This window comes from Aotus nancymaae, unplaced genomic scaffold (assembly GCF_030222135.1).
Source record: "Aotus nancymaae isolate 86718 unplaced genomic scaffold, 86718_ANA_hifiasm-v0.15.2.pri h1tg000057l, whole genome shotgun sequence".
NCBI lineage: Eukaryota > Metazoa > Chordata > Mammalia > Primates > Aotidae > Aotus > Aotus nancymaae.
In genome coordinates, this window is record NW_026988471.1 from 24,494,554 (window position 1) to 24,772,913 (window position 278,360).

Genomic DNA, 278,360 nt, shown 5'->3' on the forward strand with positions numbered 1-278,360 from the left:
CTAGTTAATTCCTGTATATTGTGTAAGCGTCCAATTTCATTCGTTTGCATGTGAATATCACATTTTCCCAACACCATTTGTTTAAGACTGTCCCTTCCCCATTGACTGATCTTGGCACCTATGTTGAAAATCAGTTGACCATGTATGTGAGCAGTTATTTCTGGGCTATTCTATTCCATTGGTTTATATGTCTGTCTTTATGCCAGGACCACACCTTTGTCATTACTGCAGCTTTGTAGTATGGGTTTCCTTTTCATTCCTGAAAGATACACACTTTGTCTGGCTCATGTTGACTTCTTAAACCCCCCTTGTTTTCTGACAAGATTAGCACTCCCTGTAGTACTCAACTTTAGTTAGGTACAGCTGTGCATGGGGAACTGGCCAACAAGCAGGTAAGCCATTCCACATGGTGTCTGGTTCCCTTGTAACAGAAAAGGCACAATTGCTAGAGTAAAACTGTATGCCTTTATTTATCATAGAATGAGTCAGTAAAATATGGTTTGTCCATGTGCAGAAGAAACATTATACATTCAACTTTGAAGAAGGTAGTTTTTAAACGATCAATGAAAGAAAAGTCTAAAACTGAGAGGAAAAAAGACGATAATGAGGAGCTAAAAGGCAGAGTTCATTTGTCAAAGTGCTAAGGCCTACGTGCACAAAGATTTTAAGTGAACAAGAATTACATAGGGTCACTTCCTCCATTCCGACTTCTCTTGGTGCTGGTGAAGGGTGCGATGCATTCATAGAATTAAGACAGGTTTTTTAAAAAAGGTGAAAGCACTTACAGCTAAGTTTTTTTTTTTTTTATTTCTAGAGTTTCATTTGTCATGTTCTCTAGATCTTTCATGGATTCCAGAAATTTTGTGTATTCTCCAAGAACTTGCTCTCTAATCAGTACTTTATTATTAGAGAATAAATTAAGATGTTTGTCCTAACCTAGAATCTGTCTCCTTATCTAACAAAAGGGTAACCAAATCCAAGACTTTGGAAAAATCTGATTAACTTAAAATGTGTACAAAATGATTATATGTAGGTTAAGCTGGGGTCACTACTGAATAAGTCTCCAAACTACTGAAACTTGCCTAAAAACCTAAAATGAAAAGAACTGCTGACTTAGGGTCAAAGCCCAACTCTAGCATTTCCAAGCTCTAGGTATCTGAAGACATTAGATTCTGTTTTTTAAAAGAATGTAAAATTTTATGTACAATACTTTCCATAGGAAAGACATAAGCTGTGTGTTAAAATAGTTCTAAAGTATCTTCAGATATTTTGGTAACATTTAATGCAATGCTTTCTAATTGGGCGAATTTGAATCTTAAATATTTAAATATTTCAAGAATACCTAACTTAATAAGCGTTGACTCAAGTTGGTCTGATATAGTGTTTAGAAAGCGAAGTTCCATTTCACTTGGTAAGAGTACACAATCCTAAATCCTGATTAGTGGCAAAGCCATCACAGTTCAATAGAAAACTAGTCTTTACCCCAGAGAATGTCTCAAATCAAGCTCCAGGTTACACTTATGGCAATTCAACATTACATTAAGTAAGCCTAAAACCTTAAAAAGAAATCTCTCAAAAATGGAATAAGCTACTTAATTCAAAGTTTACTTAAATCCATTTAAAACCAAATTCCAGGTTATCTTTCTTCTCCCTAAAGCATCCTCTAGGTTTTACAATTAAGAAGAAAATCAGGATTTAAAAAAATTCCCTTTAGGTTCTTTAGGGTTTGAAGCAGTACAAAGACTGAGGTCGAAGTTACTCTTCAGGAAAACCCACTATCTAGCCACACCCCATCTCCAAGTTGATCATTTCTGGCTCTTTTCCTGGTTTCACTTGTTCTTCCTGTCACAAGGTCTCCTTCCAGGGAATCTCTTTTCAGGTTAAGGCAGAAAGTTACATGAAAGTACAGTATACAATCTCCATGAAAAAAAAAAAAACAAAACAAAAAAACAAAAAAAACCCCCTCAAAACCCAATCTATTGTTAGAGGTTACCAAGTATTAGGAAAACCGAGGACATCCATCCTCCTGGTTCCTGGACAGAGTTGAGACTACATTACATAATGGAATATATCAAATTCTTCTTTGAAAAGCGCTAGAGTTCTGCTGAAGCCCTTTTTAATTCAAGTTGTGACTTAAGAGAAAAAAAAAAAAGAAGAAAAAGCCAGTTCTACAACATTAGAAAAGGACACGAAAGTAATTTTGTCCATTATGGAAAAAAACTGGGATGCAACAATTCCAAATGAAGACATACAGTTACTTATCATCTGTAAGATGAAAATCATCTTTTAAGAAAAATTCCCTTTAGCTCCTTTTGGGTTTTAACAGTGACAGGAAAGCTGCATTATTTACCCAGCTGCATTTGAAAGGGTGAGTTTAACAAAACACTAACTTACTGACCTAAATTAGAAGACAGGGATTGCTGTTGGCCTGCTTCTAATTTAGATGTTATAGATTTCTCGAAATTTCTATAAACAACTTTAGCTATTCCAACACTAGTTCTCAAAAAAGGTGCATTTTATTAATAATGGCTACTCATTTCCACACTTTCTTCATCTAGGGACCTTCTTTCCTTTCTTCATGTTTACCACTACTGTGTCCAGTGTCTCAATTAATTTTTCAATATATCTTGGGAAAAAGGTTAGCATTTATTACTCCTTGAGCCCAGAACTTGAAATATGCTGTATGGTCACTACTTTAGGAAAACCTTTCTGCAATTTACATGACTATTTTCGCTTACCTTTGTATAACCAGCACTTTAATAGTGCTTAGCGCACAGTAGGTGCTCTATAAATATTTGAATTAGTAAATAACATGATTTGTACATAAAAAATTAGACTTCTAAAGACCAGTTGAGGTCAGGTAGTCTCAGAAGCAATGAACACAGGCTTCTATGACTCTGTGAAGTAAATAAAGGGTAGCTGGGGGTCCAAGTTGAAGCTGTCTTGTCTTCTGGTATGTTGCTCTTTCTCCCTCAGCTGCAGACCAACTCTACTTGCAGGCACCCAGGTCATCACCTGAATATAAATTTATCTTCCCATGAGGTAGGAGGCCCATCTAAATAATGATAAATATGTACTAGAAATGGGGAGTCAATCTTTGTAAATGGTCATTATGGATTAGTTTGTACACATTTAAATATTTTACCTTCATTCTTACATATGGAAATTATGAAGATGCTGATGTTCCCTGAGACTTAAGTTTCCTTTAGAAATAGCACATTTTCAGCTAAGATCTAGATTGTTGTTCTCTTGGAAGGCTGAATTATCTTCAATGTCTCAGGACAACCCAGATATTTGACATTTCAATATTTAAAAAATAAAAATTGTCTTTTAAAAATCCAATGTAAAGAAAAAAAAAAGCCAATGTATCCTTAACTTCCAAAATACACTTTTTTTCTTTTTTTTTCCCAGTGAAAATAACCACAACTGGGCAATTATGGGAACTAGTGAACTACAATAAAAAGTCAGTCTCATGGGTCATCAAGATACATTCTTAAAAATCTGACCTTAATAATTTTTTTTTCAGGTCATCAATGATTCAATATATTATTCATTTGTTAAAAATTGGGCTATATACCTTTCTTTACAAAGACCATGTAAGCACCATTTTGCTCCTATCATATCCCAAAATCAGGTATTTACTTTGCAGCCACAAATTAGTTCTCGTGGATTAGACAGCAATCTTGGCACGGCATACAATTAACCTCTCCTAACAACTGGCTCAGTTCTTATTTCCATAGCTACCCTTCCTGACACAAGAGAGTTCAAAATTCAAGTGTCACGTGCTGAAATAGAACCCAATCAAGGCACAGGTGGTTCTCTTCACACAATTCTCCTAGCTTTTTAAACTCTCCAGATTGGACAGGCAGGAGGGACGTGACTGGCCATGAAACTCACTTCTGAGAGAACTGGGAAATGGAAAAAAAATTTTTTTTCTATCATCTTCAAGAGATTATTTCTTCCATACTCCCCCTAAGGCCTGGAAGGTGGTGGCAGTAAATGTCTGCTAAGAATTATTAACCACTGTGGAGAAAGGAAAACCTATTTTTTTCCCCTGAGATATTTCCTTACCATTCTTTGATTTAGAAGCAAACAATGGGCACATTAAGAAAGAGGCTGCACCACATTTCTTCACTTCTCCAGTAAGTTAGGTAGTTAGGAGACAAAACAGATTAAGGGAGAAAACATGGAGACAGACAGATAAGGAAAATTTAATCAGTTTTACTTAAATTCTGAAAGAAATACACTACCCTGATTTATCACCAAGTTCCTCATTTTACTCTCGTCCATACAATCTGTGGGAACCATCCCATAGTAGTGTAAGGCAACAACTGAGGCCCTTCCCCACGCCACTCTCAGATGTACGTCAAACCTTAAAATTCACCAAAAATGCCAAGGTTTTTATTTTCACTTTTAATGATCTTTTACTTAATAATAAAATGAAAAATAAGAATATAGGAATACATACAATCTATATACATATATTTATTGCAAATACTTAAAATTCTTATGTAAAATGATTTTCTATATTTGTGAAAAAATATGACTTTTTAAATGGTGTTGACACCAACTTCTCTGTACATACCCTCAATTCCAATGTTAACAATTCCTTTAAAAAGGCAAAAGACACAAAAGTTTAGCATTTACCAAACCAGTCTGTACAAACCTTATAGCCAGAAGGGAAAAAAATAGCTTGTGGTAAATAAGTCAATTTTCTTTTAAAATAAAAAATAAACCCCAAAAGTATTCCCCTTATTGCATTTTTCTGAAATAATCTGAGTGTCTTTAGAGTAACTTCCTTTGAAATAATTTGTGCCTTAACAGTGAGGTCCTACATCAAACATACCATATATGAGAAATTCAAAGTCTTCCACTGTCACTTTTTACATAGATATTAAAATATATATTACTTAAAATATATTACTGGAAAGCTATTTTTAAAATTGATCTTTAATAGTTGTATCAAATGTAAAGCATTAAAAAAAATAAAGTAACCAATAATCTACGAAGCTATTGCTTCAACTTTAGGAAATGTTTTACCTACTGTTCTTTCAATAGGTTTGTAGGTATTGAAACATGGTAGAAAAGGTCCCTGCCTATCATCATGTTTCTCAGAGTCTCTTTGGACTACTCTATAAATTGAGCTGAAACTACCCTTGGCCAAGTTACTTACTTAGCACACTGTTGGAATGAGATGGGGAGACTTTTCACTCCTTGCTATGATGTGAAACCTCTAGGTCAAAGAGAAAACACTCTGGCACTGCTCATTGATTGACAGTGAGTTCTACAAATAGCAGTGTAATGACGAGAAAAGCCTCCGACCTCCCACCCTCTTACAGCAAATCACTTCACCAGAGAGTTAGTTATGGCTCTCTAAGATGGAGAAAGGCAATAATAATCAACAGAATGTTAACTGTCAGGTCATTAATATGTATGACTTTGCACCTTCACCTGGAAGGCAATGAGGTCTTCCTTTGGCTATTTAAATCTGAGATAAGATCTAAAACACGTACATCTGTATGCCTTCACAGCCCAATAGGTATGCTCTCTCCACCCCAAGAAAAGTTTCCCATTTGCCAGCTCTTAGAAATGTTACATGAAATACCACAGATAGCTTCAGTATCTTGAGCACAGGGGTTAAGGAACAGAAGCAGGACAAACAACTCCAGGTTATTTGGCTTTACTTTCTGTTTAATAGGATGGAAAATTCTAATCAATCAAAATTATTTAAGATTCAGGGAGACTTCTTTACTAGACAACTTAGAATCTTTATAAACAAGACTGAGGCTACATTAATAATGCTATCTCCTGAGGTGACCTGCAGTGGAGGGTATCTGAAGGCTGGAGAAGGGTACACGGAAGGCGTATGCATCAGGCATAATGCCTGACTAGTCACTGGAAATAATGCCAGGTCATACCCTAAGAATAAGCTCAGCATTTATTAAAACTTTTCAGATTGAGCTGAAAGGTAAAACAATTCAAAAACTAAGGTAAAGATTACTTTAAAGGTGCTGTTAGAGTACCATACTAATAATTTAAAGGTTTTCTTGTTTCTACTGCTTCATTTTCTAAAAGGTCAGATTTTAAGGTTTTTTTCTGTTCAGCTTGTAAGATGAATGGCTTTCCACTTGAAACCTCTGTGTTGAAACAAACTGATAAATTGGTATTCAATTTTACTACTCATCTAAGAGAAGAATTTAACTGTTCTCTCATCTGGTCAAGATTGAGGCAGTGTATGTAGTTGGCAATTTCTGTTTTAGGAGTATTCCTAAATGCAAATATTTAGCTGAGTATTATTTGTTAAGATAATCCGAACAGCAACGTTTAGGACCTAATAGCCTGGGTCAAGAAGAAGAGGCACAATATGGTTTGCTCTCTAAATGAACTTAAAAATCCCTGATATCTTTCCTCCTTTCCTGGTTATAGTCTGCTCATCCTCAAGTTAAGGGAACCACAGAGAAAAACCTTTCCGATAGGAAAGGAGTAAAGCAGAAAAATCACTTTCATCAATCCAAATTGGTAACTGACATTTAGCATGCAGTCAATTCTGAAACTCTCAACCTCTTCCAGCATGCAGACCAGCCCTCAGCCCTGGGACTATGGTGGAGTGAAGGGGTGGGTGGGGCAGGGAGAGTTCTACTCAGCAACAGCTCTCTTTAAACTCTTCTTGGATTGCCTAAGGTATTGAACGTTTGGGAGCACCATGATTTCTGTTTCCTACTGGTTCTTGGCTTGAAAATATACTCCTTATCCCCGATCCTTGCAGTCTTCTTATCTCTTAGCTGTGTGTGTGGTGGAAGAAAGGGGGAAAGATGGAAGAACATACTGTCCTGACTGAAGCTGGAAGACAGATACTAATCCTATACTGGCTTTGGGCCACAAAGAAGCCAGAAGTGAAAAGTGAAAAACAGTGAATTTCTTATGGGGCAGAGTAAGGACTGTGGGAAAGCATTAAAGAGTGTGTGATGTTGGGGTGGGGTGAGCAGGGGTGGGTAGTAGAAACAGAGATTATTGCCTATTTTCTCCTAATCTGGAATGTGACTTAACAAGTTTAAACTGTTTTGCATTTTGTAAATATCACATCCTGAATATGAATGACAAATACAACTGTACTATGTTGCACTAACATTTGTACTTTACACATTCCAAATTAGGAGACTTCAAATCAACATGCAAATGATGCAAATTGACACTCGCCCATTTAATACAAAATTCTGGTAAACTGCAGGTTTATTTTACTGTTCCTTAACCATGATCTAAATATTATGTACTCAGAAATTCTTCAGTCACTAGAGAAGGATTGAAAAAAAAAAAAAAAAGGAAACAAGAAGGAAAAAGAAACAAAAACAAATAAAAAAAAAAACTCTGGGGCAAAAAAATTTTTGTTCCTTTCCAGATGTTCCCTTAGCCATTCACTAAGGCCCCTTTCCATTAGAAATTTCCAGTGCTCAGACAGCAGTAATCCAAACAGGGGACATATTTTCTAAAACAGGATAAGTGTCTTGTACTGTGTATGCATGTGCACATACACGTATGTGTAAAATAAGATATAAGATTATGTCATCATGTTCAGATGCCTGGGAGGTCTAACAGGTTGAACAGAATGAACAAATGTGGCATTGGTGAGCTTTTCTACTTGTAACAGCTAACTATAGAGCACTAGGTTCATAGGTTGGGAGAGAAGAGGAAAAGAGAGGCTACCTCGTTCTAGTGTCAAAATTGTTTTCCAAAGTTCTTTACATTCAATTTAACAGTTTCTGCGGTTTCACTCCCCTTGCTCAACAAGATGTAGGTCAAATCACCTAATCACTAACACTTCCCTGTTCACTTTATATTAGTATTTAAAAACAGTTATACTACAAATGAGTAAGTGCAGGGACAGGATGTTTTTGCTGGAATTGTTGCACTGCACAGCCTATAACAATACAAGGGGTCCCAGAGAGGTACTCCCTTCACAGACTACATTCACTGTCTCAGGGCAGGGGGTGCAATTAGGGAGCAGCAGGGATCCACAAATTCCAAGCAGAGTGCTTGGCAACAGTACTAGTCCATGGACGTCAAGAACCAAGTCAGGGCTTTGAGAGTCTGAAACACTACCTGTGAAATGAATACCTTGCCAAAAATTTCAACTTAAGAAGACTCCACCTAAGGTAAAGGGACTGAGTAAGCCCTGAATCCAAGTCCTGCAAAGGCTGAATAATCTAAGAATAACCTGTGGCCAGACTGTCCAGACACAATCAGTGTGAATGGTCATTCCTTCACTTTCCTTTTCCTAGCTTCCTAGGAAATGTCAGAAGGGAGACAGCTTCCTTTCACCATGCTGGCATTAAACTTTTCTCAGAGTCACAAGTAGTAGAACATAAATCTGAATTCAAAGTAATACATTATTACCTAAACACTTGGAAAATAATGTTAAACAAAATGTGACATATTTACATGATTTTGTAAGTGCAAACTTGTCACAAATTCACAAAGTCTTGCTTGACTCAGACTTACTATACAAGGTGCTCTTCCTCTATAATGTACTTTGTATTCCTGATTAAGTAACATTTGTCTCTAAAGACAACTGAAACCTACTTGTTTATTTCTGTGATTCCAAAAGGACGCAAAAAAAACCAAACCAAAAAAAAAACAAAAACCCAACTGGTCAACCCTTCCCTTCCCCCTCCTTTACAGTGTGTCTCTTTCTAGTCTCCTTACCGAACGACAAGGCAGGAGACGCACAGTTTGGAGGGGCCAATGCAATCATCATGGCAGAAAGCTCCACACCCTTTGCACATGATCATGGCTTTCAAGCGGCAGTAACATTTCGAAGGCGTGCCCTCTATGCTGTTCTCTTCAGGGAAGGCCTGAACAGGAATGGTCTGGCCATGGCTGCTGGGATTCATAGCTTGGCTAGCAGGGATGGTAGTGACAGTCACTGAAAATGACATGACATCACCTACATTGCTAGATACCTGGCTACCTGGTACAGCAGAGTTATGGTCCATGTCAGATGAGGTGGAGACATTGATCATGCCTCTGTAGCTTGGCCCTATCTGGGTGGGGCTTCCATACAACTTTGGGGTTTGCAGGGGTGGGAGGAGTAGAGGCTGGTGGGTGGGGCTGTCTGCAGGCAGAGGAAGAACAGTAGAATTGAAAAGCTCCGGGCTGCTACACATTGTCTTACTTCTTACTGCACGAGCCATCTGCTTCTGTGCTGCCTGAATTAAATCTCTGGCTAGGGTCTTTTCATCAAATATTTGACCTCTAGTGAACAGGTAATTCTCCTTACTTAAAGTGGTTTGCTCATTCACTGGCATCTCAGCCTTCACATTCTTGCTAGCTAAGCAATCACTGGTAGATAGCGTTTCCCTGCTGTGGGGTGCTGAACTTGGGTCACCTTTGCCAGTACTCTGGGAAACCTGGGGCTCCTCTTTCCCCATGACAGATTCCTGCTCGTCACCAGTACTTTCCTCCTCAGTGTCATCTTCTTTGCTGCTGCTACTCTCTCCTGTTGCATTTTTACAGTCTGTATATCCCATTTTCAAGGCTTCAGTGGGGCTGCTTAGACAAAAACGGTCTTCAGGGTTTACAGAATGGGTCCTCCTAAAGCTCTCTGAGCCCCGGCCATAGGTAGAAATATTCAGTAAGTAGTGCCCTGCCATTGCAGGTTTGGATGTCCTTCTGCCAGCAAAACCCAGCATGAACCTCTGGCTTGTGGAGATGTCTTCCAGCTGGAAACCTGAGTGAGCAAAGTTGAACTGCGAGGGTGGCACAACTGAGAGAAGATTCTGCCTCCGAACCCTCTGAATGAGAGTCTGAAGGATCTGATCTTGGGTTGCTTTACTTAGTCCTTCTTGGTACTGGTGTGTGTCAATGCTAGAGTCCCTCAGCTCCTTAGCTGAAAAGAGCTGAAGGGGTCTTGGAACCTGGGGGAGCTGCTTACTTTGCAAAGTTTTGCCCAGCTGCTGCTGCTGCTGCTGTGTAGCTGGATGGGACTGTCTCTCATTAACTTCCTCTCTGGTGCTATTTTCTGTTGTGTTGGTACCTATGAGTGCTCCAATCCCCCTTTCCTCTTTCATAGTCAGTGGAACCGTTTTCATTTCAACTTTGGTGAGAGGTTTAGGCAGAATTTGCTCCATGGGAACATCTTTGCCTTGAAGCAGCTGAGTCACTAAAGGATTATTAGCAGGGATACTAGAGGTTGGTCTTAAAGTGGGTCCATTCATGTTTAAAGAAGTTCCTGGGGTTTTAAGGCTAGAGGCTGCTGGCAAAGTGCTCGAGGGTGGAGTTGATCCAGCAGGTCCTGTGGTTGCACTGACCTGGGGTACAGGAAGCTTTTCTAAAGTGGCTGTGGTCAACAAAGATGTTAAAGGGGAGGGAGTTACAGCCACTGGCACACTAGCATCTGCCTTTGATGAAGCTGAAAGGTTAGGTATATTCTTACTGGGACCTGCTTTGAGCTCAACTATGCCATCAGCTGCAAAATGAACAGGTGAAGCACCTGAGATTAGAGCAAGACCTGCTGGAGGAGAAGGTGCTTTCTCCTGTCTGCAACTACTGGGCCCCTGTGGATGGCTGAGAGAGGCCACTGTGGCTGTTGCCCTGGTGGGGTTCAGTTTTTCATTATCCAATTTCTCTATGTGGGCTGGTGATGGGACACTTGTGCATGCTCCACTGACGGCAGGTGTTGGAGGCCCTGGGGGGGTTTGCTGTAGTTGTGCTCCAGAGACACTATGAGGCTGTGCCTGGCCTGGGGTGGTCTTGGTCTCAGACTGGGGCTGAGTCTCTGGACCACAGGGTAAAAGCTCTCTCGTACCTCCCCTGCTTCCAGTTCCTGCCAGTTCCAGTGTGGGGCCCTTTCCAGTTTCACTGACTCTGTCTGAGGCTGGACTGCCTCCTCTAGCAGTCTGCCCTTCACCACCCTCTCCTGGACCTTGTCCACCCCCTGGGCCAGGTCCTGGAATGGTCCCTCTAACTGAGGCGGCTGCAGCAGCTGCGGCGGCGGCTGCAGCTGCTGCCCTCTGTGCTTTGACCAGTTGGGCTTTTGCTTTGATGTCTGCAAGAGTTCTGGCTCCTGTTCTGTTAGGACTAGTGATGGAGACTGGAAAACGAGCCCTGGGAGAGACCTGCGATGGATGAAACGGCATTGGGGAGATTCTGGAGACCGGGATCTGAAAAAAGTAGAGGGGAAAAAACAACAGAGCTTAGTTTTCATTTATAAGAATAACAAAACTGCATTAGCCCTCATATTTTAAAAACAGATGAACACTACAGTACCTGTGACAAACATAGGAGGTCTATGGCTGAGAGGTCAAACCTTGGAGACAGCAACACCAGTTTGTCTCTAGGGTCCTTACATCCACTTTTTCTATTGGTGCCAAAGATGACTGCTTCTGCTCTCACCCCAAATCCCCATGCCTGTTTCCCACCTCAACTTTCTCATAATGTTACTATTACAAGTGCTCATTATGATAGAAAGCTTCCTATGGTCTTTGCATTTTTAAAAAGTGTGTCTATGTTTGAGAAAGAAGAGAAAAGCAAGCCAGCCACCCATAACACTTCTTAGCTTTTTTCTTTTACTTCTTAGCTTTACTACCAAGGTCCAGGGGAAAATACTTGCTCTTCTCTGTTCTACACATACACACACATGCACACAGAGGTGGGCTGGATTATCTCAATTTACACAGGCTTCTAGATAGCACTGGAAGGAAGACAATGTGTGATCTACAGGAGCCCTCACAATGCCCACACACACAAGGGAGTATGTACATAATGTTTACCAGCCATTCTCATCTCTGGCTGGTATTATATTTACTAGAGCAACCTTTTAAAAATATATATGCTCTGGGTCCTATCCCAAAATGTACAAATTAGAACCCCCAGGACCTTAGGAATTTTTTTTTCCTTTTTTAGCCAGGGTCTTGCTCTGTCACCCAGGCAGGAGTGCAGTGGTGTGATCTTGGCTCACTGCAACCTCTGCCTCCTGGGTTCAAGTGATTCTTGTGCCTCTGCAACCCGAGTAGCTGGGAATACAGGTGTGTGACAGAACCTCTTGCTAATTTTTGTATTTTTAGTAGAGATGGGGTTTCGCCATGTTGGCCAGGCTAGTCTGGAACTCCTGACCTTATGTGATCCACCTGCCTTGGCCTCCCAAAGTGCTGGAATTACAGGCATGAGCCATTGCACCCAGCCTGAAAAAGCCTGGCTAACATGGCGAAACCCCGTCTCTACTGAAAATACAAAAATTAGCTGGGCGTGGTGACAGGCGCCTCTGATCCCAGCTACTTGAGAGACAGGCAGGAGAATCGCCTGAACCCAGAAGGTGGAGGTTGCAGTGGGCCGAGACTGTGCCATTACACTCCAGCCTGGGCAACAGATGGAGACTGCAGCTCAAAAAAAAAATGTGTTTCTAAAAAGCCACTGTGAGATTCTGATGTCTGTCATGTTTGAAACCACTGATTTTCTTTTTCTTCTTCTTCTTTTTTTTTTTTTTTAAAGACAGAGTCTTACTCTTGTCGCCCAGGCTGGATTACAGTGGCACAATCTCAGCTCACTGCAATCTCCACCCTCCCGGGTTCAAGCAAATTCTCCTGCCTCAGTCTCTCGAGTGGCTGGAATTACAGGCATCTGTCACCACTCTCAGCTTTTTAAAAAAATTTTTAATTTTTAGTAGAGAGGCAGGGTTTCACCATGTTAGCCAGGATGGTCTCAAACTCCTGACTTCAAGTGATCGACCCATCTCAGCCTCCCAAAGTGTTGGGATTACAGGCATGACCCACCACACCTAGCCGAAACCATGATTTTCATACCATAAAATCATCAGTCTGAAACAAATCTGCCTCCTGTCCTGAATAATACTTTGATTATGCATCAAAATGTGGACCCTTCTAGTAACTGGTTGAATTTAAAAGAGCAAATAACTTGTTAAGATGTTCTAAAGCATTTAATTTAAAAAAATTAACCCACTAAACTCTAAGAAAATGCATGCCATTTTTCTTAATGTTCTTAAGAATAATACAGTCACTAAACATGTTTAATGATTTGCAATACTCATTTCTCTAAAGATCGGTAAGTCCTGAAAATTGATTCTCTAATTCAGAAGTGAGAGCCATGGGACTTCATTAACAGGCATCACAAAGTATCTATTTTCCATCAGGAAATGGACTTCATCTCTCTAAGAGATACATCTATTTTACATCCAATTCTAATAAGCCTAGATGGTATATTTACTCAGCACATAGTATTTTAGAGGCTGTCCACAGTAAGAAAGAATCAGTTACTGTCCTTTATTTATATCATATGAAAGAAACTACAGGGGAAAAAATGGGAAAAAAATAGATAAAACTAAAGAAGTAAATACAAGAAAGGTGTTTAGGAGAATTTATTTAGGGACAAACAACTTTATAAAAGAATACTCTTGAGAGTAACACTATACCTAGCATAATACACGATATCTATCATCATGACACAATCATTAATAACATGTTGAAATCGAGTAAGAACAACCATTAAAAGTGGTTAAAATTAAAGGTTTCAATAACTAAAAATAAGTTTCAGTTACTTATGTAAATAGCCCTATTACCCGATTATGCAGAATAAATCATACTTCTTTTTAAGTGCAAAACCACTCAAAGTTGTCCAGGCACAATTTAATTTACCGAGAAGCTTTACCCTGGGAGAGCAGAGAGATTCAATCCTTTTCAAGTGTATAGTCATCCCTTGGTATCCATGGGGGATTGGTTCCAGGACCCCGGAGGATATCCAAATCTGAAGATGCTTAAGTTCTTTATACAAAATGACATAGTATTTGCAGATAACCTACACATATCCTCCCATATACTTTAAGTCATCTCTAGATTACTTATAATACCTAACACAATGTAAATGCTATATAAATTGTTATACTGTATTTTTACATTTGTATTTAATTTTCTTTTCTAAATATTTTCGACAGGCGGTTGGTTGAAAATACTGTACTAACCTTGAGGATGCGGAACTTGATGATACAGAGGGCTTACTGTATATGGAATGTAAAACATATAATGTGCATGTATGTGTATACAATCTTTTTTTTCTGAGACAGAGTCTTGCTCTGTCGCCCAGGCTGGAGTGCAGTGGCGTGATCTCAGCTCACCGCAACCTCTGCCTCCCGGGTTCAAGCATTTCTCCTGCTTCGGCCTCCGGAGTAGCTGGCAAACAGGCACGCACCACTATGCCCAGCTAATTTTTGTATTTTTAGTAGAGATGGGATTTCACCATGTTGGTCAGGCTGGACTCGAACTCCTGACCTCGTGATCTACCCGCCTCCGCCTCCCAAAGTGCTCGGATTACAGGCGTGAGCCACTGTGCCCGGCCATATAATTTTTATATACATGTGTGTAACTAAGTTATAACATTTATACCACATTGTAAATTTTGTTTTCTACTTAAATTTTGTTTAAAAGGTTTTGTTCCATTATAAATTACATTAAGCTCTGTCTAAGAAAGCAGTATTTGAGATAAGGACTAAGCAAAGAGGTTCTGGAGAAGTCTTTTTGGAGGGAAATGAGAAAGGAGAAAAAAGAATGGAAAAAATAAAATTATATTAATTTGGTCACAGTGAATTAAAGTTTCTGTGTAGTCTCTCTGGACTAGCAGAAAGCAGACAAAATATAATGTAACCCAGCCTGTTTACAGGTAAAGAAATAGAAATGATGGGTCTTGGCAACATTTATAGCAAAACCTAAACAGTTACTCAGCTCTCAGGTCTGGAGATAAGCTGTGAATGACATTTATTAAAGAAAAGTTTCTAATATCTTTATAAGAAAGAACAGTAAAAGTGACTGTACAAAAATCAGAATCTCTGGCAATAAATGACAGTGTATGTTAATGATTAAAAAAAAAAACAACCCATAGATTCTTTTTTTTTTTTTTTTTGAGATGGAGCTTGCTCTGTCACCAGTAATCCCAGCACTAAGAATCTAGGAAGTCCTGTAGAGACAGTTAAGAATCTAAGAGGTCCTGTGGAGAAGTTCTATAAAGGCTGAGAATTATAACTGAGTTTTTGGAAGTCCGTTTAAATTCTACTTGGTCTAAATCTACAATTCTGAGACCAGGTGCCTCTGAGCTTGAGGGGGTGGTTTACATTAGATGCCCGGGTACCTTCCTTATTCAAACATCAGGAAAGACCTATTATGTAGGACTGAGGTTCTGAATGTCTGTTTATCATTTTATTTGTGTAAGACCATAGTTACATGCTTATCAAATACATCCAACTGCTTCTGCATTAAGAACTACCACACATTACTTGAAATTTAGTAGGTATGACCAAAAACAGAGGGTTCAGATCATCTCTCCTTTTCAATTCTTCCCACTCTCTTACCTTGAGAGGTGGTACTTTTCGCACCTGGACCCTGTCCCCTCTGTTGAGAAAGGGCTGTGGTGAGACCTGAAATGGCTGCTGGTGCTGGCGATTTTCAGTGACACGTGGCCTCTTCTCCCAGCTCACACGGACCTCTTCTTGGGTGAGGGAAGACTTCCTCTTGAGGCTTTCTGGGCTCTGATCAACAAGAGTTGCTAGAGGTTCTTTCATAGTAGTCTCCTGTGGACCTGCTTCTGCTATGGGCTTCATTACTGGTTTTTCTACCCCAGGACTCTTGGGTTTGCTTGGTGATGTAACTAAAGATTCTTGGCTTTCACTTCTGTTATAATTAGAAGCTGTGGTGAGATGATTCTTCTCAGATTCCTGTTCAGCAGAGGCGACTGGCTTCTGCTCCAAGAGATCCTCATCCTTTGGGCACTTGATAGAAAGAACGCTGCTAAGCTCATGTGTATTGAGAGCTGAGGAACGTAGGGGCTCTGTGGATGTGGAGAAGTTTGGCTGCACTTCATCTTGGCTTTCACACTCTTCTTTTTTGCCTGGTGATGACATATGCAATGCTTCTTCTTTACACTCTGACTGGGGGACTACTGGAACTATCCTGACAAGAGAGGCCTCTGATACAGGCATGGATGTTGGTTGTTCAACTGGGGTTTTCTTTACTTTGGGATCGCTGGAAGAAGCTGTCAATTTCTTAGAATCTTCAAGGCTCAGGCCAGAACTAAAAAGGGGAAAAAAAAGATATTCTAGTTGAAATGTAGAAAAATCAGCTTATAGAACTTTTTTGAGATAGGGTCTTGCTTCATTGTCCAGGATGGAGTGCAATGGCATAATCTTGGCTCACTGCAACCTCTGCCTCCTGGGTTTAAGTGATTCTCCCACATGAGCCTGGGTCTACAGGTACACACCACTACACCCAGCTCAGTTTTTGGTATTTTTTTTGTAGAGATGGGGTTTTGCCAGGTTGCCCAAGTTGGTCTCAAATTGCTGGGCTCAAGTGATCCATCCACCTTGGCCTCCCAAAGCATTGGGATTACAGGTGTGAGTCACTGCGTCTGGCCACAACTTATGGAACTCTTTTTTTTTTTTTTTTGAGCCGGAGTCTCGCTCTGTCACCAAGGTGAAGTGCAGTGGCGGGATCTCTGCTCACTGCAACCTTTGCCTCCCAGGTTCAAGCGATTCTTCTGCCTCAGCCTCCAGAGTAGCTGGGACTACAGGTGCAAGCCACCACACCCAGCTAATTTTTGTATTTTTAGTAGAGATGGGATTTCACCATGTTGGCCAGGATGGTCTTGATCTCTTGACCTCGTGATCCACCCACCTTGGCCTCCCAAAGTGCTAAGATTACAGGCATGAGCCAAGGCGCCAGGCTGCTTATGGAATTCTTAACCTCAATAGGAATCTTTCCTAAATGACTGTGAAGCAGATGGATAAACACTAGTTGGAGACAAGGAAAAGGAGCGCTTAGTTCTCAAGCTGTGGTTATGGGTCTCCTTAAGGGCTACCACTGGTGTCCAGAAGGAAGGAAGGGAGACTAACAAGTAGGAGTCTAGGTGTTCAATCCTATTTCAAACAAAACATTTCCATTACTATCTATTTAAATGTCCCATTACAATTTCATTGTTGGACCTTTTGCTGGGGAAAAAAACTGATTTAGGCTACAGCCCCTTTTAAACAGAATTATCTCTTGATTCAGCTATGTACATCTCCCAGTGTGCCTTTTAAAGAGGAGAGGCTGTTTAATTACAGGTTAGTTCTAATAGTCCACATTACAGAATTCCTAAGATTCCTTAGTGATTCTGGATAGCTACATTTTGGGATAATTAGCTACTATAAAGAGTGGACAGAACCTCAGTATTCTGGCCGGGTGCAGTGGCCTGTGTCTGTAATCCCAGTACTTTGGGGGCCAAGGAGGGCAGATAACCTAAGGTCAGGAGTTCTAGACCAGCCTGGCTAACATGGTGAAACCCATCTCTACTAAAAATACAAAATCTGCCAGGCATGGTGGTGCACGCCTATAATCCCAGCTACTTGGGAGGCTGAGGCAGGAGAATTGCTTGAATCTGGGAGGCGGAGGTTACAGTGAGCCTAAGATTGTGCTATTGCACTCCAGCCTGGGCAACAAGAGGGAAACTCTGTCTCAAAAAAACAGGAACTTCAGTATTCTTCTGTCTTATAAAGTAACCAGAAGAAAAGCCAATCTTTTCAAAGAACGGAACTCTTAATTCAAGATTTTTTTTTAAATTTATTTTTATAGAAACCATCTCACCTACAATGACAGTTACAAGGTTAAAGGATTATGAGTAATCTAATTCTGTGAACCTGTGATTTATAATAAGAAAAAAACTTCCTAAAGAAGAATCGGTGAGACAAAAAAACCAGAAGGAAACTAGGGCCTAGATTTTCTGTTAAGGTAATGAGATAAAGCACTACATGACATATATGCAAGAATTAACATTTGGTTTATAGAACCTGTCCTAATATTACCTCTGCCCATAGTAGCTTTCAAAGAATTGTTCTTTCCATGGCTCCACTTTTTTCTCCTTCTCAATCTCTTGCCGAATTCTCACCTGCATCTCAGGTGTAAACTCACCTGTAATGTACCCAAAAAAGGATATTCAATAGAAAATGCTATTTGCAACACACATGTAACTCTTTATAAATCATGGAAGACTCATGCAGGAATCAGAATACTATCATGTGAAAGTAACCAAAACTTCCCAAACCTCCTCACTGTAAAGGAGGACCTAAATGCCACTAGGTGAAATTAAAATGTTTGCACACCATTCCATGTAGCTTTCAGTACTCAGCTGAGGCTGACAGAGCCTTTTCCCTGGGCTTCCCTGTGGTAACTTCCTCACGCTCCAAACATCACATTCCACACAGATTTATTTTATTTCTTACTTTGAACTTCCAATTTATTTTCCACTAAAAAAAAATAAAAAAGTGATGTGCTTTCAATAAACTATGCCACTGGACATTTTTACTATTTTAAAGTTCAGTTTCTCCAAGGCAACTTAATTTTAGGCCTTCTACCTCTCTAACTGCATAAAGAAAAGCTGTGGCCCGACTTAAAAGCATTTGAGATTCCCATAAAAAGGTAGGGAGTTATTCTGGAGTTGTCAGTTTTCTAATTGTTCCAGAAACTGTACCAGGCTAATGCTCTAGCAAGAAGGTACTCAACATGCGAAAGACCCAGCTGCTCTGAATATGCCATTTATTTGCATATACTACCAACCACCTCAATCCTTCCCACTCCATCAGCAGAGAACAGTGAATGTGCTTGGTAGGCCATCTTCAAACTTGTGGCTCAGAGAGGCTGCTCCCTTCTATACTCTAATACCCAGGACATCAAGGAATAAGAGGTAGAAATGGCAGAATTTGAAGTTTAAGACCTCCTGGGGGTGAGAAGAAGGAAAGGAAAAGTATTATTAGAGGACTGTGAACATCACAGTCGTGGGCAAAGGACTGGGAAAAGAGGGATTTAGCTGTCAGAATCCAACCCAGAACTTCTGATGTGAGTCTACTGTGTACCCGAAAATGAGGGATAAAATGTATTGAACTCTGTTCACATACATACAGTGTTCCAAGTTTTTGTTGCTCATAAAATATGATCACATGACTATAGGCACAGCAGTCACTGCTTGCATGTTAAAAAAAAAAAGGAACTGATAATAATTGTAGTATCACTGCTGACAGTACCTACTTACAAAAAAGTGGGGGCTGAGGAGGTAAATCCTTTACCAATTTATTCTTAAAGAAAGGTATTGGTAACTGGTATGTTTTAATCTTTCTGGAAAAAAAAAGGGGGGTCTCTGCCTCAAAAAACCTATAGGAAAAATAAAGGACCAAAGTAATCAGAGCAAGAGATCCCTTCTACACAGAACTTCCTCTAAAAGAAGAGGATGGGAAAAAGTCAACAATTTCAAGAAACAACCTAGATTAATTTATTAGCTATTCATTTAACCTGAATTGTTAGGGATCTGACAGAAAATAAGCAATGCATAGCATTCCTAATGTGCTCTTTACAAATGCATGTATTTTAGAGTCTCTCACACTTCTTTTAGGCTATTCTTTGGTATATGACTTTTCAAGTGCTATTTTTTATTCCATGTATACTGAAAAACAGATGTAATAAAAATAATTCAGCCAGTAGTTTTACTTATGGCTGCATATTAGAATCACTGGGGAAAACTTTGAAAAAAGAAAACCAGTAAAGCTCAGACACTAATCCAGAGCAATAAAAACAAAATAATTGACAGTGGTGTCTGTACATCGGTATTTTTAAAAACACCTCAGGTGTTTTTCAACAGTAGAGGTGAAGAACTACTAGTACTGACAGATACTACATGCACTGCCCACACACAGTCAGTCATTAGAAGCATGGCACACATGGCAGACCAGTGATCAAAGTCAGTAATTCTACGTCATGATCCATACTTACTAAAATGTTCTGACTGCCAATTAACTGTACATTTCAAATGGCTGAATTTTATGTTATATAAAATATACCTTAATGAAGTGATCTTTTTAAAAGTTCTCACTGATTCCTTTTACTATTAGTTTGATTAAGGCTAGGCAGTGATAATGAAGGTTATTTCATTGCTTACTGAACTGGGATGCAAAGCACCATAAAATGACTAATTCTATACTCTTATTAGGGAGCCTATTAAAATTTCAATTCCTAGGCATTAAGGTAGAATTGCTGAATCAGAGTCTTTAGGAACAGGGCCCCAAAATCTGTATTTTTATTTTCTTAGAAGACTTTATATCATTAAAGAAACATTTTGCTGGACTCCATCTGGTGTTAACCTGGTTACACAGGCTCCAGATAGAAGTCTAATAATGTGTTTCACAAAGGATAGCTAATTCTATCCTATAGAAACATCCTGTCCTTTACCTTCCAAAACTGCTTAGTTACCTGATGAAGAAGAGAGGTGCTCCGAGTGCACACACCACCTGGGAGACACATTAGGTAGAATACTTACCTTCTGAAAGTCTTTCCTTCCAGCCTTGGGCTGCTGAAGTGAAGAACTCATTGTTAAGGGCTGAGCCATTTAACTTCATTAAACCATCTGGACCAACCTGGGTCAAAGAATAAGCCAAGGAAAGCTTACAAAGAAAGTGAAAGGTATCATGTAGTATTTGACTTCCCTTTCATTTTAGAAAAGAATGTATGTATATTACATTCCTTTCCTATTTACCTTTCTTCACTCCTTTCTCTCCATTCACGTCCATTCCCCAACAATTAAAAATCTACTCACAGAACGACACATATAATGCTGGAACAACTGGCTATTCACCCAGTAGAAAATAAAACTGAATCCCAGATTCAGATTAGAAAAAAAAAAAGATGAATTAAAAATCTAAATGTAAATTTTAAGTCAAAAATAGTTTCTTCTGAAGAAAATTAAGAAAATGATTTGGACATCATTGAGACTGAGGAACTCTTCTTAACCCACTTAACTTTCTAAGCCTATGTGGGTTGACATCATTTCCTCATGGTTCTACAGAAGAAATTGGTACACTTTCTATAAAGGGATAGACCACAAATACTTTAACTTTGCAGGCAATATGGCTTGAGCTACTCAACTCTGCCACTGCAGCACAGAAGTAGCTACGGACAATATGAAAACTAACAGGAGTGGCTTTAAGTCAATAAAACTTTATTAATTAGGCAGCCAGCTAGAAATTGCCTAGTGGGCTGTAGTTTGCTGATTGCGGATTCATACTCTAGAGAATTGGTATGAGGGTAATGGAGTTCCCTATAAGAGCAGTTAATCCAGCCTCCACTTGAGTATTCCACTGATAAGCAAGTTACCCCACTATAAGCCAATCTATTCTGCAGTTTACTTCTCCAATTGTAAAAAAGTCATTTTAACCCCAAATCTGCTTTCTGTATAACAAAGTTTACCTCTTCTATATCATGGGCCTTCAAATATACTGAAAGAGAGGTGTTTTCATCCAAACCTATGTTTTTCTCTGGTCTAAATATTCTTCTACTGCTCATTGCCAGATACTCCACACACCGACGTATGACTTCCAACTTTTCATTCTAGTGACAATCAGAATTCTTTAAACACTCTAAATTTCATCTGACAACAGTTTGTATTTCACTTAATCGAAATTCCATATTCTCTACACATAAGGACAATATTACTCAGATTAATGTGGGCTCCAACCATATTAACAACTGAAAAAGACTAGCCAAGTAACCTCCTATTAAGAATACCCCTCCAGGATTGCACTCTATGGGAAAACGAACTAGAAAACCTCCAAGATTCCTTTTAATTCTAAAATTGTATGTGGCAATCCTCCAGACTGAGAGGTTGATAAAGGGTATCAGTCAAAAGATAGTTCTGAGGAACCAGCATTAGAATTCCATAAACAGGCCCTCAAGTTGGGTCCTGTACTAGTATTCCCAGCCTAACAAGGCTGAGTCTGAAAGAAAAAAAAAAACAACAAGATGAGAGCAATTTTCAAGAGGTTCTCTTAAAACTGCTGAAACTTCAGTCTCCTAACTTGTTCTAACCAAGAACTGGCATTCTCAAAGCTGTAATTTCTCCAAGAAGAGTTAAGGTAGGGAAAGTAGTCACCGAGAAGGACTACTTCTTTGTCCCTACTGCTGTAAGAATACCTCATTTATTTGCACTGTCTGGACAACGGACTCTGAACTTCTGTGACATGTTCTGATTCATAGCACTACAAAATTGATATCACGGTAGTTTCTAGTAGAAAGAGGATTTTTCAGAATTACAAAGATTTAGTTTTAACTTTATAAGTCAATTAGCTAATAATGAATTCTGTAGCTTACTTATTCTGTTATCCTCTTACTATGAACGAGAGTATAATAGTCCTTTTACTGTAAACTAAGGAAAATATCTCTCTCATCATTTTAATAAAAATTCTTAAAAGTTGGGGGTCGGGGGAACCTATCACATTACTTAGAACATAGTTGGTATTCGGAAATAATAAATTTTTAAAAAATGTCAGAAGTGAAGAAAGCTTAAAAAATCCTAATTGTTCTATCTTCCTTTTACAGAGGAGGAAACAGAAGATCAGAAGGGGGAGTGACTTGGTATACCATTTTCATTGATGAAAGCCAAAGTCTCAGACTTTTACTTTATTCCTGACCAAGCTAAATCACTAAATCTCTCTGGTCCCTGCCTTGATGCTTGCCAAACCTTTGGCATTTCTTTTTGCTACTTTTGTTTTTTTTAAAGCATAACTTATACTGGGTTTTCTTTATTATGAAAGTTATAAATGTTTTTCTTAGAAAAATGTAATAAAAATGCAAACAGCAAACATTCCTAAGTACACCACTGTTATACCATGTTGTACTGTCTTTCTAGCTGTATTTATTTATCTGGACCCATGTTTTTGGCTTATTCTTGACATTTTACCATGTTGGCCAGGCTGATATCGACTCCTGATCCTCAGGTGATTCGCCCTCCTTGGCCATCCAAAGTGCTGGGATTATAGGCATGAGCCACCACGCCTGGCCTACCTCCTGAATTTCGTTCTATGGATGTCTTACATCCTAATTCAGTCAAATTAATTCTGTAATATTGAAATTCTGGTAGGAGAATTTCTTCCTTTTCTTCAGAAGTCTTATGAAGCCCACCTATTAAGAAACTTATGTAAAAATATTCTTACTTCTCACTTAGTACCATTAATACCACTTTACAAGTATACATAAACAGCTGTTTTAAAAATCTTAAGGAGTTCAATGACACACCTGTCGATCTACCTCTGGGAGCAGTAAAAGCAGCCGCTGTTGGCAGTCTCCAGGAAGGACTGAAAATGTGTGCTTGTTGATCAGCGCTCGCAGATTTGTATTAACCAGAATGGAGTCCGGTGTCTCAACGTCAATGTCGGCACATTTAGTTCTTTTCATTTGTCCTACAAAAACATGGAAAGGATCATTTGGGCCTCCCTCACAAGTCCTGTGTCTATATAAACTGTAGCTTTCTGTGCAGTATAAAAAACCCACAGGTTGTATTTAAATATCACACTGTGAAGAAAAGAAGGTAACACTTAAAATCTTAGGATATTCTTCCAAGACTAACAAAACAAGTTTTGTTCATTTATAGAGGATAAAAGAATACAATGTAGTATCTTCTCTGCAAAAATAGAACAAGGTTGGTAAAAGTGGGTCTTCTACCATACTAAAATTTCATTTTATGTTTGAGACTAGACTATTTCCCCCAAAAGAACTGAGAAAGTTTATGATATAAAGAATGTCTAAAAAAGAAAACTCAAATCTATAAATCATACTGACATCCTTTGCCATGAATTTTTTTTTCCACTGATTTTAATTTACATTGACTAAAAATGTTATGATTTAATAGCTTAGCAGTTTCAGGAAATCTGTCCATAACCAGAAGGTTACAATCTTTCAAAAAACTGAGTACACAAAGGATTAAAATGTAAAAAAAAAATTACATACACATACATACACACACACACACACACACACACACACACACACACGAGACCAACTTCAAAAAAATATTTGCGAGCCATGACAAAAGGTTGCTATTCTTCATATAAAAATAGCAAGCTGGGCATGGTGGCTCAAGCCTGTAATACCAGCACTTTGGAAGGCTGAGGTGGGTAGATCACCTGAGGTCAGGAGTTCAAGACCAGCCTGGCCAACATGGTGAAACTTCGTCTCTACCAAAAAAATAAAAATTAGCTGAGTGTGGTGGTGGACACCTGTAATCCCAAACACTCAGGAGGCTGAGGCAGGAGAATTGCTTGTACCTGGGAGGTGGAGACTACAGTGAGACAATATTGTGCTATTGTACTCCAGCCCAGGCGAGAGAGTGAAACTCCATCTCAAAAAAAAAAAAAAAAAAAAAAGAAAGAAAAGAAAAGAAAAAAGAAAACAGCAATTACAAATCAATAAGAAAGACATGGAGAAACACCATCTCTACTAAAAATACAAAATTAGCCAGGTAATGGTGATGCACACCTGTAATCCCAGCTACTCAGGAGGCTGAGGCAGGAGAATCGCTTGAACCCGGGAGGCAGAGGATGCAGTGAGTCATGATTGTGCTACTGCACTCCAGCCTGGGTGACACAGCGAGACTCTGTGTCAAAAAAAAAAGCAAGCTGATTTCAGATTAACAAGCTTGATCCAACAAGTACAAAATTCTGTGTTGAACAAGTAGAATATATTTATAAAATTCAATATTAGGTCAAAAAAAGTAGGTCTCATTAAATTTTGAATAATAATAGTGCAGTAACAGCAATAACAGGAGCGGCAAACATATATAGGGCTTCCTAAGTGCCAGACACTATTCTAAGCATTTACATATATTCGCTCATTTTTTTCACACAAGCCTATGAAGTAGGTAACTATTACTATCCCATTTCACAGATAAAGAAAATAAGGCCCAGATATGATAATGCCCAAATTGCACTCTTAAGTTAGTGTAGGAATTTAAACTCAGACGTTTTGATTTTAAAGTCTGTTGTTTATCAATATACTACATAGGCATAAGCATCACACAGTCCATGATATCTGACCAGAGGCTTCAAAACAAAAAGGTAAAACAAAAATCTCTATATATGTGGAAATTAACAACAACAAACCAAAAAAACTTCAAAATAACTCCTGGGACAAATAATAAATTACAATAAAATTTCAAATCTTTTCAAAGTGAATGGTAATAAAACCTCTGTGTTGTCCATAAATTCAAACGGTATCTAAAGATGCAAAATGAGAAATGACATTTTAAATTTGATGACATGAAATCACAATGTACACATTAATCATATTTAGTTTTTAATTTCACTAAATATCTTGAACATTTTTCAAATTATCACCTACAAATTCATCTTCTTTCTTTTAAAAAAGTTGCATCATATTCCAACGTATACACTACGGGTGTCCAATCTTTTGGCTTCCCTGGGCCACAATGGAAGAAGAATTGTCATGAGCCACACATAAAATATACTAATTGATGAACTATAAAAAAATAGGTAAATAAATAAAAACCTCATAATGTTTTAAGAAAGTTTATGAATTTGAGTTAAGCACATTCAGAGCCGTCCTGGGCCACATGCAGCCCGTGGCAGGTTGGGCAAACTTACTATATATCGTGATTAATTTAAATGGAATACCATTGATGACAAAGGTAAATGGCTACCAGTCTTTTGTTTGTATTGATACAAACAATGTTGCAATGTCTCTATCAACTTTTGAAAAGCAACAGGTTTTCAAAAGAATTAATGGAATTGGGCTGTCAATCTTCCTTGACTAATTTTCACTATTTACGCATTCATTGTACCTGCATATTGCAGTCAAACTTCAGTTAAAATGTTAACTTTTTAAAAGTAAGACTGGGAAGTTGTGAATTATTTTCTAGTATTGATCAAATTCTACTGTGAAGATACTTTTGTGCCTCAAAGTGGTCAGTTTAAGTCCTCTAATTTTAGTAAAGATGACTTAACCCAAGTGTTTTCAATTTAGCTTGCCTTAATCTATTATATTACACTTGAAACCTGAGTTATGTTTATTCTTCTGACCAAATCTGGGATGTAAAAATATATATTATCAATTTTACAGAAGTTAAATGAAAATGAAAACGTGTCAGGTAGAAAGTATTTTATATAAATTAGCTAATTTAGTTTTATCATTTATGTTTTACACAACTTCCTCCATGTGTTTTGAAAATAGTCATTGTGGCTATGTTACACAAATTCCCACACTATTTCCCTTAATGCTCATTTGCTTGAAAGAAGACGGACTTTTGCTTACTTCTCAGCCATTAGGTCAAACTTAAATAAACAGAAACAGTGCTTGCTTTTTTTATGGTTAATTTTTCCTAGTTTTCCATGAAAGTTAGAAATTCCTGGTCCGTAATTTCTCAATTTTATACCTCTACATTTCTTTTGGAATTTACTAAAACTGCAATTTTAACTGATTTTAAGTAGAATATGGGCTCCATGAGGAAAAAATATTGTTCTTTTCATCACCATAGCCCTAGGACTCTCAATCTGTGTTTGGCATATTAGCATACCTTCTACAGATATTTGTTTAATAAATAAATATTTTTATCCTTAGCAGTGAAACTGATGATCATAGGGCACATTCAGTTTAAATATGTGACATACTACCATTAAGAAAAATGTACAATCCCCTCTGAAATCAAACTAATTTTTTTTTTTTTTAAACAAAGCATTTGTCTGAAATACTGTTAATTCTGTTCTCACACTTAATAGTTTAGATCAGTCTGGAATATGTAAATGAATACAGAATAAATTTCCCTCAGAATGTGTCAGCACTGCTGCACTTTTAGCTTTCATGTTGCTGCTAAGGATGTCTGTATTCCCAAATCTTGAATCTTTCTATATGCAGTATTTTTCCTCATTCTGGAGGCATTTTGCTACCTTCTCATGACAGTGGATGTTTTGAGATTTTAAAAAGAGTGTGCCTTGGCATAGGTTTCTTTCCACTCATTTTTTTTTTTTTTTTTTTGAGACAGAGTTTCGCTCTTGTTACCCAGGCTGGAGTGCAATGGCGCAATCTTGGCTCACTGCAACCTCCGCCTCCTGGGTTCAGGCAATTCTCCTGCCTCAGCCTCCTGAGTAGCTGGGATTACAGGCACGCACCACCATGCCCAGCTAATTTTTTGTATTTTTAGTAGAGACGGGGTTTCACCATGTTGACCAGGATGGTCTCGATCTCTTGACCTCGTGATCCACCCGTCTCGGCCTCCCAAAGTGCTGGGATTACAGGCGTGAGCCACCACGCCCGGCCCCCACTCATGTTTCTTAATGCCTATTACACACTTTTAATCTGGAATTCTGTGGCTTTTGATTCTAAATAATGTTCTTATAGTGTTTCTTTCCATCACATTCTGTTCTTCCTTTCTGATACTCCTACTATGTGAGACATTGTACAACCTAGATTGGTGTTCTAAGTTTCTTTCTTTTTCTCTCCTATGAACCTCTTTTTCACTTTGACAGATTTTTCTAAGAAATTTCTTCAGCTTTACTGAAACATTATCAAGATAATCTCTACTTAGCTGGGAACCTATACATTTGCCTGCAGAGTTTTTTCTAAGACTATTCAATATCTTTAGGTACCAATCCACCAATCTCAAGCTGGAGCATGATGGGAGGAAGAAGAAGGTAGTGGTGTTAGAAATATACCTTGTTAGTAGCATTTTGGAAGCCCAGGAGGAGAATCCCTATTCAGTATTTACATTTTACTTGATTTTCCAGATTTCCGTACAGTGCCTCCTCATCTGCCCCCAGCTATGTTTGATATCCCTAAATTTGGAGTTTCTCTGGTTCAAATTTCACCTCAAAATAAACCTCCTGTCTCCTGCTTGGGTAAGGCATCAAACTGCCTCTTACTAACTTTCAAACAAGATTCCCCGCTTCTCTTCTGTAACACATATCTCCAATTCTGGAGCCTTCCTGGTGTTCTACAGCCTTATGTGGCTTGCTTATCCCTAGCAACTGCTCTTCAGTTCAGTGAAAAATTCTACCCAGTTTTCAACTCTCAAAATGTGCTGACATTACTTGCCCAGCTGTGGTCTCCTTGTTTTATTAGCCTGTATGGATTTTACCTGCTGTATTTCCATATTCTCATTTCAGTGGGATTTCAGAAGAAACAGAAAAAGGTCCACAAAAAAGCTGTCATATATATTTAATTATAACCCTTCTTTCTTTCTTTAAACAGAAATAAAACATGAAAAATATCGGACAAAGCAACTATTGGCAGAAAGGCAAATAAACCACAAAATGGCTGATAAAAGATCTTTCTCTGAAATAAAGTTTGTTAAGAGGAAGACAGGAAGAACATGAATACAGTAAAGAGCTCAAAGGTAAACAGGGGATAACAGGAGAAAGACATATTAAACCAATTCTGTTCCTGTTATTTTTCATTTCTTAAAAGTAATTATGTTACCAACAACAAAACTTATGGCTAACCTTTGCTATGTAACTCAAATCCAAGTTATAAGTACCTAAGCCAGGTAGCTGATGAATTTCAAACATGTAGCTGATAAACCATGGCAATGAAAACTGAAGTCTTTGTAAGCAAACTTACTTGTATGGAGTCTCTCAGATCTCTGGAATGACTTCTTCCCCAAGCCTAACAAAGGATTTTCCACTTTAACTGATGAAGAAAAGCTGGAGTTTGAGTTTTGAGGGCTGCTTGACGGTCCATCAGATTGCTTTCCTTCCCATATTGCTAGGAGAAAAAAATACGTAAAGACTGGTAGCACTGAGATTATAGACAGAATCAATCAATCAGTCATTCAACATTCACTAAATGAAGTTATGTATGAGGCAATGTGACCCTCCCTAATGTGTTTTGAGTTTGAGAATTAAAGTCAAAGAGTAAAATAAAACCCTGTTTTTCCTCCCAGCATACTATTTGCTTCTGGTGGTAAATTTCCTTTCTCATAAAAATGCAGTTCTATAAGATTCAGAATGAGTGTGGCAAGCCCAAACAATCAGCTTATGGTATCAAACTGAATTATGTAAAAGTCTGTATCTAGAAAGTCTAGAGTAGAAACAAAACAAGCAACCACAACAAAAGATCCAAAGGCCTTATAGCCATGTTCAAAGGAAACTCAGAGATAGTATGTATTCTTAGGAAGATGTGTTTTTATAGAAAACTGGCTAAGAATTTAGTTTGAGCCTCTTGGAAACATCAGATTTTAAGGTTGCTGATTAGAGGTTTCCAAATATTATTAGATTAGACCATCTTGAAAGCCAGTCATTGATTTCCTTCTTAGATGCAGTCCCAGTGATAACATTTTTTTGTAAACAAGGTCTCGCTCTGTCATCCAGGCTGTAGTGCAGTGGTGAGATCAGGGCTAATGGCAGTCTTGACCCTTCAGGCTCAAGCAATCCTCCCACCTCAGCTTTCCGAGTAGCTGGGGCTACAGGCGTGCACCACCACACCTGGCTAATTTTTTTTTTTTTTTTTTTTTTGAGACAGGGTCTCACTATTTTGCCCAGGCTGGTCTCAAACTCCTAGGCTCTGAGGCTTTTTTTTTTTGGAGAGGGGGTCTCACTCTGATACCAGGCTGGAGTGCAGTGGTGCAATCTCAGCTCACTGCAACCTCTGAGGCATTTTTTAATAACTCCATGATTATTTTGCATACAACTTTTCCTATTTATCCTAGAAGGATTTATACTGATGTTTTGGCAGTACAAGGATTGTGTAAATAAATATAATTTAAAAATAAATGATGTCATTAGCCGGGCATGGTGGCATGTGCCTGTAATCTCAGCTACTCAGGAGGCTGAGGCAGGGAATTGCTTGAACCTGGGAGGCAGAGGTTTCAGTGAGCAGAGATCGAGCTACTGCACTCCAGCCTGGGCAACAGAGAGAGACTCTGTCTCAAAAAAAAAAAAAAAAAAAGTCATAAATAAATTAGGAAAACCAACACAAAAATACTAGGAAAAATAAACTTCCATTGAAAAAATGCTCAAACTGCCTACCAGGTTTGGCAGGTACAGAGTCACTGGCTGCTTTGACAGTCTTTAGAGAGAGATGCTGGTTGGAGGAGATGGATATGCTCGGCCTGCATTGCTGCTGCTGCTGCTGCTTCTTCTGCTGCTGCTGCTTTAGTGCCTATAAAGATAAAACAGACTATAAGAAACAAAACAAATCAGTTTTTTAAGTAATAATGTAAAGTAAATGACTTAATTTTTAAATGGCAAGAAATATGCTGATCATTCAATTATCTTTGAAATCTATCAAAGCAAACAAGAACCTAAATTAAGCCACCTATTGCTTTTTGGCCTTTTGACTAAGATCAAGTGTAGTATCTATTCTTATCAGTTTAAATTAAGCCAACTAAACACAAACCGCGAATGATTTGGATAGTTTTTGTCAGTATCATTCCTTTATATAAATGTGAAAAATAGTCATTAGCATTTTTTAGGACTTAAAATATCACTAGGTAAGCCAAAAACTTCCCAGTCTTGTAAGCAGAGACTGTACGCTTTCAATCATTTCTAGAAACGAAATTCTAAGCCTTATAACAAAAAGAGCCCTATCTGCGTCAAATCTACGTAGAAACGTAAATACTCGTTTACACAGGGTTCAGAGGTACTATATTTTTACAAAAGTTTGTAAATAACTATACCAGTTATCTTGGGTGACAGCAATGAGATGTGTCCCAATTATCAAATCTCAGCAATTTACAGCAATGCAGTAAACACAGGAGGAAGATTAGACAACACTGGTTCTAACAACGGTGTGGTTCCTTTTGTCTACTTCAGAATATTCTACTTTCTATGAGGTTCTGAATTTATAGAATATACTCAATAATATTATTTAAATGAACAGAAAAAAAAAAGAAATATCCAAATTTTAATCACAAAAATATTATGAAAGCAATTTTTTTTTTTGAGACAGAGTTTTGCTCTTGTTACCCAGGCTGGAGTGCAATGGTGCGATCTTGGCTCACCGCAACCTCTGCCTCCTGGGTTCAAGCAATTCTGCCTCAGCCTCCCGAGTAGCTGGGACTACAAGCGTGTGCCACCATGCCTAGCTAATTTTTGTATTTTTAGTAGAGACAGGGTTTCACCATGTTGACCAGGATGGTCTTGATCTCTTGACCTCGTGATCCACCCGCCTCGGCCTCCCAAAGTGCTGGGAATTATAGGCATAAGCCACCGCACCCAGCCAAAAGCAACTTTTAACTAAAGGTTTTTTAACAAAGAGATAAAGAAACAAAGTAATTTCAGAAAAAAAACTGAAGTTTGACCTTGCTAAGTTGCCAGTTTTAAGCTTTTAAGACCATCACGTAGAAAAGTGTGGAATAACTGGCTACTTTTGGTTTCCTATTCTCTCTTCCCAATATAGTTTCCTCCTGCTTAACATTTCACATGTATCTCTGGCTATGCTACAGGCACAGTGGCAACAACTGATCTCCTCACTCTAAGTGGCCAATGCAGACAAGCGACTGAGAGAGCTCTGTGTCTGGCTTAGCCTCATCTACATTTATAATAGGTGAGGCAGAGGCACAAAGTACATAAAATGGCAGTATTGACTGACCATTGATTATGGCTTATTCTCTCATTCCTTGCAATTAGATCAGAAGATGTTCATAGACTTCCTGGGGATGCAGCCACCAGTATTCATTCCTTGCTCCTCACAGGACCCGTGGAATTTCAGGTCAATGTAAAATTTAGTAGAACCACGACTACATCTACTTCTGCTGTGATTGTGTAAATTCATTTATTTTTTATTATTTATTTATTTTTTTTGAGACCAAGTCTTGCTCTGTCGCCCAGGCTGGAGTGCACTGGCATGATCTCAGTCCACTGCAACCTCCACGTCCTGGGTTCAAGTGATTCTCTCATCTCATTCTCCCAAGTGGCTGGGACAACAACAAGCACGTGCCACCACACCCGGCTAATTTTTGTATTTTTAGTAGAGATAGGGTTTTACCATGTTGGCCAGGCTGGTCTCCGAAATCCTGACCTCAGATGTGTAATCTGCCTGCCTCGGCCTCCCAAAATGCTAGGATTACAGGCTGAGTCACTGCACCCAGCCAAGTTAAGGGTAGTGTAATATTAGAAAATCTAGGCCAAGTGCAGGGGCTCACTCCTGTAATTCCAGCACTTTGGGAGGCCGAAGCGAGTGGACTACTTGAGGTCAGGAGTTCAAGACCAGCCTGACCAATGTGGTGAAACCCCATCTCCACTAAAAATACAAAAATTAGCCAGACATGGTGACAGGTGCCTGTAATCCTAGCTACTCGGGAGGCTGAGGCAGGAGAATCTCTTAAACCCTGGAGGTGGAGTTTGCAGTGAGCTGAGATCACACCATTGCACTCCAGCCTGAGCAACAAGAGTGAAACTCTGTCTCAAAAAAAAAAAAAAAGAAAAAAGAAAATCTAACTGTGTAATTCAGTATATTAATAGATTAAAAGAGAAAAATCTACATGATAATCTCAATAAATCCCAAAGAAAACAAACAAACCTGAAAAATTCAACACCTATTCATGATTTAAAAACATACATACAGGCCAGGCACGGTGGCTCATGCCTATAATCTCAGCACTTTGGGAGGCCGAGGCAGGCGGATCATCTGAGGTCAGGAGTTCAAGACTAGCCTGGCCAACATGGTGAAACCCTGTCTTAAAACAAACAAACAAAAATACATACAAACAAAAGATTCTGAGCAAACTATGAACAAATTAAGACACTTAAAAAATGTGACAAAAAGAATATCTACCAAAAACCTGTAACATGTATTACAAAGAGGTACATAAATTACTAAAACCACATTGGGCTACTGCATGCAGTTTCCACTGCCAAAGGCCCAATGTAAAAAACTTCCCAGAACTATCTGATGACTGCTAGAGGTGTGTATTTTTAATGTGAAAGATTATACTTGATAAATACAGACTAGCAATGCTTACCTGCTTTAGGGCCTTCTTGCTGTGCTTCTGTGATGGAGAAATGACTTTACCTGCTGGAATGGTGGGTGATGGGCAGCCCGACTGTGGGGAGGACGACGATACTAGGAAAAAAAAGTGACAATAAAAGATTTTTGTTAACAGAGATGATATCAAGCACCATTCCTTCCCCAGTCATATGCTGCTACCTGGAGTAAGAACTGTGACCAAATATTTTTGGGAACCATCTGTTTTTTGGAGTTTTACTGCAAACAGCCTGCCTTTTCAGTTTATTTCCTCTGAAAGCTCTGGTGAAGAATGATAGGATGGGGAAAGGATTTTTCAATAGAATTGATGAAAGAAGAATGACTCATCGAATCAGATAAAACTCAGAAAAGATTTTAGGGCCTTTTAGACAGTATCTATAGTCTCACAGTAAATCTAATGACAACATGACACAGTGGAAGGGCCTTGGATTGGCAGTTTAAAATGAAGACATTAAGGCCATTCAACCTCAAAACTCTACCATAGTTTTAATCTTTACATTCCTTCATCCCTTAAATCAACAGTTACAGGTTTACCAGTGTGAGAAGGCATTTTAAGATTTCTCTAATGGAAGCAATTTGAATTTGAATAGGATGTAACCACTCTCTACTTTATCACTAGCTGTTTTATATAGCCTGGCAGAGCTTAGCCAGACCTGACTGGGTCTTATGTGAATGAGGGTTCTTTCTTTAAGAATCTATACTTTTTATAATAAACAGCAAGTAGATATTAATGTTCTATAAAATTCAACAGTATGTGAGTAGTGTTTACGATAAAGAAATACAGAAATTGCTGATTCAGTCCCTTTATAAAAAAAAAACCTGGAAAAAAATTATAATCACTACTGCTAGAGATGACTCTTGAAGAATGCGTCTTTACTAAAGTCTTCCTCTTTTCATAGTAGTTGGACTGAAAAGGCCCAAAGAGCAAAATGATATGCCATGGTAAGGCCAAAAAGCTTTAAGATGTCATAAAAACATACACGAGGCCATGTGTTGTGGCTCATGACCGTAATCCCAGCACTTTGGGAGGGTGAGGCAGGCAGATCACCTGAGGTTGGGAGTTCAAGAACAGACTGACCAACATGGAGAAACCCTGTATCTACTAAAAATACAAAATTAGCTGGGCATGGTGGCACCTGCCTGTAATCCCAGCTACTGGGGAGACTGAGGCAGGAGAATCGCTTGAACCCAGGAGGCGGAAGTTGTAGTGAGCCAAGATCTCACCATTAATCCAGCCTGGGTAACAGGAACGAAACTCCATCTCAGGAAAAACAAAACAAAAAAAAGTACATATGTACTAGTAGGTAGCTAGTTACCTGACATAAAAATGTAGAAGCAGCTGGGCGCAGTAGCTCACGCCTGTAATCCCAGCACTTTGGGAGGCTGAGGCGGGCAGATCATGAGGTCAGGGGTTCGAGACCAGCCTGACCAACATGATGAAAGCCCGTCTCTACTTAAAAATACAAAAATTAGCTGGGCATGGTGGTGCACACCTGTAGTCCCAGCTTCTTGGGAGGCTGAGGCAGGAGAATTGCTTGAACCTGGGAGGCTGAGGTTGCAGTGAGCCAAGATCGTGCCATTGCACTCCAGCCTGGGTAACAAGAGCAAAACTCCGTCTCAAAAAAAAAAAAAAAAAAAAAAGAGTAGAAGCCTAATAGTTCATTGGAGTATGCAAGTTTTGGACTGTAGCATTTCAATTTACTTAGATGTCCTAAGAAGGGAAGCCACAGTAGATGCATTTAAAGAAGACAGCAGCAAACAATTAAGATGATGACTTGGCCAGGCGTGGTAGCTCATGCCTGTAATCCCAGCACTTTGGAGGCTGAGGTCGTTGGATCAGCTGAGGTCAGGAGTTCAAGACCAGCTTGATCAATATGGTGAAACCCTGTCTCTACTAAAAATACAAAAATTAGCTGGGTGTGGTAGCACACGCCTGTAATCCCAGCTACTCAGGAGGCTGAGGCAAGAGAATCGCTTGAACCTGGGAGGTGGAGGCTGCAATGAGCAGAGATCACACCATTGCATTCCAGCCTGAGGCAACAGAGCGAGATTCAGTATAAAAAAATAAAAAAAAGATGCTGACTTGTCGTACTTAGTTTAGCTCTGTATCCCAACCTTTATGAAAAGGTTTATATATGGAAAAGAGCTGATGTACAATAAGCTCGATGTTTAAAAATGACTAATTCGAGAGTTTAGCTGCAAAAAGAAATCATAGCCTCAGTATACTTTGATACTGACCAATTTTTCAGTAGCTTTATTAAGATAAAATTTATATACCATACAGCGGGCACGGTGGATTACTTGAGGTTAGGAGTTCAAGACCAGTCTGGCCAACATGGTGAAACCACCCCCTCTATTAAATACAAAAATTTCCAGATGAAAAACACTCACATGCACATAAGCAGTGGAATAATTAATTGGGTGATATTTTCACAACATGAAAAACTACATATAAATTCAAAACAGCCTACGGAACGTGTAAAAAGCCATGTACAAAAGGTCCTGCTGCACAATATTTACATAAAGTGTAAAAGAGGTAGAAGTAGTGATGTGTGTGGTAGCATGTGCCTGTAGTCCTAGCTACTCCGAATGCTGAGGCAAGAGAATCGCTTGAACCTGGGAGGCAGAGGTTGCAGTGAGCTGAGATTGCACTACTGTACTCCACTCTGGGCAACAGAGTGACACTCCATCACAAAAAAAAAAAAAAAAAAAAAAAAAGATATAATTCATATATTATATATCTTGCCTAAAGTATAAAATTTGAGGCCTCTTTGAGGGTCAGGGGTGGGAGAAGGGTGAGGATCAATAAACTACCTATCACGTACTACACTTATTTCCTGGGTGACCAAGTATTCTGTACACCAAGCCCCCATGACACATAATTTACCTATATAAAAAAACCTGCACATGTACCCCAAACCTAAAACAAAAGCTAAAAAAAAAAAAAAAAAACATAATGTACACAGGTCATAAGTGGGTAGCACAAAGAAGCTTTTATATTTAAAATTTTAAAAAACAGGATACTTTAAGCCCGCAGCTATTTTTCTGTGATCCAAGCCGGTCACTATCCTCAAGGATGAGCACTACACTGCCATCTCTGCACTACGTTGCAGAGGTTACTTTTACCTCTTTTATATTTTATATAAATATTGTAGAGCGGGAACTTTTTTATATATGGCTTTTTACATTCTATAGGCGGTTTTATAATTATATGTAGTTTTCTACATCCTTGCCAACACTTGGTATTTTACGTCATTTTCATTTCAATCTCCTGGTTGCTATGTTTATATTAGGCTTTTCTCTGATTGCTAAGAAAGTTGAACACTTGTTAACACTTTTTTTGGTCACAGAATAACCTCTATTTTGAAGACGGTTATTTTATTTTGCCTATCTTCCTGTTGTTTTATTAATAACTGTCTTTTTCTTGTTGATTTGTGTAGTTCTTTACGTATGCTAGATAGGAGTCCTTTTTTAGTTAGTCTTCTGATACAGTTTGGCTCTGTGCTCCCACCCAAATCTCATCTTTTTGTGTTTGTTTTTTAAGATGCAGTTTTGCTCTTGTCACCCAGGCTGGAGTGCAATAGCACAATCTCAGCTCACTGCAACCTCTGCCTCCCAGGTTCAAGAAATCCTCCTGCCTCAGCCTCCTGAGTAGCTGGGATTACAAGTACCCACCACCACGCCCAGCTAATTTTTGTATTATTTAGTAGAGAAAAGGTTTTGCCATGTTGGCCAGGCTGGTCTCAAACTCCTGACCTCAGGTGATCCACCCACCTCAGCCTCCCAAAGCACTGGGATTACAGGCATAAGCCACCCCACCCGGCTCCAAATCTCATCTTGAATTGTAATCCCCACTTGTCAAGGGAGGGACCTGTAATCCCCACTTGTTGAAGTAGGAACATGGGGGCAGCTTCCCCCATGCTGTTCTCATGAGATCTGATGTTTTTTTTTAAGGCAATTTTCCCTGCTCTTGCTCGCTTCTCTCTCTTGCCACCACGTGAAGCTTGTTGCTTCCCCTTTGCCTTCCGCCATGATTAAGTTTCCTGAGGCCTCCTCAGCCATGTGGAATTGTGAGTCAATTAAATCTTTTTCCTTTATAAATTACCCAGTCTCAGGTATTTCTTTATAGCAGTGTGAAAACAAACTAACACATCCTCTCTCTGTCTCTTTCTCCTCTCGCTCTCTGTCTTTTGATGAGAAATACTTAAATATATTTAAATAATCTCATTTGTCATTTCCCCAGTATACTAAGTATCTTTTGTTTTATTTAAGGAATCATTCTCTATCTTAAGACCACAAAGATGTTATTCTCTGTTTTATTTTAAAAGCGTCAGGATTTAGGTTTAAACTTTGATTTTGCAATCCATTCAGAATCAATCTGTTGTGTGGTTAGTGATTTAATTTTCCCTGGTAAGCTAACAAAATTAAATTTATTCTGATAATGCTGGGGGACAAAAGTGTAAAATTTAATGGCTTTTGGTATATTCACAAAGTTGTACATTATCACCACTCAAAAAATACCATACGTGTTAACTGTTACTCACCTTTTACCCCACCTATGTCCCTGGTCCCAGGTAACCAGTAATCTACTTTCTGTCTCTTTAAGTTTGCCTATTAGGTGTATTTCATATAATGAAATCATACATTAGTGCTCGTTTGTGATGGCTTTTTCAACAAAACACTTACTTTGGAGGCTCATTCGTGCTTCAATATGTATGAATACTTCACTCATTTTTATTGTAAAATAATATTCCATTGCATGCATATATGTTGCATTTTGTCTATTCATCAGCTGATGAACATTTGGACTGTTTCTACTTCTTGGCTATTATGAACAATGTTATGAAGAACATTTGTGTGCATATTTTTGTATGTATGTGCTTTTAGTTCTCTTGGGTTCATTCCTAGGAGTGGAATTGCTGGGTCTTACAATAATTTTATGTTGAACTTGAAGAACTGCCAAGCTGTTTTCCAAAATGGATGCACTATTTTTACAATTCCACTAGGAATGTATGAGGCCATTTTCTCTATATCCTTACCAATGCTTATTATTGTCTATCTTTTTTACTTGGCCAATATTTTTAAAAAGTAAAAGTTAAAACTATTAATATTTAACTATGTTTATTCTCTCAACAATGTCTTGAAGAAATCTTAAGACTATACATTTCCTCCCCTACATCAAATACCACCTGATTATAAAACAGAAAATAAAAAGCCAACATAACGCCACTAGCAAATATAAGAATTCTACTTTGTTGCCCAGAAAAGCGACAATAAAGCTGTCTGTAATTACCAAGACAAACTGCTTGGAATGTTTACCCTTAAGCCAATACTCTTTTTAACAAATGAAACCACAAGCATTTAACTAAGCCAACCAAAATAAATCATGAAAATTACAGAACCCACCAGTATAAACATTTCCCAGAATTGACTTAATGCTAAGTACTAATCTCAACTTCTATGAAATATAAGCACTATTTTAACTTTATTATTATTTTATAATAATACACGTCCTAGCTACTTGGGAGGCTGATTTAAACTTTACTGAGAAACTTATCTCTCATAATTCATTTTAGTCACTATATTAAGTATCTTTGAAGACATACAACTTTACTTTTAATAATAACAGCGGACAAGTATCTTCTATATGCCTAACATCATACTAGGTTCATTTTAGCAGGAGTTTGCTGAATTCTCATAACTACTCTCTCTTAGCATAGTTTTCTTTCTACTCCTACCTAAACTCCTCAAATTATACTTCTAGAAATAATTAAAATTTTTGGTTGGCATCCTTATATTTTTCTATGCAAATAAAAATACGAGAATTATCTTAAGGCTATATATTTATATACAAAAATAAATTTCAAAGATACATATTCATCTGCACATTACTGTGGTATTATCTAAGTTTTACATATTAGGAAATTCAATTAATCTGCCAAATGATATATAGCCAGTAAGGAGCAGAGCCAATATTTGAACTTCATTTTCAGAGTAATGACTAGGTAACGTATAGCTGGCTGATAATGGTGGTCACCAAAAAGATGCGTTCATATTCTAAGCTCCATAACCTGTGAATGTTAACTTAATTTGGGAAAAGAGTCTTGGCAGGTATAACTGAGTTAAGGATCTTCAGACAAGATCATTCTGGATTATTCAAGTGGATCCTAAAGCCAATGACAAATCTCTTCAGAAGAGACACATAAGAGAAGACAGATATAGATGAGAAGGCAATGTGAAGACAGAAGCAGAGACTGGAGTAATGTGTTCATAAGGCAAGGAAGTCAGCAAGGAAAAGGTTAGAGAAAGCAAGGAGCAGATTCTCCCCCAAAGCCTCTATAGGGGGTGCAGACACACTAACACCTTGCTTTCAGACTTCTGGCATTCAGAACTGTGAGAATAAATGTTTGCTTAAGCCAGCCACTTTGTGATAAACTGCTTCAGAAAACTCATACAATAACTAAAACCAACAAGTTCTCATAGATGTTTATATATTTGAAATATTAAAATCAAATGCAAATATCAAAGATTTGATACTGTACACCAAACTACATATGTTTAAAAATATATATATTTAGCACTCCAATTGTCCCATTTTGACTTAACTGAACTTCCTTCAAGTTGTAAACGCTCTTGAGCACATGGTTCCACCAGTATTTGAAGTTTTTTTTACTACCTATCACAGAAAGTTGTCCCAGGCAAATTCTGCATAACTTTTGGCCCAAGCTAGACTCCTATTTCACAGAAGTCTAGCTCTCTTCCTTAACTATACTACTCTATATCTCTCTTTCTCTATAGAAAATCATTTTAATAGGTTTTTGTTTGCCCTTTGTTTTTATTCATATTTTTCCTTTATTTTGTGAAAATATAGCATATATGTTTTAATACTTTTTTTTTTCCTTTTTAAGACAGAATTTCACTCTTGTTGCCCAGGCTGGAGTGCAATGGGGCGGTCTTGGCTCACTGCAACCTCTGTCTCCTGGGTCAAGCAACTGTCCTGCCTCAGCCTCCCAAGTAGCTGGGATTACAGGTGCCTGCCACCACGCCCCGCTAATTTTTATATTTTTAGTAGAGATTGAGTTTCACCATGTTGGCCAGCTAGTCTGGAACTCCTGATCTCAAGTGATCCACCCGCCTCAGCCTCCCAAAGTGCTGGGAATATAGGCATGAACCAACATGCCCAGCCTGTTTTAATACTTTTACTTATTTCTTTAAACAAAAGATCATACACCACTAACTGTCTAGCACTTTGATTTTTTTTTTTTTCTTTAAAGAAAGGGTCTTACTCTGTAACCCAGGGTGGAGTCACTTTGATTTGAATGAAAAAACTCAATGTATCCTGGAGGATATCCTAGAATAGAACATGGAACTCTTCTGCATTCCTTTTAATAGTTGCATAGAATTCCATTGTGTATATCTACCATGATTTCTTCCACCAGATTTTATTGATGGGTATTTGGGTTCTTTCTGGTCTTTTGTTCTCATGACTACATTTTAACCAGTGGTTCTAAGATGTGGTACCCAGAACAACATCATTACTACCTAAAAATCTATTAGAAATGAAAATTACTGGGTATAAGCCCAGATCTATTGAATCAGATACTCTGAAGGTGAGGCCCAGGAATCTGCATCATATGTTCTCCGGGTGATTCTGATGCAAGCTCAAGTTTGAGAATCGCTGCTTAATCTCTGTCATTTTGTATTTTTGACAGTTATCTCTGAGATTGATTCTGAGCAGTGGGTTTGCTAGGCAAAAAGATAAACACGTACCCTTCAAGAAGCATCAGAGAAAAAAATTTCATTATTCTCAGGTTTTAAAAATTCACTCATGTTTTCCTTTAGTGCTTGGTTTCATATTTTACATTTATTATAACTCTAATTTCTTTGGAATTTATCTTGGAGTATAATGTGAGGAATGAATGCAATTTCATCTTTTGGGGTATTTAGTTGTTTCAACATCTTTTTGCATCTATCTTAAAAAAGTGATGATCGGCTGGGTGCAGTGGTTCATGCCTGTAATCCCAGCACTTTGGGAGGCCAAGGCAGGTGGATCACCTGAGGTCAGTAGTTTGAGACCAGAATGGCCAACATGGTGAAACCCTGACTCTACTAAAAATACAAAATTAGCTGGGTGTGGTGGAGCATGCCTGTAATCCCAGTTACTTGGGAGGCTGAGGTAGGAGGATCACCTGAGCCTAGGAGGTTGAGGCTGCAGTAAGCTGTGATCACACCAGTGCACTCCAGCCTGGTGACAGAGAGAGAGCCTGTCTCCTTACTAAAAAAAGAAATTAAGAAAGTAGGTGACATCAAACCCTTGTACGTATAAGCTTCCTTGCCCTTCAGCTTTGGCTGCAAGTCTCACTTAAAGAAGATGATTAAAACATTAACAGAAAGATTATGGCAGCAGAGATGATGACTATATAATACTTTAAAAGATTTCACCAGAATATAATGTACTGAATACATTGTATACTGAAGAATGAACTTTACTCCCTGTATTAATTCTCCAGGCCTGTCATTTTAAAAGTACATAATCTAGGTGGCATAAAACAACAGACAATTATTTCTCTCACAGTTCTGGAGGCTGAAAATCCAAAATCGAAGTGTCAGCAGAGACGGTTCCTTCTGTGAGATAAGCCATTCCATCCCTTTCTCTTAGTTTCTGGCAACATCCAGCAATCTTCAGCATTCCTTGGCTTATAGCAGCATCCTTCAACCTCGTCTCCATCCTCACATGGCACTCTCTTCATGTCGCCATGTCTTCATATGACCCATCTTATAAAGACACCAATCTTAGTGGACTAAGGACCCACTCTACTACAGTAAGACTTCATCTTAACTAATTAAGTCTACGACAACTCTTTTCCCAATAAGGACACATTTTGAGGTACTGGAGGTTACGACTTCAACATATCTTTTTGAAGGGAACATAATTTGAAGCATAACACTTGCTTTTATTTAGCCTATTTTCCAGAGCTACACAGATGTTGTGAACTTAACACTGTCATTCACTGAATATAAGATATAATAGTGCTGCCCAGGCTAATAGAATTTTTCCCCAAGTCAAGGAATTATAAGTATTCTCATTTATTATAACTCGTATTCTCATTCATGTATGTGAATTATAGACTTGTGATCTGTGTGTTTTATCATATTTATGTTAAACTCTAATTAAAAGTAAAATATCCCTAAAAAGAAATATTTCAGCCTAAGCTTAAACTTCTATCAGGAAATTCTCCCAAACTTTTTTTTTTTTAAAGACAGAATCTTGCTCTGTCTCCCAGGCTGGAGTGCAATGTTATGACATGATCTCCACTCACCACAACCTCTGCCTCCTGGGTTCAAGCGATTCTCCTGCCTCAGCCTCCAGAGTAGCTGGGATTACAGGCGCACGCCACCATGCCCAGCTAATTTTTTGTATTTTTAGTAGAGATGGTGTTTCACCATTAGGCCAGGCTGATCTCAAACTCCTGACCTCGTGATCCACCCATCTTGGCCTCCCAAAGTGCTGGGATTACAGGCGTTAGCCACCGCACCTAGCCACTTTTTTTTTTTTTTTGAGACAGAGTCTTGCTTTGTCCTCCAAGGCTGGAGTGCAGTGGCACAATCTCAGCTCACTGCAACCTGTGCCCCCAGCTTCAAGCAATTCTCCGGCCTTAGCCTCATAAGTATCTGGGATTACAGACATCTGCCCCTACATCAGGCTAACTTCTGTATTTTTAGTAGAGACGGGGTTTCAGCATGGTGGCCAGACTGGTCTCAAACTCCTGACCTCAAGTAATCTGCCCACCTTGGCCTCCCAAAGTGCTGGGATTAGAGGAGTAAGTTACTGTGCCCAGCCCCCAAACCTTTTAAGGAAGAAAAACAATCTTTTTGGTTTTTTTTTTTTTTTTTTTTTTTGAGACAAAGTCTCCTTTGTCCCAGGCTGGAGTGCAATAACGTGATCTTGGCTCGCTGCAACCTCCACTTCCCAGGTTCAAGCAATTCCCCTGCCTCAGTCTCCTGAGTAGTGGGGATTACAGGTGCCCACAACCAGGTCCAGCTAATTTTTGTCATTTTAATAGAGACAGGATTTCACCATATTGGTCAGCCTGGTCTCAAACTCATGACCTTAGGTGATCTGCCAGTCTCGGCCTCCCAAAGTGCTGGGATTACAAGTGTGAGCCACTATGCCCAGCCTACAAAAACAACAATCTTATAAAATTTTTTTCAGAGAACCAAAACCAATTACTAAGTTTTTTACGATACAAAATTTTGACACGGACATTATATGGGGAAAAAATGCAGGCAAATCTTAGTAAAAGAGTTAAATGCAAAATATGAGCAGATAAACTCTAATGATATATAGGATTAATAACATATCATAACCAAGTTGGTTTATCCAAGGAACACAAGGGTGATTTAACATTTAATAAGTAAACTCAATGTAATTCACTATAAGAATTATGTACATGAAGGAAAAGCAACTGATAAAATTCAACATCTGTGCATTATAAAATCCTTTAGCAAATCACAAATAAAAGGGAACTTCATCTACTAAAGAATGTCTACAACCTACTATGGTACATCATTCTTAAAACATAATTTTAAAAGGCTGGGCACAGTGGCTCATGCCTATAATCCCAGCACTTAGAGAGGTTAAGGCAGGTAGATCACTTGAGGCCAGGAGTTTGAGACCAGCCTGACTGACCAACATGGCAAAAACTCGTGTATACTAAAAATACAAAAATTAGCTGGGCATGGTGACGGACACCTGTAATCCCAGCTACTCAGGAGGCCAAGGCACAAGAATTACTTGAACCCTGGAGGTGGAGGAGGTTGCAGTGAGCCAAGATCACACCACTGCACTATACCCTAGGTGACAGAGCAAAACTCTGTCTCAAAAAAAAAAAAAATTATAATATTAAAAGTTTTATCTTAAAGATAAGGAATGAAAAGGATAATTGATAACCATGTTTGTTCCATTATTTACTGTAAGTCCTGGCTGGTACAAAATGGCAAAAAAAAAAAAGAAATAAAATTTCCATTATTCATAAATTACATGTTTGTATAAGTAGACAATCCTAAAAATAAACCTATGTATAGACTAACAGATTTTAAAAACTAATTTTATAATGTTGTTATATCCAGTGTCAATGTTCAGATATGCAATCCATCACAGGCCCTGAGTGCTATTGTGTGTACATGCAAGGAATGCCAACAATGTTTTAAGTCCCAGAACACTCTTTACCTGGGCCATCTTTCAGGGTTATGTTTGCAGTTGCAAAGCAACTGCATGAGATGAGGCAATGTCTCTTCCCAGGCAAAATATGCTTGCTTCTGCTAAAAGCAGTGAATCCCTCAAACCAATGTTTCTTGGCTGAGATGCAAACACACTGCACAAATAGCATACACCTGGGCCTCTATCTCATCACCATGAGTCTTGGGGTAAGAGAAAGGTGACACAAAAAGTATGCTGATAGTCATATTGCTTACTATATCATGGGTAATACAGTATTTTTTCTATGACCCAGCACTCTTGTTTCTTCTGATAACATCCATCAGAGGCTAACTTGTTCACATACAACAAATCAGGTAAAATCCTAGACACTTCACAGACACAGTCAATTTATAAAAACTGTGTCTCTATATATCAGCAACACATAATTATAAAGCAAAAAAAGTTAAAGCCATTCACGACAGAACAAAAAAAGTTAAGGAATAAATATAATAAGAATGTGCAAAGACCTGTAAGACAGAAAAATCCATAGCATTAATGAACAAAACTGAACTGCAAAAAATGCAGTAATACAATAAAAAAAGTCAACAGAACTAAAATTTATCTATAGATTCAATGCAACCCTAACCAAAATCATTGCAGGCTGATGGGAGACGGGACATGTGGAAACTGACGAGCTGCTTCTAAAATTTACATGATGATGAGATCAGTCGGAAAAGCCAAGAAAACATTGAAGAACAGAAAGAATTAAACTATTAGATATCAGGATTAATGATAAAGCTAAAGTAATTAAAACAGGGTGATACTGTTACAAGGAAAGACAAAACATAACAGAACAAAGCAAAGTCCAGAAACTAAACCATAACTATATGGTCAATTGCCTTATCACATAGAAGACACTGCAATAGAGGAAAGAAGTCTTCAAAAAAGGGTGCTAAGTAATTTAGATATCCCTGCAGGGTAAAAGGAATAAAATGATGATCCTCATCCCACATAATACGGAAAAATTCCACATGGTCTATAGATCTAAACGTAAAAGATAAAAGAATAAAACTTTTATTAAAATATGTACACATGCATTCATATACACACACAGAGAGAAAACTATCTTCATGTCAATGTACTAGGCAATTTTCTAAAGAAAATGACATACTCGGTATATTAAAAAGTTTTATTCATCAAAACATAACTTTAAAAAAGTGAAAGGCAAGCCACAGAGAAGTTATTTGCAATAAATATATGCAACAAAGGAATACATGAATAACTCCTACAAGTTACTAAAAGATAATTCACAGAAAAATGGGGAAAGACCAAAACAAGCATTGTACAAATATGGTATCAAAATGATTAATAATGAAAAGGAGTCCAACTCCATTAGCAACCACAGAAAGGCAACTTATAACCACATGCGATACTATTACACACTCACTGAAGTCCAAAATTTAAAAGACTGATGGTACCAACTGTTAGTGATCATGTGAAATAATGGGAATGCTCATACATTGCTGATGAGAATTTAAACTAGTACAACTACTTTGGAAAACTGCTTGGCTGTACATAGTATAGCTAATTCTACTCTGGAGTATATATCCAACAGAAATAAGTACAAAAATAAATTTTTTTCTAAAAGTAGAATTAATCATAATAGGCAAAAAATAAGAATAACCTAAATGTTCATCAATGTTAGGATAAATGAATTTGGGTACTGGTGGATGTTTATACAATGAAAATACTATATAGTTTAAAGAATCCCAAATAAAAACAGGAAGAAAAAAAAAGACAAGAATCTGATGTATTTCTACACAACAGAAGGTGAATGATTCTTACACACATGCAAATAATGTAATAGCAAAAAATTATTTAAGTATGACTTGATTATATAAGTTTAAAAACTTTCTCTGGACATTATCCTGTTCCAGACATGTCTTGTTTATGCTATAAGAAGTTGTTAGAGTGGTTATTTTGGGGCAATGGGTGTGACCAGAAGGGAGCTCAGAGGAGAGATACTAGGGCAGTATTTTGCTCCTTAATCTGGTTGCTAGTTTATAGTACTGTTTTGTTTGTGAAAATCCTACAAGCGTATACTTATCATTATCATATGTGTACTTTAATGAATACAGGTTGACTACTCCAAATCAGAAAACATGAAATGCCCAAAATCAGAAAATTTTTGAGTGCCAACATGATGCTCAAAGGAAATGTCCACTGGAACATTTCGGATTTTGAACTTTCTGAATTTTGGATGCTCAACTCAAATAATGCAAACATTTCAAAATCTAAAAAAATCCAAACTCCAAAACATTTCTGGTTCCAAGCCTTTTAGAGAAAAAGTATTTTATATATATTATAATCTAATTTAAAATTTTAAAAAATAGGCAACGTGACCCAAATTGACAGAAGTTAGGACAGTAGCTACTTTTGAGAAAGGATCAGTAGTGATTTGGAGATGTCATGATGTCTGCGCAATGCTGATGAAGCATCACAATAGTTAATTATTTACTAGGGAGGTGGGGTTATTTTTTGTTCTGAATTTTCAAAAGAGAGACAAGATCATTTCATGTATTTTCTCCTTTAAAAATGAAATTTGGCAACTTCTCACCCTTTTTAAAAGTAAAGCTGAAAAATCATCTAAACTATTGCTGTTCAAATGTCCACAGACTGGTCTATGACAAGGTAAGTATAAAAGCAGGAACACTTAGGCACTTTCATAGAAATGTGACATTGCTGGGCCATTCTGAATGCATTTTATAACACTATCAGTCCACAATGGACTGGAGGAAAAAAATTCGTCCTTACATGATGAATAATTTGAGAATAAACTAGCTAACAACTGAGGTGGTGGTGATAGGAGTACAAGGTGTGTGAGAAGGGCATGAGCAAGGTTTCCTAGGACTATATTTTACAAAAAGAAAAACTATTAAAAATAAAACCTTGTTGACCGGGCATGGTGGCTGACACCTATAATCCCAGCACTTTGGGAGGCTGAGGCGGGCAGATCACGAGGTCAAGAGATTGAGATCATCCTGGCCAACATGGTGAAAGCCCGTCTCTACTAAAAATAAAAAATAAGCTGGGAGTGGTGGCACATGCCTGTAGTCCCAGCTATTTAGGAGGCTGAGGCAGGAGAATCATTTGAACAGAGGAGGGAGAAGTTGCAGTGAGCCAAGATTGTGCCACCGCACTCCAGCCTGGCAACAGTGGGAGACTGTCTCAAAAAAAAAAAAAAGAGAGAGAGCTTGCTTAAAAAATAAGCATTAAAAAAAGGAAAAAAAAAACATTAAAGCTGCATTTAACTATATCAAGACTCTGTTTATAATCTTTTCTCATAAAGTGGCACTTATAGAAAAATAATCCCTCATATTTCTCTATTACTAGTTCAAATGAAACTAGTTAATGTCACCAATTAATGTCATCCTGCACAGAAGTATACGACCCACAACAAATGATGTTCTTTTTTATTTTGAGATGGAGTCTCGTGTTGTTGCCCAGGCTGGAGTGCAATGGCATGATCTCGGCTCACTGCAACCTCTGCCTCCCGGGTTCAAGCAATTCTCCTGCCTTAGCCTCCTGAGTAGCTGGGATTACAGGCACGTGCCACACCACACCCAGCTAATTTTGTTTTTTGTTATCTTTAGTAAAGATGGGGTTTCGTCATGTTGGCCAGGCTGGTCTCGAACTCCTGACCTTGTGATCCACCTGCCTCAGTCTCCCGAAGTGTTAGGATTACTGGTGTGAGCCACCGTGCCCGGCAACAAATGATTTTGAAAAGCAAAACAAAACTTTTAGCCTGTATACCAGTGATGAGAAATAAATTGAGCTAACTTAAACACTAGTGAGTAGAAAAACAAATAAGCTAGTTTATTCACTCAGAAACTCTGAATGAACAAAAGTGTGAAACCAACAAAAAAGGGTCAATAAACAGTTTTTTTTTTTTTTGTTTGTTTTTTTTTTTTTTTTTAGACAGGGTCTCTCTCTGTCGCCAGGCTGGAATTCAGTAGCACCATCATAGCTCACTGCAGTCTCAAACTTCTGGGCTGAAGTGATTCTCCCACCTTGGCCTCCCAAAGTGCTGGGACTACAGGTGTGTACCACCAAAACCAGCCTATAAACAATCTTGATCTTCCTGGCACCTGGCTATAAAAATCTGAAGAGTCATCAGTCAGTCTCTGATCTATACCTCAATTTTCCTAAGAAACTTTGTGCGTAACAATATCCTGTAAATAATAAGACTATTATTAAAGGTTAAACGTATGATTCAAATTTCTTTCCCTCCACAAATCCCTTCTCCCAGCCAAATTTATCTTTTTATGGCTTCCTGAAAACACTATACACATTCCCACCTTCTTGCCTTTATATGTTTTCTTTCCATAATATATCCTGTCTTCCCTAGAGATTAAACTCTCTAGAGAAGAACAGTATCTTAGAACTTTGATAGCTAATACTTAGTAACCCAGGCAAAGTTAACTTAGTATCCCTTTTCTAATGCGGTCATAACATGATAAATATAAACACATGTGATTTATGAAGTTATGTGCTAACTATCTACTTATTTTCCTATCCCTCTAAATATGCTGAGACCAACTTTAAGGGTGGGGCCAACACCGCATTCAAATTTGTTTCCGAAATACCTGGCAAATACTACAGACTGAAGAAGGCAGGAGTGTAAAAAGTAGTTTATTTGCTTGTTTATTCGTTCATTTTTTGAGACAGGGTCTCATGCTGTCATCTAGGCTGGAATGCAGTGGTGCCATTTATAGCACACTGTAGCCTCGAACTCCTGGCCTCGAGCAATCCTCCTGCCTCAGTCTACCAAGCAGCTGGGACTACAGGCACACACCACCACACCTGGCTAATTTTACTTTTTATAGAGACAGAAGTCTCACTATGTTGCCCAGACTGGTCTCAAAGTCCTGGGCTCAAGTGATCCTCCCACCTTGGCCTCCCAAAGTGCTGGGATTATAGGTGTGAGCTATCACACCAAGCCTAACAAGTAGTTTAAACAGAGATATTACTTTGATTGTTATAAATGAACCAATGGCTTAACCAATACTTTTCAGGATTATAATTATCCTCTAATGTGGACTGCTCAATAGATTAAAACAATTCTTAACACATTTTTTTGTCTAATTAGAAACAAAAACGCTTGCTTCTATATAAACACAAAACATAAAAGATTAACAAATTCTGATCAAAAGATCAACACTATTTATGTAAAAAAAAAAAAAAAATTAACAAAAACCCAAACAGTAATCTAGAAGATTTTTTTTTTTTTTTTTTTTGAGGTGGAGTCTCACTCTGTAACCCAGGCTGGAGTGCAATGGTGCAATTTGATTCACCGCAACCTCCGCCTCCTGGGTTCAAGTAATTCTCTTGCCTCAGCCTCCCAAGTAGCTGGGATTACAGGCATGCACCACCACACCTGGGTAATTTTTGTATTTTTAATAGAGACGGGGTTTCACCATGTTGGCCAGGCTGGTCTTCAACTGCTGACCTCAGGTAATCTGCCCTTCTGGGCCTCCCAAAGTGCTGGGATTACAGGCATGAGCCACCACAGCTGGCCAATACATTAGTTGTTTAAAGCTTAATTTACGTGTTTTCAGAAAAACATCTAAAATAAAATTTAGGATGGATGTAATGGCTCATACCTGTACTCTCAGCACTTTGGGAGGCCGAGGCAGGCAGATCACTTGAGGCCAGGAGCTCAAGATCAGCCTGGCCAACATGGCAAAATCACGGCTTTACTAAAAATACAACAATCAGCTGGGTATGGTGGCACACACCTGTAGTCCCAGCTGCAGGGGGGAAGCTGAGACAGGAGAATTGCTTGCACCCAGGAAGTGAGGCTGCAGTAATTCGAGATTGTGCCACTGCACTCCAGCCTGGGCGACAGAGCAAGATTCTGTCTCAAAAAATAAATAAAATAAATACAACAAAACAAATTTTAGAACTTGAGGCTTATCAGTCAGTTTTACATAGCTCACTAAAGCAGTTTCAAGTTGCTGGATATTTACATACTGCTCACTAAGTTTAACTCAAAAGGTACTCCTTTTCACATACATTACAGCATGGAGAATTTTCCATTTCAATGGATGATTATAATGTTGAATGAGGTCAAAAAGATACAGACTATTAATATTAGATGCATTTGAGTTAAAAGCTTTAGTAAATAATCTCTGACTTAAATTTTTATTTTCTCCCAAAGACATTTAATGGGCCCCTATTAAGTATTAGGGAGATATCAGAAACTGAAGCGCTGATAACAAAATTGAAACTTAAGGGCCATATATAGTTGAAGAATTGATTGTTGAAGGAATGGTAACAATTGAAGTTTCCAAAATGATTTTAGTCTTTAGAAACAGTTATGTTTCTCTTGAAGCAGTTTTTATTCTAACAGGCCTTTCTTTAGAGGTAATAGATTCTCTTTAGTTCTAAGTACCTTCCTCCGACACCATGTACAATCTACTCCAAACTAGGCAGGCGGAGTTTCCTGATTACATTCAGAGTCCCCTGGCCTAGATGAGAAAGGCCACACCTGAACACTTGCCTTGCTTCTGGGTACCCTGACTATCCAAAGCCCTAACAGTGTAGCCATCCTTAACACAAGACAGAGCTAAAACCTCCAATTCAGCCACCAATCATAACCCCAGAAGAAAACAGAACATCTCCAAAAGGTCTCTCTCCATCTAAGTTAACTTGACAAAAAAAGTTTTGCTTCCAGTATACTTTTACAAGGAGACATAATCATCCCCATTTGGTAACTTAACACACATATAAATGTTAGAAGATAGATAGGTTTATGGTATTTTAAATAACTCCAGACACAATATATATCAAATTCCTGATTTAAAGTAGTTCTGAACAAGCAGTACAATTAACATTAATCCACACTAGAGGAAACAGTGATTCCTTACAGAGAAAAGTATACTTCATGTAATTGATTTCATTCTTAAGACATTTTAAAAGCAGACCAAAATCTAACAAAAGTTTTTCTATCACAAGATACAAATAATAGTCCTACAGTTGCTTCATAATGCAATATTTTATTTTGGGGAAAAGGCAGAGACTTCACTTAGCTATGATCATAAAAAAGCAATATAAATAGTTGATTTTAGTATTTGTTTTTCTGAAGTTATTATTCCACCTTACCTTGATTTGGAATTCCATAAAACTCTTCTCTGAACATTGTGCTTCCTGTCTGAAAACTAGGAACCAAAACTAGAGTTCTTCCACTTTACATAGAAATCAATAAACTAGTTTTAGTATTGGATTAAATTTCAAACTTCTATTCTCTGTTCCTATTGGGCTGAAAGGTATACATATATCAAGAAAGTTTCTATCGATTTTCAACTAGAAGTATCAGTTTTGCTGTCAGAGCTCTTTATTTTTGTACATAAAAGGAAGTGGGTTTTGATACTATCTCAGTGTTCTTCCTGTCTTACAATGCATTTGAAATAAAGTGATGTCAGATTGAGAGTAAAAGCCCTAAATAAGAAAAAGTAATAGGCACAATTAGCTTGCTTTACCTTTATTGATAACTAAGATTTAGAACTGCTTTGTTGCATGCTCACTGCTGGTTACACATGTCACTTTAATTTGCACTGGACTACAAAAACATCCATAAAGACATAATATATGCCAAAAATTATATGGTATCTATGTCATACGTATGACTCATAAATGACAGATGCACATTCTATGAGAGACTAAATAATTCTTCATTATTGGTAGCTTGGCATTCATTCATTTCTTGAGAATATCAGAGCTACTTAAATAAACATGAATTACATATGACATGTGCACCTCTCACCCCACCTTCCAGATATCACATAGTCAATTTTCCTCTCAGCTTTAGACTACCTACAACCAGAAAAGAGCTTTACAGAACAACTCATCTTATTGTAAACCAAGGAAAAATAATCGATATTATGATAATTTCTGGAAAAGGAATAAAGGAAAGGCAGCTCATAAACAATTGGACCCAACATTCAATTTGACATTATCTTGCTGTTCATGTATTCTATTATTATGCAGAGTGTGGGGCAAGTTTAAGCTATTCATATCTACCTATCTGGCTACTGGCAATAGAGTCCTATGGTTATTTCTTGTATCTTCCTATGTCTTAATACATTCATCTCAAATTCTTAGAGCCATTAATAACCATTAGGTTTTTTTTTGGTTTGCTTTGTTTTTTTTGAGACAGAATCTTGCTCTTTCACCAGGCTGGAGTGCAGTAGCACAATCTCAGCTCATTGTAACCTCTGTCTCCTGGATTCACGTGATTCCCCTGCCTCGGCCTCCTGAGTAGCTGAGACTACAGGCATGTGCCACCATGCCCGGCTAATTTTTTGTATTTCAGTAGAGATGGGGTTTCACCATGGCCAGGATGATCTTGATCTCCTAACCTCATTATCCGCCCGCGTCGGCCTCCCAAAGTGCTGGGATTACAGGTGTGAGAAACCGCACCCAGCAATAACCATTAGCTCTAAGCAGGAGAAATACAGATACCACAGCCACTATTCAAAGAGCAGCATATGTGGCTCCTGAAAAAGCAAGGGCCCCAACTATATCCCCATTTTACTAGACTGTCTTTCTTCAATATTGATTTCCCTGTCCCAATCCCATCCAGAAAACATGAATCTTGCTAATTGCTTCCCTTATCTGAAGACCTGGCTCAGTTCCTAATCTTAGATCTGCAATTCCAAACTTCAAAGGAAAAGCTTAAAATGGGGAGAATGAACACTTGTGAAAACAAGGGAAAAAATCAGAATTAAAAAAAAATAAAATGAGGAGAAGCAGGAGATAGACAGAGAGAGCCCTTTACACTTTTGGATTCTTTCAAAAATAGGTGCTAGTTAAAAAAGAAAAAAAAGATAAAAACAGGGTGGGGGAGGGGAGTTAAAAAAAAGATAAAAACAAAACAAAACAAAAAAAATAGGTGCTTAGTGGACCCCAAGGAATTCGGGGCCCTGAATCATATCTCCTTTCATTATTGACAGGGATTACTTTAAAAACATGTATCAACAATACTAGTCAGAAGCACCCTCTTTCTCTTGCTTTCATTTCCTTTATTCCTAACAATTGAGGTCTGGGTAGCTAAGTGGTTATCATCTTAAAGCTAAGATTCTCTGATTGCAAAGTTCACTCAAATTATGTATGTAATAGTTATAGCAGTGAGCACAGATGAGGCCATCAATTATCTCAATTCTTTCCAGGAGTGTTGTGCTGGACATAAAGAGGGATGATAATGAATCAGAACTATTTTTCTAACATAGGCAAATTAACTGTTCTGAAGGGACTTAAATGAGTAAGTCTAGTATTCCAGCATAACCTGAGCTAGCTAGCTCCAAAGACAACTCACCTATCATCACTCAAATCTAAGAGGATATTCAAGCTAGGAAAAAGCTTGAATGTCTGTTTTGCTCTGGAACATAACTATTATCAGTCCTTGTGAAAGATTAATCATGAGTTGGTTTAAAATTTGCCTTGTTATGTACAGCTAAAATTATAAATATTGGGATAAAAAAGATTTGCCCACTTTGAATAGACTCTGACAAGAAGCTATAGAATAATTAGCAGGAATAAATAGTAATTCATATCCTAAACTAGAAAATCCATTCCAGGGAAGCTGCAGCAACATACATTATTCCCTAAAGAAAGCTTTTCGAGTGAGCTATGAAGTAGACACCAAAGGGAATGAGAGCAAAGACCAACAGAGTAAATTCGGTGTTTCCTGGTAGAAATGAAAAGCATTCTTATCCTAAGGAGGGTTGTTAGAGCATTAAGGGCTCAAAATTTAGAAGAGAGGACTACAGAGGCAAGTAAAATAAAAGCATCCTAAAAAGGCTATGAATGACTTAAGACCTAAGAACAAATCCAGGTAAAACCCAGAATGTTGTCTGGTGTGTTACCCACTATCCTCATGTGGCTATTTAAAGTTAAAATCAAAATTAAATTCCTAACTAGAAATCCACATGTGAATAACAAAAGAAATCCAGATACAGGTCTCATACCCTTCACATAAAATTAACTAAAAATGGATCACAGATTTAAATAAAAATGAAAATTTATAAAACCCCTAGAACATACCATACTGTACCATACCATACCATATCATACCATATAGAAGAAAATTTAGGGATTTTGTGATGGCTTTTAGATACAAGACCAAAGAAACAGTTCACAAAAGAAAAAACTTGATTAGACTTCATTAAAAATTTTTGATCTGTCAAAGAAACTGCCAAGAAAATAAAAAGACAAGATAGCCCTGGGGCGGTGGCTTGGCCGGGTGTGGTGGCTCAAGCTTGTAATCCCAGCACTTTGGGAGGCCAAGGAGGGCAAATCACAAGGTCAGGAGTTCGAGACCAGCCTGGCCAATAGGGTGAAACCCCGCCTCTACTAAAAATACAAAAATTAGCTGGGCGTGGTGGTGGGTGCCTATAATCCCAGCTACTCAGGAGGCTGAGGCAGGAGAATCACTTGAACACAGGAGGCGGAGGCTGCAGTGAGCCAAGATGGCACCACTGCACTCCAGCCTGGGCAATAGTGCGAGACTATGTCTCAAAAAAAAAAAAAAAAACCAAGACACAGAAAATATTTGTAAGACATATGATAAAGGACTGTTACTCAAAATATGCAAAGAACTCTTAAAGTTCAACAATTAAGAAAACAAACAACCTAATTTTAAAATAAGCCAAAGACCTGATGAGACTTCTCACCAAAGAAGATATGTAGACTGCAAATAAGCAAATGAAAAGGTGCTCCACAACATATGTCACTGGAGAAATGCAAATTAAAACAATAATGAGATACTATTAAACACCTATCAGAAAGGCCAAAATCTAGAACAATGACCACACCAAATGCTGATGAGGACATGAAGCAACAGGAACTCTGATCCACTGCTGGTGCAAATGCAAAATGGTACACTCACTTTGGAAGACAGTTTGGAAGTTTCTATAAAACTAAACATACTCTTAACCATATGATCCAGCAATCACACTCCTTGGTATTTACCCATAGGTGATGAAAACTTACGCACATACAAAATCTGCACACAGATGTTTAAAGCAACTTTATTCATAATTGCCAAAACTTGGAAACAACCAAGATGTTCTTCAGTAGGTGCATGGATAAACAAACTGTGGCACACCTAGACAATGGAAAGAAATGACCTATTGCAAACGAATACTGGAACAGAAAACCAAATATCACATGTTCTCACTTATAAGTGGGAGTTAAATGATGAGAATACATGATACATAGAGGGGAAAAACACACACTGGGGTCTTTCATAGGGTGGAGTGGGGGAGGAGGGAGAGAAACAGGAAAAATAACTAGTGGTTACTAGGCTTAATTCCTGTGTGATGAAATAATCTGCAGAACAAACACCCATGGCACAGGTTTACCTATGTAACAAACCTGTACTTGTACTCCTGAACTTAAAGTTAAAACAAAAGAGAAAGAAATGACTTATCAAGCCAAGAAGACACAGAGGAACCTTAAATGCATATTACTAAATGAAAGTCAATCTGAAAAGGTTCCAACTATATGACATTATGGAAAAGGTGAAACCATGGAAGCAATAAAATGTCAGTGGTTGTCAGGCTAGGCACAGTAGCTCACGCCTGTAATCCCAGCACTTTGGGAGGCCAAGGCAGGTGGATCACCTCAGGTCAGGAGTTCGAGACCAGCTTGATCAACATGGTGAAACCCTGCCTCTACTAAAACTACAAAATTAGCCAGGCATGGTGGTGGGCACCTGTAATCCCAGCAACTTAGGAGGCTGAGGCAGGATAATCGCTTGAACCCAGGAGGCGGAAGTTGCAGTGAGCTGAGACTGCTCCATGGCACTCCAGCCAGGGCCACAAGAGCAAAACTCCATCTCAAAAATTAAAAAAAAAGTCAATGGTTGTCAAGGGTTTGGAGGAAGGAAGGGATGTAAAGCTGGAGCACAGAAGATTTTAGGGCAATGAAACTATTCTGTTTGATACTATAATGGTGAATACACATCATCATACATTTGTTCAAAGCCATAGGATGTATCTCCCAAGAGTAAATTCTAATGTAAACCATGGACTCTGGTGGGTGATTTGCCAATGTAGGTTCATCAGTTGTAAAAAATATACCACTCTGGTGGAGAATGTGGGTAGTGGGAAAGCCTGTGCATGTAGCGGGAGAAAGGGTACATGGTAAATCTCTGTACCTTCCTCTCAATTTTGTTGTGAACCTGAAAAAGTTCTATAAAAGAAAGCATTTTTTATTTTTTAAATTCCTTGGTCATAATAACCATATTTCAAGTGTTCAACAGGCCCATGTATCTAGTGACTACTGTGTTGTGCTGGACATAAAGATGTAAACGTCTCCATCATTGCAGAAAACTCTCCTAGACTGGACTGTTATAGAGGGTAAGGGAAAGTGACTGACTGACCTGGGGTCTGGGAAAAGAGAAACTACTAACAATGGCATTTGTCCTACAGCATTTAGTACTTTAATGAAGGATCAGGTGGATTTACCTTTCCTTTTCCACCTGCTCTTTTTTCCCTCCTTGTTGCTGCCACCATCACTGCTGCTGCTGCTGTTCTCAGAACTCTGGGAATCTGACTGACCATCACTGCTTTCTTCTGAACCTTCTGATAGCTCTTTCACCCCATCCGGCACATCTTTCTGAAAATGTAGGCATCCAATTAGGATTAATCATTACCATTTCAGCAAGTAAAAATTAAATTTCTGATATGCGTTGCAACTTAATTGCACTGATTAATTTTTGTTACTATAGGATTCAGTAGCAGAACCAGCAATATATTCTGAATTCCTGTCATCTCTTTGAGGCAAATAAGCTCATGTTTCCAACTACATCCAAAGATAAAAACTATATATAACATTCATATGCAGGCACAACACAGGTTTAAATTAGACAAAAATTGGGTAAATGATGGTAATATTCTAGATTTTAAAAACTACATAATAATTTTATTGGCTGGGTGTGATGGCTCACGCCTGTAATGCTAACACATTGGGTGGCTGAGGCAGGAAGACTGCTTGAGCCCAGGAGTTCAAGACCAGCTTGGGCAACATGGTGAAACACTGTCTCTACAAAAAAAATACAAAAAAAAAAAAAAATTAGCTGGGCATGGTGGCACGTTCCTGTAGTCCCAGCTACTTGGGAGGTTGAGGTGGGAGGACTAAGCCAAGAGTTTGGGACCAATCTGGGCTGGGACCAATCTGGGCAACACGGTGAAACCCTATCTCTACAAAAAAAACTACAAAAATTAGCCAGGTGTAGTGGTGTGCACCTGTGATCCCAGCTACTCCGGAGGCTGAGTTGGGAGGATTGCCTGAACCCAGGGAGTTTGAGGCTGTAGTGAGCTGTGATTGCACTACTGCACTCCAGCATGGGTAACACGCTGAGATCCTGTCTCAAAATACTAAATAAAATAATTGTATTAAATATATGTATGTCCATGTGGGTATGCGTATAAGTACCATTATATACTCTGAATTCAATTAGAGAATAAGAGTCTAGACAGCAAGAGATAGTGCATTATTTGAATCTCATTGGTTCTTGAATATAGGTTAATAAGTAGCAAGAATTAAATAAAAAAGAAATCTTTTTTTTGTCTGTCTCCTTCCTGACAGACAAAAGAAAAAAAAAAGAAAAAAAGAAATCATTTAACAAATCATATGAAACTCTTTGGTTTCTGTACTTAGATAGAGAAACCAAAGAGGGAATGCTAATCAGAAAGGATAACTGTGTCAGCTTAGTATGTGAGAGAGATAACAGAATGGTTCCAAGACCAAAGACTAGAGAACAAGATTTCCTGGCTTTACCCTCTCCTAATTGTGCAGGCTTGGTTAAAATCGTAACCTCTCATGCTTCAGTTTCCCCATCTATAAGGTGGGGATAATAGTACCTACCTTAAAAGATCACTAATCTATTAGCTCAAGTTAAATAAGCTAATAAACATAAAATGCTTAGAATCATGCCCAATCTAAGAGGTCAAAAATATTAGCTATTATATATTTACATAATATATATAAAAATACACATGTATGGCTAAACACATTAGTGTTTGTGTTTTTTTGTTTTTTATTTTGGGAGACAGGGTCGCACTTTGTCACCCAGGCTGGAATGCAGTAGTGCGACCACACCTCACTGTAGCCTTGACCTCCCAGGCTCAAGGAATCTTCCCACCTCAGCCTCTGGAGTAGGTGGGACTACAGGTGTGTGCCACCATATCTGGCTAATTTTTCAAAATTTTTATAGAGACGGGGTCCTACTATGTTGCCCAGACTGGTCCTAGGCTTGAACTCCTGAGCTTAAGCAATCCTCTTGCCTTGGCCTCCCAAAGTGCTGGGATTACAGGCATGAGCCACTGAGCCTAGCCTGTGAATATTATTTCTAAGTCATAAAACTATGGATGGTTCTTTTCTCCTCCAATATTTTATTTTCCCACATTGTTTTAATAATCAGATAAAAAATTATTTTGACAGACACAAAAATGTGATTCTCCAACACAAAACTGACATCTATATGACATTACAGCCAAGACTATAAACTTTGATCTAGGTAAGTTAGCTGTTTTTCATTTACATTTATGTCCTAGTGCCATTTCTCTCTGAGTCATCTCTTACGTTATACACTTTCTTAAAATACACACCCCATATTTTTCTATTCTTTCCTTCAAAATGCAGGACAGCTTTTATAGAATTAGTTGCCAGCCAGACATCTTGACTTGTAGGTTGAACAAGTATCTGAATAAATATAATTATCTTCTTTCCTTAAAATTTGTGATCCATAGAGGATCAACTGCTCATGTTCCAAATTCTAGAATCATTTCTGTCCTTTTTACCCACTCCAAATGCCACGTATTCTATTTATTCCTCTAATGATCCTTGTCTCCATCTCTTTTACTTGTCTCTTAATTCAGGCCCTGAGTATTTCTTCCAAGCAACCATAACCACCTTTTTGACAAATTTTCCTGCTTCACCCTTCAATCTCTGAATTCTCCTCTTAAACTTGTATTTGATCATGCTTTCTTTCCAGAAAAATCTGTGACATCTGCCAACCCCCAACCCACACATACACTGCTCAGTCAGGTTTTGTTTTTATTTTCTTTTTGTTTTGTTTTCTTTGCTTAGTCAGGTTTTCAAAGGCCTCCAATGTTTGATCTCTCTACCTGACATTTACCACACCGGCATCTTTGCCACTTAAGCCCACGCAAAGATTATGGTCTTATCACTCCAGTTTACTCTACTTTCAAGGCCACTCTGAATCTTTCCAACTGTGCCCTTGCTTAAGCTATTCCCATGTCCTGGAAGGCCCTTCTTCTTATTACTTATCTAACAAAGTCCAGCTCAAATCTTACATGTTAACAACAACAAAAAACTTTATTCAAAATTAATTCTTATTTCTCTGTATTATATTATTTTTAAAAACACAGAACATTTTGAGAGTATGCAGTTATTTTAGGAACTATAATATGAGCTTCAAGAGATCGGGGTCACAGCTTAACCCTCTTTACAGCCTCTATAGTGTCCAGCACAGAGGTAATATTGTGGTATTGTTTGAAATATATATTTGGTTCCTGATACAGTTCCTGACTTAGAGCTCTTTTTAGCTCTTACAATTTCCTAAGCAATAGTGTTACTAGTAGAATCTTTTGCTCTCATATTTGGTCTTTGACCCCAGTTCCCAACACAGAGTTCCTAAGACCTCTGCAATTTCCTGAGTAAAAGGAGTATCTGACACAGCTCCTCTATCCCTTGGAATTTCCTGAGTGATAGGAGCATCTTTTGCTCCTCTTGGTGAGCTACTGCATAGTGTCAGGATGGGGGCTGGTTTCCAGGGGAACCAACTATGTGACTAGAGGGTTGGAACTTTCATCCACTCCACAATCTCAGGGAAGGAAGAGGCTGAAGGTTGAACCAATCACCAATGGCCAATAATTTAATCAATCGTGTCATGTATTTAGGCTTTCACAAAAATGCAAAGGATTGGGTTCTGAGAGCTTTCAGATTTAGTTGATCATAGCTGGGCGTGGTGGCTCAACGCCTGTAATCTCAGCACTTTGGGAGGCCAAGGCAGGCAGATCACCTGAGGTCAGAAGTTCGACACCAGCCCAGCCAACATGGCAAAACCCTGTCTCTACCAAAAATACAAAAAATTAGCTGTCTGAGGTGGCGGGCACCTGTAATCCCAGCTACTCCAGAGGCTGAGGCAGGAGAATTGCTTGAACTCAGGAGGTGGGGCTGCAGTGAGCTGAGATGGCACCACTGAACTTCAGCCTGGGTAACAGAGCAAGACTCCATCTCAATAAATAAATAGATAAATAAATAAATAAAAGATTTAGCTGATCACACGGAGGTTCCCGGAGGGTGGCAAGCCGAGGAAGCTCTGTGTACCTTCCTACAAACCTCACGCCAAGCATCTTATCCATCTGGCCATCCATCTGTATCTACTCTAATATCCTTTATAATAAACGGGTAAATGTAAGCAAAGCATTTCCCTGAGTTTAGTGAGCCATTCTAGCAAATTAATCAAACCCAAGGAGGGAACCCCAACTATAACTAGATAGCCAGAAGTACAGGTCACAACATGGTACTTGCAACAACTGGCATCTGAAGGGGATGGGAGGGTGCTGAGCCCTCAACCTGTGGAATCTGACACTGTCTTCAGATAGATAGATAGACAGATAGCATCAGAATGGACTTGAATTAGAGCAGCAGTCCCCAACCTTTTTGCACCAGGGACAGGTGTTGTGGAAAACAATTTTTTTCATGGAGGGTGGGGAGTAGGGGTGGGTGGTTTCAGATGAAACTATTCCACCTCAGATCATCAGGCATTAGATGCTCATACAGAGTGCACAACCAAGATCCTTCACACATGCAGTTCACAATAGGGTTCACACTCCTGTGAAAATCTAATGCTGCCACTGATCTTACAGGAGGCAGAACTTAGGCAGTCATGACTAATTGCTTGCCCACCAATCACCTCCAGCTGTGCAGCCAGGTTCCTAACAGGCCACAGACTGGAACTCTAATTATTAAAGGACAACAACCTAATGTCTGCTGGAGAACTGCTTGGTACGTGAGGAGAAATCTCCACTCAGCTGGTGTTAGAAATACTGCACTTAATGGTGGATGAGAATAGGAAAAACACTTTGGTTTTCCTTTCCCCCATCTCTACAATAGAATAAGCATTTAATAAATTTTGTAAACAGTATGGAAGGTCTAGAACAGCTAAAACCAAAAAGAAATACAGAAAGTTTCATGTGACAATAAAGCCCTATAACCCTAAGAAGTTCAACCAAGTATATAAAAAGGAGAAAGGGAGAGAGGGAGGGAGGTTAGATCTTTTTAATGTTAGGGCTCCACACACCACTGGGCATAGTGATGACTACAGCTCAAAGCTAAAAAAAAGTAACACATATATAAATGGACACAGTCACTGCCTGCCAAGCATTCATTCCCCTCCAGCTGATAAATTTCCTTTGGAGAAAATCCTCTCTCCTCAATTCACCCGGCTTGAGCAAGATTAATCTCAACCATATCTACAACTAGGCAATCAGAAGACTACATACATTTGACAAGCATGATAACTAAGGTATACTCATATGTGGGCAAAGCCAAACCAATGAAGACAAATCAGAATTAAGTCAGAGGCTCCTACTTTAGCTCCTATCTCTTCTCAGATTTACAGCTTGCAAAGTGCAGGTTGGGGGTGAAGTTATATAAGATAAGGAAAGACCCTGACTGAGAACGAAGCCAAAAGAAAGTGGAGACGACAAACCCTGATGATGTCAACTGAGTTCCTGGATCTAGCCTGGGTTTCCTTAGAATTTTCAGTTATATGAGCTAATAAAATGTCTTTGAAATTAGCAAGCTTGTTATGTTAGAAAGAATATGGGCTTGGAAATTCAGTAAGATCTGGGTTCCTGTACTGGTTCTGATATGATATGGGCAACACTGGGCAAGAAAATCCAATCTTCTGGACTTTTACTTTCTTCATTATAAAAAAGGAATAATAACCACAACTGAATTGTGGTAGAGAATGAAATGAGAATGTAATGTAAAGCATCTAGGCAGAATGCTCCAAAGTAACAATAATTATAAAAATGTTGTGGAGCTCCTTAAAAGGTCACTGGAAGTCATTTGAATTTCATTTTTTCAAGATAAGATTATCCTAAAGAATAAAAAATAAAGTTATTCTGATCTACCTATAGTTAGCTATAGATTAGTTTTTTAAAATGTACTGGGTGCAAGTTTGAAAATATTACCTCTTCCTGAAAATAAGCTCTTCAAGAAGAGAATTCGGTCTCTATGAGTCAAATATTTTTATGTGGTCACCTCCTGGTTTTTCTCTTTAAATGACTCCCCAACAAAATATTTACCTTCAAAGTATATACTCCCATTCTACCTGGAACCTTATAGAAGATGCCCTCTTCACCTCTGGAGTTTGTATGAAGCATTGCATTCAGGCATGCAAGAGGGGAAGTCCCACTGCAAAACAGAAAGAAGATATGATGAGGAACACAAAGATTAATTTCTGTCTCTGAATATCCTGTGTAACACTTACTTAAGATAAAATTAGTCAATACTCCATTGACTTAAACATGTCTTATGAACTATAAAAGGTCTACCAATTTCTTAGAAAGAGGCTGCCACGGAGAACATGGATGTAAAAATCATTCCCGTGTAACTACAAAATAGTAATTCCTTAATGCTGATCTAGTATCTAACATTTAAGTCAAGAAAAATACAGAAGTATCACAAACATATTTTGTAAACAGACTATTTTATTAAGCACAAGCTTTACAAATGTCCAGATGTACAATGAGAAAAAAGCACACACACAAACACACACAGATTCAAATAAACAGTACTAATTCCCGGGGCCAGGCGCAGTGGCTCATGCCTATAATCCCAGCACTTTGGGAGGCCAAGGCAGGTGCATCACAAGGTCAGGAGATCAAGACCTGCCTGACCAACATGGTGAAACGCTGTCTCTACTAAAAATACAAAAATTAGCCGAGTGTGGTGGTGCACGCCTATAATCCCAGCTACTTGGGAGGCTGAGGCAGGAGAATCACTTGAACCTGGGAGGCAGAGTTTGCAGTAAGCCGAGAACAAGTCACTGAACTCCAGCCTGTGCGAAAGAGTGAGACTCGGTCTCAAGAAAAGTTATTAAGTAGGCTTCTGAGTATTTATTTTATATGTAGCAACTTGGTTAAATGTTTATTAATTCTAATACATATTTATCATCTTTACTAGAATTTCAGGTATATAATAATCCATAGAAATTATATACATATATTATTTTCCTAACTGCAATCATATTTCATTTTTCATTTTCCTGTCTTCTTGTACTTATCTAACAAAACAAACAGCAATAAAAATTATTAAATGAGTATTCTTGATTTTGTCCCTTCGCTTTTTTTTTTCAGACAGGGTCTCACTCTGTCACCCATGCTGGAGTACAGTGGCACGAACATGGCTCACTGCAGCCTCAACCTCTTGAGCTTGATATCTTCCCACCTTGTCCTCCCAAAGCGATTGGATTACAGGCATGAGCCACCACACCTGACCTGTGCCTTCCTGAAGAGAATAGCACCAATATTTCACCACTGAGCCCAATGTTGGCTTTTTGTTTAAAATAATTACTCACATATTAAGAAAGAGGAAAGAGAACTATAACTTAGATGCATGCTTTCTGACATACAACCAAATGGAATCATGTGCATTAAAGAGTTAGTTAGTATAGGCCAGGCACAGTGGCTCATGCCTGTAACCCCAGCACTTTGGGACGCCAAGGTGGGTGGATCACCTGAGGTCAGGAGTTCGAGACCAGGGAGGTGGAAGTTGCAGTGAGCCAAAATCACACCACTGCACTCCAGCCTGGGCAACAAAGTAAAACTCCATTTCAAAAAAAAAAAAAAAAAAAGAGTTCAGTATAAAATATCAAATTATAAACTGATTAGCATAAAATTATATAAAATTTTTATCTCCGATTATTAACCTTTAGTTTTTACATAACAGGAATTACAAAAAGACCAAAAAGTTGGCCTGGACATGGTGGCTCACCCCTATAATCCCAGCACTCTGGGAGGCTAAGGCAGGTGGATCAATTGAGGTCCAGAGTTTGAGACCAGCCTGCCAACATCGTGAAACCCTGTCTCTACTAAAAATACAAAAATCAGCTGGGTGTGGTGGCATGCACCTGTAGTCCCAGCTACTCAGGAGGCTGAGGCAGGAGAATTGCTTGAACCCAAGAGGCAGAGGTTGCAGTGAGTGGAGATCATGCCACTGCATTCCAGCCTGGGCGACAGAGTGAGGCTCGATCTTAAAAACAAAACAAAATGAAACAAAAAAAAGAAGTTGGATAAAAACAAGAGCTTCTAAATAAGAACAGTATTAAAATATAGAACACAAAAGTACAGTTGTAGGAAAAATGTTAAAAATCTGGTGATTAGCATAAGATTAAGAGCTGTAGTATTATTAGGTTGGTGCGAAACCACAATTAATTTTGCACCAACCAATATTTTAAAATAGTGCTATGATACTTAAAGACAATGTTTCTATATCTAAGGAAAATAACAAAATCATTAGATAAAAGATTATATTTCACAAGAAAAAAATTAGGTAGCAAGCAAACACACAGTTCGTATGGAAACAGTGGTCTAGAGTCTCTGGAGATGTGTGGCATCCTTAGTTTTTTAAAAATTTCTCACTGTATCTGAGGTATAAGGCAGCTTAACCCCATAACTCCAGCTCTTTTCCCTCTCAGTTCCCTGTTGACAATACTCAATAACCAAAAATAAGCCTACTAGAAGAGGCTGTTGGATTCTTAGTCTATCTAAAGAGTTCTCTGTTGGGGAGAGCAGGGACATGAGTCCACTGTCTCTTGGAACTGTGAAAGTGTTTAGGGTCAAAAATTATAGAGTTTCATCCCCCCACAACACTGGTAAACAGTAACAAAGAAAAGCAAAGCCTATTGCAGAAGAAACTGTTGAGCATTTCCACATTCATTTCCAAAGTTATGCTTATCTAATTTCGATTTCCATGTTAAAATATATATATAATTCCAATCAGGATCCCAAAGTTTATATCAAATAAATACATAAAAATTGCCAAGAAATTTCCAGGAAAAAAATGATGTGAGACTTGCTTAAAAAGATATTAAAGGGGCCGGGCGTGGTGGCTCACGCCTGTAATCCCAGCACTTTGGGAGGCCGAGGCGGGTGGATCACGAGGTCACGAGATCGAGACCATCCCGGTCAACATGGTGAAACCCCATCTCTACTAAAAATACAAGAATTAGCTGGGCACGGTGGCGCATGCCTGTAATCCCAGCTACTCAGGAGGCTGAGGCAGGAGAATTGCCTGAACCCAGGAGGTGGAGGTTGCAGTGAGCCGAGATCGCACCATTGCACTCCAGCCTGGGTAACAAGAGCGAAACTCCATCTCAAAAAAAAAGAAAAAAAAAAAAGAGTATAACCTAGAAGGCAGAGAAAGCTACACACACACACACACACACACACACACACACACACACACCCCCTCCCAAAAGAGTATAACCTAGAAGGCAGAGAAAGCTACACACACACCCCAGCAGAGAAAGCTTTCCACCAAAGAGAAAAACCCAAAAACCACAAAACAAAGAAACATATTGATTATATAAAAATAAAAATTTCTACACAGGAAAAAAATACAAGCAACAAAACTACAGAAAATATATGAAGCTAGAATAATTAACTGCAAAACATATGGCAGATAAAAGACTGATAGTCCTAAGAAGAGATTCTTTTAGGAAAACAAAGAACTCATTAGAAAAAAAACGGAAAAAGGACGTGAAGAAATGATTCATAAACCACCAATGTAAATCACCAATAAGACATATAAGAAGAAGCTCAAACATAATAGTGGTTATAAAAACGCAAACTAAATCAAGATGCCATTCATTGATCAGACTGAAAGAAATAAAATGATCCAAGTCTTAGTTTAAAAGTCTTATACCAATGTCAATTTCCTGGTTTGATATTGTAATATATATTTATACTTATTTATATTTTTTTGATTCAGAGTCCCATTCTGTCGCCCAGGATGGAGTGCAGTGGTGTGATCTTGGCTCACTGCAACCTCCGTCTCCCAGGTTCAAGCGATTCTCCTGCCTCAGCTTCCCAAGTGCTGGAATTAGAGGCACAAACCACCACATTTAGCTAATTTTTGTATTTTTAGTAGATGTGTTTCACCATGTTGGCTAGGCTGGTCTTGAACTCCTGATCTCAGGTGATCCATCTGCCTTGATCTCCCAAAGTACTGGGATTACAGGTGTCAGCCACTACGCCTGGCCTGTTATTGTACTATATTTACATAAGACATTACCATTAAAGGAAGCTGGGTGAAGTGTACATGAGGTACTATTTTTGCAATTTCCTGGGAGTCTATAATTATTTTTTTAAAAAAAAAAGAGCCAGGCATGGTGGCTCACACCTGTAATCCTGGCACTTTGGGAGGTTAAGGCGGGTGGATCGCCTGAAGGTCAGGAGTTCAAGACCAGCCTGGTGAACATGGTGAAACCCCATCTCTACTAAAAATATAAAAAATTAGCCAGGTGTGGTGGCGCATGCTTGTAATCCCAGCTACTCGGGAGGGTGAGGCAGGACAATCACTTGAACCCGGAAGGCAGAGGTTGCAGGGAGCCAAGACCATGCCATTGCACTCCAGCCCAGCCTGGGCAACAAGAATGAAAATTAGTCTCGAAACAACAACACAACAAATGGATTAATAAAATCCATTGCTGACAAGGTTATGGGCAAATGAGCTCTCTTATAGACTATCGGGAGGACAGAAAACTGCTACCTTTTCCTACATTACTCAATTCTGCCTTAGGAAAGTAATATGGAAATATGCATTAAAACTAAAAATATTTAGGACCACTGATGCAACAATTCCACTTGAATCTGTCCTATAAAACCAAGGCCAAAGGACTTAGGGACAAATGTGCAACGATTTCGTCCATCATTGAAAGCATCAAAGCACTGAAAAATGATCTCAAACTCCATTAAGAAGGGGATGTTGACCATGTAATAAAGTAACCAACAAGACAGAAATCAGTAAGAGCCATGTTGGCAGCTAAAGGAATGCTAAGTTCCAAGAAGCATTTTGTTTAGTCCTTACAACAATCTATGAGGTGAGCAAAATTAATCCACCATTTTTACAAATGAAGAAACTATAGGTTTTCAATAGGCTGTTCAAGATCACCTTATCACTAAATGGTGAAGCCAAGATTCCAGTAACAAGAAAGAAAAGAGAAACAGAACTGGAAGAGATGACTTTTAAAAAAGAACATATAACCAAGAAAAAAATTTTTTCAAGAATCTACCTGGTAAATTTACCCCAATTAACAGTATTCAGTTCCAATATTAAGTACCTGCTCTGTTTAGGGCAGTATACTAGGATCTGTGGATCCAAAAAGGGAAGTTTTCTTAGCTCAGAATCAAATAGAGAAGATAGACAACGGAGCAAGAAGCCACACCACACTGTGATCAATGCTATTAATATAGACACAAGTCCACAGTGCCTGATCTAAAACACTTAGGCCAAATGTTTCAGACATAAGAATTTTTTTTATTTGAAAAAGGTAACATGATATGCCATAAATTATATAACACTGCCATGGAGATTAGGGGCAGCATCCCATAACCAAATGCAACAAAACATTAATACTCAAACTCAGTGGGATAAACAGTCTCGTGGCACTTCAAGAGAACTGTTGTTGTCAATGAGTTTGGTGCTAAATGTACAAGGAAACTGTTTTTCAAGCACTGGGGATATTGTAATTACGGATAAGAGACTGCAAAAGTGTGTACATAAAGTGCTTTAAATCAGAGGGAAAAAAACAATCTAGTCTAGACTTAAGTACTTAGAACAACAAATAATAACAAAACAGTCCTTAAAGTAAAACCTATAAAATGAAAGTAAATGGCACACACATCTGGTGAAAAGATACGGCAAAAATAACTACAAACTGTCATAATATTTTCCTTGCAAATCTGGATATAATTTTCTTTGAAGGAAACAAGAAAGTTTTGAAACACCCACAAGATATACAGGACACAGTACCATTTAAAACAAAATTTAGACATGGTCTCAGGAAAATACAGAAAGTTAAAGAATCCTGGCAGTTTATTTTAATGAATAATAAAGCAATAGCAGAGAAGCAACACAGGACACACTACCCATGATGGCTAGAATATATCTTCATGGGAAGGCAGAGCTCCAGAATTCTGTAATTAAATAAAAATGACTGAATGACTTGAAGAAATAAGACACCCTCTGCATGGGTAATAAAACCATAGTACTGAGATCAATACCAACTTAAAAGTACAAGTAAATTCAATAGGGTAAGTACTAACACCTGAAGCACCTTAAAGATTATTAGTAAGAACCACCTTAAAGATTATGTAACTATCGTGCCGGGCGCGGTGGCTCACGCCTGTAATCCCAGCACTTTGGGAGGCCGAGGCAGGTGGATCACGAGGTCAAGAGATAGAGACCATCCTGGTCAACATGGTGAAACCCTGTCTCTACTAAAAATACAAAAAAATTAGCTGGGCATGGTGGTGCGTGCCTGTAGTCCCGACTACTCAGGAGGCTGAGACAGGAGAATTGCCTGAACCCAGGAGGCGGAGGTTGCGGTGAGCCGAGATCACGCCATTGCACTCCAGCCTGGGTAACAAGAGCGAAACTCCGTCTCAAAAAAAAAAAAGATTATGTAACTATCATGAAACAAGTCAGCTGGTAATTTTTCTTGTCCATGCTCAAGAGATTGGGGTTGAAGAGGTAGGGGTTCTTTCAAGGAAATGGACAAGTGCAGTGCTATTATAATTTTATGCTGTAAGCATGTAAGCAAACATACTAATACGTTTTGTACATAAGGCCCAAAGAACTAAAGTGACTTTGATCATATTGCCAATGGCCCTTTTAGTTCTCTATGTAATAAAATCAGTAGCTAGTAGGGCTAAGAGGCCAGAAGTCAATAACTGCACTGCTTAAATGAAGCAAATATAGAAACTAATGAAAGGAGTCATCACTGCATGGTAAAAGAGCCAGATTTAACAATTCATACCAGTTTGAATACAGATGAGTGTAGCCTGGCCAAGTCATTTTAAATACCCTTAATTTAGTCATCTGCAAAATAGAGGTAATACTGCCTACTGTGTAACGCAACTGTGCAGATCACAGATAATGTACATATAAAGTGTATGTCACAGGGTCAAGATTCAGTAACTACACCAGTTACTTTACCAACTTACTCTCCTACCCTAATCTGGTAGTGTTCCAGTGTTCCCTATCTTGAGTGATAGTAATCTCACCCTCACACACAAATATTCTCCACTTTGAAGCCAGAGTAACCTTTTATATATAAATATCATACAACCCCTGTCCAGCTTAAAATTCATCCATAATATCATAATGTTCTTAGGATAAAGTACAAAATTATCAAAATAATCTGACCTTGACCACTCTGCAACACACTCTCTCTGCCATCCTACTCTACCTTTCTTTTCATTTGGTAATTTAAAATTCTTCTGACTACTTGGCCTAACACTTCTGCTTGCAATGATAACCCTCACCTCTTTTTCTCCTAGCAACCTCCAATTCAACTTTTCAGGTTTCAGCCTTAATGTCTCTTGCTAAAAGAAGCCACTTCTATGTTCTACAGAATCCTATACTTCTCTGAAACAAATATTTACAACTACATATACTGTAAGGAAAAAATCTGACTCAATTGTGAGCCAGCCAGACTCAATGATGAGTGATTTTATTTAATGTCTCTCTGAAGAGTAGAATCTCTCTTCTCTTCCATAACTGAACCCAAAATATCCAACTCTAAGGCCTGTGACCAGTCATCTTGCAATTATGATGGATGAGCCTACTGAGAATGGAACAAAATTGAAGGAGCAGAGTTGAGACACTGATGAAACTGACTGGAGCACTGGGATTAAGTTTTGCCTATTTTTTTTTCACTTGCATTAAATAATGAATTTCCTTCAGTGTTTAAGCCAGTTTATATTGTGTTTCCTGACATTTACAACTGGAAGTATCTTAACAGATACAAAGCACCTACATAAAAACATTCAAATTTAGAGATTATGAAAATGAAACAGAAGAATAAAGGAGAATATTCACAGGTAAACCACTCTCTTCTGTTAATGAGAAAAGATTATCCTTATGAATCAATAATGTATATTACATGATAATGCAAGAGGCAAGATGCTACCCAAATCTGTACATATTAACCCCAAGTACTCAGATACTCAGAAACATCTAAATGTTCCCTAAATCTTGGTGGGGCATGGTGACTCACACCTATAATCCCAGCACTTTGGAAGACTGAGGTGGGCGGATCATTTGAATCTGAGAGGCGGAGGTTGCAGTGAACCAATGCACTTCAGCCTGCGCGATATATCAAGCCTCCACCTCAAAAAAAAAAAAAAAAGTTAGTATTTTCCTAAATCTTAAAGCTTCAAGGATAAAGAAAAAAGTCAAATCAGGTTCTAGGCATTAAAAGCCGAAGTGGTAGCTTGAATTAGTGTTTTTATTTCATCATTCATACCATCTTGTGACCTTGCAGTACACTACATTAAGTGAAATATATTTCCCTGCCACAGTGATGTTGGGCTTGGCCACAAGACTTGATCTGATCGATGAAATAAGAGACATGATGGAAGTAGAGGCTAAAATGTGCTTGCTTGTTTGGCTGACTCCTGTGATTGCCATGACAGCGAAGTGACTGATTCCTGCAGAACAAGAGAACAATCCACAGCCTAGAACAAGGTCTAGCCAACAAGAACTAAGCCCCAGTTAACCTAAAGACATGAGGAAGAAAGTATTTGTTGTTATAAGTCACTGAAATTTTAAGATTATGCAGCAAAACACTGACCGATAAAGCACTGTATAATGCAGGAAACGTTTGTTTTCTTAGCAATACTCAATGCCAAAAGACAGTAAACCAAGTTCTTAAGAATATGGATGAAAAATTTTATATCTAGCACAGATGGCATTCAAACAAAAAGGCAAAGAAAACATTCTTGGCTGAGTGCGATGGCTCATGCCTATAATCCCAACACTTCGTAAGGCCGAGGTGGGTGGATCACCTGAGGTCAGGAGTTCAAGGCCAGCCTGGCCAACATGGCAAAATCCCACCTCTACTAAAAATACAAAAATTAGTTGAGCGTGGTGGTAGGCTATTCAGGAGGCTAAGACAAGAGAATCACTTGAACCCAGGAGATGGAGGTTGCAATGAGCTGAGATCGCACCACTGCACTCCAGCCTGGGCAACAGAGCAAGACTCTGTCTCAAAAAAAAAAAAAAAAAAAAACGGAAAAAAGAAAACATTCTTAAGCCCACAAGAACTCAGGGAAAAGATCATCCATAAACTTAAAAATTCTATCTGATGATGAAATCCAGCCAAAAAGAAATGCACCAAAGTAAACAATTGAGGAATGGAGAAAATGTTTTTTGAAAAAAAGGTGGAATACATTTGCAATTAGGTAATATAAGAGAAATATAAATGTTTTCTATTTTTTCCAACTTTCATTTTTAAAATAACAACACACTTCCGAAATTTGTCTATTTTCTTTTTCCTCAACTTTAGAGATCATTTAGGAATTAATATTACCTCACAGTGAAGTAACGAAAGCCTAGCAATTTTCTTGGTTTATTCAATTAAATGCAATAAACAATGGTTATTCCTACTTAAGAGTTTTTCAGGGTATGTTCTTCAGTGTACATTTTTTTCACTAATTTAATTGGGGTGGGGGTTATCAGGCATCATTTCTACAAGAAATACTGAAGCAAATACTCCAGAAATATATGAATAAACTATTAAAACAAGGAAACTTCTGAAAGACAATACAGCTCTTTTTCAAAATCACTTTGTCACAGGGCATGCTATTAAAAACAAAACAAAAACTAGAACAGCTTCCTTTGGTTGCTAGAAAAATAAAGAAAAAAAAAAACCAGAACAGCAGGTAAGAGGGGAAATTGCATACAGATGGAAATGAAAAGACTTTCACTTAAAAAGACACACCAAATAGCAAAGTATTTGTTCACTAAGTACAAGAAGACGTATTGAAAGAGAACCCCGGGAGAGATCCAAGATGGCTGATGATTAGCAGCTCGGGCACGTACCTCCCAGTGAAAGTGCAAAGAACGAGAGGACGCCACACTTTCAGACGAATATTTGTTGCTCACGGACCAGGAGATTCCCAGTGGAGGAGCTCCACGGGTCGCCAGGGCGACTCTTGTGGCCGCCGTGGCGGTTTTGCTGGTGCCTTAGCACGCCAGTTCTTGGTGCAGAGTCCGGAGATTCCCGGGCAGAAAAGCACCATCAATCTTAACACCGCTGTTTTGGCTGGCTCAGTGGATTGCTCAGATTTCGGCGCAGGGAATCAACAAGTTGGACGTCAGAGACCCAGTTAGAAAGTCGGTAATTATAAAGACGACAGACGGACAAATATATAATGAAGGGAAGAAACCAGCGTAAAAAGGTAGAGAATACTCAAAATCAGAATGCCTCTCCCTCTACAGGGGATTGCAATTCCTCATCAGTAACGGAACAAGGCTTAATAGATTACACGTGTGTTCCAATAACAGAAGCAGGTTTCAAAACGTGGGTGATAAGAAACTTCTGTGAATTAAAAGAACTTGTTCTAACCCAATGCAAAGAAACTAAGAACCTTGAAAAAAGGTTTGACGAAATGTTAACGAGAATGGACAATTTAGAGAAGAATATAAGTGAATTGATGGAGCTGAAAAACACAACACAAGAACTTCGCGAAGCATGCACAAGTTTAAACAGTCGAATTGATCAAGCAGAAGGAAGGATATCAGAAGTCGAGGACCAGCTCAGTGAAATGAAACGAGAAGACAAGAATGCAGAAAAAAGGATGAAAAGGAATGAGCAAAGTCTCCAGGAAATATGGGACTATGTGAAAAGACCTAATTTACGTTTGATAGGTGTACCTGAATGTGATGAAGAGAATGAATCCAAGTTGGAAAATACTCTTCAGGATATCATTCAGGAAAACTTTCCCAACCTGGCAAGGCAGGGTAACATTCAACTCCAGGTAATACAGAGAACACCACAAAGATATTCTTCAAGAAGACCAACCCCAAGGCACATAATCGCCAGATTTATTAGGGTTGAAATGAAGGAGAAAATACTAAGGGCAGCCAGAGAGAAAGGTCAGGTTACCCATAAAGGGAAGCCTATCAGACTTACAGCAGATCTCTCAGCAGAAACTCTACAAGCCAGAAAAGAGTGGGGACCAATATTTAACATCCTTAAAGAAAAGAACTTTCAATCCAGAATTTCCTATCCAGCCAAACTAAGCTTTATGAGCGAAGGAAAAATTAAATCTTTTGCGAACAAACAAGTACTTAGAGAGTTCACCACCACCAGGCCTGCTTTACAAGAGCTTCTGAAAGAAGCACTATACATATAAAGGAACAACCAATATCAGCCTTTCCAAAAATATATCAAAAAGCAAAGAACTTTAACACAATAAAAAATGTACATCAACTAATGGGCAAAACAGCCAGCTAGCATCAAACGCCGGTATTAAACTTATATATATTTTAATTGGATAAAAAGCCAAAACCCATCCGTATGCTGCATCCGGGCCCATCTTACATGCAACAATACACAAAGACTCAGAGAGAAGGAGGAAGATTTACCAATCAAACAGAGAGTAAAAATAAACTAATAAACAAAAAGCAGGAGATGCAATTCTCGCCTCTGATAAAGTAGACTTTAAAGCAACAAAGATCAAAAGAGGCGAGGAATGACATTACATAATGGCAAAAGGATCAATGCAACAAGAAGAGCTAACGATTCTATAGATCAACGAGATGGAAAATTAACAAGGATACTCAGAACTTGAACTCAGACCCGGAACAAGTAAACTTAATAAACATTTATAGAACTCTCCACTTCAAATACACAAAACATACATTACCACCTCACGCCTATTCCAAAGGTGACTATATAATTGGAAGTAAATCACTCCTCAGTAATCGCATAGCATTTCATAGGTTTAAATTAAATATTGGTTGGCTGTTTGTTTGTTATTTTCTTCCCTTATTCCTTCCTGACTACATCATTAAGCATAATTATCAGTATAAAAGAGGTTTTCAATACCCATTACTAAATTGCATTCTAGCCTGGGCAAGAAAGCAATACTCCCATTCTCTCTCCCTCTTTCTTTTCCTTCTCCCTCCTCCCCATTCTCTCTCTCTCTTTCTCTTCCTTTTTCCTCCTTCCTATTCTCTCTCTCTCTTTCTCTTTAAAAAAAAAAAAAAAAAAAAAAAAAAAAAGAAAGAGAACCCCAAACGCCCACAAATAAGAAGGGGATGCCTATACATAACAATCAAAGATCAAGAGACAAGCCAAAGATAAAGCTGAGAAAACTAGTGGTTTTAGAATGAGTGTATTTAGATCATATCACCAAAACTTTTAATGATTTAAATTACATGGTAATGATTTTTAGGGGAAAAATTAGTTTTTCACTTAAAAAACATTAACATAAAGCATTTTTAGCATTTTGGTGGTAACTTGAAAATCTGCTGCATCAAAGTATATTTTCAAATAGAATTTCAAAGGCTTTGCAAACATATGATACAATGGCTCACATGTTAAAATTTACTTTTCATCTATAGTATATTTGACAAATGACTTACTATACTTCAAATCCTGTTTAAAAACCCATGCTGGGCAGAGCAGCAGCTCATGCCTGTAATCCCAGCACTTTGGGAGGCCAAGAGAGGTGGATCACTTGAGGTCAGAAGTTTGAGATCAGCCTGGCCAACATAGCAAAACCCCGTCTCTACTAAAAATACAAAAAACTTAGCCAGGCATGGTGGCAGGCAACTGTAATTTCAGCTACTCGGCAGGCTGAGGTTGCAGCGAGCCGAGATCATTCCACTGCACTCCAGCCTGGGCAACAGAACAAGAGTTCATCTCAAAAAAAAAAAGAAAAAGAAAAAGAAACCCATGCTAAAGACTTCTCTAAATGCTGTTCTTGGAGGGATTAACTGCTACTTATTCTAAAGCAATAAATGATTATAGTAGAAATAACCCAAAGAATAAGAATGCATGAGTTCATTCTGATAAAAATAAATGAACAAATCAACAAGTGGGGGAGAATTCCTTGCAGTACAATTCCAATTAAAAAAAACATACCAAGAATGATGGAATTAGAAAATCACCATATGTGTTAACAGTGATAGTAAGTTTCAGGTAAGTAAGACTAGTGGATGCCGTGGTAGACAGACCTAAAATGGCTTCCAGTAATCTCTGCTTCCTGGTACCCATAGCCCATAATCCCTCTACCTGCAGTATGGGTAGGGCCTGTAACCTGCTTCTAATCATCAAAAAAGAACAAAGGTGATAGGATCTCACATAAGTGACTATTTCACATAAGACTGCAGTATCCTTGCTTGGTTACTCTTCCTTGCTGGCTTGGAGGAAGTACGTGGCCATGCTGGGAGGCCCACATGGCAAGAACTCAGGACAACCTCTAGCCAACTGCCAGCTAGGAATCCAGACCCTCAATCTGATAACCCACAAGGATCTGAATCTTTCCAACAACCACATGAGCTTGCAAGTTGATCATTCCCCAATCAAGTCTTCAGGTAAAAACTCAGCTCTGACCAACACTCTGCTGCATTGCTGAGGACGAGGTAAAGCCATGCTCAGACTCCTGATGCATAGAAACTGAGATAATAAATGTGTTGTTTTAAGCTGCTAAATCTGTGATATTGTTAAGCAGCGACAGATTAATAACGACATGCTAAAACTAGTGGACAAAGGTACAATGTGAAACAAGATGTTTATAGAGTAAGTCTCAAAGTATCTTCACCCCAAAATTCTTATTAATTACAAAGGGGAAAAATGGTATCTTTACAGTGAAGAAACTTGGTAGACATCAAATAAACCAAGAAATCACAGTTACCATCACCAATACTGTGATATACTGAAATCATGGGCTTCCAGATACCTTGCGGTAAAAATGGCATATCAATCCTGTGACAGTCCTGCCAAAAATGCACAATTTAAATCATGATTAAACACCGGAAATAAAAATTGAAAAACAATCTGCAAAATAGCTGGCATGCACTCAAAAAATGTCTAGTCATGAAAGACAAAGACTAAAGTACAATTCCAGATTAAAGAAGAGTAAATGAAAACTAAATGCAAATACAACATAACATATGATCCTGGATTAGAACATCAGTGGAAGAATTATCAAATTTGGATAAAATCTGATTAGATAATAATATTGTGCCAATGTAGATTTTCTATTAACTACTTTACCCTGTAGTTCTATAAAACAATGTATTTGCCTTTAGAAAATATATTCTGAAGTTTGCTTGGTTGCTTGCTTCTTTTTTTTCCCGTTGAGACAGGGTCTTGCTCTGCCCCACAGACTGGAGTACAGTGGTGCAATCATAGCTCATTGCAGCCTTGAACTCCTGGCTCAAATTTGATTATCTTTCCTCAGCCTCTAGAGTAGCTGGGACCAGAAGTATGCGCCACCACATCTGGCTAATTATTTTATTATTGTATAAAGACAGGGTCTCACTTTGTTGCCCTGAACCCCTACTCCTAATTATTTTATTATTGTATAAAGAGAGGGTCTCACTTTATTGCTTGAACTCCTACACTCAAGCAATGCTCCTGCCTCAGCTCCCAAAGTGCTGAGATTATAGGTGTGAACCACTGCATCCAGCCTACTCTGAAGTATTTAAAAGTGAATGGGGCATTATGTTTACAATTTATTCTCAGACATCCCACAAACACCAATTAGATAGATGTTAACATTTGGAGAATCTAGGTAGAGGTTGTATCAAAATTCTTTGTACTACTTTTGCAACTTTTCTAAAAGTCTACAATTAATATGTCATATAAATAAAATAAAAAGTTAAATACATATATATGATTTTTTAAAAGTATGTATATGAGAAAAGTCTGTACAACAATATGGACCAATGAAAAGAAAGGAAGTACTGATCAATGCTACAAACATGAACTAACCTTAAAATACCATATATTATATGACTCCATTTATATGAATGTCCAGATATGGCCAAAGTACAGAGATAGAAAGCAGATTACAGGCTGGCAGGAGGAACCAGCATTACCCATATCAAATAAGAGAGATCTCTCTGGGGTGAGGAAAATATTCTAAAACTGGATTACAGTGATGGTAGCACAACTCAGTAAATTTACTAAAAACCATTGAATTGTGCACTGAAAATGGGTAAAGTTTCTGGCCTGGTGTGGTGACTCACACCCAAAATCCTAACACTTTGGGAGGCTGACGTGGGAGGACCACTTGAGCCCAAGAATTTGAGACCAGTCTGGGAAACATAGGGAAAACTTGTTTCTATAAAAAAAAATATATAAAAATTAAAAAATTAGGCCGGGCGCGGTGGCTCAAGCCTGTAATCCCAGCACTTTGGGAGGCCGAGGCGGGTGGATCACGAGGTCAAGAGATTGAGACCATCCTGGTCAACATGGTGAAACCCCGTCTCTACTAATACAAAAAATTAGCTGGGCACGGTGGCGCGTGCCTGTAATCCCAGCTACTCAGGAGGCTGAGGCAGGAGAATTGCCTGAACCCAGGAGGCGGAGATTGCGGTGAGCCGAGATCGCGCCATTGCGCTCCAGCCTGGGTATCAAGAGCGAAACTCCGTCTCAAAAAAAAAAAAAAAAAAAAAAATTAAAAAATTAGCCAGAAGTGGTGGTGTGTGCCCCTACTCCCAGCTACTCCAGAAGCTGAGGTGAGAGGATCGCTTGAGCCCAGGAGTTCAAGGCTGTAGTGAACTATGATTGTACCACTGCACTCCGCCTGGGTAACATAGAAAGACCCTGTCAGGAAAGAATTACAAAGGAAAGGAAAAAAGGGAAAGGAAAAAAAAAAAAAAGAGATGGAGTTTGGAGTTTACAGCATGTAAACTATACCTCAATAAAGTTGGTTTTTTTTAAAAAAAAAATATGGGGGGCTGGGTGTGGTGGCTCATGCCTGTAATCCCAGCACTTAGGGTGGCTGAGGCAAGTGGATCACCTGAGGTCAGGAGTTCAAGACCACCCTGACCAACCTAGTCTCTACTAAAAACACAAAAATTGGGCAGGTGTGGTGGCACATGCCTGTAATCCCAGTTACTTGGGAGGCTGAGGCAGGAGAATCACTTGAACCCAGGAGGCGGGGGTTGCAGTGAGCGGAGATCATGCCATTGTACTCTAGCCTGGGCAACAAGAGTGAAACTCCATCTCAAAAAAAAAAAAAGAAAAAAAAAAGGTGGGGGGTGGCCCAGCTCTTTGTGTAGTTTGCAAGTACAGAAAGAAAAAATAGGGGCCCGGCTCGGTGGCTCACATCTGTAATCCCAGCATTTTGGGAGACAGAGGTGGGTGGATTATTTGAGGTCAGGAGTTTGAGACCAGCTTGGCCAACATGGTGAAACCCCATCTCTACTAAAACTACAAAAGAAAAAAAATTAGCTGCATGTGGTAGTGTGCACCTGTAGTCCCAGCTACTCAGGAGGCTGAGGTAGGAGAATTGCTTGAACTCGGGAGGTGAAGGTTGCACTGAGCTGAGATCGCACCACTGCACTACAGCCTGGGTGACAGAGCAAGATTCTGTCTCAAAAAAAAAAAAGAAAAAAAAGAGAGGGAGGGAGACCATCAGGAAAAATAACTAATGGGTGCCAGGTTTAATACCTAAGTGATGAAATAAGCTGTACAACAAACCGCCATGACACGAGTTTAGTTATGTAATAAACCTGTATGTGTACCCTGAACAAAAGGGGGAATTATCTGGATCTCCATCTTCACTTCTATTGCCTACTTCTGAGATTTAAGTTCAAGGAATTTGCTGGTTGTAGGAAAAAGACAGCAAGGATGGATGGATGGGTAGGTGGCAGGAAAGAAGGAAAAAAGGAAGGAGGGAGGCAGGGAAAGAAGAAAAGACTACCTTTTTGTGTGTATTTTAGTAGAGATGGGGTTTTATTGTTTGCCAGGCTGGTCTGGAACTCCTAACCTCAAGTGTTCCACCCACCTCGGTCTCCCAAAGTGCTGGGATTACAGATGTGAGCCATCGCGACCAGCCTATTCCCGTATTTTCTATGAACATGTATATATTCTCCCAAGGTCAAACATAACAAAATGTGTCTAGAAAACAAAGCACTTGACCACTTGACCTGCCAAAGGAAAAGAAAACCATTTCAAAACAAACACCATAAATATCCACTTCTCAAATAAAAAGCAGCAACTAAATGAAAACGCTGGAGCACCTGAAGTCTCTCTGCTTTATTCAGAGTGTTCACCTTTCTGCTGTTTCCGGACTTGCACTATGATGAAGGGTAGACACTGAGTTGCAAGTAATTCAGATTATCTGGTAAACTACAGATTTAATGGACTGAATCTCACTGGCAAGAAGCCTATCAACATTGATACTAAAAATGGAGTTGGGGAGAAGAATTCATCTTCCGCCTTCACACAGAAATTTTGAAAGCCCAAAAATGATAATAAAAGGTAAAAGAAACTTGTAGTTAACTCTTTACTCTGTAAGGTTTTCTCTATATAAAAATATAACAATAGGTCCTCACTCCCCTTTTCCTACACTTTCCTCTTCTCGAGGACCAGAGAAGCCGCTCTTTCCACGCGGTGCATTCTAGGGACAGAGGTCGAGCCAGTGGCTACCGCCGTGGCCTGACGGGAGCAAGAAGAGGTTGTGACAGGGAGAAAACGCGGAGTAATTACAGGAGAGAAGTCGACTGCCTAGCAGCAGCAGCAGCCGCCGCCGCCGCCGCCGCCGCCGCCGCCGCCAGAGGCCCGCCCACCCGTTCGCCTGTCCCCCTACCCTGTTTACAATGCAGCCTACTTCTGCAAAGTGGTATGATGGAAGGGACCATGTCTTCATTGAATTTTGTGTTGAAGACAGTAAGGACGTTAATGCAAATTTTGAAAAATCCAAACTTGCATCAGTTTGCATTGATTTTTTCGCTGTATTGATTCAAATGATTCCAAGAATAAAAGAATGGACAGATCAATTTTATGTTGTTTACGAAAAGGAGAATCTGGCCAGTCATGGCCAAGGTTAACAAAAGAAAGGGCAAAGCTTAATTGGCTTGGTGTGGACTTCAATAATTGGAAAGACAGGGAAAATTATTCAGATGAAGACATGTCTAATTTTGATCGTTTCTCTGAGATGATGAACGACGTGGGTGGTGATGAGGATGTAGATTTACCAGAATTAGATGGAGCAGATGATGATTAACAAGACAGTGATATGAAAAAAATGCCAGATCTGAAGTAAGGAATATTGTCATCACCGGGACTTTGAGAAAGAAAAATGACTTCTCTGCAAGATTTCATAATTGAGAGAATTCTTGAGTTGATAGCTCTAAAGGCAGATGCTGTATTTGCCTACTTTCACCCATTTTCTATCTGTTTTTTAAAAGGCTTCACTAAGGGTTGATATGTACCATTGTATGGGACAATTTTAAGACAGCTAAGGCAACAACCTTATGCATGAACATTTCTCAGATTTTCATGAAGCTGTTGAGGTCCCAGGCAATTGATGCAGCAGTTGTGATACATAAAAACATCTCACCTAAGTCTCCTTTTCTTCATATCATAGATACTGACATGACAGGAAGCTCTCAGCTTAGGGAAAGAGAACTAAATTTTAGACTATAGAACATGAATTCAAAAGTGGCTGGAACAAACTGGCTGACACCTTACTGGCAACCTGCTGTTCTTCTGGTGTTATCCTTTAGGATCATTCCACTGAAGTCTATTTTTCAAAAAATCTTCTTCACATCATTCTATGTGAGTGATCACTTGTCAGTGTTCCAGATGTATCTTAGTTAAAACTAGAGAATGCCCTAACTTAGATGGTTTTTGAAGCCTATATATTTGGTATTGTTTGACCCTTAAAGCTTTTTTACATTTCTTAGCATGGAGGACGAAGAAAGCTGTACATTGTTGTTTGAATCTGTACGTTTAGACCAAATTTGTACCTGCATTGTCAGTATGGCAAATGAGTGAAAAATGTTTAATACACTGTTGGATTTTTATTTATTTTTTTGATTCAGCTTATACGAGGGCTGAAAACCTCAATTTATGTTCATGACAGCGGGGATTTTTTTTAAATGTCTACATTCTTTCTAATAAACTGTTGAAAGACTTCTTGGCTGTACTTTCAAGCGTCTGCTTACTGTAATTTTTATGTATTTACCATTTGCTGGAATGGAGTTTTTATTTTTATTTAAGGAAGAATTTGGGATTATTCCTCTCTTTGAAAAAAGAGGCTTGCTGTAATGTGACAGGAAACCTTTTTAAAATGGACCATAATAGAATATTGTAGATGCACTTTGCAGCAGCTGGAAAAGAAAGTGTTGTGATTTGATTGAAATAAAACTAAATGTGTTGTCCTCCTCTAAAAAAAAGTGTGTGTGTGTGTGTATAAAATAATTAGTAGTTATGCTGAAATTATTAATTTGAAACTATGTTTATGTACTGAAAAGATAAATACATTTATAATGCTGTTTTGAACCAAGGGTTTCAATGTAAAAGAAAAAAGATACAAATACAAAATCAAATAATATTAAAACTCCATAAAGTTAACTCAGGAAAAAAAATATGAAAAAGAGGCTGTCTTGGTTCCTCATTCATTTAATATCTACAAAGGATCTATCATGTAGCAACACAGTGGTATGTGCAGGTGATATAAAAGAGGAAGTGGTCCGGGCGAGGTGGCTCACGCCTGTAATCCCAGCACTTTGGGAGGCCGAGGTGGGTGGATCACGAGGTCAAGAGATCGAGACCTTCCTGGTCAACATGGTGAAACCCCGTCTCTACTAAAAATACAAAAAAAATTAGCTGGGCATGGTGGTGCATGCCTGTAATCCCAGCTACTCAGGAGGCTGAGGCAGGAGAATTGCCTGAACGCGGGAGGCGGAGGTTGCGGTGAGCCGAGATCACACCATTGCACTCCAGCCTGGGTAACAAGAGTGAAACTCCGTCTCAAAAAAATAAAAAAAAGAGGAAGTGGAAGTTTCCATAAGAAAGAAGTACTCATTCTTACATTTGAATGTAATAATAAAAATAACTGAACTGGAGCTAGGTAGAGCCAAATGACACAGTCTACCTTATTTGATAGTGTGTGCGTGCACACACACACACACACCCAGGAAAATACAGCACATTAAGTACAAGTTTAAAATGCACACTATCTAAAAACTGTTAGCCATATTTGCAATTCTGCTATCAATTCAAGAAATGAACAAAATCAGAAACTCAGGTTTAGAGTTTATGTTTTCCAATTTGTCAGTCTCCAACCCCCTGGTTTACAAACAAGAGTATATTCAACTGTAAATGCAGTGGCACTTGCAGCAAAATGATTCTTAATGTTTTCTAATTAAATATATTTTAAAAAAGAGATTTCTTCCCAAAATTAACTGATAACTTTTCCCATAACTAATGAGGTCTAATTTCTCCACTGAAAATCATGACATTTTCACTATTGTTTCTTCCATTCTTAGTTTCTTTCTGGGGCTCAAAGACACACGTAAACGAAGTCCAGCATAAAGTTTGTTAGGTATACATGACACATCAACTTTTCAGTGAAAGTTAAAAGTCAGTTCCTCAGCTTCAGCTTGCTTTGCTTTGTCTATAATTCTCTCCATTCTAAAGGCTCTTGCCAAAACTCTAAAACTTACTTGTTTTACCAATTCTGAATCATCACATTGTGAGAAGTTAATAAAAATCACACCTTATCCTTCACTTTTGTAACCACCCATCACTGTCTAGATTTTAAATTTAACTAGGTAAAATGAACATTAACCTTCTTTAAAAAGTTAAAGACATACCTCTGCTCATTCTCTTTACCTTAGCCAAATGTTTTCTATTTCCTACTAATATAACATGATGGCTATTTCTCCTACATTAGATTAAATTGTGTCTCATTCAAATAAAAGCAAAATCCTATACCTTTCTTATTGTGATAAAATATGCATAAAATTTATCATCTTAATCTAAGTGTACAGGTTCAGTAGTGTTAAGTACACTCACCCTGTTGAGCAACCAAGCTTCAGAACTCTTTTCACTTACAAAACGGAAACTCTATACCCACTAAACAACAACCATCTTGCCCTGCCTGCCAGCTCCTGGCAACCACCATTCTACTTTGTCTCTATGAATCTGACTATTCTAGGTATCTTATATAAGCAGAATCATACAGCAATTGTTATTTTTTGTCTGGCTCATTTCATTTAGTACAATGTCTTTAAGATTCATCCATGCTGCAGCAGATGTCGATTTCCTTTCTTTTTAAAGCTGAATACTCCATTAAATGTATATGCTACATTTTGTTTATCCATCCATCCACCCAACAGTGGATACTTGGGTTGTTTTTTCCTTTTGGCTATTGTGAATTACGCTGCTATGAACACTAGTGTTAAAACTATCTGTTAAGTCTCTGCTTTCCATTCTTTTGTCTATATACGCAGAAGAGAAATTGCTGGGTAAAATAAAATCCTACAACTTTTGATCATTCTTTACTTAATGCTCAGTTTACACAACCCTCTCTCTTTTCAACACCTACTGACAAGAATCAGATAAATCTATAGGTCGACAAGGGAGCTTCATAGGTGACCTAGTCCATTTATCCATAGGTACTTGTACCCCCTCTAAAACATCTAAACAGGTAATCATCTAATGTGTTATGCAAGCATCTAAACACGTAATCATCTAAACAGGAGCTTCATAGCTGACCTAGTCCATTTACTTATGTACCTATACTCCCTCTAAAACATCTAAACAGGTAATCATCCAATGTGTTATACAAGTGGTGGAGAGTCATTATGACCTCAAGCATTTCCAGTCATTCACAAATTCCTTCTTAAGCTAAGCTAAAATAATCTTCCTATAAGTCTATTTACAAGTCTACTTTTATGATGGAAATCAGTAGCATAATGGTGGGAAAATCTGGGGAGCTCTTTGTTTTCCTCTGCAGTGTTTGAATTTTGAAACTGATTTTGTGAAAAATTATCTTTGAAAGTGGGTGGGAATAGTTTGACATTATTTCTTTATCTTTTTTTTTTTTAATTGCATTTTAGGTTTTGGGGTACATGTGAAAAACATGCAAGGTTGTTGCATAGGTGCATACGTGGCAGTATGATTTGCTGCCTCCCTCCCCTTCACCTGTATCTGGCATTTCTCCCCATGCTATCCCTCCCCAACTCCCCACCCCCCCGCTATCCCCTCCTCCCCCCCAACAGACCCCAGTGTATAGTGCTCCCCTCCCTGTGTCCATGTGTTCTCCTTGTTCAACACCCGCCTATGAGTGAGAACATGTGGTGTTTGATTTTGTGTTCTTGTGTCAGTTTGCTGAGAATGATGTTTTCCAGGTTCATCCATGTCCCTACGAAGGATGTGAACTCCTCGTTTTTAATGGCTGCATAATATTCCATGGTGTATATGTGCCACATTTTTCCTGTCCAGTCTATCATCGATGGGCATTTGGGTTGGTTCCAGGTCTTTGCTATTGTAAACTGTGCTGCAATGAACATTCGTGTGCACGTGTCCTTATAGTAGAACGATTTATAATCCTTTGGATATATGCCCAGTAATGGGATTGCTGGGTCAAATGGAATTTCTATTTCTAGGTCCTTGAGGAATCGCCACACTGTTTTCCACAGTGGTTGAACTAATTTACACTCCCACCAACAGTGTAAAAGTGTTCCTATTTCTCCACATCCTCTCCAGTATCTGTTGTCTCCAGATTTTTTAATGATCGCCATTCTAACTGGCGTGAGATGGTATCTCAATGTAGTTTTGATTTGCATTTCTCTAATGACCAGTGATGATGAGCATTTTTTCATATGTTTGTTGGCCTCATGTATGTCTTCTTTTGTAAAGTATCTGTTCATATCCTTTGCCCATTTTTGAATGGGCTTGTTTGTTTTTTTCTTGTAAATCTTTTTTAGTTCATTGTAAATTCTGGATATCAGCCCTTTGTCAGACGGGTAGGCTGCAAAAATTTTTTCCTATTCTGTTGGTTGCCGATTCACTCTATTGACTGTTTCTTTTGCCGTGCAAAAGCTGTGGAGTTTGATTAGGTCCCATTTGTCTATTTTGGCTTTTGTTGCCAATGCTTTTGGTGTTTTGGTCATAAAGTCCTTGCCTACGCCTATGTCCTGAATGGTTTTGCCTAGGTTTCCTTCTAGTGTTTTTATGGTGTTACGTCTTATGTTTAAGTCTTTAATCCATCTGGAGTCAATTTTAGTGTAAGGTGTCAGGAAGGGGTCCAGTTTCTGCTTTCTGCATATGGCTAGCCAGTTTTCCCAACACCACTTATTGAACAGGGAATCCTTTCCCCATTGCTTGTTTTTTTCGGGTTTGTCAAAGATCAGGTGGTTGTAGATATGTTGTGTCGCCTCCGATGCCTCTGTTCTGTTCCGTTGGTCTATATCTCTGTTTTGGTACCAGTACCATACTGTTTTGATTACTGTAGCCTTGTAGTAGAGTTTGATGTCCAGTAGTGTGATGTCTCCCGCTTTGTTCTTTTTGCTTAGAATTGACTTGGCTATGCGGGCTCTCTTTTGGTTCCATATGAAGTTTAAGGTGGTTTTTTCCAGTTCTGTGAGGAAGGTCATTGGTAGCTTGATGGGGATAGCGTTGAATTTGTAAATTACTTTGGGCAGTATGGCCATTTTCACGATATTAATTCTTCCTAACCATGAACATGGAATGTTTCTCCATCTGTTTGTATCCTCTCTTATTTCGTTGAGCAGTGATTTGTAGTTCTCCCTGAAGAGGTCCTTTACGTTCCTTGTTAGTTGTTTATCATTCCAATCACAGTCATTCAAGTATTTTAAGACTTCATGAAACCCTGAAGTCTACTCCTTTCCAGATTATTTTTGGTCTCCCTCACTGGCATTCCCTGCTGCACCCAATCCAAAGAATGTTAATACAATAAGCTTGTACTGTCCATCCTCAAATTCACCAGTGTCCACCAATATTTGTTATCCCAATTTCAAACCTTAACAGGTTTAAAGGACATAACATCAAACAAATAGGAATAAAACCACTAAAGACATAGAGGAAAGACTGTGTAGGAAAACTGTTAAACAAGCATTTTGGGGTAAGTAGGTCCCAAAATGCAACTTATTTGATTCTAGAGATATTCTCCCTTGCAATAACAAGTTACCCTAATTCCTACTTTAATCCCCAATCTCTTGTCCATTTTTTCTGTACTTCTTCCTACAAAATACAGTTGTCAAAACTTGGCCTTAAGGCGACGATGATTAATCATCTTCCCTATTCCTGGTTGAATTATACACAATCTATATTTATCCTTCAAAGCTCAATACCTTGAACTTCAATAGAATTAAATAATAGACTCAGACTTTCAAGGTTAAAAAAAAAAAATGAAGTCATCTAGACCAGATACTTAAATGCCCTCACGTCAAGTCTATTTAATTTAACTAATTAATTAATTTATTTTGAGATACGGTCTTGCTCTGTAACCCAGGCTGGCTCAATTATACGGCAGCCTTGAACTACTAAGCTCAAATGATCCTCCCAACTCACCCTCTTGAGTAGCTGAACCACATGCCTGCACCACCATGTCCAGCTAACTTGGTTTTTTTTCTTCTTTTTGGTAGAGACGGGTACTCCCGATGTTGCCCAAGCTAGTCTCAAACTCCTGGGCTCAAGCGATGCTCCTGCTTCCACTACCCAAAGTGATTATAAGCATAACCCACCGCACTGGCCTAAAATCAATTTTAAATGTAAAAATATAAATGTATAGTCAAAGTATCTACAATCTTTCATTTACATGATATACACTTAAACATGTATCTGTAAACACACACCCATAATCATTATTCACATATAAACTCTCAAAATGTAATACATAACTTTAAAACCAAAAATAGATTTTTACCTCATACTTAACAGGCATTTATAAATAGAACACACAGAACAAAACTGACCTCAACAGCACACTTGCACTAGAAAACAGTGAATTCAGAAATTACCAATTTAATAGTCTTGGTAGATTTTAGATTTAAATTTAAATCTGTGGACTCCTATACACTTTCAGTAAACATTCTTCCTTCCCTTGATCATATTACTTGCAACTCTACCAATGATCGATTCATTCAGATTAACAACTAACCTGCTTTTTAAAAAGAAATAATATAAATGTAGCTTTTCAATCTAAAACTTTGATTTAAAAAGTAGATCTGACTCATCCACACTTTAATGAATTTGTTTCTTCATACCGTTTTCCTCCCCAAAACATACCATCAAACGAACAGGAATAAAACCACTAAAGACATAAGGGAAAGAGTGTGTAGAAAAACTCTTAAACAAGAATTTTGGAGTAAGTAGGTCCCAAAATGAGTCTGGGTCGACAGAGTAGCAGATGTGCGTAGAACAAATAAGCAGAGTGATCTAGGAATTGCCTAGAGAGGGAGGTCATAGTAACAAAAGGTTCCTTGGAAAATTTTTGTTTGCTTTATCTTACTCTTAACACTTAACTATAAACCTTCACTCTATCACTCCATTATTGTCTTCCACTAATGTCTTCTAAAAAGCATGGCTTTGTCCACGAGCAGTAAAAAGTGGGCATAACACTTTCAAATGAAAAAAGAAAAAAAGGAGTCCAGTAATTCTATGCTCTATTTTTAAGTAAACAAATGAAGTAACAAAGTTCAATATTATCAATATTATTTAGATTAATTACAAACTCTTGGTATAGGGGGTCGTAGAGAACAATCTAACTTTTCACCTAAAGAGAAATACAAAGTTCATTAAGATCCTTGTCCAATCTCCTAAGTCCTATTCAAAAGTGAGACAGCAGAAACCACTTATATTTTAGACTCACAGATGTGGGTTCAAGTTCTACCACTAATTAGATATGTAATTTTTCACTGATTTGATATGTTTATCTATGAGATAATGACTTCACAGGGTTTATTTAAGATTAAACAGACCATGTGAATGGACTCCCATCTTAGTCAAGGCCATTTTCACTACTGGTTTATTACAGCATCAGGCTTTTCCACCTTACGAGGAATAGGTAGTAAAAAGTAGGCCAGATGTGACAGTGTACACCTGTAGTACCAGCTACTATAGAAGCTACGGTGGGTGAATCACCTGAGCCCAGAAGGTTGAGGCTGCAGTGAGCTATAACACCACTGCACTCCTGCCTGAAACAAACAGAGACAGAGACACAGAAAGAGATAGACAGACAGACAGACACACACACACACACACACACACACACACACGACTTTCTAAGAGAAACAGAATGCTTATTCATTCTACCTTTTGTAAAAGGTCATTCTACCTTTTGGTAGAATGGTGACTACTGCATATAAAGAAATACTGACTATTTTTATTTTACCTGATTAAGGTACTAACATTTCTTTTTCTTTTTGAGACAGAGTTTCGTTCTTGCCACTCAGGCTGGAGTGCAGTGGCGTGATCTCAGCTCACTGCAACCTTCACCTTCCTGGTTCAAACAATTCTCCTGCCTCAGCCTCCTGAGCAGCTGGGATTACAAGTGCCCGCCATCACATCTGGCTAATTCTTAAATTTTTAGTAGAGACAGAAACTAAAAATTCTTATATTTTTAGTTTCACCATGTTGGCCAGGCTGGTCTCGAATTCCTGACCTCAGGTGATCCACCCGCCTCGGCCTCCAGAAGTGCTGGGATTACAGGTGTGAACCACCTCACCCTGCCAAGATACTAACATTTTTTAAATGGCTGGATCAAGTTCCTAACACAGTATATTTCTCGGAACTAAAAAGGTAGAGAAGAAGGTTCCCTATGAGGGTATATTGTCTGAGGTAAAAGGAGCATTAGTGAAGAAAATAAAATACTTATGAATGAATATAAAATAGGGGCATGGTTCTGAAAGACTTCAGCTGGAGAGAGAGAAGAAAATTCAACAGATTCAATTAAGTAAACCAAAAGACAGAAATTTTGCAATTTTATACCTTTGTCCTAGTTAGATATCCAAGCTCTGTGTGCTAAATCAGTAAGAATACCAAACACCTAACACTATTTATTACAATTTTTTTCTACTTTGAACCAGAGCTACCAGTCTTGGTGTAGCCATTTATATTGAGATTCAGAGGTTTGAAGTAGTTGACTGACCCATTAATTTTACCAATTCCTGGTATTTCCCAACTAAGAGAAGTAACTTAGTTATGGTAGATCTTAGGAGATTATTAAATGACTTTTGTTGCGAGTTTTATGTTCCCTTAAGTCTCAAGTCTCAAAAAAAAGACTAGAATAGGGGAGACCAAATGGCACCAGTAAGTGGGAGAAGATCACAAACAACAGTCCAGCCCAGGAAGCCTCTTTGTCCTTGTGGGTCTGAGACTACAACACCTCCCCCCACCCGCAAGATGCTGAGCAGCCAAGTAGCTCAAGCAAAAGGGGTCAGGCCAGGAAACCTGCTGTCCCCACAGGCTGAAGACTCCCTTTTCTCCATATCTACAGGCATCAAGCAGCCCAGCCTGTGAAAACTCCAACCCCCTCAGACAGAAGCAACAGAGATCAATAAGAAGTAGCAGAGGTCAATGGGAGCCTCTGCAGCACCAGATAAAACAAGCAGACCCAAATACCACTGCAAAGGCTCTAAAAATTAAACTGTTACTGAAACCACAATCCACCAAAACAGTCCAGGACCCGCACGGTAAACCTAAGTAAGCATGGTTACTGCCCGCCTAAGTAAGACTGGACATCCCCTAACACAATAGCCAAAATATCCAGGGTTCAACAGAAAATCACGATCTGAATGAAAGAAGACAATTAAAGGACACCAACACTGAGACAGATGTTAAAATTGTAAGAAAAATTCTGGAGTAGGCCGAGTGCAGTGACTCATGCCTGTAATTCCAGCACTTTGGGAGGCCGAGGTAGGTGTATCACTTGAGGTCAGGGACTTGACACCAGTCTGACAAATATGGTGAAACCCTGTCTCTATTAAAAGTACAAAAATTAGCCGGGCGTGGTGGCCGATGCCTGTAGTCCTAGCTACTCAGGAGGCTGAGACAGGAGAATTGCTTGAACCCGGGAGGCGGAGGCTGCATTGAGCCGAGATCACGCCACTGCACTCCAGCCTGGGTAACAGAGACAGACTCATCTCAAAAAAATAATAAATAAATAAATAAATATTGGAACAGCTCTCATAAAAATGCTTCAAAAACGACTTAAAATTCTCTTGAAACATATAGAAAACATCAGCGAAGACAGAACTTATAAAAAGAAATGAAATATAAATTATAGAAATGAAAAATACATTAAGAAATTTTAAAACTCACTAGATGAAATCAATAGGAGAGTGGAGATGACAGAGGATAGAATCAGTGAGCTTAAGGACAGGTCGATACAATTATTCAATGTGAGCAGACAGAAAAAATAACACTGAAAAAAAAATTAACAGAATCTCAAGATATTGTGGGATAACAACAAAAGATTCAACATTCATAGCATTAGCATTCCAGAAGGAAAAGAGAGAGTAGGGTAGAAAGAGTATTCAAAGAATTGACAGGGTGTTGTAGCTCACACCTGTAAACCCAGCACTTTGGAAGGCCAAGGTGGGCGGATCACTTGAGGTCAGGAGTTGAAGACCAGTCCGGCCAATGTGGTGAAACTCCATCTCCACTAAATTAGCTGGTATGGTGGCACACACCTGTAATCCCAGCCACTAGGGAGGCTGAGGCAAGAGAATCACTGGAACCTGGGAGGCGGAAGTTCTAGGGAGCAGAGATCACACCACTGCACTGCAGCCTGAGTCAGAGTGAGATTCTGTCTCAAAACAACAACAAGACAACAACAACAACAACAAAAGAGTATTCAAAGAATTAACAGCTGAAAACATCTCTTATTTGGTTAAAGACATATACATAGGTTGGGCACAATGGCACACGCCTATAATCCCAGCACTTTGGGTGGACAAGGCAGGCAAACTGCTTGAGTTCAGGCGTTGCTTGAGACAAGGCTGGGCAACATGGTGAACCCCCGCCTCTATAGAAAATACAAAAATTAGTTGGGTGTGGTGGTACACACCTGTAGTCTCAGTTACTCAGGAGACTAAGGTGGGAGGATTGCTTGAGCCCAGAAGGCTGAGGCTGCAGTTAGCTGAGATCGCACTACTGCACTCCAGCCTGGGCAACAGAATGAAACCCTGTCTCAAAAAACAAAAACCTGGCCAGGAGCGATGGCTCACACCTGTAATCCCAGCACTTTGGAAGGCTGAGGCGGGAGAATCAAGAGGTTCAGGAAATAGAGACCATCCTGGCTAACATGGTGAAACCCCGTCTCTACTAAAAATACAAAAAAGTAGCCAGGCATGGTGGCATGCGCCTGTAGTCCCAGCTACTCAGGGAGGCTGAGGCAGGAGAATCGCTTGAATCCAGGAGGCGCAGGTTGCAGTGAGCCGAGATCATGCCACTGCACTCCAGCCTGGGTGGCAGAGCGAGACTTGGTCTCACAAACAAAAAACAAACAAATGAACAAACAACAACAACAAAAAACCTGAAGACGTTAACAGGATTTAAAAAGAAAAAAGAAATAAACCTGCAGATTCAAGAAACAAAGTGAATCTAAATAGGATAAATCTAAATAAGTCCACCAAGACTAAGTCCACCAAGATACATCATAATTAAACTTCTGAAAACTAAATCCAAAGAAAAGTCTTGAAAGCAGTCAGAGAGAAACAACACATTACTATAGGAAACACCAATTCAAATGGCAATAGATTTCTCAACTAAAACCACATAGGCCAGAAGGAAGTGGCATGACATTTCACAAATGCTGAATGAAAAGAACTGTCAGTTGTGAATTCTATATCTAATGAACCAGCTTCAGACTAAGTAAAACTAAAAGTAGTAGTTTACTAAAAGGAGTAGACCTATTCTCACAGAATGACTAAAGGAAGCCATTCAATAGAATGGAAATGATAAAAGAAGCAATCCTGTAGCACCAGGAAGAAAAAACAGGAAGAGCAGGAGTAAGTATATACCACAGACTATGCTTCTCATAAATCGTATAAATCACATTTGACGATTGGAACACAAATTTTAATACCATCTCATACTCAAGAATCTAAATGGAAGTACGCTTTCCACACTTCACTTGAAGTGGTAAAATGTTATCAGTAGACGGTGATAAATCACATGGATATACTGTAATACCCAGTTGAAACAGTTAAGAAAACTATGTAAAGACATACAAATAAATACAATACTATAAATAAATCAAGACAGAATCCTAAAATACGATCCATGGGGAAGTCAAGAAAAAGAAACAGAGGAATGAGAAATAGAGAAAACAAACAAAAAAATGGCAGACAAACTCACCTATCAATAATTACTTTAAAAATATATGGTGTAAATACACAAATCAAAAGGCAAGGATTGGCAGAATGGGCAAAAAAAAAAAAAACAAAACAAAACTCTAAACTATATGCAGTTTACAAGAAATTCATTTAGTTTCAAGGTGTCTTTCAAATTAAACATGCACTTACCACACAACCCAGCAAAAGCATTTTCTGCACATTTATCCCAGAGAATGGAAAATGTATGCCCATACCAAAACATTTATACAGATGTTCATAGAAGTTTTATTTTTAATAGCCAAAACCTGGAAACAATTCGGATATTGTTCAATGGATAAACAGTTAGAAATTGTGGTACATCCATGCCAAAGAATACTACTCAGCAATAAAAAAGAATGAACTATGGACACGGTAACTTGGAAGACTCTCCAGAGACATACCATGAGTGGGGGTTGCAGAGAAGCCAGTCCCAGATGGTTACATACTGTATGATTCCATTAAACACTTGAAATGACAGAATTATAGAAATGTAGGACAGACTAGTATCAGGAAGGTGGGCTTGAGGAGATACTAGGGAAGTACATGTGAATTTAAAAGGAGAACACAAGGGATACTCGTTGAAAGTATTCTGTATCTTGATTGTGGTGGTGGGTACATGCGTCTATACACATGATAAAAATCACCTAGCCCCCGTCTTAAAAATAAAATAAAATAAATGAAACCCTGTCTTAAAAAAAAAAAATCACCTAGCACCCCACACACATACATACATCTGGGTACCAGTAAAACCAGGTGGATTATATCAGAAACAATATTCTGGCTGTGATACTGCACTATGGTTTCACACAATGCTACCTTTAGGAGAATCTGCATAAAAGGTTACTTCTTACAACTGCTTATGGCTTACATTTTTTAGTTATACTCTAATTTTCTATAGTGAGCAATGGACAGCTATAGTTTCTGCCTGGCCAATATCCATTCCCTCTTCTTCTGTAAAGAATGCTCAATTTTGGTTGGGCATGGTGCCTCATGCCTGTAATCCTAGCACCTTGGAAGGCTGTGGCAGGCAGATCACTTGAGGACAGGAGTTCAAGACCAGCCTGACCAACATAGTGAAAACCTATCTCTACTAAAAATACAAAAAATTAGCTAGGTGTGGTGGTGTGCACCGTAATCCAAGTTACTTCGGTGGCTGAGGCAGGAAAATTGCTTGAATCCAGGAGGCAGAGGCTGCAGTGAGCCAAGATTGTACCACTGCACTCCAGCCTGGTCAAGAGAGCAAGCAAGACTGTCTTTAAAAAAAAAAAAACACTTACTTTTGCTTTGGGAAACTACGTCCTACTCTACTGGAAGCAGTCTTGGTAAGACTGTCCATCAAGACGTCTTACTATCCCTAGGCACTCCATCCCTAGGGCCATCCAAGTTCACTCTTCCTTAAAGTTTAAGTTTGAGTGGAGTAGACTGACTAATTTAGCCCAGCTGGAATGTCTTGATGAAACTAGGCATTAGTTCTATCTACCTGATCTCTGAAGCTGCCTTCCTCTTCCTAATTTCAGAGCCTGTTCCTTGCCTTTGAGTCTGAGTCTTGCCTTTACCTCCACATTCTCCAAATAAACCTCATTTATTCACATTTGGTTCCTATCATATGCACTTAACCCAATCAATGGCTGGGTATGGTGGCTTACGCTTATAATCTCAGCACTTTGGGAGGATGAGGCGGGACTTCCTTGACTTGAGGTCAGGAAGTCGAGACCAGCCTACCCAACATGGTAAAATCCTGTATCTACTTAAAATGCAAAAATTAGTCAAGAGTGTGGCAGATGACTGTAATCCCAGCTACTCGGGAGGCTGAGGCAGGAGAATCACTTGAAACCTGAGAGGCGGAGGTTGCAGTGAGCCGAGATCGTGCCACTGCACTCCAGAGCTTGGGTGACAGAGCGAGACTCTGTCTCCAAAAAAATAAATAAGTGAATATGCTCCCTTCAAACAAACATAACACAAAACAAAAATTTACCTAGTTTTTCATTTAATTATAATTTTAACTTGGTAAGACCTTAATTAAACTTCCATCCACAAACTCTTGCTTACAATAAATAGGTTCTTACAAATGAACTTAATGAACTACAGATTTAACTAGAGTTAAAAAGACTAATTAAACTCTAACTATAACTCAAGCATGCCATGTCCACATAACATTAAAATACATGGACATGACTGTTGGCCTCAAGTCTCACAGGCAAGTTAGACAATAATATAACACGGGAGCTGTTATGGCGGAGACAAATCTAAAAAGCCATGCCCACACACAAAAGGCCAATTCAGTAAAGGATCCAGACTACGCTTTTTAACCCATTCTGCCCTGGCTTTAAGTATCATGGCCCTAGAGGATTTACCAATTTCTTTTTTCTTTTTTTTTGTTTGAGATAAGAGTCTCGCTCTGTTGCGCAGGCTGGAGTGCAGTGGCACAATCTTGGCTCACTGCAACCTCTGCTTCCCGGGTTCAAACAATTCTGTCTCAGCTTCCTGAGTAGCTGGGACTACAGGTGCCCAACACCATGCCTAGCTAATTTTTGTATTTTTTTAGTAGGGACGGAGTTTCACCATATTGGTCAGGATGGTCTCGAACTCCTGACCTCAGGTGATCCGCCCACCTCAGCCTCCCAAAGTGCTCGGATTACAGGCGTGAGCCATCGCACCTGGCCGATTTACCAATATTTTATCTAAATTAGAGCATAAACAGACATTTTCAATCTTACAGCCATAAAGCAAATGTTAATATACACGTTTCCAGTCTATTAAATATTTTATTTATTTTTTCTTCTTATTATTATTTTTTTTAGAGACAGAGTTTCACCATGTTTGTCAGGCTTGTCTTGAATTCCTGACCGCAGGTGATCTGCCCATCTCAGCCTCCCAAAGTGCTGGGGTTACAGGCAGGAGCCACCATGCCCGGCCTAAATATTTTCATTATTAATCTGCAAAACACTTGGTATTCCAATGCTATTATAAGTCAAATGTTGATTTTAATAAATGTTAATGCAGACTGCATTTCTAAACTTATGATCAATGATTACAAACTGCAAGAACCAAAAAAAGCACACTTAATGAATTAACATTAACATAATAAATATTAGTTTCTGGACAATTATTTAGTTTCAAAGAGTAAAACTCATGCATCCAAAGGTAAGTTCAATTAAATTTACAAAAGTGTGCTTTATAATTGCATAATACTTCTTTAGAATAAAGTAATACTTCTTACCTTCTGGAGTTGGAATGCAGTGCAGGAAAATGAAAGAAGGGAAAAAAAAGCTTTTAATTTTTTTTGATTTTTCTTACTCCCAGCAATATCCACAATTCCCCCAATTAGCAACCCCCTCATTATGCTACATAAAACATTAATTTCTTCATTAAAATTTAAAAGTTAGACAAAAATATCATATCAAAATATCTAAAAATTTACAAATTTAGCTAAAAGTCTAAACTACTTCAGAAAACAGTTGCAGTAATTTGATTATGTAACAGAGTAAAACTGTTAGGGCAATTTACAGTTAAATGTGAATACAATGAATACTTCCCATTCTTTAATATTCTTCCCATGCATTTCAATGTCAAGGAGCCATCATAAAGCCATCAGCTATGGACTTAAGGTTTATGAGCTTCCCTGTGACCCATAATAGAGCTCTTGAGGATTTGAACTACAATAGATAAGAATACTCTTTTCCGTCAAGACCCAAGCATTTTGTTGTCATTTTTTCATTATTAATCCTTCTTGACATCCCAATCAGATTTGTGAACCTCAAAGCAGATTGCAACTAATAGATAGGGAAGATGGCTGGGCAAAGTGGCTCATGCCCAGGCCAAAGCAGGAGAACTGCTTGAGCCCAAGAGGTCAAGATCAGCCCGAGCAACATAGTGAGAACCCCATCTCTACAAAGAATATTTTAAAGATGTTTAAAAAGAAGAAGAGGAGGAAGATGCAGGCTTAACCATGACAGTATCAGCCAACCTTAGACATAATATCAATACAATAAATGATGTTCTTCATTCTAAAACTAAGCTCTTTCTAATGAAATCCTAGCAAATAATCGAATGATCTACTCTGCAGGAGTAAAAATTTCTGCTGGAAAGTCAAAGAGAACATTGACTTTATTTCCCTTGCTATAAACGTTTGCATGTGGAGAGATGGGGAAAAAATAGGTGCTCTGATTGGTTTTTGTATAAAGTAAGCTAAAACATATAACCTTAAATACTGTAGGAAAGAGATCATTTTCTTCATAGACAAATTAGTACTAATCAGATGTCATTAGGACTTCCCCAAAGACGTAAAATCTCAATCTCTAAAATGTTTACTGAGCATGATCTTTACTGGGTGGTTCCCAGAGTTCTTTACAATCTAGGCAGCTGGCCACACGCATTCATTAGCTTTATAACTTACATATATTCATCTTATATGTAATATATGTGTGAAAGATTCAAAGTCATCAAAATTACTAACTATATATCATGAACCTTTGGGATCACTCATGAATGGTTTAATTCAGAAAATGCCTAATTCATGGATGATAAATTCATGAACAAATAACCTTCCTAATTTATTTACCCTCTTCTGTTTATGAATGGAAAGACAAGAAAAACTATTCAGAGAATAGGCTCTCAAGAATGGAATACTTTACTATTTTTCTCTTCTTTCCAAAAAACTCTATTTCTCTATTAGCTGATATAAGAAGAGTCAAGATAATACAGCTAACAAAATGAGCAAAGCAGGTTAAGGAAACTCCAAAGGCAGGGAGGGGGAAAAGCACTAAAGGGAATAGCTACTTTAGAAAGAAGGCATTAACTCCTACACTTAATGCTATAAAAGCACATCTGTCAACACCAATGGCAGCCACAGCTGATGGAGGGGAAAAAACCTATTGTATATCTAGCCTAAGAGTAGAAGCAGTAATGAGTAACAGTAAAGAATTAACAGGCACGGTTTCAAAGAGTATTCAGGGTGTGTATTCTGTCAACAGTGTGTATGCTTAATGTGTAGATTTAATTGTTTTATATTTTATAACAAGCCAAAATATCAAAATTGCACACTAGTCTCAAGTTCTTATCTGTTAGATATATACTGACATATTCATATGATAAAATGACTGCAATTTATTTCAGAACACCCAAGTTTGTGTAAAGACTATTTATAGTTTATGATGGAGGATGTATACTTTTGTTTCAGTTTAGAATTTTCCAAAAGTAAAAATTTATATTTTAAAAAAGTGTCTTTAGGCCAAGTGTTGTGGCTTACACCTATAATCCCAGTAGTTTGGGAGGCCAAGGTGGGAGGATCCCTTAAGTCCAGGAGTCTAAGACCAGCCTGGGCAACACAGAGACCTTGTCTCCACCCAAAATTTAAAAATTAGCCAGGAATGGTGGTGTGTGCCTGTGGTACCAGCTGCTAGAGAGGCTAAGGTGGGAGAATCACTTGAGGCTGCAGCGAGCTGTGATTGGAAAAATAAAAAACAAGAGGCGGCCAGTGAGCTGTGATTGGAAAAAAAAAAAAAAACAAGAGGCGGCCAGTGAGCTGTGATTGGAAAAAAAAAAAAAAACAAGAGGCGGCCAGTGAGCTGTGATTGGAAAAAAAAATACAAGAGGCAGCCAGGTACAGTGGCTCATGACTGTAAACTTTGGGAGGCCAAAGCAAGAGGACCACTTGAGTCCAAAAGTTCAAGACCAGCCTGAGCAACATGGCAAAACTCCATCTTTACAAAAAATACAAAACATTAGTCAAGCATGACGGCGCACGCCTGTGGTCTCAGCTACTTAGGAAGTCAAGGCTGCAGTGAGCCATGATTGTGCCACTGCACTCTAGTCTGGGTTACAGTGAGACCCTGTCTCAAAGGAAAAAAAAAAAGAAAAAGAAAGAAGTTACATTAACTCATGTGTTTAGCTGAACCTGTATAGTTTTATGTATTACATAAATACGTAGTAGCTAATATTTATTCCCCAAAAGGTTGGACAGGTTCCCCAGCAAAGGGCTTTACAGCAAAGCTCTTCTAGTACCTAGCAGGCAGTTTTCCTGTGGCCACCTCAGGTTACAGCACCAATGAACTTTGTCATCCATTGAACCAGAGCCCTGCTTTCTCTTTACCTTTGCATAGTTAATCCCTGGTTAATCTGTTAATAACTTCCAGCTGATAACGCTCCTGTTCAAATTACTGTGTAGTTTCTGGTCTTCTGATCAGACCCTAAGAACTATAGAACTGTATAGCTCAGAGGCTTACAGAGAACATTTAAATAAACTATCAATGCCCAAAATCTCAGAAACAGTGCCATGAAGCTGTGTGGGAGGAGCTATGGGAACATATTTGGGAGGCTGCTGTTTGAATCACCTCTGACACTTCCTGACCAATGGCATAGTTTGTAATGACAAGAAGAAATTGGGCTCGAGTTGGGAGAAACTTAAAAACAAACTGGGGCACTAGGTGCTCTTTGTTTCTCTGCAAACTGTAAAATCAACATCATCGGACAAAAAGGAAAGTGCTCTTTTAAACGGCTATTTTATATCCTGATGGCTAATGACAGCCATTTTGCCATAAATGTTACTTTGATTCAAGGTAACATAGAATTCTGAATGGTTTCCCTTAGAGAGTAACTGAAGTATACCATCAAAATGCACACATCTCTCTGAATCCTTGGTTTTATTTCTAGTGTCTCAGAGGGAAACAAAATACCTAACCATTCCTTCAATATTTAAGATTCACACAAATGCACAGTATAATCCAGAATCAACACACGAGATACAGTAATGAGAATATGGGCCAGAATACAGGTTGTTTAACTAAACAAACCCAATAAACAAAATCTCTACCCAATATATAGATCAATTTTTTTTTTTTTTGGAGATAGTCTCGCTCTGTTGCCAGGTGCCAAGCTGGTGTGCAGTAGGGCAATCTTGGCTCACTGCAACCTCCGCCTCCCAGGTTCAAGCAATTCTGCTGCCTCAGCCTCCCAAGTAGCTGGGACTACAGGCGCGTGCCACCATGCCCAGCAAATTTTTGTACTTTAAAATACAAACCCCAAAGTGTTGGGGTTACAGGTGTGAGCCACCATGCCCAGCCTAAACTCTTTAAAATTAGTGCATTAATGCATAAAATAATAATAATGGAATACACAAAGTCATAGATAATGGTGAGGGGAAAAATTTAAGGACCTTTTTCTTCCTGTATTTTCTAAAATGCTGCTAGGTTTTATAGTTATAAACAGGCATTTAATTTAAAGATTGTAATTTTTTTTAAAAAAAAGGAATTCATGTTTCTAATTAATTCTGAGAATTCCATACTTTGGATAAATGATTGTCAATCTTACCACCTAACTTCTTAAAGGGGTTAGTAGCTGAAGCTTTCTCAGTTGGAGCTAACCACTTCTTTTTAAATATTTTATTGGTTGGTTGCAGTAAAACCCACATAACATAAAAGTTACCATTTTAACCATTTTTAATCAGTGGCATTAAGTACATTGACAATGTTGTCACCATCATCCATTTTCAGAACTTGTCTACGTCTCTAACAGAAATTCTGTACTCATTCAACAGTAACTCACTTTCTACGAACTTACCTATTCTAGGTATTTCATGTAAGTGGAGTCATATATTTGTACTTTTGGGTCTGATTACTTCACTTAGCATAAGTTTTCAAGGTTCATCCATACTGTAGCATCTATCAGAATTTTCTATCTTCTTCAGACTCAATAATATTCCATTGTATGCATGTACCTTATTTTGTTTATTCAATAATATGTTCATAAATATTTTGGTCGTTACCACTTAATTTTAAAATCAAACAAAAATGGTATTGAATAATCTAAGCAAAATTCTTTCAAATGTGGGAGCCAAAGGAAAAATAAAAAGGGAGAAGAGCTCCAAGTCATGTATTGAGGTCTGAGGAATGAAAATAAAACAGTAAGTAGTCACACACCTTTGAGAAGCATAGTATGTGTTTCATTCTGTAATCTTTCTAAAAACTTTTAAGAATATAATATTACCAGCTGGGCATGGTGGCTCAGCCTGTAATCCCAGCACTTTGGGAGGCCAAGACAAGAAGATCGCTTGAGCCTAAGAGTTTGAGACCAGTGTGGGCAACATGGTGAAACCCTTGTCTCTATAAAAAATACAAATAAAAGCTGGGAGTGGTGGTACATGCACCTCTCATCCCAGCTACTCAGGAGGCTGAGGTCATGGGGTTGTCTGATTCCAAAAAAATGAGGCTGCAGTGAGCCAAGGTCATGCCAGTGCACTCCAGCCTGGGTGACAGAGCGAGACCTTATCTCAGAAGAAAAAAAAAAAAAGACTACCATTTGACACATCACTGCAGCAAGAGAATAATCTATAACTACATATGAAAATGATCTTCCAGGCCGGGCGCGGTGGCTCATGCCTGTAATCCCAGCACTTTGGGAGGCCGAGGCGGGTGGATCACCTGAGGTCAGGAGTTCAAGACCAATCTGACCAATATGGTGAAACCTTGTCTCTATTAAAAAAAAAAAAAAGAAAAAAGAAAAATATTAAAGAAAATGATCTTCCAACCAATAATACCTCATATATTCATTAACAAGTAGGTTTGAAATACTATCCACCATATTTATGAACCATATGCTGAGGGGTTGGGGAAAGATAATGTCACTGCCTCTGGCGCTAGCTTAATGTAAGGGACAGAGAAATTGTATGTTTTTTTACAGTTACAAAAATGTATAATTTCAAACCTTAGTGCTATGAAGAACATAGAACACACTGGGCACAGTGGCTCACACCTGTAATCCCAGCACTTTGGGAGGCCGAGGAGGGAGGATCATTTGAAGTCAAGAGTTCCAGACCAGCCTGGCCAACATGGTGAAACCCTGTCTCTACTAAAAATACAGAAATTAGCCAGTAATGATGGCACACGCCTGTAGTCTCAGCTACTTAGGAGGCTATGGCAGGAGAATTGCTTGAACCCAGGAGGCGGAGGTTGCAGTGAGCCAAGATCGCACCGTCGCACTCTAGCCTGGGCTACAAGAGCAAAACTCTGAATCAAAAGAAAAATAAAAAAACACAAAACACTACAACAAACTAAAATAGGTAGATATGTTCAAGACCACTAAGTCAGACAAAATTCTCTCTGAAAAAGAGGTATCCAAATGGAGACCTGAATGACTTAACTGTCAAATAGCTGAGTGACAGCACATCCCCTGTTAAGGGTGGTCAGCATGTACAGAAGCTGAGAGGGAAAGTAGCTTCCTTATATATGTGGGAGTTAACAAAACAGAAAAGATATTTAAAGCTATGGGAATGGAAATAAAAACTGCATTTAAATTGGAGAGGTTATTAGCACAAACGCTGAGAAAGCAAGCTTAGAGAGGAAGGAAGGTAGGAAGCTTCATGGTGTCACTTAAGTTTCAAGAAGGAAGTAATATAATAGCCTCCTATGTTAAATAATTCTAAGACGCAGGAGAGGCAAGAAGTAAAAATCCTGTAGATTTGGCAAAATGAAAGTTACTGGTGACGTAGAAAGAACTGCTTTGTATTCCCATAACTGCATAACCACAATATAGTTTAACCAGGAAAAGCTACCTTAAATTGTCACCAAGTGAACCAGAAGCTATCTGATGATCCACATACTTTACTACCTTTTTTAAAAGAACCTGTTCCATTTTTTCCTGCTGTTGTTTTGTTTTGTTTACTAATCTTTATTTACTATTCCTACTTGCTCCCTGGAAATAATCATGGTAAGTTTAAAGTCCCAGAGGCTTACTATGTTAGAGCTGGATGATACTGACATTTAGACCTCCTAACCTCACATGATCTGCCTGCTTCGGCCTCCCGAAGTGCTGGAATTACAGGTGTGAGCCACTGTGTCCAGCCCACAAAAGATATTTTTAAAAGCTAATTCTTCAAATGTATTTTTTGAGATAGAATCTCGCTCTGTTGCCCAGGCTGGGGTTCAGTGGCACAATCTCAGCTCACTGCAACCCCCACCTCCTGGGTTCCAGCTATTCTCCTGCATCAGACACCCAAGTAGCTGGGATTACAGGCGCGTGCCACCATGCCTGGATGATTTTTTTTTTTAAAGAGACAGGGTTTTACCATGGTGGCCAGGCTGGTCTCAAACTCCTGACCTCAGGTGATCCACCTACCCCCAAAGTGCTGGGACTACAGGCATGAGACACTGTGCCCAGCCTTCAAAATGCATTTTCATGTTTTAATTTTATGATATGTACACTCAATTCTTCAGGGATGTGTTATATAAAGTAAGATAGACTAATTTATAATTCACTTTTTTATATCCATGAAGCAAACCTAATTTATTTCAGCCTACTTAAGTTTCACTACAAATCAAATAAAAAAAAATTTAAACTGCTTTGGAGAGAGCCAATTTAAAAACTCAATTAGAATTTCATGTCAAAGAAAAGAAAACAAGTGCTCAGTCCCAGCTTCAGAAGGCAGAGATGGGAGAAGCACTTCAGGCCAGGAGTTGAAGGCTGTAGTACACCATGATCATGGCTGTCAACAGCCACTGTACTCCAGGCTGGGTAATATAATGAGACCCCATCTCTTTTTCTTTTTTTTTTTTTTTTCTTTTTCTTTGAGACAGAGTCTTGCTCTGTCGCCAGGATGCAGTGCAGTGGCTCAATCTCAGTTCACCACAACCTCTGCCTCCCTGGTTCAAGCAATTCTTCTGCCTCAGCTCCCCGAGAAGCTGGGATTACAGGCACGCGCCATCACGACCAGCTAATTCTTGTATTTTTAGTAGTGATGGGGTTTCACCATGTTGGCCAGGATGGTCTCCAACTCGTGACCTCGTAATCTGCCCACCTTGGCCTCCTAAAGTGCTGGGATGAGCCACCGCGCCCAGCCAGAGACTCTATCTCTTAAAAAAATAAAAATAAAAATAAAAATAAAAAAGGCCGGGCATGGTGGCTCATGCCTGTAATCCCAGCATATTGGAAGGCCGAGGCGGGCAGATCACCTGAGGTCAGGAGTTCAAGACCAGCTAGACCAACATGGAGAAATTCCATCTCTACTAAAAATACAAAATTAGCCAGGCGTGGTGGCACATGCCTGTAATCCCAGCTACTTGGGAGACTGACGCAGAAGAATCGCTTCAACCTGGGAGGTGGAGGTTGCAGTGACTCGAGATCACGCCATTGCACTCAGCCTGGGCAACAAGAGTGAAACTTTATCTTAAAATGAAAAAGAAAATGAGAAATAAAATCTAGAACATGCAATGGCTATTCATCAGGAAATATATTGTCCATTTACAAATATTTGGGCATAACTTCCTGTTTCTCAATGGGAACACTACTGGTACCTGAGATGAAAAACTATTCAATGTGAAGCAATATCTGGCACAATGCCAGACATGCAGCATTCCTGTGACCTGCCCACTAAATGACACTGTGTTTCCCCCACTGCAATCACCGTATAATCAAAAACAGCCCCCCAAAATTCTGAACTCTTTCTCTAAGAGTGTTACACAATCCCACCCATAGCTGAAAACCACTAGTAGTTGAAAACCACTAGTAGTTTGAAAGCACTGCAACTTTTCCTATCTTAATGAAAACTAACACAGACTCCCAATTTTCTGTCTTAATATACAGAGCATACTTAATATAATTTTAACATTTCTTGATGACAGTCTTGATTAAGAACACTGACTATTGGTCGGGTGTGGTGGCTCATGCCTGTAATCCCAGCACTTTGGGAGGCTGAGCCAGGTGGATCACCTGAGGTCAGTTCGAGACCAGCCTGGCCAACATGGTGAATCCCCGTCTCTACTAAAAATACAAAAATTAGCTGGGCGGGATGGTACATGCCTGTAATCCCAGCTACTCAAAAGGCTGAGGCAGGAGAACTGCTTGAACCGAGGAGGGAGAGGTTGCAGTGAGCTGAGATTGTGCCACTGCACCCCAGCCTGGGTGACAGAGCAAGACTCTATCTCAAAACAAACAACACTAGTATGTATTACTGTGATTTTTTTTTTTTTTTTTTTTTTTAAAGACAGAGTCTTACTCTGTCACCCAGGCTGGGGTACAGTGGCACCTTCTTAGCACTCTGTAGCCTCAAACTCCTGGACTCAAGTGATCCTCCCACCTCAGCTCCCCAAAGAGCTAGGACTATAGGAGCACACCACCAAATCTAGTTAATTCAATTTTTTGTAGAGATGAGGTTTCACTATGTTGGCCAGGCTGGTCTCAAACTCCTGGCCTCGAGCAATCCTCCCATCTCAGCCTCCCAAAGACCTAGGATTACAAGTGGGAGCCACCATGCCTGGCTTGTTACTGTAATATAATAAGGTTCTTAAAAATTAAAGTGTGTGTTATCTTTAATCCTATATTAATGACCCAAGTCTATTATATTTGAACATAATAAGATCATTATTTGACATATATACTGCTTTACAGTTTTTTTCATTTTATCCTCTTTAGCCAGTGTTATTTCTTCCTAGACTATCTGTCGACCTCTAGGACTCTCCCTGTATGATATTAACTTTTATCACTAATGACCAAGTTTATTAAATCAAAAGCCTGAAGTAACAGATGAAGGCTTGAAGATGGCTCCAGCCCTTCCTAAAATTTAAAGTGCATGAGCTTAAAGATAGATATGTTCTTTCTAAGAATTTAATTTACTTCTGGTTTTAAAACTATGTAATGACTTAAAAAATTCCAAGGATCTGACAGCTGAATAAATCATTAACAAATGATTAAAATTTAATAAATAATCTTCAGGACTAAAGTATACTACTACATAGTACCAAATACTCTGAACAAATATTATTTATTATTATTAATAATATTTATAAATAACTCACCTGATTTCTTTTAGTCCTTCTCTCTGGATAACCTGAAGAATTTCTTTATGACTCATGGGTGTATTGGGGTATTTTTCTAAGACCTGAGAAACAAGTACATAATAATAAATTATTTCTTATTTTAAATTCTTATAATTCTATATGTAAGTATATTTCTTATAATTGTACCTTAATAATTATATCCAGACCATACATATACAGACTTTTCATTCCTTATATTTCAGAATAAAAGAAAAATTAACAATATATATCAGATCTTCTTTCTCTCAGTCATAAATAGTAAGTGAAATCCTGAAGCAGAAATTGACCAAAAAAGCTAAAATTAACCCAATTATTCACTACTAATAAATATGTAATTGTTTACCTTCTGCCTCCATTCCCCACATCCCTTCACTACCTGTGACCTACTACAGGCACGTTAGAGTATCCATTTCCTGGTAAATGTATAGCAAAACCTAGTAAATCACGGGTACACAATAAATCCTTAACCAAAACAAGTAAACAATATAATTATAATAAAATTAAAGTGATATCTATGTTCTGATTCCAGTGAAGAGTAGGCATAGTCCATTCTGTCTCTCCCACTGAATGTAACTAAAAACCTGGACAGAATGCATGGAGCAGCTATTTGAGGACTCGGGAAATAGTAGCAGGTGGCTTGGGGAGAAAACCACAACTAGGAGTACCACTAGTCCAGCAGTGATTTTCCCGATTTTGTTTCCCTCTGGTACCTCCCCTGAGCCTGGACTCAAAGGTAGCCCAAAACCCAGAACTGCAGGCTAAGTGTAGGCAGAAAGTTTTCCAAAAGAAAAATCTCTTGCTTTGGTCTGAGGCACAGTCAAGAGGACATTTCTAAATACTGGATAGAGAAAGGGAAAATTCTCTGGGTTTCTCCCCGCTTTTCTTTTTCTCTGCACTTGCTGAGGCAATCCCATGGGAGCAGCTGTGGTAACACCAGCAGCAGCTAGACAGAGACCTAAAACTCCAAGAAAACGGAACCTCGCAAGGGGTCCTACAAGCTGGGCACAGTGGCTCATGCCTGTTATCTTGGCACTTTGGGAGGCCAAAGTGGGCAGATGATTTGAGGTAAAGGAGTTCAAGACCAGCCTGGGCAACATGGTGAAACCCCATCTCTACTAACACACACACACACACACACACACACACACACACACACTAGCTGGTCCTGACCGTGTGCGCCTGTAGTCCCAGCTACTCAGGAGGCTGAGGCAGGAGAATTGCAAGAACCCGGGAGGCAGAGGTTGCAGTGGGCCGAGATTGTGCCACTGCACTCCATCCTGGGCGACAGAGCAAGACTCTGCCTCAAAAAAAGAAAAAGAAAAAAATTAGCCAGGCGTGGTGGTGTACGCCTGTAATTTTAGCTACTGGAGAGGCTGAGGCCAAGAATAGCCTGAACCTGGGAGATGGAGGTTGCAGTAAGTGGACATTGTGCCCCTGCACTCCAGCCTGGGCAACAGAGAAAGACCCTGTCTCAAAAAATTAAAAATAAAAATAATAAAAATAAAATAAAATAAAAAAGAAATATATATATATATATATAATATATGATTCAAACTTACTCAACATATGAAGAGTAAGGAAATCAGTAACTCACAAGAGAAAAGACAAGCTATACACAATAAACCCAAGGTGGCAGAGATGTTGGAATTACCAGACAAAAGCAGCTATTATAACTATGCTTCAAGATGTCTGGTGAATATTCTTGAAACAAATAGCTAACAGAGTCTCAACAGATATACATGTATATTTTGTATATTTTTTTATTTTCTTGTTTACACTTACATTCTATATGAAACAAAAATGCAATAACCAGTAATATTTCCAAACATAACATAGCAAGATAAGTGGCAGCCAAAATTCAAATCCAAGTCTTGCACCAGAATAACACACTGTCTCCTCCTGTGTTTGCAACTATTTTCTCATTTGGTCAGCCATAAAATCCAACACATATTTCTGTTGATCATCTTCTCTGATCTCTCTGCTACATCTGACATTATTAATTGTTCCCTTCACAGACATCACACTCCTAAACTTTTCTTTTTCCCAAAAATATTTTTCTCAGTCTTCTTTGCAGATGTCTTTTTCTATGCCCATCCCTCAAATATTTTATAAACATCCACTTACCCCTTTTACTTTTCACTCCACCAAAATCTCCCTGAATAACATTATCCGCATCAAGCCTTCACCACTCACACTTTGATGGATCAAGCCGCAGTCTACTAAAAACTATTAAAAACCTGTAATTGTTGGATACCCCATAAGCATTTCAAATTTCAGTCATCCAAAGTTGAACTTACTGCCTTCATCAAGTTAAGGCCCATAAAGAAAACCGAACCTTTATTTATTTATTGTCTATATGTTAAAAATGTATTAAAGTACTGAAAATGAACAAAAATACACTATGGACCTGGACAAGTAATAGTTCAAAAAAGGGTTAATATAACTGGATAATAACCATATGCAAAAGCATTTGCCCACTAAAGTTTTTATGGATGAAATCATGTGATGTCTGGGAGTTACTTTAAAAAATATACAAGAGGATAGGAGTTTAAACATAGCAAGACTGGCCATAAATTGATAATTATAGAAGCTAAATGGTGAGCACAAAGACATTCACTACATTATTGTCCACTTTTATATACATACTCAATATCCCATAATAAATATCTATGAAGCAAATGAAATACATTTGACTTTACTAGCAGTCAAACATAATACATTTCAATGTGGGTTTTTTCTTGCCAATTTTAATGGCAAAAACATCACATTAATAAACACCATGAAATGGCTACATGTATGAATACATACATCTGTCCAAGGAGCTAGAAAATGGAAATTAATATTTCTGGAGTGTAATTCTCTGGCATATCAAATCTTAATTGAAAGATGATTATTAAATCATTATCAGAATGAGTCACACTCAGAATTGAAAATATATTATCCATGCTAATAAAAATTAATATTTCCTGATATATTCTGCAGAACAAAGAATTGCTATTTTAATATTTTAATGTGGTTGAAATATCGTTAAGACATTAAACTATTACAAGTTGAGACCAAAAACTAGTCTCAAAAATCCTCATTTTAGTGAGGATTTCACTGATTTCCCAGATGTTCTGTACTTTAATGAAGCAGAGAAAACCTGCTAGTTAAAACTACTTAAGGATGCTGGGCGTGGTGACTCACACCTGTAATCACAGCACTTTGGGAGGCCAAGAAAGGCAGATCACATGAGGTCAAGAGTTTGAGACCAGCCTGGCAACGTGGTGAAACCCTGTCTCTACTAAAAATACAAAAATTAGCCAGGTGTGGTGGTGGGTGCCTGTAATCCCGGCTACTAGGGAGGCTGAGGCAGGAGAATTGCTTGGACCCAGGAGGCAGAGGTTGCAGTGAGCTGAGATCACACCATTGCACTCCAGTCTGGGCAACAAGAGCAAAACTATCTCTCAAAAAAATATATATGTATGTATGTGTGTGTGTGTGTATTTACACATATATATACACACATATATACACATAAACACACACTCTTAAGGAATGTTCATTTTCCTTATAACAAAAATGTTTAGGCCAGGCACGTTGGGAGGCCAAGGTGGGCAGATCATGAGGTCAGGAGATCAAGACCAGCCTCACCAACATGGTGAAACCCTGTCTCTACTAAAAATACAAAAATTAGCCGGGTGTGGTGGTGCACATCTGTAATCCCAGCTACTCAGGAGGCTGAAGCAGAAGGATCAGCTTGAACCTGGGACGTGGAGGTTCCAGCGAGCTGAGATCACACCACTGCACTCCAGCATGGGCGACAGAGCAAGACTCCATCTCAAAACAAACAAACAAAAAATGTTTATCATAGGTTCATTTAAATGCTAGGCATTTAAACTTAGTTTTTTTAGGCCAGGTGCAGTGGCTCACGCCTGTAATCCCAACATTTTGGGAGGACAAGGAGGACAGATCACTTGAGGCCAGAAGTTCAAGACCAGCCTAGTCAAGAAGAAGAAACCCTGTCTCTACTTAAAAAAAAAAAAAAAAAATTAGGCCGGTGCGGTGGTTCACGCCTATAATCCCAGCACTTCGGGAGGCCGAGGCGAGCGGATCACGAGGTCAAGAGATCGAGACCATCCTGGCCAACATGGTGAAATCCAGTCTCTACTAAAAATACAAAAATTAGCTGGGCGTGGTGGCGTGGGCCTGTAGTCCCAGCTACTTGGGAGGCTGAGGCAGGAGAATTGCTTGAACCCGGGAGACGGAGGTTGCAGTGAGCCGATGTCGTGCCACTGCACTCCAGTCTGGCACCAGAGTGAGACTCTATCTCAAAAACAAAGTGGTGGTGGGCACCTGTAATCTCAGTTACTCAGGAGACCGAGGAACAAGAATCACTTGAACCCAGAAGGCAGAGGCTGCAGTGAGCCGAGAGAGCGCCACTATACTCCAGCCTGGGTCAAAGAGTAAGACTCTGTGACCAAAAAAAAAAAAAGATTAGTTTTTTGTTGTTGCTTTTTTTGAGACAGGGTCTCACTGTATTGCCCAGGCTGGAGTGTAGTGCTACAATCACTTCTCACTGCAACCTCCACCTCCAAGGCTCAAGCTATCCTCCCACCTCAGCCTTCTGAGTATAGCTAGAACTACAGGCATGTGCCACTACACCTGTCTAATTTTCATATTTTTTTGTAGAGACAGGGTTTTGCCATGTTGCCCAGGCTGGTCTCGAACTCCTGGAGTTTTGTACTTTTTGTAGAGATGGGGTTTTGTCATGTTGTACAGGCAAGTCTCAAATTACTGGGCTCAACGTTCTACCTGCCTTGGCCTCCCAAAGTGTTAGGATTATAGGTGTGAGCCACCATACTTGGCCTAGAATTAGTTTTAATTTTAAGAAGTATTATACTAAATTTTCTCAGACTATTTAAAGCTATAAGTAGTTTAGGGGAGAAAGAAAAATGTTTTTCAATTAAAGACTTAAATATTATACTTTTAAAACGTTTTACTATGGAAATTTAAAAACGTTTACCAAATTAGAACATTACAATGAACCATAACATACCCCTCACCTGTTATCACAATTATCAACACATGGCCTATCTTGTTTCATTCATACATTCAGCCACTCTCCCTCCACAAACTGGGTTATTCTGGAGCAAGCCTTAGACATTTCATTCATTAATATTGTATGTAGTATATATCTCAGACAAGGACTTAAAAAAATTATACACATCAGAAAATGACTATAATTCCTTAATATCAAATTATTTAGTCAATGTCTTAAATTTACATGGAAAAAAACTTTTTTTTAATAGTTGGTTTGTTCAAACCAAATTGTATTTGGTTAACATGTGTCTTGAAGTATCTTTTAATCTATGGGTGTCTCTCACTCTTTTTTTCTTCCCGTTTACTTACAGAAGAAAACTAGTAAACTGTGCTATAGTTACCCACATTCTGTATTTTGCTAATCATATGGTCCTCTGTCCCTTGCACTTCCTGAAAATTAGAACTGAAACCTAGGCTTGCTCAGATTCAGAGTTTTAGAAAGAAAACTTCATAGGCATACAGTATACCTCCTACCACACCACATCAGAACACACAAAGTATCTATGATCTCTTTTTTGAGATGCTAAGATACATCAGTGGATAGATGCGGTCTACTTGATCCACTTATTATAAAGTCTCCCATTGGCATTTCAGTCTAATTGTTTTAGCAGCCACCAATGATCACTATCTCCATCCATTATTTTATTTAGGAGCTGGAAAGTGCTGATAGCCTATTGTTCCTTTTTCATTTATAAGCCAGAGTCCTTCTAAAAAGAAATGTTTTCCACCATCTATTTGGTTATCTGAGGTACGATTCATATTTAAAAAAAAAAAAAAAAAAAAAGGCAGGATAAGGCTGGGCACAGTAGCTCACACCTGTAATCTCAGCACTCTGGGAGGCCGAGGTGGGTGGATCACCTGAGGTGAGGAGTTCAAGGCCATCCTGGTAAAACCCCGTCTCTACCAAAAATACAAAAATTAGCCGGGCATGGTGGCACACTTGTAACTCCAGCTACTCAGGAGGCTGAGGCAGGAAAATCGCTTGAACCCAGCAGGCGGAGGTTGCAGTAAGCCAAGATTACACCATTGCACTTCAGCCTGGGCAACAAGAGCAAAACTCCATCTCAAAAAAAAAAGAAGGTTGGGCGCAGTGGCTCATGCCTGTAATCCTAGCACTTTGGGAGGCCGAGGCAGGCGGATCAAGAGGTTCAGAGTTGGAGACCAGCATGACCAACATGGTGAAACCCCCATCTCTATTAAAAATACAAAAGTTAGCCGGGTGTTGGTGGCATGAGCCTGTAATCCCAGCTACTCAGGGGGCTGAGGCAGGAGAATTGCTTGAACCCAGGAGACAGAGGTTGCAGCAGTGAGCGGAGATCGTGCCATTGCATTCCAGCCTGAGCAACAGAGTGAGACTCCGTCTCAAAAAAAAAAAAAGCAGGATAAGTAACTTGGTTGTTTTGTATTTACTGTTTTCAGGATAATTAGCTGGTTTTCTAGCATGCTCCCAAGGTGATGTTGGTTTTTGTCTGAAATATCATTATAAATCTTATGACTATCATTTTATAAAGTAGCATTATGGATTTAAATATATTTTTGTGCTTTAATTACTGTATTTCCTCACTTGTGAATTGGCTATTCAAGGCCATAGTCCACTTACTTAATATAGCATTTGTGAGAGCTCTCTAATTTATATTAAACATACTGAAACGTTTACTGTCACATTTAGTACAAACCCTTTTTCCAGTTTATTTTTCATCCTTTTCATCACTATTGAATTTCTATGGAAGTTTTTATTAATTTTATGTATTGTAACTGACTGCTCTTTTCGATTTATTTTAGCATGTTTACATTTAAATGTAGCTTCCCCCATTTGATAGCTTAATATTTTTTCTATATTCATTTACATTTAACTCTTATAATTCACATAAGAAACAGTGCATGGGCCAGGTTCCGTGGCTCATGCCTATAATCCCAGCACTTTGGGAGGCCAAGGCAGGCAGATCACTTGAGGCCAGGAGTAAGAGACCAGCCTGGCCAACATGGCCAAACCCTGGTTCTACTAAAAATACCAAGATTAGGCCGGGTGCAGTGGCTCACACCTGTAATCTCAGCACTTTGGAAGGCCGAGGCGGGTGGATCACTTGAGGTCAGGAGTTCAAGACCAGCCTGCCCAACATGGCGAAACCCTGTCTCTACTAAAAATAAAAAAATTAGCGAGGCGTGGTGGTGAGCACCTATAATCCTGGCTACTCATGAGGCAGAGGCAGGAGAATCACTTAAACCCTGGAGGCGGAGGCTGCATTGAATTGGGATGGAGCCACTGCACTCCAGCCTGGGTGACAGAGCAAGACTTCCTCTCAAAAAAAAAAAAAAAAAAGAAAGATTAGCTGGGTGTGGTGGCACATGCCTTGTTATCCCAACTACTTAGGAGTCTGAGGTTGCTATGAGCTGAGATCATGCCACTGGACTCCAGCCTGAGTGACAGAGTGAGACTGTCCCCCTCGCCAAAAAAAGAAAGAAAATGTGCATAGATAGAAATGAGAAAAATATGCAGACACACTAGAAAAAAACTAAGAGAGAGAGAATGAGGGGGAAAAAAACCCTAAATGGCCACATATATTACTGGGCAAATATGCTGTATGAAACCACTACATTATTTTTACAAGCGGAAAAGAATACAGCAGTTTTGCAAAACTGTTAGCTTACGTTAACCACAGGAGGGCAGTGTTTATCAAAGAAAACCTGATTCCACTGAAATGTTCATGGAACTTTAAAGTACAATTCTAGAAACTATTTTATGACAAGATGAATAACCACTCAGAAGAATTAAAAATCAACACTACACAGATTTAAATCTAGATTTTAAGAAGGTGCTTAATATATTTACTTCTTAGCTTGTAGATTCCCAATTCAGTTAATAAAAAGGATTTGAAAATTATATTTTTGAGCAGTCAAGAATAATTAAGTTGTCAAGATTCAAGTTTGATTCTAGCCTAAATAACAGGAATATTTCAATTATAGTTGCACTATGAGTTCATTCCAGATATACAGATGTGTGCAGTCTGAATTCTGTATAATCTACATGACTGTTACATTTAAAATGTCCAAATTAATAACACAGTGATCTTTACATAGAGCTGTATCAGTGTTATAAGGCTCATTTACTGCCCAAAAGCTTTAATTAGGGTAACTTGTGCCATAGCAGTAAATGAGATCAGCCAGCAATAGAGAGTGAGAAGAGACGAGGGCTTATGCTATAGAACAATATATTAACCTTTGAGAGCCAGAGAAGAAAAGCTAGCAAATAAACTAAGTAACCAAAGGAATAAGAAGAAAACCAGAAAACTTTGGTGTTTCAGAAAAGTCAAAAGTATTCTAAGGTTTAGGTGGTCAACAATGTCAAATGCTGCCTAGAAGCTGAGATAACAACAGAAATGTATCCCCTGTATTTAGCAACAAAGGGATCTTTAATTAGCTTTGTAAATTTAGATTCCACTTAATCCAGAGGGAAGAAATCAGACATAAGGGGATTTAGCACTGACTGGGAGTCTAGAGGTAGCAACAGGGAAAACAACTCTTTTTAGGACAATAAAGGAAACAGAATATGTGGAATTGAGGAATAATTGTCTTGTCAAATGAAGTTTCACTGAACCAGGATAAAGGGAGACCCAAATATCCCTTAGATATATCCCATCTCCCTGCTTCCCACAGTATTTCCCTGCAAGTCATTTCGGATACAGTTTTCGACAAATTCCTCATCATCTGAACTTGAGCCATCATCTGAACTTGAGCTACTAGTTCAGATTTGACACTCAAGAACAAAATGAATTCAGAGGATGGATGTGGTTTCCTTCAGCCACCAAACTCACTATACAAACACTCACCTGAGTTCAGGAGCTCAACACATGAGAATAGCAAGGAACACATGGTATTCAAACAGAAATGTTATCCAACAGAGCCTTCAGAGGAAAGAGGGAAAAGGTCCTTACCTGGCTGTTTAGCAGTATCTATTGATCACTACCTGTGTCCTGAGATGCACTTTTCTGTTCAGCTTCTGTCACACTAGACTCTTGTTGGTTCACTCTACTCTACCTCTCCACGAGCAAATTCCTCATTCTCCAGTCTTTCCATGTTTGTCTTCTTCAGGATTCTTTTCTCCTCAATTTCTACTCTCCTTAGACATTTTTGTCTTCCCACTGCTTCAAAAATAGCTATGCTCCTATAGCAGCACCCTATACATCCCCAGTACAGTTTATCACAGTGCACCAGTTTTTTTTTTTTTTTTGGGACAGGGACTCGCTTTGTTGCCCAGGCTGGAGTGAAGAGACACGATCAGAGCTCACTGCAGCCTCAAACCCCCGGGGGCTCAGACAATCCTCCCACCTCAGCCTCCCAAGTAGCTAGGACTACAAGTGTGAGCCACCATGCCCAGCCTTATACATTTAGTATTACAAGTGCCTATTACATGACGGATATAAAACACTTAATGGTTGGCTGATGAAATTAGGAACATAGGTGGCAAGATTAGCTTTAGACACTAGTAAAAATGCCTCTTCAAAAAAATAAAAGGATAAAAAGTAAGGGAAAATGCAAATAAATGTACAGATTTGGGGGCAGAAACTTGAGTGTAAAAGTAGCTGATAATACTTAAATACCAAATCTATACAGAGAGGCACCTACGGATATACAGAGAAGATTACAGAAGCTGACTTCGTAAGCTCACGGGCATAGTTTACCTAGGGGTCCCTCTATTCTGAACAGCTATATCAAGTCACTTTGGTTTAGTCTTTCCTAGCTTGGATTCTTTTAATTATCCAAAAAGTCTGGGTGTTATATGCGCTCCCTAGTTCAAGAAAAAAAGCTCTCAACCAAACTCTCTTCAAACTCTGAAGAATTAATAACAATAACAGTTAATACTTATCTAGTATTTGTCAAGCACTATTCTAAGTGATTTACATATATTAGCTTATTTAACCTTTACAATAAACCTATGAGGCAGATACTATCAGCCCATGTTTTTCAGATGTGAAAACTGAGGTCCAGAGAAATTAAATAACTTGCCTAAGGTTTTGTCAGCTAATTAATGACAAGAGCCACTGCTGCTACTAAGTTGCCCAACTTGTCATCAGCAGAATCCAACTCTCAGTACCCTATGTTACAATTCCTCAAAAAGAAGAGCCAATCATTTCAGTGGCAAGGCGGTTACACTGAACCTCTTCTGCCCTGAAGGTGACAGCAATTTGTAGCTTGACCTAGTAGGTGCTCCTCAGCGCTTCCACATCTAAGAGTAACAGTCAAGTGCAGTATATGGTAAAGACATGATAAGGAAAAGAAAAATAGGGGCTTAGACTCCTCAGGAATGATGGCCTCAGGCAAACAACCTCGATCAGCTGCAGTCTGGCCATGAGTGAAGGAAATCTAGGCAGTGGCAGAGGGAGATGATGAATATCAATATGGCCTTAGAACCAGCTGCTGCAGCAGAGACTATAGCCTAGTCCACTAATCCTCTATAGTGAGCCATTTTAAGAGACGGCTGCCAGTGTCTTTCTTGAGGAGCTGGTGTCAAGCACAGGTTTACTGTGGAGCACAAGCCATGTAAGAAACACATCCAAATAGGATCTTTCAGTGTCCTGCAACACACATGTCCCTCAAGAACCTCCTCAGCTCTGGCAGACAGTGCCTCTCACACACTGCCAGCATGCCACCTTCGTTCATGCTGCTGTTATATCTTCCTTACTCCTTTTGACAGATACCTCAAAGTTTATCACTTAACAAAACAGCAAAGATTTTTAAACTGGTAATATTCGATTCTTCAAGAGCAGAACAAGACAGGAACTTACACATTCAACAGCGGAAAAAGTAAAATGATACACCTTTTTAGAAAGTAATTTGGTAACACGCCGGGCGTAGTGGCTCACACCTGTAATCCCAGCACTTTGGGAGGCTGGGATTCTAAACTTAAACTATTCCCTGAACTATCAGCCAAGACCCATGCTATTGAAAGCCTAACCATGAAGTACCTTGCAAGAATATATAAATATACAATACACCCACCCTGCTATGTAATTAGTGCATTATTGTCTAACCCCATGAATAATACATAGTACTGTACATGCTTGATCATACATAGTACATTAAACCAAGACATACATAAAACCGTCCTCAAGCATGCTTATAAGCAAGTACTTTGATTTCTTATCAAAGGTGGGTGGATTGCTTTGAGCCCAGGAGTTAGAGAACAGCATGGGGGAACACTGTGAAACTCCATCTCTACTAAAAATATAAAAATTAGGCTCACACCTGTAATCTCAGCACTTTGGGAGGCCAAGGCAGGCAGATTGCCTGAAGTCAGGAGTTCAAGACCAGCCTGGTCAACATGGCAAAATCCCGTCCCTACTAAAAATACAAAAATTAGCCGAGCGTGGTAGTGCGTGCCTGTAATCCCAGCAACTCAGGAGGCTGAGGCAGAATCACTTGAACCCACAAGGCGGAGGTTGCAGTGAGCTGAAATCATGCCACTGCACTCCAGCCTGGGTGACAGAGTGAGACTCTCTCTCAAATAAACAAATAAAAATATAAAAATTAGCCAGGCATGGTGGCACACACCTGTGGACCCAGCTACTCAAGAAGCAGGGAGGACTGCTTGATCCCAGGAGGCAGAGGTTGTAGTGAGCTGAGATCACACCACTACATTCTAGCCTGGGTGACAGAGCGAGACTCTATCTCAAAAAAAAAAAAATTGGTATTAATTTAACTTCAAGACCCTTTCAAAGAGTAACACCCTCTTGCCCAGTAACTCTTCTTCTAGCAATCTATCAAAGCAAAGTAACAGAAATACATGAGGCCTAGGCACAAAAATGTTACTGCAGTATTATCTGTAACATAGTTATAAAAATAAATAATCTAAATACCCAACACTAAGATAATCAAGTAATGTAACTCACATTCCAAAGAGATCCTTAGTAGAGAAGCAAAGAGAGACCACAAGCCTCTTATATCTGTGCTCCTCAAATTAGAAAATACCAAAAACTTAAGAGGAACCCAATAAATTATTCCTAAATTGAAAATAAATATATTATGCTGTCATTAAAAATGCATGGTGGCTCATGCCTTTAGGCCAGGCATGGTGGCTCAAGCCTACAATCCCAGCACTTTGGGAGGCTGAGGAGGGCAGATCACAAGGTCAAGAGATTGAGACCATCCTGGTCAACATGGTGAAATCCCATCTCTACTAAAAAACACAAAAATTAGCTGGGCGTGGTGACATATGCCTGTAGTCCTAGCGACTCAAGAGGCTGAGGCAGGAGAATAGCTTGAACCCGGAAGGTAGAGGTTGCAGTGAGCTCAGATCATGCCACTGCACTCCAGCCTGGCACCTGGCACCTGGAGACAGAGCAAGACTCTGTCTCAAAAAAAAAAAAAAAAAAAACTTTTAAGTGGAGTTTCCAAAGATAAGGAAATGCTTATGATATACAAAATTGAATACACAGTAACATTTCAATTAAATTTTAAAATAGAAGGATTAGAAATAAATATACAAATATTAGTATGACCTTGGGCTGGGAGCGTGGCTCATGCCTATAATCCCAGCACTTTGGGAGGCCGAGGTGTGCGTTATCACCTGAGATCAGGAGTTCGAGACCAGCCTGGCCAACATGGTGAAACCCTGTCTCTATTAACAATAGCAAAAATCAGCTGGGCGTAGTGGCGGGCGCCTGTAATCCCAGCTACTCAGGAAGCTGAGACAGGAGAATCACTTGAACATGGGAGGCAGAGTTTGCCATGAGCCGAGAGATCACGCCATTGCACTCCAGCCTGGACAATAAGAGCAAAACTCCACCTTGAAAATAATAATAATGACTTTAGATTATTTATTTATAATTTGGGCTTCAGGAGTCCATGAACCTCCTTGAAATTAGATATAGTATTTAGTGTTTATATATTTTTCTGGGGAGATCCACAGTTTTCATCAAGTTCAAAAGGAATCATTTGCAGTGACTCATGGTGGGCAGAAAAAGGAAAACAAATTCCAAAAGGGAACCATGACCCCAAAATAAGTAAGATAATTCTGTTCCTCCTTCTTTACGTTTTGCTGTTTTTATTTTTATTTATTTATTTTGAGACAGAGTCTCACTCTGTCATCCAGGCTAGAGGGCAGTGGCATGATCTCAACTCACTGTAGCCTCTGCCTCCCAGGTTCAAGTGATTCTCATGCCTCAGCCTCCTGAGTATTTGGAATTATACTCCCATGCCCAGCTAATTCTTTGTATTTTCAGTAGAGACGAGGTTTCGCTATATTGGCCTGGATGGTCTTGAACTCCTGGCCTCAAGTGATCCTCCTGCCTCAGCCTCCCAAAGTGCTGGGATTACAGATGTGAGCCACTGTGCCCAGACACATTTTGCTGTTTTAAAACTTTCCACAAAAAAAAGAAAAAAATACAAAAATACAAAAAAAAAAGAAAAAACTTTCCACAAAACATGAAGCTGGGCTTGGCACTTTGGCAGGCCAAGGCAAGGAGGGCTACTTCAGGCCAAGTTTAAAAGCAGCCTGGGCAACAGAGTAAGAACCCATCCATCTCCCTCCGAGCGCGTGTGCGCGCACACGCGCGCACGCATGTGTGGGGAGGGTGTGTGTGTGTGTGTGTGTGTGTGTGTGTGAGAGACAGCGTCTCTACTCAGGCTGGAGAACACTGTCACGAACACAGCTCACTGCAATCCCGAGCTCAGGCAATCCTCCCACCTCAGCCTCCTGAGTAGCTGGGACCACAGACACACGTCACCAAGCCCTGTTAATTATTTGTATTTTTATTAGAGATGGAGTCTCGCCATGTTGTCCAGGCTGGTCTCAAACTCCAGATTGCAGGCTCAAAAGCAATCTATCCGCTTTGGCCTCTCAAAGGGCTGGGATTACAGGTGTGAGCCACCACATTTGGCCCCCATCTCTAATTTTTAAAATATAATAAATTTAAATGACCTAAATACTATGATGTTTCCTCAAAACATTTCTATCATCTTGAAACATAATAGGTTTAGTTTGTCTTAAATAACCCCAACTCTTGCCGGGCATGGTGGTTCATGCCTGTAATCCCAGCACTTTGGGAGGCCGAGGCAGGTGGATCACGAGGTCAAGAGATCGAGACCATCCTGGTCAACATGGTGAAACCCCGTCTCCACTAAAAATACAAAAAATTAGCTGGGCATGGTGGCGCGTGCCTGTAATCCCAGCTACTCAGGAGGCTGAGGCAGGAGAATTGCCTGAACCCAGGAGGCGGAGGTTGCGGTGAGCCGAGATAGCGCCATTGCACTCCAGCCTGGGTAACAAGAGTGAAACTCCGTCTCAAAAAAATAAAAAATAAAAATAAAAAAATAACCCCAACTCTTATCCACACTGGAGGATCAAGATTTCATACTGAGTCCAGCCAACAAAGAAGGAATAGTAGCAGGAAACAAGGTTGACAGTGCCATTCTACAAACATACTGTGTGACCATCACAGAAGAACTTCGCTAGAAGGATTCTATGTCTAAGCTAAAAAGTGGGTTTCAAATTCTAGAGTTGTTAGGCCATCCCTGATTTAAAAAAACAACAAAAAAAAAGGCTGGGCTTGGTGACTCACACCTGTAATCCCAGCACTTTGGGAGGCTGAGATTGAGACCATCATGACCAACATGGTGAAACCCTGTATCTACTAAAAAAAATACAAAAATCAGCCAAGTGTGGTGGCACGTGCTTGTAGTCCCAGCAGCTCGGGAGGCTGAGGCAGAAGAATCACTTGAACCGGAAGGTGAAGGTTGCAATGAGCCGAGATTGCACCACTGCACTCCAGTCTGGTGTCAGAGTGAGACTCTGTCTCAAAAAAAAAAAAAAAAAAAAAACTTCTAATAAAATGAAGTAGGCTAAATCATACACTAAGAAAATGGAGCTAATACAGCAATCACAGATCCTAACTAATACTAGAGTACATCTCTCATCCCAATATTCCCTCTACTATAATTCTCACCCAGGTCTATAAACAGAAGTAATAAGAATATATGAATGGTAAAATCAGTGAGACTAATTTAAAAAAAAAAAAAATTTTTTTTTTTTGAGACAGGGTCTCCCTTTGTCACCCAGGCTGGAGTACAGTGGTGGGATCACAGCTCACTGCTGTATTGACATCCCAGGCTGAAGCAATCCTCCAACCTCAGCCTCCCAAGTTGCTGGGAATACAGGAGCACATCACCACGCCCAGCTAATTTTTTTGTTTTTTTTTTTTTTTGGAAACAAGGTCTCACCATGTTGCCCAGGCTGGTATCAAACTCTTGGGTTCATATAGTCCTCCTGCCCTGACCTTCCAAAGTGCTAGGATTACAGGTGTGAGCCAGCACGCCTGGCCTCAAACTTTAAACTCTTCAGAAATATTTCACTTTTTATCCCAATCATTAATGGAATGGTTCTGAAAATTGACTGTTTACTGCAGTGGCTCATGACTGCAATCCAGCACTTTGGGAGGCCGAGGTGGGCGGATCACCTGAGGTGAGGAGTTTGAGACTAGCCTGGCCAACATGGCAAAACCCCATCTCTACTGAAAACACAAAAATTAGCTGAGAATGGCGGCGCATGCCTGTAATCCCAGCTACTCGGGAGACTGAGGCAGGAGAATCGCTTGAACCCAGGAGGCGGAGGTTGCAATGAGTCGACATCCTGCCATTGCACTCCAGCATGGGCAACAAGAGTGAAACTTTGACCAAAAAAAAAAAAAGACCTCAAAGCCATAAAGTGTTCCAATTTATTTTCTGATTAAAATGCAAGAGGTCGGGCGCAATAGCTCATGCCTGTAATCCCAGCACTTTGGGAGGCAGAGGCAGGTGGATCACAAGGTCGAGTTTGAGACCAGCCTGGCCAACATGGTAAAACCCTGACTCGACTAAAATACAAAAATTAGCCAGGTGTGGGGGCAGGTGCCTGTAATCCCAGCTACTCAGGAGGCTGAGGCAGGAAAATCACTTGAAACCAGAAGGGGGAGGTTACAGTGAGCCGAGATCACGCCACTGCACTCCAGCCTGTCCAACCTGAACAATAAAACTAAAACCCCATCTCCAAAAAAAAAAAAAAAAAGGGGGGGGGCAAGAAAACCCGCTGGGCGTGGTGACTCACCCTCGTAATCCCAGCAATTTGGGAGAGCCAGGTGGGTAGATCACCTGAGGTCAGTAGTTAGAGACCAGCCTGGCCAACATGGTGAAACCCTGTCTCTACTAAAAGTGCGAAATTTAACAAGGCATGGTGGCGTGCACTTGCAGTCCCAGCTACTCGGGAGGCTGAAGCACAAGAATCACTTGACCCCAGGAAACAGATGTTGCAAGTGAGCCGAAATTGCGCCACTATACTCCAGCCTGGGCGACAGAGGGAGACTCTGTCTCAAAAAAAAAAAAAGCAAAAAAACCCGTAAGTTGGCAATAAAAAAAAATTTCTTATAATCATTTTTCATCTCTACCCCCAAAAAGTCTTGGATCAACAAGGCAATCACAATTATATCTACCTAAGAGAAGTAAAATGAAAGGTATAATTATGGAAAAGAAAACAATTTATTTGTAATGTCTGATATTCTTAAAATAATTGATTTTTTTACTACAGTTGATTTGAACAAATGCCTAAGCATCTACTACAATTGCATTTCCTAAAAAGTCATTCAAAATATGGCTATACTGTGACTACCCAAACTTATACTCTGCTGTCCTCAATAGATTAGCCCCATGAGATTAAGTCAGTCCAATTCCAAAGTCCCTCAAAAATAATTCTCACATATGCCTTTGGTAATGAAGCTATCCTCCGTTAAAATGGCATTTTGTGCTCACTTCTGCAGCACACACACTAAGAACATGCAGAGATCAGCATGGCCCCTGCACAAGGATCACATGCAAATTCATGAAGCATTTTCTTTTTTAAATAAATAAAAATTTTTTTTAATGCTGTTTTCTCTCCCAAACCCATTATCGATATGTAATCTGTTTTTCTTTTTTTTTCTTTGAGACGGAGTCTCGCTCTGTTGCCCAGGCTGGAGTGCAGTGGCGCAATCTCAGCTCACCACAACCTCTGCTTCCCGGGTTCAAGTGATCCTTCTGCCTCAGCCTCCTGAGTAGCTGGGACTACAGGCACAGCTAACTTTTGTATTTTTAGTAGAGATAGGGTTTCACTATCTCTACTGTTGGTCAGGCTGGTCCCCAACTCGTGACCTCGTGATCCGCCCATCTGGGCCTCCCAAAGTGCTGGGATTACAGGCATGAGCCACCTCGCCTGGCAAAACAGATTTTACTAATCTTATTCTTTTTTTTTTTTGAGACAGAGTCTTGCTCTGTCTCCCAGGCTGCAGTGCAGTGGTGTGATCTTGGCTCACTGTAACCTCCGAATCCCAGGTTCAAGTGATTCTCCTGCCTCAGTCTTCAGAGTAGCTGGGATTACAGGTGCAGACAGTGCCCGGCTAATTTCTGTATTTTCAGTAGAGACCGGGTTTCACCATATTGGCCAGGCTGTTCTTGAACTCCTGACTTTGTGATTCGCCCACCTCAGCCTCCCAAAGTGCTGGGATTACAGGCATGAGCCACTATGCCCGGCAATATGTAATCTTTTTTAAGGGTGGAGAATGACAGCTATAAAGACTGTTCTCAGAGAAAGGCATAATTTTTACTGTTAGTTGCTGTGGGTCCATGGACTCCATAAAGCCTAAGGTAGATTTCTGTTTTCAGGAATTTGCCTACCATTCAAAATTCTTCTGCTAAAAAGGCCCTGATTTTCTTTGGAGATCCATCCCCTACTCCATTCTCAATTTATACAGTGTAAAGCAACACTAGCAGTAATACATATAACCCAATTAATACTTCCCATCCTCTTGACCACAGTAAACGGTTTACTAATGGGAATAAGACTCAAGCTAAGGCCAAAGAGCAGAATAAGAGAAAAATTAAAACTCTGTTCACCCCAATAATGACTGGAGTTAAATCTGCATGACTTGAGGCTAAAGCTAACACCTTTCTTGCTCCACACAGAGTCTGAGGATCAAACCAACACCCCAAACATAAAGAGACAGAAACACAATCTTGATAATGCATTTATTTATTTATTTAGAAACAGAGTCTCACTCTATTGGCCAGGCTGGAGTGCAATGGCATGATCTCAGCTCACTGCAGCCTCTGTCTCCTGGGTTGAAGCGATTCTCCCACCTCAGCCTCCCAAGTAGTTGAGATTACAGGCATGCCGCACCACACCAGCTAATTTTTATATTTTTTATTACAGACAGGGTTTCACCATGTTGGCAAGGCTGGTCTCAAACTCCTGACCTCAGGTGATCCCCCCACCTCAGCCTCCCAAAGTGCTGGGATTACAGGTGTGAGCCACTGCGCATCCAGCCTACACCTCTGTTTTTGTTTTTGTTGTTGTTGTTGTTGTTGTTGTTGACACCAGTGTTTATTTCAGGAAGCAGATCTGGAAGACCTGGGTCTGTCCAGTGGAGTTCTGGAGCCTCCAGATTCTCACTCGGCCTTTGGGTTACAGAACTTGTGTCCAGCAAAGGTAGCCTTGTCCCCAAGAGCCTCCTCGATCCTCATGAGTTGGCTGTATTTGTCCAGATGCTCCAAGCAGTAGGGGGCACCAGTCTTGATCTGTCTTGTGCAGAGCCCCACCACAAGGTCAGCAATTAATGCGTTTTCAGTCTCCCCAGAATGGTGGCTCACATCACCCGCCCAGCCATTAGACTGAGTCAGTTTGTACGCCTGGATTAATTCGGTTATCAAGCCAGTCTGGTTGACCTTCAGCAGCAGAGAGTTGCAGGCCTTCTTCTCAATGGCCTGGGCAATCCTCTTGGGGTTGGTGACTGTCAGGTCATCCCTCACAATCTGGATGCCCACCCCCAAGAGGAATGAGGTACAAGAGGCCCAGCCACCCTAGTCAAAGGGTGGAGACCACAGGATAGTTCTTGATAAAACTCTAATACAGCTCTCCGAGCTTCTCCCCAGTGATGCGCCATGCGGGATCATCGGGTGGCTTGAAGTTAAGATCATACTTCCCATTTCGATTCCCATTCTCAGATGCTGCCACATCCATGTCAATCACCACCTTGTCTGGGTAACCAGCTGCCTGGATGGCCGTCTTCAGCAGCTCCAAGGCCTCACTGTTCTCCAGGATATTGGGTGTGAAGCCACCTTCATCACCCACATTGGTGGCAACCCTCCCATACTCGGCCTCGATGACCCCTTGAGATGGTGGTAGACCTCAGCAACGATGTGGATGGCTGCCTTAAAGAAGCTGGCTCCCACAGGCAGAATCATGCACTCCTATGTGTCCAGCTTGTTTCCAGCATGGGAGCCCCCACTGATCACACTGAAGGCTGGCACTGGGAGTTATGAGGTCAGGGTTTCCAGTGAGATCTACAATGTGGCGGTAAGGGAGGACCCCCTTCTCAGCTCTTCCCATCTTACACATGGCCAAGGACATCCCCAAGATGACACTGGCCCTAAACTTGGACTTATTCTCAGTCCTATCCAGCTCAATCATAAATTTGTCAACTTTTTCTTGATCCACAACACTTAGTTTCTTCTCCAGCAGAGCAGGGCCTAGAGTCTTGATGTGTTCCACAGCTTTCAGGTCTCCTTTCCCCAGGTAGCAGGCTTTGTCTCCATCTCTTAGTTCCAGAGCTTCATAGATACCCATGGAAGCTCCACTGGACAGAGCTGCTCAGAATCAGCCCTTGGCTGTGTGCAGGTCCACTTCCACTGTGGGGTTGCCCCTAGAGTCCAGGATTTCCTGGGCAAAGATTTTCTGCATGGCCATGGCTGGGATGTCTTTGCTGGAGGTTTGGATGGAGCTCTGAGTCTAGGTGGCAGCTGGGACAGTGTCCTACACCTCATTTTTAATACTATATTGGCTACAAGTTCTAGAAAAATGCCAAATAACAGTAATAATAGCAAGTGTCTTCATCACGTTTCTAATATTTTCATGTACTTGTCTCTAGCAATTTACTATCATTGTGTTATTGGCTGTTAGTTTGATTTTTTTGGGGGGTGGAGACGGGCAGCTTTTCTCAATCAAGCAATTAAAAAAACAAAGCTCTTTCCAGTATGTGGCAAGCCATGTGGTAAGCCACAGAGTTCTCGGTATCCAACCCGAAAAGAAAACACATAGAAAAAGCACACCCTACTCTTGAATACCTTGGCTAGGAAGTGACACGTATTACTTCTGTTCACATTCTACTACAAAAAATAGTCACTTGGCACTGCCTAGACACAAGAAGAGTATAGGAAATAAAATCCTTGTCTGGGTTGCTGCGACAAGGATTGTACCCATATGTACCCATCTCTACATATAGTTTTTATTACTGACCTAGTAATTTAATGAATCTCTAGTTTCCTAATAAAAAAAGTAGCTTTGCATTCGTGGAATAAGCTTCCAATTAATCGTGGAGCTACATTGGCCAACTCATCATTGCTAGACTAAGACAGGCACTCTCCTGCTTCAGAATCTTTGCACTGTTTATTCCATCCATGTAGAATGCCCTTTTCCTGGATATATGCAAAGCTTCACTGCCTTCATATGTTTGGTCAAATGTCAACTTCTCAGTGAAGCACTCCCTGAATATCCTATTTAAACTGCGAACTACATCAAAACCAGCTCAGCATTCCCTAGTCATCCAGCTTTCCTTTACCCCACAGCATTTACCACTAACATACTATACACCGTAATTTATTTACCATGTTTGTCCATCTTTTACCCCTACCTACAAATCTGTTAAATTCCATGCAGGAAGGGATTATTTTTTTATTTTTTTTATTTTTATTTTTTTTGAGACGGAGTCTCTCTCTGTCACCCAGGCTAGAGTGCAGCGGCACAATACCAGCTCACTGCAATCTCCACCTCCTGGGTTCAAGCAATTCTGCAGGCAGGGATTTTATTTTTCCTCATTTGTTCAGTTACATCCACAGATCCTAGAGCGGTGCCCAGCATATAACAAGTGTTCGATAAATATTTACTTAACTACATTAAATGCTCTATACAATGAGTCCCCACATATATGCCACCGAGATGTAGTATTTGCAAATTGATCCTACCCTGAGCCAACCTAAGACAATCACCAATGAACCACTCCCTCTATTAGCTAATAGATGTAAACAACCGATTTTTAAAAATTTACAATATTTATAATATTTCCCCTGGTCTTTGCCTAAATCTCTTATCCTATATACCGAAACCCAGAAAGGGTTTCAGAAGAAAACGACAAAATGACCTCTCCATCACAACCCAGGGTATATTAGTTTGGTGCCTTCCTTTACTCCACAGCAGCCACGACTTCCTCATCTCCATTGTGTCTATATTCCAAAAAAAAAAAAATTTTAAGCCTAATATAAAGAGGGAAATTGACAAAGAGAAGAAATGGTGACAAATAAAGTGAACATAAGTAGAAATCTAATTTCTTTTTTTTGAGACTGAGTTTCACTCTTTGTTGCCCAGGCTGGAGCGCAGTGGCATGATCTTGGCTTACTGTCACCTCTACCTCCTAGATTCAAGCTATTCTCCTGTCTCTGCCTCCCGGGTAGCTGGGATTACAGTCATCTGCCACCATGCCTGGCTAGTTTTTGTATTTTTAGTAGAGATGGGGTTTCACCATGTTGGCCAGGCTGGTCTGGAACTCCGGACCTCAGGTGATCCACCCTCCTTGGCCTCCCAAAGTGCTGAGATTACAGGCGTGAGCCACCACAGTTGGCCTTTTCTTTTTGAGATAGGGTTTTGCTGTGTTGCCCAGACTGATCTTGAATTGCTAGCTAGGCTCAAGTGATTCTCCCACCCCAGTCTCCCAAGTAGCTAGGATTATAAGCACATACCACCATACTCTGCTAAGAAACCTGAATTTTACATGAAAAACTTCAGACTGAAATATATATTTAATAACTTATATTTTATGCTTTTCTAACCATTTAAGGCAATATTATTTGATTATAGCTGAACTTCCAAGCTGTCTCTTATACTTTTAAGCAAAAAGTGTTAACCTTAAAATATATCCCTATGTGACAAAACTAGTGATTTCATACAATGCTGGTGGCATTACAAATTGGTATATACCTTAAATAAAGCAACATATCAAAGAAGTAAATTAAAAGTAACCATATTTCTGATCTTTCCGAAGGAAATACCACAAAACGTAGGGATGAGTTCCAATTCTTAAGATGGACTAAGCATATTCTACCCTGTCACTCCCACTGAATGTAGCTATACAACCTGGACAAAACACAGAGAGGAGCTGAAGACTCTGCAAGGTAAACAGACCTTTCTTAAGCTCACATGGAATATTCACCAAGATGGACCACATTCTGAGCCATAAAACACACCATAACAAATTTAAAAAAACAAATCACACAATGCCTGTTCTCAGAGTACAGTGGAATTTAACTACAAATCATAAGGATAATTGGAAAATCCCTAAATATTTGCAAACTAAATAGCACACTTCTAATTAACACATGCGTCAAATAAGAAATCCCAAAATAAGTTTAAAATATTTTTCTAGGCACGGTGGCTCACACCTGTAATCCTAGCACTGTGGAAGGCCAAGGTGGGCAGATGGCTTGAGCTCAGCAGTTCGAGACCAACCTGGGCAACAAAACTGTCTCTTAAAAAAATAATAATTTTAAGGCAGGTAAAGAGTTTAAAAAAAAAAAATTGGCCAGGCGTGGTGGCTCATGCCTGTAATCCCAACACTTTGGGAGGCCAAGGCAGGCAGATCACCTGAGGTCAGGAGTTCGAGACCAGCCTGACCAACATGGTGAAACCCTATCTCTACCAAAAATACAAAAATTAGCTGAGCATGGTGGCACATGCCTGTAATCCCAGCTACTCCGGAGGCTGAGGCAGGTGAAGCTTGAATCCGGGAAGCAGAGGTTGCGGTGAGCCAAGATCATGCCATTGCACACCAGCCTGGGCAACAAGGGGGAAATTTCGTCTCAAAAATAAATAAATAAATAAGAAAAATATAACATCAAAGCTTGTGGGATACAGCAAAAGCAATGCTTAGAGGAAAATTTACAGACTGAATGCATGTATTAAAAAAGGAGATCTGGGCTGGACAAGGTGGCTCATGCCCGTAATCCCAGCACTTTGGGAGGCCGAGGCAGGTGCCTGTAATCCCAGCTTCACAGGGGGCTAAGGCAGGAAAATTGCTTGAACCCAGGAGGTGGAGGTTGAAGTGAGTTGAAATCGAGCCACTGCACTCCAGCCTGGGTGACAGAGCTTGACTCTTTCTCAAAAAGAAAAGGGGAGGCGGGGGGGGAGGAGATCTATGAGTTTGAGTTTGTCTCAAAAAAAAAAAAAAAAAAAAAAAAAAGGAGACCTATGCCAGGTGTGGTGGCTCATGCCTATAATCCCAGCACTTTCGGAGGCCAAGGCGGCCAGATCACTTGACAGATCACTTGAGCTCAGGAGTTCAAGACCAGCCTGGGCAACACAGTGAAACTCTGTCTCTACAAAAAAATTCAAAAATTAGCCGGGCATGGTGGTGAATGCCTGCAGCCCCAGCTACTTGGGAGGCTGAGGTGGGAGGACTGCTTGAGCCCAGGAGGCATAGGTTGCAGTGAGCTGAGATCACACGACTGCACTCCAGCCTCCAGCCCCCAGTCTCCAGCCTGGGTGACAGAGAACCTGCCTCCAACAAAAACAAAAAACATCTAATATCAAAATTTCAGCTCTTTTTTTCTTTTGAGACGGAGCTCTGTTGCTCAGGCTAGAGTACAATGGCGTGATTTCGACTCACTGTAACCTCCGCCTCCCAGTGCAAGCAATTCTCCTGCCTCAGCCTCCCAAGTAGCTAGGACTACAGGCACCTGCCACCATGCCTGGCTAATTTTTTTTGTATTTTTAGTAGAGATGGGGTTTCATCACATTGGCCAGGCTGGTCTCGAATTCCTGACTTTGTGATCCGCCTGCCTTGGTCTCCCAAACTGCTGGGATTACAGGTTTGAGTCACTACGCCTGGCCTAAAAACTAGAAAAGCAAATTAAATCCAAAGTAAGAGAAAAATAGAATAAAAATTATAACAGAAAACAATGAAATTGAAAACAAGAAATCAATACGAAAAAACTAACAAAACCAAATGCTGCTTCCTGGAAAGATCAATAAAATCAATAAGCCTCTAGCCAGGCTAAGTAAAAAAGAGAGAAGACACAGATTAGTAGTATCACAAATGAAAGAAGGAACATCATTACAGATCCCATGAACACTGAAAGGATAATAAAGAAATTTTGGGGCCGGGTGTGGTGGCTCACGCCTGTAATCTCAGCACTTTGGGAGGCTGAGGCGGGCGGATCACCTGAGGTCAGGCGTTCAAGACCAGCCTGGCCAACATGGTGAAACTCTGTCTTTAAAAAAAAAAAAGAAATTTTGAACAAATCTATGCCCACATAATTGATAACCTGGAAGAAAAAGCCAATTCCTTGAAAGACACAATCTGACAAAAGTCACACAAGAAAAAAACAGATAATCTGAATAGGCCTAGCATCTATTAAAGAAACTGAATTAATTATTAATAACCTTTCAAAACAGAAAGCCTCAGGCTCAGATAGGTTTACTAGTGAACTCTACAAAACACTTAAAGAAACTATACCAATTCTCTACAATGTCTTCCAGAAAACAGAAGCAGAAGGAATACAAAAAGTCCCCAAATCACAGTGGTTTGATTTTTCAGGTTTAAGCTGCTGCAAAAGGCATACACATTCATACTTGTGATGCTGGGCAGCAGCAGGGAACCCAAGCTCCCAGTCAGCCATGTCTTTTCAACTTAGGATATCTTCAATTTACAATAGGCTTCTTGGGACATAACCCTATTGCAAATCAGAAGCATCTGTACTTACTCATTCTAACAGGCCATCATTAAAAGAATAGAAACTACAGGCTGGGCACAGTGGCTCATGCCTGTAATCCCAGCACTTTGAGAGGCCGAGGCAGGCGGATGACGAGGTCAGGAGTTCAAGACCAGTTTGGCCAACATGGTGAAACCCCATCTCTACTAAAAATACAAAAGTAGCTGCGTATGGTGGCAGGCACCTATAATCCCAGCTACTCGGGAGGCTGAGGCAGGAGAACTACTTGAACCCAGGAGGCAGGGGTTACAGTGAGCCAAGATCACTGCACTGCACTCCAGCCAGGGTGACAGAGCGAGACTCCGTCTCAAAAAAACAAAAATAAAATAAAACAAAAATAGAAGTGAACTTAATAAGTGAAGAAAGGTGAGGGAATTTCAGAAAAAGTAAACAAGAAAACACATATACCCGGAAGAAATGGCATGTTTCATGAACCACTCATTACTGGTGCAGCACTGGACACAAAAGCAGCAACAGTAAAAGAGAACTGAACATAGAGGCAAGGGCAAGATCACAATAAAACACCTTTAATGCCACACAATAAGGCTTGAATTTACCTTACTGGCAGGTGAGGAGTTAGCAAAAAACTAAGAAAAGAAACATTACAATGAGACTCACATTTTAAGATTATTCTAACAAAAACAGGGAGGTCAGATGGATTGGAGGGGGCTTTAATAGACAGGTAATGAAATCCAGTTTCTCAAACTACAGTAACTAAGCCTCACGAATTGGAAATGGAAATGAGAGATTTCAAAAATCCATAAGACTTTTAGTGGCAGGTGACCTTAAAAACACAGATGATTCTAGGTTTTTAAATTTTGATAAAAGAAAGGAAAATGAAATACAAATTTAAATGTTTTTTTTTTTTTTTAATTTTGATAAAAGAAAGGAAAATGAAATGCAAAAGGAAGAACATGTTTTGAGAAGTTAGATTTAGTTTTGGGTACATGGTAATCTTTTACTTAGTCACAAAAAACATCAACTTAAAGACAGGGTTTCACCATGTTGGCCAGGCTGGTCTCCAACTCCTAACCTCAGGTGATCCACCCACCCCAGCCTCCCAAAGTGCTGAGATTACAGGTGTGAGCTGCTGTGCCCAGCCCAAATTTACAATTTAAATCCAAACACAGGTCGGGCACAGTGGCTCACCCTCTTAATCCCAGCACTTTGGGAAGCTGAAGTGGGTGGATCACTTGAGACCAGGAGTTCAAGACCAGCCTGGCTAACATGGCAAAACCCCGTGTCTACTAAAATGTAAAAAATAGTCCAGGTGTGGTGGTGTGCGCAAGTCTCAGCTACTTGTGAGGCAGAGGCACAAGAACTGCTTGAACCCAGGAGGCAGAGATTGCAGTGAGCCGAGATTGTGCTACTGCACTCCAGGCTGGGTGACAGAGGGAGACTGTCTCAAAAACAAAATAAAGATGAAATTAAAAAAAATTTTAAATCCAATTATAAAACAATGAGCTTCCATTTTAAGTAAAAATTAAAATAACATTAGACTGTTAACTACATTATAATGGTCTTAACTCCTACTCATGAGACCTGAGATGTGCTTTGTGGACACATATGACCACATTTTCTTATTCAAACTATGGTGAAACCTTCATTCTATTGATGCACCATGATGACAGCGGTGACCTTTGCTTGGTACAAATGCATCATTTCCCTTTCGTCTGCCTACTTCCATTAAATATGGATACCAAAATCACACAGCAAGTTAAAAATATGTAACTTTTAAGATTGCCATTAAAGCTTAAAACGTCAATTTTCATAGACAACTTTCAGAATCAACAAATTCCCTATGGAAGGTCTATAAGAAATTGAGTTTGAAAAACATTTTCATTAAAACTTTGTCATTTACTACCTCTTATCTGCTAGAAAACAGAGCTGAGAAATACATATGAAGCAATCCAATCCTAAGACTGGGAAACGGTTGCCCTTCTTGTCCCCCACATCTGTTCTCAAGGTTTGACTTTTATGTTCCAAACCAATGACAGACAGGTTTTCACCAGGCAAAAATGTCCTTAATTTTTGTCAGAAATAAATATATCAATATTTACTTTTTTTTATTTTGAAAGAGAGTCTCACTCTGTTGCCCAGGCTGGAGTGCACAGGTGTGATCTCAGCTCACTGCAACCTCCGCCTCCCTTGAAGTAACCCTCCCACCTCAGCTTCCTGAGTAGCTGCAAGTACAGGCACGGGCCACCATGCCCGGCTAGAAATAAATATATCAATATTTAATAGTGTTTTCACAAAAGACATCATGACTCCCAGAGTCTCTATGGTATACAACTCCAGGAAGCAATATTCACGTACAAAAAATTATTTCCTCCTGACGACAGCTAAAAAAGAAAAATTTTTAATTTTTAAATTAAAAACAAAAATTAAATTTAAAAAAAAAATACACCAGGTGCAGTGGCTCACGCCTGTAATCCCAGCACTTTGGGAGGCCAAGGAGGGTGGATCACGAGGTCAGGAGCTTGAAATTATCCTGGCTAACACAGTGAAACCCCATCTCCACTCAAAATACAAAAAATTAGCCGGGCATGTGGCACACACCTATAGTCCCAGCTATTCGGGAAGCTGAGGCAGGAGAATCACTTGAACCTGGGAGGCAGAGGTTATAGTGAGCCAAGATTGCACACTGCACTCCAGCCTGGGTGACAGTGAGACTCCATCTCAAAAAAAAAAAAAAAAAGGTCCCCAGTACTTGTGTAACACACAGCCCTAATTAATTTTTTTAAGATAAGAGTCTCGCCCTGTTGCCCAGGCTGGAGTGCAGTGGCACGATCTCAGCTCACTGCAACCTCCATCTCCTGGGTTCAAGCAATTTTCCTGCCTCAGCCTCCTGAGTAGCTGGTTTTACAGGCATGCGCCACCATGCCCAGCTAATTTTGCATTTTTTGTAGAGACAGGGTTTAATCATGTTGGCCAGGCTGGTCTCAAACCCTTGATCTCAGATGATCCGCCTGTCTTTGCCTCCCAGAGTGCTAGGACTATAGGAATGATTCCCCCACGAGGAGCCAACCCTGATTAAGTCTACCACCTGAACCAACCCAAAGACCAGCAGCACGGAGGAAGATGGTATGGAATGAACAGTGCAACAGAAAATCCAAGAAAAGACAGGCTCGGTGACTCACACCCATAATCCCAGCTACTCAGGAGACTGAGACAAGAGACGGCTTGAGGCCAGGAGTTTGAGACCAGTCTGAGCAACATAGTAAGACCCTACCTCTGAATAAAAAACTGTTAATTAGCCAGGCACAGTGGCATATGCCTACAGTTGCAGCTACTTGGGAGGCTCAGATAGAAGGATTGCTTTAGGCCAGGAGTTAGAGACCAGCAGGGATTAATATAGTGAGACCCCATTTCTACAAAAAATAAATAAAAAATAGCCAGGTGTGGTAGCGCACACCTGTAGTCCTGGCTACTCAGGAGGCTGAGGTGGGAGGATCACTGGAGCCCAGGAGTTCCAAGCTGCACTGAGCTGGGATTGCACTATTAGGTGACATAAGCAAGACACTGTCTCAAAAAAAAAAAAAAAAGAAGAAGAAAAGAAATTCAGAAAAAAAAAACAAAAAAAAACAAGACCTAGAATAACTGAGGGAAAGAGTGTTAGCTTTGGTTTTTTTTTTTCTTTAAGAATGAGAGTTGGCAAGAAAGACCAATCAAAAAAAAGAATGAGAGGATTTGGCTGGGTGCAGTGGCTCACGCCTGTAATCCCAGCACTGTGGGAGGATAAGGCAGGCAGGTAACCTGAGGTCACCAGTTGAAGACCAGCCTGGCCAACATGGTGAAACCCCATCTCTACTAAAAATACAAAAATTAGCCAGGCATGGTGGTACACGCCTGTAGTGTTAGCTACTCGGGAGGCTAAAGCACAAGAATCGATTGAACCCAGGAGGCAGAGGTTGCAGCAAGCTGAGATCAGGCCACTGCACTCCAGCCTGGATGACAGAGGGAGACTCTCAAAAAAAAAAAAAAAAGAATAATTACATTGTGCTGTAGAGTATTCCAAGACCTCTTGTATGTGTGGAAACTTCAGGAGGCTGGCAAAAAAGTAGAAGGCCAGGCACAGTGGCTCACATCATAATCCCAGTGTTTGGGAGGCCAAGGAACAAGGATAGATGGAGGCCTAGAGTTTGAGACCAGCCTGGGGCAACATAGTGAGACCCTGCCTCTACAAAAAAAAAAAAAAAAACTTAAGTAAAGGTGTTAAAAAGCTGTAAGCAAGATAAGTATGGGTAAAAAAAAAAAAAGGTATGAAATGAGAAAAATGTGAAAGAGGTAAAAGAAATTTATATCCCCTCCCATCAGTCTTTCCTGTCCTCTACAATATATCCCACAAATGCCCCAATCTGCTTAAAACAGATACATTATTATCTCCTGCCTAAAAATTCTCTATTTACCTGTCAGCCCAACTTCTACAACCCTCCACATTTCGGCCCCAACCTACCTTTTCTGGTTTTATCTACCATTATGCTACACAGCATTCACAGGTTAATTAGCCACACATCAAACATATCCTGCAATTTTCAGCCTTTCCTCTTTTCAGCTCTTCCCTCTGCCTCGAATACCCTTGCCTATTATTCACTTGTAAATACTTTATCTATCATCCTTGAATACCTAAGGCAAACCTTCTTTGAGGCAACCCTGCTCCATCACACTCCCAAATTTTAGTATTACTATTAGATTGCTATTGTAACAACACAGATTCATTTTATTTGTAAATTTTACTATCAAACACAGTAAAACAACACAAATTTATCTCACAGTCTCAAGTGTGTCAGGATTCTGGGCACAGGTTAGCGGGGTCCTCCATGTAGGACCTCACTAGGCTGAAACTGCAGCATCAGCTAAGGCTGTGAATTCACCTGAGTCTTGGAGTACTCTTCCAAGCTCACTAGTTGTTAGTTGTTGGCAGCTTTCAGTCCCTTTTGGGTACAGGACTGAGGCTCTGTTTACCACTAGCTCTTAGACGAGAGTCATTCAGCTCCTAGAGGCTGCCTGCCATTTCTTGCCACATGGTCTTCTCCACAGGCAATTCACAGCATGGCTTGTTTGCTTCAAGACCAGAAGGAAAATCTTTCTTGCTTCTCTCTGAGCTCTAGATTGTGTTCTAAAGGGCCTGCCTGATTACATCAGGGGTTTACCCTTTTGATTAAAAGTCAGAGTACAGTCACTCCTCGATGCCCACGGAGGAGTGGTTCCAGGACCATCTGCAGGTGTCAAAAAACTCAAGTCCCAAAGTTGGCCCTGTGTAACTCGCTAATACAACAAGTACCACAAGGCAGCCCTCCATATATAGTGGTTTTGCATCCCTGGAATACTGTGTTTTCGATGCGCATTTGGTTGCAGATGTGGAACCCACTGATACAGAGGGCTGTCCATATTTAATGTGAAAAAAACACCCATAAGTGGACCCATGCAGTTCAAACCAGTGTTGCTCAAGGGTCAACTGTAATTATCTCTGCAAAATACCTTCATCTTTGCATAAAACATAACCAAATCACGGGAGTTGTTACAGCCCACGTATTCATAGGTCCTGCTCATGTTCAAGGGATGAGTATTATACAGATGAGAATATTCTGGCCATCTTAAAATACTACCTACCAAAACTAAATTCCCATGAGATTTATATATATACATAAGTGTGTGTGTGTGTGTGTACACACCATATATACATATAGCTGTGTGTGTGTGTGTGTGTGTGTGTGTGTGTATATATATATATATATATTTTTTTTTTTTTTTGAGACAGGGTCTCCCTCTGTAGTCCAGGCTGGAGTACAGTGGCACAATCTCAGCTCACTAAAGCCTCAACCACTTGGGCTCAAGCTATCCTTCCACCTCAGCCTCCTGACTATCTGGGACCACAGGCATGTACCACCATGTCTAATTTTTTTACTATTTGTAGAGATGAGGTCTCACTATGTTGCCCAGGCTGGTCTCAAACTCCTGGACTCAAGTGATTCTGCTGCCTAAGCCTCCCAAAGTGCTGGGATTACAGGTGTGAGCCACTGTGGCCAGCCTATACATTTTTTTCTTTTTTTGAGGCAAGTCTCCCTCTGTCTTGCCCAGGCTGCAGGCTGGAGTGCAGTGAAGCAATCTCTGTTCCTCTGCCTCTCAGGTTCAAGTGATTCTGCTGCCTCAGCCTCCCAAGTAGCTGAGATTACATGAGTGCGCCACCATGCCCAGCTAATTTTTGTTTTAGTAGAGATAGGGTTTCACCATGTTGCCCAGACTGGTCTCAAACTTCTAACCTTGTGATCTGTCTGCCTCGGCCTCCTGAAGTGCTAGGATTACAGGCGTGAGCCACGGTGCCCAGCCCAGCCTATATATTTTTAAAAGACAGTCTCACTACATTGCCCAAGCTGGTCTTAAACTTCTGAGCTCAAGAGATCCTCTTCCCTTAGCCACCTGAGTAGCTGAGATTATAGGAGGGCACCACTGCAGCCAACAGTATATTTTTTAAAATACATTTTCATAAATATCAGTAATAACCCATTAAAAGTATAATGGAAAAAAGAGTATTTTTAGTAACTAAAAACATAAAACTTGTATAAATCAACACAGCTTCTATAAATCATTTTTCTGCCTTCTATTACATTGTGAACTCCAAGATGGCAAAGACAGTGTTCTTCATGTTTCTCATAAGCACTGACATAGCACAGAATCAGTGAGGTATTCAATCAACACCAATGGATGGAATAAAATGAATTGCAGTTGATGCAACAGGAAGACACTCTTTTAAGTTCAAAAGCAGAAGATAAAAACAGTATTTTATTATTTCCTCATGACCAAAACCAATTCATTTTAAACAAATTATGAAAATGCAGTTAGATTCACACTCAAACATCATTACTAAAATGGTGGCAGGAGGTAGAGAAGAAAAGAGGAGTTGAAGATACTGTGCAAATAAGGGGTAGTTCTAGGGTAGAGATGTCAGCAATTGAGACGTGAGGCAGGAGAGTGGGACTGTGTACAGAATCTCCTGAACACAGCTGGGTTAAGTCTCTGTGTGATTCCACATTGACTCTGGGAAACAAGCAGCAAATGAGGCTTTCCTGAAATAAAACAGGTTTTCATCAGAACTGTCTCAAACCTCTGCACTTACTTGCTGCTAAGAAATAACACTGCTCTCTCGCTCTCATTTTTTTTAGACAGGGTCTTGCTCTGTTGCCCAGATTGGTGTCCAGCTCCTGGCCTCAAGTGATCCTTCCATCCTGGCCTCCCAAAGTGCTGGGATTACAGGTGTGAGCTGGCCCAGAAATAACATCTTTATATATTTAGTTTTCCTACTCGGAAACACAAAATAATTCACATTTATTAATTTCTAAATAATATTAAAAAACAGTGCTTACAATATTCCAGGCATTGTACAAATAACTTTTTATACATTTTCACCTCATCACTTAATGTCCCAAATGGAAGGTTTATTATCCTCATTTTAAAGTTGGGGAAATTGAGACAGCTTAGAAAACATAAAAGTCTTACAACTCCAAATATGGTCCTTGGACCACAGCACCAGAATCACCTGGGAACCTGTTAAAAATGAAGACTCTCTGGCCACACCACAGATGTACTGAATCAAAATCTGTAGTATAACAAGATCCCCAGATGATTCTTATGCACATCAATAGCTGAGCACTGGTTTAAATAACTAGCTCAAGCTAATACAATAAACAGTAAAGCCAAGATCTAATCCAGATCTGTGTGATTCGAGGTCCATGTTCTTAACCACCAACTAATAATTAGTTTTCTTAAATAGGGTCCACATATTTATTGTTAAGACTAGTCCCAGCCAGGCACAGTGGCTCATGCCTGTAATCCCAGCACTTGCAGAGGCCAAGGTAGGAAAGTCACTTGAGCCCAGGAGTTCTAGACAGCCTAGGCAACGTAGTGATACTCTATCTCAACAACAACAACAAACTTAATTTTAAAATTAGCCAGGCTTGGTGACACAAATCTGAGGTCTTAGCTACTCTGGAGGCTGGAGACAGGAGGATCTCTTGAACCCAGGAGTTTGAGGCTGCAGTGAGCCGTGATCACACCACTGCACTCCAGCCTGAGCAACAGAGCAAGACAGTCTCATTAAAAAAAAAAAAAAAAGGCCTTCACAAGTTGTTATTAAAAATAGTCCTTTTTCCGCCGGGTGCGGTGGCTCACACCTGTAATCCTAGTACTTTGGGAGGTTGAGGCAGGCGGATCACAAAGGCAGGAGATCCAGACCATCTGGCTAACATGGTGAAATCCTGTCTCTGCAAAAAATTTAAAAAATTAGCCAGGCATGGTAGCACATGTCTGTAGTCCCGGCTACTCAGGAGGCTGAGGAAGGGGAATCGCTTGAACTCAGGAGGCAGAGGTTGCAGTGAACCGATATCGTGCCACTGTACTCCAACCTGGGTGACAGAGCGAGACTCCATCTCAAAAAAAAAAAAAGTCCTTTTTCCATTATGTCTTTCATGTCTTTTAGTATGAAAACCATTTTTCTATTATCTTGTAATCCATCCCTTTTTACATTCTTACACAAACACAAAATATACACAAAAAAAGAAAACCTTTCATAACACTAATGTATTTCATGGTTACATCTGTTTCTTAAAAAATTTGTCAGAACCTCTCAAATCAGACAGGAAACTCATCACTATAAATCAATAGCAAAACTTTTAAAATGTTGTGTACCATTTAGAAATAAGTCACTAACACCATTGAACACTTATTTGAAATTGAATATGGCTAAGCCAACTACTGAATAATTCAAACATCACTGAGTTAAAGATTAAAGATGACATGGGCCATCCCAGGCTGTGAACTTCTATGAAAGTCCATTCTAGTATCAACTCCTAATTAATGTCAGTAGCCAAGAAATTTTCAAATGAAAACTCTCTCACAACATAATTTTTGACAAAAGATGATCAACTTACTCAGATGATGTTATAAATAGTTAAGTTTTACAGTGCCCTCAGATGCCCACAATAAACTAACTAACTACATGCATTTGTACCGTTAACCAATTTCAGTTCTGTCAAGCAATGTCAGACATAGAATTATCACAGACATTTCCCAACATTCAAATGTAACTCAAGAGAGTCTTTGGAGGCAAATATCTTGGTGTGTCTCAGTATAATCTTCTTTCACAAACAGAGATACTCAACCAGTTTTCATGGCAAACAATACTTAATATATTTGACTAGTTTTATTCAAATTATCCTCTCTTAAAAGTGAGAACACGCTGAGAGCAATGGCTCACACCCGTAATCCCAGCACTTTGGGAGGCCAAGGTGAGAGGATTGCTTGAGCCCAGGAATTCAAGATTACCAAGGGCGACATGCTGAAACCCTGTCCCTACAAAAATACAAAAAATTAGCCAGGCATGGTGGCACATGCCTGTAGTCCCAGCTTCTCGAGAGGCTGGGGTGGAAGGATCACCTAAGCCTGGGAGGTCAAGGCTGCAGTGAGCTGAGATCACACCACTGTACTTACTCCAGCCTAGGCAACAGAGTGAAATGCTGTCTCAAAAAAAAGAAAAAGAAAAAAAAAAGTGAGAAAAATAATCTTCTATCTCCAATTTTAAAAAATTACAAAAAAAAAAAGATTTAGCATTCCTATGTAAGAAATTTAGTTAAGGTCTACAAGTAAAAACACTTTAAAAGAAAGCCTTTGTTTTTTTGTTTTTGAGACAGGGTTTTTGCTCTTGTCGTCCAGGCTGGAGTGCAATGGTGAGATCTCAGCTTACTGCAAACTCTGCCTCCCGGGTTCAAGGGATTTTCCTGTCTCAGTCTCCTGAGTAGCTGGGTTTACAGGTGCCCGCCACCACATTCAGCTAATTTTTGTATTTTTAGTAGAGACAGGGATTCACCATGTTGGCCAGAATGGTCTTGATCTCTTGGCCTTGTGATCCACCCACCTCAGCCTCCCAAAGTGCTGGGATTACAGGTGTGAGTCACCGCGCACAGCCTAGGCTTTAAGATGAAAGAAGTATTTGTGAACTTATAGAAGCTCTTTACTATAGAATCTCCACTAGAGCCTCAATTCACCATGACAGCTAACAGCTCAGATGCATCTTCAGAAGATGTAATACAGCCTGGGTAGGGAACATAGTGAGACCCCCATCTGTACAAAAAAAAAATTTTTTTTAATTAATAATTAACCTGGTGACCAGGTACGATGGCTCACACCTGTAATCCCAGCACTTTGAGAGACCAAGGCGGGTGGATCACGAGATCAAGAGATCGAGACCATCCTGGTCAACATGGTGAACCCTGTCTCTACTAAAAATACAAAAATTAGCCGGGCGTGGTGGCACACACCTATAATCCCAGCTACTTGGGAGGCTGAAGCAGGAGAATCACTTGAACCCAGGAGATGGAGGTTGCCGAGATCATACCACTGCACTCCAGCCTGGTGACAGAGCAAGACTCTGTCTTAAAAAAATAATAATAACAACCTGGTATGATGGCACATGCCTGTCATCCTGGCTATTCAGAAAGCTGAGGCAGTAGGATAGTTTGAGTCCAAGAGGTCAAGGCTGTAGTGAGCTGGGAATGCCACTGCACTTCAGCCTGGGCAACAAAGCAAGACCCCATCTCAAAAAAGAAAAAAAAAAAGAAAAAAAGAAGGCAGATGTTAAATACACAAATAATGACATGAAAAGATATCATGATATTCATAAAGTTATAGAATTTCATGTAAAATAAAGGTATACCTGTTTGTATAAACAGGGTAAAAAATCCAGAAAGCCATATGTAACAAGCTATCAACCACAGTTAATTTCAGTATGGTAAATATTTTTAGTATTTCAGTACACAGACTTGATCTCCATTTTCAGTATATTGAATCATCCAGGATTAACTCTTTATATACTTCTACTTGTTTGTTTTTTTTTTAAAAAAAAATGAGCCTATATTGAATAGGAAATAAATTTATAGCAAGTATCACTGTTTTAAAATCATATTTAATATTCTAAAATTTAGTACATTCAATAACCTTTTAACAGTAAAAACATAATAAATCACACTCTACTAAAAATACTAAATTATAAAATACCATAAAACTATGAGGACGGCCTCTGTGAGATGTAAAAAGAAAGAATACAGAACTAGAGGGGCATTCAGAGTTCTTTTGTAAACATGACAAAGACAGCAAGTTTAGTTGTATCTTCCACACACTGGCCTCCTTTCAGACAGCTTTTGTAGTGGGGGAAAAAAAATGTCCCTTCACCTACAGCAAAACTGTCCAGTCTCTCAAGCGTAGACAGAATTCTGTGGATGGAAAAGCAGCAAGGACTTTCGCAAACCAGAGGTTATTTTCTCAATGCCTTTCAGAATTCTGTAAGAGATGCAGGAGTAGCAGCAGCAGCAGCACCTTTCATAGAAATTTTTAATTTAAGTGTTCAAAAAAGATTCTGCCTTTTTCCACCCTGCTTCAACAAGCTAGGAGGCTTGTCTCCTTTCCAGATAGAGAAATAAAAACAGGACAGAAAAAATTACGAAATTAACACAAAATTTATGGAGGACAACTTTAAATAATATGGCAAGAAGGAAGATAAGTCAAGCAAAGTGTTACATCAAGCCACCTAGTACTAACAGACTTGCAGAAAGTAATTTCAGGAATATAAATACACAGTTGTTTTGAAAATTATGCATGAGAGCAGTTTCTCAATTTTTTTTTTTTAATTAAAAAACTTTGTATTAAACTCTTGGGTGAAAGGAGAAACAAATTATAGAATTTCAGAAAAACAATAAGTAAAAATTTTGCATACAGATCTATGGGATAAATGTAAAGCAGAGATCAGAAGAAAATTCACAAGACCAAAGAGCTACATCAATTAAAAATTAGCAGAGTACAGCGGCTCACACCTGCAATCCAAACACTTTAGGAGGTCAAGACAGGCAGATTGCTAGAGCCCAGGAATTTGAGACCAGCCCGGGCAGCTTGGCAAATCCCCATCTCAACAAAAAATGCAAAAATTAGCCAGGCATGGTAGTGTGCACTTGTGGTCCCAGGTACTTGGGAGGCTGAGGCAAGCGGATCCCTTGAGCCTGGGAGGCCGAAGCTGCAGCGAGCTGAGATCATGCCACTGCACTCCAGTCTGGGCAACATGCAAGACACTGTCTCAAGGGAAAAAAAAAATTAAAAATGAAAATAAATAGGCCAGGTGCGGTGGCTCATGCCTGTAATCCCAGCACTTTGGAAGGAGAGGTGGACGGATCACAAGGTCAAGAGATCGAGACCATTCTGGCCAACATGGTGACACCCCATCTCTACTAAAAATACAAAAATTAGCTGGACATTGTGGCAAGCACCTGTAATCCCAGCTATTTGGGAGGCTGAGGCAGGAGAATCGTTTGAATCCGGGAGGCAAAGGTGGCAGTGAGCCAAGATCGGTCACTGCACTCCAGCCCGGGTGACAGAGTGAGACTCTTTTTAAAAAAAATAAAAAATAAAAAATAAAGTAAATAAATTCCCAACTCAAATAGCTAGAAAGGTAACAAAGGAAACCAAAACAAAGCCTAAGAGTTAAACTGTAAAGGTTTAAGTGAACTAATGAGGTCAGAGAATAGAAAAACAATTCTTAAACAAAATCCTTTTCTTTGGAGGAAAAAAAAAAAACCACTCCACAAAAAAAACCACTAGCAAAATAAATAAAGAAAAAAGATAGGCCAGGCACGGTGGCTCAACCCTGTAATCCCAGCACTTTGGGAGGCCGAGGCAGGTGGATCACGAGGTCAAGAGATCGATACCATCCTGGTCAACATGGTGAAATCCCGTCTCTACTAAAAAATACAAAAAAATTAGCTGGCCATGGTGGCGCGTGCCTGTAATCCCAGCTACTCAGGAGTCTGAGGCAGGAGAATTGCCTGAACCCAGGAGGCGGAGGTTGCGGTGAGCCGAGATCACGCCATTGCACTCCAGCCTGGGTAACAAGAGCGAAACTCCGTCTCAAAAAAAAAAAAAAGAAAGAAAAAAGATAGTAATGCAAATATACAAAGTAAGCATCAATAAGGGAAAACTAACTATAAAGAGAAAAAATTTTAAATTCTAAGAGATTTGCCACAGCTTTAGACAAATAAATTTGAGAATCTATATTATATGGATAACTGTTAATGAAAATACAATTTACTAAAATTGACCCTCGTGGAGAGAGGATGCTTAGGCAAACTAAGTTCCACAGAAGAAATACACAAAATTATCAAGGAATTAGCTCATCAAAAAGGACTGGGCCCAGACGGTTTCTCAGAAGATTTTTTTTTTCCCAGAATTCTCTATTTATTGGCTCCCGGCACGGGTTGTAAGTTCTTTTTTTCCCCCCCAATACTTTTTGGGGAACAGGTAGTGTTTGGTTATATGGATAAGTTCTTTAGTGGTGACTTCTGAGATTTTGGTGCATCCATCACCTGATCAGTGCACACTGTACCCAATATATAGTCTTTCATCCCTCATTCCCCTCCCACCCTTCCCCCACCCAGAGTCCCCAAAGTCCATTCTATCATTCTTAGGCCTTTGCGTCCTCACAGCTTAGCTCTCAGTTTCTCAATGTTTAGCACATGCCACTGGTAATACTTTCTCACTAATTTTTATATAATCCATGAGCCAAGATTCTGCCCAGTTTTACTTTCTAAAGTTTGTATAATAAAAATCGGCCAGGCGTGATAATCTCAGCTACTTGGAGGGCTGGGGTGGAAGAATCGCTTGAATCCGGGAGGTGGAGGTTGCAGTGAGCCAAGATCGTACCACTGCACTCCAACCTGGGCAACAGAGTGAGACTCCATCTCAGAAAATAATAATATTTCCATTTTCTACACTTCCTACATCAAAGTAATTAGCCTACCAGTGTTATCCCTTTAATGGAAATTTTCTATCTTCTACCTTATTCCCTAAAATTAAATAAGGTAAATGACAAAAACTAAAATCTTGTGCACATTCAAAATATTAACCAATGAATCAAGTCTACATAAATTAAAAAACAAACAAACAACTTTTTCTTCAGTCTACAAATTATATTCCAAAGATCTACACTACAGGTTATGTTCCTCATCTCTAACACCCACACCTTGTTTCTCATATTTTTCACCACTTTCCTCCCAAAAAAATACCCAACGTCCCTTCAGTGTATAATCTCTAAAGTCTGCCTCTCCATCTCTTCCACCTACCATCACACACATACATTTGTCCTTTTGGGACTCTTTTGCCTTTTAATGCCTCTCCAGTGATGGGTAAGGAGGGAAAAGTCAAAAAGTAAACAAGATCAGTAAGACTGCTATTTGCAAAGCTCTGCTTTGCAAAAACGGCTAAAATCCTCAGGATGTAATCAAATATTTAGACCATTCATCTTTCTTTTTAATGAGCCTAACTTTGAACATAATTCTAAAGTCAATGCAGGCAAGGTGCATGGCTCACATCTGTAATCCTAACACTCTGGGAGGCCGAGGCAGGCAGATCACTTGAGTCTAGGAGTTCGAGACCAGCCTGGGAAACTTGGTGAGACACTGTCTCTACAAAAAAAGTTTAAAATTTAGCTGTGGGCTCTGTGCAGTGGCTCACGCCTATAATCCCATCACACTGGGAGGCTGAGGTGGACAAATCACCTGAGTCCAGGAGTTCGAGACCAGCCTGCAAGACATGGCGAAACCCCCATCAATACAAAAAATCAGCCGGGCATAGCAGCACATGCCTGTAGTCCCAACTACTTGGGAAGCTCAGCCAGGACAACTCCTCAAGCCCAGCAGGCAGTAGTTGCAGTGAGCCAAGATCACGCCACTGCATTCCAGCCTGGGCAACTGAGTGAGATCCTCTCTCTCTCTCTCTCTCTCTCTCTCTCTCTCTCACACACACACACACACACACACACACACACAAATTAGCTGGGCATGGTGGCACATGTGTGTACTATTAGCTATTCCATAGGCTAAGGGGGGAGGAGCCCTTGAGCCCAGGAGCTGGAAGTTGCAGTGAGCCATGATCACAAAATTGCACTTCAGCCCTGGTGACAAAGTGAGACCCTGCCTCAAAAAATAAAGTCAATGTAATAGTTCTCAATATCCCTGGTTAGGTACAAGTTTTTCAACTTAAATTGCACTCAACACTACACTATATATAGCTCACCCAAATCATTCATTACCACCACCACTACTGTCCTTAAAATTTAAAACATGCAGCTGAGTATGATGGCCCACGTCTATAATCTCAGTACTTTGAGATGCTGAGGCAGGACTATCACTTGAGCCCAGGAGTTTGAGACCAGCCTCAGCAACATAGGGAGACCCTATCTCTATTAAAAAAAAAACAAAACAAAATTAATTAGCTGGGAGTGGTGGTGCACACCTGCAGTCTCAGCTACTCAGGAGGCTGAGGCAGGAGGATTGCTTGAGGGGTTGGCTGAGGTTGCCATGAGCCACCATTACGGCACTGCACTCCGGCTTGGGCGACAGAGCAAGATCCTGTCTCAAAAAAAAAAAGAAAAAGTAAAACATGTGAAACTATTAACTAAATACTAGAATAATGCTTTTTGTAACTAGCATATTTAAATAAGACAAATGAGATCAACAGGGAGGCAGTGCAGTGTAGTCAATGTGCATTCAAGATCAGCTGAATCACAGCTCCATCACCTCTCTCTGGTGTCCTTAGTTACTGCGGCAAGTGTATACATTTAAGTTCATTTTATCAGTCTTTTGGCATCATCTAATATAATAGTTATGAAGCCAGACGAGTGGCACATGCCTGTAGTCCCAGCTACTTGGGAAGCTCAGGCAGGATGATCACTTGAGCCCAGAAGTTCAAGGCTGTAGTATACCACAATCATACATGTGAAACCACTGCACTCCTGCCTGGGCAACACAGCAAAACCCATTCTAAATAAATAAATAAAGTGATAATAATAATCATGAATCTTACTGTTTTGCTTTCTTGGTTTATAGTAACCTCACCTCAAACCATGTAGCTCTCCCACATACACACACACACACCCTGTATCATCCCAGTATCACATATATACATTTAATGTGTTGAAGATACCTGTTGCTATATTATTGGTTAGGAAAACAACCCGATTTTAATAGCACTCTCTAAAACATGATAGCTCTACAATGGAGGTACCAAGAACACATGAAATAAGAAACAGACATTTGCTTTCTTGATGAAACTGTTTCTAGATCACTTGGCATCCTAATGCCTAAGAAATAAGTTTAAGCCTTAAAACCTCTTTTCCTATTCCTCTTGATCTAAATACTAGCATTCTTATTTAGGTCAAAGTTAGTTTTGTTTGTCAAATCACTAATTTTCTGATTTCATTATTCTGCAGTCTGAAATATTACAGATGTATCTTTGCCCAGTCCTTTCATTTTCATCTATTTCTCCTAAAAACAGAAATATTTTGAAGACTGAGATTTAGTTTAATCCCCTCACATATAGATAATAAAATAACCCCAAAAAATCAGAGTATTTTCTAGATTTTGGCTACTAGACAAAGAAAAACTTTAGCGTCATCATTCTCTTTCTAAAACACATTTTCACTGAGACTGGGAATTTATGTATTTGCCAGAATCAAAGAAAAACACCAAGCTACTAATATACTGGTCCCCTCAGGAACTCTACTAATCCAAGTAGTCTTTCCAACTTTTAAATACTCTTTTTTCACATAGCTAGTTAGGGCATGAAATGAGCAAATAGTCTTAATATAAGAGAAGCTAAGTAGATGGAGAATAATTTTTCCTATTCGTCACAATCTCCCAATGGCTAGATTTTATCAAAGGGATCATAATTCAGAAAACACTCTTAAGATTCTAGAAACTTCTGTAATAGTGCTTTGAGAGGTCAAGGCAGGAGGACTGCTTGAGCCCAGGAGTTCAAGACCAGCCCAGCCTGGGCAACAAAATAAGACCCTGTCTCTATAAAATATTTTTTTAAATTAAAAGAACAATTTTAAAGATCATAGAAACTTAAAATTAATTGCCATAAATTAGGGCTCAGGTCTGCTTACCTATAATTAAAATTCATCATGCTTCTTTAACAGAAAGAAGTCTTGAGGTATCCACCAAAGATAGAGTAAAATAGCCTTCTGTGAGAATAGGTCTTCTCCATCGAAAAAAAGTATTTCTAGAGTCTTATCTTTTAGAGGGAAAATACTAAGCACAGGAAGCTATACGAAGATACATCGTAAGTGAAAACACTCAGTAAGTAAAAAAGTGCTATTATTTCTTAACTTTTTTACATTTCCAACTAAGAGAAATACAAATTGAAGACTAATCAACCTCCTAATGCATAAGGTTTACAAAACAAATGCACAAAGTTTACAAATAAATGCACAAGTCTCAATAAACAGTATGACCTAGATTTGGGGAAATACATAAAAGAGAATAGATAGATTGTAATATACCAAATATTAGCAGATATAGCCGAGGGGTGAAATGTGATTTTTTAAAATTGTCTTATTTATAATTTTCTACAACTTTCCAAATTTCCCCACAGTGAACATTACTTTTATATTTTTTAAAACTCATTAAAAAATAAACCATATGATATATAATAAGGGTTCACTAAGAAGGGCTCTCTATGTCGTCCAATTATTACTGACATGATTCACCATTAAAGGAATGAATACCCTTCACTTTCCACTATTAAAATGCTGCTGTTTAATGTCCTATTACTTTTCTGCTGCACCCTCAACGATGGAATGACTTCACTATCTCCTACCATTTCATTTCTGCATACAACACGCTTTTAATTTTTCTTAAAATATGGTAAAAGTTCTCACTAATTCTCAATATTCCACTTTTTAAAACCTACCTCTAAATTTCGTCATAACGGAATTAACAGCAAAAAATTGTTTTACCCACTAATTACAACTTCGTTAAGCCACCATCACTTTGGCTAGGGAAAAGTGAACGACGGGTAAACTACACGTCCCACCATGCATTGCTGCCTTGTTCAGAGTAGGTCTCTACGGAAACAGAAAAAAAAAAATTCTACAAGTCCCACCTGTTACTTCGTTTCTAAACACCTCCTGCACTGTCGGCTCCAACACCAAACAAAAACAAAAGCCTCGTGATCTCACGTCCGCTCCGGGAGCCAGACAAACAGGGGCCCCGAAGTCAGGCGGCATGTCCGCGGTAACGGGTAAATTCTATCCCGCTCCAGTGCTCCCCTCTCCTTTCCGGGGCTGGATGCACGCACAAGCCTTCTCCTATCTGCATCCAATGGGGGCTCTCCAGCCGCACAAGGGAGAAGAACCCGCTACCGTGCAAGCACCACAGACTTCCCCGTCCGGGGCGGGGGCTACCACAGAGCGGAGGTGATAGCGACGTGACCCCAAGACACAGCCTCAAAACACCGAGAGGACTCCCCGCAGACGCGGAGAGAAGCCATGGCCCTGCGGCGCTCACGTTCCGCCAGGCGCCTCCATTCCCACAGGGTTCGCAACCCCGACACTAACCGCCGCCCTCTACGCGCGGTTTTGTGCTCCCTCCACCGGGTCGCTGAGCCAGTGGCCTCCCTTCCCCTGCGACTAGCGGGCGACAAGGGAACAAAATCCTCCCGGTCTTCCCCTTCGCTCCCTCCCCCTTACCGTCTTGGCGGCCTCCGCCCAGGTCCTGCCCTTCTTCCTACGTCCCTTTTCCCTCATGTCGGGTCTTGAACTGACTGGGAGGCTCCCGTGTCCGGGCTCCGGCCGCCCTCCCTGCCTGCTCTGCCCTGCGCTGCTTTTCCCGCGGTGCCGGGAAAGGTGGGAGAAAGGGGAAGTCAGGCCGGAGCGGCACCCAAGCAGAGGAAGCGGCAGGGGTGGTGCGCAGCGGGGGGGGGGTCTATGGGGCGGCCGGTCCTCCTGCTGCCGTTGCCACTGCTACCGCCGCTGCCATATTGGGTTCTTACTGTACAGGCTACCGCTACGGTCATGTGACCGCTCCCGCGCGGCCGTCACTACTGTACGCACCAGGCCGCGGGTACGAGCGCGGGCGCGTCCCCGCCTCCACAGCCGGGCCTCTGAGAGAGCGAGCCGGCGGTCCGCGGTGCCTCGCCACGCCCCCACCCTTCCGGTCGCCACCTCTCCGCAGGAGCATGCGCGCGAGGGAGGCCCCGGCAGTACCCTGCGTCTGACGCCCGGTGCTCACAACTACAGCGAATTTCTGCGGCGGAAGCGGAGCTTGATCTGTCCGGGGAAGGCTGATTGAGCGGATCCCGCCTCGTGCGAGACGCTGCGCAGGCTGTTTAGACCTGGGGAGCTGACCTGTTCCCTCCCTCTTCCCTCTGCCAACTATCACTTTAGATAAGCCGCGTGCTTGTGTTTTCTCATTTATGTTCATTTTTACAGAGGTTATCTTTTTGAAGATAGGCAACAATACTCGTCTACTTATTAACCCCATTTGGTAGGTGAAGCAACTGAGATTGAGTGACTTGCCAAGCTCACAAGTCTGGGATGTGGAGAAACCAAAAATCACATTGCCAGCTCAGAGCCCTTTCCATCTCCTCAGAATGCCTCAAACTTAGGTGACTTTGTTTTTAAGGCCACTAGTAACTGCATCCACGCTTTTACATGTGAAGCCACTCATCAGTGACAGAAATGGTGTCTTCTTTATTTCGGTGAGCTTAGTCCCTGGCACAGTGCCTGTACATATCAGGCGCCCAGTAAATATTTGCTGAATGATTCAGCTATGTCTGTGGTCAGAGACCATTATTTGTAGTGTCCATAACAGCCTTCTGAAAGATCCAGAATGTTACATCTTCTGTTACATTACCTATGTGTTGATGATACTTGGCAAAGTAAGAAAAGTATAGTAACACCTGCTGATCTCCCAAATCCACCTGCTTCCAGAAGCTGCTTCCAAACAACCTAGTAAATTTACCGTAGTGTGATATAGGACTGAGGATTGGATTGCCTCTTGGGAGGAAAGACAGGTGAGAGCAATACAAGTGACAGCAACAAAGCAAGGCTCTGTGTCAAGAAAAAAAGAAAAGAAAAGAAAAAGAAGAACAAAGTCTTCTCCATCTCTGGCTGTTGAGTTGAGTACCGCCATCCAGTCCTGTTGTTTGGTCCTGGAACCCCAACTGGTTTTCAGAACCTACTAGATCAGATGATCCAGCTGACCTTACTTTGCATTTCTGGAGCTCTATCCCCAGGTTTTAATTTGAAGGAGAGGGATTGTGATGTTGTGGTTCTTCTTAATCTTCCACAGATAAAGATAGTTTATTATTATTATAAAGGTATAATTCCCCAGAAAGTATTTTATCCCTAGGTCTATTGATTGAATTTGTTATTCCTATTTGCATCTCTCTCATCAACTTATCTTGAACTTTATGGATGCATTTCAGAAGTTCATGGACTCCCTTAAATTATGAACTATATTTTGTGTTATATGTGAATTTTTTGAGGAGGATTCATAACTTTTCGTCCATTTTTCAAAAAGGTTCTGTTGTGCCAGAAAAAAACAGAAAGGTATTATAGGGAGGAGTTTGAGAGGCCATCTAGAAGTATCTACATACTTCCTTATATTTCCCTTCAGTCATGGGTCAGACAGCACATTTCAGCAATTGATATGGTTCAGCAATTGATATGGATATGTTTTCCCAAATGTCTTTAATAATTCATAGCCCTATCCATTACACATGTAGTATGTACCACCTCCCTCCAAAGCTTATGTCTGTACTCTAAGAAGGCCTTCTCAGGCACGGTGGCTCACACTTGTAATCCCAACATTTTGGGAAGCCAAGGAGGATGGATTAATTGAGGTCAGGAGTTCAAGACCAGCCTGGACAACATGAAGAAACCCCATATCTCCAAAAAATACAAACTTTGGTCGGTCACTGTGGCTCATGCCTATAATCCCAGCACTTAGGGATGCCAAGGTGGGTGGATCACTTGAGGTTGGGAGTTCGAGACCAGCCTGACCAACATAGGGAAACCCTGTCTCTACTAAAAATATAAAATTAGCCGGGCATGGTGCCGTGTGCCTGTAATCCCAGCTGCTCAGGAGGTTGAGGCAGAAGAATCGCTTGAACCTGGAAGGCAGAGGTTGCAGTGAACCCAGAGATCAGGCCATTACACTCCAGCGTGGGCAACAAGGCAAGACTCTGTCTCAAAAAAAAAAAAAAGAAGAAAAAGAAAACCTTCTTTGGCCAGGCACGGTGGCTCACACCTGTAATCCCAGCACTTTGGGAGGCTGAGGTGGGTGGATCACCTGAGGTCAGGAGTTCAAGACCAGCCTGGCCAACATGGTGAAACCCTGGCTCTACTAAAAATACAAAAATTAGCCGGGCGTGGTGGCAGTCACCTGTAATCCCAGCTACTCAGGAAGCTGAAACAGGAATCGTTTGAACCCAGTAGGCGGGGTTGCAGTGAGCCGAGATCGCGCCATTGCACTCCAGCCTGGGTGACAAGAGCAAAACTCCGTCTCAAAAATAAATAAATAAATAATAATAATAATAATACACCAAGTTTACATTTCAACTGAGTTTCTCAAAAAAAATGATAATAATAATATTTGGTGTGGACAATCAGACAAAAATAAGAAAAGGAAAAAAAAAGTCTTCTCCATCCCTGGCTGTTGAGTTGAGTATGGCTTATCATCCAGTCCTGTTGTTTGGTCCTGGAGCCCCAACTGGTTTTCAGAACCTACAGAACCTACTAGATCAGGTGATCCAGCTGACCTTACTTTGCATTTCTGGAGTTCTATCCCCAGGTTTTAATTTCTTTTTTTTTTTTGATTTGTTATTCCTATTTGCATCTCTCTCATCGTCCACACCCTCATTCTGGATTTCCTTAGATATTCTGTTTCTATTCTCACCCTACTCAAGCCCACCCTTCAGGGGATGCCAAATCTATCTTCTTAAAACTCCACCCATGGCTGGCTGTGGTGGCTCTCGCCTGTAATCCCAGCACTTTGAGGGGGGCAGATCACAAGATCAGGAGTTCAAGACCATTCTGGCCAATATGGTGAAACCCCATATCTACTAGAAACAAAAAATTTAGCTGGGTGTTCTGGCAGGTGCCCATAGTCCCAGCTACTTGGGAGGCTGAGGCAGGAGAATCTCTTGAACCTCGGAGGCAGAGGTTGTGGTGAGCCAAGATTGTACCACTGCACTCCAGCCTGGGTGATGGAGAAATCTCCATCCACTACCCTACTAAGATATACTCCCTAGCTCTTGATTGAGCCACAGTTTCTTAGCTTTACATATACGGTTTCTATAATCAACCTAGTCATCCTTTGATTTATCTCTGGTTACTTCCATCAGCATTTGCCACTCCCCTGAAGACTCCTACCTCTACTTTTGCCTCTTTATTTAACTAATAACATTGCTTCCTACATCGTGTAAAAATTATTGGCCACCAGTTGCAGTCTCACCTTGCCTTCCTTCAGTCCCTAGATTTACCCATAAGTTCACCCATTCTAACCGCCTCCTCCTCCTCCTTACCATAGCCTAATACCTCCTTCAACATACTGTGTACAGGACACTATCCCTTCTCATCTTCCTTGGACTGTTGCTCCATTTTTTTCATTATTTTCTAGTTCTGATACTCCTCCACCTCCTTCTACAAGCATATTCAAGACCCTTCCAGCTTAAAGAAATCTCTTTACCCTACCACCCTTTCATACCAAAGTGTTTTTCCTCTCTTTCTTGCCCATAAATATCTTCAATGTGTGACCTACACTCACTGTCTCCACTTCCACAACTTCCACCCACTCCTCTGCCCTACTAAGTGTAACAATGCTTTACATCTACAAATAAAGGTCTGACTCTTTTGTGGTAAAGTGAGTGAATGACCTGCTTTGACAAACTTTCGCTCAGGGTACTGTAGAAAATGAAATCATGGTTTTTAGGCTACAAATATCCAGCGGCAACTCATTAGAATGCTTTATCTTGGAATCCACTTAAGATTTTTATTTTGAAAATAAAATTAACTTTTTTTCGTCTTTACCAAACTGCTCATTGTAAAAATTCTACAGATATTTGTTTTGTCTGTGGAAGCAGAGACTGAGCCTTGACTCCTTGTGCAAGTTATATAATGGAGTGCTCTCAGAAGAAACCTGTAACGGTGTGAGGGAAGCATCATAGAGAAGGGAAGAAGCTGGCTGGGCACAGTGGCTCACACCTGTAATAGCAGCACTTTGGGAGGCCAAGGTGGGCAGGTCGCTTGAGGTCAGAAGTTCGAGACCAGCCTGACCAACATGGTGAAACATGGTCTCTACCAAAAAATACAAAAATTAGCCAGACATGGTGGCTTATGCCTGTAGTTCCAGATACTTAGAAGTTGGAGGTGGCAGAATCATTTGAACTCGGGAGCTGGAGGTTGCCATGAGCCGAGATTGCGCCACCCTACTCCAGCCGGAGCAATAGAATGAGACCCTGTCTCAAAAAAAAAAAAAAAAAAAGAGGCTAGGCATGGTGACTCAAGCCTGTAATCCCAGCACTTTGGGAGGCCAAGGTGGGTGGATCACAATGTCAAGAGATCGAGACCATCCTGGCCAACATAGTGAAACCCCCCCATCTCTACTAAAATACAAAAATTAGCTGGGCATGGTGGCATGTGTCTGTAGTCCCAGCTACTCTGGAGGCTGAGGCAGGAGAATTGCTTGAAGCCAGGAGGCGGAGGTTACAGTGAGCTGAGATTGCGCCACTGCACTCCAACCTGGCGCCTGGCGAAAGAACAAGACTGTCTCAAAAATAAAAGAGAGAGAGAGAGAAGACTCTCTCGTCTTTACGCTAAGGAAAGCCTAGCCTCAGCCTCACAACTCTGCTAAGGATGAATGGCCCCTCTGTGAGTATGTCTCCTCTGTAGAACCAAACTTTTCACTCCGATGAGATAGCAGGTCTAGACTTGGCAAAGTTGGGTACAGGAAGCGCTAGCAAGCCCATTTGGCCCTCACACAGAAGCTGTTTTATCTTCAACAGTTTTATCATTATGAATGTGATATTTTTATCTTCATCTGCTTGTCTCCTCTAGATAGCTTTCCATGTTTTGTGAAACTTGGCAAATTGGTGTCAGGTGCCTGTAATCCCAGCTACTCAGGAGGCTGAGGCAGGAGCATCGTTTGAACCTGGGAGGCAGAGGTTGCAGTGAGCCAAGATCATGCCATTGCACTCCAGCCTGGGCAACATGGCGAGACTCTGTCTCTAAGTAAATAAATAGAAAAAAAGAAAGAATAGATGTACTTGGCAGTTGGCACACCTGAAGATTGGTTTATTAGCCAGTAGCGTTAGAGCTGCCAAGGTGAGAAAAGCCAGGTAGAAGCCCTAAAACTGCCTTTGCCCTCATTTTTCCTGCAGCAGCCAAAAAAAATAAATCAAAACAATATCCCAACCCAGAATGGCATCCCTAAAGACCTAAAGTATTCAGGGGTCTAGTCCTCATCATGTTTCCATTTAATTCACTCATCTTACCCCTACAAAAGTCCAATGGATGCTGGAAGATGACAGTAGACTACTCAAATCGAATTCATTAGTAATCTCAATTACCACATATGGCGAAATTGAATTCATTAGTAATCTCAATTGCCACATACACTTTTGGAGAAAATAGCTCCTGGCATAATATTAAGGCCTAGTATAGATAGAGCACATGGCCATGCAACCAGAAAACTCTCTATCATGAGCTTATTTCTGTCAGTCATATCCACCAAATTATAAGGTCAGATGGGCTCAGTAGCGACCCATTGTAAGGTGGAAGTGGTTCATCTGGAATTGGGCACGAGCAAGCCAGAGAACATAAGAACATCATCAACAACAGATGGTCCAGTTTCCATTTCATGCTCCACTGTCACATTGACACCACTCCTTCAGCTCACCTTATGGCTGCATGGGAGATTTTCCTATGACCAACTGACAGAGGAGAAGAAAAGCCAAGCTTGATTCATGGATGGGTCATTTTGGTATTTGGTGTGATATGGTTTGGATTTGCGTTCCTGACTGTTGGAGGAGGGACCTTGTGGGAGGTGATTGGATCATGGAGGTGGATTTCCCTCTTGCTGTTCTCATGATAGTGAATGACTTCTCATGATATCTGTTTAAAAGTGTGTAGCACCAGGAGGATGGGGAGCTAGGGGAGGGATAGCATTAGCAGAAATACCTAATGTAGATGATGGGTTGATGGGTGCAGTAAACCACCATGACACATCCATACCTGTGTAACAAACCTGCACGTTCTGCATATGTATCCAAGAACTTAAAGTATAATAAAAAGTAAAGTGTGTAGCACCTTCCTCTTCACTCTCTCTTCTCCTGCTCCAGCCATGTAAGAGGTCCCTGCTTCCCCTTCCCCTTCCACCTTGATTGTAAGTTTCCCTGAGGCCTCCCAGCCATACTTCCTGTACAGCCTGTGGAACCAATTTTCTTTGCAAATGACCCAGTTTCAGGAATTTCTTTATAGCAGTGTGAGGATAGATTAATACAAGGTCCAATATGCAAATGGACTTCACCTGCCTTACGGTCCCATTCACGAATAGCTTTGAAAGACAGGAGAGAAGGGATACCCTTCCAATGTGCAGAGGTTCAGGCAGCGTACTGGATTATCTACTTTGTGTGGAAAGAGAAATGGCCCAAGGTCAGAATATAAACAGATTCATGGTAGGTGGAGAATAGTTCAGCCAAGTAGTCAGGATCATGGAACAAAAAAGACTATAATATCAGAGGTAATGAGATTGGGATAGAGATATGTGGATGAATCTATGAACACAAAATATGAATATCTCATGTTAATACTTATATTTATACCAGAAAGCATAGAAGAACATTGGCTGAGTATGGTGGCTCACACCTGTAATACTAGCACTTTAAAAGGCTGAGGTCGGAGGATCATTTCATGCCAGTAGTTTAAGACCAGCTTGGGCAACATAGCAAGACCCTGTATCTACAGAAAATAATGTTTTAAAAATTAGCTGGGCATGGTGGCATATGCCTGTGGTCCCCACTACTCAGGAAACTGACACAGGAGGATCACCTAAGCCTCGGAGGGTGAGGCTGCAGTGAGCCATGATCACACCACTGCATTCCAGCCTCTGTCTGTGAAAAAAAAAAAAAAAATAGAAAAATCACTAAGCAAACCAATAGAATGACTTAGCCAGTGGACATCAGGCAGCATCTGTCATTGACTATTCCAGTGGCACATAATTCATCTATGAACATAGTAGATGTAGTGGCAAGGATGGAGGCTATGAGTGGACCAAACACCGTGGGTTCCCACTCACCACTGAACTTTTACCTACTACTGCTACTGCATGTCCAACCTGCCAGCAAGAAAGATGAAGAAAGATGAAAACCAACCATCCGAGGCTGGGCCTGGTGGCTCACGCCTGTAATCCCAGCACTTTGGGAGGCTGAGGTGGGTGGATCTCGAGGTCAGGAGTTTGAGACCAGCCTGACCAACTTAGTGAAACCCCGTCTCTATTAAAAATTCAAAAATTAGCCAGGTGTGGTGTCATGCACCTGTAATCCTAGCTATTCAGGAGGCAGAGGCAGGAAAATTGCTTGAACCCAAGAGGCAGAGGTTGCAGTAAGCTGAGACGGCACTACTGTACTCCCCTCTGGGGGACACAGTGAGACTCCGTCTCAAGAAAAAAAAAGAAAACCAACCCTCTGATTTGACACCATCCCTCAAGTAGACCAATCAGCCACTTGGTGGTAAGTTGCCTACAGTGGACACCTTCACCTTATAATGGGCAGCAATTCACTTTAACTTCAATATGTAAATATTTCAGGTATGAGTTTGCCTTTTCTACTTACAGAGTCTCAGAGTGGTTCTCAGCCAGCAGCACTTTCAAGGGCTTACAAAATATTTGATCCATTGATATGGGATCTCATATAACAGTGCATCAAAACAAAGAGCCCATTTTATAACAAAGAAGATACTGCAGGGGACACACGACTTTGGGATCTTCTGGTCCCAGGAGCTATACTTTTCAAAAAGCATATAATTCTTCAAGTCCTATAGCTCTCGAGGATACTAATTGAATGTATAGTAGTCTACTGTCATCCAACTTTGCAGAAACATATCGTGCTTTGTCCCCAGTAGGTAGAATACATAGGTCTGGAAACAAAGGAGTAGAAAAAGAAATGGCTCAGATTTGTGCATCCCATCTCAGCTCTGGGCTCTTTGAGCTTAGAAATTCTGATTTCAAAAAAAAAAAGAAAGAAAGAAAGAAAGAAAGAAATTCTGATTTCCAAGAGGACTGTTTCCACCAAGAGGCACAGCAAGAGTCCCACTGAACTTTATGGTTGCTGCCTGAGCACCTCAGACACCTGTGTCAAGGGACCAGACAACATAAAGAGAAGTCACCACGCTGTCAAGGGTTATTGATCCTGATTATCAGGAGGAAGTAGGGGCCATGCATGGTGGCTCATGCCTATAATCTCAGCACTTTGGGAGGCCAAGGTGGGCAGATCACTTGAAGTCAGGAGTTCAAGACCTCATAGCCGACATAGTGAAACCCCATCCCTACTGAAAATACAAAAATTAGCCAGGCGTGGTAATACATGCCTGTGGCCCTAGCTACTTAGGAGACTGAGGTGGGAGGATCACTTCAGCCCAGGAGGCAGAGGTTGCATTGAGCTGAGATTGTGCCACTGCCCTCCAGCCTGGGCAACAGAGCAAGACCCTGTGTCAATACAGAACAAAACAAAAAAACAACAAAAAAGGAAGTTGAGATTCTGTTACACAATGGAAGCTGAAATGACCCTGTTTGGCACACAAGGGCTCCACTTAGCTGTCCTTTAGGACTCTCTTACCCAATTTTGTTAGTAAATGGATAAGTACATCAGCCATAACTTTAAAAAGGATTGTCGGCCGGGCGTGGTGGCGCACACCTATAATCCTAGCACTTTGGGAGGCCCAGGCAGGCAGATCACCTGAGGTTGGGAGTTTGAGACCAGCCTAACCAACGTGGAGAAACCTCATCTCTACTAAAAAATACAAAATTAGGGGCCAGGCATGGTGGCTCATGCCTGTAATCCCAACACTTAAGGAGGGAGGCTGAGGTGCGCAGATCACGAGGTCAGAAGATTGAGACCATCTGGCTAACACAATGAAATTCCATCTTTACTAAAAACAAAAAATTAGCCAGGCATGGTGGTGCATGCCTGTAGTCCAGCTACTCAGGAGACTGAGGCAGGAGAATCGCTTGAACCCAGGAGGTAGAGGTTGCAGTGAGCTGAGATCATGCCACTACATTCCAGCCTGGGCGACAGAGCAAGACTTCGTCTCAAAAAAAAAAAAAAAATGCAAAATTAGTCCAGCGCGGTGGCACATGCCTGTAATCCCAGCTATTCAGGAGGCTGAAGCAGCAGAATCCCTTGAACCCGGGAGGTAGAGGTTGCGGTGAGCCGAGAGCCTGCCATTGCACTCCAGCTGGAGCAACAAGAGTGAAACTCCAGCTCAAAAGAAAAAAAAATTGTTGGTCGGGTGCAGTGGCTCACACTTTTAATCCCAGCACTTTGGGAGGCCAAGGTGGGTGGATTGCTTGAGGTCAGGAGTTCGAGACCAGCCTGGCCAACATAGTAAAACCCCATCTCTACTAAAAATACAAAAATTAGCTGGGCATGGTGACAGGCATCTGTAATCCCAGCTACTCGGGAGGCTGAGGCAGGAGAATCACTTGAGCCAGGGAGGCGGAGGTTGTAGTGAGCTGAGATTGCGCCACTTTACTCCACGATTGGTAACAGTTGCTTAGACCCCTTGGGCATGAAAGTCTGGGCTGCATCACCAGGTAGGCCGCCTAGACCACCAGAGGCACTAATCCGGGTAAGAGGAATCCGCATTTGGATAGTAAAGGAGAGAGACCATCAGTAGAGTTGAAACCTTGAGATCAACTGCAGTGGTGGAGGCTGTCTTTCCCCACACTCTCCTCTCCTTATCAACTTCCCTCAGGGAAAGAGGCCCACCAGGATCCAGGAAGAGCTGCTCCCGGAACCTACACAATAAGTGGTTCCAAGTGGACTGAATATAAAACTCAGATTCACTCCCATCCTCCCCTTCAGGACTGAAATACTCCCCCAGTTGTTCGGAATTTTCTCTGAGACTTTCCTCAGCTGAAAAGAGCCATTCTGCCCAGGGTCGCTTCTCAGGGCAGCTGATATGTTGGGGTATAAAGGCCTGGCCACCTCACCTTGACTCAGACAACCCTGAAGTGCTAGCCCAGCTTCAGAGCTCCCCATGGAGTCGGCTGAAACATTTGCTGAAAGTGTAGCAGAGTCCAACTTGTCCATCTGCCCAGTCCTGCTTCCTTCACTTCCCCCACAGGTGTTGATCCTGAAGGCACCCTCTAATGGACTTCCCACATGATAGCCTACTCTGCATCCATGCTGGTAGGTACAATGAAAATTTCTAGATAAAAGTAAATATCTAAGGGTAGTGGGACTGGAGTTGGGAATTATAAAAAAAAAAGACTCTTCCTTTTTTTTTTTTTTTTTGAGACAGTCTCGCCTTGTCTCCCAGGCTGGAGTGCAGTGGTGCAATCTCGGCTCACTACAACCTCTGCCTCCCGGGTTCAAGCGATTCTCCTGCCTCAGTCTCCCAAGTAGCTGGGATTACAGGTGTGTGCCACCACACACAGTTAATTTTTGTATTTTTAGTACAGATGGGGTTTCACCATGTTGGCCAGGATGGTCTTGATCTACTGACCTCATGATCTGCCAACAGCCTCCCAGAGTGCTGGGATTACAGGCATGAGCCACTGCCCAGGGCCTTAATTTTTTAAAAAACCTTTTAAAATCATTTTTAAGGCTGGGTGTGGTGGCTCATGCCTGTAATCCAAGCACTTTGGAGGCCAAGGCGGGCGGATCACCTGAGGTCGGGAGTTCAAGACCAGCCTGACCAATATGGTGAAACCCCGTCTCAAAAAAAAAAAAAAAAAGCTCTTCACAAAGAAAATGACCTATGATTTCCATAGTGCTAAATTCAGTGGTAAATTTAGTCTTTGTCTTAATCAGCCTCTCGGTAGCTTTGATTCAGTGGGCAATTAACTCCTTCTTGGAGTACTTTCTTCACTTGAGTTCTGGGATCTACTCTCAGTTAAAAAAAAAAAATCATTTTTAAGTATACAGTTTAATAGCGTGAAGTATATTCACATTGTTGTACAATAGATCTCTACAAGTTTTTCATTTTGCAAAACTGAAACTGTATCCATTAAAGAGCCACTTCCAACCACTTCCATTTCCCCCACCCCCACCCCCGGTAACTATCATTCTATTTTCGATTCCATGAGCAATTTTTTGATCGGTGATCAGTAATGCTTATTTGAGACCTTGACAGTCTCAGAGCCTATTTTGTTAGGGCAACATAGCTCCCATAAAAGTCCGTTTTCTCACATTCACAATCAAGATGAAGCACAGTACCTATTTTGTGGTCTGGCTCCCATTTGGATTCAAAGCTGGTATCCATTGCCAACGTTCAAGATTAGAATGCTATATTACTCACCATTGTCTTTTTAACTCAGTGAAGAATGCCTGGCACAGTGGTCCACAAACTTGTGGATATCATGGACAAATTAATTTTTTTTTTTTTTTTAAGTCAGTAGTAGTGGTGTGTGCCTGGAGGCCCAGCCACTCAGGCGGCTGAGGTGGGAGGATCTCTTGGGGCCAGGAGTTTGAGGCTGTAGTGCATTGTAATCATGACGTGAATAGCCACTGCACTCTAACCTGGGCAACATAGCAAGACACTGACTTTAAAAAAAATACACACAAACACAATTTTTTTTAACAGATAGATCACTGACATAAGTGATCAACTATTTATTCATACAAGTAAACACATTTTGTGCTTGGTTTGTTTCATTTTGAAACAAGGTCTCACTCTGTCACCCAGACTGGAATGCAGTGACACAATCAAAGCTCACTGAAGCCTCGAACTTCTGGGCTCAAGTCTTCCTCCCTCCTCAGCCTCCCGAGTAGCTGGGACTACAGGTGCATGCCATCACACCCAGCTAATTTTCTAGTTTTTTATAGAGATGAGGTCTCACCATGTTGCCTAAGCTGGTATCCAATTCCTGGCCTCTAGTGATCCTCCTGCCTCAACCTTCCAAAGTACTGGGATTACAGCTGTGAACTATAGCACCTAGCCAGTAAACACATTTTTAAAAACTGACTACTATCTATGATCTCCATAATTTTAGGAAAGGAAAGACATTTAACAGCAACGAGCTTGAAAAAAACTTAGAACATAAGCTCAGACCAAAAGACAATATGTTGTTTTTTCTCCCCTTCTCTCTCCAATTCTGTCTGATGGCATTGCAAAGACAATTTCTTTTTTGAGGAAAATTCTGTAGCCTCACAAATAGTAGAACCGATATCAATTACAGGGGGATCTTGGTTGTTTTAAAAATGCAATATTGGATGGGCATGGTGGCTTACACAGCGCTCTGGGAGCATGAGGCAGACAAATCACTTGAGCTCAGGAGTTTGAGACCAGCCTCCTATTTAATAAATAAATAAATAAATAGGGAACTTTTTTTTTTATTTTTTTTGAGACGGAGTCTCGCTCTGTCACCCAGGCTGGAGTGCAGTGGCATGATCTTGGCTTACTGCAACCTCCGCCTCCTGGGTTCAGGCAATTCTTCTGCCTCAGCCTCCTGAGTAGCTGGGATTACAGGCACACGCCACCATGCCCAGCTAATTTTTTGTATTTTTTTTTAGAGACTGGGCCTCACTATGTTACCCAGGCTGGAGTGCAGTGGCTATTCACAGGCACGATCCCACTACTGATCAGCACAGGAGTTTTGACCTGCTCCGTTTCCAACCTGGGCCAGTTCACCCCTCCTTAGGCAACCTGGTGGTCGCCTACTCCTGGGAGGTCACCATATTGATGCCGAACTTAGTACAGACACCGTAACGGCATAGCACACTACAGCCCAGAACTCCTGGGCTCAAGAAATCCTCCTACCTCAGCCTTCCGAGTAGCTGGGACTACAGGCACGCACCACCGCGCCCGGCAATTTTCTGTTTTTTTGTTTGTTTGTTTGATTGTTTTTTTGAGATGGAGTTTCGCTCTTGTTACCCAGGCTGGAGTGCAATGGCGCGATCTCGGCTCACCGCAACCTCCACCTCCTGGGTTCAGGCAATTCTCCTGCCTCAGCCTCCTGAGTAGCTGGGATTACAGGCACGCGCCACTATGCCCAGCTAATTTTTTGTATTTTTAGTAGAGACGGGGTTCCACCATGTTGACCAGGATGGTCTCAATCTCTTGACCTCGTGATCCACCTGCCTCGGCCTCCCAAAGTGCTGGGATTACAGGCGTAAGCCACTGCACCGGCATAAATAAGCAATATTAAATAAACGGCATAGTATGAATATGCCAGAGCACAGGGCTGCTGAGGCCCTCATAACCTCTGCCCTGGCCACAGACTTTAGCCTTGACCACTTTGCCATCTCGCTCCTGCCTTAATTTATATCATGACTAGGAGACAGGCTGTAGGTGAGCCCCTTTCAAAGTCCTTGTATCTGATCCTATATGGGCCAAAACAGTAACTACACAGAGTATAGTAAGAGGTGCTAGAATCCGACTGCCTGGGCTGGAATTCCTCCACGTGCGTATATTCTACCTATGAAAACTTGGGCAAGTCATTTCTCTCTTCCTTTCTTTTTATTTTATATTTTTGAGACAAGGTCTCACTCTGTTGTCCAGGCTGGAGTGCAGTGGTGTGATCACAGCTTACTGCAGCCTCAACCTCCCAGGCTCAAGCAATCCTCCTACTTCAGCTTCCCGAGTAGCTGTGGGCACAGGTGCATGCTACCACACCTGGCTAATTTTTAAATTTTTTGTAGAGACAAGGTCTCATCATGTTGCCCAGGGTGGTCTCAAGCTCCTGGGCTCAAGTAATCCTCCCATTTTGGTCTCCCAAAGTACTGGGATTACAGGCATGTGCCACTATGCGTGGCCTTACTTAACTTCAATTCAGCTTTTTTTTTTTTTTTTTTTTTTTTGAGACAGCATCTTGCTCTGTTGCCCAGGCTGGAGTGCAGTGGCGCAATCTCAGCTCACTGCAACCTCCAACTCCCTGGTTAAAACAATTCTCCTGCCTCAGCCTCCCGAGTAGCTGGGGTTACAGGCATGTGTCACCATGCCCAGCTAACTTTTGTATTTTTAGTAGAGATGGGGTTTCACTATGTTGGCCAGGATGGTCTAGATCTCCTGACCTCATGATCCACCCTCCTCAGCCTCCCAAAGTGCTGGGATTACAGGTGTGAGCCACCACGCCTGGCCAAGAAACATTTTCTTTAGGGACATTTTCTGCCAACTAATATGATGACCTTTAAATAATCAAGTCAATTAAACAGATTAATTTAGTCTCTTTCAACCTTGAGCCAAATACCAAAGACCAGAAAGGAGTATAAGACTGCAGAGCCGTAGGTGCAGGGACAGTGTGTGCCATGCTCGTTATTATATTTGTAGTGCATCTTGTAATACTTTTTTTTTTTTTCTGAGATCCATCTTTCCGTTCTGGGCAACAGAGAAGACAAAACCCCATCTCTACCAAAAATACAAAAATTATCCAGGCATGGTGGCACATGCTTTTAAGCCCAGCTACTCAGGAGGCTGGGGCCGGAGAATCCCTTGAACCTGGGAAGTAAAGGTTGAATAAGCTGAGACTGTGCCACTGTACTCCAGCTTGGGGAACAAGAGTGAGACTCCATCTCAAAAAAAAAAAAAAAAAAAAAAATTAGATAAGATCTCCCCAGGCTGGAGTGCAGTAGTGCAATCTTGGCTCACTGCAGCCTTGACCTTCCAGGTTCAAGCGACCCTTCCACCTCAGCCTCCCAAGTAGCTTGGGACTACAGGTGTACACCATCACCCAGGGCTAATTTTTGTGTTTTTTTTTTTTAGGAATCTGGCGGGCACGGTGGCTCGCGCCTGTAATCCCAGAACTTTGGGAGGCCGAGGCGGGCGGATCACCTGAAGTCAGGAATTTGAGACCAGCCTGACCAACATGGTGAAACCCCGTCTTTTTTTTTTGAGACAGAGTTTCGCTCTTGTTACCCAGGCTGGAGTGCAATGGCGCGATCTCGGCTCGGCTCACCGCAACCTCCGCCTCCTGGGTTCAGGCAATTCTCCTGCCTCAGCCTCCTGAGTAGCTGGGATTACAGGCGCGCGCCACCGTGCCCAGCTAATTTTTTGTATTTTTAGTAGAGACGGAGTTTCACCATGTTGACCAGGATGGTCTCAATCTCTTGACCTCGTGATCCACCCGCCTCGGCCTCCCAAAGTGCTGGGATTACAGGCGTGAGCCACTGAGCCCGGCCCGAAACCCCATCTTTAAAAAAAAAAAAAGAAAGAACTCTGATCTCCTTATGTTGCCAAGGCCGATCTCAAACTGCTGGACTCAAGCAATTGGCCTCCTAAACAGAGCTCAGGGATTACAGGCTACCGTGAGCCATCGTGCCTGGCCTCCTGCATTCTTATTGAATGCTATTGGCAGCCATGAACTAGTCCACCTCATGGGCGTGAAGGGAAACTCAAAGGCTGTCTGAAACTGTACTGTAGTGCAGGTGGCCAAAGGCTCAGAGACTGCAGGAAACAGGAGGGAAGGCAGAGGAGTTGGAGGCCAGCCAGGAACAAGCTAGGAACAAGCTGGGAACAGCCAGGCCATGCTGCTCCTTAGTTACTGCGGGCTCTGTCCAGCCCAATGTCCTCAGCATCTCCTTGGTTTTTGGCCTGAGGAATTTGACTATTCATCCTGAAGTTGTCTTACATGCTCTTCACATTCACAAATACTCCTCAGAGGTCAAATCCATTTTTACGTAGATGGGGATATAGCCTGGACTAAATAGACTTAGGTTTATCCGAACCTTGTTATTTACTAGCTGAGTGAACTTAAACAATTTATTTGAATTCTCTAATCTTCAGTTTTCTCATGTACCTAAAGCTGGGGATAATTTACTCAATACATTTTTTTTTTTTTTTTTTTTTTTGAGATGGAGTCTCGCTCTGCAACGTCTGCCTCCCAGGGTCAAGCAATTCTCGTGCCTCAGCTTCCAGAGTAGCTGGGACTATGAGCACAAGCCACCATGCCTGGTTAATTTTTCTATTTTTAGTAGAGATGGGGTTTCACCATGTTGGCCAGGCTGGTCTCCAACTCCTGACCTCAGGTGATCCACCCTCCTTGGCTTTCCAAAGTGCTAGGATTACAGGTGTGAGCCACCATGCCTGGCCAATAAATCTTTATTCTTATATGCCTTTTATGTGACAGACTCAGACTTGGGTTTTGAGAATATAGAAGTAAATCAGGTAAGGAAGGCCCTGTTCTGTTTGTTTGTTTGTTTGTTTGTTTTAAAGACGAGGTTTCACTATGTTGGTCAAGCTGGTCTTGAACTCCCGACCTCAGGTGATCTACCTGCTTTGGCCTCCCAAAGTACTGGGATTGCAGGTGTGAGTTACTGTACCTGGCCGGAAGGCCCTGCTTTTATGGAGCATTTCTTTCTTTTTCTTTCTTTCTTTCTTTGTCTCTTTCTTTCTTTCTTTTTTTTTTTTTCCTTTTGAGACAGGGTTCTTCTCTATTGCCCAAGCTGGTCTCAAACTCCTGGGCTCATGTGATTCTCCCACCTTGGCCTCCCAAACTGCTAGGATTATAGGCATAAGCCACTGTGCCTAGCCTATCATGAAGCTTTATTCAAGTAGAGGTGGGAGAGAAATAAATAGACAAGACAATATGGGATATTTATAAATGCTTGGAAGACAGTAAAACAAGCTGATGTGAAAGATAACGACTGGGTGGAAGCATCTTTAGATGACAAGGAAAGCCTCTGAGAATTTGATGTTTGAGCTAAGACAAAAGTAAGGAAGACAAAAAGCAGCTAGCCCTGTGAGGATCAGGGTGTGGAGCATTCCAATGAGAGGCAAGGGGAGTTTCAAAAGCTTTAAGGCAGAGGAGAGAGTTTGGCATGTCCACGGAACATAACAAAGCTCTAGAATGGAGTGAGGTGGAGAGGGATGTGGGAAGATGTGGGAGAGGTAGGCAGGACTGAGGAAGTGGAGGAGGATGTGGGAGATTTGCAGAGAGCAGAGAATGTGTGAAAAAGTTGCTTTGGAGAATGGAGGAAAGAATGTACTGGGAAAGTGTAGTAGGACTGCTTGGCAGCATTGACCGTCTTTTTGAGATGTGTGGTCCTGAATTTCAACTAGAAGTAGTTGGCATAGTAGATGTTCTGAGGATTAGATAAATAAGGTTTGGATTCATAGCTGATGCTCAAAAATGTTAACTATCATAAGATGTAGAAAATATTAGAATGGAGAGGAAACCAATCCTTCATTTTTGCTACCATTTGCAACTCAGAGGAAAGGTGGATAACACACTGTGTATTCGGATCTTAGATTTAAGACTAAGGTTTTCTTTTAAAGTGAGATTTTTGCTTCTGAATTTTTTTTTTTTTTTTTTTGACAGAGTCTTGCTCTGTTGCCCAGGCTGGAGTGCAGTGGCATGATCTCGGCTCACTGCAGCCTCTGCCTCCTGGGTTCAAGCAATTCTCATGCCTCAGCCTCCAGAGTAGTTGGGACGACAGGCACGCACTGCCACACCCAGCTAATTTTTGTATTTTTAGTAGAGACAAGATTTCGCCATGTTGGCCAAGCTGGTCTTGAACTCCTGGCCTCAAGCAATTCACCCGCTTCAGCCTCCCAAAGTGCTGGGACTACAGGCGTGAACCACCTCTCTCAGCCTGCTTCTGGATATTTTAACCTGAGTGTTTTTTGGTTTTGTTTTGTCTTGTTTTTTTGAGACAGAGTTTCGCTCTTGTTGACCAGTCTGGAGTACAATGGCGCAATGTCAGCTCACCACAGCCTCTGCCTCCCAGGTTCAAGCAGTTCTCCTGCCTCAGCCTCTTGACTAGCTGGGATTACAGGCATGATGCCTGGCTAATTTTGTGTTTTTAGTAGAGATGGATTTTCTCCAAGTTCGTCAGGCTGGTCTCAAACTCCTGACCTCAGGGGATCCACCCACCTCAGCCTCCCAAAGTGCTGAAATTACAGGTGTGAGCTACCGTGCCGACCCAACCTGAGTGTTTTTACATACCTAATGCAAATGCAGCGATTTTTGTTCTTGTGGTTTTAATAAAGTGGAAATGAATATCTTTTTTTTTTTTTTTTTTTTTTTTGAGACAGGGTTTCTCTATGTCACCCAGGCTGGAGTGCAGTGTTGTAACCTTGGCTCACAGCAGCCTCTAAATCCTAAGCTCAAGGGATCCTCGCGCTTCAGCCTCCTGAGTAGTTGGGACTACAGTCATGCACCACCATGCCCCACTAATTTTTTATAATTTATGTAGAGATAAAGCATCACTTTGTTGCCCAGGCTGGTCTTGAATTCCCAAGCTCGAGAGCTCCTCCCACCGCAGCCTCCCAAAGTGCTGGGATTACAGGCATGAGCCACTGCACCCAGCTTGGAAGTGAATTTCTTTGATCAGTCCTTTGTAGACCTAGTTCCTTGTATTCCAAATACAGGAACTTGCTTCATTTTAGTATATACACAAAATTTGCTTCTCTTTAGCTTTTTCAGTGCTCGGACAAAATAAAGATGTCTGCTGGTAAATTTCTAAGACGTCTTGAAATGTTAATTCACAACATTTGGTACCTGGGAACAACTCTGCAGCCTAGGATATCACATCTATTACAACTTTAAATATAATCTCCCTCACAATGCAGTAATGGAGAAAACCACACCTGAGATTTCCTGTAATTTCATCTCACTGATGAGATCTTTTTAGACAAATCCCTTATTAAGCCTCCTTAAGCTTTAATAGTTGTGATATCCAAAAGCACTTCCTATGGAGCAGAAAAGCAAAATGAACAAGAGTTAAACATAACAATACATGGAGAAAGGCTTGGGGATAGGATGTTTTATCACTGGGGACCTGGGGAACAGGGGCCAGGAGGCAAGTAGGTGCTGAGAGGTGAGAATGACAACTGGTTGGCAGGTGACTAGTGAGGCGAGTGAGGAGTTCAGCAATAGGTAAGTGGATACCCCAACCAGAGGGCAACAGGCCATGGAGAGGAACCTGAGAGCAAGCGATGTGTGGGATTCTAGGCACAGAGTCTGACAGCAGGCCATCTGCTGTGAGAACCCCAGTGCTTATACAGTTCCAGAGGTTGAAATGAACAAGGAAGCCCCCACACTGGACCCAGTGGCTTACGCCTGTAATTCCCAGGACTTTGGGAGGCCAAAAGTGCTGGGAATCACCTGAGGCCAGGAGCTTGAGACGAGCCTGGCCAACATGGTAAAACCCAGTGTCTACTAAAAATACAAAAATTAGCCGCATATGGTGGTGCACGCCGGTAATCCCAGCTACTCAGGAGGCTGAGGCACAAGAATTGCTTGAACCCAGGAGGTGGAGGTTGCAGGGAGCCAAGATTGCACCACTGCATTCCTGCCTGTGAGACAGAGGGAGACTTGGTCTCAAAAAAAATAAAAGATAGGCCCCCAATTTCAAAGTCTCTGATAGCTCTACCTCTGTGTTCTGCAGACTCTTCCCCTAGGTGGTATTGTCTCTCAGAGGCACCATTCACTCCAAAATTCTTGCTTCCTCACAAAACCTCCTCTCCATCTCCCCCACCTCCACCCCACATATTTATAAATCGGAGAAAAAGAAGTTCTGACGTTGTAGCAAATTCTGCTGTCCCCAGTCGTATCCGCCCAGCACTGGCTGTTTCTATATATGCTGACAGCGTCTTCCTGCAAGCGTCTGGGACTCTCTGCCTGGGAGTTTTCCCTGATCACCGGAGCAGGCTTGACTCATGAGCAGGGCAGACCAGAAAAGCCAGGGTGTTCATGTCCCCAGGAGCGACTGCCAAACAATGATTGACTGGAGTTAGTGTATATTATTAATATATGCTTTTCATTGCCTATTGCAGGAAACAAACCAATCCAAAATACTGTGGCTTAAGACAACAGTGATTTGTTATTTCGTATGATTCTTTGGGTGGGCCAGGTCGTTCCCCTTCGGTCTTGTCTGGGCTCACTCATGGAACTGCTGTATTCAACTGCAGAGTAGCTGGGCTGAAAGGTCCAAGCTGGTATTGCTCGCATGTCTTGCAGCTGATGCTGGCTGTTGGCTTGGGACTCTGTTTTGTTTTGTTGTTGTTGTTGTTTGTTGTTGTTTTTTCAGACAGGGTCTCACTCTGTTGCCAAAGCTGGAGTTCGGTGGCACAATCTCGGTTCACTGCAAACTCTACCTCCCAAGTTGAAACGATTCTCCTGCCTCAGCCTCCCAAGTAGCTGGTATTACAGGCATATGCCACCATGCCCAGCTAATTTTTGTATTTTTAGTAGAGATGGGGTTTTACCATGTTGGCCAGGCTGGTCTCCAACTCCTGGCCTCAAGTGATCCACCCGCCTCGGCCTCCCAAATCGTTGGGATTACAGGCCTGAGCTACCGTGCCCAGCCCACTTTGGTATTCCTCCACATTGCCTTCTATCCTTTACTCGGCTAGTCCTGCTTCCTTATGTGGAGATCTAGGCTTCAAGGCATCTCAAGGCCCAGGCTCTGAAGCTGGTACAATATCACTTCTGCCATTCTTACTGGTCAGAGCAAGTCATCCCATAGACTACTTCACGATCAACAGATCATCCCATAGACTACTTCCATTAATTCACCTCTATTAATTTTGTTGAGCTATTGTCACTGGCTACCACTTTGAAGAGTCAGTAACAGAATGGACTTAATGTGAGATACAAGTAGATCAGAGTGAAACAAGGTATATTGTACCCTGCACACCTTCCCTTGGCATAGAACTCCTCACTCTCATGCCTTTTTCCCGCCAGCACCACAGGTGTATATATATATATATATATATATATTTTGAGACGAGTTTCGCTCTTGTTGCCCAGGCTGGAGTGCAGCCGCGATCTTGGCTCACTACAACCTCCGCTTCCCAGTTCAAGCAATTCTCCTGCCTCAGCCTCCCAAGTAGCTAGGATTACAGGCAGGCACCACCATGCCCGGCTAATTTTGTATTTTTATTTATTTATTTTTTTAACTTTCGTATTTTTAGTAGAGACAGAGTTTCTTCATGTTGGTTAGGCTGATCTTGAACTCCCAACCTCAGGGGATCCACCCACCTTGGCCTCCCAAAGTGCTGGTATTATAGGCATGAGCTACCACGCCTGGCTGGCTATAGGTACATATTTAACCCACACTTGAGGCAGACTGCAATCACCATGGTGGTAATGTACTCAGAAGGAACTTTCAACCAATAACTAAAAGGAGTTGGTGTATAATAAATACCGCAACTTATTTTTTGAGACAGTGTCTCACTCTGTCACCCAGGGTGGTGTGCAGTGGCACAATATCAGTTCACTACAACCTCCGTCTCCTGGGTTCAAGCAATTCTCCTGCCTCAGCCTCCCGAGTAGCTGGGACTACAGGTGAGAGCTACTATGCACGTCTAAGTTTTTGTATTTTTAGTAGACATGGGGTTTTGCCATGTTGGCTAGGCTGTCTCAAACTCCTGGCCTCAGGTGATCTGCCCGCCTCAGCTTCCCAAAGTGCTGGGATTATAGGCGTGAACCACTGTGACCAGCGTATACATTTTTTAGTGTTTTTTACTCCTGTTCTATTTCTTTAGTGACATAGATTATTAAAAAATGGCTACTAATAATATGAACAATAAAATAATCACCAACTGGGCGCGGTGGCTCACGCCTATAATCCCAGCACTTTGGGAGGCTGAGGCAGGCGGATCACATGGTCAAGAGATCAAGACCATCCTGGCCAACATGGTAAAACCCTGTCTCTACTAAAAATACAAAAATTAGCTTTGTGTGGTGGCACATACCTGTAGTCCCAGCTACTCAGGAGGCTGAAGCAGGAGAATTGCCTGAGCCTGGGAGGCAGAGGTTGTGGTGAGCTGAGATCGTGCTATTGCACTCCAGCCTGGGTGACAGAGTGAGACTCTGTTTCAATAATAATAATAATAATTAATAATCAAAAGTATAAAATAAATACCCATGAGTCCATACTGATATAAATGACTGAAAAATAAATAAATGGGAGAAGAGACAAATTTTCTGTGAAAAAGAATTCCAAATAATGTATCAGATGATCCTTTACCCTTAAGGAGGTGGAGCATAGCTCCCACTGCTCATATGGGCTATTCATAGTGGCTTCCTTCCAAAGAGCACAGTAAGGAAAGTGAATAAAAGAGAATAACTTTCGGCTGGACAAAGTGGCTCATGCCTATAATCCCAGCACTTTGGGAGGCTGAAGGGGGCAGATCACAAGTTCAGGAGTTCGAGACTAGCCTGACCAACATGGTAAAACCCCGTCTCTACTAAATATACAAAAATTAGTTAAGCGTGGGGGCATGTGCCTGTAAACCCAGCTACTCAGGAGGCTAAGGCAGGAGAATTGCTTGAACCTGGGAGGTGGAGGTTGCAGTGAGCTGAGATCGCACCACTGTACTCCAGCCTGGGCGACAGAGCAAGGCTCCGTCTCAAAAAAAAAAGAAAGAAAGAAAGAAAAAAACTTTACAGTGGAGAAACCTAACAATCACTACCTCAGCCAGGTGCTCAAGGTCAACATCAACAGTGATAAGTCATGTTGATAGAATATATACTATGTGATGAAAATGGCAATTTTGGGAAGAAGACCTCTGTGGTCTTCACCACCAGGTTCAACCCTTCTCCTCTCAGGTTTGAGCTATTCTCCTGCCGCAGCCTCCTGAGTAGCTGGGACTGCAGGTGCACACCACCACACCTGGCTAATTTTTTTTTTGTATTTTTAGTAGAGATGGGGTTTCACAAAATTGGTCAGGCTGGTCTTGAACCCTTTGCTCTGTTGCCCAGGCTGGAGTGCAGTGGCACAATATCAGCTCATTGCAAACTCCATCTCCCAGGCTCAAGCGATCCTCCTTTCTCAGCCTCCTGAGTAGCTGGGACTACAGGTGTGCACCACCATATCTGGCTAATTTTTGTGGTTTTAGTAGAGATGGGTTTTGACCATGTTGGCCAGGCTAGTCTCGAAATCCTGAACTTGGGAGGTAATCCACCCACCTCAGCTTCCAAAGTGCTGGGATTGCAAGTGTGAATCACCATGCCTGGCCCTAGAGATTACTTAAGTGGTTGTGATCAGAATGCTGGTTGAAATATGGTCAGTAAACACTATTTTAATGAGATCTTAGATAAAAATTAGGAACAGGGTACATGCCAGATGTTAGCCAGAGCTCTCCTATATGAAGTATCCATCAGCTCCTGCTGGGAGGTATCTCCCAGTCAGGATACATGGGGTCAGGGAGCCACTTGAGACAGTCTGACCCTTATGGGAGCTCAAGCAAAAAACAAAACACAACAAAAAAACAAAAATTAGGTCCTTCAAAAGGAGAGTAAAAAAAAAAATAGGAACAAGGTATTGAAAACTGTAGGAAAGGCCATCGTTTTATAAAGTGGCAAAGAACTTGGCTGAGTTGGATTTGTGTTCTAATGCTTTATTGAAGGGAGAACTTGCAAGTGATGACCTAGGAGATTTGGCAGAAGTATCTAAACAAAATGTTGAGGTTGCGGCATGCTTTCTCTTGATTGCTTATAGTAAACTGTGAAGAGAAAGAAACAACCACAAGACAGAATTTATAATAAAAGGAAAGCAGAACTTAAAGATCTGAAAAATTCACAGCCTTCCCGCGTTGTAAAAACATGTTTGGAAGAGAACATTGAGTAACTGTTGGATAAGAAGATTCGCATGGCTAGAGGAAACCCAAATGCTATTTATCAGGATAATAAAAGCATGTCCCTGAAGGCATTTCCGAGATTATTGGTGCTGCCCCTCTCATTACAGGCCCAGAGTTCTGACCTGATGGACAAAATTATGTCAAAAGAAGGGTCTTGGGTGCCCACTTGAGACCTTAGCATTCACTGCCCCATGCTGCCTCAAGTCTCTGCTCCCTGAATTCTGGTGCGACATTCCATGGCCACCCCAGCTGTGTCTCAAACAAGGTCCAAGTGCAGTTTAGGTTGCCACTCTGGAGAGCACAAGGAATAAACCTTGGCAGCATCCATACAGTGCTAACTGTGCAAGCACAGAGTCCAAGAGTTGTGGAAGCATGGCTCTCTCCACCTAGATTTCAAAGGATGCCTCAAAGCTTTGAGGCCCAGGCAGAGAACTTCCATGATGCAGGGACACAGCAGAGAGCCCCACTAGGGCAAAGTTTAGTGAAGCTATGGGGGCAGAGTTGCCTCAACACCCCAGAACTCTGGAGCCACTGGCATGCAATGCCAGCCTGGGAGAGCCAGAGGAACGTGACTCTGATCCTGGAGAGCTGCAGCATGGGCTATGGCCAGCAAAGCCATGGTAACAGGGCTACCTAGGGTTTTGGGGGCCAGCGCATACCCCAGTTTGTCTGGAAGGCAGGACATAGAGTCAAAGATTATTCTTGTCTGGGTGCAGTGGCTCACGCCTGTAATCCCAGCACTTTGGGAGGCTGAGGCAGGTGGATCACGAGGTCAGGAGTTCGAGACCAGCCTGATCAACATGGTGAAACCCCTGTCTCTACTAAAAATGCAAAAGAATTAGCTGGGCATGGTGGCATGCACCTGTAATCCCAGCTACTCAGGAGGCTGAGGCAGGGGAATTGCTTGAACCAGGGAGGTGGAGGTTGCAGTGAGCCAAGATCGCACCACTGCACTCCAGCCTTGGCGGCAGAGCAAGACTCTGTCTCAAAAAATAAAAATAAACAAAGATTATTCTCAAACCTCAAGATTTAACGTCGTTTGCTTTGTTGACTTTTATACTTACTTGGGACGTGTTAACCCTTCTTTCTTGCTGATTTCTCCCTTTTGGAATGGGAATGTCTATCTATGCCTGTCCTGCCATTGTATTTTGGCAGCACATAAATTTGTTTGATTTCACAGACTCACAGCTAGAGAGCAATTTGCCTCAGGATGAATTATACTTTGAGTCTGACTCATATATTTATTAACTGATATTTAGGTGAGACTTTATACTTAGATTTGAAAGTTGATGCTGGAACAAATTATGACTTTTGGGGCTATTGGGATGGAATGAATGCATTTTGTATGTGAGAAGGACAAGATTTTTGGGGGGCTGGTGGTGGAATGCTATGGTTTAAATACGTGTCACTCCAAAATTCATATGTTGGATCTTAAACCCCAATGTGATAAGGTTTTTTTTTTTTTTTTTTTTTTGAGACAGTCTTGCTCTGTTGCCCAGGCTAGAGTGCAGTGGCGTGATCTTGGCTCTCTCCAACATCCACCCCCCGGGTTCAAGTGATTCTCCTGCCTCAGCCTCCCAAGTAGCTGGGGTTACAGGCACCCGTCACTGCGCCTGGCTGATTTTTGTATATTTAGTAGAGTTAGGGTTTCACCATCTTGGCCAGGCTGGTCTCGAACTCCTGACCTCCTGATCCAACTGCCTCAGCCTCCCAAGATGCTGGGATTACAGGCATGAGCCACCATGCCCAGCCTCAATGTGCTACTATTAACAGGTGTTACCTGTAGAGTGATTACATCACGAGAACAGAAGACTCATGAGTGGATTAGTGACTTTATAAAAAGGTTGAAGAGGCTGGGCACCGTGGCTCACGCCTTTAATCCCAGCAGTTTGGGAGGCCGAGGCAGGGGGGATCACAAGATCAGGAGTTCGAGACCAGCCTGGCCAACATGATGAAACTCTGTCTGTACTAAAAATACCAAAATTAGGCCAGGCACAGTGGCTCATGCCTGTAATCCGAGCACTTTGGGAGGCTGAGGCAGGTGGATCACGAGGTCAAGAGTTCAAGACCAGTCTGGTCAATATGGTGAAATCCCATTGATAAATAATTTCTATATTTTCTACCAAAAATATAGAAATTAGCCAAGCACAGTGGTGGGTACCTGTAATCCCAGCTGCTTGGGAGGCTAAGGCAGAAGAACTGCTTGAACCCAGGAGGTGGAAGTTGCAGTGAGCCAGGATTGCACCGCTGTACTCCAGCCTGGGTGACACAGCGAGACTCCATCTCAAAAAAAAAAAAAAAAAAAAAAAATTAGCTGGGAGTGGTGGCACGTGCCTGTAATCCCAGCTACTCAGGAGGCTGAGGGAGAAGAATTGCTTGAACCCGGGAGGCAGAGGTTGCAGTGAACTGAGACTGTGCCATTGCACTCCAGCCTGGGCGACAGAATGAGACTTCAGTTTTTTTCAAAAAAAAGAAAAAAGAAATTTGAAAAGAACTCTCCAGTTTCTTTTGCCCTTCTGCATTTCATCATGGAAAGACAAAGCAACAAGGCACCATTTTAGGGGCAGAGATTGGGCTCTCACCAGACACTGAACCTGCTGGCGCCTTCATCTTAGACTTCCCAGCCTCCAGAACTGTGAGCAATACATTTCTATTATTATCATTATTAGCATTATTTGAGACAGGGTCTCTGTTCCCCAGGCTGGAGTGTAGTAGTGCTATCTCGGCTCACTGCAACCTCCACTTCCTGGGCTCAGGCCATGCTCTGGAGTACCTGGGACTGCAGACATGCCACCACGCCCAGCTAAACTTTTGTATTTTCTGTAGAGATGGGGTTTTTCCATGTTGCCCGAAATTAATAAATAGTAATTTATTGCATTGGAACAAAAAAAATAATAATAATTTATGTTATTGATAAATTAATCAGTTGTGGTATTTTATTATAGCAGCAGGAACAGACTAAGACAGAGCAAGGTCAACCCTGAGAAGGCTGAATTTCATGCCTTCTGTGAGTCCAGGGGTTGGAGCCGTAGATCAGCCCTTATCAAATATGTCTCATCTCTCAGACTGGCCTTCAGGATTCCTGGGAGATAAACCAGCACACACTTTGGGGGCCAAGAGCCTCTCCTGTGTAAATCCATAGTGAAAGGCTACTCCTATGTCTTTGCTTCAAACTGTGCATAACACAGTATCCACCAGGAAGCAGGGCTCAGCCTAGGAAAAGCATCAGTGGCTCACTCAGCTTTTCCCTCCAGCTCGTGCCTGTGAGTAGTGTGGTGATCGTATCTAGTGACACATCAAAGAAAGCAAGAACAAAATCAATGTTTGTTGAATGTTTGTTATAATGGTAGCTACTGTTCTAGGCAGTGTTTCTCTTTCTCTTTCTCTTAACTTTTTCTTGTGAAAAGTTCCAAATATAGCTGGGTGCGGTGGCTCATGCCTGTAATCCTAGCACTTTGGGAGGCCGAGGCAGGCAGATCACGGGGTTAAGAGATTGAGACCATCCTGACCAACATGGTGAAACCCCATCTCTACTAAAAATACAAAAATTAGCTGGGCATGGTGGCAGGCGCCTGTAGTCCTGGCTACTTGGGAGGCTGAGGCAGGAGAATTGCTTGAACCTGGGAGGCGAAGGTTGCGGTGACCCGAGATTGCGCCACTGCACTTTAGCCGGGCAACAGAGCAAGACTCCATCTCAAAAAAAAAAAAGTTCCAAATATATATGGAAGTATAAAAAATAGTATAATGGGCTGGATGCGGTGGCTCACGCCTGTAATCCCAACAATTTGGGAGGCTGAAGAGGGCAGATCACCTGCGGTCAGGAGTTCAACACCAGCCTGGTCAACATGGTGAAACCATATCTCTACTAAAAATACAAAAATTAGCAGGGCATGGTGGCACATGCCTGTAGTCTCAGCTACTCGGAAGGTTGAAGCAGGAGAATCACTTGAACCTGGGAGGCAGAGATTGCAGTGAGCCGAGATTGAGCCACCGTACTCCAGCCTGGGCAACAGAGCGAGACTCCGTCTCAAAAAAAAAAAATGGTATAATGACCTCCCACGTATCATTACATAGTTTCAACAAGTATTCATAATTCATGACCATCCTGATTTTATTTTTAATCTCTGCCCTCCCCTAACCCCTCCATATTATGTATGTGTGTGTGTGTGTGTGTATATATATATATATATATATATATATATATATATATATACACACTTTTTTTTTTTTTTGAGATGGAGTCTCACTCTATTGCCCATGCTGGAGTACAGTGGTGCAATCTTGGCTCACTGCAGCCTCCACCTTTTGGGCTCAGGTGATTCTCTGCCTCAGCCTCCCAAGTAGCTGGGATTATAGGTGCAAGTCACTACGCCTGGCTAATTTTGTATTTTTAGTAGAGATGGAGGTTCACCATGTTGGCCAGGCTGGTCTCAAACTCCTGACCTCAGGTGATCTGCCTGCCTAAGCTTCTCAAAGTGCTGGGTTTACAGGCGTGAGCCACTGCTCCTGGCCCCCCTCCATATTATAATGAAGCAAATTCCAGATAACATTTTACCCAGAAATAATATTTCAGTATGTGTCTCCAAAAGATAAGGACTCTTTTACAACATAACCACAATGGCATTAACATACCTTTTAAAACTAACAATTTCTTAGTCTCATGAAGTAGCCAGTCAGTATTCAAATTTTCCTAATGTGTGTGTATATATATTATATATATACACACTATATGTGTGTGTATAAATTCTTCACTTCTCTTAACTAGTTTTGAACCCATCCTTACCCTTTTACATCTCTGTGCTTTTCTGTTTGTCATCCCTTCTGCCTAGATTGTCATTCCTTTCGTGCCTAACTGACATGACACCGTCTTCCAGATCTGTTCAAACATCACTTCCTCCAGCAATCTTTCCCTGGCAAAACTCAGGAGTTAGTCATCCCTACAGCACTAACACTCTGCACTCTGTGCTGGGTATTTCTCTACATGTTTGTCTGTTCTCCAGATTGTGAGCTCTGTGAAGACTTGAACCATATTCTTGTGACCTTTGAGAACCCCAGTACCTAGCATGGTGCCTGGCCCACACTATTTGCTTCAAGCCAGCATATTATTTCTAAGGAGGGGCTCCCAAGGCCTCTTCCATAGTTCTCGGTGTTGATTTATCCTTTTCTAAAGTTCACTGTCTTTTGCAAAGATAATGTCCTCTCCACTTTTCCCATTTGAGCTGGGAGTTGACCAAATGTTTTCGATCTTTTGCTTTTAGAAGCCACTGGAGGCAGAATTAATTGGTTTAGAGGTGGTGTTTTTGTTTGTTTTTTTTTTTTCTTTTTTAAGATCCCAGGATTGATACGAAGCAGAAAGACTGAGAAAGAGAAAGCCACTTTGTCAGTAGGCAGTCACTCTGGGATTAATGTTGTAAGAGCTGTACAGAATTTAAAAGCAAAAAGCATTGTCCTCATCCTCTAATTGAATACGATCCACAAACCTTCTGGTTCTCTGAGGAGGACCTTGGAATGTGCTTGCAGTTTCCAGACTGTAATTAATAACAGTTCAAATCATAGTCTTCAAGTGATTCTTTTACCTCAGAACCCCTTCCTCAGTTTTATCCGCCTGGAAAATGTGTTACACAGATAAAAGCTCTGGTGGGGCCGGGTGCAGTGGCACAAGCCCGTGGTCTCTGCTATTTTTTTTTTATTTTTTTGAGGCAGAGTCTCATTCTGTCATCCAGGCTAGAGTGCAGTGGCACCATCTCTGCTCACTGCAACCTTCACCTCGTGGATTCAAGCGATTCTCCTGCCTCAGCCTCCTAAGTAGCTGGGATTTATAGGCGTGAACCATGGCACTTGACAAATTTTTGTGTGTTGAGTAGAGACAGGGTTTACCATGTTGGCCAGGCTGGTCTCAAACTCCTGACCTCAGGTGATCCACTCGTCTCGGCCTCCCAAAGTGCTGGGATTACAGGTGTGAGCCACCACACCTGGCTTAGTCTCTGCCATTTCGCAGGCTAAGGTAGGAGGATTGCTTGAGCCCAGGAGTTCAAGTTTGAGGCTATAGTGCACTATGATTGTGCCTGTCAACAACCATTGCACTCCATCCTGAACAACATAGCCAGACTGTGGTGGAAAGGTGGCAGACAGGTCCCTGGGACTCAGTTTTATTGGACCATCTGCTAGGCCTTCTGGGACATGGCTCCTGAGACACACATCGCAGAGCAGTTGCTCAGTCATTCATCAATCTCTCAGTCTTCCACCATACAACTGTCGATTGAGTGCCTGCTATGTGTGGTGCTGGAGGTACTGTACTGAACAAGACAGATGGACTTCCATTTTCTTGGAGTTTACGTTCTAGGACAGGCATGAGAGAGAGGAGAAATAATCACTGTAAACCAGGGCAATGGTTTGAAAGTGTCCTCCAAAAGTTCATGTGTTGAAAACTTTATTATTATTGTAACACTATTAAGAGGTGGGGCCTTTCAGAGGTGATTATCAGGCCATGAGTACTCTCCCCTCATGAATGAATTAATGCTATTATTGAGGAGGTGGGTTACTCATCATGGGAGTGGACTCTTGATAAAAAGGAAAAGTTTGGCCCCATTTCTACACTGTCTGTTTCACATGTTCACTTGCCCTTCTGCCTTCTGCCATGGGGTGACCCTCTTCAAATGCCAGTGCCATGCTTTTGGACTTCCCGGTCTCTAGAACTGTGAGCCACGTAAACATCCATTGTTTATAAATTAGCTAGTCTGTGGTATTCTGATGTTGCAGCAGAAGATGGACTGAGAGTGCCAGTGGTTGCCAAACTTTAATTTTCATCAAAATCATGTGGAAAGTTTGTTACATACAGATCTTCGGATCCTATGCTCACAATTTCTGATTCAAAAGGTCTAGAGTAGGGCCTGAGAATATGCAGTTAGAACTAGTTCCCGGTGATGCTAACACTGCTGGTCCTGGGACCAAATATTAAGAGCTACTAAGGTAAACAATCGAGGAAGTAAAATACCTTCAGACACTGGTAAGTGCTATGCTTTCAGAAAATCAAATAGGGTGACAGAATAGGAAGTTATCTGGTGGTGGGTAGCTACTTTAGGTTGGGGAGCCAGGGAAAGACTCTCTGAGAAGGTGACGTTTGATCTGAGCAGGCCACCTAAAAATCTGGGGGAAGGCCATTCTATGAAAAGGACATATCAAGTGGGTGGGTGCAGTGGCTCATGCCTGTAATCCTAGCACATTGGGAGGCTAAGGCAGCCGTATCACCTGAGGCCAGGAGTTCGAGACCAGGCTGGCTAACATCACAAAACCACATCTCTACTAAAAATACAAAAATTAGCTGGGTGTGGTAGTGCACGCCTGTAGTCCCAGCTACTCAGGAGGCTGAGGTGGAAGAATTGCTTGAACCTGGGAAGCAGAGGTTGCCATGAGCTGAGATCGTGCCACTGCGCTCCAGCCTGGGTGACAAAGCAAACTCTGTCTTGGAAAAAAAAAAAAAAAAAGCCAGGCCCAGTGGCTCACACCTGTAATCCTAGCACACTGGGAGGCTAAGGCAGGCGGATCACAAGGTCAGATTTCCAACCAGCCTGACCAATGTAGTGAAACCCCATCTCTACTAAAACTACAAAAATTTAGCCAGATGTGTGGGTGTCTGTAATCCCAGCTACTTGGGAGGTTGAGGCACGAGAATTGCTTGAATCAGGAGGTGGAGGTTGCATAACTGCACTCCAGCCCGGGTGACAGAGCGAAACTCAGTCTCAAAAAAAAAAAAGAGGCCAAGCGTAGTGTCTCACGTCTGTAATCCCAGCACTTTGGGAGGCCAAGGCGGGCAGATCAGGAGGTCAGGAGTTCAAGACCAGACTGACCAACTATCTCTACTAAATACAAAAAATTAGCCAGGCATGGTGCCTTGCGCCTGTAATCCCAGCTACTTGGGAGGCTGAGGCAGGAGAATTGTTTGAACCCTGGAGGTGGAGGTTGCAGTAAGCCAAGAGTGTGCCATTGTACTCCAGCCTGGCGACAGACTCAATTTCAAAAAATAAGGACATAGCAAGTGCAAAGGCCCTAAGCAGAAAACAAGTACAACCTGTGCTTTTTGTTTTCAGAAACAAAGTAAGACATTCAAAGTGCCAGGACAGCTGCAGAGTTTTGTTTTTGTTTTTTGAGACTGAGTTTTGCTCATTACCCAGGCTGGAGTACAATGGTGCAATCTTGGCTCACTGCAATCTCCACCTCCCTGGTTCAAGTGATTCTCCTGCCTTGACTTTCTGAGTAGTGGGGATTACAGGCACCCACCACCACACCTGGCTAATTTTTGTATTTTTTGCAGAGACGGGGTTTCACCATGTTGGCCAGGCTGGTTTCCAACTCCACAAGTGATCCACCTGCCTCGGTCTCCCAAAGGGCTGGGATTACAGGCATGAGCCACGACACCCGGCTTCATTTTACTTTTTTTTTTTTCTAAGATGGAATTTCACCCTTGTCGCCCAGGCTAGAGTGCAATGGCACGATCTGGGCTCACTGCAACCCCAGCCTCCTGGGTTCAAGTGATTCTCCTGCCTCAGCCCCCTGAGTAGCTGGGATTACAGACATGTGCCACCACATCCGGGTAATTTTGTATTCTTTAATAGAGACGGGTTTCTCCGTGTTGGTCAGGCTGGTCTTGAACTTACAACCTCAGGTGATCTGCCCACCTTGGCCTCCCAAAGTGCTGGGATTACAGGTGTGAGCCACCGCACCCAGCTGCTTTACATGTTAAATATAAATTATTTGCTATATCTTTTTTGGCTATTATGTGGAGAGTACCATGGAGGATGGTGGTGGTGAGGGTGACAGGGTGTATGGGAAAGTAATGAGAAACTGAGAGACCAGTTAGGAGGTCCTGCAGTATCCTGGGGAGGGGAAGTAGCGATGGATATGGTGAGAAACGGTCAGTTATGCAGCAGTGAGGACTTGCTAATAAGAACAACACTTAGCATAATGTCTTGCACATTGTAGGTACTCAGCTAACAGTCATCGAATGAATGAATGAATGAATGAAGCCCCCTTCCTTTCTGAAATGCATGATTATAATCCTTCACTTTACTGATAAAGCAAAGAATATTGTCAATTATTCTCCAAACTGGATTCCATTGTCTCATTGGTAACAGTGGTTTTGTATATGTGTGGGTGGGTGGGTGTGCCTGTGTTACTTGAATTTTTTTGGATATAATATTCCCCTCCACTCTCCAGCTCACTTATTAAATATTTCACTCCTACCCCTTCCCTTTTTTCTGGGTACAATGCAGGTTTCCAACAGCTTGCTAAGAATTATTTTCCCTTTGTAAAGCAAATTGAGTGGGGGTGGCTCCAGGGCTCGGCAATTCTCTTGGGAGGTGGAAGGGGTTGGTTGGTTTCCGGGGGCTCTGGTTGCTGGGAGAGGTGAATTGTGAGTGCTGGGAGTGACACAAAACTCTTCCTAGTGCACTGAGGGCAATAAGCAAGTTATTCCTTTCAGTCTATTTCTTGGAAGTGTTTTTATTGTTTCCACGGTATTTCATTCCTACTGCAACCAAAGGCAATCAACACATGGGTTTAATTTGACAAGGGAAAGGGCCATAAACAACTGTAAATTGTCAAAACTGGCAGATGACAGCCCTGATCTCTGCAATAGCAAAGATGAGCCAAGCGGCCTGCTTTCACACGTCGAAGAGGGCTGTCACACTGCTCAACTGATGACGCTGGTTAGGTGTGGAAGAAAATATCTCAAACACAAGTCATCTCATCCAAGGCTAGCAAGACATTTAGAATTGCCCCGGGGAAATAAACCATTGTTTTAGTACAAGTTTCAAAAATTAAATAATAATAAAAGCAGAAAATCTGTTTTTCCTTTGCAGAGATGACATTGAAATCCTTCCACCAGCCAAGAGGATTGATTCCAAGGTTGGTTTTAACTTGCTTTCCTGCTGGGGCCCTGGAGGTCTGTGGAGCACAGTGGGCCTCCTGCTGAGCCTCTTCTCAGTCTCTCAGAGACTGCGTTTCTCCCTGCATGTTTCCTTTTTGAATATTGTTTTCTTTATTTCTTCCTTTCTTTTCTTTTTTTTTTTTCAAGATGTGGTTTCACCATGTTGGCCAGGCTGGTCTTGAACTCCTGACCTCAGGCAATCCACCCACCTCGGCCTCCCAAAGTGCTAGGATTACAGGTGTGGGCCACCACGCCCGGCTATTTCTTCCTTTCTTTCACAGGGTCTTGCTCTATTGTGCAGGCTGCAGTGTGGTGGTGCAATCCTGTGGGACCACAGGCGCATGTGCCACCCTGTCTGGCTAATTTACTTTTATGTTTTTGTAGAGATGGGGGGTCTTACCATGTTGCTCAGGCTGGCCTTGAACTCCTGGGCTCATGTGTCGGTCCCCCTTAGCCTCTCAAAGTGCTGGGATTACAGGCATGAGCCACCACACCTGGCCTCTGAATGCCATTTTCTAGGTGATGTCTCAGGATAGCGTTTTCACTTATGTCTGTCTGTCTTTATTGCTTTCCTGCAAACCCATTTCTTCTCTCTCCCCCTTAAATAGGCATGTATTATAAATCTTAAATAGCAAAACATGAAACTAGCCAAAGGCCGTGCATGGTGGCTCATGCCTGTAATCCCAGCATGTTGGGAGGCCAAGGCAGGCGGATCACTTGAGGTCGGAGGTTCGAGACCAGCCTGCCCAACATGGAGAAACCCCATCTCTACTAAAAATACAAAATCAGCCGGGCATGGTGACACATGCCTGTAATCCCAGCTACTTAGGAGTCTGAGGCAGGAGAATCGCTGGAATCTGGGAGGTAGAGTTTGCGGTGAGTCGAGATCACGCCATTGCACTCCAGCCTGGGAAACAAGAGCGAAACTCTAAATAAGTAAATAAATAAAACTAGCCAAGTTGCACAACTGAAGTTTTTTCCTTTTTCTTTGCTTTTTTTTTTTGAAACAGAGTCTTGCCTTGTTGCCCAGGAGGATCACCTGAGGTTAGGAGTTAGAGACCAGCCAAAATGGTGAAACCCCGTCTCTACTAAAAATACAAAAAATTAGCTGGGTGTAGTGGCGGGTGCCTGTGATCCCAGCTACTCAGGAGGCTGATGCAGAAGAATCACTTGAACCCAGGAATTGGAGGTTGCAGTGAATCAAGATTGCGCCACTGCACTCCAGCCTGGGCAAGAGCAAGACTCTATCTCAAAAAAAAAAAAAAAAGAGAGACAGGTTCTCTCTCTGTTTCCCAGGCTGGAGTGCAGTGGTTTGATCCTAGCTCATGGAACCCTTAAACTTCTGGGCTCAAGTGATCTTCTCACCTCAGCCTCCTGAGTAGCCGGAACCACAGGAATGTGCCACCACATCTGGCTTTTTTTTTTTTTTTTTTTTTTGAGACGGAGTTTCGCTCTTGTTACCCAGGCTGGAGTGCAATGGTGCGATCTCGGCTCACCGCAACCTCCGCCTCCTGGGTTCAGGCAATTCTTCTGCCTCAGACTCCTGAGTAGCTGGGATTACAGGCACGCGCCACTATGCCCAGCTAATTTTTTGTATTTTTAGTAGAGATGGGGTTTCACCATGTTGACCAGGATGGTCTCGATCTCTTGACCTCATGATCCACCCGCCTTGGCCTCCCAAAGTGCTGGGATTACAGGCGTGAGCCACCGCGCCCGGCCCTCCGGCTTATTTTTAAATTTTGTTGAGACAAGGTCTTGCCATGTTGCCAAGGCTGGTTTTGATATCCTGGACTCAAGTGATTGTCCTGCCTTTTCCTCCCAAACTGCTGGGATTATAGGTCTGAGCCGCCATGCCTGAACCATTTTACATATATATATTTATATTGGACACAGGGTCTTGCTTTGTCACCCAGGCTAGAGTGCAGTGGCACAGTCTCTGCTTACTGCAGCCTCTGCCCCCCATGCTCAAGCAATCCTCCCACCTCAGTTGCCTGGGTAGCTGGGACTACAAGCGTGCACTACCATATCCAGCTAATTTTTAAATTTTTAAAATAGAAACGAGGTCTCCCTATATTGCCCAGGCTGGTCGCAAACTCCTAGGCTCAAGGGATCCTCCTGCCTTGGCCTCTCAAAGTACTGGTATTAGAGGCCTGAGTCACCTCATGCAGCTATTTTATAATTTTTTTTTTTTGAGGTAGAGTCTTGCTCTGTCGCCCAGGCTGGAGTGCAGTGGCGTGACCTTGGCTCACAGAAACCTCCGCCTCAGGGGTTCAAGCGATTCTTGTGCCTCAGCCTCCTGAGTAGCTAGGACTACAGGTGACCGCCACCACACCTGCCAAATTTTATCTATCTACCTACCTATCTATCTATCTATCTATCGATAGTAGAGACTACTACTAAAATGTGCCATCATGTTGGCCAGGCTGGTGTCAAACTACTGATCTCAACTGATCTGCCTGCCTCAGCCTCCCAAAGTGCTGAGATTACAGATGTGAGCCACTGTGCCCAGCCTGTATATTTTTTACATGTCTTTTTTCTCATAAAAATATTTTTCTCAGTTATATATCTAATTTTGTTTCATAATTTTTATCCTTTTACTTAATGAGAGTCGTTCTCTGGACCCTCTCCTTCCAAGTCCCACAAACCTTGGCTCTGCTCCTGGCTGAGATGATTGGACTTTGCAGAGAGACCAGAGGCTAAGGAATACAGGGCACGCACTGTGAACAGGAACAGGGCTATGCATACAGCTGTGGCTAGAGCACACAGGCTAAAGCGCGGTGGTGCTATCACAGCTCACTGCAGCCTCGGCCTCGTGGGCTGAGGCAATCCTCCCACCTCAGCCTCCTGAGTAGCTGAGATATCAGGCCTGTGTCACCACACCTGGCTAACTTTTGTATTTTTAGTAAAGATGTGGTTTCACCATGTTAGCCATGCTAGTCTTGAACTCCTCACCTCCTGTGATCCACCTGCCTCAGCCTCCCAAGGTGCTGGGTACTAGGATTACAGGCATGACCTGCTGTGCCTGGCCAATATAAATGATGATGATGATGACAATGATGATGATCTGAGACAAAGTCTTGCCTTGTTGCTCAAGTTGGAGTGCAGTAGCACAATCTCAGCTCACTGCAACCTCCACCTCCCTGATTTAAGCGATTCTCCTGTCTCAGCCTCCCACATGAGCACTCATGCCCAGCCCATACATTCTTTAACAGTAAGGAGATGAGAAAGTTGTTGCCAGGCGCTGTGACTCATGCCTATAATCCCAACAATTTGGGAGGCTGAGGTGGGTGAAATACTTGAGACCAGGTGTTCAAGACCAGCTTGGCCAACATGGCAAAACCCCGTCTCTACTAAAAATACAAAAATTAGCCCAGTGTGGTGGTGGGTGCCTATAGTCCCAGCCAGTTGGGAGGCTGAGCCAGGAGAATCGCTTGATCCAGGAGGCAGAGGTTGCAGTGAGCAGAGATCGTGCCACTGCACTCCAGCCTGGGCAACAGAGGGAGACTGTGTCTCAAAAAAAAAAAAAAAAAAAAGGGAGAAAATTGTTTCTCGCAAGTTAATGCTGATGAATACATGTAGAAAAAATAATGGCAGAGTATGGCTGCGAGTGGGGAGAAAGAGAAGGAGCGGCTGGGAGGCGGCTTGGGAGTGGCAAGTGGTAGCAGCACACGAGAGCGGCTGCTGTCTGCGCTTGAGGATTTGAAAGTCCTGTCTAGGGAACTTATAGAAATGCTGGCAATTTCAAGAAACCAAAAGTTGTTACAGGCTGGAGAAGAAAACCAGGTCCTGGAATTGTTAATTCATCGAGATGGGGAATTTCAAGAACTAATGAAATTGTCAGTTAATCAGGGAAAAATTCATCATGAAATGCAAGTTTTGGAAAAAGAAGTAGAGAAGAGAGACAGTGATATTCAGCAACTACAAAATCAGCTAAAGGAAGCAGAACAAATACTGGCAACAGCTGTTTACCAAGCAAAGGAGAAACTCAAGTCAATAGAAAAAGCAAGAAAAGGTGCTATCTCCTCTGAAGAAATAATTAACTATGCACATAGGATCAGTGCAAGTAATGCTGTATGTGCTCCACTAACCTGGGTTCCAGGGGACCCCCGGAGATCTTACCCAACTGATTTAGAGATGAGAAGTGGTTTACTGGGTCAGATGAACAATCCTTCCACTAATGGTGTGAATGGCCATTTACCAGGGGATGCACTCGCAGCAGGAAGATTGCCAGATGTCCTTGCTCCTCAGTATCCGTGGCAGTCAAATGACATGTCAATGAATATGTTACCACCAAATCATAGTAGTGACTTTTTGTTGGAACCTCCTGGGCATAGTAAAGAAAATGAAGACGATGTAGAGATTATGTCAACGGACTCCTCGAGCAGTAGTAGTGAGTCTGATTAAAAAACTGTAAAAGACAATATACAGAATTGAATACTGTCAAATTCTGTTTCTTTAACAGTAGCAAGGTAGGATAAACTACAGATGGCAAAGAATACCCAGGTAAACACTGGCTTTGGTAGAATTGTGCAGCCATTAAAAGTAAAAATGAACTTTCTTTCTGAAGCCAAAAATTATAGTTTTAGTGTTAAGCCCCTAGGCAGATATTTAGGGGAATAGTCAAAATTTACTATTGAAAAGAAAAAGCAGTTCCTAAGTGCTGTTTACCCTGTTCTGTTCCAGTTGTGCTGGATTTGTCACCTTTCTCTTCTTGCAGTTTCCCAGAAGTCACTTTTAACCACTTTTAATTTCTGGTGGTTAACCTCTGTGTTTAAGTAATATGCATATAAAACTATATTTGATGTATGAGTTTTAGACAATGTATCTTTTTTTCTGATTTCAAAGGTAATACAACATATTATCAAACATTTAGCAAATGCAGTAAAGCACAAAGGAAATAGAGTTGAGGGAAATGATCCATGTCCATATCACTCATAGGCTTCCTGGAATTATTTAGAAAAGCATTTTAAAACTGGCAGTGGATAACTAAATAGGGATCATATTTTTGTGTGTCATTTAAAAATGACAAAAACTTATTTGACAGTAAAGGCTCTTGGCTTCTGTTGGAGGAATGGGAAACTGTCTCAATTTGTATAGTTTGTAATTTTTGTAAATAAATTTACTTTTGTTTGTAAAAAAAAAAAGAAAAAATAATGGCATTTAAAAGCCACAATTTAGCAATCATCATAGCAGTAATTATTTTGTGCAAGAAATGTCATAAAATGTTACAACTAGTGGGTGAAATTCAGAGGAGGAGTGGGGATATTTACATAGTTACATAGTATCTCCTTACAAAATGCTTATTAATTAAAAGGGGCAAATAGTAACTGTATAATAGGGAATCCTGGCAGATACCATCTGAATCAAGTACTCAAAGTTAACATTGCCGGTAATGGGTCAAGGCAATGTCATCACATGCACCTGATGGGATACCGTGAAAAGACCACAGCATCAGTTCTGTGTACCACCTGAATCTAATCATGAGACAGTAGACAAACCTGAATTGAAGAACTGTCTGCAAATTAACTTGCTCGGAATACTACAGTCTGTTAAGAGCATCAAGGTCATTAAGGTCATGAATGGACTGCAGAACTTTAGATAGGAGACTAAAGAGATACGACGATGAAGTGCAACCCGGGATCTGGGTTGGATCCTTTTGCTCTAACGGTCATTCTTAGGACAGTTGGCAAAACTTGAATGGGGTCCCTAGATGAAGAGTATATGCAAGTTCTTAGTGCAATATGCTTCTTGCAACTGTTCTGTGAGTTTTATTTATTCGTTTTAAATGTGTTTTTGAGATGGAGTCTTGCTCTGGCACCCAGGATGGAGTGCAGTGGCATGATCTTGGCTCACTGCAACCTGTGCCTCCTAGGTTCAAGCAATTCTCCTGCCTCAGCTTCCCGAGTAGCTGGGATTACAGGTGCCTACCACCATACCAAGCTTATTTTTTGTATTTTTAGTAGAGGCGGGGTTTCACCATGTCAGCCAGGCTGGTCTCAAACTCCTGACCTCAGGTGATCCAGCTGCCTCAGCCTTCCAAAGGGCTGAGACTATAGGTGCGAGCCACCATGGCTGGCCTGTTCTGTGAGGGTTTTTTTTGTTTTTTTTTTTTGAGAGGGAGTCTGGCGCTGTCACCCAGGCTGGAGTGCAGTGGTGCAATCTTGGCTCACTGCAACCTCAGATTCCCGGGTTCAAACAATTCTCCTGCCTCAGCCTCCTGAGTAGCTGGGATTACAGGCATGTGCCACCATGACCGGCTAACTTTTGTATTCTTCAAAGGGACAGGATTTCACCACGTTGGCCAGGCTGGTCTTGAACTCTTGACCTCATGATCTGCCCGCCTTGGCCTCCTAAAGTGCTAGGATTACAGGCGTGAGCTACTGTGCCTGGCCCCGTTCTATGAGTTTTAAATTATTTAAAAAATAAAAAAAATACTCAGGTGGACACAGTGGCTCACACATGTAATTCCAGCACTTTGGGAGGCCGAGGTGGGCAGATCACCTGAAGTATGGAGTTCGAGATCAGCCTGACTAACATGGAAAAACCCTGTCTCTACTAAAAATACAAAAAAAATTAGTCAGGTGTGGTGGCACATGCCTATAATCCCAGTTACTTAGGAGGCTGAGGCAGGCGCTTGAACCCAGGAGGCAGAAGTTGCTGTGAGCCTAGATCACTCCTTTGCACTCCAGCCTAGGCAACAACAGTGAAACTCTGTCTCGAAATAAATAAATAAATACAAATACAAAAATAGCAGGGGGTGGTGGCAGGTGCCTGTAATCCCAGCTACTCTGGAAGCTGAGGCAGGAGAATCACTTGAACCCAGGAGGCAGCAGTTGCAGTGAGCCGAGGTCATGCCATTGCACTCCAGCCTAGGCAACAGAGCGAGACTCTGTCTCAAAATAAATAAATAAATAAATAAAATAAACACACAACAAAAACCATAAACAGTGTGTCTGACTCATCCGTCCTTATGCCTTCCAGGCCCATCCCAAGCCTGCTAATCATTTGTGTGACTTTCCAGAATCACTTTCCTTTTCTTGACCTACTTTTTCCTATTGCAAAATAAGAGCTTTAGATATAACAAATAATCACTTTAGACTGGCATAGTGGCTCATGCCTGTCATCCCAGCACTTTGGGGGCTGAGATGGGGAGATTGCTTGAGGCCAGGAGTTTGCAACCAGCCTGGACAACATAGCAAGACCCCATTTCTACAAAAAATACAAAAACTAGTTTGGCATGTGGCATGCACCTCAGTCCCAGCTATTTGGGAGGCTGAGGTGGGAGGATCACTTGAGCCCAGGAGTGGGAGGTTACAGCTATGATTACTGCACTCCAACCTGAGTGACAACAATTTTTAATTATTGTCATTAATCAAAAACTAATAACAATAATCATCATCATCACTTTGGTTTCCTAGTCCAAAGAGGGAAGCACCCCGCCCTTCCCTCCACCCTGTTGTGAGAAGGGAAACCTGGCTGAGCACTGGGGCGCCTTCGAATGGCTTTGTGCCCTCTTTGTGCTCTACTACAGCGGGGCCCCACTGCTGTGCCCATTGAAGAGCAGGCCCACTGTGAGGATGGCTCTGAATAACAAAGCTGGGACTGAGATTCTCACACTTCAGTGAGTATCAATAGAGATCACCCGGAGGGAGCAGGCATGGTGGCTCACACCTATAATCCCAAGGAAGGCAGATCATTTTAAGGTCAGGAGTTCGAGACCAGCTTGGCCAACATTGTGAAACCCCGCCTCTACTAAAAAAAATACAAAAATTAGCCAGGCATGGTGCCATGTGCCTGTAATCTCAGCTACTTGGGAGGCTGAGGTAAGAGAATCTCTCGAACCTGGGAAGTGGAGATTGCAGTGAGCCAAGATTGTGAAACTGCACTCCAGCCTGTGCAACAAGAGCGAAACTCCATCTCAAAAAAAAGAAATTGGCCAGGTACGGTGGCTCACGCCTATAATCCCAGCACTTTGGGAGGCTGAGGTGGGTGGATCATGAAGTCAGGAGTTTGAGACTAGCCTGGCCAACATGGTGAAACCCCATCTCTACTAAAAATACAAAAATTAGCCCAGTGTGGTGGCGTGCGCCTGTAGTCCCAGCTACTCACGAGGCTGAGGCAGGAGAATCGCTTGAACCCAGGAGACAGAGGTTGCAGTGAGCTAAGATCATGCCACTGCACTCCAGCCTGGGTGACAGAATGAGACTACATCTCAAAAAAAAGAAAAGAAAAAAGAAATCACCAGGAGGTGCTCATTTAAGTTCAAGGCTGCAGTGAGCTATGATTGCACCACTGCACTCCAGCCTGGGTGACAGAACAAGACTCTGTCACAAAAAAAAAAACCTAACAAAACAAAACGAAAACACACATCATTATCCAACATGCAGTAAGTTTTCTTGTTTAAAGTCTTTCTCACCACCCCAGAATGTAGCACCATGAAGACAGGGACTGTTTTTTTTGAGACCGTCTCACTCTGTTACACAGGCTGGAATGCAGTCATCTTGCCTCACTGCAACCTCTGCCTCCTGGATTCAAGTAATTCTCCTGCCTCGACTCTACCAGGTAGCTGGGATTACAGGTGCACACCACCATGCCCAGCCAATTTTGGGGGTATCTTTAGTAGAGATGGGGTTTTGTCATGTTGGCCAAGTTGGCCTTGAACTCCTGGCCTCAAGTGATTCACCTGCCTAAGCCTCTGAAAGCGCTGGGATTACAGGCATGAGCCACCGCACCCAGCCAGGGATTGTCTTTTCTGTTCATTGCTATATTCCCAGCTCTTAGAACGTTACCTGGAACATATAGGTCCCCAAATCAAAGGACCTTCGGGAGCCAGGCTAGCTTTGGAGGCCCCAGGCAGGCTCAGGGATTAGGTCTGGGCCTGAGAAATCCAGGATCCACTGGAGACAATCTGGACTCTGCGACTACATGGTGGGAGCAACAGCATGTCCCCACCAGCTCCCTTCCCAGGGGAGGCGTGGTGGGCTGCAGTCTTACTGCCACCAGCCCAGTCCTTGGATCTAGACCTGCCATTCCCCATCCACACCATCTCACGCTCACCTGACTCTGAGCTCTCTCTTGTCCAGATCCTCCCTACCTTTGAGATGCTGCAATGCCGGTCCATAGTCTTATGGGCAGCTAATAACAGGGTTTCCAGCAGGATCTTGGTGGCACTTCCACCTTTCATCCGGGAGGAGCCACTGAGACCCTCAGGCTGAAGGAGGCGAAGACACCCAAGAGGAATTGGGAGAGGATGAAGACTCCAGAGACCGCTTGTTAGTGACCCCCAGGCATGCATGTGACAGTACTGGTGGCCCCCAGTGTGTCTATGAGGAAGGGTGCTGGGGTGGGCTTGACTGAGAGGAAGATTGGAAAGAGGAAAAAGGCCTGCTCTGGCCATTCCTGGGTATATATTTAGGACTCTCTGGGGAGGAAGTCACAGTGATTGGGTCTCTTGTCAGCTGGGTCAAGGGTTTTTCATAAAGTGCTTTCCTTTTCTTTCTTTTCTTTCTTTTTTTTTTTTTTTGAGACAGAGTCTTGCTCTGCCGCTCAGGCTGGAGTGCAGTGGTGCCATCTTGGCTTACTGCAACCTCCACCTCCCAAATTCAAGCGATTCTCCTGCCTCAGCCTCCTGAGTAACTGGGATTACAGGAACCTGCCACCACACCCAGCTAATATTTGTATTTTTAGTAGAGACGTGGTTTCACTATGTTGGCCAGGCTGGTCTGGAACTCCTGACCTCAAGTGATCTGCCCACCTTGGCCTCCCAAAGTGCTGGGATTACAGGCGTGAGCCACCACACCCAGCCCAGAGAGTGGTTTCTTTCCAAGAAATTTCTCCCCCACCTCCCTCACCTCCACCATTTTCTGTGGTAGTTTATCAGTCCAAATACCATATGTCATATACTTTGGACAGACCAATGAAGCAGCCGTTGCAGGGGTCCAGATGTGGAACACAGCACACCGGACAGCAAAGAGATTCCAGCAAACAGAATGATAATAGTAGTGACTGAGAAAAGAAGATTGAAAGTCAACATTTGCAGAGAGGAGGAAAGAGAGATGAGTATCTGGGAGGTCAAAGCTATGGAATTCTTATGTCATATGGAATTCTACCTTCCTATCTCACAAAAGGAAGATGGAGGAGAATGTCTCAGACCGCATGGCCATCACTGGTAGAGGGAGGCACCGGCTGGAATTTGGCTAAGGCCCTCCTAAGGCCCAAGTGAGGAGAAATGGGGCTAGTGAAATGTATCCGCAATCCAGATGAGAAAAAAGGAACAGGAGAAAACAGCTTTCAAGCTAAGAAGGACCAGCCAATTTTGGAGAGGATTTAGAAGGCAGAATGAAACAAAACTGCACCCCATTTTTTAAAGCCCATATTTAAAATGTAAATATGTAAGACAGACAGACTGAGACATAACCGTGGCTATTCAACGCTGTCTATACATAGATGGCAAAGAGCTTCTTTAAACAGAAACTGCCCCAGACCACTAGAGTGTTTAATGATTACCGATTTGAGAGACAGGGTTGGAATGAAGATGAAATATCTTAAGGTAAAAAAGTAAATGGGAAAACAGGATTTGGTTTATAATACTTTAGCTGACTCACAATGCCTCAGGAATTTAAACAAGGTGTAACAGAACTAAAATCAGAGGCCCCAAGGAAGTGGCAAGCAGTTCCCAGGCGTTGGGGGGTTGGAGAACGTAGGAAAAGGAGAAGCCCTACCCCGATGGCAGGATTGAGCACAAAGGCTTTCTGTTTCTCCTGCATTTTCTGCATCCGCTCTGCCACTCGTCGGAATGTTGAACTCCAGTCTTCAATGGGGTCATTTCTGGGGTCCAGAGAGACACAAGGTGGGGAGATTGTCTATGAGGATTTCAAAGGGCCTCAGCTGGGAGTCATGATCAAAGACTGCTTTGGGATTGAGGTCAGAGGTCAACAACTTCACACAGACATATGCTTTGGACCTTTTAGAGGCACTGTGTCCCTGAACCCCAAGGACGGGGGTTAATAAAACATTCAGCACCTCAAGCCCAGAGCAAAGCCAACACTCAAGTTTAAAGTTCCAGCCCGAGACCCAAACTGTCTTGCATAAGCCCCAATGCCATGGCCACACTAACCTCACCCTCTGCAGGCCCCTTAGGGAATGCCTGTCATTCAAATGTCAAAGTTGCCACCTTATTTTCCATCTTAGGGTCCACCAGAAGCCCTTCCCATTCATGGAAATACATTCTGGAAATCCCTCCAAAGAGTGAACCCTCAGTACTGGAGGGAGGGATAACGGTGAGGGAACCGAGCTGCAAGGTAGGTGTAGCACCTCACAGTTGTCAAACATTCCTTGAATAATTAATCAGGAACAAATCAATGTGTTAATGAGGCAGACTTGTTATCTGCTTAGTTACAAATCATGGAATCTCAAAGAATGAGGATCTTCTTTAGTTGATTTCTAATGGCTTTGCTGGGGGATAATTTGTGAATCGCCCATTATGGCAGGACCTCAAAGAGTTAGTTACCTCTGTACATGGCACCCCAAATTTTGCCTTATCATCCCATCCTGCAAAGTTTCCATCCCTTCTTGAACTATTTTTGTATCACTGCTAGGGCAGAGGAATTTCACATATTTCATGCCCGTTGTGTAAAATGTCTCCTGTCATTTGTCCTCAAACTATTTCTGAAACTTGCTAGAGACCTAAGAAAGAGGAGACTAAAGCAGAAAGCAGAGACAGGGTTCATATTGTATGGTTTAACGTCTAGATTCCTAAACACAGCTGGGCATCCGAATCATCTGGGGAGTTTTGTTTTTTAATAACCATCCATTTCTGGTACCACATCCACCCTAAGATTCAGATTCAGTAGTTCTGGAGTGGAGCCCCAAAATCTGTATTTTTAGAAAGCTTCCCAGATGACTCTGAAAATCAGCCAAGTTTGGGAGCCACTGATTTAAGGAACAACTGGAAGATCTCCACGCCTACACTGTTTGAAATTCTTCATTTCACTTAGTCATAGGGCCTGAAATTAGCATCCACTGCAGCAGATACATTTTTGGTGAAGGAGGGCCCTCCATGAAAAGGATCAGGGTTCGGGTATTTCACATTCATTTACACCTTCTCATGAATTATACTACAGCCTAGAATCTGGGAGGTAAAAAGCACCTTCAAAAAACCCGCTTGTACCCCTTCCCAAGACCACCGTTAAATACAAAAAGCTGCTCTAAAATCATCAACAAGCCTCTGCCGCATCCCTCTGGTGTCAGGAAGCCCTCAGCTTTGTCAGGTGGCCCACTCCAGTGGTTTATTTAGCAGAGTTCCGCAATTCTGGCTCTGCATCAGAATCTCTAGGGATGCTTTCAAAAAATAGGAATTTCAGGGCCATACTCCAAACCTACAAAACCAGACTTCTTACACAAGGAACTAAGAATCTTTATTTTTCTGAAACATTCCCCAGGCAGCTCATGCACAGAATCACATCTGAGCATGGGAGGTGGAGGCTGCAGCGAGCTGAGATCACGCCATTGCACTGCAGCCTGGGTGATAGAGCGAGATTCTGTCTCAAAAAAAAAATTTTTTTTTAAAACAGGCAGCTGGCTGCATTGGCCAGCCAGTATAGTTCGCTTACCCCTGGGCTAGTCCACCTATCTTGGTTGCTGATTGATTGATACAGTTATTCTGAAATAGAAACCCTTCCCCATCTTCCCACATTCATACAACTCGATCCAAGTTAGTGAAATGAAAACCAAAATTCCTTGAGCAAACTTCCTGCTTTCTAGCACCAACCTCACTGATCTATCTCCCATGCTATTCCATTCCCACTCACTTCTTCTCTCTAAAATTCATCCACTCAACCCATCTTTCTACTCACAGAGAGTCCCACAGAAATGCCAACAACAATCACCCTCTTCTTCCCGGCAGCCACCTAGGAGAGGAGGATGGACAACGCAGTGTAACTGGGGGGATTTCAGGGCACAAACCTGCTGTGTGAGGATATCAGGGCCAGGAACAGGGGAGGGAGGGAACAGGCTTTGGCTGAATGCTGAGGCTTTTATGTCCCCATGAGAAGGAACAGATAGAGGTCTCTGGTCAAGTATCAGTGGGAAGCACAGACCTTCTTCAGTTCCTCAATCCCGTGCAAGGCGCTATCTTCCATCCCCTCCCTAGAGGCCACCACAGACCTAAGAGGACAGACTCGAGGTCAGTGGCACTGGTTGGGAAGCAGAAGCCTATGGTTTATTAGGCAGGCTACATTAAGAGATGGGAATAAAGGGAAAACTATCATTGAATGAGCGCCCACTGTTTCTTGGGCACCATGACAGACACTCCATAGAGTTGAAAACCCCAAATAACCCAAATACCTACAACAGCCAGTCAGGTGACATAAGTATGCAAAGTGGACCAAGTGTAAGGCAATAAGGAATGGGGCTAAGGCAAGCTGGACACAATCCCTGCCTAAAGGCATTCAACTCAATTTCTAAGAAGCACAATTCAGGCCAAACAAAATAGTCACAGCCTAACTTGGTTTACCTGTCACCCCCTGCAATGAGGTAGGTGTAAAGAGGTTTCTGTCCCAGACCCTTCATCAGCTGATTAAAGGACACCTGTCAAGGGGGAGAGGATGTGAAGGGGTAATGACAGAGAAGAAACAATTATCTTGGATTTTCAATTCCTAGAGGACAGAGACTATATAATGATTTTCTTAGACCAGGGCCTAACCCAGTCCTACATGGAATCTGGCGCTTCAAGCTGCCACTTGGGGATGATTAGTTGGCGGTGCATGGGATGTAGAGACATTGACAACAGACTGGTGGGACTCAGATGGGCTTAGAAGAAATGGGACTTCGTGGTGACGCCTAGCTTCTGGAAGAGAGAGAGAGAGCCAGGCTTGGAGTCCAGGTCTAGTGAGGGGGCACCTGGGAGCTCAGTTATGGTGATCTTTATGGTCCTGAGGGTCACCTCAAGAAGTGGAGAGGGAAGAAAACCGGAGACCAGGGTGCTCACCGACATGAGGAATGCCATCCGGCCACAGGTGCCCCCTCCACTCAATACAGCCAGCCCCCCATCTGGCTCCTGAAGAAGGAAAAAGGAGTATATTACCAGGGCCTGGCTTAGGTTGGGGGAAGCATATTCTTCATCAGTAATGCAAGAGGAACTGAAAAGACTCCTTATCCCTCCTCTCATCACAAAAGTGAACAAATACACGCAGTGTAGTGTAGCAAAAAGAACACCGGATTAGAGAAACCAGTTTGACTCCCATGTCTTGCTCCACTACTTATTCAAATCCTTACTTATCCCGGAAAGAACTGAAAGCAGCTTTGTCATCTAAATAAAAGTACATAATAAAAGCAGCGTTATCCAGCAATTATTAGCTGGGTGTATTTGAGCAAGCTACAGTGACTATCTTTCTAAGTCTTTGTTATTTCATCTGATAAAAACAAACAAACAAGCAGAAATCATATCAACATCACAGGTTTTTGTGAGGGTAATAGCTGTGAAAGTAGATTGTCAATTATAAAGTATTAAGCAGATAAGTTATTATTATTTTTGATGATTAAGATGAAAATAAGGATCCAAAAGGGAAGATCTCCAAAAGAGAGAAAGGAGAATGAGATCTATAAAAGTGAGAAATAGAGACCAAAGAAAGAGAAAGAGGGAAACGGAAAAGCTGAGGCAGGGAGCAGAAGGAAGGTTAGTACCTTCAGCACTTCCTGAACTTTCCCGGCCACTTGTACCATGGTGGTCAGAACAGATTCGCTGTAGAGTCTCTGCAGGGAACAGGCAGGAATCAAAAGCCAAGAAGTGGAGGACGGTGGATGGCGGAGGGGGGTCTCAGGGTTTCCAGTATTAGGAGCCATGGTCAGGGAGGGCAGAGGTGGGATTGGGGTTGGCATGTTTATTTGCAGGGTCCAGGGCATGGGTCTGGGTTACCTGGTATGTGGGCAGGGCTTGGCCCTCCTCCTGGAAGATCTCAGCATCACATTGCCCCAGCAGTTGAACAATGTTCTCAGCATCTGCTTTGTCTAGGTCCCGGGTCAGTGGATTTGTCTTCTCTGTGATTGGCACAGCTTCCTCATACCCAGACAACTAGAAGGAAGAGGGGACAAGGAGGGAGCAGGAAGCCACAGCCTCATTCATGCCTGCTGAGCTGGAGGTGGGAGTAGCAGCAGGCACACCGGAAACTCAGCCTGCACTTGCTACTCTGGGCATATTAGGGTAAGAACATCAGGAAGGAAAAAGAGGTGAGCAGAAACCCAGGGCGGAGGGAAGACTGGATGAAAAATAATTCTAGGAATCAGCACGGAAAACCAACATGGAGAAGGGGTCTCACCTCCCACTGGCCAGGCTCCGGGGTCTCAATGACATGTTGAAACTGTTCTGTGGCTGGCATGGTCCCGTGCTGTGGATACACTGTTCTGCCTGCCTCTTCAGCCACACAAACCCCTCTGGTCACAGTGACTCTGCTTCCAGTTGGCAGGGCCTTATCCGAGCCACAGTGATGATTAACCCAAGCACCCTGGGCTCTCAGGGCACCCCCTGCCCCGTACCACCACCTGCACCACCCTTTCCTGGTCACTAGGCCCCCAGCCCTCTGGTAACCTCAGGGCAACTCCTCTTTGCATTCACTGTGACTCCCCAGCCTCTGCTTTGGCCCCTGAAGAGGAAGACCTGAGACTCGTGACTCTTGCCCTACAGGGACAATGCCCTCTTCTCTGGAGGACCTAGAGCTTGGAAGTGCAGGACAACACCCAGGGCAGTGAGAATCCCTGGGCAGGTGTCCTCCAAGGCCAGAGATCAGGGTCTACAGGTCAGCAGAAGTCAGAGGACCTGGCCCATGACTTATCACACGCTCCGCAGGCAAAGTCCCACTGGTCCCATTTTACCCTCTCCTCTCAGAAAGGAAGGCAGCAGAAGCTTCTGAGCCCCAAGTGTGCACACACTGTACTGAATATTACAGCCAGAAAAATGCCACAGAGACAGAAATACTGCATGGAGAATTAGAAACCAAAGGATCTGCCCTAGACACAACGTTAGTCAGCATTTATTTACACTGAACAACACAGTTTTCACAGACAGTATCTCATGGGATACACAACACTAAGATGATGGTCAATATTGACACCTTCATTTTTCAGTTGATGAAACAGGCTCAGAGTAGTTGAGTTGGTTGCTTAAGATCTCGCAGCTGGACAAATTGGGACTCACACCCAGGTTCTCACTCCAGATTTCAAGTTCAACCAAAGCATGAAATAATGTAAGGGCTTACATGTTTATTGAACAAAGGAAGTAGCTAACAAATTGGTGCAAATTTACAATCATCATCCATTCACACAGTGTTGTGAGATTTATAAAGATCTCTCCCCAACTTTGGTTCGTTTGAGCTTCACAACAACCCTGTGAGGTTTCATTTGCTTTGTTTTACAGGTGGGAAACCTGCGGCACAGATAAACCAGTTTCTCCAAAACCACACCTTAAGTGGCAGAGCTTTAGAAAAACAAAAAACATAACATAACAAAACAAACAAACAAAAAAGACAAAAAGAAAGGAATAATAATTTTTTTTAAAAAAGCCATAGGTCTCTGAGCTTTGATTCTCCCTAGAAGCCCAACACTCTTAACAATCTCTGTATCTTCAGGTTTTAACTAGACACGTAAGAGATGCTCAATAAACATTTGCTGAATAAATGAAAGAATGAATGAGAAAGCGAACGGAATTAAATTAGATTATGAATGGGAAAGAGACTTAAAAGCTGACGCAGTCTATAAGTAAGGGATTGTGAAAGCAATTATTCTCTTCATCATCGCTCTGTCCCCTCTCCTCTTAGCCCCTCGGGCACTGGAGGTGGAATTCCTCCTCCCGACTTGGCTCTTCCACGCGGGAAGGAAGGGGATCTCCCAGGTGCCGGAGACCCTCGCACCCGAGTCTCCCCCCACGCCCCCGCCGGCTCCTCCGCATGAGCTGGGAGAGAGAAAGGATAAGGGATGGGGGCCCCGGAGGCGCCATTGGGAGGGTCGTGGGAGGAGCCCCGAGAGGACGGGGGTGGGGGACTGGAGGGGAATGACGGCGGCCAGAACCCCGGCGGGGCGGGGCGGGCCCGCGCGTCCCGGTCGGGCTGCGGCGGAGCCAGCGGGGCCAGCGCTGCAGAAGGCGGCTGGCTCTCCGGGACGGTCACATCCCGCTGCAGGGGCGGGCGGAGGCCGCCGCACTGCCTCCCGCACCGCGGACCCAGGCCAGCGTCCGGGCAACGCCCCTTGCTCCGGGACAGACTCCCCGCCCGCCCGAGCTCTGGGGGCTCCGCAGACCCGCGCCCGCTTGGCCCGCAGCTCGGCCCCGCGCTGCCCGGGCCCGCGCCAGGATGGGGTAGGGGCAGCGCCACCGAGTCGGGCGATGGGCCGCCCTCTGGGCACCGAGCAGTCCCCGGAGGCCTGACCGACCGCGAGGACCGGCGGAGGTGGGTGTGGGCAGGGCTGACCGCGCTCTGGGGGCGCCCGGGCAACGCGAGGGCGGGAGGGCGGGTGGGGGTCGTGAATAGGGCTGTTGTGAGCTGTGGGGAGCCCAGGAGAGGTGCTGTCCCCCCGACCCGCGGGCGTTCTGGGCAGTCCTTGAACCCCCCCCCCGCAACTCCTGCCACCTCCAGGAGCCCCGCCTGGATGTCAAGCGGATGCCCCAGTGCCCCCACAGCGGACTCGGTGGGGACATGGCTTCGCTGATGCCCCTTTCCCCATATCTAAGTCCCACGGTCCTCCTGCTGGTCAGCTGTGACCTGGGCTTTGTGCGAGCAGGTGAGTAAAGGGGAACGGGGCTGAGGGCCAACCAGAGCTGGTCAGTGGGTGAACCTGTTAACACCCTGGCTCCTGCAGACCGGCTTCCCTCTCCTGTGAATGTGACGGTCACTCACCTCAGAGCCAACTCGGCCACTGTGTCCTGGGACGTCCCAGAAGGCAACATCGTCATTGGCTACTCCATTTCCCAGCAAGTATGAATCACCCTTCTGCTCCCCCAACCTGTGTCCTTGGATTTCTGCACATTCCTTCACTTAGGTGGGGGGATCTGGAAGCAGGCTATCCTGGCTCGGGCTGCCCTTTTCACGCTACTCCCCCGGAAGTGTTGGTTGCTGAAGAGTCTCGGTTGAGTCTTGTGGCCTGGCACTGGGTTGAGGCTGTCCTCCTCTCCCCTCATCTCCCTGCAGCGGCAGAATGGCCCCGGGCAGCGTGTGATTCGGGAGGTGAACACCACCACCCGGGCTTGTGCCCTCTGGGGCCTGGCTGAAGACAGTGACTACACAGTGCAGGTCAGGAGCATCGGCCTTTGGGGAGAGAGCCCCCCAGGGCCCCGGGTGCACTTCCGAACTCTCAAGGGTTCTGACCGGCTACCTTCAAACAGCTCAGGCCCAGGTGAGGGTCTGTGCTATTGGATTCTCTGGCTGCTTACCCGGCTTGCAGCCTCTTACTTACTTCCCCAAGACAAGAAACAGTCCAGCTGAGGTGAATAGGATGATTTAATTCATTGTACTACCAGGAAAAGAAGGAAAAGCAGGTGGGAAGCGGACTGGGTATAGACAGACTGGTGTTGAGTATAGACAGGCTGGTATTGAGTATAGACAGGCTGCTATTGAGTATAGATAGGCTGGTATAGATTGGCTTCCTGTTACCCAACTTCACATCAGCGGTAGCCTGCATGAGTGAGTAATTAACCTGCAACCATCTGCTTTTTGGTCGCTAACCACTTGTCCACCAATGGCTTCCTCCTACGGAGGGGCTACTCTACACTCCAAGGGCAACATTATGATGGGTTTACCCTCTCTAATCCCCAGCATCTCCATCCTGCATATGTCTGCAGAGAGAGCTATTTCCCAGTAACCTGGAGTCTGCCTTCTCCCTTCTCAGGTGACATCACAGGGAAGGGTCTTGATGGAGAGTGACCACTGCAGACTGGGAAAGTGGTCATCATTGTGATGGTGTTGCTCATGTGGGCTGGTGAGTAAGCAGCTAGACAGGTGACCAGGGACTCAGTAAAGGTGGGAGGTGGCAAAGGTTGTCAGGAGAAAAAGAAGTGAGAGAATTGAGCCAGTCGCGGTGGCTCATGCCTGCAATCCCAGCACTTTGGGAGGCTGAGGCAGGCAGATCACCTGAGGTCAGGAGTTCAAGACCAGCCTGGCCAACATGGTAAAACCCCATCTCTAGTAAAAATACAAAAATTAGTGAGCTGTGGTGGAGGACACCTGTAATCCCGCTACTCGGGAGGGTGAGGCAGGAGAATTGCTTGAACTCAGGAGGTGAAAATTGCAGTGAGCTGAGATCGCGCCACTGCACCCCAGCCTGGGTGACACAGTGAGACTCTGTCTCAAAGAAAAAAAAAAAGAGAAGTGAAAGAAATGAAGTGGGGAGATACTCAGTTGAGGAGGGATGATTCGAAGTTTGAAGAGAGGGAGAAGAGGCTGTTGAGAGCCCAGAGAGGAGGACTGCATTGGGCACCAGGAATTCAGGATGTTCTTCATGGATTTTTCTAGAAGCTATGTGGGTATCTCCCTGTTGGGGGGAGATGAAAGCTCAGACTGTATTGTGTTTCAGCTGTAATTGGGCTGTTCTGCCATCAGTATGACATCATCAAGGACAACGACTCCAACAACAATTCCAAGGAGAAGGGAAAGGGGCCAGAACAGAGTCCTCAGGGAAGGCCAGTGGGGACAAGACAGGTGATGTGGGGGCCAGTGAGGGTGGAAAGGGTGCTTTTGCCCCTGAGGGGCAGCCAGGGAAAGGAAGAAGGTCAAAGAGGGACAGAAAAAGATGGAGAATGGAAGACCTGGGATGGGGGAGGCTGGAGAGAAAGGGTGGCAGCTTTTACTTTCCTGAAATTGAGACTCAGACCATTTTCTTTCGCAGAAAGTCACCATCCGTCAACACCATCGACATTTGAGGGAAGAAACACATCCAGAAGAGAGATGCACTAACAACTTGGGGATGGGGTGGGTCAGAGAAAGCCCAAGATGGTGATCTGCTGGAGACTCCCAGAGGGTAATGACACTCCCACAATCTCAGGCCTGGTACCCATCCTCTTTCCACTGTGAGCAGAGCCAGTCTGTTAAGAGTCTGTACCCCTGGACCTGGGGAGCGGATATCAGATGGGATATCTCCTCCCATCCCCTGGTCCAGGGGAGAGTCACTTGTTCTACCCTATCCCATTATGTCCCAAATGGGGCCCCATTCCACCTGTATCAGGACTCTCAGCATCCCCAGCTGCCCCCACATCTTGCCTCTGGGCCTCAGAGAGGGGTGTTTCTGTGGGTACTCCTCTTTCCCCAGCAAACAAAAGGAATTGTCGCAGCCTAGAGGCAGATGCTGCACTGCACTACTCCAATGTCTTCCATGGAGCCTCAGGTGCTCCCCCTCTCACCTGGTAGCCCCTTCAGCTGCCAGTGATCTCACTCCTTGGACATTTTTCCAATAAAGTTTCTTGGACAAACTGGAGCTGACTGCATAGTATGCCGACGACATTTCCTCACCTCGTCTCTCTCCTGACCTCCAAGGGCCCCTCACACCACCAACTACTTGACAGGAGCAGATTCTCATTGCAAGGTGTAAAAATACTCCACCCTGGGATAGGGACCAGGAAGAAGAGGTGTAGAAAACTAGAACCCCAGATTCTGTTGCTTTGTTGGGTGAGAAGGGGAAAAAGACAAGAGAAAGATGTAAGTTTCAGCACCACTGGAAACTAAGGTGTATCATATGAGAGGGCAGTAGCTTTTTTATTTTCACTGCTTGCATCGACAGCACAGCTCCTCATCACTTATTCTTCTGACTCTTCCATCAACCCTGGGATAATGGTCAGAAAAGGACTAAGCAGTGTCTTGGGGACTAATGAATGGACAGCTACACTCATGGATTCCTGGTGCCACATGCTCCTATCCTATGTGTTCCTGTGTCTGTTCCTCCCTCCTTTGTGTTCCCTTTCTGCTCTGTCTCTGTTTAGTCAAAGTCAATAATAACTGTAAATCATAAATGAGTTTATATTCATGCTGTGCCACCATATCCAGAGGAGGATTCTCTTTTTTTCTTTTTTTTCTTTCTTTTTTTTTTTTCTTTCACTATTTCCAGTAATGGCTATAAGCAACAGAGGAGGATTCTGAAAATAAAACTGAGGGGTTGGGACTCCCCTGTCAAAAGAATTATCATTTGAGCTCTGAGGCCTACTTGTTTCCTGTGAAAATAGGGGCTGTCCTCTACTCTTTCTTATTTTCTAAGGGGTGGTTGGTGGCCATGAGACAAACACCTGTTGACATTTGCAACCACTGTGGGGGAAGGTTTCTGGACCCACAATCTCTCTAGAGAGCATACTACACTTTCTGGAGAGTCACAGATCTTCCCAGCTTTGGATCATTTCAGAGCAGGCTTATGAGTAACTCCTTTTCTGCATTTCAATATCTCTGGTATGTTAGAAGATAGGCCAAAAATTCGGAAAGGAAAAAATTCGGAAAGGAACTCCAATCCAAAGATCGACAAGTCAGTATCTTTTCTACTTAACCAATCTCCAATCCCAGGTATCATAAGACAACCTATCAGGTAAGCCAAGTCTGGTCTGTCCTCAAAACTGAACCATAGAAGCACTCCAATGTAAACAGCAGTCTTTAACTCACCATTACCCAATTTGAAAGTAGGGTACCTTACATTTCTCTGGCAGCTGGTTCGAAAACACTCATCTCTCAGATTCTGAGAAAAAATATCATCATTTATTGGGATGGGAGTGTCACAGGGTATAGTATCATGGCATGGAGAGAGCGAGCTAGGAGTTGAGAAGGAACATAAAAGGTGTTTAAAGCTACCAACTCGGGGTTGAATCTCAGTTCCAAGTCCTTTGCTGACTGTGTTAGTTTGAGCAAGTGTCCTGAGTCTCCTGTTAGGTAAAATGAGACTAATAATAACGCTATTCCCTTCAAAAGGCGGTTTTGGGATTAAATGACATAAATGCATGTATGACACTTTGCACAGTACCTGGCAGACACATACTGAGCATTAATCGTTAGCTATAGTTATTAGCCTTGCGATCCCGAGCAAGTCATGTAAAGAACCTATTTGGGCACAATTCCGTCAACTGCAAAAGGTCTATCATAGCAACCGCCCTGCTTTCCTCCAGGGTTGTGAGGACTAAAAGAGTGCACTCAGCAACAGTCAGGTATGACAAAGAGCAAGATGTACCGCGATGATGTATGTAGGACCCAGGGCTGGCCGAAGGCTTGTGGGCGGGGCTTGATTTTGGGTTTGCATGCGGAGACAGGATTGGTCAAGAAGAGCATTCATCAAGCCTTCTCAAGGGTCCGCCCCAGATGTCACTGCGCTTGCGCACCTTCTGTTTGATTCGCCGCAAAGCTACGTGTGACCTTGCTACGCTTGTTGCGCTCGGGTCGCAGAAGCGTCAGTGGCTGTCGCTGCGGCTGCGTGGCGGGTTGTCCAGAGAGTTGTCGCTGTCCGGTAGCATCTGAACAACAGTTGCACGTCAGGCAGTTGAAGCACCTGAGGACCCTGCTGAGCCCTCAGGTGAGGAGTTGCGTGCCCGTCCCTCTCCCTTTCTCTTTACGTTTCGAGAGAAGTGGGGAAACTGAAGTTTGTTAGTTTGTTCTTTCTTTTTTCGCTTTTGTCTTAGTACCTGGGTGCCAAGAAACTGAAGTTTAATGATGTGGAGCTCCTACTTTGTGCAGAAGGCTGGAAAGGATATAGCGATGACCCAGGCCCTGTCCTGTCGATACAGTGTTCAGGAGGTGAGATGCAGCGCTAAGCTTTCCCTACATTTCATTCACATCAGTTGTGTACAGGCCCCGGCCCCGTGCTGGCGCTCGAAGAAATTCCAAACCACCCGACTTATTGCCCCTGCCTTCAGGAGGCTCGTATTACAGGGAGAGGTGCACGTGTAAGCAGCGAGTATACATCTACCCATAATTGAATAAAGCGCCTTAGGTGCAAGCCGTGTATACTGATGGTAGAGATGCAATCTCCTCCGATTGAGGAGAGGCAGGGCCCTAGGGGAGGAGCCCTGGAACATGGTGAAGAAAGGGTGAGCTTTGGAGTTAGCACACCAGAACTTAAGGCCTAGCTGCTCCACCACTACTTTCTTACTTTTTTTTTTTAATTTCTTACCTTGCCCTTATTTTAGATCCACGACTATATTTATTTAACAATTTATTTGAGGCTGAGTCTTGCTCTGTCACCCAGGCTGGAGTGCAGTGGCACGATCTCACTACAGCCTCTGCCACCTGGGTTCAAGCGATTCTCCTGCCTCAGCCTCCTGAGTAGCTGGGATTACAGACGTGCAATAGCACGCCCGGCGTAATTTTATTTTTTTATTTTTATTTATTTATTTTTGTAGACATGGGGTTTCCCCATGTTGCCCAGCCTGGCCACCACATCTTTAAGCAAATGACCTGATATCTCTAACTTTAGCCTTCATCATACAGTGTCTCTGAGCACTCACCAGCTTCTTCATTTGGAAAACATGAGTACTAATAGCAACTTTAGAGGACTTGGGTAAGAGTTAGATAGAGTAATATACACAAAAGAGCACTGTAAACTGAAAAGTAGTGTAAAAAACTCGTAGACAACAGGAAAGGACATTCAAAATTCAAAGGACGGAATAATACAAAGCTAGTAAGAATAAGATGTCTGGCCAGACACAGTGGCTCACACCTGTAATCCAAGCAATTTGGGAGGCCAAGGTGGGAGGATCACTTGAGCCCAGGAGTCCTCTACAAAAAATTTTTAAATTAGCCACATGTGGCAGTGAGCACTTATAGGCCCAACTACTGGGGTCACTGAAGTAGGAGGATCTCCTGAACTCAGGAGGTTGAGGCTGTAGTGAGACATGATTGCACTCCAGCCTGGGTGACAGAGTGAGACTTTGTCTCAAAAATTAATTAATTAATTAATTAAATCGTGATTCTACCACTTACAAACTGTGTATGGGAACTTGGGCAAATTACTTAATCTTCTTGGGCTTTCATTCCTCCATCTGCAAAACAGGGATAATAATAGCATCTACCTCAGTGTTATGAGGTAAAATGAGATTATGCCTGTCAGCCACTTATCAAAATGCCTATTCTATGGTAGGTACTTGTTAAAGGCAAGCTCTTATTATTTTATTCCCTGCTTCACTTAATAAAACAATCTAGTGAGGTACATATTGTAGAGAAAGGAGAATTAATTGATTATGGGAATAAGGAAGGCTTCACTTCATACATACTGTGTCATCTGGACAATAGAAGGAAATTAGAATATAGGCGGGGCATGGTGGCTCATGCCTGTAGTTCCAGCACTTTGAGAGGCCAAGGCAAGTGGATCACTTGAGGTCAGGAGTTCGAGAGCAGCCTGGGCAATATGGTTAAACCCCGTCTCTACCAAAAATACAAAAAAATTAGCCGGGCATGGTGGCACATGCTTATAGTCCCAGGGAAGCTGAGGCAGGAGGATTGCTTGAGTCCAGGAAACAGAGGTTGCAGTGAGCTGACATTGTGACACTGCACTCCAGCCTGGGAGGACAGAGCAAAGCTCCATCTCCAAAAAAAAAAAAGAAAAAAAGAAATGAAGGAAATTGGAACAAAAGAGAGTTGTGCTCTCTCCTCAGTTGAAGAAGGCAAAAAAAAAAAAAGAGATTTGTGCTCATTGCTCAGCAAGTTGTCCCTTGAATCTGTAATTTAAAAATTTCTTTGCCCTAATGGAAAACCTGGAAATGAAATCCTCCTTCGGTCTCTCAAAATAAGGTGATGGCATGATGCAGGTAGGGCTGAATGTCCAGGATTGAGCAAAGCGATGAAGCAGGAGGATCAGCAAAAGTTGATGAGGAGCCCTCAGCCCTTCTAACCTAATGTAATGAAGAGTTAGAGGGTGATAGTGTTGGTGGTGTGGCTATTTTCTGGTTTGAGGATTTGGGTGAAAAGAACCTTTTTACTTCTGACTTTGGAGATAGGCGAGTTTAGAATGAAAAGTGTCAATGTTTTAAGCAAGAACTCTAGTGTCCAAGTAATTAAAAAAAAAAAATTGGAGCAGAAGAAAAGCAGAATAAATGTTTTGATTTCAAGGAAGGAAACATTTAGTAACAGAACCATACAGGAGCAGAGCTAGTGTTGGAAGGGTCAGGTCTGGTCAGAATAATTCACCTGGAGATAACTTCTAACTTGGGTTTCTGTGAAGTGGGTAGGTAAGAGGAAAAGCAAGTGGCATTGTTTATCCTGAGTCTCAGCTCTAATTATTTAACTCCCCCTATCCTGAACTCTCACTGTCTCTCCCTTTCCTGCCAAATAAGCCCAAACTCCTTTGCCTGGCTTCAAAGACTCTTCCTGAGCTGGTATATTTTTCTTGCCTTACCCCTTCTGTTCTATTATTTATAAGGTATAATAGTTTTAAATAAACTAAATTCGTGTTTCTTGTCCAGAACTTGCCTTTGCTCATTGCCATTCCTCCCATCTCAGATAATTTCCTCCCAACTGCATTCATTCTTCAAAGCTTAATTTTGATAATTTAAGCATAAAATTCTCTCAGGCTTCTCCAAACTATTACAGCACTTTATACATACTTTAATGGGACTTTTCCTATTTTGCACCATCTTATTAGACCTGGAGGCAGGATCTATGTTTTGCTTTTGTCTCTCTCTCAGCCCCTGGCCAAGTGCCTTGATCAGTAAGGTGCTCAAAAAATATTAATTGAATGAATGGCTAAAGATAAAAACTTATCAGACGAATTGAATTTATTTCAGTAGCAGACCTGGCATCTAAGGGAACGAGGAGGCTGTTTCAGCGATTCATTGATACAGTTGACTTAGCACACTGCCTCTTAGTACATTTGCATATGAGTCTCTAGAAGCACATGGTTCTCACAGTCTAGGATCTGAAGGCCTTGGAGACCAGGATGGGCCACAGGCATCTCTTTATTTTGAGGATAGGACCATGACAGGAAGAAAATTGACCAGAATTACACTAGAATTAATGGAGCTCGAAATGCATTTGGCATTCTAGACCAGCACATGGGTTTGTTTTTACCCTTTGCCTCTGCAGGATGGAGCTGCAAAGGTGACCTGCATGGCTTGGTCCCAGAACAATGCCAAATTTGCTGCCTGCACAGTGGACCGAGTGGTATTGCTGTATGATGAACATGGAGAACGGAGAGAGAAATTCTCCACCAAACCAGCTGACATGAAGGTAAAGAGTATATTCATGTGTACCTTAACCTACTGATAGGGTCATACAAACCTGGAAGACCTAGTCTGCCTCCTAGCCATAGGCATAGGAAATGGGGCACCCCACCTTTTTCTCAGTATAAATCCTGAAGCCCCTTTAGTAGCACACATGTACCTTTTTTCTTTTTTCTTTCTCTTTTCTCTTTCATGTATACTCATGACTGCTTTTTCTTTTTTTTTTTTTTTTTTTTTTTAACTTTTAGCTATATGGTGAAGGGCATGGCTTTTTCTCCTGATTCCACTAAAATTACCATAGGACAGACTGACATCATCTGTGTCTACAAGATTGGAGAAGATTGGTGAGGATAGAGACTGGGAGATGGGATGGCTCAGGAAAGAAGGGAAAGGCAAGAGAAATGCATCTCTGGGGAGGGGAAATGAAGAGGATGAGAAGTGAAGCATGGGCATTGAAGACAGAGACTTTCTGGAGTCTGTTGTTGCTTTTCTACCTTCGCCTGTCCCACATGTTCTGCAATCCCATCCCTGGAGGAATCAGTCCCAGGTCAACAGGAGGCCCTGTGAGATCCTGGAAGCCCAGAGTGATGTTGCATCTTTGTTACTGCTCCGAAGCTCCTTAGGCTCCCTTATATGCCTCCTTTCAGGGCTCCTACAAAGTAGTCAGAAACACTAGTGGGCCAGGAAGAAACCTGCTCTTTCTTCTCTTCTCTCAGCATCATGTTTGGCAATTTGTTTATGGAAGTGGTTTTAAATATGCTCCCCTGCTTTTGTTTGGCAGGGGTGACAAGAAAGTCATCTGCCACAAGTTCATCCAGATGATAAAGTTCAGTCCAGTCCCTGGAAGCTTAAGATGAGCAAACATCTATCAATGTATCTACTTATATCTATATATATCATCTATATCAATATATCTATCTACTTATATATAAATAGATATATTTGTATAGTAGATATAGTAGAAATGCAGGAGTTGCATTTCTAACATCTGAATCTGGACTTTTCCTACTGCAAGGACGGTGTTTCGTGGCTGCTCGTGGTCACCTGCTTTCTTCCTCAGAGCCCTGTTGTGTCCCTTCCCTATAGGGGATTGAGGTGGTGGTGTGTGGTGGGGTGTTCAAGTTGTTATAAATGTGCTGGCCCACACAGATAGGGTTATCTTTTTCATCATTTCCTTTCATGCAGAGTGCTGTCACTTGTCTGCAGTGGACCTCAGAGTACATCATTGTCTTTGGACTGGCTGAAGGGAAGGTAAAAGAGGGAAACACAAGAGAGCGGGTGGTTGGGAAAATGGTTCTGGAGAGAGGAATATGGTTCATCCTGTTTCTTAGGATCAAGTTGTATACTGGGGAGAATGCATAGGGACCAGTTTTGTGGGATAATTTTTTCTTTTTTTCTTAGGGCCTGGTTAAATGTAAAATAGCCTGACCGTACTTGTTGTGTCCATTTTTCCATTTTCAGGTTCTTTAGCAAACACCAAAACTCATAAATCCTCTACCATCTATGGGACAGAGTCTTATGTGGTGTGCCTGACAACAAAGTGAGTAAAGAGGAGTAGTATCACAGGAGTCTGGAAGTGTTAGGAAAGCGCTGTGGGGAAGTCTGGACTGCAAGACCATAGTATGAAAGGCAGGAGAACTGGTGGCAGGAACCACAGACAGGGCTGTGTTCGACCGAGAAAGGGGCTTTCTTGGTGAGATAGAATAATCTCTTCCTGTATTTCTATCCTTTCTCCTTTTTTAGTTGCTCTGGGAAAGAAATTCTCTCTGGTCATGCAGATGGTACCATTATTAGGTGTTTCTTTTTGATGATGAAGGCTCTGGAGAGTCACAGGTATTGTTAAAGAATGTGGTGGGAGGCTGACATGGGTGGATTGCTTGAGTCCAGGAGTTTGAGACCAGCCTGGGCAACACAGTGAAACCCTGTCTCTAATAGAAAAAAAAAATACATATATGTATGTATTTTTTATTTTATATACTTATATATATATATTTATATTTATATATATTTTATTTCTACATATATAAATAAATTAGGTGTGGTGGCATGGTCCTGTAGTCCCAGCTACTTAGGAAGCTGAAGTGGGAGGATCACTTGAGCCCAGGAGGTTAAGGCTGCAGTGAGCTGAAATAGCACAACTGTACTATAGCCTGGGTGACAGAACATGACCCTGTCTCAAAAAAAAAGTATGCTGTGGGATAGGGGATAAGGAAATTCCAGGAACCCTGCTAGAGGAGGCTGGACTTTTAAGGCATTTGGGCTGAGGTACTAAAGGAGGAGGCTAGAGGAGTGAGACCTCAGGGACAGAGAAAAAGTTGGATGTGGCCACCAAGAGGATTTGTGTTTAGGAGCCTGGAGCTTACTGCTTATAAGAAGGGATGACTCAGGTGCAAGGGACCTTGAGACAAAGGGAATAAAAACTCTTAGGGGAATGAAAACTGAAAATTATTCCTATTTACATAAAATATATATAATATATATTTATGTATGTAAATTTACAGAACAAAAGTGTTAACAGTTTACTCTGGAGAGGGGAAAAGAAAAAGGTGGGAGATAAAAAGGAAACTTTCATGTTTTACTCCATATGATTCTGTATTGTTTGAATTATTTACATTAAGAATTACTTGTAGGCTGGGCGCAAGTAATTACACACGCCTGTAATCCCAGCACTATGGGAGGCTAAGGCAGGTGGATAACCTGAGGTCAAGAGTTTGAGACCAGCCTGACAAACAAGATGAAACCCCATCTCTACTAAATATAAAAAATTAGCCGGCGTGGTGGCACATGCCTGTAATCCCAGCTATTTGGGAGGCTGAGGCAGGAGAATCGCTTGAAGCCAGGAGGCAGAGGTTGCAGTGAACCAATATCGTGCCATTGCACTCCAATCTGGGCAACAAGAGCGGAACTCCATCTCAAGAAAAAAAAAAAGAATTACTTGTATAAGCCAGGCACGGTGGCTCAATCCTGTAACCCCAGCACTTTGGGAGGCCAAGGCAGGTGGATCACCTGAGGTCAGGAGTTTGAGACCAGCCTGGCCAACATGGTAAAACCCCGTCTCTACTAAAAATACAAAAATTAGCCAGGCGTGGTGGCATGCACCTGGAATCCCAACTACTCTGGAGGCTGAGGCAGGAGAATCACTTGAACCCGGCCGACAGAGGTTAAAATGAGCTGAGATTGTGCCATTGCACTCCAACCTGGGCAACAGAGTGAGACTCTATGTCAAAAAAAAAAACAAAAAAAACCCAAGACTTGTATAATAATTAAATTTAACCCTCCTTAAAAAAAGAAGCCCTATGCTCTTTGTGGGCCTAGACATGTTGGTTAACGTGTAGGACATCTCCTTTATGGAGGAGCTTTACTAGGTGCGTATTAAAAATTTCCAATACACAAGCATTTTGAGGTTTTTCTAGAGAACAAGGTCAACAAGCATCTGTATAGAGTGTGTGTGTGTGTGTGTGTGACAGTTTGTGAAGAGTTCAGGATTAGGATGTGTTGGGATGGGAAAATGTTGGGAGAAAGACTTCCTTAGGGTATGATGGTCAGAGTGAATGTATCAGGTGTTGAGAGTGAGGAATTTCTGGGGTGCAGTCTTCAGAGAGTGATTGAAACCCTCTCCTTCTGTCTGTCTTAGGGGAAGTTGGTTAACCACCCGTGTCCACCCTATGCCTTGGCATGGGCAACCAATAGCATCATGGCTGCAGGCTGTGATAGGAGGATTATAGCCTATGGAAAAGAAGGCCACGTGTTACAAAGTTTTGATTATAGCCGTGACCCTCAGGAGCGGGAGTTCACCACAGCTGTAGCAAGTCCTGGCGGCCAGTCCGTTGTGCTAGGAAGCATGACAGGTGAGTCCCCTTTCCAGGTTTATCTTCAACCTACTTTCCCTGTGAACACTCCCTGCTTTATGCTTTAGCCAAATTATTCTGAGCCAGAGTGGGAGAATGGACCAAAATCAAGTGTCTGTTGAAAGAGATTCTCAGATTGTAATTCATGCGCTTTCCTCTTCCTGCTCCCACCATCCATGGGTGTGCAGGCAGTTCCAGATGTCCTGTGCTCTTGTTTTGTCTCTGTGCCTCTCCCTGCGCTTCCACAGCAGAATTCATCTCTATTTTCTGTTTCCATTGCCCGCTTTGAGACTGCTTAGAGTTTCTCACATCATATTACAGTTTGTTGTTTGCATCTATCTGGTTAAATCAAAGAGTCCTTGAGAAGGGGGCTTATTATTCATCCTTTTATCTCCAGTGCCTAGACTAGCATCTGTATGCTAAATATATTCAAGATATGCTCAGATGTTTGGTGAATGAGTGAATGAATGATGGAGCAGCAGATAAACAGCAATGTCCCAGGTCTCATCACTTCTCTGGCATGTGTTTAACCCCAGCTTTGTCAGTCCTGTCTTTCTATCCCCTTCAATCTTATGTCTCCTTGTGTTCTGTTCTTTCTTCACTGCCTCCTACCATTTATCTCCTTGTTGCATATTATTTTCTCCTAACAGCTCATTTTTCTCACCTGCCCTGATCTTTTTGTTTTCTCTGCTCCCCTCACTCTTATTCTGTTTTAGTTTTGCCTTGATTTTCCCAGCTTACTTCCTGTGCACCTTTGTGTCCCCTCCTGATAGGCTGCCTAGCTTGTGTGTTCTTTTTATTTCCATTCTTTTCTGATATAGCAAGACTAATTTCCTTTGGTTATCAGCTCATTTACACCCTTTAGCTTAGCCTCGATCTCTTCTAAAAGCCACATACTTTATTTCAGGCTTCGGGTGTTCAACTGGAGCCCTCAAAGAAGCATCTGGGAAGAGGCAAAGCCCAGGCAGATTGCCAATTTATACACCATCACTGCCTTGGCCTGGAAGTGGATGTCTCATGGCTCTGTGTGGTGTGTTACTAGTAATCCCTTTCTGGATCAGTGACTTTCACCGAACTAGAAAATAATCCTGCCTTATCCTAAAGCACTCTCCCCTGACACTAGAGAATCTCCTCTTTCCTTTTGACCCTAACCTAAAATTCTGGTGTTAAAGGCAGGAAGAAGAAATTCATACTTTATTGGAGGTCACAAAAGGAACAAATATTGTGTGTAGGCAGGGCTAATTTCTCCCTTTTATCCCATTAATATGTGATGCCCTTGAGTCCAATGATTGTAGCCCGTTTCCTTTTGGTACTTCCAAAAACTGCCAGCTCTTTTACTGCCAACCGTTCTCTAGACTCTAGAGCCTAGGTGTTGAGGATGTCTGTGGATACTCTCCCCATGCCAGTGTACTATGTGTGTGACCTTTAATGCTGTCACTTTCCCTTCTAGGGCACACTGTGTGGTGGGTGGAATAGTTTGACTGCTGCCTCTGAAGGAGCATTTGCAAGAACAAGTTTGAGCTGATGTATGTGGGACCTAGCCAGGTAAGCAGGATGGTAGCCTACTGCACTGAGACCTTGCATAGCTCATTCATCCTGATATATATCTAACATTTCCCTGCCTTCTGGCCACAGCCATAGTGTCAAATTTAATCTTCGTCCCTCTGGAAGAGCTGTTCTGGGCAACAGAATATGTCAGGGCAACACCGTGGTATCTTTCCTGCTGTGGTTCCTGCAGCTTATTGTAAGAAAACTTTTAAGCATCAAGCTTAAGGTGTGCAGAGATTGCCACTTATGCTTTCCTGGTTTAAAACTTTACTGCCTATACACTGTCAACTGGGCAGTTTGATAAACAGGATTATAAATGTGAACTCTGTTGTTTTAAGGCCTCTGAGCTTACTTATTTGATGTCGCAAGCTAATTTCTCAGTTCCTGAGCCCACTCTGCTCTTTTTCTACCTCTGTCCTTTCACTTTTTATACACTGGTTTCTTCATTCTTTTGTTCTTTCCAGAAACATGTATTTATTCTCTACTATGTGTCAGCAGTGTTAGGCATTGGGATAACACAGATAATTATCTTTAAGACATTGTCCCTTGGATCAAGGGGATCATTATAACAGAGGACACAGACATATCAAAAAATAATATTAGCCAGATGCAGTGGCACATGCCTGTAGCCTCAGCTACTCAGGAGGTGGAGGCAGGAGGATTGCTTGAACCCAGGAGTTCAAGGCCAGCCTAAGCAACATAGTGAGACCCTGTCACTCAGTCAATAGATCAATATGTATACTGTGATCAGTGATATATAAGGTTCATACCAAGACTATGAAAACATAGAGTGATTGGTTTTACCCAGTGGAACTTTCAGAATGACATAAATTATAAGCATCAAAATGGATAACATAGGAAAGCATTTCATAAATAGTAAATCCCCATATAAACGTAAGGTACCATTACTATCAACAATATCCTAGGCTGAGGGAGGAACAAGATATTAGCTTTGTTTAGACTGTGGAGGTGGGCGAAGGGCATGGTTGTTCACCCTTCTTTTGGGCTGGGGAAGCCTAAGGGGCTCAGACTTGTCCTTTACCAAGGTGATTGTGAAGAACCTGTCATCGGGAACCCGAGTGGTGCTCAAGTCCCACTATGGCTATGAGGTGGAAGAGGTGAAAATCCTGGGAAAGGAGCGTTACTTGGTGGCCCACACGTCAGACACACTGCTGCTGGGGGACCTGAACACTAATCGCCTTAGTGAGGTAGGAACTAAAACTGAGGGCAGGGTGGGGAATGGGGCATCTTGGCTTAATACTTGTGGGGACCCAAAATCCCTAGGGGTAAGATCTCCATGTGAAGGTTCAACATTCTGGTGTAGGGAACCTTGTTTCAGGGAAGGAGACCCAGGAGGTTTACAGTTCCAGAGTATGAATCACCATCTTTGGACTATTTTGATGCCATCTCTTAGAAACATCTCTCTGGTTCCTCTCAGGGATCAGAGCAAATTCTGATACAGCACCCCTTTTGTGTAGTGCCAAAGCCTCCCTAAATATGGTCCTTCTGCTTCCCAACCTGCCATTCTTTTGGCGTTGTCTTGGGTAATTATCCACATTGCTTCTTAAGTCTTCTCCTTTACAGATAGACTGGCAGGGGTCTGGTGGCAATGAGAAGTATTTCTTTTTTTATTTTTTATTTATTTATATTTTTTCCAAACTCAGGGCAACTTTATTGTCAGTGTGGGTGGGGTGGTGGGAGGGGTCTCAGTCATGATAGAGGTGCAGGAGGCAGCCACGGAGGGTGCCCATGTAGTGGTCCCAGAGGGCCTGGTGTCGGAAGCCATCGAGGGAGTGGACAGACGCTGAATACTGATTTAGGAAGAACTGCACGTCGCTGAGTGGCCAGTGGTCAGAGCGTCAGGGTTCCACAAACTTCTCCACAAGGTCCACAAACAAGTCTCTGACATCCTTATTGTGGGTCAGCTTGGTGGCCACATTCACCAGCCCCCGGGATAGGTTCTTGAAGTTGGCTTTCATCTCAGAGAAGACGCCCAGCTTTCCCCGGAGAGCAGTGCACACTAGGCTCTTGTGCAGGTCCAGAAGGTCCTTGTCAGCCACTAGCAGCTTGAGCTCCTTCAAGTCCTGGAGAAATTCCTTGTCTAAGTCCATGTGCATGTCATCCATCTGCGAGTCGACGGCTCCAAGGGTCCAGTTTTGGATCATGAGCTCAGCGCTGAAGGCAAAGTCGCCGAAGCTCAGATACTGCAGTTTTTTCTTCCCTGTCTCAAAGCGGTTGTTAGCAAAGAAGACGATGGCTGCATAGTCCCTGGCCAACTGGTCAGAGAGGAGGAAGTGCTGCTGAATATTGTCCACCAGGGAGCCCCGCATTTCCTCTACCACCTTGAAGACTCTCTTAAAGTTGTCAAACTGTCTCCGGCAGCTCTTAAGGGTGATGCCTGTTATGGTGCTGATATCATCCAGGTCTTTCTTGGTGCCTTTGGACAGCTTCTTGCCCAGCACCTCCCGAACGAAGGCCTCGTCAAAGGCATAGTACCTCTCGATGAGTAGCGCCTGTCGGGAGGGCAGGATCTGGAAGATGAGCTGGTGCAATAGCTTGGGCGGTGCGTGCAGCAGCCGCTCCAGCATGTGGAAGGTGCGGTAGCGGTCCATAGTGTCGCTCTGCAGCACTGCTGCCGTGGAGCCCATCTGCTCCAGGATTCCCGAGCGCACCCGCAGGGCCACTGCGTTGGTCACCAAGTAACCATCTAGCCAGAGGCGATACATGTCCTCGTCGATAAGGGTCGTGTTCCCCACAAAGATGTCCAGCTCGCTAGTCATGGGACGCCGGGGCTGCAGCGCCCCGAGCAGGATAGAGCACTGCTGGGGCCTGGTGCGCCGCCTCAGGGTTTATTTTTTATTTTTTTTTTATAAAGACGAGGTTTCATCATGTTGGTCTGGCTGGTCTTGAACTCCCGACCTCAGGTGATCCGCCCGCCTTGGCCTCCAAAGTTCTTGGATTACAGGCGTGAGCCACCAGAGAAGTATTTCTTTGAAAATGAGAATGTGAGTAGAGCTTGATTCACCATCACCATCTCCATAAGCCTCCTTCTAGCTTCTGTGTCATAAAGATGGCAAGTTGCAAGGGATAGGGAAACAGCAGATAAAGAAACAGGGAGGATGAAATTGGCAGGGTAGGAGAACAAGGAGAAAAGTGGGAGTCACCTTGAATTGACAGTATACCTCGCACATCTCTTTTTCTTCATGTAGCCTTTCCAGCGTAGAACAACTCCATTTTTCCCAGGTATGCATGATCTTCAATGCCGGAGAGCTAACCCTGGTGGACTATGGGAATAAGGACACCTTGGGTTCTGTATGCACTGAATTCGTGAACCACCACCTCATCAGGTAAGCTCACAAGATTTTCTGAATCCCTGAAACCCAGAAAATTCCTTTTGGACTCCTAAGTTCTGTATCCTCCAGTTAATCTAAAAGCTTCAGCCAGGCATGGTGGCTCATGCCTATGATCCCAGAACTTTGGGAGGCTGAGGCAAGCAGATTACTTGAGTCCAGGAGTTCAAGACCAGCCTGGGCAACATGGTAAAATCCCCTCTCTACTAAAAATACAAAAAATTATCCAGGCACGTTGGCACACACCTGTAGTCCCAGCTACTGAGGAGGCTGAAGTGGGAGAATCACCTGGAGCCTGGGAAGTCAAGATCACGGCTGTAGTGAGCCGTGATCACACCACTGCACTCCAGCTGGGGCAACCAAATAAATAAATAAAAGCTTCATCCCATGTGGTACTTCAGAGCCTTTAATAAACATCCCAACTACCTAAGCCCATTTTGCCTTACCTCACCCTTCATGTTTCAGTGTTCGTATTAATGAGCGGTGTCAGCGAGGAACGGAAGATCATAAGAAATTGACTTATCTTGTTGATATTAAGAGTATTGCTATAGGTGAGTGAGACTCTCTCATAATTTTAATAACAAAATAGATGTTTATATCACACTTTTATACCACAGGATTGTGTTCAGTAGGGAATGTAGGAATCTGAGAAGCAGCAGGTAAATAGTAACCCCACACGTGCAGTGGATATATGAAATGTTTAAGTCGATATGTATACATCTGTACCTAGATATCTAGATATAAATACAAAGGTGCAGGCCCAGCGCAGTTGCTCATGCTCGTAATCCCAGCACTTTGGAAGGGCAAAGCAGGAGGATCATTTGAGCCCAGTAGTTGAAGGCTGCAGTGAGCTATGATTGTGCCACTGCACTCCAGCCTAGATGATGGAGTAAGACCCCGTCTCTTCAAACAAAAAGAAAGCAACAAAAAAACCCAAACGTCTATATAATTATTCATGTTCTCTGGACATATATCTTAGGGTTAGCAAATTGTGAGTGGTAGAGAAGACCCATTAAATTTATGAATTTTCCTGTTTAGAGTTCATAGAATCATAGATTGTTAGAACTGGAAGAGGTCTTATTTTTTTGTATAGTTTATCATTAGTAACTAATAATGATAGAAACTTTATTTGCATTTCACAAATATTCACATTTATAAATCTTATATGTTAATATTTGTATTGTGAAATGTTTCAAGCATAAAAGTAATATAGAGAATAGCATTACCTATACAATATAGCTGTTGAAAATGGAGCTCTGGGCCAGGCACAGTGGCTCATGCCTGTAATCCCAGCGCTTCGGGAGGCTGAGGCAGGCAGATTGCTTGAGCTCAAGAGTTTGAGACCAGTCTAGGCAACATAGTGAGACCTTGTCTTTATTTTTAAAAAAAGAATAGGGCTCTGGAGTCATACCATCCCACTTCTCTACCTGTGTGATCTTAAGAACTTACTTCATCTTTCTATATCCTAATTTCCTCATCTACAAAGTAGGGATAAAAATAGTACTACTTCATATGAAATACACTTCTTATGCCTGGAATATAGTAAGCACTTAATAAATGTTAACTATTAATAATAATGATATTTTACTTGCTTTGGCAGCACACGTATTAAAATTGGAATGATAAAGAGAAGATTAGCATGGCCCCGTACAAGAATGACACACAAATTTATGAAGCTTTCCACTTAAAATCAATTTTTTAAAAACGATAGTATCACTTGTTTATCCATACCGAGTTCTGTCAAATCCTAACATTTTGTTATATTTACCTTGAATCATTTTATATGTTCTCTCTTATCGATGGGAATTTAAGTTGCTCATTTTTCACTATTACAGTGATTCAGTTCTCCAAGCTCCGTATCTAGAATGGAATTGCTAAATCATAGAGGAGCTGTGTCTTCAACTTCACTAAATATTTCCAAAACACTTTTCTCCAAAGAAGTTATACCAATTTATATTCCCACCAGCAGTTAAGAGTTTCTATTGTCTGACATCCTCTGTAATACTTGAAATTGCCTGAGTTCATAATTTGGCTTAAACATGATATACATAAAATTGTATCTCATTATATTAATTTCATGTGTAATACTTAATGAACATTTATATTGCTAGTTCCTATCTCTTACCCATTTTTTAAATCAGAGTGTGTCTTCCTTATTGATTTGAAGGAATTCTTTGCATATGTTTGTATAGACTTTGGTAGTTATTTGCATTGCAGATTTTTTTGTTTGTTTGTTTTTGAGATGGAGTCTCGCTCTGTCGCCCAGGCTGGAGTGCAATGGCGCGCTCTCGGCTCACCGCAACCTCTGTCTCCCGGGTTTGAGCAATTCTTCTCCCTCAGCCTCCTGAGTAGCTGGAATTACACGTACGTGCCCCCATGCTCAGCTAATTTTTTGTATTTTTAAGTAGAGACAGGATTTCACCATGTTGGCCAGGCTGGTCTTGAACCCCTGACTTTGTGATCCACCCACCTCAGCCTCCCAAAGTGCTGGAATTACAGGCGTGAGCCATTACACCCAGCCAAGACTTTAACTTTCATCTCTTTCCCTGTATCATTGTTTACTGGTATTTTGGTTCTAATCTTTTGTCCCCAAAGTTAGGCATGATTATTTTATTTTATTTGAGACGGAGTCTCTCTGTCACCAAGGCTGGGGTGCAGTGGCGTGATCTAGGTTCACTGCAACCTCTGCCTTCCAGGTTCAAGGGATTTTCCTGCCTCAGCCTCCCAAGTAGCTGGTGTTACAGGTGCCCACCACTATGCCTGACCAATTTTTGTATTTTTATTAGAGACAGGGTTTTGCCATGTTGGCCAGGCTGGTCTTGAACTCCTGACCTTAGGTGATCCACCTGCCTTGACCTCCCATAGAGCTGGGATTACAGGTATGAGCCACTGAGTCCTGCCTGGTTATTTTATAAGACAGAATTCATTTCGATTTACCATCATGGTACCAGTTCCTTTGTTTACCTTTTCTTTTTGCAATGCCAGTCTTCCCTCTGGAATGACTTTTCCTCTTCTCAGAGAATATTACTGAGAAGTTTTTTGTTTCTGTTTTTTTTTTTTTTTGAGATGGAGTTTCGCTCTTGTTACCCAGGCTGGAGTGCAATGGCGCGATCTCGGCTCACCGCAACCTCCGTCTCCTGGGTTCAAGCAATTCTCCTGCCTCAGCCTCCCGAGTAGCTGGGATTACAGGCATGCGCCACCATGCCCAACTAATTTTTGTATTTTTTAGTAAAGACAGGGTTTCACCATGTTGACCAGGATGGTCTCGATCTCTTGACCTCGTGATCCACCCGCCTCGGCCTCCCAAAGTGCTGGGATTATAGGCGTGAGCCACCACGCCCGGCTCTTTCTGTTTTTTGAGACAGGGTCTTACTCTGTTGCCCAGGCTGGAGTGCAGTGGCATGATCTCGGCTCATTGCAACCTCTACCTCCCAGGTTCAAGTGGTTCTCCCACCTCAGCCTCCCAAGTAGCGGGGATTACAGGCATGTGCCACCACCCCTGGCTAATTTTTGTACTTTTAATAGAGATGGGTTTCATCATGTTGGCCAGGCTGGTCTCAAACTCCTGACCTCAAGTGACCCACCCCCACTTAGTCTCCCAAAGTGAACCACAGCACCCAGACTTATTGAAGTTTCTTCAGTGAAGGATGGTAAATTCTCAGTTTTTGATTATCTGAAAATGTTTTTATTTAGCCTTTATTCTAAAAAGATGCTTGGACTCAGTACCCAGTTCTAGATTGACAGTTAATTTTTCTTAATTTGTAAATGTTGTCTCATTAATTGATTTCCATTGCTGTTGTGAGAAATTTAACAGCAGCCATTTCTGTACAGGTGATCTGTTTTTTTTTCTTTGGTTTCTTTTAAAGTCTTCTATTTTAGGCCTGGGCACAGTGGCTTATGCTGTAATTCCAGCACTTTGGGAGGCACATATGGGTGGATCACTTGAGGCTAGGAGTTTGAGACCAGCCTGGCCAACATGAAGAAACCCTGTCTCTACTAAAAATAAAAAAAATTAGCCAGGCATGGTGGTGCGTGTCTGTAATCTCACCTACTCAGGAGGCTGAGGCATGAGAATCACTCGAACCTGGGAGGCAGAGGTTGCAGTGAGCCAAAGTTGTACCACTCCACTCCAGCCTGAGTGAAAGAGTGAGACCCTCTCTCAGAAAAAAAAAATTCTCTTTTTCTCAGGTGTTTTGAAGTTTCACTATGATGTGTCTAGATATAAAATTTTCACATTTATCCTGCTTAGTATAGATTGTGTTCCTGTGTTTATGAATACACATATTTTCATCACTCTTGGAAGTTTCTTAGTCATTATCTCTTTGAACATTGCTTCTCCTCAGCCATTCTCTAGGCTCTTCATCAGAACTCGAGTTAGGCAAATGTTAGATTTCTTGTTTTGCATTTTTAACTTCTCTTTCATACTTACTTTCTTTCTTCCTGCTCCATGCTCTATTCTGGATAATTATTTTTTTCTTTTTTTTGGAGACAGGGTCTCGCTCTGTTGTCCCATGCTGGAATGCAGTGGCGTGATCTTAGCTCACAGTAGCCTTGACCTCCCAGGCTCAAGCTATCCTCCTATCTCAGCTGGCCGAGTACCTGGGACTACAGGTGTATGATACTACGCCCAGCTTCCCTCCCCCCCACCAATTTTCTGTAAAGATATGTTCTCAGTATGTTTCCCAGGCTGGTCTAAAACTCCTGGGCTCAAGCAATCTTCCCGCCTCAGCCTCCCAAAGTGCCAGGATTACAGCCATGAGCCACTGCATCTGGCCTCTGGGTAATTTCTCTAGATCTGTTTTGATTCATTAATTTGCTTTTCATCATTGTCTAATCTGCTGTTTAAACTGTCCATTGAGTTTTTTACCTCAAACATTAAATTTTTCTTTATTTGATTTCTCCAGTCTGTCTGGCCATATGGATAATTTCTTATTCCTTGCTTAATTTTTCATTTCATCTTTTAAGATATTTAGGTATTTCATAAATAATCACTTTATATTCCATAACTAAGCTTTTTAAAACAAAAAACAGGGTCTCAGTCTGTCATCCAGGCTGTGCAGTGGCATGATCACAGCTCACTGCAGGCTCAAACTCCTGGGCTCAAATTATCCTCTCACCTCAGCCTCCTGAGTAGCTGGGACTACCAGTACATGCAACCACACCTGGCTAATTCCTTTTTTTTTTTTTTTTTTCCAGTAGAGATGAGGTCTTGCTCTGTTGTCCAGGCTGGTCTTGAACTCCTGAGCTCAATTGATCCTCCCACCTTGGTCTCGCAAAGTGCTGGGATTACAGGTATGAGCCACTGAGCCCAGCCTTTGACTGTTATTTTTAGTATCTGAAATTCTTGAAGGTCTAAAACTGTTGTTTATAGTTACTACTTATTCTTTCCTAGTGGTTTGTTTCCTTGTATTTTTTTTTTTTAAATTGTGAGCTCAAGTTACTTTGAATGTATTCTTTTGGAATCCTGAGGGCCTAAGATGGATATGTTCTCCTCCAGTGATGATCTGGTCTTGCTTCTGCGGAAATCAGGCATATTAATGATCTGTAACCATTACTTTTGTTGCCTTTACTAAAGAGTGGGTCCCAGGTTTAATTAAGGATTCTCAAATTCAGCCTCCCCATCCTGCTGGAGGGCCTGAGGTTTATTCTCCTGACACTCCATTTGCATTCAGGACAACTGTACCTTTCCCATTTGCTCACTTTCCTGTTTTTCTTGCTCAGGATTTTGCTTATTGATCTTTTTCTTTCTGTCTTTTTTTGAGAGAGAAGGGTAGAATATGGGTAGGGAACATTCTTAGTGATTTCTTCAAGTAAGCCCAAGCAATGCATTAAAAAGTATGTTCCAGGTTCAAGTTGTATTTTAACAAGAGAACCCTTAAGAATATCTACTCTTATGGTACTGCTGGAAAAAGCAGAAGTGGATGCCACACTTTGTACCTCCGGCAATTGGTGCTGTCATAGTTAGGAGCATACTTTAACCCAAGGATATTGCTATAAATATTTTTTTATGCTTGAGAGAGACTAAAATGTTAGGAAAATCAGGGCTGCTGTGACTCTTGAACGCTGGGTTGGATAGTGGTGGGTCTGTTCTACAATCGATTCAGTGGAAACCAAGCTGAAATTGGGGTGGGGTTGGGGGATGAACTTTTACAGGGTGATGTTATAGGTCTGGAGCGGGGCGGGGGAAAGACCGAGGTGATGGTGATGGAAGGTGTGACTACTGTTGCCTACACACTGGATGAAGGCCTCATCGAGTTTGGAATAGCCATTGATGATGGCAACTACACCCGGTGAGAGGCTGGCCAATAACCAGTGAGGTGGTGGGAGAGTCTGATTCTGAGAGGGGAGGACCTGGGGCGGGGTGTAAAACCAGCCAAAACTGATAAGGATCCAGTGATCCTGGGAGGAGATGAGACAAAAATGGCCCTTGCCCCTTCCCTTGCCTTATCACCAGTCTTCTGCTGTGTCTTCCTGACTCGTCCCTCATTCCTTTTGCTTTGCTTCCTTCCCTTTCCAGGGCAGCAGCCTTCTTAGAGACTCTGGAAATGACCCCAGAAACAGAGGCAATGTGGAAAACCTTGAGTAAACTGGTGCTAGAGGCAAGGCAACTACACATTGCGGAGAGGTGAGGTGTAGAACAGAGGTCCAGGCAGCTAGGAGGGATGCATGAGTACTTTCCCTGTGGGCTGCTCCAACCCAGTGTTAAGGCACTGCTTCCCTTCCCACTGCCAGCAAATAACATAGAGCCTTTCTGCATTACAATATTCCAAACACTCTCCCATCCTAGATTATAAGGGTATGTCTTGGCCAGGCACAGTGGCTGATGCCTGTAATCCTAGCACTTTAAGAGGCCGAGGCAGGGGGATCACTTGATCCAGGAGTTTGAGACCAGACTGGCCAACATGGCGAAACCCCAACTCTACTAAAAATACAAAAATTAGCCGGGTAGGGTGGTGCACACCTGTGGTCTCAGCTACTCAGCAGGCTGAGGCACAGGAATTGCTTGAACCTAGGAGGCACAGGTTGCAGTGAGCTGAGGTCATACCACTGCACTCCAGCCTGGGTGACAGAGTGAGACCTTATCTCAAAAAGAAAAAAAGTCAAAAAACAAGAGTATATCTTCTGTTGTTTTTACTGCCCCTTCTTGTAATTAGGTTTCCCTTAACATGTTTTACTAATCATACCCTTCAACCCATGCATATGTGTATAATCCACGTTTAGTATCGGAGTATAGTTAATAGGACAAACTTGGGACTCCAGACTCCTTGAGTTCAAATCTTGCTTCCAGTTACTAACTTGTATTACCTTAGAGAGGTTATTTGACTTTCCACACCTTGGCTTCTTTATTTTCTCTGTGTAGAATAGGGATAATAATAATATTTGCTTCATATGATGATAAAGAAGATGGTAAGGATATTGGTGGTGAAGGAGTGATGAGAGAATCTGGGCAAAGTGCTCAATAAATGTCACCTGCTGCCATTTTGGCTGGGAATCATCCTTGATCCCATTTTCCCCATACTTCCCACATGTAGATAGATGATCAGCAAGTCCTAAGGACTCTCTTCATAACACATCCTGATGTCTCCATCCTAGCGCAGACCACTGCCATCTCCCACCTGCAATATTGCACAGCCTCTTAATTAGTCTTACTGATACTGTTTCTTGTAGCCCTACCATCTGTTCATTTCAGAGCAGCTGAGGTAATTTTTTTAAACATAGATTGTGTCTTTTTCATGACTGGAACCTTCCAATAGCTTACTCTTTTACTTGGTATGAAACCCAAACTCCTTGTGTGGCCTTAGCCCTGAAGTTTTTTGGCCTCTGCTTCCTTCTCATGCCAGCCCCCTACTTGCCCATTAGTCTCCAACCACACTGGCATCCTTCGGGCTCTGTGAGCGTGCCAAGCTCATACCTGCTATAGGGCCTTTACACTAGCTGTTCCCTCTCAGGAATTACTTTTGCCCATCCTGCCACGACTGGCTTTTTCTTGTATTCGGGTTTCAGCTCAAATCAGTTCATCAGGGAGACTTTCTCCAACTACCAACTAAAGTGGCCCCTTCAGTCACTATAACAGGGACATCCAATCTTTTGGCTTCCCTGGGCCACGTTGGAAGAATTACCATCTTGGGCCACACATAAAATACACTAACACTAATGATAGCTGATGAGCTTAAAAAAAAAGAAAAAGAAAAGAATAAAAAGAAAATCTCATGAGGTTTATGAATTTGTGTTGGGCCACATTCAAAGCCACCTTGGGCCATGGGTTGAACAAGCTTGATCTATAATATTACATTATTTTATTTTTTATTATCTCTACTTTTACTAATTATTTCTTTCCACTAGAATGCACGTTCTCTGAGAGCAAGGCCCTCATCTTCCCTTTTCTGCTGTCTCCAGTGACAAGCACACTGCCTGGCACATCATAGATGCACATCAATTTGTATTTGCTGGACCAATGAATTAATGACGATTCCGTAATAATAATATATTAATGTCTTTGCTTCCATGCTGTAGGTGCTTTTGTGCTTTGGGCCAAGTACCAAAAGCTCGATGCTTGCATGAGACCAATGAGACTGCAGATCAAGTATCCCAGGAACATGCAAGTATTATGCTCCTGATTCATTCCGTCTCCCAAACTGATTTCTCGTAGTATTCGGCCCCATGATTTCTAGCTTTCCAGCCATTCCTAGTTTCCTTTACCCTGCCCACCCCACTTCTACCCGCCAGTCAGACCATGTCATAATTGCTGCTAAACCTCAAACCTTTAAGCTCCATGAAGTGTTGTACCTTCCCAAGTCTTTTATTTTCTACATCCTTCTGGCCTTCCAGTCTCAGCCCTCACAGACAGAACGGCAGCACCTGCAGAAAAACCAGAACCTCCTTTTCCCCACAGGGCAGAGAAGGGACAGACTTTTATCAGGTCCGAGCACGTCTAGCCATGCTGGAAAGAACCACAAACTGGCTGAAGTGATCTTTTTGGAACAGGTAACAGGAAAAGAGGGACAGGATGAGAGGGTGGGGGATATGAGGGAAAAAAAGGGAAAAGGGGGTGCAAACTCAAGGAAGGAAAGTGTGCTGGTGATCTAGGTTTCCAAAGCTTTGGGGGAAACTTTCAGAGAGGTTTATATAGTTAATTTTACCCTTTCCTTAATTTCCTCCTCTTGTGTTAGTCGTTACTTTTCTAGACAAACTTCCTTCTTGGGCCTTTGATTACTTCTTTCTTTCATAAGCAGTCTGCCACCTCCCCTCTAGTCCAGAGCCTGTCTTTGCAATTCTTGTGCATAGGGGTAGATCCAGGTTTTGTTTGTGGCTGGAAGCTTATACAATTTGAGGAACTCTCTTTAAGAACAGTTGCCTTAGGCTGGGCCTGGTGGCTCACACCAGTAATCCCAGCACTTTGGGAGTCTGAGGCAGGTGGATCACATGAGGTCAGGAATTCAAGACCAGCTTGGCCAACATGGTGAAACCCCGTTTCTACTAAAAATAAAAAATAAAAAAATTAGCCAGGCATGGTGGCACACGCCTGTAATCCCAGCTACTTGGGAGGCTGAGGCGGGAGAATCGCTTGAGCCTAGGAAGCAGAGGTTGCAGTGAGCCGAGATCGCACCCCTGCCTTCCAGCCTGGGCGACAGAGCAAGACTACATCTCAAAAACAAAGAACAGTTGCCTTGTAAAGGGCCTGTGTAAATAAGGAGCCCTGAAGCTTAAGCTTCTTTTAGTTTCCCAATATTTTTGTTGGTCTAGTAGTTAACAGGTAAGGATTTTGGTCCTCACGTGCTGGCATCTTAGCCAGGCTGAGGAGAACTTGCTGCTTTCTGATCTTCATATCCTTCTGTCATCCTCTCTGCTCTGGCTGTTTCCCCTAGAACGCTGTGGAGGAGGCCATGGGCATGTACCAGGAGCTACACCGTTCAGATGAGTGTATTGTTGTGGCTGAAGCCAAGGTACCTGTTTTGACTTCTCCACAGTTGTTCAGAATTTGGTTCTGCCAATTTCAAAAACCTTCTTTTGTCAAGGAGGCCATAGAAAGCAGAACAGGGTTGGGGCTTGGACTTGATGTGGTGAGGAGTTAGGATACTGCTGACCCAGGAGGATTTCCCTTGTTACAGAGGGATTGGAGAAGCATGGGAGGCACAAGGGTAGGAAGGAGGATGTGACTTCTAGTTCTCCTCTGCGTGTCCAGGGGCACCCAGCCCTGGAGAATCTATGCCGGAGTTATTACCAGTGGCTGATGGACACACAGCAGAAGGAGCAAGCAGGTGAACTACAGGAGAGCCAAGGAGATGGGCTAGCAGCCATCAGCCTCTACCTCAAAGCTGGGCTCCCTGCCAAAGCTGCTCGGCTGGTGGTGTCCTGAGAGGAACTGCTAGCCAACACAGAGCTGGTAGAACACATCACTGCAGCCCTTATCAAGGGGAACTCTTCGAAAGGGTATGCTCACTTCCTCTTCCTAGCCCTTATCTCCAGATCTCAGGACCCTTCTCCCGTCCAGAGGAGTCTCAGGGCACAGAGCGCTTCCTGACTGCTAGTGTTCCCTTGTTTTTGGAGCTAATACTTGATTCTTTGTGTTGTAGGGGTACCACAGTAATGTGTTATGTGTTAACAGGCAGGTGATCTCTTTGAGAAGATTCACAATCCACAGCAGGCCCTGGAGTGCTACAGTAAAGGGAACACATTCATGAAAGGTACTAGCCACCTATAAGCCATCCTTTACTGTTGTAGACTCTTGCCCATCTGTCTCTCCAGCACCTCTTGGTGCATGTGTTCAGGTTGCCTGGCTCCAGTTCTGCATTTCTCCCCTCTCACCACCCCATCTCACTCCATGCTTCATCTCCCTGTCCTACCTTTTTCCTGAGGTCCACCCCTGGAAGTCTGGGCTGAGCACCTTTTCTCTCCCTGGCAGTGGTAGAGCTGGCTCGATTGGCCTTCCCAGTGGAGGTGGTGAAACTAGAGGAGGCATGGGGGGACCACCTGGTGCAGCAGAAGCAGCTTGATGCAGCCATTAATCACTACATCGAAGCCAGGTATGGGAGTATGGGAGTGTAAAGGACATTTGGGTGTGAAGTGAGGGGCAGTGGAGCCAGTAAGGACACCGAGGCTGAAAAGAAGAGATCTCAAAATGTAGGTGGAAGTGTGCTTAAGGGGTCCCTTTACCTCCATTCATCTTCATCTTTCAGCCTACATATTTGTATCTTTCTCAGCTTTGCCAGGTGCTCCATTAAGGCAATTGAGGCCGCCCTGGGTGCCCGCCAGTGGAAGAAGGCAATTTATATATTAGATCTACAGGACTGGAACACTGCATCGAAATACTATCCTCTCGTGCCCAACACTATGCATCTCTTCAGGAGTATGAGGTGAGGGAGAGTCCTTTCCGCAGCATGAGGTGGTGCAGTAGAGGATAACAGTGAGAGAACCCAAAACAGGAAGTGGAGGCCAGTTCACCTGATCCTTCTTTCTGGGCCCCAGATAGCATCACCACCTTGAATGAGAAAAGAACAGTTCACTTTCCCAGTTTCATTCCAGCGTGACACAGATACCTCCCTTCACCCCAGATATATAAAGTGAGTCTCTAGCTCTGTTCTAGCCAGCATGAGTGATTCTTCATGAATAAGTCTAACTCTAACATAGTTACAATATAAAATTGCTTTGCATTGCAGGAACGTGAGCCCCTTTTGAATTCCACTGTCTTGTTCTCGTACTGTTTGGGGCTGGTCTTTCTTTTTAAATGGTAGAGTATATGAGACACCCATACTCATCTTTTCTTCTCTATTACTATAAGGTCATGTCTCAGGCTCTCCACCATCCCAACTGAGGTTTGTTCTTTCCTTGTTGAAGCTGCTTTAAGTCTGTTGCTCTGACTTTTGTATCTACCTCTCGTCAACTACAGATTGCTGAGGAGCTTTATACTAAGGGAGACCAGACAAAAGACGCTATAGACGTGAACACCCAGGCTGGCCATTGGGAACAAGCCCACAAGGTAAAGATGGGTGGAGTTTATGGTAAGAGAACTCTGCCTTAGTGGCAGTGTGGCCTCATTCCTGGGTCTGTTTCTCCTCTTTGCTTGACTCCCTGAAAGTTGACAGAGAGAACCAAAAAAACAGTCTGAGCCACTTTGATGTATACCTGAAAAATATTTCCAGAAGCAGAGGCAATAATGAAGAAATGTGGTAAAGGAAGATCCTTGGAAGGACATGATAGAGTGGCAAGAATAAATTAACTGCTCCTATTCCCTAGGGGCTCAGAACAGTGTTTAATTTTTGGCCGTTCTAAGAAGGGTGGAGAGGGAACAGACTGTAAAGCCAGCACTGCAGACTGCACTAAGCCAGTCACTTGCTTCTGGGTAGTGGAAGTGTGATTCTGTCAAATGCAAAGCGCCCTTTTCTTTTTTTTGGAAGCACCAGAGCTCATGATGTATTTTATTTGTAAATATGTATTACATCTCTAGAGAAAGAATCTCAGGATTTTCCCTCCGATGTGTTGTTGTCTTGCTTCTTCATGGTTCATGATGCCAGCTGAGGTTGTCAGTACAATAAAACCAAACCGGTGGCTGGGCGTGGTGGCTCACGTCTGTAATCCCAGCACTTTGGGAGGCTGAGGCGAGCGGATCACGAGGTCCAGAGTTTGAGACCAGCTTGACCAATATGGTGAAACCCCGTCTCTACTAAAAATCCAAAAATTAGCCAGGCATAGTGGCAGGCGCCTGTAGTCCCAGCTACTTGGGAGGCTGAGGCATGAGAATCGCTTGAACCTGGGAGATGGAGGTTGCAATAAGCCAAGATCCTGCCATTGCACTCCAGCCTGGGCAACTGAGTGAGACTCCATCCCAACAACAACAACAACAAAACCAAACTGGCAGGATGGGAGCAGATTATTCTGCCATTTTTCTAGATCTCGGAGTTGCATGTCAAATCTGGGGCTAATCACTCCACACTTGTTTAGCCTGCCTGTGAGGTTCACAACAATTTTCCTAGCTCTGTGATCATTAGTGATTTCAAATCCGCCCAATGTTACCATATTTCATCATCACAGTTAGAAACCGGACGATGACTTAGGGGCACAGCCTAATAAGAACCTGGTGTTTGCCTCTCTATCCGGCATTGTTGATGCTCTTGAGAGCATCAGCCAGAACATTCATGTGCACCATTGTGGAGGCGCAGAAAGACGGCAGAAGGAGCAAAGTGAACTTTTCTTAAGCAACTGTTATAAATGCCAATCGTGGAGTCCGATGCTGAGGGTCATCTTTCTCAGTTTTTGGAGAGACTGTGTTTCTGATAATGTAGCTGGGGCTCAGGAGGAGGTGGTGAGCACCAGGAGCCCTCCTGGCCCTGTCAGCATAGGACTTCGAGGCTCACTCCTCCCTTCCCCTTCGCAGGCCCATTCTCCTTCCTCAGGAGCAGCTGGCCTCAGGGAAGGCATAGGCTTTTCCAGACGTCTCTGGATCCACGCCGACAGTGGCGAGGTCTTCACAGGGCTGGCTGCCTGTCTTCCTTTTTATCTCTGTGCTTTTCTGTCACTTCATGTCTGTTATCCTTAAACCTGTCACTTTTTCTCCCCTCAACCCTGTCCTTTCTCTGTTTGGTCTTGTCTTGTTCCTTTTATGAAGGGAAGTGTGAAGTAAGAAAACTTTTTCTGCACCTTCTGTTTCAGCTCCTTTGAATTTGCTTTTGAACTCTCTCGGCTGGCCCTCAAGCACAAAACCCCCGAGGTCCATCTCAAATACGCTATGTACCTGGAGGATGAGGTATGGGTGTGATTTAGACCCTGACCGCAGAGCCCTCTTGTTCCATCCCCTAGTGCACTGCTGCCTGGTGTGCAGACCCCGGTCTCGTGACTGCCTGTGATGCCAGTCTCCTTCCCATCACGCATGACTGCCTTTCTCCCTGCAGGGTAAATTGGAAGAGGCTGAAGCTGAATTCATCAGAGCTGGTAAACCCAAGGAAGCAGTCCTCATGTGAGTTACCCCATACATTCCTTAATCCTGTTTCCCCAGTCCCAGTCCCAGGATCTTTCATGATTATCTTGACCTTCATTCAAACCTAGAACAAATCAGTGTTACACCCCTCAGTGACATGGCTGTTTCTCTCCCAGAATTTGGACCTCAGTCCTATACTCAGTCTCTCCTCTGTCCCCATCTGGGGGCAGGTTTGTCCATAACCAGGACCGGGAGGCAGCTCAGCGTGTGGCCGAGGTTCACATGAGGTGCTTGTAGGACAGGCTCGGAGGGCCTTGGAGGAGAAGGACTTTCAGAAAGCAGAAGGGCTGCTGCTCCGGGCCGAGAGATCAGGCCTGACTCTCAATTATTATAAGGCGGGGCACTCGACTCAGGGCCATGAGGGGAAGGGGAGAGGGTCTGAGAGCCCACAGAGAGCCACACTGACCCCTGGTATGAAGAAAGATCAGGGAGGTTAGTACTGGGGAGTGGGAAGACAGGAAAGAGGAAGGAGAAGAGAGGTCTAAGGACCCAGGAGTCCATGGGCCAGGGCACCTGTGTGGCAGTGGGAAGCTGTCATGCCTGCCTCTGCCCTCTTGATACCTGGAAATCTGAGCAGGAGGCTGGATTATGGAGTGATGCGCTGCGGATCTGCAAGGACTATGTGCCCGGCCAGCTGGAGGCTCTGCAGGAAGAGCATGAGCGGGAAGCTACTAAGAAGGGGGCCAGGTATGAGGCAGAGGTCCAGCAGCAGTGGCAGGGCTGGGAGGGTCATGAGGCGTGCACAGAATAGAGCACGCTGGCCCCCCATGCCTAGTCCCAGTGCTCTAATCTCCACAGGGGTGTGGAGGGACTCATGGAACAAGCTCGACACTGGGAGCAGGCTGGAGAGTACAGTCATGCCATGGACTGCTACCTCAAAGTGCGAGACTCTGGAAACAGCGGCCTGATGGAGAAGTGCTGGATGAAGGTGAGGGCAGCAGGCTCTTTCTGGCCCTCCTTCTTCCTAGGCCTCCATTCACACTCAGCTTTCCTTCTCACACCTGCAGCTGTCTCCTCTGTGTCTTTTCCTTTTCAATCAGGTAGCAGGAATCTGTGGAGTGCCTGCTGGATGGTAGAGCCAGAACCTCTGAAGGCTGTTAAGCAGATATAAGACAGAGCCCTGACAACTAAAAGTTAGGGGAGTTGGACTAACACATGGCTCAGTTAATATCATATCGGAGTAAAGATCAAAGTACATGACTTAGAGTTAGGTATTATGGTGAGCAAAGAAAAGTCAAACTTGGTGTTTTCAAAGTGATTTTTACAACTTTAAAAATCGTTGGGCTGGGCACGGTGGCTCACGCCTGTAATCCCAGCACTTTGGGAGGCTGAGGTGGGTGGATCATCTGAGGTCAGGAGTTCGAGACAAGCCTAGCTAACATGGTGAAACCCCGTTTCTACTAAAAATACAAAAAATTAGCCGGGCATGGTGGCCAACGCCTGTAATCCCAGCTACTCGGGTGTGGTGGCACATGCCTGTAATCCCAGCTTTGGGAGGCTGATGCAGCAGAATCACTTGAACCTGGGAGACAGAGGTTCAAGTCTCCCAACTTCGATCCTTTGTCTTTTTTGAGATGCAGTTTTCCTCTTGTTGCCCAGGTTGCAGTGAGCTGAGATCACGCCACTGCACTCTGGCTTGGGCAACAAGAGTGAAACTCTGGCTGAAAAAAGAAAACAAATCATGTCTTGATGTGCTATCCTTTCCAACTTTGTTCCTGGAGTATTACTTAATTCATTTTTCTAAAATACCATTCTCTTGGCTTCTGGTCAACAACCTTCACAGTGATGACCCTGTGCCATCTATATATTGTCCAAAATGCTTTCATTCTCTTAATGGCCCCAAACAAGGCTTTTAGAAAGCTCTGTGCTGCATTGTGGTGTGTGTGGTGGCGTGAGCCTGTAGTCCCAGCTACTTGGGAAACTGAGGCAGGAGAATCACTTAAACCCAGTAGGCGGAAGTTGCGGTGAACTGAGATCACGCCACTGCACTCCAGCCTGTGACAAAGTGAGACTCTGTCCCAAAAAAGAAAAAAAAAGGAAGAAGAAGGTTTTGGCATGTTTTATTAATCTTTGTTATAGCGTGAATAGATTCCTTGTACATTTTTTGTTTATAGTGAATTAGCCCTGGAGAATTCAGTCATGTCTGGATGACCTGACAGAATAAATGTTCCAGACTTGGAAAATGAGACTGTAGATTCTGGGGTAGAGTGACCCTCTAAGGTCATTTAATTTCCCTCTCTGACATCTCTTTTCTGTCCCAGTGCAAAAGCAGCTAGGAAATGTGTCAAGCCTTAGATTTAGGAAACCGTATGTCTCAAATGTTCTGAGAGTACCTACTTAAAATATCCTAACTTCCTTTAGTTTACTTGATCTTGTATTCTAGTTTGTGGTTTGGGACATTTAACCCCATACCTGGACTTCTAGGGAGTGACTGGCTCTAGAGAAAAGGCTTGTAGAGCAGAACAGGCCTCTTGGAAGGCCTGCGTCTTTGAAACCTTGCCTCATACTCCCTACTTAATGACAGGCTGTCTAGCCCAATCCTAGAAGAGTCATAAAGGAGTTTGGCTGTCAGAATAGAGCCTATGGACAGCTGCAGGGAGGGGCAGCAGATGCTACTTTGGGTGTGGCTCAGAGAAGAGACCTAAGCAGCATGCACACTGACTGCTGTCAGCTTTACCTTGGAAAGCCCATTGTGATATCACATGAACTCACAGCCTGGAGGCAGAAAACTCTTCGGCTGAGGAGAGCATCTGGTTGAAAAATGGCACCAATTTGGGGGATGGACATCCCACTGCCATCATGTATCAGCCTTTTATTACTATTTGTTTTGTTTATTTCGGAGCTTTGGATGCTGTTTTCTGGGAAGCAGAGCTGGAAGCAGGTGCCAGCCAAGATAAACTCAGAGGTATGTGATGTAGCCCTCCCTTGAAACTCACTGGTCCCTGCTCCTGAGGCCATAGAAACTCCTATACTTTGGGTCAGGGGAGGAACTGGATGTGGGGAGAGGGAAGCAGAGACAGTGCCCATGATGTCTTCCTATAGGTCACTATAAATCCTTTTTCCTTCAGTTTATTTCAACAGACCTTGAGCACCTATTATACATGGCAGTGTAGTAGACATTGAGGAAGAATAAAAAACTATCTCCACTTTCTAGGAGCTTAAAGTGAAGTGGGGGAGACAGACAGACACATAACTTCAAGGAAAGAGAATGTGTTAAGAGTTAATAGATGTATAAATGTTGCTAAAGACATGGGAGGTGGACAGCATTTTGAACTAGGGGCTCTATAAACTGCATCTGGGAGAGCTCAGGTTTGAGTGTGCTTCAGAGGAAGAGGGATTTGGAAGGTGGTTGGGGTGAATACACTGGGAAAAAGGCATGGGAAAGGGAAGAGTATTGGATATGTTTGAGGAGAGATTGTAGTCCTATGAGGACTGCATTCACCAATCTGGATGGAATATAGAACTGTAGGGACTCAGAGCGAGAAAAGGTTGAAAAGTTGACAGAGGTTACATTGTAGTTTTGAATGCCAGGCTGAATACTTTGTATAAATATGACTGTACAGTTTGAAAGATATCAAAGATTTTAAAGCCAGGCAAAAATGTGCTTAGATCTGTGCTTTAGAGCAATGTTTCTTGAACTTTAACATGCATATGTATCACCTGGGGGGTCTTGTTAAAAAGCAGATTCTGATGTAGTAAGTCTGGGGTAGGGATTGAGTTTCTACAGTTCTAACAAGCTCCCAGGTGATGCTGCTGCCCTCGGACCGGGACCACACTTTAGAGTGAGGCTTTAAATACCTCCAGCAAGCTTTTATTATAGTTCTCTGGCATAGCTAGGCCATTTGAATGGTTTAGTGGGAAGAAGGGAGGAAATAAAAGGATAAGAGCAGTATGGTGAAAAAGAGAACATAGCCGGGTGGGGGGCTCACGCCTATAATCCCAGCACTTTGGGAGGTATAGGCGGGTGGATCACTTGAGATTAGGAGTTCAAGACCAGCCTGGCCAACATGGTGAAACCCCATCTCTACTAAAAATACTAAATTAGCCAGGCGTGGTGGTGTGCACCTGTAGTCCCAGCTACTAGGGAAGCTGAGACACAAGAGTCACTTGAACCCGGGAGGTGGAATTTGCAGTGAGCTGAGGTCACGCCACTGCACTCCAGCTTGGGCAACAAGAGGGAAACTCCATAAAAAAAAAAAAACATAAATTCCTCAAATGTTTATCCCACCCCTCTCCCCCCATTTGCACTCCTCTGTACACTATTGATACAGCAGTAAGTGGAAGAGATGGAAGTATCTGCTGTCAGGGATGTGAAAGTGGAGGCGGTCTTGGGGTGAACGTTTACATGTGGAAGGTGATGCAAGACTCCCTTGCAAAGGAGGGAGAAGGGAATGAGTCTATTTTTCTTTATGCAAAGAGTCAATCATAAACATTATCATCATTTTCTATGAGGACTACATTCATCACGGCATTTCCAGTGCCTAGTATACTGCCTGGCATATTAGTAAGTGCTCTGTAGTTGTTTGTGAAATGAATAAAGGACTTCTCAATTTTAACCCTGAATGACTCACAAGATGATGGTGTTTTAAACTACATAGGCAACATTAGACAGGAAAAGTTGTGAATGTGGTGGGAGGCAGAAAATCAACTATTGTATTGGAAGTGCTTGTAGAATTTATGTGGAGATATTCATCAAGCATCTCAAATTAATGGCCGAGACCTGTGATGTTCAATATTGTATCCACTAGTCATGTGTGACCATTTAAATTTTTTATTTTTGAGACAGGGTCTCTCACTCTGTGACCCAGGATGGAGTATGACTCACGGCTCACTACAACCTCAAACTCCCAAGTTCAAGTGATTCTCCCATCTCAGTCTCCCAATTAGCTGAGACTGCAGGCCTATGCCATCATGCCTGGCTATTTTTTGTATTTTTTTGATAGAGACAGGGTATTGCCATGGTGCCCAGGCTGGTCTCAAACTTCTGGGCTCAAGCAATCCACACACCTCAGCCTCCCAAAGTGCTGGGACTACAGGCGTGAGTCACCACACCTGGCCGTAAATTAATTAAAATTAAATAAAATTTAAAATTCAGTTTCTGGCTGGGCGAGGTGGCTCACACGTGTAATCCCAGCACTTTGGGAGGCTGAGATGTGTGGATCACGTGAGGTCAGAAGTTGGAGACTACCCTGTCTCTACTGAAAATACAAAAATTAGCTGGGTATAGTGGCATATACCTGTAGTCCTAGCTACTTGGGAGGCTGAGGCAGGAGAATGACTTGAACCTGGGAGATGGAGGCTGCGGTGAGGTTGGTGCCACTGCACTGCACTCTAGCCTGGATGACAGAGCAAGACACTGTCACAAACAAACAAAGACAGCACACACAGAACCCCCAAAGCTAACTGGGTCACTCTGCTAAAAGTAACTAAGCACACAAAAGTTCTCTGTACCCTACTGTCTGCAGCAGCATTTTCAAACCTTTTTTGACTCTCAGACTTCTTTCACACTCATAATTTTGTCAACCTCCTTAGGAACTTAAGTATTTTGTCCATTTTTTCATAACATGTAAGTTATATTAGATAAATTTTATTTTAAAACAATCACTCTTTATAATTGGAAAGTTATTTTAACATCATCTTAAGGTATAAAGTCAAATGTCTACTTTTTCTTCTGTAAGAAGTGATGCATGATATTTAATTGACTTTAAGTGTATTAGGTATGACAATTTTCACAACAGTTGGGTATGAGAAATAGCAAAGGTTTTGTTTTTGTTTTTTGTCTATATCAAACATAATCTGGTTTAAGCCTCCCTTTACCTAGGTTGGCAAAAAATGTCCAACCTTTGTGTTGTATAAGAATTCCAGAATTACTCAGGAGGCTGAGGCAGAAGAATCGCTTGAACCCAGGAGGCGGAGGTTGCAATGAGCCAAGATTGCACCACTGCACTCCAGCCTGGTGACAGCAAGACTCTGTCTCAAAAAAAAAAAAAAAAGTTCCGGAGTTTCTGCAGTTTATCCAGAGTAGAAGTAGGTCAGGCCCTTAAGCCACAGGGATAGCTCTTGCTTTTCTTCTTAGCCGTCTGAAGGCAAAAACTGTGTCTCAACTCCTCTCTGCCAAGTTCGGTCTCCAGGGTCTTTGCTAAGGTCCCTAAACTGCTGCATCTGGGCTCTTAACACCAGAAGGGCTCCGGGACCTCCTACCCAGGGTCCTCCTACCCAGTGTACCTGAGGCTTCAGGACTGCTGGCATTTCAGGGAGCCACCTTCCTGTCTCAACCCTCTGGGACACTTCAGCTTAAAATTTTCCCCAGATCGAGACTTATTTGAGGGTTGGTTTTTTGGTTCTTGACCATTTTTTCAGCCCTGAAAAACTAACTCCCTGCTGTGCTTTAGGAGTTCCAAGACCCTATGAACAAAGGCCTGGCTACCTTCTTTGGTACAGGGAAGCATGAACCTACTTTCTTTGTCAGAAAGATGAAGCAATAAAAATATAGTGTAAATTACTCAGGAAGTCACTCTGCCTCATAAAACAACAACTACAATTTCTTACTACATATTTATGTAATAAAAATTTTTTGTTCACACACATTTTTATTAAGGTACAATTGAATACCTTAAAATGCACAGATCTTAAGTGTATAGGGTGATGAGTTTTGATAAATTTATATACCCATGTAACTAAAACCCCGATCAAGATATGCCTTAGCCATAGCCCTGAATGGAAACGACCCTCATGCTGTTTTCTAGTCTCTGCCCTCCTCTCTGCTCAGACACAACCTCTGTTCTGATTTCTATCGTCATGGATTAGTTTTGCCTATTCTTTTTTCTGAAGAAGTCAAAAGTTAAATTTAAAAATGTCTTAGAACAGGCAGGCGCTCCCCTTTGAGAAAGAACCAGCCCCGCCGCCGCAGCCTCTCCAGCTCCTAGCTCGCGCTCTCGGCTCTCCTGCCGGCCCAGCTGCGCAGCGGGGCGGAGCGAGGCCCGGCCTGCGAGCTCCCGGAGCCCCCTCTCCGTCCTTCGGCGCTGCGTGTAGGCCGCGCCCTCAGGCCCAGTCCGTGGCGGCCCCGGCGGCCCCGGCGGCCCCGGCGGGTGATGCCAAATACAGCCGTGAAGGAAAAGGTACTGCTGATGGGGAAGAGCGGGTCAGCGAAGACCAGCATGAGGTCGATTATCTTCGCCAATTATATTGCTCGCGACTCCCGGCGCCTGGGGGCCACCATTGACGTGGAGCACTCCCATGTCCGATTCCTGGGGAACCTGGTGCTGAACCTGTGGGACTGTGGCGGTCAGGACACCTTCATGGAAAATTACTTCACCTGCCAGCGAGACAACATCTTCCGTAACGTAGAGGTTTTGATTTGCGTGTTTGACGTGGAGAGCCGTGAACCGAAAAAGGATATGCATTATTACCAGACATGTCTGGAGGCCATCCTCCAGAACTCTCCTGACGCCAAAATCTTCTGCCTGGTGCACAAAATGGATCTGGTTCAGGAGGATCAGCGTGACCTGATTTTTTTTTTTTTTTTTTTTTTTTTTTTTTTTTTTTGGAGATGGAGTTTCGCTTTTGTTACCCAGGCTGGAGTGCAATGGCGCGATCTCGGCTCACCGCAATCTCCGCCTCCTGGGTTCAGGCAATTCTCCTGCCTCAGCCTCCTGTGTAGCTGGGATTACAGGCACGCGCCACCATGCCCAGCTAATTTTTTGTATTTTTAGTAGAGACGGGGTTTCACCATGTTGACCAGGATGGTCTCGATCTGTTGACCTCGTGATCCACCCGCCTCGGCCTCCCAAAGTGCTGGGATTACAGGCGTGAGCCACCGCGCCCGGCCGTGACCTGATTTTTAAAGAGCGAGAGGAAGATCTGAGGCGTCTGTCTCGCCCGCTGGAGTGGGCTTTTTTTGAACGTCCATCTGGGATGAGATGCTCTACAAAGCCTGGTCCAGCATCGTCTACCAGCTGATTCCCAACGTTCAGCAGCTGGAGATGAACCTCAGGAATTTTGCCCAAATCGTCGAGGCCGATGAAGTTCTGCTGTTCGAAAGAGCTACGTTCTTGGTTATTTCCCACTACCAGTGCAAAGAGCAGCGCGACGTCCACCGGTTTGAGAAGATCAGTAACATCATCAAGCAGTTCAAGCTGAGCTGCAGTAAATTGGCCGCTTCCTTTCGGAGCATGGAAGTTAGGAATTCCAACTTCGCAGCTTTCATCGACATCTTCACCTTAAACACGTACGTGATGGTGGTCATGTCAGATCCGTCGATCCCTTCTGCGGCCACCCTGATCAACATTCGCAATGCCAGGAAACACTTTGAGAGACTGGAGAGAGTGGATGGCCCCAAGCACAGGCTCCTTATGGGCTGAATAGTCCCAAATGCTCTTTCTGAAAATGCTGAATTGCCTTTTTTGTTTGCATCCTTTATTTTTAATATTCATAATGTCGCGTGCTTAAAAGTGGGCTTTGAAGTGTGTGCTGCTTTCTCCTTTCATCTTTCTCCCCTGCTCTCCAGTCTTTAAACCTTGGACGCTACTTACTCAGCTACCCAGTAGAGCTTGAAGCTGGCTTTTCTGAGAAGATGGTTTGGTGTAACACTAAAGTAGGTAGCTCATGTGTGTTCTGATTACCTGGGTATAATAGATATGCACATCAAAGCCTTTACCAGTATCTTCCTGTATTCCGTATCAGATTGCAAAGATGCAATGTTACTATTTTATGAGCAAGGTATTAAAATGCATTTATAAATTCTTCTTGGCTTCATTCATGAATAAATGTGTTAGCAATTAAAATATATATATATCTTAGAACAAATAAAAGTGTAAAAAGCAACATACCAAAATTCATGGAATGCAGCAAAAACAGTTAAAAGGGAAATTTATAGCAATAAATGTTCTATGCTTTGAATATTTTGTCCTTTCAAAACTCAAATCTAAATGTTATCCCCAGTGTGGCAGCATTGTGAGGGATTCTTTTTTTTCTTTTATTATTATTATACTTTAAGTTTTGAGATACATGTGCAGAATGTACAGGTTTGTTACATAGGTATACACGTGCCATGGTGGTTTGCTGCACCCATGAATCCATCATGTACATTAGATATTTCTCCTAATGCTATTCCTCCCTTAGCCCCTCCATCCCCCTGACAGGCCCCAGTGTGTGATGGTCCCCTTCCTATGTCCATGTGTTCTCATTGTTCAATTCCCGCTTATGAGTTTGGCTTTCTGTTCTTGTGTTAGTTTGCTGAGAATGATGGTTTCCAGCTTCATCCATGTCTCTGCAAAGGACATGAACTCATCCTTTTTTATGACTGCATTGTATTCCATGGTGTATATGTGCCACATTTTCTTTATGCAGTCTATCATCGATGGCCATTTGAGTTGGTTCCAATTCTTTGCTATTGTGAACACTACAATAAACACACATGTGCATGTATCTTTGTAGTAGAATGATATATAATCCTTTGGGTATATACCCAGTAATGGGATTGCTGGATCAAATGGCATTTCTGGTTCTAGATCCTTGAGGAATCACCACACCGTCTTCCACAATGGTTGAACTAATTTACATTCCCACTAACAGTGTAAAAGCGTTCCTGTTTCTCCACATCCTCTCCAGCATCTGTTGTTTCCTTTTTAATGAGCACCATTGTAACTGGCATGAGATAGTATCTCATTGTGGTTTTGATTTGCATTTCTCTAAATACCAGTGATGATGAGCTTTTTTTCATATGCTTGTTGGCCGCTAGTTCTGCCTATTCTTGAACCTTGCAAAAAATAGAATCATACAGTATATGTTCTTGTGTGTCTGACTTCTTTTGCTAAACATAATGTGTTTGAGATTCACACTTTTTTTTTTTCCCAAGACAGAGTCTTGCTCCATCACCCAGGCTGAAGCGCAATGGTACAATCTCGGCTCACTGCATCTTCCACCTCCCAGATTCAAACCATTCTCCTGGCTCAGGCTACCAAGTAGCTGGGATTACAGGCATGCGCCACCATGCCCAGATAATTTTTGTATGTTGAGTAGAGATGAAGTTCCACCATGTTAGCCAGGCTGGTCTTGAACTCTTGACCTCAGGTGATCCACCCCCCTCGGCCTCCCAAAGTGCTGAGATTATAGGTGTGAGCCACTGTGCCCAGCCCATCTTTTTCATTTTAGTCACTCTGGTGAGTCTGTGTGGTATTGCACTGTGGTTTTAATGTGCATTTACCTAATGACTAATATTAGTGTGCAGTTTCTCATGTTTATTGGTCATTTGGAAATTCTCTTTTGTGAACTGCCTGTTCAAGTCTTTTGCACATTTTTAATAATTGAGTTATCAGTGTTTCTTTTACTTAACTGATTTGTAGGAATTCTTTGAATACTATGGACATGAATCCTTTGCCAGATACTGGTATTTAAAATAAATTCTACCACTTTATGACTCACTTTTTTATTTACAGTGGTGTCTTAATGACCAAAAGTTCTAAATTTTAATGAAATTCAATTTATGAAGTTTTGTTGTTAAGATTAGTGTTCCCCTCCCTACCCCCACCCCCACCCCCAGTGTAAGAAATCTTTGCTTACCAAGACCTGGAAGCAACCCAAATGCCCATCAGTGATAGACTGGACTAAGAAAATGTGGCACATACACACCATGGAATATTATGCAGCCATAAAAAACGATGTTTGTGTCCTTTGTAGAGACATGGATGAATCTAGAAACCATCATTCTCAGCAAACTGACACAAGAACAGAAAACCAAACACCACCTGTTTTCACTCATAGGCGGTTGATGAACATGAGAACACTTGGGCACAGGGAAGAGAACAACACTCACTGGGCTAGGTGGGGGGTTGGAGGGGAGGGGAGGAATAGTGGGGGGAGGCGGGGAGGAAGGGGAGGGATAACACTGGCAGAAATGCCCGATGTAGGCAATGGGGTTGGGGGTGGGGCAGGGGGATGGAGACAGCAAACCACCATGATGTATGTACCTGTGCAACAATCCTGCAGGATGCAGGATGTGCACATGTACACCAGAGCCCAAAATACAATAAAAAAAAAAGAAATCTTTGCTTACCACTAGGCCATGAAGATACCCTTCTGTATTTCTTCTAGAAGCCTTATTTTTTATCTCTTTCACATTTAGATCTATGAACCATCTCAAATTATTTTTGTGTATGGTGAGGGGTCAACACTGCCCTCCTCCCCATGTAGATATCTAATTCTTCCAGTAGGGCAGGAACTGGGGTAAAAATGAGTGAGGTACTCACCTTGAACACAAACTGTAAGGAGCACCGAAAACATAATAATCGAGATATTTAGTGAAACATTCTTGGCTGGGCACAGTGGCTCATGCCTGTAATCCCAGCACTTTGGGAGGCCAGGATGGGCAGACCATGAGTTCAGGTGATTGAGACCATCCTGACCAGCATGGTGAAATCCCGTTTCTACTAAAAATACAAAAATTAGCCAGGGGTTGGGGGGCGGTGGCGCGTGCCTGTAATGCCAGCTACTTGGGTGGCTGAGGCGGGAGAATTGCTTGAACCTGGGAGTCAGAGGTTGCAGTCAGCCGTCATTGCACCACTGCACTTCAGTCTGGTGACAGAGTGAGACTCCATCACACACACACACACAAAAAAAAAAATAGTTAAATGCAATACCATTATCATGCCAAAAAATTTAATAGTAATTTTGTAATACCATCAAATAGCCTTCACCATTCACATTCCAATTATCACCTGGGTGCGGTAGCTCACAACTGTAATCCCAGCACTTTGGGAGATGGAGGCAGGAGAAATGCTTGAGGTCAAGAGTTGGAGATCAGCCTGGTCAACATAGTGAAACCCTGTTTAAATTAATTTAATTTGAAACAATACAAAAATTAGCTGGGTGTGGTGGTGTGTGCTTGTGGTCCCAGCTACTAGGAAGGCTGAGGTGGGAGGATCACTTGAGCCTGAAGGGAAGAGGTTGCAGTGAGCCTAGACTGCTCCACAGTACTCCAGCTTGGGTGATGGAGCCAGACATTGTTTCAAAAAAAAAAAAAATCTAATTGTCTCTTAAGTGTTATGAATTATTATTTACAGTCTGTTTGTTTAATCAAAGATCACAGATTGAAATGGATTTGTGTCTCTTAACTGTCTTCTAATCTGTAAATTCTCAATCTTCATTCCTTTCTTTTATTTTATCCATTTATATGTTGAAGAAATGGGGCCAGGCATGGTGGTTCACACCTGTAATCCCAGCACTTTGAGAGGCTGAGGCGGGTGGATCACTTGAGGTCAGGAGTTCGAGACCAACCTGGCCAACATGGTGAAACCCTGTCTGTACTAAAAATACAAAAAATTAGCCAGACGTGGTGGCATGTGCCTGTAATCTCAGCTACTTGGGAGGCTGAGCCAGGAGAATTGCTTGAACCCAGGAGGCAGAGGTTGCAGTGAGCTGAGGTTGTGCTACTACTGCACTCCAACCTGGGCAGTGGAGCAAGACTTCATCTCCAAAAATAAAAAATAAAATGAATAATTTTTTTTTTTTTGTAGAGTTGGAGTCTCACTATATTGCCCTGACTGGTCTTGAATTTCTGGCTTCAAGCAATCCTCCAACCTTGGCCTTTCAAAGTGCTGGGATTACAGGCATGAGCCACCATACTCAGCCTACATGTTATTTTGTAAATGATCCTGATTCCTGAAAACACAATAGATTTTTCTATATTGACTTTCTACCTAGAGATTTTGCTAAATTTACTTATCAATTCTAATTATCTATCTGTAGATGTTTTTAGATATTCTACACAATTATATTGTCTGTAAATAATAATTTTATTTCTTCCTTTCTCATTCTTATACCTTTTCTTTTTCTTGTTTTATTGCATTGACTAGGACCACCTGTATAATGTTCAATGGAGATGGTATACTGGGGATTCTTATTTTTTTTTTTATGTAGAGGAAAGTTTTCAAGACTTTACCATTTATGTTTAATGTTTGCTATATGTTTTTTGCAAATACTCTAACAAACTAAGGAAATTCCCTTTTATTTCCAGTCTGCAAATAGTTTTAGTATAAATGGGTGTTAACTTTTTTTTTTTTTTTTGAGACAGAGTCTCACTCTGTTCCGGGGCTGGAGTGCAGTGGCGTGATCTTGACTCACTGCAACCTCTGCCTCCTGGGTTCAAGCGATTCTTGTGCCTCATCCTCCTGAGTATCTGGGATTTCAGGCAAGCACCACCACCCCTGGCAATTTTTGTATTTTCAGTAGAGATGGGGTTTCATCATTTTGGCTAAGCTGGTCTCAAACAGCTGACCTCAGGTGATCTGCCCTCCTTGACATCCCAAAGTGCTGAGATTACAAGCGTGAGCCACTGTGCCTGGCCAGGTGATAAATTTTATCAAGTGATTTTCATGTCTCTATGTGAGATGGTTATATGGTTTTCTTGTTTATTCTATCAATGTGCTGAATTACACAGAGTTTTGAAAATAAAACAACTGTGAATTCTTGGAATAAATATAACATGTTCATGATGCTTTTGTTTGCTTTCTTTCTTTCTTTCTTTTTTTTTTTTTTGAGATGAAGTCTCACTTTGTGACCCAGGCTGGAGTGCAGTGGTAGAATCTCGGCTCACTGCAACCTCCGTCTCCTGGGATCAAGTGATTCTTCTGACTTAGCCTTCCTAGTAGCTGGGACTACAGGTGCTTGCCACCAGACTCAGCTAATTTTTTGTATTTGTAATAGAGACAGGGTTTCATCATGTTGGACAGGTTGGTCTCGAACTCCTGACCTCAAGTGATCCACCTGCCTTGGTCTCCCAAAGTGCTGGGATTACAGGCATGAGCCACTGTGCCTGGTGGATGCTTTTCATATATTATTGGATTCACTTTGCTGATATTTTGTTTAGGACTTTTGTATCTATGTCCAGGAAAGAGATTGACTTATAATTTTTCTTTTAATATTGTCCTTATGAGATTTTAGAATCAAGGTTATCCCTGCCTCCTAACATAGAAGGAGAAGTAATTCCTCTTTGTCATCTCATTGGAATGAGAGACACCCCTAACACAAAATTCTAAAGGTTTTTGATATTTTATGCCAGGAACCTGGGACAAAACCAGAGTATTCTTTATTATAACAAACACATATATATGAGAGAAAGAGAGAGAGATATTACGAAATAGACTCACAAAATTGTCAGGGCTTAACAAATCAGAAATCCTTAGGGCATACCGGAAACTCATATAAGAGTTGATGTTCCAGTTTTCAGTCTAAAATCAGTCTAGGCTAGGCTAGAAACTCAGGCAAGGATTTCCCATTGCAATCTTGAGGCAGAATTCCTTCCTCTTCAGGAAACCTCAGTCACTGTTCTTAAGGCCTTCAACTGATTGGATGATGCCCACCCACATAATGGACATTAATCTGCCTTAGGGTGTACTAATTCTAAAGGTTAAGCACATCTGAAAACTACTTTCACAACAACACCTAAACTAGCTTTTGAACAAACCACTGGGCACATAGCCAAGTTGACATGAAATTAAGCATCATAATCCTATGTTTTCTTCTGAGAGTTTTATAGTTTTACAGCTCTTATATTTAGGTCTTAGCATCATTTTGAATTAATTTTTGTAGATGGTGTGAATTAAGAGTCCAACTTCATTGTTTTGCATGTGACTCTCTAGTTGTCCAAGCACCATTGGAAGAGACTGTTATTTTCCTATTGAATAGACTTGTTACCCTTATTGAAAATCAATTGATTTGTAGGTATAAGGATTTATTTCTAGATTCAATTTGATTTCATAGATCTATATGTTTATCCTTAGGCCAGTACCACACTGTTTTGATTACTACAGCTTTGTATGTTTTAAAATCAGGAAGTGTGAGTCCTCCAACTTTGATCTTTTTCCAAGATTATTTTGACTATTCAGAGACCCTTGTAATTCCATATGAATTTTATGACCAGCTTTTTCATTTCTGTCAAAAAGGCTATTGAGATTTTGATAGGGATTATTCTGACTCTGTAGATTGCTTTGGGGAATATTGCCATTTTAACAATATTAAATATTCCAATCCATGAACAAGGGATGTCTTTCCATTTATTTAGGTCTTCTTTAGTTTTTCAACAATGCTTTGTACCTTTCAGTGTACAATCTTACACCTCCTTGATTAAATTTATTCCTGAGTATTTTACTCTTATGGATGCTAAAAATGGAGTTGCTTTTATTAGCTCTAATAGGTTTCTTCTGGTTTCTTTCAAATATTCTGTATGTAAGATATGTCTTCTGTGGACACAGTTTTACTTATTCCTTTCTAATTTGGATGGCTTTCCTTTTTCTTGCCTGATTGCTGTGGTTAGAACTTCTGTACAATTTTAAACAGATGAGGCTTCACTGGGGCAGTGGTCCTGAATTCTAGACCCACTGGGGTGAAGGACCTGCTTTAGTGTTTCTACTGGGCAGGAGTTCCACCCCCAGGACTTTGCCAGGCCCACACAGCTTTGGGTAGAGGTTGTCTAACCTGTTGAAAGTGAGGCAATGGTCCCCCTTTTCAAAACTGAGGTGGCAGCCCCGATGATCTCTGAATTGCCTTCCAGGTTACTCTTCCCTTGTCTTGAAGAATAGTGTATGTTTGTGGCTGAAGAGCTCTACGGTCCTGAACTGTAAAATTCCTGAAGACCAACAGCTTTTCCTCATTCTCTCCCATCTCCTGCTTCTTCAGTTCAACCTGGCACTTGTCCTGCTATGGTGACTAAGTCCATGTTTCACACATATACTGATCCCCTTATCAAAGGGTCACTTGGCCACACCTTTAGTGTTCTCTTTGAATACATGTTCTTATTTTTTTATTTTTATTTTTTTGCAATATGAATAGGCTGATAATTTTTCAAATCCTTAAATTCTAGTTCTGTTTTGCTCAATAATTCCAACTTCAAGTCAATTCTCTCTTCTCACATTTTACTATAAACAGGAGAACCAAGGCACTTCTTCAAAATTTTACTTAGGAATCTCATTAGCTAAATATCCAATTTTATGATCCACAAGTTCTACTTTCCATAGAGCACTAGAACATGAACATAATTCAGCTAAGCTCTTCACTGCTTTACAAGGGTCACCATTTCTGTTTCCAATCATATGTTCCTTATTTTCCCTGAGACCTTGTCAGAATGGCCTTTACTGTGCATATTTCTACCAACATTCTGTTTGTGATTGCTTAGATATTCTCTAAAAAGATGGAAGCTTTCTCTACAACTCTCCTCTTTTCTTCCTGAGCCCTCAGCAGCATCACCCTTAATAGTTCATTGATGGCAACGTAGGTTTTTTCTAGCATGCATCTCAAAACGCTTCCACCCTCTACTGATTACGCATTTTTTGGTGTATGTTGCAGCAGTACCCTCACTTCTGGGTATCAATTTCTATCTTAGTCCATTCAGGTTTCTATAATAAAATGTCATAAACTGGGTGGCTTATAAACAACAGAAACTTCTTTCTCACAGCTCTGGAGGCTGGGAAGTCCAAGATTGGGGTGCCAGCATGGTCAGATTCTGGTGAGGTACTTCTTCTGGGTTGCAGATTGCCAACTTCTCACTGTGTTTTTATGTGGTGGAAAGAGTAGGAACTATCTCTGGAGTATTTTTTTTTTTTTTTTTTTTTTTTGAGACAGATCTCTCTCTGTTGCCCAGGCTGGAGTGCAGTGACATGATCTCAGTTCACTGTAACCACCTCCTCCTAGGTTCAAGCAATTCTCATGCTTCAGCCACTTGAATAGCTGGGATTACAGGCATGTCCCACCACACCTGGCTAATTTTTGTATTTTCAGTAGAGACAGGGTTTTGCCATGTTGGCCAGGCTGGTCTCAAACTCCTGGCCTTAAGTGATCCACCCGCCTCAGCTTCCCAAAGTTCTGGAGTTACAGGTGTGAGCCACCGTGCTCAGTCCTCTGGAGAATTTTTTGTAAGAACACTAATTCCATTCAAGAGGGAAACCCCTTATGACCTAATCACTTCCCAAAGGCCCCATCTACTAATACATTTCATTGAGGGTGAGGATTTAAACAAATGAAATCTGGGGAGGACATAAACATTGGGTCTGTTGCAATGTCCTTTATCATACTAAGGAAGACTCCTTCTATTCCTATTTGGTTATGTTTTTTATCATAAATCACTGTTGGATTATGTCAAATGCTTTTTTCTATATCGATTTATATGATCATGTGAGTTTTTTGCTTCTTTAAGTTATTAATGTGGTATATTACAATGATTTATTTTCTTTTTTTTTTTTTTTTTTGAGACGGAGTTTCGCTCTTGTTACCCAGGCAGGAGTGCAATGGCGCGATCTCGGCTCACCGCAACCTCCGCCTCCTGGGTTCAGGCAATTCTCCTGCCTCAGCCTCCTGAGTAGCTGGGATTACAGGCACGCACCACCGTGCCCAGCTAATTTTTTTTTTGTATTAGTAGAGACGGGGTTTCACCATGTTGACCAGGATGGTCTCGATCTGTTGACCTCGTGATCCACCCGCCTCGGCCTCCCAAAGTGCTGGGATTACAGGCTTGAGCCACCGCGCCCGGCCATGATTTATTTTCTTATGTTAAAAAACCTTTGCATTTTTGGGAAAAATCCTGTTTTCACTACTTCTATTCAACGTTGCTTTGAAAGTTCTAGGCAGACCAATTAGGCATACTGTGAATAGTTTGCTTTTCTTTGACTGAAAATTTCCCTATTTCACCTTATATTTTGAAGGGTAGTTTCGCTAAGTATAAAAGTCTAAGAGCCGTGTGCTATGGTTCATGCCTATAATCCCAGCACTTCAAGAAGCCAAGACAGAGGGATCATTTGAGGCCAGCAGTTTGAGACCAGCTTGGGAAACATACTAAGATCCCATCTCTCCAAAAACCAAAAACAAACAAAAAAAAAAAAAAAAAAAAAAAGGCTGGGTGTGGTGGTATGCACCTGTAGTCCTAGCTACTCAGGAGCCTGAGACAGGATGATTGCTTGAGCCCAAGAGTTTGAGGTTACACTGAGCTATGATTATGCCACTGCACTGCAACTTGGGCAACAGAGAGAGACCTGGTCTCTAAAAGGAAAAAAAAAAAATCTAGGTAGGCAGTTATTTTATTTTAGCACATTAAAGGATGTTATTCTATTGTTTTCTGGCCTCCAATATTCCTAAAAGATATAAAGCGTTCATCTTATTCTTCCTTTGAATATAATGTGTCTTTTAATTTTGCCTGTTAAGATTCATTGTGTGGGTGTTCAGCATTCTGTAATGTACTTAAGTTTAGGTTTTCTTTGTCTTTGTGCTGCTTCATAACACTTCTCGCATCTAATGCTTTCTCAGTTTTGGAAAGCTCTTAACTATTCCCTTAAAAAAAATAGACTACATTTTAAAGCCATTTTTAGGTTCACAGCAAAATTGAGCAGAAAGTACAGAGAGTTACCATATACTCCCTGACTTTTAGCTTTCAAATACTGTTTCTGCTCGCCTTTCTGTCTGGGACTCCTATTCTGTCTCCCTTTCCTTCTGGGACTCCTATTACTCTGTCCCATATGTCTATTGGCTCTTATATCTATTTTCTTTCCATGCTTCATTATGGATATTTTCTCCAGACATTTCTTCAGTTGTATCTAATCTGTACCCCTTTCTGAGTTCTTTATTTCTTCTCTTCTGCAATTTCCATTAGATTTTTTATTTTTTAGTTCTTGGCCAAAATTATCCATCTTGTCATCTAATTTCTTGTATATTTAAAGCACATATATTTAAAAAATCATGTTTTGTTACTCTAATATCTGGATTGCCTATGAATTTGTTTTTATTCCCCAGGTTTATCTCTTAGTCTTCAATCATTCAGTCTTGTCTTCTAGTAAGCATAGCAATTTTTGATTTAATACCAGAGAGTTTATATATAAATTTGAAGAGAAAAATTCAAGGTTCTGGATAAAGTTACTTTCCTCCAGAGAGTAGAGCTATTTTAGCTTCTGGCAGTCATTTAGATTAGGAATCATCTCAATCCAATAAAGGATTGAATTTATCAGAGGCTGAGATTCCATTTTTGAGCCTGGTTTATTTCAGGTTTATTTTTACTCCTAATTATAGCCCTTTGGGGTCCCAACTGAAAGCCTGCGATATTAGGGCCCTCAATTCATTTTTTTCTTCATCTATCCCCATAAAACTGTGAAATTTCAATTTAGCTGGACTTACTTACCTCCACTTCCTTTTTCTCTGGGATCTTGGCTCCTCTGGTTTTTGATCCCTTGATATGTCTCTAGTGACTTTAAATAGATATTTTCAAACAGATATTTGTCCAACTTTTCCTGTTGTTTAATTTGAAGGGTTCAAACCACTACTATAAATTGAAATCTCAAACTGGTGCTTTTTTTCTTTCCATTTTTTCCCTTCTACTAGTTTGGAAGTTATGAACTCTGTTTCTATTCTTTTAGTGGTTACTCATCAGAATTAAATATGTGTACATATCCATTCTTTATTCAGAAATATTTTATCAATGATAAGTCCATCCATTTCAGTACTTTGCATTCTTATTAATTTCTGGAAGTAAGATTTGATTCTTTTTTCAAATCTGCTAGATCACTTTTTATGGGCTTCTGTTTCTAACAAATTTATTTATACTTGTATTTTATTTCTTTAAATATAATATGCATAGGGGTTTTCTAATCTACATCTGATAATTCCAATACCTGACATCTTTGCAGGTTTGTTTCTGTGCTTGTGCTTATTTTTTTAATAGTTAACATTTCTGAAATTGGGGTACGTCTTACAATTGATGGTACTTAATAATTTAATTAACTGGTTTTTTTCATTCTACTAGCATATAAATTGATGGTATATTTTATAATCAGTAGCATCTTAAATTTAATAAAATAGAATATTTGTGGGGATTTTGAAGCCTAAGATAAAGATTTTCCTCAGAGAGTATTTCATTTACTTTTGACTCTGGCACCACCAGTCCAGGAGCATTTTAAATTCATGGCTTGAAGAGTTTTTGGGACAACTCAGATAATGTGAACTTGAGCTGCCAAATATACAGAAGTGAGCCTTAGTTATGGCTTCCCAGAGACTTCACCCCAGACCCCTGAACTTCTCAGTGTGAAAGCAACTTTCTTTGCAGTTGCCTGAGATTAGGAGTGAGTGGTAGATTTGTGAGTTTGAGGTTCCATTTTAATGTGGGAGGGTGTTCTACTGGATTAAAAAAATTTTGAGAGGCCGGGCATGGTGGCTCACACCTGTAATCCCAGCACTCTGAGAGACTGAGGTGGGCAGATCACTTGAGGTCAGGAGTTTGAGACTAGCCTGGCCAACATGGTAAAACCCCATCTCTACAAAAAGTACAAAAATTAGCGGGGCATGATGGTGCATGCCTGTAATCCCAGCTTATCTGGGAGGCTGAGGCATGTGAATCGCTTGACCCCGGGAGGCAGAGGTTGCTATGAACTTAGATTGAGCCATTTCACTCCAGCCTGTGTGACAGAGGGAAACTCTATCTCAAAAAAAAATTTTTTTTTTTTAAATTTGAGACATACTAATGTATACATTTGTGGGGTATAATGTGATGGTTTGCTGCATGTTTACATTGTGGATTGACTAAATCAAGTGAATTAACATATCCATCTCACTTATCTGTTTTGTGTGTGATGGAAACATTTAAATTCTTCTCTTTTAGCAATTATGCCTATGGTTTATTTTTCTGAAGTTTGTCTTAAGGAGTTCTCTGCTTTAGGTCACAACAATTTTCTCCTACCTTTTTTTCTATGTTCCAGTCTTACATTTCACATTTTAGTTTTTAATATACTTGGAGTCTACCTCTATATGTGGTATTAGGAAGTGATCCAATTTTATTTTTCTCTATAGTGAGCCAGTTTTCCCATAACCATTTATTTTTTTTTCTTTTTCTTTTTCTTTTTTTTTAACATAGAGGTGGGGTTTCACCATGTTGGTCAGGTTGGTCTCGAACTCCTGACCTCGTGATCCTCACACCTCGACCTTCCAAAGTGCTGGGATTACAGGCGTGAGCCACTGTACCCAGCCTTTTTTTTTTTTTTAAGACACGGTTTCACTCTTTCAGTCAGGTTGGAGTGCAATGATACCATCTCAGCTCACTGCAACCTCCACCTCCCAGGCTCAAGTGACCCTCCCACCTAAGCCTCCTGAGTAGCTGGGACCACAGGCGTGTGCTACCACGCCTGGCTAATTTTTTGTATTTTTTTGTAGAGATGGGGTTTCCCCATATTGCCCAGGCTGGTCTGGAACTCCTGAGCTCAAACAATCTGCCCGCCTTGGCCTCCCAAAGTGCTGGGATTATAGGCGTGAGTCGCTGTGCCCGGCTCTCATCACCGTTTGCTAAACAATCATTTTCCCATTGATTTATGGAACTCCCTTTATTATAAAAATTTGCCATGTGTACATAAGTTTGTCTCTGAGCTCTCTATCTGTTCCATTGGTCTATTTGTTCCTGTTTTTATTTCCTACAGCTTTGTCTTAGTGTTTCGTGTGTTTGCTGTTTGGTACAGCAAGTCACTCCTTTGCTCTTCTTTTTAAGGTTGATTTAGCTATTAGTAGACCTTTATTTTGTCATATTAATTTTAGAGCATTTAACAAGTTCTTGAAACATTCCAAATAAAATATGAATTGGGAATGCATTAAAATATTATTTAAGCCTGAGCAACATAATGAGAGCTTGTCTCTACAAAAAATAAAAATAAAAATAAAAAACATTAGCCAGGTGTGGGGTCATGCACCCGTAGTCCCAGGTACTTGGGAGGCTGAGGCAGGAGAATTACTTGAGCCCAGGATGTCAAGGCTGTAGTGAATCATGCCACTGCACTCCAGCCTAGGCAATAGAGCAAGGCCCTGCCTCAATAAATAAAGAAAGAAAGAAACTAAAAAAAAATATGTCTATATACAGACACACACACACACACACACACACATATTATATATATATAATTTAATTTGGCTTGGTGTGGTGGCTCACGCCTGTAATCCTTGCACTTTGGGAGGCCAAGGCAGGTGGATTATGAGGTCAGGAGTTCAAGACCAGCTTGGCCAACATGGTGAAACCCTGTCTCTACTCAAAATACAAAAATTAGCCAGGTCTGGTGGTGCACACCTGTAGTCCCAGCTACTCAGGCAACTGAGGCAGAATTGCTTGAACCCAGGAAGCGAAGGTTGCAGTGAGCCAAGATCACACCACTGCACTCCAGCCTGGCTGACAGAGCAAGACTGTCTTAAAAAATAATAATAACTTGGGGAATAATGACATCTTTGTAATTTCAAGTTATTCCAACCAAGAACTTGGACTATCTCTCCATTTATTCTGATCATCTTCTATGTCTTTTATTAGCATTTTATAGTTTTCCACATGGAAGTCTTCCATATTCTTGGTTTACTTAACACCTTGCTACTTTTATCATTTGTTATTGCTATTGTGAAGACACAAAATAACACAATTTTGTGTCTCAAAAAAAAATTGTTTTATTTGAAATGGTAACAAATGTCATCACTGCCTTTAAAATGACCTGGAGCATTTTGCAAAAACCCTGGGAGTTTTCCAACTAAAGAATAAAATTAAAATTTTACCTTTAGGCATAACCTGGCTTCCATCTACCTTGAGGGCCCAGCATCTCCCACTACTTAGCAAAAGTGCACCTGACCTTCATGACATGCTGATCTCAGTGATGTTTCCGCTTGCCTGAAATACTTTTTCTTCACCTAAAAGTCTTGTGCTGATTCTTTAACTCCAGTACAAATGCAACTTCTTGAGTAATTCGTCCCTTCTGTCTTAGGAAGTTAATCACTATCCTCTATAGTCCCTGACATTTATGTTTGTTACAGTATTTATGTATGGTTATGGGTGCCAATTCTATCAATATCTGATACATGAGATGTATCAATATCTGATATCTAAAAGGTGAGATGTGCTGTCAATAAAGTCTCTAACCTAGAACATAATCTGATTTTCTTTTTGTGCTTCCCTAGACTTCAAAGCACCGTAGACGGAAAAAGATCCAGAAATTAACAGGTTAGAATGATTCTATCCTTTACTCTTCAGTTCCAGGTTAATGACAGACCAATTATGGGTCTGCCTTATGACTCTAGCCTTAAATAGCAGGTGGAGGGAGGTTGGAAAAGAGGGTGTAAATGGAAGAAGTGTGCTTCTTCTAGCATCTCCATGTCTAAAGAGATGTATGTCAATCTGTCATAAGATTAGAAAAAAAAAGAGCTGTATGTATGCAGCGCCATGGTTGCTTTCCTCATGCTTCCTCTCCTCAGCTCCTTTTGTTCAAATCCCAAGGTATTGGGGAGGAACCTTGGTGAGATTATAAAATGGACAAAGGGTAACTACCAAGAGTTTGGTGAGGGAAGTTTCCCTATCCTTTTTCCCCCACCATAGATACTGGATAGACTCCTTTGAAGGAAAAGATATGTATCATGGCCTCTCTTTCCCCTACTCCCACTGCTTATTACTATGATTATTCCTATTCTTCCCAATGTATATAGCTTACATCTACTGTAGGATGAAGGCAGCATGTATGATGGAAGCAGTGTAGCTTTTTGAAAAATGTTGAGATGGGTTAAGTCTGAGATCTACCACTAATCAGCTTCATGATCTTGGGCATAACTTCATCTTTATTTCCTTATTTGCAAAAAGAGGGTGTTGGATGAAATGATGTCGATAATCACGATGCTGATAGATTCTTCTCCTCTTCTCCCAGATCCACAGTGGGAAGAAACCCTCAGGATGGCTTGCACTGAAGCTAACCTGACATGGTGAGTAGCCTGTCTTCAGCCAATTCTACTGATAAACTCTGTGAAAGTTAGAAGTAAAGTACATGGTACCCTGTTTTACTTCCTTCACTATGATAGCTTTCTCTTTTCTAAGTTAAATCTCTCTTACTGTTTTCCTTACTGGTATTTTAACGAGACTTCAATTACATTGACATGCAGTGTTGCATCCAGTGTTTCAGAACTCCCTGGGGACTGGACCCAGGAATATATGCTCTGGTCAATGCAGCAGAGCCTTCAACAGATCTTCCGACACCTGGAAAGCATAAGGTCAGGCACTGTAGTTTCTGGGTGAGGACTGAAGGTGGTAGAGGTTTTAAAAAGGAGGAAGGAAGGGGAAGAAGGAGGGAGGGAGAGAGTTCATTTTGTCTGTGGAGGAAGTTCTGGGTTCCAACTGGTCAAAAGGTCATTTCTGGGTGGAATGGGAACAGTTTCCTCCCTTTGTCCTGGCAGAGGAATTCTTTCTATAAGTAACTGATGTTGGGGGAAGAAACTTTTTTTTCCCCAATTGTCCTTCAGGCCAAAAATATTTTGCATTTGAAATGGCCACATTTTTCTTTTTCCTATTTCAATGCAAACTGAAACATTTCTCTTTATTTCTTAGGTCAAGCCTTATGGAACAGGATTTGCCTGAACCACAGGATACAATTTCTTCCTCTACCTCCTCTGTTCTTGGGGCTCAGAAGACTGTTCGATGCTGTTGTGACTATAAGAAAGCAAGACATTCTACTGACCACAGCATCTCCTTTAGATCATCATGCAGTAACTCCAGTCTGTCTCATCTTCCTGTCTTTTTTGAAGGAACAACTTGGGAATATCAGAGCCATAGTTTACCTATTTCCCACAAAAGGCAGTCATCTGTGTTTGAGAACCAAGGCACAACCCTACCTCCTTTTCAGCTATCAGAGCCCCAGAAATCAAAAGTAACTCCTGTAGCACTGCTTCAAGGTATGGATTCTATGGGGATGATTAACAAATCACATCCACATACAGAATCAGTAGGAATGACTCCAACACCACAACATCAAGCCATAGAGTCAGTGAAGATGAACACATTATTGAACCATCAAGTCACAAAATCAGATAAGATGAATCTAAGGCCACAACGTGCAGTTATGGAAACTGGGGAAATGATGCCAGGGCCACAGCATAAAGTCATGGAATCAATTGGCATGACCTCAGGATCACAAAGTCAAGTCATGGAACAAGGAAAGACTATTCCAGGGCCAATATGTCAAGGCACAAAATCATCGGAAGTGATCTCAGCACCATTACATCAAGTCATGGATTATGTGAAAGTAACTCCAGTAGCACTATTACAAGCCATGGATTCCATGGGGATAATTCCACCAGCACAGCCACATGTTACAGAAGCTAGGGGTTTGACCCCAGGTTCACAGTTGCAGAAGGTAGAAGATCACAGTGGTAGAAGATCTGTTCATCTAGTCCTACCACCAGAGTTTCAAGATACAAACACTGTGGAGTTGACACTAAGACCACCAATGGAAGACACAAACTCTGCGGAGTTGGCCCCAAAGCTTCCAGGTGTAAAATCTGTGGAGTTGACTCCAGGTTCAAGAATTCAAGATTTTAAAACTGAGGAGTTGGTCTCAGGTCCACAGCTGCACGATATGAAAGCTGTGAAATTAAAATCTGGGCTAAAGATGCAAGGTGAGAAGTCTATAGCTTTTGCAACAGAGCCATTGCCTCAAGGGGTTAAATCTATGGAGATGCTTCAAAGGCCTCACCTACAAAGCATGAAACCTGAGGAACCGACTTCAGTCCCACAAATGCAAGATATGAAATTTGAGGAGATTACTCCATGTTTAAAGCTTCAAAGTTTAAAATCTATAAAGGAGACTCAAGATCCACATTTGCAATGTGTAAAATCTGTAGCGTTTGCCCCAAGGCAGAAAAGACTGGTAGTACAATCTGTGAATGTAACCAGAGGACAAGAGTTTGAAGAAGTAAAACCTGTGGATTTAACCCTTGAGTCGGAACAGGATGGTCAGATATCTGTAAACTCACCAGAGCAGCAATGTGTGAATTTTGAGCAAGTAAAGAGAGGGTCTGAGTCAGAAGGTATAATGTCTTTGGAGTTAATTCCAGAGTCAAAATCTGAAGATATAAAATCTGTAGACCTCAAGTCTGACCTACAGTCAAAAGGTATAAAATCATCTGAATTGACTCCAGAACCAAATATGCAAGATGTAAAAGCTAAAGAGTTAAAACATGAACCACAGCTGCAAAGTCTGGACTCTCCCAAATTGACTCCAGGACCACAGCTGCACCAAGCGAAACTCTTGGGCTCCACTGCAAAGCCACAGCTTCAACCTGTGAAAATTGTGGAGTTAAACAAAGAGCCAGAGCTTGGAAGAATGAAATCTGTTCAGTGGATAACAAGACCTGAGTTCCAAGGTGTAAAATCTGTAGGATTAAATCTTGGGCCACAATCTCGAAGTGTCAAACCTTCAAAGTTGAAACTTGCCATGCACTTGGGAGATATGATAGCATCTAAATTGGTTCTAGCAACAAAACTTCAAGGTGCAAAACCTATGGAGTTTAACCTTGGGGCACAGTTGCAGTGTGTAAAAACCTCTGAGTTGTCTGCTGGACCACAACTACAAAAAGGGAAAATTTTTGCATCAGGCTCAAAGCCACAACTTCAAGGTTTGAAAACTGTGGAGTTAAACCAAGACTCACAGCTTGGAGGTGCAAAATCTGTGCAGTGGATACCAGGACCTGAGTTCCAAGATGTAAAAACTGGAGGGCTGAATCTTGTTTCACAATCTCGAGGTGTCAAATCTGCAGAGTTGAAATCCTCCATAGAGTCGGGAGATGTAAAATCATCTGAATTGATTCTAGGGCCAAAAATTCAAGGTGCAAAGCCTGTGGAGTTTAACTATGGGCCACAGTTGCAATTTGTGAAAACTCCTAAGTTGTCCCAAAGACCATGGTTGCCGAAAAGGAAAATTCTGGCATCGACCTCAGAGCCACAGCTTCAAGGAGTAAAATCTGTGCAGTTAAATCAAGACTCACAGCTTGAAAGCGTGAAATCTGTGCAGTGGGTACCAGTACCTGAGTTCCAAGGTATGAAATCTATGCTAAAATGTGGTTCACAGTCTCGAGCTGTCACACCTGTAGAATTGAAACCTTCAATACAATTAAGAGATGTCAAGTCATCTGAGCTGACTCCAAGGCCAAAGCTCCAAAGTGTACCACCTTTGACATCACTCCAGGAACATCAGTTGCCAGGGTTCAAAACAATTGATTTGAAATCTGGGTTACAGTTCAGAAGTGTGAAATCCTGTGGCCCAATTTCAACATCAAAGCTCCATGATATAAAATCTATGGCATTCAGATCTGGGCTTCATTTGCAAGACGTGAAATCTTCTGAGTTGACCCCAAGACCACAGCTGCACAAAGTGAAACCCTTAGAGGCATATCCAAGAACACGGCTGCAAGACGTGAAGTCTCTAGTGTTTACAAAAGAGCCACAGTTTTCAGGGGTGAAATCTGGAGTATTAAGCCAAGAGCTACAATTGCAAAGTGATAAAACTGCAGCGCTCCACTTCTTACTACACTTGAAAAGCACGAAATCATCAGAGTTGGCTCATCAAACAAAGCTTCTAGGTATGAAATCTAAGGAGTTTAGCTCTGGGCCACAATGGCAATGTATCAAATCTTCTAAGGTGAACCCTAAGACAAAGTCCCAAGACATGAAGTTTATAGAGTTAAACCCCAGCTCACAGTTGAAAAATATCCCACATTCTGATTTGACCATGAAGACCAAGATTCAAGGTGTCAAATCTACAGACTTCAAACCTGGGCCACAGTTGCAAGGGGTGAAACCTTCTGAGTCGATATCAAAGACAAAGCTTCAAGAAGTGAAATTAGTGGAATCCAACTCAGGCCCACAGTTGCAAGATTTAAAATCTTCTAGGTTGATCATGGGTATAAAGCTTCAAGACATTAAATCTATGAATTTCAGTTCTGGACCACATTTACAGAGTGTGAAATCTTCTGAAATGATTCCAGGGGTGAAGCCTCAGGATGTGAAATCTGTAGACTTCAAACCTAGTCCAAAGTTACAAAGTGAGAACTCTGATTTGACCCTGGGGAGGAAGTCTCCAGGTGTGAAATCTGTAGAGCTGGAATCAGGCCCACAGTTACAAGATATAAAATCTGATCTAATCATGGGTATAAAGCTTCAAGATGTAAAATCACGCTTTCAAGATATAAAATCTTCTGAGGTAATCTCAGGGACAAGGCTTCAAAGTATGAAATCAATGTATTTCAATTCTGGACAACAGATACAAGGTGAAAAATACTCTGAGTTGATTCAAGGAACAAACTATCAAGATGTAAAATCTGTAGAATACAACCGTGCTCCGAAGTTACAAGGTGTGACATCTTCTCAGTTAACCCTAGAGACAAAGCTTCAAGGTGGGGATTCTGTGGAGTTCAAGTCAGGCCCACAGTGGCAAGATATGAAATATTGTAACTCAATCAAGGGGACAGAGCTTCAAGATGTAAAATCTAAGGAGTTCAGTTCTGAATCACAATTGCAAGGCATGAAATCTTCTGAAGAGATCCCAGGGCCTGAGCGATGCCACTTTATAAGACAAAGCTGGGTCTCCAAAAATAAGTTGTAATAACTGCCCCATTCTCCTTGCAATAAATGCTGACTTTGGCTTATGTAAATAAAACTGCTAGTTTGCTCTGAAAAATGCCCACTAGGTGAAGCTATTTACCTTTTCTTATCAGTAACTGCCAGAATTGCTGGCCTTTGCTTATCAGAATAAGTGGCCCAAGCTAATTTCATTTTGGCTCCTGTGACTTGTAATAAGTAACTAAAATCTGTAATTTCCATCGCTACCCAGACAATGTGTAAACTAACATTAATCTTGATTTCTGTAAACCACTTAGGTAGCAATGGGAGTGACAATAAGTCCCCTAGCCCTTGGACTGTCCGGAGGCCCCCCAACCCCACCCCACACCTTCCCCCGGAGATGGCTTATGGGCACAAAAGGTCCTGTCACCCTCCCTACAGGGCCGTGGGTTAGAGAGACATGAGTCCTCCATGGTCGCAGGCAATAAAGGCCCTGCAATTTGGCATACTTTTGTTTTGGTGAATTATTTTAATCTCGCATTTCAATACAGCATCTGGAGGCCCCAGCGAGATCTTCTCTCATCACCAGACAAAAGCCATCTCAGAGTCTCACCTGGGCGGCCACTCCCGCCTAGGGGGCCTCTAGGGGAGGCACCCCCTGAGCTCTCCCAGGGCCCCAGAGCACCACCGAGGGGGGCAAAGCGACCGCCTGGTTGACATTCACCCGAAATTTATCAGGGTCCTAAAAACCTCCGGAGGTAAGTTTGGTCTGTGATCTGGCCTGGAATCTGGGAACTAGTTCAAGGGGGCGGCCTGAGTCAGGGGACTGGATGCAGTCATTGCAACTCTGACCAGGCAAGCCTCACCAAGATGTCACTTGATGTTTCTGGTGGCTGACAGCCTTCTGGTGGCTGGTGCAGGGGGTATCAGCCTTTTGGTAGCTGGCACAGTGGGTGTCAGCCTTCGGGTGGCTGGTGCAGTGGGTATCAGCCTTCTGGTAGCTGATATAGTGGGTATCAGCATTCAATTGTTTTCCATAACCTCTGTGTGAGTGAGAGAGTGAGTATATATATAAGTAGTCCCACGGCTGAAAAGCTACAGGGCTTGTGTGGGCCTTCACCCATGGTTCCATGGGGGCATCATAAGGCATAATGGTGATTCACCTCAGAGCTGTCCTACTCAGACTTCCATCCTGAGGTGACCAGGCCCAGGGATTATATGGGTACACCTTAGCCAAGATGCCCCTGAAACATTCCTCTGGGAACGTGGCCGGGCAGGCATCTGACTGGTCTCCCATCTGGGGGGGGGCATCTACCCCTTGTCTGTCACTCTTGTATGTGGTCCTGTCTTGTCTGTAAGTTTGTCAGTTTTATTAGACTCCTGCTAGCACACATACAATGGTTCAGGCCATCTTCCCTTGAGGTAGAGGATGTCTTACAGTGTTTGACAAACCACTGGATGCAGGGAACTTTTATTGATTACACCCCAGCAGAAATTACTCTCTTCTCTTTCTTCCTCATCTTCTTCTTCTATCACTGAGGCCTCACTCTTTCTTCTTTCACCATGTGGCAGATAGTCTTAACTCTAGTTGTCTTTATTCTCTTCTTTGTTATGGTCATTGTGGCCTGTAAATTCTCCCAGCCACCTCCACCAGGAAAAGAGTACTTTTGCCCGTGCTGGGTCTGATTCCATGTCAGGGAGGCAGCTGTGCCCTCGACACCTCGGAAGTAGTTTCTTTGGGGTCATAGGAAACAAAGTCCTAGATCAGGGTCTATGAGTGCTCTTTCTCAGGCTGGGGTGGAAAACTGGTAACTGCCTATTCTGCTAGCAAAGTATCCAATGTTATTATGGGCAGTGCCCAACGGTGCATCACAGAGAGGCATATTAGCACCATCCTGGATGTTGGGAGGTAGGAGTAGAGACTGATTGGCATTACTTCTGCACTCTCTACTGGGTGTGATGGGTCCAAAACACGCACCCAGTAGACCCCTTGGTCCACCTGTTTTGTTACTCCCTGACCTTTCCAAGGCAACTGGCCACTAGGATTTATAAAAGGGAGAATTATGCCCAAGCAGCGCTAAACCTCTATAGGGCTTATTCTCTCCAGTTGTGGTTTGCGGGGAGACAGACCGCCATCTTACCCTGGCCCTTACCCCCTGTTCCTTTGATTAGGACTAGAGACAGACACACTAATTCAATTGTCTGGTAGTTGCAGGACCTGGCTGCAGAGGCCCTGTTAAAACCTGCTTTAAAGAGGGTCAAATTTGAATTTGAGACTTTCCAAAATTGGCCATACCACAGAAAGAGAAAGACCCGAGTAATCATTAAGAAAAAGAAGAGGAGAGAGGAGAGGGGAAAGAAGACAGAGAGAGAGGAGGGAAAAGAGGAATTTAATGCTTTTTAGGGTCCCTGTGTCAAGGTGACCAAAAACCACAGGGGCAAGAAACTCACAGCCAGCCTAGCAGCTGTGAGCTCAGGACGGCTGTGAGCTCAGGGTGGCTGCAAGCACAAGGCGGCTACGAGCTCAACTTCAAACTGACACCAAAAGTGTTTTCTCCTTTCTCTGCCAACCACCAGCCCCGCCCGGCTATCAGGCAGGCCACACCACCTCAGGGGGCAGTATTTGTATCCAGAATATAACTCAAGGAAGCTTTCTGCCTGCTTTTTGGCCTGTTAAGCATAGTAGTTAAAGTATAGGGCCTGCAACTGCAAGGTTGCTGGGTCAAATCCTCAGTGGAGCCAGTCTAACAAAAAGGAAAAAGCCTCTTGAAAAATTCAAAAGCTGAAGGCTACAGGACTTTATGTTTAGCATAATTTGTCTTGCTTAAAATTGGCTCTCTACAACAGAACTTTTCCATCTAAATTGGCTTAAAACAAACAAACAAAAAAAAACCGAATAGTTAAAACAGGTTCCAGGACCCCGAGAAAGACCAAATGGGCTCATCACAGTCCCAACCATGCACCCCCCACTCCGATGCATGATGGCAAACTTTAAAACAGGGTTCTCTGGCCAGTATGGTGTTAAGCTAACCTACAGAGGCTTTGGACCCTCTGTGAGTTAGAGTGGCCAGCCTTTGGGGTAGGCTGGCCAGATATGGGCACATACGACCCCAAGATAACTCAGGCTGTCTGGGACATCGTGACAGGGTCCCCAGGCCACCCAGATCAATTTCCATACATTGATCAATGGCTGGAATTGATACAACACCTTCCTCCTTGGCTTGAAAAATGTATAAAATGGGCCAGACTTCAGGTTATGTTAGCAGGCCCAAAGAAGAGCCCCTTGGCACCGGCTATTCTTCCAGCCCCTGCCAAGGACCAAGAGATGCCTCCACCGTATTCTCGGCCCTTGGGGATGGGGTCCCAACACCCCTCTCTGGACAGTACTAATGATCAGCCCTTGTCTCCTCTCCACATTTGAAGCGGGGCCCCACACCTGCCAAAGCTGCTGCCCCTCTGGGAAGCACCCCCCGCAGATGGCAGCAGCCGGGGCCACCCCTTCTTTGTTCATATCCCTTTTTCCTCTAGTGATTTGTGTAACTGGAAGGCTCAACACCCTCCATTTTCTGAAAAGCCCCAGGCACTCACAGGACTCCTGGAGTCAGTTTTACAAACCCACCGTCCAACCTGGGACGATTGTCAGCAGCTACTCCTGGTATTGTTCACCACAGAGGAAAGAAGCAGAATTAGAGAAGAAGCCCATAAAGCAATAATTGGGATGGGGAGGATCAGTAGAAGACTGCCAGGAACAAATTAACGAACTTTTCCCTTCCACCAGGCCCCAATGGGACCCAAACACCTCAGCGGGCCTGCAGGCTTTGAACAATTTTCACCGGTACTTGTTAGAGGGGGTTAGAGGGGCAGCCTGGAAACCTACCAACCTTTCCAAGGTAGGGACCATGACCCAGGGTCCACAGGAGTCCCCAGCTGCCTTCGTTGAGCAACTACAGGATGCCTACCGCACCTACACTCCAGTTGACCCTGAGGCCCTGGAGAATCAGAGACCCATCATCAGTCTGGCTTTCGTTTCCCAATCTGCCCCAGACATAAAAAGAAAATTGCAAAAATTAGAGGGGTTCCAGGGAATGAATTTAACTTAGTTGTTGGAAATTGCCCAAAAAGTCTTTAACAATAGAGACACCTTAGAGGCTAAGCAAGATAAGAGAGTTACTAAGGCAGTGATAGCAGCACTCCAGGAAACCCGAGTTATCTCATGAGGACCAGGAGATCAGCAGAGAGGCCTCATGGAACAAAGGCCCAGATTAGGGCACAACCAATGTGCACTCTGCCGACGAGAGGGACACTGGAAAAATGAACGTCCAGAGAGAAGGAGGAGAGGGTGACACAAGGGAGACAGCCAAGGGCCATTCTCAGCTTAGAAACCCAGGACTGACAGAGCCAGGGCTCTTATCAACTGAGCCCCCAGGAGCCCAGGGTCACTTTAAAAGTTGAGGGCACACCTGTCAGTTTTTTGGTCGACACAGGAGCGGCCCACTCAGTCCTTACTCAGCCTCTGGGACCACTATCCAGCAGAAGAACAATTATTCAGGGGGCCACAGGAAAAACCACAACTAGCCCCTGGACTATGAATCGATTTGTTAATCTGGGGAATGGCACTGTCACCCACTCATTCCTCTCTTTGACCACCCACCAATGACCAGGTTCAACCCAGGCTCAACTAGGGACCCCTGTTGAGCGGCTGGGTTCCATGCCTATTCTCCTTGTCTCTGCTGCCTTTCCAGAACCATGGGCAATTGTCCATCCTCTATTCCTCCCTTCTTTCCTCTGGCCTGGGAAACCTCAAGCCTCTTCAACTGTCTCCTGACCTAAAACCCAAATGTCTCATCTTCTTCTGTAACACTGCATGGCCACAATACAAGTTAAACAATGGCTCCAAAATGGCCAAAAATGGCACTTTCAACGTCTCTATTTTACAAAAGTTAGACAATTTTTTTGCAACACGGGCAAATGGTCTGAAATTCCCTATGTCCAGGCATTTTTTTACACATGAATCCCTCCCTAATCTCGACTCCTTCTCTTCCCTTCCATCTGCCCCTCCTTCCTTTGCCAGTAAGCCAGAATCCTTGTCCATCAATGCTTCCAACCGTTCTCCTCCCCACCTGTCTAAACCTGGCCCTAATCCGGAAACTAACCCCACCCTCCAGAGCCTTCCTTCTCTTTCTCTGCCCACAACCCACCTCCTTATGCCCCTCCTGACACCTCCCCACGTCATACAAGGCCCAGCTTACAGTTTAGTCCCTTGGCTACCTCCTCTGTTCCTCCCCAACAATTCCCCCTTCCAGAGGTGGCTAAAGCCAAAGGCATAGTTAGGGAGCACATTCCTTTTCCTTTATTCAATCTTTCCAAATTGACCACCAGTTAGGCTCCTTTTCATCAAATGCTCCAATACTTAACCTAGTCCTATAATCTCACCTGGAGTAACTTACATGTCATCCTTACTTCTACTCTTACCCCTAAAAAATGCATTTTATCACCCAATCAACCCCAACATTACAAAAAGGTACAAAAATTAAAATCTGGCCCTCAAACCCCACAACAGGAATTAAGCAGCCTCACCTTCAAGGTGTTCAATAATAGGGAAAAATCTGCCCGGCAGCAGCGCATCTCAGAACTACAAATGCTTGCCTCTTCTGTAAGACAAACCCCAGCCACATCACCAGCTCACAAAGACTTAAAAGCACCCAGAATGCGTCACATCCAGCCACCCCGCCCGGACCTTGCTTCAAGTGTGGGAATCCTGGCCACTGGGCCAAGAAATGCCCCAAACCCGGGATTTCTCCTAAGCCCTGCCCCGTCTATGCGGGGACCCTCACAGAAAGTTGACTGTTCAACTCACGTCACTGCTCCCACAGCTCCTGAAGCTCCAATCCTCGACTTGGTGGCTAAAGACTAACGCAGCCCAAGCATCTCAGAAGCCCACAGAACCATCACAGACTCTGAACTTTGGGTAACTTATGGTGGAGGGTAAGTCCATCCCCTTCTTAATCAACACAGAGGCCACCCACTCCACGCTATCTTCTTTTCAAGGACCTGTCTCCTTGGTCTCCATAACTGTTACGGGAATTGATGGCAAGGCCTCCAGGCCTCTCAAAGCTCCCCAAGTCTGGTGTCAATCAGGCCAGCACTCCTTTCCACATTCTTTCCTAATCATCCCCACTTGTCCAGTTCCCCTGTTAGGCCAAGATATCCTAGCAAAATTGTCTGCCTCCTTTACTCCTGGGCTACAGCCACACCTCATTGCCACCCTCCTCCCCAAACCCGTACCTCCCTCAATAGCTCCCCTTATGTTCCCCAACCTTAACCCTAGGGTGTAAAACGCCACCTTCCCATCTGTTGCTACAAGTCACTCACCCCTCATCATTCCCTTAAAACCTAACCACCCTTACCCTGCCCAGCCCCAGTACCCCATGCCACACGGGCTTTAAAAGTAAAGCCTGTTATCACCTGTCTATTGCAACATGGCCTTTCAATTCACCCTCCTGCTTCCTCAGCATCTATGCTCAAAGGGGTACCGTGTATCCCCTTCCAAAGCCCAAATTTCTTTCCCATCTGTTATAATCGTTCACCAGCATACAGGTCCTCTCTCTGCCAACTGTATCCAGTTAATTTCCCAAACCCCAACCCCATCCACCAAACAACAGCTTCTCTCCTTCCTGGGTGTGGTTGCTACTTTCACCTCTGGATACCAGGTTTTGCTATTCTAAGTAAGCCATTGTATAAACTCACTAAAGAAAACTTATCCAACCCTATTAATCCTAAATCCTTTCTCCTTAAAAAACAGCTCTAAAACCTGCTCCCTTCCTAGCTCTCCCCAACATGTCTCAATACTTTTTCATTATATACTGCTAAAATCCAGGGCAGTGCGGTCGGGATTCTCACATAGGAGCCAGGCCCATGGCCTGTAGCCTTTTTATCCAAACAACTTAAACTAACAGTCCGGGGCTGGCCCTCATGACAACGTGCAGCAGTGGCTGCTGCCCTAATAGTCTTAAAATCCCTCAAAATCACAGGCTGTGCCCCATTTACCCTCTAGCTCTCACAACCTCCAAAGTTTTCTCTTTACACCTCACACGCTTACTTTCAGCCCCTCACCATCTCCACCTTTATGCAGCAGCCCCTGCTACTTAAAACACACCTCAAAAAGTCTGTTTCTATTCGTTTCTGTCTAACTGTGCTCAAATTGACTGTACTCATTTACTTTAACATGTGCTGCTTTGAGTTGCCAGTTTACACTTTTCCTCCAGGCAATTGCAGCTAATTTTTCACTCTTAATCTGACTCCCATTCTCTGCTCAAACCCAATCTTGTTAATAAAAGTGGTTGCTTATAGACCACACGCTTCCTCATATACCATGAAAACAAAAGCTCTCTCTCCACACAGTTAACCTCCTCTAATACCGTCTTTCTCCTCTTATTTAAACCCTGTGTTTTTCCAATTAATCTCTCAATTCCTAAAATTGCTTAAAATTGTATACAAGCAATAACCAGTCAGTCAATATATGCTCCTTCTAACAACCCCACAATACTACCCCTTTCCCCAAAATCTCCAGCCGTCTAAATTCTTTCCCATTTTTAGGTTTCCACCCTGCCCCCAATCCCACTGGAAGAAGCCTTGAGAAACTTTGCCCCCACAGACTAAAACCTGTTATCACCCATTCTTGTCTAATTCTTTCTCTCTCTATATAAAAAAAACAGGTGTGCCATCTCCATATGCAAGCCTGGAGCCTGAAAGTCTGAAGCCCTGCTTGCCTCGGCTAATGTCTCCCACCCACTGCCTGCATTTGCCATTGTCCCTGATCACTCAGCTCCTGCTTCCCGGACAAGCCCTTCACCCAACCCTGCCATCTTAACTGTTCTTATGATAATGCAAATACCTCTCACCCATCCTGCCATCTCACCCCCACCCTCCATTGTAACTGACTGCCCCTACCCCCCACCACTGTAACTGAACTTACTCTTCAACACTCCCACCCCCCAAAAAACTACCCAAACCTATAAAACCAACTCCTATCCCACTGCCCTTTGCTAATGCCCTTTTTCACCTTAGCCCACCTGCATGCAGGTGAATAAATGGCCATGTTGCTTACACAAAGCCTGTTTGGAAAGTCTCTTCATTCAGAGCATGAGGTTTTCAATAAAGTTAACATCAGAAGAGTTCCAAGTGGGGACTGACTTCTTTAGATTCCACAAAGCTCTTCAACCTCATTTATATAATTCAAGCTCTGTCAAAACAGCATCTGAATTAGGAGGACTTTGGGATTCTGGGATACAGAGAGTATCCAGAGCTTTGGAGGTAAAAAACCTTGGGACAGATATTTTGCAGCCTGAAGAGACCTATCTAGACCCTACTATGATGCAATCTTTAACTCTTCCCTTGGCCCTTCATAATCAAAGCTCTGATAAGACAGCTAACATTGTGGAAAACCCATGCCCTGAGACTCCAGGAGTGGATGACCTACAGAGACAACTACAAATGGAGGAGCTAGAGAACTCACTTCAGAGACATCTGTCACAAAGCTGGAGATCACTATCTAGGACATTCCAGGCAGAATAAGGGGCTCGAAAATCCCTCAAGTCTTTCCTGGACAGACAACACAACATCTGGGAGAGTCATGCCTGGAGGCAGCGACTACCAAGAACATATCTCTCCACTATGCTAATGCTGGGGAATGTTTTAGGGACCACTCTGGAAAGGAAATTTTTGTTCTCAAACATCTCTAGCAGAAAAAGCCACTGCAGATACCTGTCACCTGTCAGTCTATTCAGAATTTATTTGGGATTCCAGCTGAACTGATGGAAGCTTCTCAGAGGCTGCCAGAGAAGGGTCCAGTTACTATTGCTCAGCCTTCAGTGGTCAAAAACTAACTGACAGACACGCTTCATATAACATTCATAAGAAAATAACAGCCTTAAAAATGTGGACACGTGGCTCCACATCTTCCGTAATACAGCAATACTCTGGGAAGAGAGTGGGAATAAAGAAGGCAAACTCAGTGTTCAGTGGTATATCCCAATAAGTCACTCAGCATATGCCTGTCGCATGTGCAGGGGGCCAGCTTCCTGTCCTGGTAGAGTCAGAGTCTTCCATAAGCATATTTTACAACAGAGAAAATCATGTTCCAATGGAAAAAAGTGAGAACTCACACAGTGATTCCCTAACAAGGATTTTTGAGTCCCAACACTCCCTGAAGCCAAATTATCTTCCCCAGAGTGACTTCTCAGAACAGCTCCAGTTGCTACAAGATTTGTAGCTAAAAATAGCAGCAAAACTCTTAAGGAGTCAAATACCCCACACTGTGCCTCCACCTCTAGCTTCAGGTCTAGTCCTAAAGTACCCCATCTGCCTGCAGTGTGGCCGATGTTCAGGATTTAACTGCTGTCATAAATTACAGACCACTTTGGGGCCTTATCTTCTGATCTATCCACAGCTCCACCTTGTAAGCACTCCTGAAGGCCATGGTGAGATTCAGTTGCACCTTGGCTTTAGGCTGCAAACGAGGAAAAGACCCCAAATCTCCAAGTATCATGAAAGAGATAGACCCATCATACGGAGAAGGCCTATGTCACCATCACAAAGGAAAGCTAAAATCCATACTCAAGCTTCCAAGAGTCCTACTTCCACAGTAGATTTGCAGTCTGGGTCCTCCCAGTCCCCTGCTCCTATTCAAGTCTACATCAGGCGAAGACAACGCAGCAGCCGTGACCTGGAAGAAAAGACAGTAATTAGAGCACCTGGACACTATGAATCCATTCAGGTTCACACCCTATCAGAGAGTGACTCTGAAAGCACTCAGAATGAGAAATGGACTAAACTGAGAACCAAAAAGACCTCTGGTTCAAAATATCCAATGAAGAGAATGAACAAGGGACTCAGAAAACACAGAAAGTTCTACACAAGCAGTAGAACCACAACAGAGAGTCCCTCTAGGGAATTACCAGCCCATTGAAGAAGGAGGATGATTGCAGCAGCTCAGACAAGTACTGCCTCCTTAAAAAGACAACCTAAGAAACCTTCCTGACCCAAGTTCATGCAACTGCTTTTTCAGGGCCTAAAGCGGGCATTCCAAACAGCATACAGAGTTATAGCTTTTGTTGGGCAGAAGCCTGTGGACAGGACAATCCCAGACAATTTGTGGGACTGCTGCTTACCCAGCAATATCAAAAGAGACAGGAGGATCATTCTCAGCAAACTGACACAAGAACACAAAATCAAACACCACATGTTCTCACTCATAGGCGGGTGTTGAACAACGAGAACACATGGACACATGGAGGGGAGCACTACACACTGGGGTCTGTTGGGGGGAAATAGGGGAGAGACAGTGGGGGGTGGGGAGTTGGGGAGAGATAGCATGGGGAGAAATGCCAGATATAGGTGAAGGGGAGGAAGGCAGCAAATCACACTGCCACGTGTGTACTTATGCAACAATCTTGCATGTTCTTCACATGTACCCCAAAACCTAAAATGCAATAAAAAATAAAAATAAAAATGAAAATTAAAAAAAAAGAGAGACAGGAGGTCAGCTGACATGCTAAGGTCAACAAGCTCACCAGAAAAAAAAAAAAAAAAAAAAAAGACAGGACTGTAAAAGAAGGCTTTGGAGACAAAGGTAAGAAAACTGACACTTGGCAGCAATTAAATCTCTAAAAAGATAGCTTAAAAAAAAAAAGTGGGTCAGGAACTGTGGCTCATGCCTGTAATCAGCACTTTGGGAGTCTGAGATGGAAGGATCACTTGAACCCAGGAGTTCAAGACCAGCGTGAGTAACACAGGGAGATCCTATCTCTACAAAAAAAAATAAAAATAAAAAACTTAGCCAGGTATGGTGGCACATGCCTGTGTGCCAGCTACTCAGGAGGATGAGGTGGGAGGACTGCCTGAGCCAGGGAGATTGAGGCTGCAGTGAGCCGTGATCACACTACTGCATTCCAGCCTAGGCAAGAGTGATGTCTTGTCTCCAGAAAGAAAAAAGAGAAGAAAGAAAGAAGAAAGGAAGGAGGGAAGGAGTGGACAAGTGAATAGATCATATGCACAAATGATGTGCATTCCAGTGTGTTTATGCCATAGAAAGGAACACCAAGTGGTCATTAAAAATGATGATGTATAGCTACACCTACTGACAGGGAAGAATATTTAGACTATATAGCTAAGTAAAACAACAGCATTCCAGAATAGCATTATACTATGCAATTTTGGTCCATATGTAACCAAATGCAGGTGCAGATGCTTGCCCCTGGCAGAGTCCAATTAACAAGAGCGAGGTCTGGTAGAAAGAAAGTGATGTTATTTTCCAAAACTAGTAAAGGGGACAGGCGCGGTGGCTCACGCCTGTAATCCCAATACTTTGGCAGGCCGAGGCAGGCGGATCACCTGAGGTCAGGAGTTCGAGACCAGCCTGGCTAACATGACAAAACCCCGTCTTTACTAAAAGATACAAAAATTAGCTGGGCGTGATGGCGGGCACCTGTAGTCCCAGCTACTCAGGAGGCTGAGGCAGGGAGAATGGCTTGAAACCAGGAGGCAGAGGTTGCTGTGAGCCGAGATTGCAGCACTGCACTCCAGGGTGGGTGACAAAGCGAGACTCTGTCTCAAAACAAACAACAACAAAAAAAACTAGTAAAGGGAACGCAGCCAGATTCCCGTCTAAAACAACCACTTCAATTTTTGAAGCGAAGGCAGGAGTTTAAAAAGGGAAAACTGGATAAGCAAGACATTCAAGAATTGTGGTGAGTACAATGTACGTGTGTCGTGTTCTGGTGGCTCTGTTGGGTCCCAGTTCACCTGGCGCGTGGGCTGGCGTCATCTCCACAATGGCCAGGTTGTTAACTAGCCGCCTTGAAGTCATCTCTGGAATTTTGCAGCTGAGTCTCCAGGCTTGGTCTGTCTCATGATTAGTCCCTGGAACTTCTAAGAAGCACAATAATTGGATACTAGTAAACAGATCAATGTGAAGGGAGTATATACCGTGAGAAAGGGAGGGATGTGGAGTCTATTTTAAGGCTAAAGGAAAAGGTTTCTGCAGTTTGCTCCATGTTTATATCTTAAAATTCAAGGCAAAGAAAAATAAAAAGTTTTAATGCATTTTGAAGTTAAATTGCCTGGTGACATATATGTCCATACAAGCATGAGTGCCTCGAAAAGGAAAGATATCAAAACATTATCAGTGGGTATCTCTATGTGATTTTTCTCCTTCCTTCCTTCTCTCTCTCTTTCTCCTTCCTTCCTTCCTTCTTTTCTTCTTTCAGAGTCTCGCTCTGTCACCCAGGCTGGAGTGCAGTAGCACAGTCTTGGCTCACTGCAACCTCTGCCTCCTGGGTTAAGTGATTCTCCTGCCTCAGCCTCCCAAGTAGCTGGGACTATAGGTGTGCGCCATTACACCTGGCTAATTTTTTTTTTATTTTTTTATTTTTATTAGAGACAGCGTGTTACCATGTTGGCCAGGCTGGTCTCGATCTCCCGACCTCAAATGATCCACCTGCCTCAGCCTTCCAAAGTGCTGGGATTACAGGTGTTAGCCACCACGCCCAGACCTTTTCTTTCTACTCTATATTGAGTTACTCTTTTACAATGAGCATCTTTTATTATATATACACCATGAACTGATATTAAAGTCAAGCTGATTAACATATCCATCATCTCATTTTTTGTGTGTGTCTGTGTGTGTCTGTGTGTGTAATTAGATCCCTCGCACTTATGCATATATAATTGCAATAAACTTTTTTTTTTTTTTTTTTTTGAGGCAGGAGATCTCTCTGTCACCTAGCCTGGAGTGCAGCCTGAGCTTCCTGGGCTCTGGTAATCCTCCCACCTCAGCCTCCCAAGTAGCTGGGACTACAGGGACGTGATGCCACATCTGGCTAACTTTTCTTTTTTGTAGAGACAAAGTCTCACTATGTTGTCCAGGCTGTTCTTGAATTCCTGGACTCGAGTGATCCTCCCACCTCGGCCTCCCAAAGTGCTGAGATTACAGGTGTGAGCCACCTCACCCAGCTAGCATGTATCTTTTATATTAGATAAAATAAAATGAGAATCAGTTGAACCTGGGCAGCAGAGGTTACAGTGAGCCAAGATTGCACCGCTGCTCTCCAGCCCTGAAAGAAGAAAGAAAGAAAGAGAGAGAGAGAGAGAGAGAGAGGGAGGGAGGGAGGGAGGAAGGAAGAAGGAAGGAAGGAAGGAAGGAGAAAAGGAAGGAAGGAAGGAGAAAATGAAGGAAGGAAGGAGGAAATGATTTTGGAAAAGTTCTCTTGAACGTTTTGCATATTTAAAAATATAAACTTGTGCCCTTGCTTTTCATTCCTCAAGAAAGACTAGCATTTGAGAGGCCTGGAGAAAATAAATACATCTGAGAAAGGCTAGGAGGAGAGGAGAGGCTCTGGAAAGGGGGAAGCAAAAAAGGCAGGAATTTTGGTCTGTTTTCCTGGTTGCTGTAGCCTCAGCATCCAGAATAGTGCCTGACACATAAAAGGCACTCAGTAGAATGAATAAATGAATAAACTATGTAGAGTATAGAAAGAACATGCAGTTACTTAGAATCAGATACCATCAGAAGCAAATAACCAGGGAATAGGGGGACCAACCTTTTGAAGTCTGAATAAAGAAGATGTGGACAAATAAAAGGCTCTACTGCTAAATGATGATTTGGTGGAGCAGAGGCTGTACTTACAGTTAGAGCCTGGTTTAACTGTGGTATATACATGCAAGGGAATACTATGCAGCCTTAAAAAGGAAGGCACCCCTGTGACATGCTACAACATGAGTGGACCTTGAGGACCTTATGCTGAGTGAAGTAAACCAGTCACAAAAGGGCAAATTCCGTAGAGGCTGGTCTCAGACTCCTGGGCTCAAGTCATCCTCCTGTCTCAGCCTCCCAAAGTGTTGGGATTACAGGCATGAGCCAGTGCAACCATTTTCAAATGTACAGTTTAGTAAGGTACATTCACATTACTGTTCAACCAATCTCTAGGACACTTTTCATCTTTGAAAACTAAACTGTATCCACGAAAACAACAACCCCCCCATGTCCCTGGCCCCCAGCCCCTGGCAGTCACCATTCTACTTTCTGTCTCTGTGAATGTGACTACTCTAGGTCCCTCATGTCAGTGGAATCCTACAGAATTTGTCCTTTTGTGACTGGCTTATTTCACTCAGCATAGGGTCCTCAAGGTCCACCTGTGTTGTAGCATGTTACAGGATTGCTTTCCTTTTTAAGGCTGCATCATATTCCCTTGTACGTCTATACCAATTTACCTGTATTTTGTTTATCCATTTATCCATCAATAGAGATTTGAGTTGCTTCCACCTTCTGGCTATTGTGATTAATGCTACTATGAACGTAAAAATACAAGTATTTCTCCAAGACCCTGCTTTCAGTTCTTTTGGGTATATGCCCATGAGTGGAATTGGTGGCTCATAGGGTAATTCTATGATGTTTAATTTTTTTAGGAACTGTCATGCTGTTTCTATAGCGCGGCACCATTTTACGTTCCTATGAACAGCCCAAAAGAATTTCCATTTCCGCTGGGCGCTGTGGCTCACGCCTGTAACCCCAGCACTTTGGGAGGCTGAGGTAGGAGAATTACTGGAACCTGGGAGGTGAAGGTTGCAGTGAGCTGAGATCACGCCATTGCACTCTAGCTTGGGCAACAAGAGTGAAACTCCATCTCAAAAAAAAAAAAAAAAAAAAAGCATTTCCATTTCTCCACATCCTCACCAACCTTTGCTATTCTCTGTTCTGTTGCTAGTAACCATACTAATGGATGAATGGCTGTGAAGTGGTCTCTTGTTTTGATTTGCATCTCCCTCATGATTAGTAACGTTGAACATCTTTTCCTGTGTTTATTGGCCATCTTCTTTGGAGATGAAGATATTCAAATTATTTCCCCATTTTTAAATGGGGGTTTTCTGGGTGTGAACTTTAGTTCTTTATATATTATTAACCCCTTGTCAGAGACATGATTTGCAAATATTTTCTCCCACTCTATAGGCTACCTTTTCATCTGTTCATTGCACCCTTTGATGCAGTTTTTAATTTTGATGAAATCCAATTTCATCTATATTTTCCTTTGTTGCCTATGCTCTTGATATTATATCCAAGAAATCATTGCCAAATCTAATGTCATGTATTTTCCCCCAGGTTTTCTTCTAAGTGTTTACAAAACTTTATAAAACTATATGTTGTAGCTTTTATCTTTCATCTTTTTTTGTTTTTGAGACGGAGTCTTGCTCTGTCACCCAGGCTAGAGTGCAGTGGCGCGATCTCGGCTCACTGCAGCCTCTGCCTCCCAGGTTCAGTACATGCCTCCCATGTAACTGGGACTAAGGGCACGTGCCAACACACCCGGCTAATTTTTTGTATTTTTAGTAGAGATGGAGTTTCACTGTGTTAGGCAGGATGGTCTCGATCTCCTGACCTTGTAACCCACCCGTCTCGGCCTCCCAAAGTGCTGGGATTACAGGCGTGAGCCACTGAGCCTGGCGGCTTTTATCTTTCTTTAGGTCTTTGATCCATTTGAGTTAATTTTTGTATAGGGTGTAAGGTAAGGGTCCAGCTTCATTATTTTGCATGTGGATGTCCAGTTTTCCCAATACCATTTGCTGAAAAGACTGTCCTTTCCCATTGAATGGTCTTGGCACTGTTGTCAAAAAGCATTTGATGGCCAAGCACGGTGGCTCACATCTGTAATCCCAGCACTTTGGGAGGCAGAGGCGGGTGGATCACTTGAGGCCAGGAGTTCAAGATCATGTTGGTCTGGCCAACATGGTGAAACCCCATCTCTACTAATACAAAAACGTTTAGCCAGGCATGGTGGTGTGCACCTGTAGTCCCAGCTACTTGGGAGGCTGAGGCAGGAGAATCACTTGAACCTGGGAGGCGGAGGTTGCAGTGAGCTGAGATCACACCACTGTACTCCAGCCTTGGAGACAAAGCAAGATTCTGTCCCAAAACACGCCCCCGTCCAAAACAAAAAGCATTTGACTACATATGTGAGGATTTATTTCTAGGCTTTAAAAAAAAAAACTATTAACTCCAGACTTTATTCAGAATTCACCGGTTTTTCCATGAGTTTTTCTGTTTCAGAATCCAGTGCAGTATATTGCATCACATTCAGCTGTCACGTCTCCTTAGCCTCCACTGATGTAAGACAAATCTCAGTATTTCCTTTTTATGACTTTGATACTTTCAAGATTTGAGTCTTGGTCAAGTATGTCACAGACTGGCCCTCAGTTTGGGTTTACCTGTTTTCTCATGATTCGACTGGATTATGGGTATTTGGAAGGAATACCACAGAGGTGAAGTGTACCTTGATTACATCTTAGGAGGCATGTGCATCCACATGGCAGCACTGATGATGTTAACCTTGGGTAAGCTGGTGTTTGCCATATCTCCAGTGTAAGGCAGCCTTTTCCCTTTCCATACCGTATTCACTGGAGTTGAGTCACCAAGTCTAGTCCACACTCAAATAGGAGGGGTATGCTCCACCTCCTGGAGTCAGGAGTATCTACATGTATTATTTGGAATACTTCAGTAAGGAAGATGTGTCTCTTTTCCCTTCCCTTAACTGTTTCAGAAACTTTTTTTTTTTTTAAGATGGAGTTTCACTTTTGTTGCCCAGGCTGGAGTGCAGTGGTGAACCACAACCTCTGCCTCCCCAGTTCAAGTGATACTCCTGTCTCAGACTCCTGAGTAGTTGGGACTACAGCGGCGTACCATCATGCACAGCTAATTTTTGTATTTTTAGTACAGACGGGGTTTCACCATGTTGGCCAGGATGGTCTCCATCCCTTGACCTTGTGATTCGCTTGCCTCAGCCTCCCAAAGTGCTGAGATTACAAACATGAGCCACTGCGCCCAGCCTCAGAAACTATTTTTACCTTGCCTGTAGGCATCTTAGATAGTTTTGCTCATTTTTGAAACTGTCCTGCCAATGATTATGAGTTATTTACAATATTTCACTATTAAGAGCAATGCTGCTGTGAACAGACTTGTACGTATCTCCTGGACTTGTGTGCAAGTTTCTTTAGGGAATATTCCTAAGAGCAGAAATGCTGGGTCACAGACCCTGTGTCCTATTCAGATGTACAAGACAATGCCAGACTGCTTTCCAAAGTGGTTGTGCCAATCTGGATTCTCACCAGCAGCATATAAAGCTCTGATTGGTCCACATCCTCACCAATATTGGTATTCTCAGTCTTGTTAATTTTTGCCAGTCTGGTAGGTGTATCTCATTAAGACCTTAAATTACTTTTCCCGATTACTACTTAGCATCTTTTCATGTTATTTACCATTTGCATATCATTTTCTAAAAATTGCCTTTTAAGATCTTTTGCCTTTTCACTTTTTTCTGAGTGGTCTTTACTCTTATTGATTTATGGGAATTAGGAATTATTTATATATCCTGTATCATATATATATATTTTTTGTTGTTGTTGTTTTTGAGATGGAGTCTTGCTCTGTCACCCAGGGAGTACAGTGGTGTGATCTCAGCTCACCGCAACCTCCGCCTCCAGGGTTTGAGCGATTCTCTTGCCTCAGTCTCTCAAGTAGCTGGGACTACAGGCGCCCATCACCACGCCCAGCTAATTTTTGTATTTTTAGTAGAGATGGAGTTTCACCATATTGGCCAGGCTGGTCTCGAACTCCTGACCTTGTGATCCAACCCCTTGGCCTCCCAACATGCTGGGAGCATGAGCCATTGTGCCAGGCCATCCTGGATCCTTTTAAAGCTGTATCTACTGTAAATATATGCTCCACTTTTAGCTTGTTTCTCTACCACTCTGTATCATCACATGAACAAAACTTCGTTCAACACAGGCAAATTTATACATCTTTCATGGTTAGTAGTTTCAATGTCTTCTTCAAGAATTCTCTCTCTGCCTTCAACCTAAGGTCACAGGGTATTTTATTTTTCTAAATTTTAAGGTTTTTACATTTTATATTTAACTTAGCTATACCTGATTTTTGTGATATATACCTAAATATAAGGCTTTTCAGTATTAAAAACTCACATTAAGGCCGGGCGCGGTGGCTCAAGCCTGTAATCCCAGTACTTTGGGAGGCCAAGGCGGGTGGATCACGAGGTCAAGAGATCGAGACCATCCTGGTAAACATGGTGAAACCCCGTCTCTATTAATACAAAAAATTAGCTGGGCATGGTGGCGCGTGCCTGTAATCGCAGCTACTCAGGAGGCTGAGGCAGGAGAATTGCCTGAACCCAGGAGGCGGAGGTTGCGGTGAGCTGAGATCGCGCCATTGCACTCCAGCCTGGGTAACAAGAGCAAAACTCCATCTCAAAAAAAAAAAAAAAAACTCACATTATAATTACGAAGGAAACCATGGGGAAATTATGTTGGGACTCTCAAATATCCTTTTAAGAGGTTAGCACTAGGTCT

At 42.0% G+C, this 278,360-nt stretch overlaps 5 protein-coding genes, 1 long non-coding RNA gene, 1 other non-coding gene and 7 pseudogenes across 21 annotated transcripts; 10 read left to right on the forward strand and 4 right to left on the reverse strand.

Moving 5' to 3' along the window:
- Positions 1–446: 446 nt before the first annotated feature.
- ASXL2 (ASXL transcriptional regulator 2) lies at positions 447–148,922 on the reverse strand. 2 transcript variants are annotated; one of them, XM_012453269.3, is made up of 12 exons: positions 148,735–148,922; positions 105,252–105,334; positions 62,385–62,493; positions 56,508–56,658; positions 32,755–32,855; positions 29,819–29,951; positions 28,413–28,556; positions 23,082–23,245; positions 20,332–20,428; positions 17,831–17,936; positions 15,347–16,064; positions 447–11,156 (listed from the first exon to the last, which is right to left on the reverse strand). In XM_012453269.3, the coding sequence occupies exons 1-12, from the start codon at positions 148,789–148,791 to the stop codon at positions 8,697–8,699; spliced, it is 4,323 nt and encodes a 1,440-aa protein (XP_012308692.2). In that variant the 5' UTR covers positions 148,792–148,922; the 3' UTR covers positions 447–8,696. The 2 variants fall into 2 exon arrangements, with proteins under 2 accessions (XP_012308692.2, XP_012308695.2); XM_012453272.3 differs by lacking the exons at positions 56,508–56,658; positions 62,385–62,493; positions 105,252–105,334; positions 148,735–148,922 and adding an exon at positions 51,142–54,163.
- LOC135269717 (prostaglandin E synthase 3-like) lies at positions 79,933–80,378 on the forward strand (annotated as a pseudogene).
- LOC135269801 (U6 spliceosomal RNA) lies at positions 122,122–122,219 on the forward strand (annotated as a pseudogene).
- On the reverse strand, positions 123,718–126,831 carry LOC105717882 (beta-enolase-like; annotated as a pseudogene).
- Positions 148,923–186,340: 37,418 nt separating the features above from the next.
- On the forward strand, positions 186,341–187,267 carry LOC105717944 (mediator of RNA polymerase II transcription subunit 4-like). Its single transcript, XM_064364261.1, has one exon. It carries the CDS (start codon positions 186,446–186,448, stop codon positions 187,118–187,120), a length of 675 nt encoding a protein of 224 aa, XP_064220331.1. The 5' UTR covers positions 186,341–186,445; the 3' UTR covers positions 187,121–187,267.
- A 1,110-nt stretch (positions 187,268–188,377) lies between these two features.
- On the reverse strand, positions 188,378–198,090 carry LOC135269631 (glucokinase regulatory protein-like). The gene is made up of 9 exons (XM_064363757.1): positions 198,031–198,090; positions 197,631–197,786; positions 197,399–197,467; positions 196,704–196,772; positions 196,230–196,303; positions 195,604–195,624; positions 193,438–193,543; positions 191,811–191,927; positions 188,378–188,422 (listed from the first exon to the last, which is right to left on the reverse strand). Exons 1-9 carry the CDS (start codon positions 198,088–198,090, stop codon positions 188,378–188,380), a joined length of 717 nt encoding a protein of 238 aa, XP_064219827.1.
- A 2,188-nt stretch (positions 198,091–200,278) lies between these two features.
- On the forward strand, positions 200,279–203,764 carry LOC105717943 (fibronectin type III domain-containing protein 4-like; annotated as a pseudogene).
- A 1,336-nt stretch (positions 203,765–205,100) lies between these two features.
- LOC135268110 (uncharacterized) lies at positions 205,101–208,945 on the forward strand. The gene is made up of 3 exons (XR_010337907.1): positions 205,101–205,231; positions 205,338–205,452; positions 208,735–208,945. It is a non-coding gene; the product is annotated as an uncharacterized LOC135268110 (long non-coding RNA).
- Positions 208,946–209,115: 170 nt separating this feature from the next.
- On the forward strand, positions 209,116–226,235 carry LOC135268150 (intraflagellar transport protein 172 homolog). Of its 5 annotated transcripts, XM_064363926.1 has the most exons (12): positions 209,116–209,215; positions 210,057–210,122; positions 210,333–210,411; positions 210,615–210,704; positions 212,506–212,719; positions 213,627–213,749; positions 214,170–214,264; positions 215,314–215,475; positions 217,511–217,614; positions 218,083–218,168; positions 222,817–222,909; positions 226,132–226,235. In XM_064363926.1, exons 7-12 carry the CDS (start codon positions 214,244–214,246, stop codon positions 226,233–226,235), a joined length of 570 nt encoding a protein of 189 aa, XP_064219996.1. In that variant the 5' UTR covers positions 209,116–209,215; positions 210,057–210,122; positions 210,333–210,411; positions 210,615–210,704; positions 212,506–212,719; positions 213,627–213,749; positions 214,170–214,243. The 5 variants fall into 5 exon arrangements, with proteins under 5 accessions (XP_064219996.1, XP_064220000.1, XP_064219997.1 ...); XM_064363930.1 differs by lacking the exons at positions 222,817–222,909; positions 226,132–226,235 and adding an exon at positions 223,771–223,880; XM_064363927.1 differs by lacking the exons at positions 222,817–222,909; positions 226,132–226,235 and adding an exon at positions 222,110–222,588.
- LOC105717880 (acidic fibroblast growth factor intracellular-binding protein-like) lies at positions 215,891–217,047 on the reverse strand (annotated as a pseudogene).
- LOC135269774 (U6 spliceosomal RNA) lies at positions 219,206–219,307 on the forward strand. Its single transcript, XR_010338033.1, has one exon. It is a non-coding gene; the product is annotated as a U6 spliceosomal RNA (small nuclear RNA).
- Positions 226,182–260,455, forward strand: LOC105706961 (intraflagellar transport protein 172 homolog). Of its 10 annotated transcripts, none has more exons than XR_010337899.1 (14): positions 226,182–226,602; positions 227,484–227,561; positions 228,224–228,302; positions 228,521–228,641; positions 228,819–228,971; positions 231,265–231,358; positions 231,504–231,568; positions 232,167–232,276; positions 232,388–232,517; positions 234,432–234,494; positions 254,531–254,573; positions 255,268–255,322; positions 255,512–255,607; positions 255,942–260,455. XR_010337899.1 is itself a non-coding variant. In XM_064363923.1 (10 exons), the coding sequence occupies exons 1-9, from the start codon at positions 226,279–226,281 to the stop codon at positions 232,495–232,497; spliced, it is 1,134 nt and encodes a 377-aa protein (XP_064219993.1). In that variant the 5' UTR covers positions 226,182–226,278; the 3' UTR covers positions 232,498–232,517; positions 244,102–245,092. The 10 variants fall into 10 exon arrangements, 3 of the variants coding, with proteins under 3 accessions (XP_064219993.1, XP_064219994.1, XP_064219992.1); XR_010337898.1 differs by having other exon boundaries at positions 226,183–226,602; positions 232,630–234,494; XR_010337904.1 differs by having other exon boundaries at positions 226,185–226,602; positions 228,828–228,971; positions 232,630–234,494.
- On the forward strand, positions 238,681–240,331 carry LOC135269662 (ras-related GTP-binding protein A-like; annotated as a pseudogene).
- A 7,636-nt stretch (positions 260,456–268,091) lies between the features above and the next one.
- Positions 268,092–271,090, forward strand: LOC105706955 (spermatogenesis-associated protein 31H1-like; annotated as a pseudogene).
- Positions 271,091–278,360: the final 7,270 nt, after the last annotated feature.

Bases quoted from the DNA above. Each gene is read 5' to 3' on its own strand.
- ASXL2 (XM_012453269.3), bottom strand. From the start codon at position 148,791: ATGAGGGAAAAGGGACGTAGGAAGAAGGGCAGGACCTGGGCGGAGGCC. The intron at 62,494-105,251 runs GTGAGTTATTTA...TCTGTTTTGCAG, and splicing joins GAAGGACTAAAAGAAATCAG to TGGGACTTCCCCTCTTGCAT. The intron at 16,065-17,830 runs GTAATATTAGGA...TCCCCTTTTTAG, and splicing joins GAAAGCTACTATGGGCAGAG to TTCTGGCCTGAGCCTTGAAG.
- LOC105717944 (XM_064364261.1), top strand. From the start codon at position 186,446: ATGCTGGCAATTTCAAGAAACCAAAAGTTGTTACAGGCTGGAGAAGAA.
- LOC135269631 (XM_064363757.1), bottom strand. From the start codon at position 198,090: ATGCCAGCCACAGAACAGTTTCAACATGTCATTGAGACCCCGGAGCCT. The intron at 197,787-198,030 runs GTGAGACCCCTT...TCTTCCTTCTAG, and splicing joins CGGAGCCTGGCCAGTGGGAG to TTGTCTGGGTATGAGGAAGC. The intron at 197,468-197,630 runs GTAACCCAGACC...TGTTCCCTGCAG, and splicing joins AAGCCCTGCCCACATACCAG to AGACTCTACAGCGAATCTGT.
- LOC135268150 (XM_064363926.1), top strand. From the start codon at position 214,244: ATGTATGTGGGACCTAGCCAG. The intron at 217,615-218,082 runs GTAAGCTCACAA...TTCATGTTTCAG, and splicing joins GTGAACCACCACCTCATCAG to TGTTCGTATTAATGAGCGGT. The intron at 222,910-226,131 runs GTATGAGCCACT...TCCATGCTGTAG, and splicing joins GCAAAGTGCTGGGATTACAG to GTGCTTTTGTGCTTTGGGCC.
- LOC105706961 (XM_064363923.1), top strand. From the start codon at position 226,279: ATGATTTCTAGCTTTCCAGCCATTCCTAGTTTCCTTTACCCTGCCCAC. The intron at 228,642-228,818 runs GTATGGGAGTAT...TATCTTTCTCAG, and splicing joins AATCACTACATCGAAGCCAG to CTTTGCCAGGTGCTCCATTA. The intron at 228,972-231,264 runs GTGAGGGAGAGT...CTTCTGTTTCAG, and splicing joins CATCTCTTCAGGAGTATGAG to CTCCTTTGAATTTGCTTTTG.